Genomic DNA, 230,555 nt, shown 5'->3' on the forward strand with positions numbered 1-230,555 from the left:
GTTTGAAGTATATTTTCATAGTAAACACAGATATCAAGCAGATGACATTATTTGTTTTTATTATCATATTTTCCATACCCATACCCAACAATTTCAATAATTTAAAATTATTTTATAAGATTCTGATTATTATATAATTTCAAAATTTAAATTGTTAAAAATTAAAATTCACAATAGGTTATAGGTATAATTATATCATCCATTATATTACTATACATATATAATTTGTATAAGTATCCACAATTGTACCTTTTTAATATTGTGTATTTATGTAGGTATCATTATAAAAATAATAACTTAAACATATTTTACGTCAACATTATAATTATTATTAGAGTAATAAACTATATCACACCTATAGTGATAACATAAATTTAATACCTATATAAAAATAAATAGATATAGGAAATGACGTAGGTACATAAATGAATTATGATTAGTTTTTTATGGATTATAATATTTAGTAAATAAAAAAATAAGGTGCTTATTTTTATTTTAAACATTAGATTATTTTAAATTCACAATAATTTTACTTTAGGGCTTAGGCCAAGAAATTAAAGATTCCGTTTTGTCGATTTATACATCATATTGCCTGAATTATTACAATATTATATCATTCTTATTTCGAAATAATCATTTTTATAAAATATGTTGTTTATAATTTGTTATTCTAATTTCTCGCAATGTAATTTTATTTCCATCAAAAGAAGGATTATCAAAAACAAAATTAATTATATCATATTGTATTATATAAGCGTCATGTATAAATAATTTAATTGTCAGTTGTTTTTACGATAATGAATTTATAGTAGCATAAGCATAAATCATCTCGAACTGGAATATATATTTGTATGTATAAAATGTATCAACATTCTTTTAATTAACTATGTTATAAAAAACATAATATAACGAGAAGTATAGAAAATATTTTATAATTTTATTGGTGAAATTAGTTACAAGTTAAATAACTTTTAAGACTTTAAGTAATACACTGTAGATTTTTTGTTCATATCATAGTTACCTATCAAGAGTTTCTTATAAGTGTAGGCTAAACAGTTTCATATACATTTTAGTTTCCATAGGGTTTGCATATATATATTCTACAACAAATTTTCTAGCTAGTAATAAAAACGAATTTCTTGATTTTACAAAAAACAAATGTTATGTCTACAAACAATTTTTAGACAAGAACATTTTTTATAATATTTAATGTGATTCTTATTGCAGATTTGATCTAATTTGTGCATGGAGGGAGGAGTTAAAAGTTTTTAATACTTATCAAAATAGTTATGAAAAACAGAAATATTTACACAATACCACTAATACCATAAGTCATAACATTCCAAGATATCAAAATAAAAACACATACCTATATGCATAATTAATTTTTATAAGCGCATTTGCAATTCAAATTTTGACAAAGCTTGTAAAAATCATGAATATTTTTTAATTATTACATATAGTCCAAAATTCTTACATTTTTAATTTTAATACCTTAAGCTTGAAAATTAAATGAAAGATTCCTTAAAAAAAGTAATTCTTATAATAATCTAAAAATATCGAAAATATACTAATCTAAACGTATTTTTTTTTTTTTTATTGATATCTGAAGTTCGAAAATCAAAGAAATTATCTAGTTATTTAAACAAAAAATAATTATATTTATTTATTGTAAAACATATATTTTATTGTAATTCTAAAAATATTAATCTTTGAAGCTTAGTATTTTTTGCCATAATTTATATTATGTTTTATGTATAATTATAATTTCATAGTATTTTGAATCATTTTAAGGTACGAGTATTTAATCTAATTAGTAATTATACTATAAGTCTACGAACATGCAAGTTAAATAGTCTTAATGTAATATGTCAATATTGAAGTATAGATGTAAATTATAGTAAATAATTAATAATAATATGTATGATATAATATTTATGATGTTTGGGGAAAAATAAATTCAACCTATCATGGTTCTTTTAAAATAACTTTTATGATTTTATAAAGTATTACGACTCGTATAATAACTTAGTTGTATTTCATTTTTAAAATAAAATAAATTTTTCCCTATACAATTATTTATCATACTTGTAATATTTGAAATAAAATTAAATATCGTTATTTTGTTTAATTTTGGAAAAAATTAAATAATGATAAGCATGAGCATATTATTTATCAAATCAAGGTATTATTTTAATATTTATAGTGTATAAAATTATAAATATTTTTATTTGAAACACTATACAAATAACTTAATTCATTGATCAATTTTTTCACCTTATACTAGATAAAACCTTAAATTATTGTATTACTAACTATAAAATTAATAATGGATTTAGGTATTAATGTATTATAACATTTATAACCATAAATATGAACATTTATATATTATAATTTTTCTTTTTATATTTTTTTTTCTTAAGATGTTTAAATAGTATTAAATAATTTCAAACATTATAATATATTTTTTTTTTTACTTGTTCCTTTAGACCTATCCTTTGTTATACTGACGTCTAAATTATTTTAAAAATATTGAAAATGTGTACGTGGACGATATGGCGTAGACGCGACGTGTGTTATGTTGTTCTGATAAATGCAGTACGTGATCTGCCGAAATTTTATGGGCACGCCTATTATATAAGTTTAAATAGTGAAGTATCAACGTTTTATGAGCTTTTGACGATATTATTGTTTACGCAACACTGCACCTATAATAATATCAACACTGTCGGAATTATTTTTAAATTGTTATTAATAAAATGTGTATTTATGAATTAAGAGGACAGAAAAGAAATACAATTTATATATCATGGCAATAACAAGACTAACTATAATGTTCGAAAAATTCAATTAACAAAAACAAAATATATATATATATCATCTTATAAGTACTTATAATCTGCCGAACCATTCTAATACCGCTCTATTTGCACTCGAGACCTTCATATTCCCTTTACATTACAGTTAATAAAAACAATTAATAAAGTAATAGATATTATCAATAATAAATAGATACATTTTTTTCTTTAACGTTATACGTACTTTGCGACTAGTTGACACATTAAATTTTCACGTTATACATTTTAATGTTGATTTCATATGTATCTATAGTCTATAGAAATGAACAAATTTATTTATTTTTTCTAAGATGTATGAATAATATGAATGTTATAAGAAAATATTATCAATTTAGAAGTATAATTTATAGGATTAACTAGCCGTTTTTATCAACTATAATATATTTACAATATTAGTAGTTTATTTGGGTCTGCCTGTATAGGTATTAAATAATTTTAATGAAGATAACTAAATATGTTATAAAATTTAAAGGTAAGACTATTATCTAGACAATGACATATGCTTTTATTGATATTATTATTTTAAAGTGAGTTATAGCTATGTAAAATTTTACAATTCTAAACTGTTCATAACTGACTTTAAAATGATAATATCAATAAAAGCATATGTCATTGTCATTCTTACCTTTAAATTTTATAATAGGTAAATTTACTCTAATATTAAAGCTAACATCACGAAATGTATTCTTCTGAACGAAAATTATTTATGATGTACGTTAGTAAGACAGAGACAACACATGCGTATGGCGTCCTCTTAAAACTAAATACTTATTAGAAGTACTTATGTATCTCTGTACACTGTACACAGAGTAGCCAATCGTGTTTTTCAATTTCAATGGATTCACTTTTAAGAAAAACGAGAAAACACAGTAACACCTCACTGTATATACCATTAATATATCATATACTATACAAACAAAGTTCAAAGTACAGTTTATGTTGACAATTTATAAAATAACTAAAACGTTATCTATATTATTTAATTAAATTTAATTTAAATTATTAACTATGAAATAGTTTAGTATCCGGATTCTAAACATTTTTTTTTAAAAATAATATAAATATTTCACAGAATGTAAGTTATAATAATTTTTTTTCAATGATTGAATCAAGGACCAATAATTCATGGAGTGTAGTTTTTAGAGCCGACGATTGTTTGAATTTCGATTTACTAATGCGATTGGCTTCTTTTATTATTTCCTGTACAGCTAGAATGCTAGATTGTTCGATTTTATTAACATTATAACTACTGAATAATGATATTATTGTAGGTGATAATATACTTTAATAACATTACAATGTATTAGAATATATTTTAACATTAGGTATGGTATGCACATTAGTCACAAAAACAAAATTTATTCTTTAAACCTAATGCCTTATTATGATTATTTATTTTTTATTAGTTTTTAGTACTTACAATTATAGCTCAAAATGTATAGAGAATAACAATTACACAATAAAATTTAAATACAGTGAGTTCCGCTTAATGTGATCACATTGGTTCATATGGTTTTGATTCTATTAACCGGTTGATTTCATAAAACATTTTTTTTTCTATGAGTTTATATTTATGTATGTGTTTAATATTAAATTAAAATAAAGTGAAGAATTTATCTATTTTTGATTGCACATGAGAATCTACTAATTTCATTTTCATATATTAGCCTGAAATTAAAATTCATATTCAGTTAATATAATATATATACGATTTTTAATTATTTAAAAATAATTATTAATATTTGTACATATTTTAATTATAATTTTTGGAACAACTGTAAAGTATCGTTTTCGACATATTTTTGAATAGCTCCTTTTAACTTTTTCAAAATAATTCTTGTTTCTTTTTAGTAAAAGTTTAAAACACCAGTAAGACGATAAGAATGTTCTTAAAAATGATCTAATTATCCGGTACTTGGTGATTCTAATAAAAGGTTAATTTAATATTAGTAACATACTGGTTTAGGATTTTCAAATAATATTTGATTCCAATAAACGATTGATTCTATAAACCAGGAATCATATTAATAAGTGGAACTCACTGTAATACAATATATTTTTTAATGAAATTAGATACTAAAGGCAGCCTCCAATATAAAGGCTATGATTAGATTTATGACTATTTCTGATTTAGAATTAATGATAGAAAAAAGGTTTGTGGTAATATTAAGGGCTTTAAGGGAGTTAAACAAAATAGTGCGTTTCATGTGCAATGAATGACAATCGAAAAGAATGTGAGATAATTACAAGGACTTTCTGTTAAATGTAAGGTGCAGAATGGAGCATCATTTAAGTCCATTATTTCTTATTATAATACTATAGATAATATTATAATATTATATAAGGTACTGATAGCCCATAATAGATGACACCTGTTTCCAACAAAACAAATTTGAAAATTTTTAGGCAATGCATTTTGTGTAAAAGTAGTGTGTACATTTTATTATGTAATAATGGTTTGAAATTTTTTAATAACGAATACCGTACAACAATATATAGCAATAACTGTCAATAAAATCAATTAGTAAACAGCTTTTTTCCATTAAGTTATTTTAAAAAAAATTTATTTTATTTTTATTTGACATCGATTTTTATTTTTATTGTAATATATTATAATGTGATCGATATGTGATTTTAAAAGTAATAAAAATAAATTTCAATTCTTATTATTTATTTATGAAACCTCCGTAACAATGAACATTAGCTTTAAAATAACAAATACTTTGAATTACTTAATTTTAATTTTTATATTCTCAGCAGAGCAATGAATGTATACGTAATGGTTTTATAATGTTTTATTACGTTATTTTTTTTCGTGTACATGCTCAGTGTTCAGTGTGCTCACAATAAGAGAATCAATTAAGAGAGTCAATAAAATGCTTTTATTTTCAAAAAATGGAGATGATTTCTAGTAGAAAATTGAATCTAGTTTGTAATTTAGGGAGATTAAAATAAAAAAATACCCTGAACTTTTTTTGTTATTGGGTAAAACATAAAAATATTAAGCAAAAATAAACATTTTTACACAATCAACTTTGTATTTTTTATGTAACTCAAAAATAAATAACTGCATATACTCGAAATTTTTCAGAAAATATTAATTATGTTATTATTTTCCATTTATAATAAAATTTTCAAAATATTTTGACTATTTTTAAATACATGAGAATTTTTAAATTTGTTTTTTCTATAAATGTTTGTTTAAAACCATTGTCTGGGTATAATGATGGGTATTGATAAAATAATAAACTGCTTATATAAGTTATTAATTTCACAACTAAAAATTATCGAATAGCTAAGAGTCATAACATTTTTTTTTATAATTGTTTAGTCAGAATTTTGACAAAATTAATAAATTATTTTGCAGTTAGAAATTCATAAAATTGTTTATGATCATTTCAAGTTCACATTTTTACGACGTTGAATAATCATTCATAAAATAATTATTTCTCCATAAATTCATTCCAGATAATCCATTTTATCGATTAAAAAGGCACCGGTGTTTTGAATCCTGACCTAGATTAATATTAAAAAAATCTTATCACCCAAATTTTGAAGGTTTCCACATTGATGTGGGGCCTCTTTTCTCACGTTATTTCAAGTTGTTGTTATTCAGTGAAACTACCAAATGTTTTATTTATAAAATAACATTAAAGATTGTAAATATACTTTGTTTAAATAATATATTAAAAATTAAAATTAATACAAGATTTCTCATAATTAGTTTATACTGAAACCATAAAATCTAAAATAATATAAAGACAATTATATTTTATATACATTATAAGTTCAAATTTGGGTGAGATTACTTATTTAAACGACAAATAACGATGTTAATTATTTTGATATAATTTAAAAACATAATTAATGGGAATCGGTTTTCGTATACAAGGATATAGATATATTATTGAATTTAAATTTAACACACCTATAATAGTAACCCACTCGGCACCTGATGTACAGCAGAGCGGTACCCACTTATCTAACCTTTTTTCTTTTTAATAATATAGTTTACAATAATTTATCCAATTTTAAGATGTTTATGAAGGTAATTAGTTGTTTGAGGTAGCCCTGTTAAGTGCTTTCGACAAAATATTGGAAATTCTCGCTTCTTGTCGCTCACTCTCGTAAGTATGACACTCAATTACAACGTGTTTCGTCGTAAGGAGAGTACCGCAATTGATACAGCTCCCGAGTCTTCCTTCTTCATGAGATATTAATAATATTTTAATTGTATGACTTATTTTTATGACAATATGCATAATAGTAATTACCTAATATTTTTACTGATAATACTAATACTTTAACAGTCTAACAAAATACCTACTTCACTTTGACATTATACATTTTTAATTCTAATATTATTATTATTTATTACCTTATTAAATTAATTATGACATGCACTTATAAGATGATTAAACGTTACATTTTTTTTTTTTACACACGTGCAAACGAAATTTATCAATAACTATATACCTTTATTGTATGTGATTTTGTTTTATTATTCTTATATTTTTATAATATTAAGAATATACATTATTACTATACAATAAATAGATTAATTATTTTCCTACAAACCTATTCACACTTATTCATCCAAACTGTATTATTGTTAGAATTATAAACACTCGTTTAAGAGGTATAAAATATTTGTTAAAACAGTCCACATTTTGGCTAATTTTCCCTAAGATTTTGTGCCCAAAAAAATAACCCCTTTAACTACGAGTATTTTTTTTTATGAATACCCGAATTTATATGTTTATTTAGATGTTACTCGTTTGTGTTTTTGCGACTCATTAATCATTTGTTCACGAATGCTCAACTCGATTCGTACATAGATTTCTAATGCCTATCACGTTAAAATAAAACAAACGCATAACTAATTTGTATTAATAAATTATAACACTACGACAATATTTTACTAAAACATCTTTTTCAATATCAACTGCATGGATGATATTCGAATTGTTGTAAATTAATTGTAAACATAAATATTCTAACACATCCTATATAACATAAAAAACTCATAGTTCCTTTGTTATTTAAAATATATATATATATTATATAGATTACATAATATATTATATAATATTATAATTTCCGGCGATACTCGTTTACGTAGGTATATACTGAGTTTTTACCTGTAAAAATGGCATCTCGTTTACATACAACAAAAAATGTAAAAAAACGCTAATACAAATTTCTACTGGCAAACTGACAACTCGTTTGTGTACAACATTTTTTGAGATTGGAACATTTAATAATGCTCCTAAATATACCATGCAATTAATAAACATTACATATTTACAAAAATAATTATTACATACCTATTTTTATTGTTTTATAAATAATAAAAAACGAAAGTTATTGAGTATGATAAAAATTATATGCTTACAATTTATTAACAAATCACTTCAAAAAATGATGAATTTGAATAAGCTGATTTTGGTGAAAATTGCAAAATTGTTAGTTTCATTATAAAAAAATTTATATTCGTAAAAGAGTTCTACGTTTAGGTCATTTTACCACAGGCATTAAAAATTCATGTATCTATGTAATTGAGTAATGGTTTCGTGAGTGAAAAAAGATAAATGTACGCAAAACGGATAAAACTCATAACTGCATGAAATATTTGACGCAAACGATTCGTTAGTTTGCAGGTCAAAATTCGCATTAGCAACTTAAAGGTTTTTTGTTGTATGCAAACGAGTTGCCAGTTTTCAGGTGAAAAATTCTGTGTGTACGCTAACAAGTATAGCCAGTTGATTTAATTTATTTTGTCTATCACAATTCCTGGCCATTGTGATAAATTGTGATGAATTGTGATAAATTTCTGGCCAAGTATAAAGGTGAAGATTAAAAGAAAAATAATTTTTTTTAGAGATAAGAAAAATAAAAAAATAATTATAATAATAAAAATCTTAAACACAATCTTTAAGTGGTATAATTCAATTGCTATTCCATATTGTTAGAAGTAAGTAATCATAGTTAAGTCACTACTTTATATTAAAATAATAACTATTGTATTTAATTTTAAAGATTTACAATAAAATCATAAAAGTTCCTTTATAGCTCGTGTAGTTCATATACTTAAATGGTTCGTGGATAGGTACCTTAATCTATTATTCTCAAATGAACAATCGATGTGCATTATTAAAGAGGATCATAATATAATTTTGTTATAATATTTAAACAAATCAAATTACAAAAATATCAATTAGATATAGTTATAAATGATACCATAAGCTTTAAGAATCGAATATTAATATTTAAGATCAGGGGACGTGGAAATAGATTTAAAATGTGATTTTTAATTTTTTGATTTAACAGAAAACGAAGAATAATTTTAGAAAGCTAAACAACTTAAAAAGAAAGGTTACGCATTAATTATTAACAATAAATAAACCACCGAACACGTAAATCATTTTGTCTTAGTAATAAAACACTAATATTTATGTTATGTATATTATGACATTATGTAGAGAAATTATTTATTGGTGGTTTAGTCATCGTTTTAGGTTTTAAACAATAAATCATTTAAAACCAATTTAAAATTAGTTTACCAATTAAAAAATAGTTAGACTAAGCCTTAAATTATTAGATCGATAACTAGTTCTAAATAAAATACACGTTATAACGAAAATAAACAATTATAAACTATTAATATCACTTTCTAAGCTTTATATACTTAAATGTTTTAAATTATTATAACTACGAAAAATGATTCTGTATAAAATGCTACGGACAAAGGAAAAGAAAATAGTTTATTAAAGAGTAAACATTACATAATTCTTTATAGAACAAAATAAAGTAGCTATGTCTACAAATTCAAAATGTTGACTTATTAAAAGTAAATTCAACTTTCTTAGAGTAGATCTCACTTAGGGAACAATGACAACGAGTCGATATTGCTATATTTTGTAAACTTATTTAATATTTTATTTTGTAAACTTCCATTGGCAGATGACTTATTGGAAATTATAAAATTATGATCATAGCCCATAGGTAATAAATCGTTTTGTTTTTACAAGTAGATATTAATTCAATTGATTCTCATTAGCACACTATAATGATGCAATGTATTTTGAATCTTAAACAAAACTGTTTTTAATATTAAATAAATAAATAAAGTATAGAACAATACAGGTTAATTTATTTCCAAGTGGATGTTTTGATACGATATATCTATATAATAATGCTTGTTTTACTTATCAACTCTTAACTTATATAGATAAGTAAGTGTATAATGCCTATTGGGCGTTATATAATATTACTTCAAGTGTGAGTCTCGAGTAAAGTGATTTAAAACGAATTTCTTACCTAGGAAATATATTTAATTGAACATGAATTTTTGTTTTTTAAAAAATTATGTTTAAAATTATGTAAAAGCGCATAGAATGTTCAAAACAAAATGGATATAGATATATTTTTATAGGAAGGTATATTTTACTAATTTATCATTAACAATTTAACATAATAACCTTGATATGAATATGAAATGGGTAAATTTTTTTTAAAAAAAATTAGTAATATATATATATATATATATATTTGTATTTGATTTTTATTCAATAATATTAGAAGTATAGGTACTTACACTATATAGTTATCTAAATGTATACATTATTATTAATTTTAATTAGGTATAAAACCATTTAAATTTATCAATATAAAAACCTTACATCTTATGAATGAAGGTCATTAAAATCAAATATATCTGGGGTTCAGATAAGACTATTTTATTATTACGACTACCCATATAAACACAAATGAGCCTGATATTCTACTGTAGATAAAGCTTAATCGAGACGAAACACAATAATTGTATCCAATTAATAATAATTACCGTTTGTTTGAAATATTTATATATTATATAAAACTACAAGGTGTTCAATATTGATTAATAATTTAATTAAAACTACAGCATACTGAAATAGATATAGGATCAAATATTAATTATTTATCAAAATCTTTTGCAAAGTACCTTTGTTATAATAATACAAACTATCGATATTCATTACATTTTTTTAATTATAATTTCACCGTAAACACTATATATATATTGTTTAATTTCTAATTGATAATGATAATTTATTGATTTTAATAGACAGGTATAAAGCTATTTTGTAACGTTGGAGTACAATGATGTTGATAAAAATATCGTACAAATACTTATATTACTCATCTTTTATTTTTACATAGAAATTAGGCACATTATAGAGTTAGAACTATTATTACAGCAATATTTGCACACTTATAGTAAGTATTGTTTATTAATATTTTATAGTAAATTTTGCAAATAAGCATTGATGTATAGTTTAAGGTCATGCTTAATAGTTAGCTATAACTACTATATTTTTAAGTTTTTAGTAGACTAGTCATGGAGGTTTCACGCTAAAGAAATATCGTATACCTAGATACTAGATAACATTTAAAAAAATAATTTTTGTGTAATATATTTAACAATAATTATTTAAATACTTTTAAAAAATTATGTGAGATAAATTTTAAATAGAAATTTTTTTTTATAAATTAATAAGTTATATTAATTTAGATAATGTTTTTTATTTATCATGTTTTTTCAAATTTTTAATATCTGTTTTTGTTTGAAAGTTTTGTCAACTAAATTTAAATTATTTTCAATATAGTACCTATCTAAAAATAACCATTAATTGTAGTCATATAGGCAATCTCAAATTATAGATTTATTGGGACCCTAAGCATGGAATTCTTAGTATATTCCTCTTAAATTTCACATTTTTATCATTCTCCACGTTTTTAAAAGAACATTTTAATCACAACAGTTTATTTGATTATTATGTGTAATTTTTTATTTATACTATTTAAAAATAAAATAATTAATTAAGCTAGCTAAATCAGTATATTATTAATAATTACACTTTTTTGTTTCACTTATTTATTAACTTCATCATATTATTAGAAAATATCAATTTATAATATTAACTTAATAATTATAGTGATGCTAATACCTAAATTTTATTTTTTGATACTTCTTTTAAATGTATGTTGAAAAAAAATCATGAAAAGGAACGGTCCTAGGATCATGTCCAATGTCAAATATTCTGAATTGAAAATAGGAAAAAATCTATTTACAGGAAATTTTAAGTACAATAAGTCAATAAAATAGTGTTTAAAATATATTCAAATACTTGGTGAAATATTGTATTTATAATTTTTTAAATTAATATTTAATACTTTAAAAAGTATTTGAATACCAATAAGAGAAATACTTTTACTCAAATACTCCACAACAATTCGTATCGCCATGTGTAATAGATTCCTTTTGATATTGTACTGAAGAATAAGTATCATATTATTATGTTGGTATACATAATAAAATAATGTACACAAAATAACATTTCAATGAAGGACGCGTGTTACCCCTGTAGTCTGTACCTACCTATAAATACGATTTTGTAATATTATGCAATTTTAAAGCCAAATGCCCAAATTGAAATCGCTGAAATATTGAATTCTAAAATACATTCCTATTTCTAGGTACCGCAACGGTACGCGAGCTAGTGTTTGCCTATAGTGTGTATTTCAGAAAAACAATGAACATCCCGAGACTCACAATGATGTTTCATCGACAATGTGGTCATTCATTGCGAAATAACTATTTTGACTATAAACGTTTCGATTTCCTGACACATTTAACGGTCGTCGTGAACACATCGTTTGAAACTGTCGTCTTCGCTTAATTAATTCGACTCTTAAATTGTGATTATTATGTGCAATTTTACTCCCAAATCATAAATTATCTCATGATATAGTAACGTTTATTATATTATGGTTAGGTGAACGTGTAGTACATTATACTAAACCTCTGTTGACTCGAAGCCAAATTGCCTAAACCGACATGCAGCACGTTCTGAAGACCATTGTATGATAGTATGGCTCGCCTATGCCGACGATGCATTTTTGCGCTTGCGCGTCATTCTATTTTGACCGGAACATAATCGATTATTCGTGTTCCATTGTCAAGATCAAATGGTGTTCTGCTATTTTCTCTAGTGTTATGCTCGTGTTTCTTTCTTTTCACAGTTCACTATAGACATTTTTTTTTTTAATCTTAATTTGAGATTCATAGATTCGCAAATTGTTAATTTATATTCGCGTAATAGCGGTGGGTTTTTATTATATACAATATACATATACCAACGTCAAACATTGAATAAATTTGAATGATAAGCGCAAAATCGAATTCTTTCAATACATTATTTTTTTCGTTTATGCAAATAATTTTGATTCGGTCGGGATCAAGGAAATGTATATTAACCATGTCCTCGGGAGTGAGTCCGTACATACGAGTTTACAAATGCACAACATAATAATATAATATAGATTATAATATAGAATATTTTTTATTTTTCTTAATGACTGTGTCGATCTTGAACTTTATATTTATGCGACCTAAATATCTTATGACTATTAAAAGGTTTTCATACACCGAAGTGAAGTAAAAAATAAAATAATTTAACTAAATTTAATATTTGCCTAGACACGATAATTAACGTTATTATTTCTGACTGAAGACATAGTTGTTCTATGAATATGCAATGTGACCGATTTGGCTCGTGAAATTTTTTCTTTCTGTTGTTATTATAATTATTGTATTTTACCACTACACTGCCAATTGTCTTTTTTTCGGTAAATAATAATTACCATAGAAATAAAAGTAATACCTTTTTTTTTAAATTCTTTGCGGCTTAAAATTATTAACATAATATTTATAAAAATATTATATACCTACAAAGGTATTGCATACAGTTTATAATTCACTTTGCATTTTAACTTAAATAGTTTTATAATAATCATAGCACATAGCTACTTATGCAATTAAAATATTTAATAGATCTATTACAGTATAAACAAATATTTTATAAACGAGTATATTATATAGGTATTATTATATTATTTCCGTGACTAGTTTTCAAACAAGAATTCTATAATTTCTACAGCAGCGTACTTATTAAATTTATCTTGCCTGATTGAATACAACCTGTTAAATCTATAGCAGTACTTATCGCAATACACACCTACTCTAAGCCCGTTATCTTTGTAGTTACTATTCAGCAACACTGTAATTTTATACATTTTATTTTTTTTGTTTTATTATAATATTATTTCTGTCAAATCAAATGTTTGAAAAAAGTAATAACTACGATAATATTATTTGTTCAGCTTTATTTCAAAACAAACATAGATATAAAAAAAAAGTCATGAAACATCGGAAAAATTATCAAACCGGTTCCGAATAGAGAAAAACGTAGATTAGGCATTTATTTTCTTCTTTTATACTTTTTGTTCTTCGACTAAATAACTTATGATTAATAAATACGCAGTGTGTTGTTTTACATTACATATTATCATATACCTATGAATTCGAATCCGGGTATGCAAAACACAGCTATGACTTTGTTCAAATGCGTCGTTGTAAATATATTTTTTATATGCGGAAAACTATAAAGTATTTGTCACAAATATTCGTAACCACATAGGTACTCTAAAGATTAATGAATTCGCAAATAATAAGCAGAATAGGACATTTTATTATTTTATCGTAATTTAACAATAATTTACGATAACACTTTACATCATATTATACGACTATTAATAATTTTTTTAAGGTGGTTGAGTAAATTATTAGTAGTTCATGTATTCACAAATACAATATCCATAAGTAAAGCTATATTAATTTTTACTTTTTTTGTTTTAATAATTTGTATGTACAATTTATATGGATTAAACTTAATTAAATATAATCTTGAGATAATCTTTTTCTAATGCGTTGGTTTTAGGTTTAAACGTTTTGGTTTATTTTTTATCTGTTAATTAGAAAAGAATATTATGCCGTTCATTGTCAGTGTATTTTATAACTTGCATATGTGTAGCAGCGTGAAATGGTATGCTCCTTTTCATATTGTAATCTTTTTCTTTACAAGCCATATATATTTTATTTTAAAATGAGTTTCTACATGTCTATAGATTTATAATGTTTTCACCATTGTGATGACCATAACACGTTACGCATGACACAATCACATAATACAAATAATATTTAAAGAGTGTACGGCTTTTGAAATTATTGTGATATTAAAAACGATGTGTAATATAATATCCAGCTAGTAAAATATAAAAGAGTTGGTTAATAAGTTAACGTGTAATTAGAAATAAATGAGAATAAAATAACCTTAAAAATATAGAACTACTTATTTTTAAAAGTATTTTCTTTTGAAAAATCTTAATCTGTCATATCCTACAAAGAACAGTTAAGTCTATTTTATTTTGGTAATTTAAACATATTTAAAACATTTCTGACTCATCTGATAAACTCTAAAATGTATATGTATATAAAATATATAAACACAAAAACATATGTCGGGAAAGAAGGTAACCACATTACCAGGGCCGGATCTAGAGGCGGCAAACCAGGGAACTTGCCTAGAAGTCTTGGTCGAGGGGCGTCAAATTACTAAATAACAGTGACATAATAGAGGGGGCTAATTTTATACTCAGCACCGGGTAAAAAATATACTAGATCCGGCCCTGTACAATTGTTATACGTAGGCGTTTGATGCGCATCATAATTAAAAATGTGGGCAAGTGGGTATCGCTCTGCTGTATAGTAGAGATGGAGAGTAGTTCACTGGTCACTATAATGGATGTGTTAAAATTGAATGCAATGACAGGTATTTTATACGAAAAACGATTCTGAACGGAGATGATTTGTCAGTCAATGATAATTAGTTGGATATATTATATCATTACCTTTATTTAAATTGTAATAATATATTATTGTTATTTTACGCGATTTCGTAAAATATTAAATTTCATACGCTCATAAAATGTTTTCTATATTGACAATGGAATTTTTTTTTACAGTTACTTGAAGGAAAACTTATGGATAACCTAGTATTGGATTTTTGAACCTTAAGTATAAATCACAAAAACTGTATGAATTTTCAACTTCAAAATTCCTTGCAAATTTTCGCGATTTTGATATATTTCGTAAATATTTGTACTTTAAATGCTTAATAAACAAAAATTGTGGCTAACGATTTTTGATTTTTCTTTTTACTACGATAGGTTCAACTTATAATAAACCTTGCATTAAATTTTAAAGATTTTTTGGATAGCCAAATTTTTTTTATCGGCATTTTAAGAAAAAAAACTTCAAAAATTCAAAAATTTCAATTGTCTATAAGTAGCTTAAAAAAATTCTAAATATTTTGAAAATTTAATCGTAATTAGATAACGCTAATATAAAAATTTGGTAAAAATTTCAAGTAGTTACAATGATTCGTTTTTGAGTTACAGCAAAATCAAAAAATCGATTTTGTCAAAAAATTGTTATACGTAAAAATTCCCGTTTTTCCGTCATTTTTTCAGGGTTTTTCCCGACGCTTTTGAAAACTATTGACCTTTTTACTTTTGACCCTCAAAGTACCAACTAGATAAATTTTCCTTTTCAAAGAGGGGCTGAAGTCAAAAATTGAAGCATTATTACTACTCCAAAATGCGATGACAGACAAAAAAAAAAAAAAAAGAACACACACATCATTGTAAAATCAATACATTCATCAGTTCATCACTCCGTTCAGAATCTAAAATAAAATTATAATATATATTTATTGAAACTGAATTCAATGATATATCATTGCATATGAAAAATTATTTTGGGCAAAGACAGTTTGTCAGTTTATATTTCTAAATATATTTTTTTTAAATTTTATATTTATACTAAAGTAGTTTATTTTGCTATTGATAATATAAAAGTTTGAATTATTTTTTACCGAAATCACTGCATTAGAAAATGCCATTGAGTTTAAAATATATATATGCTAATATACGTTAAAAGTTTAAATGCCTACCTACAAATATATTAATTAAAACATATTTAAATTACAATAAATAACTCAAATCAATATTCTTCATTAAAATACAAAATTTCGTTATAAAATTTGATCTTAAAATATCGATAAAAAAACTGTACTTGTAATTTGTTTTAAGTTTTTGCAGGTTACAGTATAAACATTTATTATGATACCACATATGAAAGTTTCAATCCCTAGCTATACAAATGTAACATTTTATACATTTTTAACTACATAATCCTTTGAAAACTTTCGTTATTTTGACAAATTTTGCCAAAATTTAACTTCAAATGCTTCAAAAATTGTGTAATATATTTTTAATATTCTAAAATAACTTAAATAACAAATAATGAAGTACATTGTATTTTGAAATAATTTGTTTTCCCTGAATACTAATAAAAGTACTGAAAACATTACTTTTGATCCTACAAATACCGAATAGATCCAATTTAATATCAGAAACCAATCTAAAAGTTGAAAATAAAGCATTTTTAATTCCCCTAAAAGGCGTTGAGAGTGTTGAGATACAAAAAAACCCGCACATTATTTTTGTAAAAGCATTCATTGATCTACTCAGTATCTAAAACAAACTAAATATGTACATAAATACACAGTGTCTTTCACTTCACAAGTTAATCGCAGCTGCTATAATTTCCATGTATACATTTGTCTACAAGTTTGACATATAAATTTGTTAGTATAATTGCTGTTGCGAATTATTCATTATCACGTTCATAAAAGAAGAAAAAAATTAAAACGAAAATTTGTCTGACAAAAAAAATTCGCATTCTACACCAATATTATAATTTATACAGAATTTTGGCTACATCTGTACCAAATTTTGACGTGACGAATCGTGCGCATAGTTCATGAATGGTAACATATTTTACGCTTAGTACGATTATTAAATAACAAATATTTTAATAATATTACAGTAGAAATTGTTATAACTTCTACAAAATGATTTGTTCGAGAAAAAATGTCATAGAAATAAATTCAAACGATGTCTCTGAAAAAAAGTACATAATTATTATTCATTATTATATTCAGTGTTAATTTTGAGAAGACAGGTGACATGTAAGATGATTATTTGCATTCCAACGTAGGTGTACATTTTACTATACTAGCAAAATATAATAGCCTATTCGCAACTTTAAAATTTTATAAAACCTGATATTTTTTTCGTTAGCTAAGATGTAATATAATATTATATGTTGTACTATAATGCAAACTGCAAAAATGGGCAAGTGAATTAAAACAATTATCTTGAGTTAGTAAAGTTATTTTAAGCTAAAAGCTAATAAGTAATAAATAATAAAAAACAAACTACAGTTGAACCTCGATAAGTAACAATTCAAGAGAAACGCAATTTTTTCGACTTATCGAGGTTCCACTGTATATTAAATTTAAATCTAAAAGCTTGAAGTTTTAGAAAAAAAAATACTATATTATATACTTTATTTTGAGTATATAATTTTTATTTATATAATCACCTTAATTATTCATAGTGATCGCATTTCTTTCAGATAATATTTTAAATAATAACCACATATTTTGTCAACAACGCCATTCTTTGTTGTCGCACATGGCATAATAATATATCAAGGAATACATGTTAATTTGTTTATTCTTATTTAAAATCATTATATTATAAAGTTTAGTAAAATGAAAAAATAATTAATTATAATTAGTTTTAACAACAGTTCTAGATAATACGTCTACACACAATGTTTGAAAATATTATGTATAATTGTCTGTTATTATAACTGTAAATTAACTAGAAAATGTAAGTCACTATAATGTGCTGTTCAACTAGTTATATTTTAAAATAAGTTAAAAAATATATATCAACTCAGCTTTAACTCTTTAACTCTGTAATTAGTTATGATGCCCAGTACCCACCAAAGAACTGAGGTGGCATGTTAAAACGTTTTAACTGCTCGTGCTTCACGAAAACACGTAATGGCAACATGTGCTATAATATATATATATATATAGGTACAATGTTATACAAATGAAACAAACGCTTAATTCCAAATGGCCGTGATCGTGTGTCAATAATTATTATTGTTGAGTTGGAATTACGTATTCGACGAGTAAACGAGAACGATGCACTAATGGACGATGGGCCTGAAGACGACCGGCGCAAATGTCATAATCAGACCTCAAACTAGTCACTCGCGACATAATATTATTTCGAAACAAAGTAAATGACCACGCAATATTGTTAGTATGAAACAGTGCCGTGATTCAAATTAATTTTTTCATTGTCAATACGCAGTGACTATTGTTTTGACATGCAGTCGACGGTCGTCAAACACAGTGAGTTCACACACGTATATAACGAGGCAATTCACAAATCGAAGTTGATCCCGTGTGGTTGCCTACAAGTAGGTACATAGATCGCAGACCATGGGTTTGAGACGTGGTAAATTATTCTCATTTTATTCGACTGTGCAGCGTTCGCCGTTCAGTCCTGTCTCTAGATTATGACGATACCGTACATAGCGTATATTAATGTATAAAATTCCGTCTGTTTATAATATAATAAGAACTAATTATTCCATGTATAATGACGAGCATAATTATTTTATTTTATGTATTAAATAAATATAAAAAAAAATCATATTTCAACTATTTATTCTCCTACCCTGGCCAACGGTTGCAAGCAATTCAGTAAATGTATTGAAAATAACTTAATATAATAAACTATATTGTAATACATTTTTTATACGTGTCAAAAATTTATTAAAAGTACTTAAGTCAAAACAATTAAATGTAACGTAATATAAATAAAAAAACTGTAGAGATATTTTAGTTCTTGATTCGTAATATCGTCACAGATGTAAAATATGAAAAGAACATTGGAACGTAATGATACGCCTATAATATTATGTTAAATACGACTGACCATTATTAAAATATGAAATCTCAGATTACGGAACAATAAAAAAAAATTAAAAATTATAATCTATTGAAAATAAAGTCAACTTGATAGTCATATTCACGGCGTATTGAATAGGCAAAACAACTACATTAACGCCAAACTTTTACATAATAATATATAAAAAACATTTATTTTTCGCAGAAAATAAACACAATTGACATAACACTATGGCAGTAATCGAGTGAAAATTAATATTAAGTCGAACAAGATTAGATTAAACGTCGTATTATAATATACAAGTATTTCTTACATGAAATAAAGTAGAAGAGGGAGAAGTATATTATATTCTCACAACATAATTGAACGATTCCTTTATTCATCGTAGTCAAAGAAAAAATAATTTAAAATTACACCTACACGAATTATTACGATTAAGATTATCAGAAACGGTTAGTGATGGTTTATTTCTGTCAGATTGAATAGTATTTAAAACAGCATAGCGTGTTTGTAATTTACTGTCAGCCATTTACTTTACTACACAATAATACACATATTATAAACAAATAAATAGATTATTTTGGTCAAATTATAATGGGATATAGATACCTATTTGTATTAAATATTTATTTTATATTTTAAATAGGTGTTGTTAAATTATTTAAACGTTTATAATATAACGAATAAACGTATTTGAAATTTTTATAAAATGTTCATTTTATCATTTTCTATAAATGATAATTACATTTTTTCTGTTTTTTATAACACACCTATATCTTAGTACTTATCATATTATAGTCTTATACCCATATCCAATTGTCATTTACTAATTTATCCGGCTGTATACGAATGCGTCCCTGATTTAAAAATTTCAATTAGTGACATATACTAATTGGGTCCGGGTTTTTCTATACGACTAAACTAATTGCGTCCCTGAATTCAGAATTTATAAAAATAATATTAATGAAGTGAACAAAAATTTTACAAAATAACAAGTTTTGATTAGGTATATCAAAACTGTATCATTCAAAATTTACCAATCCATAAATGTTTTTATATTAACATTTTAATATAATTATTTAATAACCTAATCGTACTTATTTTTTCAATTATTTTAATTAGTTTAATTTTTAAAAAATTAACGATAAAAAAACAATATTTTTAACCTACCTTTAGCAAAATATAATATGTAATGTTGCAGTCCTAAGTCTGTACTAAATGAAAAGGGATATAATGTGTTTACATCGGACGCAAATAGTGTAGTTGATAAATATTATCGTGACGCAATTAGTATAGTTTTTAAATATTATCGTAATATTATAATAAATATTGACGTAATTCGTATGAAAAAGGGATCTATTAAGAAACAATTCGTTTGCTGCGACTAGAATGCTGACCGAGCTCAGAAAGCTACACTGAAAGAATACACTGAATATTGACCAAAGGCTCACCCCAAGATAACATATTGTAACAGACTAATCGATAATTATACTAGTATACCATATAACTATAAAGATTACAAAATAACAAAATATAGCATTGCGAATTTTACGCATAAAAAAACATACTTCGAGTGTTGAGAACAAAATATCCATTATGTTTACATGAAGCAAAAATCAAAAAGTACAGAAAAACACAATAAGATCAATAAATATAGGTACACATTGAACCCGTGTGTCAGTTTAAACGTGTTATTATAAAATTATAAAGTAATCAATAAAGAATAATAATGAAATAAATCAAGATGCAAAATTTTAATATTGAACAGATTATTATACTAGAAAACAATATAGATCAATAAATTATTTAACCACATAGGATTTAAACAATGATCATGTTTATAACCCAAAACATCGGCTTGCCAGTAGTGTAGCAGTGATAACTAAAATAAAATTAAAATAGTGTAATTTAATGCTTATGTATAATACAATAGGACGCAATCGGGACATAAATAAGGTAGAAAAGGCTATTTTACCTATCTGACGCAATCGAAACGGACACAAAACGACATTTTTACCTAGGATTTTGGAGAACGATTGGGAACACACGTTTAGGTACACTAATTTTCAGATAATAATATTTTTTAAATACCACATGTAAGTACACTTTTTTTACTTTTTAACTTTAAATTTTATTATTATTATATTATTAGCGTTACCCAGGAGACATTTATTTTGTCATATTATATTAAAATATTTATCAATATATTTGGTTAATATTATTTTATTTATTTACTTATCTATATTATTTACTTATTTCCCAACAAAATTCGTAGTCGAGTATAACTACAATAATTTTTATTATTTTTTTTTCATCATAACTTACAAAAATTTAATTATAAACATTATTCATGATTATCTATCTCTTTTAAGCTAAAAGCTTGTGTTAGAGATAGAGAGTAATACAGACTTAAATAAAAATTATAAACATATATAACAAATTTACGACAAACAAAAGGAAACAAGTATATACAATTAGTAAACAATTTAAATACAGCAATACATTTTAAATTTTAAATTTTAAACTATCTTAAATTATTTGAGAGAACAACCAATTATACACTAACTTTTTAACATTATTTTCAGACAGCTGAATATTTTTTTTATACTGACATAGCATAGAGTTAAAAAACATAATAATAATAAAATGAGATAATAATCATAGAATTATCAAAATAATATAAGTTGGATATTAATTGGTTTGGAGATAAAGTATATGATGAATATACCCAAACGATCTCTGATTTACCAGGTAAAAACGAATATACGTTTTATTTTATATGCCCAAACGTTGTGTTTATTTGTACCCAAACGTTCAGCCCTCGTAAATTCCTACACGAGAGTAAGAGGTAATTAGTAATTTAAAACTTTGCTTGTATGTTTAATGTTTATGCAAAATGTATAGCATATATCCTAAAAAGTAAAAACTAATAAATAATATTAACCTCCTGACCACTATCGTTTGATTTCGTAGTCAGAAGGCAAGTTCAAGCTAAAGTACAACTTTTGTTCTTAAATTTCAGTTTTCTGGTGGCTTACAAATTATTAGGATATTTTGAATTTACCTACAATTATTTATAATCAGAGCGCATATTTGTATGCATTTGCATATTTATTCTGGATGATTGTATGATATGCTAAGCGAGCACAAAATTTGTCTTGACATAACGATTTAAGAACTTTTTTAGTGCTTTTTTTTGCATATTTCTTCTTTTAGTGCATATTTCGATGGTTTTTTAGACATTTTTGAAATATATACTATTGCTTATTATAATATAAGAAAACAGTTTTATATTTTTATAGTTTCGAATAATATTATTATAATCAATAAAATTATTTATATCAATCTGATCTTTATAAGAAGTAGCAAATCATTTACGATTTCACTTATAAATGATTTCAACAAACATCATATCGTGACCATAATTTTATTTTACTCCAAGCATGACATTTGTACAAAACTATAATATGTTTTTGCATAAAATGATCTAGTCCAGTAAAATTAGCACACAATTGAGAAATAATTTCCCGAAAGCTGAATTTTGGTATATAAGTAGTTTATACCTCACTCATAAACATACTAAACATCCTGACACATAGCCTTGTGAGTAGCCCCCACCACTCTTAAAAGAGGTGCGCACCCCTTTTACTGTTTTCGCTTATAACTCATCAGCTGTTCAAATTACAATAAAAATACTTATGCCCAAAAATTAAAGACCAAACAATTTACCATTGAATAAACTTACTTCAATTATATATATGTTGTGGTAAGTATTATATTTAAAAAAAAAGATTAAAAATGTTTTTTTTAATTCTGTTTGCGAGTAAAAACCGTCAATCATATGCTAAAACAACCTATGACAAAAGTTAACGAGCAGATAATATTATGTTATGACACGCTAAATTATTTCATCAATTTTAATTATTGTAAGTCATAATGCTATTTATATCGGTGGTGACGATGTAATTGAACAAGTTGTTGACTAAGATTAATAATTTAACGCGTTATAATGTAATAATATCTGCTCAACTTTTGTCAATGATAAATTGTCGTTGGTTGTTTTAACGTATGCTGACGGCTTTTGCTTAAACAAAATATAAAAAAAAAAAAATTAATTTTTTTTTTCTTTTTTTTAAATATAATATAATACTTACCACAAAATATATACAAGTTGATTCTTTTATCACTGTACACTTATTATTTCAAAAACTGTTGACTTTCAATTTTTTTTTTCAAAATGTTTAGTTTTATACTTTTCTAAAACTACCTATATAGCATTTAAATTTTTTCTCTCTTAGATTTAGTGAAACCACTATCAAAATTTTATTTCAAATGGAAGCTTATATTTAAAATAAAGATCTCACTATTAGTAATAAAGGTGAAAAAATAAAAATGTTATATGGTTTTAGAAAAGCATGAAACTAAATATTTTGAAAAAAAAAAAATTGAAAAAAGTCAACACTATGAAATAATGAATGAACAATTATAAAAGAATCACTTTGTATATTAAAAGTAAGTTAATAATTCTATGGTAAATTATATGGTCTTTAATTTTGCTCATAGGTATTTTTATTGTAACTTGAACATCTGACGAAATATAAGCGAAATCAGTAAAAGGGGTGCACCACTCTTATAAGAAGGGTGCGGGTCTACGCACAAGGAGTAGATGTCAGGACTTTTAGTATATTTATAAACTATTTATAAACCAAAATTCAGCTTTCGGGAAATTAGTTCCGAATTTTGTCGATTTTTGTCTTATTTGACTGGGACTAATCACACTAGAAATATAGTAAAACATAATGAGTTTTTATAGGAAAAAAACATTAATTTTTAATATAAAAATTACCTTTAACTACCATTTAATTTGTCGCTAATTTAAATAATCCAATCTACAGGTAAACCGATTATAAAACACAAGACAAAAAGAACTAATACGTTATGAAATTCATCAATACCTAATCAACCTGATCTGAAAAAAAAAGTTTCAAATCGCTTATGATTGTGCTTATAAATGATTTCAACAAACATTTAACTCTGATTGAAAACAAAATTAACTGTGTACAAGGTTCAGTAACAAAGTACTAAATGTTTAATTGGATTATTTATAATAACGACAAATTAAAAGTTATGTTAAAGTCATTTTTATATTAAAAATTAATGTATTTTTTCTAATAAAAACTCATTGTGTTTAACTATATTTATAGTGTTATATTTATACCTATTCTGAAGTTATCTTAACCGGAAAATTTTTCCTCTCATTGATTTTGGCCGTCTCTTCATTCGTACATTTTGTGTGGTTAAAAGAGCTGGTGCATGTTTTGTTGACTTCATGGTAGGTTTCGGTGGTGTCGATTCATACTGTATTATGCTAAATCGGACAATTTAAAATGAAAATAAATTATATATAATTTTAATGGTCATTATTAAACGATTCAATGTAGTTAAGTTTTCGCATCAAATTATATTGGTTTGGTTTGGTTAAGTTCTTGTTAAATTATCGGTAAGGCTGAAGGGGGCCATATAATATGAAGTTCATATTATCATAATAAAATGTTATAACTTATAATTTATAAACTAAAATCAAAAATATATATATAGTTTTTTTTTACAGTGGAACCTGATAAGTCATAATAAATACCATTCCCTTGCGAAAACCTAGATTACTCGAAAGAAAAACTATTGATAAATCGAACATTCTGAGTTCTGAATAATATAGACAGCTAATGACAGATAATTCTTATAATCATTTGTCTAATCTACTTGTGCGTTCCGATAATTTAATCTAATCCCGGTATTATATTTATTATTGTATTATTCATTCAGTTTATTTTCATTAGGTACCTACATTCGGTATTGTCAGTTACGATCGATCGATTACACATGTACGGTAGTATATAAAATGTAAAAAATATTAATTATTTTATCACATTTTTATCATGATTGTTTAGTAATTAGTTTTATATAATAACAAAAACAATACACACTGTAAATTGTAATTAAAACTATAATATTCATACATAGGTAGATACGTTTTAAAAATTATTTAAGTCGAAATGTTTTCCTAAACCATAGTGAGTCAAAACCCTTGATAAGTCGAAAAATTGCATTTGAATTTCGACTTATCAAGATTTCAATGTAATATCATACGTTGAAAACAATTTAGTGACTAGGGGAGCATGAATTAAAATTTCCTTTTATTTATTAGAAGCATTGTGGTGGAAAAACCGCAAAAATATTTTATAAAAATATGTTATTAATATTGAATATTATATTGATTTTTTACCTGTACTTAAGATTTATTATCTTCTTTAACATGTCATCTATGTTTTCCTTCTTGTTTTTTAGTTTCTCCACTGGCAGTGAATCATTATTTGTTGTTAAAGTATCTGGTGTATGTTTTACTGATATAGTGTCCGATTGTGCACTTGTCGTATTCGTATATGTTGGTTTGTATTGAACCGTTTCACTACAAAATTGGAAGGTTTATAATAACTATTAATTATATGGCATATTAAAGGTCATCATTACACGATTTAATTTTGTTTAGCTTTCGTATCACAATATTAAAGCAAAGTTAAGATAAGTTCTTGTCAAACTATCGATATGACTTTAGGAGACAATATATTATGAAGTTGAAGTACATTGTGCATAAGTTATGTTATAATTTATAATATTAAAAGGAATGTTTACAATTAATGCTACAAAGCATAATAACTAATAAGGCGATTAAAAAATGAAAAGAATACACAATAATGATATACATAATGAGGAGAGAGGCCATCCAGTGATGACATTTTTTTTTGCAAATTAATTTAGTAAATCATTTAATAAATCTCGACACCTTTTTTCTTAAGATGCGTGTGGAGTTTCAAGGAAGCGAGTTGGATGCAAGTTCAGCAATTATAGAGGATTAGAACAAGTCTATTACAATTTAGTGTAAATTTTTTTTATAATGTTTTGTGGTTAATTGGTTTACGAGTTCTATTTTAAAGTAATTTTAAAGTTAGGAATTGGATACGTACCCTGATTCAAAACAGATAATACGGAGAGTGAGGCTGGCACGGTACATAATTGGTAAATATATAAATAATTGAAAAAAATGTAAATAATATCACGTGTAGGAAAAAATGAAGAGAATGAGGGACCTTGAATTGTGAATTTACAAGCAATTGGATAGAAAAATCGTGAATGTATTGAATAAAAATATGTTATTAATTTGTAGGTTTTAACGTATTTATAGATTTTTACCAATTTGTTTGTTTTCTTAACTCATCTAATAAGTATTTTGTGTTTTCTTCCTTCGGTTTTAGTTTATCCAATGGTAGAGAGTTATTGTTTGTGGTTAAACAAGCTGATCTGTGATTTATTAACATCGTGGCAGGTTTCCCGATTGGAATATCCGTATAATTTTGAACCAAATGGTCTCGTTTTTTTTTACTGGTAAATTAAAAGTTTTGTAATTATAAAAAATTATATGGCATTTTCAAAGTCATCATCACAAGATTCGATTTATTTTAATTTTTCTAACAAAAATTTAGGTTTAGTTAAATTTTTATGAAACTATATATGGGTAGTACTGAAGAAGGCAATTATACATAATGAAGTTCATAATATGATTTTATAACCTATTTATAGATCATGTACATGTGAAAATAGAAATTTTTGTCATGCATTTTTTTTGAATCTATTCATCCGATTATATTGATTTTTTTTTTTTTGTAAATGCGAGAATACATCTTGGATCAGGTTTTAAATGTATTTCTGATTTTATAAGTTATGAAAAATCGGTTTTTTAGTTTTTTTAATTATCGGAAAATACGCACATTAAAATATTTATTTTCATGTGTGTCACCAATTTATTAGTTATTATTATAAACTAGTATTTTAGTGAATAGTTGATGTAGTATAACAACACAAAACTTTTCGTTAGTTTTAGTTTACATTATTGAACCTTTGTAAGTTTGAAAAGGAAAAATAAAATTTGGGTTGCTTAACAAAAAAAAATAAAAGGAAAATTATTAAATTGTCAATATAATAAATCAAAAGTATTATCTATACGCCTAAATACCTAATTAGAAAACAAAAAATATTATTTATCCACACATGTTACGCTAAATATTAGCATTAGGTAACCAATTCTCATGGATGCAACTTGTATCGACAATGAAGTGCTAGTAATTTATACAACTTATAAATAAACTTAAAAATATTTAAAATGTATATGAATAATATCATGTAAGAAATAATGAAGTGAATATAGATTGTGAATTTTCTTATATTAAACAGAATCATTGTGATTAAGAACCAAAAAAATATTTTATAAAAGTATGTTATTGAAGGTTATAATGTATTTATAGAATTTATACCTGTCATAAAGTTTTTTTAACCCGGCAAATACTTGTACTAAATTGTCTTTCGTTGGTTTTGGTTTCTCCAATGGCACAGAAATACTATTTGTAGCTGCATTTTTTATTGACATCAAAGCTGGTTTCGCAGTTTTATCGTCTATATTCGTTTGTCTGTGCTTGGTTTGTGTCATTTCATAGCTAAATTGGATGATTTATAATTATAATAATATTATTAAATTTTTATTTAATAAATAAATTTATATAAAAACACCCCAAAGGTTTTGAGTACAGTAAGTGAAAAATAACATTGTCGTTAAATTTAAATTTAAAAAAAACGGATTTTAGCTTAAAACAGGAATCGAAAAGAAAATCAAAATTATGACTTACCTATAATTAATATATTAAACTACATACTAATAAGTGACAAACCAGACTATTTGGAAAGTAATTATTTTTAGAATGAAGTATAGCAAAAAGTAGATTAATTCTGGAATTAAAAGATAGTACTTTAGTCTTTAAGGCTAATTTTTTGTAAAAATTCTAGAAAGTCGAAAATAAATTTCACAAATGAATCACATGTATTATGTACGCAAACGGTTATCGCTCAAGATTTTATACACAAAAGTGACATAAAATACTGATCATCTAGTTTTTAGTTATACTTTAAACCCATAAAGTTAACATTCTCATTAATATTATGATAAGGATATATCGTTTTATAAACATAAAAATGTAAAACAATTTTCTGGATCTTTTATTATAATTTATAATTAAATCTAATTAATTAGTATTCCATAATACCGTACCATATTCAAATGATGACCTTACTAACGAACAATACAATACTTTCATAAATAAAAAATCATTAAAATCAGAATAATACCTAGATTCTTTTTTTTATATGTACTTAAAAGTTTTATAGTTATATGGCCAGACGTTATTATGCCTTACCCCAGCAAATATTGAAATGACGCCCCTAATTTAACTTAATCTTATATTGAATACAATGCAATAGTATCATGCTGACGAAATTGTAAATGTATTTTATGAAATATACTATTATATTATTATGTGTTTATTGTTTTAGTTTAGTTTTCGTATCAAATTAATAATTATAGGGTTAGTTAAGTTTTTATTAAACTAGTATGTTGTTTATTATGTATTTACAAGTTTTTACTAAAATTAAAAATATATACATATTTATATATATATATATAAATATTCGTGGTAAAAATGGGCCACTAGGTGACCATGATTTGTGAATGTTCTTGTATATTGTATAAGCGATATGATGGAGAAAACATAAATGTGTATTATGAAATGAATTATGTTATATTTATATATAAATACCTATTCAAAGATTCTTTCATTTCGTTAAATATTATGTTTTTTATTGGGGTATTTTTCTCTGCCGATGTAACATCAAAATTATTTTGTGTAATATTAGTTGTTGCGTTTTTTTTTGTTATCGCCGTAAGTTTTGCATTTTGATCGTCTGTATTCGTTTGTTTCGGCTTGGTTTGTGTCATTCCACTGCTAAATTGAATGGTTTATAATGTAGATAAGTTGTATAGAGTTTTAAAATCATCATTACACGATTCCATTTATTTCAATTTTTTTATCAAATATTTTAGGTTTATTAAGTTTTTGCGAAACTATATTAGTAGGACATAATGAGACAATATACGGAATTTATGATAATTTGTTGGTATGTTGCTATAATATCTAATCTAATTATATGTAATATTTATATGAATATACGTTAGAATAAAATATGAGGTATGTAGATGAACACGCCTCATACTTTTTAAATTATCGTGTATTTAATACAACTATTTTTATAGATTAACTATAAATGTATTTTATTATAAAATTGTATTAATATTGTAATAAGTTATGATGTAATTATACCAAATCCGAAATTTATTTAACGCAATGTAGTTTTTCGTTGTTTTTGGTTTCTTCGCTGTTTCAGAAACATTATTAGTGGTTAAACTAACTCGTGTGTGTTTTATTGACTTTGTGGCATGTTTCACACTTTGCACGTTCGTTTTCGTATGTTTCGGCTCGTCTTGTCTCGTTTTGCTACTAAATTAAGCGGTTTATAATGACAACAAATAATAATATGGCATTTTAAAATTCATCATTAGTTTTAGTTTTCATATCAAATAATATATATTTTATTAATACAAAATATTATGTTAGTCGTATTAAGTACCTATTTATTTACAATGTTATACGCCAAATTAAATGCAATTTGTTTCATCATATAAATGTTTTCAACTTTCATTTTTTAGCTATAGATACCGAGCTAATGATATTAATTTTTGTGTTTTCTTATAACAACAATGATTGAAATTAAAAAAAAAAACACTACAGAATGATAAAAATAAAACAACGATGTTTTTCATTGTTTTATATTTGACTCGCGAAGAGACCATGAAAACAAAAAGAAAACTTTATAAAACTACTTGTTGCGCCGCCCGAATTGAGAAATTTGATTACTTATGTATACCTACACCGCATAGATATGCTTATGTCGTTTATTATTTTTCACTCTACAAAGTTCAAGGGTAATATTGTAGGAAACAATATATTAAGTTTTTAAAATTTTTCTATATCATTATATACCTATAAAAAACAATTAAAAATATTTAATATTTATGTAAATGTCATGTGTGGGAAAAAATTAAAAGACTAAGAGAACAAAGTGAATTTTCTTGTTTATATTATAATTTATAAGAATTATTGTGTAACTGTGAGTAGGAGAAACTGCAAAAATATTTTGTATATTTTAATATTGTAAGTTATGAATGTTGTGATGTATTTATACTTATTCTGAAAATGTATCTCTTCTGATAGATGTTTTATTTTTTCCTTTTTAGAGTGTGTCTCCGCCTTCGGAACAGAGACATTATTTGTCATTAAACTAGCTGGTGTATTTCTTATTTGCATCGTGTAAGCTTTTACATCTGACATGTTGATATCTATTATTGCTGGTTTCACTTGTTTCGTTTTGCTGGTAAATTGAACATTTTATAATTAATATAAATTATATAGAATTTTAAAAACCATTATTGCACATTTTGATTTATTTTAGTTTGTATTATTAATGGTGGGACGGTTTTAGGTTGTTGATTATCTGGCATGGTGTACGACAACGGTACGTTTTGCCGCTAGATAACGAAGAAGCCAGATAAGGCTGACCGCGTGGGACTGGAGCTGCCCGACGGCCGGCCGTACTATTTTGGTATAACCGTGACGATAATTAGGTTGTAATAATTAAGTTTGTTACCGAATATGGGCTGGAGGCGCTCCTTTTCGATGGCTTGAGGTTTTGGTTGGCAGGCCAGAAGAATGAAACTTTGTTGAACTCGTGGGATGTTTTTTTTTAAAAAAAAACGGACTATAACTATAAGTTAATACGAAAAGAAGGATAAACAGCGAAACACGATGTTATTATGTAATTTATATTAATACTGTAAGTTAAACTGTATTTATACCTATTCAGAAGTTTTGACCTTTCTAATAGGTGCTCTATATTTTCCTTCTTAGTGTTTGTCTTCACCTTCGCCACAGAGACACTATTTGTCATTAAACTAGCTGGTGTGTTTCTTATTTGCATCGTGTCAGGTTTTACACTTTTTTTTCGTTTCGTTTTGCTGGTAAATTGAACATTTTATAATTAATATAAATTATATAATATTTTAAAAACCATTATTGCACGATTTGATTTATTTTAGTTTTTGTATCAAATTATAAATCTTTAGATAGATTTTTGTCAAGTTCTTAATGTAATACTGTAAGAGACAACTAATGCCTTATGTTGTTATATCGTTATATATAAATAAAAATAAAAAGTATGTAATATTTATATACAGATGTACCTATGTAATATTTATGTACAGATGTCCCTATGTATTATAAAATTATATATTAGAAAAATCTACAAAGGTAAAAAGCAACTTAAAATAAAGATACAGCTAAATATATCATTTATTAGGCTTTTTTTATTGAACATTTAAATTTTACGGTGTTCAGATATTATTCGTAAAATTATAATTTCATACCATTGTGCCGACAATATATTGTAATAAGTAATAACCTAGATGCCTAATAAGTATAATAAATAATAATTAAAAATTATATTAACAGGATTCAATTTTCATTGAATCCTAACGTCATATAGGTATATAGATTGTACTGAATATTTTAAATTGTAATAGAAATTGTCATTTAAATAGAAAGTGAAAGAGCTATACATCACAAATGTTTTTATATGCAATAGAATATTCTTACAATAAAATATTCGTGATTTAAAACATTTTATTTTATTTAAAAATATAAGTGAGTAAAACTACATTTCATGATGTTTAATGATGACTGCAAAATCAAATGTACCTATGTTTCTACTAATTAATTTAATATTTAATTCATATGATCATTATTCATAAGTTCATAACAATGTTTATCCTACACATTTCTATGTAAACGAAAAAGGTTTAAAATGATAATTATATAATAATATAGATTTAATCAAGTTCTTGCCAACCAATTCATAATATGTTATTTCTCAAAGAAATCAAAATCCTTTAAATCACTATAGAAATTTAATATACGATATACAAATACAGAGCTGCTTAGAGTAAAATTTTGTAATTGTGTTTCCATTTAAAAAGTATAAATTTACAGAAATGATTTGTGGTACATTAAATGAGATAATTTATAATATATTATATATTTGAACTGTCAATAAGACCGTTTAAAAATATACATTATACATTAACACAGTCAACGAATTCACACTAAATTGTCGTTCCACTTCCAAAATAGGTTTGCTGGCCAGATTTAATTTCAATCCTATTATATAGAGTAATTGTTGTAATCTTTAAAATTTTTCTAATAGTTGTGATTGATATCCAGTGATAACAATGGTCCAATTTTTCTTATGCTAAAGAATACCGCATGCGAGTTTTATATGTTTAAGTTCAGAAAATGAACATTCCCTACCAAAATAAATTCGTGCATAACATGGATAAGTATTTTATATTTTATTTTTGTACCTATATAGTAGGAAAGGATCGAAAAACTTTTGGGATCCCAGTGCTCGTATACCGCAAGTGCTATTGATAAATAGAGATAGCGGGCTATTTTGACACAACTATTTAAATTTTTAACTATAACATATCTATACCTAACAGAAATATGTTTTATTATCAAAATATTTGTATGGTTCAACGTGACTATAAACTAAATAAATGTGGTACTTATTACCTTGTTTTGACTTTATTTGATATATAATTAAATATATTTTAATCTATTTTATTATAATATATAGTATAATTTTATCTAATGTTTTTATTTTTACTCAACAACGTAATATAAAAACATTAAAAAAAATAGTTTTACCTTACTCAGTGTTTCAGTTTTTATTAAATATGATTTACGATTAATAATTGTAAATTCTTGTATTGACTTGACAATTAAAACCTAGCTATACCTACAGTGGCTATAGTACCTAATTGATAATCATGATTGATCTATATCTATATCATATAATGTAATTGTAACTAAACAATTTTTTTCGATATTTTTTATACTATTATACGCTCTCGGAGTAAAACTTGTGTATTTTTAATTCGCTCATAAAATGATTAATCACGTGTTTTATTTAATTTGATTTTCAAGTAGGTGTATAGGTAATATATTAATAATTATTATTAAAATATAATGCTTAAATTCGTAAAACTTGATAATGTATAAACTATTCAGTATTCTGATTATTTATTTTTTTTTTTAATTCTCTAAATAATAATAATAAATTTTAAAATAATTTATAATATATATTACATGTATCCCATTATTTCACCAAGCGTCGATGTTACCGCCTTTCTGAATTCTAAAAACTCTGAACAATCTAGTTTACTCCTCTTGAGTTCTCCGACATCAAACATTACTTTTTTCATCATTTCATTCTATATTAAATAACACAAAATATATTCTATAATATATCTCGATGTATTTTGAACTTTATATTTAAATATAAAAAAAATTTACTTGTAACTCTAGAATACTAAGAATAGCTTGAAAATAATTCAGTTTCAAAATTACTTTATAACTTCCGAAAATCCTGTGGTGTATAATTTAAATTCGAAAACAATAAACAATATTTTTTAATGTTCTTTTTTAATAGTTTTGCGTCTTAATTAATTTAAATTAATTCTATTAATAGAAATGCAAATCACCGATTTAATGTATTCATATTTATGATACATATATTAATAATATTTTATTATTATATAATATAATAAAGGAGTCCGCCGGTAGTCAATAGGACTATTTTATCATTTTTACTTTATTTAACCTGTGATTTTGTTAACTATGTATATGTCACATCCACATAGTGAAATCACTCATTTCATGAACTGGATATCCAGATAGTGAATTTTGACGAAAATACATTATATGGACATCCATTTCATGAAATGGACCATACCTATATTGTGTACTTTGTGTAATTATTACAAAACAAGATATCATTGGAATAAAACTAGGTATAATTTTCTATATTGTTCTAAAAAAAAAATAACAACAGTGTTACTTATAAAGAATTATAAAATACACATGAAATTAACTATAATAAACTACTTACATTACGTATATTGTTTTATTAACAAAATTATTAATTTATTGAATTAAACAATAATTAATGAACTATACCTATACATTTTTCTTCCTTATTATTTATTTTTACATGACGATTGATTATGACATAGACTGTTACATAGCACATTATTTTTAAAACAAGCACACTTACTTGATTAGCAAGGATGTTTTGCCTTAAATAGGATGTTTTGAATAAATTCGACATTTTTATAAATAAAAATTGTTAATTGTTAAATTTTGTTAAACGAAAAATAAAAATTACCTATGTTATTTATATACTATTACAAAATATGTTATTTATTGTGACTTTAAACTGTTCGTCACTATGGTGAATGTTATTATTTGCTTATTTATTTATTTTTGTGACCAGAAACGATAACATTTTCAATATATTCCGATTAGTTTTAAGTAAATTAAACGCATAAACCTATTCACAAAGGTCTACAGTAGTATGTCAATATTGACTAAAGTTGAGCAAGCAATACATATTTTATAGTTGTTCATATTAAGATTATTATTAAATAATATATTATGTATTAAGAAGATTTTTTTTGCAATAAATACTCTAATCTGACACGTATATTATTCTAATATCAAAACAAATTTAAATGAAATATGTTATTATTATGTGTTATATTGTTTTTATACTTTTTTTGATAATTCCTTAACCGGTCAAAATCTATAGATCCATCCTTCGTGTTTTTCTCTGCTGGCACAGAAACATTATTTGTTGTAAATGAAGTTGATGCGTTTTCTATTTATATCACGGCATGTTTCGCACTTTCTTAGGTGGGTATCGTTGCTTTCTTCGGTTTTTCCAAATATCTTTGTAAATTTTTCTTCTTTCAAACTTTCAGTTAGCGTATTGATATTCTCATCCTGATGGAACTAATGTGACAAATTCAATAATATTTAATATTATGAATTATATTACTATTTAAGTTAATTAAACTGTATAAGGATTATTGAAAAATTTGTTTTAATAAATTCGGCATTATTATTTTATCAATTCGATCAGTAGTGATAAAAATTGTTAATTGTTAAATTTTGGATATTTAAACGAAAAATAACAATTATCTAGATTATTTATATACTATTACAAAATAGGTGGTGTGCTCTCCGTCGTCCTCGGGATGACCGGAGTGAACGCAGGCGCCGTTGTCGGCACAGTTCATCCTGTGAAGGTATGCCTGGTAGCACCCGTGTCCGGACAGCGTCTACGTCATATGGAACGTCAGGTCCATTGGCGATTTGGTGATTTATTTCTAAAATATTATTTATGTATTGAAGTTATCTAGAGATAAGTGGGTAAGGCACATGCATTTATATTTTTAATATTCTATGGCATTATTCGTCGCTAATATTTTAGCATTCATTAGACATTAATTAATGAGCCGGAAATGTGTTAAATTTTATTTTTCGAAATCATATTTTATTTTACAGAGAGCTTTTATTCTGTATGTCCAGAAATATTAAGTTATCACATAGCGAAACGTTTAAAAACAACATAGTTGTGGATCCTTTTTGTGGAGGAGATGGTAATATAATCCAACTGGCAAAGACGTGCAAAAAAGTTATTATTTTTACTATGTAACATATTGTTTAGTAAAAGTTTTAATAACTTGTGTTCACTTATAGCAATTGATATTGATCCTGAAAAGATCAGATTAGCAAGTAATAATGCTGAGACATGTGGTGTTTCTGATAAAATTGAATTTATGGTTGGTGACTTCTTTTTAATTTACCCAATATTAAAAGCAGATGTTCTATTCATGTCACCACCATAGGGAGGACCAGGATATTCAATTTACAAAAGCTATAGTTTAGAGTCTATGTGCAAAAATCATTTTATGAGAGGTTTATGTAATTTTGATCTTGTTAAAACTATTGCGCTTAACATAGCATTTCATATGGTTTTAAGTATACACTAAACTATATATTATAATATTTTAGTGTTTATGTTTAGCATAAGATTTTGGAAAAGTGGAAATCCAGCAGAACATTATTGATGGAATGTTGAATACACTTATAGCATTCTATGAAGACTTCAATTGGAGTAACTGACAGTTGTCAGTGACTATTGAAAACATAGTTTAAATTTATAAATTAATTATGTTTGCCTGTTAAAAATAAAGTTATTTTGATTTTTCTTCATTATTTTAACGTGTATTTACCTTATTTATTGGCCTAAGTTTATCTTTAACAAATATAGTTTGATATTTTTCTTCGGTGAACACTTTATCTTTATGGCCTTATAATTTATAACTTTCGATAAAAATAATGCAATATTTTGTAAAAGTATGAGCTCAAACGCTATTATTGCGCGACACTATAATATACTAAATATACTCGATTGGATGATTAATCGACCCCAAATTTTTTAACTAGCAATTATGTTTTAGCCAATAATGAAAATTCCGAATGTCTTAAGTGTGGAAGTGCTATGAATTTATATCTACGTATAAATAGGTAAGGTGTTTGATAATTTGAATTGTTGCTACACCTAATGAACATAAAACAACATAATATTCATCATTCTTGACAATAAATTTTTTAATTATTTAAAATAATGATCTACTATACCTATGGTATAATTTTTAATTTATTTTCGGTAGACCACATACTATACTCGTAAATTCACCGATAGACCACATACTATATGATAGCCTGGAGAATAATTTCATGTTTATTAGGTCATTTTTTCTCATTAATATATAATGAAGCATAATAATTATGCTAATATCAATTATTGATATTCTTATACAATAAGATATTGTTTTTACTCGTTCCAGATAATTTTCACACACAATTATAGTTTCTAAATAGTAAAAAATAAGTGATAAACTGATACATATTAATCAGATATAGACAAGAATTTATAAATTTACTTATTTTCCAACAAAATTGTATGCAATTTTATGAAATATTTATGATATAATGTATAACTATGTAAGCTTAATATTTAACAAATTAAATGATTTTTTGTTATATTTTACCTGGCTTAAATATCAAAACATAACAACATTATACTATTTAATATTATACTCAAATTAATCACAATAGAAGTCAATAAATAAATTAATAAACAGATTATTGAAAGTATCATAGCAGTACTGAATAAACATAAACGACGTCAAACCGGAAATTATATTAATAGAAAGTAATAAACTTACCGATAATAATATGAAGTATTATTTTCTTGACTAACGATCTTGAAAGTAGGTAATGATTAATTTAAAAATATCAGATAATTGTACTACATAATTACTAATAAAGCTTGTGCCATGTGTGTGTGTGTGTGTGTGTGTGTGTGTGTGTGTGTGTACATGGAATGAATTATCCCCCCTACCAAATCCAGTGAAACTCAACTTCAACTCACCCTCAACTTCATCTGCATCTTTTGATCCCGTTGCAGACGGTTAATTGAAGTTTAACTGTATGTCTGTCTGTCTATCCGGGTGCATGTTAACTCCATTACAAGTACCCTACCTTTTTTTAGTGTAAACTCCGCCAGAAAATAAAATCAGGTAACAGTATAAAATGTATATCTATTATACATTATTTTAAAAAAATATATATAATTTTTATAATAATAATTATCCACATTAAATAATAGTTAGGTACCTACGCCAAATACATAAAAAAATATACAAAACTTAAAAATAAAAATAATAATATTGTTTTATTGTAATGTACTAATGACGTGTATAACGTCAAATAATCATAATAATCATTAAATATGGTTTTTTTTTTATAATTTTTGAGTTAATTTCAAATTTGGTTGAAATATACTTTATTTTTTGCAAATTACTACATGGGAGCCGAACTGTTTTCGCATTGCTTAGCCCCCATGCAGCATCGTTTATTGAATGATAAAGATAAGCCCAGATTTCTGGCGGAAATAAACAACCATTCTCCACGTATGTATTTAAAATGTAGTCAGAAAACAAACATCCAATATTTAAATCGGGACAACCTATTTTTTTAATTCCGTCCTTTCTTTCTCTAATAAACCGATATTTATGCAGATTTAGTAAAACTAGTGGTTTACCTTTTTCAGAAGTTATAAAATTAACTTTATTTTCCATATTTCACTCGAAAAACACGAAACACGTAAGGAAGTTGATAATCCAACGACGGTTATTCACTGAGTTATTAAATGATAGGTATACTGCAGTATACATAATATTTTATCGAGTGCGAATATCATAAAATATCCTAGTAAAATAACCGATTTCGTTATTGCCTATCAAATATTACCTATTAGATCTCAATTAATTTTAAATTGTATGTTCTATACTATAGAATAATTGGGTGGCCAAACAGTCGATCGCAATCGACCGGTCGATCTTGGACAATTTCAAAGTCGATCATATTAGAATTTATTTTTAGGGCCACGCGCTCTATGTTTCTTTATAATAGTCGATCAATAAGTTGATTAATAAGTCAATCCACAAAGGTGAAGTATATTTTTAGTAGATCGTGACCAAAAAAAGTTTGGCCAGCCCTGTTCTATAAGTTCAAAGCAAATGGCAACAGTACAGTTCAAAGTTGCAGATAAAAATCGTACGCAATCGTAAACATTTAATGTTCACGATTGCGTATGTCGATTATAAAGACCGTACGCAATCGTGTTTTACCGGCGTCGTAGTACCCCCTTTTATGTATTATGTATTATGTATTACGTATGGGACATCAGAGCACGTAGCGTCCAGTATATGATATTGGAAGGTAACAAAAATAAAACCATAACCAATGAGAGTCCAAAAACCATTAAGATTTAGGTACTTTGATATTTATTTTTATTGTCGTTCATGATATTAATTAACATATTATATTTGTGTAGTTACCATAATAAATTACATTTTTTTTTCAATGATAAATTTTAAAAATAAGATATTTTATTATTTTGCTCACATATAAGTAAGCGAGTATTACGACGACAATATCGTCTTTCGTCATAATAAAATTATTTAAGCAATACATTTATTTAATATATATTATACGATTATACGAATATAAAGCAAGATTATATTAACTATTAATTGTTAAATATTTAAAATATTATGTATTATAATATATTTTTACTTATTTACTTCGCGTGACACATCATAATTGGGGATTTTTTCAAAAGGACCTAAAACCATTACAATTTTGTATAACGAATATTTAATAATATTAAGAACAAAATAAAAATAGTGAAAGTTATTATAATACTATATTATTACCTATAACTTATATTGAGAAATAATATTTGGTCAATAATAGTGAACTTTTATTTATTTATTTTATTGCGCTAATCACAGTTATTTTTTTAAAAAATCTATATTCTGTGCTGCACAAAAAAAAAATTGAATCTTATAATATTTTAAAATCTGAATCAAATGTAAAAGTAGTCTTATTAATCAAAGGTTACTACAGTTAACTTTACAAACATTTCGATCAAATAATAATAATAACAGTAATCTAAATGTAACAAATTTAGATATTACGAAATTGGTTAAAAAAATAAAAATATTTTTATCTATCCCGAAAATATAGTATAATATATATTATACTCACAATTAAACAGGTAATACATGACGAATGCTCCATTTAATTCAGGCCATATATCGAAATCTGATAAATATAATTAATAATTTAATTATTTTATTAAATAAAGAAATGTATTTCATTAATATAAATTTCTAATTAAACAACATTTTATAAATTTAATTTTTTTTATATATTAGTATATTTATTATTAATAATTATATAAAATGATGCATATTATTTTATATTCTGAATGGAGTTATGAATACATTATACAATGTTACGTGCTATTTTTTTTTTTTATTCTGTATAGAAAATATATTTGAAAATCTAATAGATCTAATTAAAGCTTTGGGAGTCAAAGGTTATACATTTTTAGTAATTTTATAAATGATTAGGAAAAACAAAAAAATTGTTTTGAGAAATTGTACATACAACTAGATTTTGTTATTTTGTTGCAATTCAAAAATTTATAGTTGTAAATATCATGTATTTTTATTAGATGTATATTAGCATATTATATATATAGTATATTTCAACGCTTTTTGAGCTATTTATAAACATTTAAAATTTTTTATATTTCCTTTGTACCATTTATGTCATTTATACCACGAAATCATTAACCTATTTACACTGTTTCACGGTAAATACAAATTGGCTCAAAATTTAGTTACAATAATATATGTATAATTAATAATATAATAAACATGTGATATTCTCGGCAGAAATTAATTCAACTTAGTGCCTACCATAATATCATTAGTAAAATAAATTACTATAATAAAATATTAATTTATCATTATTTTTATAAAATATATTTACTAATATTGTATGAAAAATCGTCTTTGCTCAGAATCATTTTTCGTGTACAATGATCCATCATTATATTTAAATATAACATATCTGTATTGGATGTAATAATGAACTACACAACTACCCAATAATGTATTGCAGAGAGCAGACCAATCATCTACTTGCCTAAATGGTATTTTTGTTTTTAAATATAAATTAAGATTCATTACATTTAACTAATAACGATTAGTAATATTAGTTATATAAAAGGAACTTTTGTTACAATTAATTAACTAAAATACAGTTGAGCATCGATTATCCGCACTAATTGGGACCGAAGGGGGGTGCGAATAATCGATTTGTGCGGATCAAACAACCATTGAAAATTTTAAAATTAAGTTGAAAACTAATTTAGTAGATATAATACTAAATATAATATTCATACATAACATAAAAAATATAATACAAATATATGTAATGTTTTTATTTGAAATAATAATCAATTTTTTTTTCTTCTATATTTAAGATTAAGTATACAAACACATTATCTACATTGGAGTGAGCCATAGTAGATAATAAAATAATCTCACATATCATAATATGTACATAATAAAAGAGACATAACGAATGATAAAACTAAATTAAATTCAACTAAAAATAAATTTGAACACAAAAATTTTGCAATTTTGCAGTGCGGATAATTGACGGGCCGGATAATTTACATGCGGATAATCGACGCTCCACTGTATATCAAGTATGTTAATGGTATATAGTAAGTTATTTAAATTGAATATTTCATAATTTTGAATATCTAATTATTATATTAGGAAGTAATAGCATTGGGTATATACATGATCATCTATTTAACATAAGATACGTACTTATAATGAGTGTCTTAAGATGGGTATACTATGTTAAATGGGTCATTCAATAGTGCTTTATTGAAAGTTCCGGTGAACTGACTATAAGATTGGCAACATGATTTATCTTTACTATCAATACTGAATGGCTCTAATTGTGTTTAAAATTGTTAAGCTCGATAATATTAAATTGACTTTAAAAATTAGTAATTTACCAAAAGAAAATAAGAATATCACAAAGACTATAAGAGGATAAACTTACCATCAAACACTTTACAAGTTTGTTTAAATGCCATAGATAATATAAAATAAAAACATGTTAATAGAAAGAATAAATATAAAATGTATGAAAGTAGTAAGTACTTAATAAAAGTAATTTAAAATTAGCATGCAATTATACCAAAAATATCTATTTATAAATTTAATAATTTTCTTTAATATCGACGGTAATAAATTTAAATCAGTAAGTTAGTCAACATTAAAGACCTTTTATACTATTTTAAGTATAATAATATAATGTCACGTTTAATATTAACCATTCTGTTATTATTAAATAAAATAAAATTTCATAAGGCTATTTAGATTTGCGGTATCTATTAGTATTTCTGGGGTAAAAAATTCGACAAATTTTCTCTGAGTTTGATAGACAATTCATTATTGTTAGATTTATTTTTTATTTATGTTAAATTATTATCAAACTAACAAAGGACTTTATATTAATGAATTTGATTTTTTTTTCAGCATAGTTTTTATCAAGCATTACACTATTTAAAAAAAAAAAAATCAATTAAAAAGTTTAAATTCAGCTTACATTCCAATTTTCCATTACCATAAAACTTAGGTATTAATTCCTTAGGCAATGGAATTTTATCTATAAAACAAAAATTAATTTATAACTTTTATTAAATATAACCCTAGTGCAGTTGTGAGAGTAGTGTGTAATTATTGTTTAAATTAATCATATAATTTCTGTAATATTGAAATTATATTTTTTTAACCATTCAAGTATGTAATATATTCTTAAATTATATTATGTGATAAAAAAAATGTAATATAATAAGAAAACATTAACAAGATTACACAATTAGAATTGTACATCATACTAAGTAGTAAGTGTCACTACAATTTGAAAACAATAAATTTTATTTTTAAGATGAAATAATACCCGCATGAAGTGTTGGCATAATTTTAAACATAATAAATGTTCGTCCAAACAAATCAATTTTGTAGTGTTAGCCTTTTATAAGATAGGATATTTAAAACATATGATAAATAATAGAGGTCCGATTATAAGCACGTATACCTATAATACCTTAAATAATTTATTCACACCAATAACAAAATTATCATAAAGAAAAAAAACTTCATTAAGCAAAAAATACTAGACTTTGAAAATAAAATAAAATCTATTAAGTGAATAAAAGATGAAACTCATATTCATATTTTGGGGAAAGATTCAATTAAAATATAATTTTTCATGAGAATTAATATGATAAAAATCAGAACTCAATATAGGGGAGAAAGAGGTCGAAATTAAACAGGAATAGAGATTATGGTATTAATTAGAATAATATATACAATATACATAAATGCCCGTATTCAGAAATAATGCACAATACAAGCAGAAATTTAAAGGGATATAATGTAAACTGGTATTTATCTCAAGTGTAATATCATACTTACAAAGTGATAAAAAATAGTAGAAAGAAAGAAAGAAAGAATCGTACAAAACGATATGGCCGAATCAGAAGAATTAGATTGAGAACGTTTGAACAACATAGAAGTGAAGACAAACGAATAGGAAACTTTTATATTATGTTATAGATTCGAACAAAAAATAATATTATATGCTATTCAATGCTATAGCACAAAAACAAATTGGGACTGGCCAGATTGAGAGAAATTACAAGACGCTTAATTCTGAAATGCAATAAAATTTATAAATTTTAGGATATTACTAATATGACATTCAAACGGAGGAGTGAATAATTGAATAATAAAGATGGGTTAATCGGAAAGGAGTTTTGTTCATATAAGTACCTACAGACTCAAAATAAGAAGGAACATTCTATATATTTATAATATACGTATTCAAATATTTCTCGTGTATGGATTGTATTTTACTTTAAAAAAATAAAACAAATGATAACTCCAGAAAAAAAACAACCATACTGCAGGAGCAGATAATACCGTGTTAAAAATTATTATTACAATCGTACAACACAATTGAATATAAATATAATAAGGAACTTAGTATCTGAACATTAAATAGATGCTCAATTCAACATTTTCACGAACTTCAGTTGTATAACAGTGCTTTACACTACGGTCACTATTGAACACAACGAACACTGCTATTAATGAACTGATAATATTTTAATTCTGTGCTAAAAATGTGCTTAAATTTCTGAACTAATCACAATATACGACACTACTTAGTACTCTATACTTCATTTAACTACAAACTGGGGGATCCAATTTCCAAAATAATATGATACAAACTTAAAAAATTTCGAATGTATAGTGTAATGTAAGAGTGTATGTAGTAAGTATTGTAAGTATAATAGTTACCTTGTACTATCATTCTTAGAAAGTATGACATGTACGATTCACCAAATATTGGATCAACTGAAAATACAGAAAATAACTATCAGTTTTATCATTCACAACAATATTTTATAATAGAATAAGTAATAAGTAAAGCTGTATAGTGTACCTATATAAATATTAAGGAATGTCTAGTTTTCATATTTTGATTAATATGTTTCCAAAAATTTAATAACCTACTAACAAGTAATTTTTTTAATATTTATTTTTGGACTAATGTGTTTTAAAAATATCTAAATGAGTTATCGATTGTACAAATTAAAGCTAAAATAAGTTACTTACTCTTTCGTAAAAGATAAAACCACATCGAATCAAAAGCTAGAAAATAAAACGATTAACTTAATATTAATATTACTATATTAAATCCAGTTAAATAATTTGAATAATCAAAATGATAACCATATTATTCGGTGATTGGAGTATGTTTAGGTGTTTGTGTGGGATCAGACCCCCTCTCAAATTAATGAATACTATTCACTATACCAGTCATTCTCAAAATGGGTGATATCACACTGCTGTAAGTGTTAATAGTCTTTAGGAGGACGGTATAAGACCCAATGATTACTGTTTTTAAGATACACCACAGATGGTAAGCTTAAAACATGTTGGGAACTGGAAAATGTTTGATTCTCAAAGTGGGTGGTGGATGAAATAAGTTTGAGAACCTATGCTCTATATAGTATAAAATATATTTATTTTATATCAATTGCCAAGATCGCTGTTTTAGATTTTTTTTAAACTTATGATAAAAATAATTATTTTCAAATTCCATACTACTCATACTAGACATATAAATAAATTAGAAAAAATAAGAACATCTTAACCTAGACACAGGTAATATAATATTTTAAAATATTCAACTATTTTTCATATGTCGTATACTTTGAATTCACTAGACTGTGATCCAATTGTTACCATTAAATTACCAGGTTATAAGGATTATTATGTATAAGGATAAGCTATTATAGCTTATAAGTTATAAGTAATAATAACTATATATACTTACAATTTATCGCATTATTAATTCTATCTGTGTGCGTATATACATAAATATGTAATAAACAATAATATAAATCAAAATAATATGTACTTTATCGTCATTAATTTTTAATATAAAGGTTTTTTTTTTAATTAAAATATAACATAAGACAATAATTATATGAAATCACAAATCACAATACTGTTTTACTTTTGATTTTAAATATTTTCAATCAAAATTATAAGTAATGACATTGTGATTTTAGGAAAACTACTTTTCATAACACTTTTAAATACGTGATTACAATTTAAAAAAATGTTGTACGTTAAGTATTAAATGCATTTTAAAACCTTAAAATTATATTTTTTAGATATAAATTATGCTTAAACATTTTTGTTTTAATGACTTACGTTGATTACTTCCGTCTATACATTATATTTGAATAAGTATGTAAAAAAATTATAAATTATAATACTTTATAATGTGTAGCAAGTAAACATTTAAACACTATCCTTTAAATAGTAAATGCTATTGATAATTAAAAAAAAAAAAAACTATATTTTGATGTTAAAAATGATTACTTACACAGCATACTCACTGCGTAATTTCAAAAACATTAAAAAAAATTAATTTTATATTTTATGTATTATATTATGTTTGCAGTTATTGAAAGTTTAAAGTTCAAACTATAAATGAATAAGTTTCAAATTAGTTGTAAACAAATGAATAATAATATAGTAGGTATATTATGGTACCTAATTATTTAAATTTATTGTACGACAATATTTTATTACTTATATTTTTTCATATTTCACTATGTACTTATATTGATGTAGGTATCTATAAATATTTCTAAGTTAATAATTTAGTTAAAGCTTATACTTACAATATAAATTTTCTATATGTTTTGAAAAATAAAATAAAGTTACATATGAATAATTTTAATATTATAAGTTAAAAAGTATAAGTTATAAGTATAAAGTTTAATTAATATTAGTTATAATAAAAATCAGCATACTTATACGCCCTTCACTACCTGTTTAAAAAATATAGGTATATTTATGTACTTATATGTCTAATTTAAATATTGAGGAATAAAATCAGAATATATAATATTATATTGTCATTTGCTAACCAAATGTTACATTAAGCGTTTAAGTATTTTAAATCGAATTTAATAGGTATCTGTTAACTGCTTCACAATTCAATGACATTTACAATAATTTATTTATTATCAGTGTTTATAATGCGTGTAATAAAAACAATTCGCTTTGGTTCTAAAACACAATAAGACGTCATAATATAATAGTATTATGTATTGTGATTTGTAATACATAATATACTTACTACTCAATGGTACTACATAAAGTTAAATTAAAACGTTAATAGCTAATATATATTTAAAAAAAAGTTATGCCAGAATATGATTTATATTTATTTAAGGATTGATGCTCCAATTTTTTCATGTTTAAATTATAATAAATTAGTGATATACCTATGGGCTATAATTATTGATTACTTATCGAAATGGTCACAATAACTTAAAACTATGATCATATCATTATAACCATTAATAGTTATAGTCTTTAGTCATAACTAGTGACCCTAATGACAATAAGATTATGATAATATTATTATTAAAATAATAATAATAAGTGTTCGTTAATAGATTTATTGCTATCTAGAACATTCGTTCATATTTTGTACTTACTAAGTGTTTGTACTGTAAATAATTATCAGTATAATTATTATTAAAATTTAATTAAATTCAAAATAGTATATTTTAAGTAATTTATTATACGTCTACAATAATACATGAACCACAATAATTACTTTTTTCATTTTTTTTTATTTGGTATACAATAGATGTCAAATTAAAAATATGAACTAATATTTAAGATATTAAAACATGAATTATAATACTCAGTATTGAAAAAAACATAAATATGATTAATTAGATAATTAAGCAAAGACAGGTTTTATAAATTGATAATTCGATAAAATAAATTTAAAATTAGGTAACTCACAGTATTCTATTTCTTCACTAGATTCATTGAATCCTGTAAAAAAAAGGTGGTAAATAAATTAATAATATTAATATTGAAATATTAATAATACCGGATAATACATTTATGTAAAACACTAATTATTTGAAATATATACACTTTTGGTATATATACAAATTAATATTTAATATAAATGATTTGATTTTATAGATATTTTTCATATTTTTATGATTTAGATCTAATTTCCGTAATTGCCTCTATCATATGAAAATAAATGATAAATAACTATAGGTATTAAAAATATGCGCTGTTATTTTATAATAATTTATCATGAGTATTAAAAAAAAAAAAAAAATGCTTATTTAATTAAAAATTAACTCACTTTCAATTTTCGGAGAATATGAATCGATGACAACTAAAGGATTTTCTAGCAATAAAAAAATAATTTAAAAAAATTAAGCACCAATAGGAAAAGAATGTCAGTGATAACTAAAAGTCTAAAAATAATTCAAACCATAAAAGTTGGGTTATTAAGTTGACACTTTTTTGTAAACCGTCGATTTTATCCTAAACTAAGATAAACGAAATTTTTTCCCATTTTTATATTTGAATTGCATCTTATTTTAAAGTATGATATCATTCAAATACACTATTTAAAATATCATAAAGGCATATTATATAATAATAATCAGAGTTAAGCTAAACATTGTACCAAATATATTATTATTATTTAGAATTTTATCGATACAATGGGTTAAACACTTAATGATTGAAGAATTTTTACATATCAATACAAATCATTCAAGTATGTATGATTACACAATTAAAAAATATATTTCTTTGTCAGTGATGTTAAAAATAATTTATCAAGATGCTTATTTATTTCAAAATACATAGATTTAAAGTGTTATAATTTTAAGACTATATAAGGAATATAATTATATTTTTTAAATAGTTTGCTCTGAATGCCAATGATATTAAATTTTGACTTGTCACGTTTAAATAGATCTGCAGGCCACACACAGGCCAAATATATTTATCTGGCCCAATTCAAACTTCGAACACGCTTTATATTACATGTTTAATTTGTCTGACTTAAGAACGCAAACGAAACACTAGAAATATAAAAAATGGGCGAAATGGGGCGTAATAGGATTACGCTACAATTTTAGTATAATCATATCAGTATTTTTCGCAGATAACATTAAAAATACAAAATAAATAGTTCAACCAGTCGAAAAAACGGATTTACAACTAATACACTGAATCTCCTTATATTTTTATTAAAAATAATAATTAGAAGTTTAATACTCGATCTGCCTTGTATAATATTATTTTATTTCTCATAATAATAAAATGTATGACATAAATTATAAACTACCATGGTTAGGTATAATAATTATTATTCCAAAATCATTACATACACATGATATGTTGAACGACCATACCAAAAATGTACACGATGTGCATTTTATATCAGTCATTAGAAAAGATGAACTATAAAAATATATATTTTCAAAGTGTTTGTTAAAAAATAAATAATAATAATTTGCTTACCTTCTGTCTGTGTTTTACTGTGGTAATCTTTTATTATTGTTTCCATCAAAATAAAAATATATAAATTATTTTAGTTGGTACATAAATAAATTAATATTATCGTTCAAGATACTGATGAAAATTATATTTAGATATCTTACTATCTTAGTAATTTTAATTAATCATAAATAAATAAGTTATGATGTTATGTAACTTTGTTTATAGTTAGGTTTTAGGCATGGTGTGTTAATTATTAAAAATAATTTGTATGGTTACATAAATGCATTATACTACCATAATAAAAATATTAATGATAAAAACTTTTGTCATCTAATCAAATTAAAACATTATTTTATCGAATGTTAAACCTCAATCACAGCAAACAGTTCATATAAAAGTTTTACATTTAAAGGCGCAATGTATACAGTGACCCCTGAAATAACAACAACAAAAAAAAGAAAAGAATTTTCCTTAATCTTGGAGCAATTAGTATTTTAAAATTGTACATGTTTTTCAACTTGAATTAGACTATAAAAGAATATTTTTTCCTTTTGTTTATTCTGTTAAATCACTTAAAATTGTTTTAATATTAAAATAAAATTAATAAAATAATCTGAAAAATACAATAATCGTGTATATAAACTTACTTTTACGATCTTCTGTATGATAAATTATTACAAAAATATTGAAAAATAATATTGATAAATTAATAAATTTTTATTGATAAAAATATTTTATACAATATAAAGTTAGGCATGTAGTGTAAATATCATTATTATTTTAATACCATGTGAAATTTAAATATTATCAAAATGTTATTCTAATATATTAAAATATGTATATTATTATACAGAATGCGGCAAAACAACCACTGACGTTTTGGAAGGCTATTAAAAATAAAAAACCACGCAACTTATAGAAATTAAGTTTATTTTATTTTATTTGGTACATCATTACATTTTATAGATTAAGTTTTGAAAATGACATCAGTAAGATGATGATCCCAGTAGCAATACATTGTTGAACGCGTTTTTTAAAGTTGAGGACCGTTAATATGATGAATCACGCGTTCACCCGATTTGAGCGTTTGTGACTTTTTTCTGTGGGGCTACTTGAAATAAAATGTTTTTAAACATTGGCTTCACACCTTGGAAGAACTCAAAAATCGAATTCAACAATGTATTACTGATGGGGATCATCATCTTTCTGATGTCATACTTAATGTATAAAACGGCACGATGTACCAAATAAAATAAAATAAACCTTATTTCTTTAAGTCGCGCAGTTTTTTTTTTTTTTAATGGCTTTTCAAAACTGCACTGTCTATTTTGTCGCTCTCTGTATTTTAAATTAACTGTGTTATTAATAAAACACATAATTTACACATTCAAATAAATAAATATTATATTTATTTTATAATATTGGCCAAAACAAGAACTTTTATGTATTTTCATGGTATAAGTCTGGTATCGATGCAGTTAGTTATTACAATTCTGATTCAGTTTAGAGCGCAAAGGCGCCTATTATATATTTTATAAAGAAGAATATTTCCTGTGCTTTGACTGGATAGGCTTTTAATATTTACATTCTGTATAAATATAAGCATGTTTAAATTAAAAATAATTTCGATTATTTTTAACCATTAATGACTTGTTCAAAAATTTAAACTTTAAAAATGTATCCGATCAAAGCACAGTAAATATATTTCTTTATAAAATGCATAGTAGGTGCCTTTGGACTAAACTGAACCAGAGAGTTGTAATCGTGAAAATACGGAATATTTTTGTTCCTATATTATGTGAAAGATAGGTAGGGAAAAATATATTGGTTTGGCGGCTCCTAAACTAAAATAATTGTATATAAAAATAAACTATAATTATAGTGTAATATATATATATATATATATTAAATGGTATTATTAATTTGAAAATCATTGAAGTACTTACCGATATAAGTCTCTGTTAAATACATGGATTAAAAAATTAAAAATAGATTTTATTATATAATATTAATAAACTTTAACTCATATCTAAATTAAATTATACATAATTATGATATTATTTTTATTTCACATAAATCCAAGAAAATTTCTGAATCGTAGTAAATCGACCATTACTATGGTATCACTGTTAAGCGTTGATGGAATAAATATTATAAAATTATCAAAACAATCAGTTGCACTTATAATTAAGATATTGTGTAATATATTATATATACAGCGTACCCAATAAGTTTGGAGACGATCATTAGACTAATTGGGACTGATAACCCATAATATAATATAATTAATAAGGTTATTAAATATTTCACACTATAAATATACAGCAGTATTGTCTAGATTATTGATTCATGTAGATATTAAATTATGCATAAAGTAATTAAGAAATGCGAACTGCCGCAATCCTTATTCCTCGGGCTAAATGTCACGTTTCGGCTTTTTCCCGTGCTAATACTTAGTTGTGACCTACCTCATTTGAACTGTATAGTAAATTTTATCCTGAGGGTAAAATCGTAGCTAGTGTACCTACTACAGTTACAACAACCTCTAAATGAAGCCATGTCTGGAAATGTCATTTTTATCCAATGGTGTAATAAACAATGTAAATTATGAAAATTATTTACAACAATTCGTAGAAAATTTAAAAAAATGTAGAAAACCAATCTAAACAAAAAAATTTTTTAAAAAAGTACGGGAAATGCTATTGATAGATTACTGGCGCAAGCGATAAAAATGAAATAAATAACTGAAAATAATGTCTACCTCTAATAGTTGAAACGACAGTGAAAATTCCAGTGCATTGTGTTCATAGAGGAAAATTCAAAATAATAACAACGTGTTAGATGTTATATTGAGTATTAATGACGACGGATTTTTTAAAATAGGAACCAAAAATGGAATTTTGTCATTACTCATTACTATAATATATGCCAGAAACTAAATTTTGTAGTGCAAAGAACAATTATTAGTTTACGTTTTTCCCTATCAATTCTGAGGTTCGGCTGATTTTGACTTTTGCCCTTATGTATATAAATATATATATATATAATATATTATATGCTAGGCTGGGTAAGTTAAATAATTATTTTAACTCGTTAAGTTAAGTTAATGTAGAAAAATGAAAGTTAAGTTTAAAGTTAAAAGTTAATTTGAAAAAAAGTAACAACTTAGTTAAAAATAAGTTACTTTTCTTTTTTCATGTAAAATTAATTACATTAAAGGTCACAGAAAGCAATATGAACAAAATATAACAATTTTTGACGACACAACGAATTTATTGCTTAATTGTTAATATGTTAAGATCATTATGGGTTTTCTCGTTAAGTTAGAAGTTACTTAATAAAAAAGAAATTCGTTAATTAACTTAAATTTTTAACTCATTAATGCCCAGCCTTGTTAGCTTCCTAGTTCATAGACGCAGTGTAATGTGTACCCATATGACATGCCCTTGTATCAGTGGACAATACAATTTAAATTATTTTTTTTTTAATAAAATTGTTTTTAGTTATTTGTATTAATAGATGGCAGGTAATAATATATACCTATATATATCAAAACGCTATATACAATTTAAATTGTAAATATACACTTCTTATTATGATGTAAACAGTTAATAAATAATAGATAAGCAAAAAAAAATATAGCTTACTTATATGTTCTACTATAATATATAATTAAAAACACAAATCATGTTAATATAGTGAATTTTTTTAAGATTTTGTTTCATGTGTTGAGATCTATTAATATATCATTATTGAACATCGATACGAAATTTTCATAGTCGTGTAAACACGCGTTTTGTGATTATAAATTTAGTAAATATGCAGAGTGATTCATCAAGTATACTCATTCGTTTTATTCTATAAGATGATTAAACATTAGAATTTTTTTATCTTCTTTATACAAGTGCAAAACAAGTCATAACATTTAAAAAATTAAGACAAGTAGTTTACGTTTAAGTTTGTTAGTTTTAATAGTAATAAAATTAAACTATTATCAAACATCCTATTATTATATCTAAACGAATCGCCATTGTCTATATTTGTATAGTGTTTTTTATATGCCTGCTGTAATTTTAAATTTTAAACGATTTGTGTGTGTAAAATTCATAATTCGCTTGAAAATTAAAGTATCAAAAACCACAATCAATAAATCACTAAAAATGTTGTTATCTTTAATATTGATTAAGATTTATGTTGAACTGCTGAGCATAAAATTAACATTTAATGTTATATGCACTTGTAGAAAGTCGACAGAAACAGTAAATGCTTATATAGCGTTTTTCTTTAGTAAAATTCTGATTTTTGAAAATTTTAAAAACATTTAGAGAACAATTATTCAAATACTTAGATTTTATGCAATTTAATAATAATTTTGAGGCATTACAAACTTCCTTTTTTTTTTAAATATGAACTACTATTTGTTTTATTGTATATTGTTAAAGAGATGATTTTTTTTTTTAAATAGATATTATACTTACTAAGTTTATCATCTGCATTTATTCAATTGTTCATACACAGAAAAAAATAACTACGTTAATAATCTGATAAGTTATAACTATGAATACATATTATTCGATTATAATTATAAGGAGTAAAATATTTAGGTAATTTAAAAAATGTTTTATTTCAGTGAATTTTAAATGAATATATGAAATATGTTATATTTTATGACACTTATCAACTATAAATTAATTCAACAGTTCGATAATTAAAATTAATGTTTAAAACTTGATGTGAAATATTTTATTTTATCAATTGAAAATTTTTAGTTTTAACTACATATTTATAAAATCGAAATTTGCATTTATAATTCACGAAGAGAAAAGAAAGTATATGAATAGATATTATTATATTTTATAAACATGGAATAAAATCTGATATAATATATTATATAGAATCACCTATTAAATTAATATGCAAAAGAAAAAGGTTAAAGTTATTACTTATTACTTTATTAGCATAATTTACGATTAACTAATATTAATAATTGTTTAATATTATATACAGAACATTATATAATATATTATAATAATATACAATAAACTTACCACATCCTGCAACTACACATGTAATCAAACATTATAATAATAATAACGTATATTTTGTTATTGTGTTTTTTTTATTTGGTAATAGGAAAATGAAACACATAAGTATAAAACGTTAATTCGATTTTTTTATCTGGTAGCAAAATAAAAATCTCAAAATGTTCACTAATATTTCGTGACCGCTCAAAAAGAAAATAGGGTATATGTAGCAGAAATGACGACCAACTGTAAGTCAATTGTATTGATTATATTATTATGTTTGAGGTATATAAGAGTAGATTTAATCAAAAAATTGTATAATGTGCGTATATTATATTATAACAGTATAATAGATATATATTATTACATGACATAATTCTTTTTAATAACCGTGATTCATTGAGCTTTGTTGCAATGAGAAATATTTCTAAAAAAAAAAAAAATTAAGTCAAAAATAAGGTTCCATATGGTTAATATAATAAATATGACATTATAAATCAATCTTTATAAATGTATACTCAATTTTTTCTAATTATTGTATTCTGGTTAAATTGTTAACTCATATTAGGTTCAAGTTGTACATGCAAATTATTTACGTTGTTTTTCTTCATTTCGTTTAGGTTTCACTGTGACTATATATTTATTTCCTTTATTTTTAACAAGTATGTGTGTATTTCAATTACACAAAAAGTTTAAATTTGTTTTACATATTATCAGTATAATGTTTTTTACACGATCAACAAATTTAAATTATTCATTTTTGTTTGTTAAGACTGCTAAATCGGAAATGTGTGCGATTGCCTCATTAAGTGATTTAAGAATGGTAGACAGCACTATTCATCGTTTACGGTATACAGATTTTCTAATATTATTAGGTAATATCAGTAAATTTAGATATAAATCATGAAGTTATAACCTGTAAATTTAATCTTCAATACTTTAATAGTATTTGGTTCATAATTATGGATGTCTTTAATATCGATTAGTGTTGATTTTGAATGATAAGTTATACGCTCAACATTTTTTTTAACGCAGCGCCAACTTATATCTCCCGAAATCAAATTTTTACTGAAGTGGAATTTAAAGTTACGAAAAATTAAATATTGATTTTAGTAGTATTTCCTATTTTAAAATCCATTTTTATATACGTGCACTTAAGTATAATACTGCAAATAGTACTTAGTTAAGGATTTTTAGTTTGTGTTTTGTGTAAAGTACTAAGATTGTACAACGCATGCACAGAGAGAAGTAAGAGCCGTCATGTGGTGCATAATTAAGATAAAATTGACCGATATTCGATAATATTGATAAAAACTAAAAATAGTTTAAATTGGTACCTATAAATAATATGTATAATAATTAAACGAGTGCACAATCGTTATAATAGGTTAGGTTAGGTTTTCCATTGTATTACATCGTATTTTAAAATATAGTTTGGCAACGTTGTACGGTCGTAACGCATTTTTATTCAAAATATTTCGGGCGTAAATGGGTTATAAATTAGGTGTGTTGGGTGCATATGGTTTGCACCGAATCTTTGATAGGTCTTTCTTAATTACGACACCTACTATACAGTAGACCAGTGTTTCCCAACTTATTTTAATCGTGGACCTTTTGAAAGAGCTAGAACGTTTTGTGGGACCCCCATATAATTTTTGGAGCTATTCTATGTTAGAATAATAATTTAAATATTATTAATTAATTTATATTTTCCCAAATTTCTCACGGAACCCTTGGCACTGACTGACGGAACCTTAGGTTCCGCGGAACACCAGTTGGGTAACACTGCAGTAGACCAACTCAGTTCTTTAATATAATGATTCAGTTGTTAAAAATTGACTTACCTTTACGAACTGAAATACGTATGAACATATTACTAACATTTTAGTTAACCGATTAAATTGATAACTTATTAACTGTAAATTCAACTTCGCAATAAAAAAAAAAGGTTTTTTTAGATATATGACTAATGTGGTTTTTATATTTAAATTATTTGATATAAAAACATGTAAACCCTTAAAGTGATAATACAAAAAATATTTAAGTAGGTAAATTATAATTAAAAATAAAACGAAATATTATCTACGTGAAAAATGTAGTAAAAATAAGTTAGGTTTATTATCTAATAATAAAAATAAAGTAACTTACGTCGGTTATACCGCTCATCATCTTTAATTTTTTCTAAAAAGTTTAATGCATTGTTTTGTTTAAGTAATAATCAAATACAATACTATAATTAAATAGTGTCTAATCAATAGTCATTTGCAACTTTTATATTTCATAATTCATAATAAATATATAACATAATGATAGATTATTTTTGTAATCTTCGTTATTCAATACAAAAATACTAGGTATACATAATATTTCAATTATTCAAAATGTCATTATATCATATATTGATACAAATTAATAAAAATATACTATTTTTAAACTTTTTTAGATATAATTTAAATTTTAGGGTTTTCATAAAAAAACATCAGTTGATTAGGAACTCACAACAAACGCGCAAAGTGCGATCTCGTGAGTATAAGCCACGCTCTTGATGCACAAACATGTTTAGGCGGTGTTCAGTGTACAATAATACCTAATATCATTGATTTTAGAATATACTATTCTATTATCATTTATCGATATCGCCCTGGGTCGGGTATTAAACAGGCACGGGTCATCAGTGGTTATCTAAACGTTGCGTCGGTGACAATACCGTCAAATCGCGACAGTCATCACCCCATTAGTGACAATAAGTGTACTCTTGTATTAATTTTTTATTATTATTAAAATATTATTTTAAATTATTATTATGCAATAAATTACAATATCATACAGTCCACTGGGTCTTTTTTTGTATTCATTTACGACTAAAACCAAAACAGGCGGTAAATTGTTCTTGTTTATCCTCCGTAAAGAATTTCACTTCAAACATTTTAAAACAGCTAACACAAAGTACACAGTATGCTGTTCTACAATTAATAATTAAGTCGTGTTTATTAAAGATTATTGGAACTTACCTATGGTTTTTTGATAATCTGTATAAAATATTTATATTAAATTTGAGTACCTATCTAAATATATTATGATGGTTCATCAATAAATTTTAAACACTAAAATTCAATGAGTTTTGGATGTGTGTGCAATATAATCCAAATCTATAAAATGTTATGTTAGAAATTTTTACTAAAAAGTTTAATCTATTGGAACTATTCTTTAAAAATATATAGGTAAGCAACTATCTAAAAACACTGCTAAGCTCACCCCAATGATCAAAAATTCAGAAAAATCGTACAAAATACAATGTATATTAAGGTTGGTTGCCGATTGGACATTGTTGGAAAGACATTATAATTTGCTAACACTTGGTTTTTTTATCATACATTTTATCATACAATTTTTTTAATTCACTGCTTAAGTTACAAGGTACCTAATATATTTGACCTAAACGTTAATCGAAAAAACATGTCAAAAGGAATAATTATTAATATTTTTTGAATATTATTCATGTACTTAAATGTTTTTCAAAGTTAATAGTAAAATTAAAAATTCAAGACAATTTTTACAGTTCAATAAAATAATTCTGCAGGGACAATAGTGCTACTTTAAGCAAAAACATCATTTATATTCTAAAATAATAAAATTCACAACAATACTAAATTTTATTTAAACAGATATCAATATTTCCCATTATTATGATAGCTATACCAACAAACAAGTAACAACTGTAAATTTCGTATGTTTGTGTTGCAGGAATTTAACTTATCCGCTCGCTACAAATAGTTTTACAGTTGTACCCGACACGCATAATATATGCTATCACCGACGATATATCAAAATTATTTTAGTTACCTAGAGTTAGACCTCTAAACGTCATAAAAAAAAGGTTAGGTAGTAAGCTTGTAGTATATTTACATTTTGCTGGTAAGCCAAATGTATCGATGTGTTGAATATAATTTATAATAATTTTACGTCATTATGTACCTATTATCATTATTGGTATGACGTGTGCTGCATTGTACAGGTGCATAAAGGTCATTTTATTTTGATTTTGGTTATCTGATTGTGTGATGTGTCATTCTGACGGGTCTTGTAATAATTTGAGTCGATAAGTTGTAAATACCTACTAAATTGTATCTTTTATGATTATAAAATTAATATTTTTTTCATAGTTGTATTGTCATTTGTAATATTAACATCTCATAACGTATATTTAATATTTATACAGGTATATCTACCACGTCTGAAATTATATAAGAAATTTAACTTACTATTGAATGCCATTTGGAACTGATTTTCATCCAACACGTACAAAGCCGCTATTAAATAATCGATAAATTAAATACATAGACATTTTATTAGTCGTATATTATGATAAGATTTTCATTGTTAATATAATTCGTAAAAGACTTTAAAAAGGGCCAGTTGTACCGTCTCTGATTATACTCCGATTACGCTTAATCACTGATAACAGATATTTTAACCGGGCTAATTCGGCCGATTAAACTGTGATTAACTTTAATCGGAGACGGTGCAACTGGCCCTTAAGTTATTAACAAAGAAAATCCTGCACATTGGATCACGAAATATTAAGAAAATGTTCAAAAAACATTAGTAATTTTTGATAATATTAAAATTTTTTGTTAAGTCGGTTATAATACATATATATTGTATTAAAAACTATAACATGAATAATTGGTGTCTTATCATTTATTGTGTTTATTAATATTTGATCAAATTGCAGTACCTATACCTACTCTATAGGCATAGGTTGAAGCAAAAATTATTTTACGGGTTTTCTATAATAACCGAATCACAAATATTAATAATAGATAATGGTATAACAAATAATTGTACCTAGATAATTTTAAAACTACAAAATAATTATACAAGAATGTATGCAAAGCTGAAACCTTGACCGTTTTTAGTTTTTCATTCAAAATAGCTCTACTTAATATTATTCGACGAGTGTAAAAATGTTATACATAATATTCTTAGAAAGTAATATCGATACATTTTAGCAAAAAAATTTAAAAAATCTACCTGTTTTAGCCACAGCTAAAAAACAATAAGAAGTGTTTTAATATTATTTTATATTCTAGGTATTTTATTTTACATTTTACATGCGATACGTTATTGTTTTCATTAATACATTAAGACGATTCAATGACAATAATACATTATCAACTCGAATATTAGTATTTATTTAGATTTTGCATGATTATAAATATTACCAATTGTTCTACATACGTTATAATATTATAATACCTACCATTTTTATAATCTTCATATGTGATGTGACTAATATTTGGCAATTCTGTAAAATACAAATTGAAACAATTATTGAACGTGTGTTTTTTCATACACATTTTAGGAAAGCCCAATAATTAAAAATATAAGATTTGGGTAGCATAATTGTCGTTTCAGTTTTTTTAGTATTTCAAGTCAATGGTTGTCGCCTTGTCGGTTGAAGATATTTGAAAACCATTGTGTCCATATAAATACTAAATAAGTCAATATCTAACTTTAATTGTATGCGATTTAATATTTAAAGAGGTAAATTATATAAATTACATTTAAAATCAATTATTTAACCGTCAAAGATGCATTGGAAAATTATCAGTGATTGATAGATCACTCAATAACATTTAAAACAATATATATAATATATATATTGTATAATAATTATTAATTATTACTTATTACATTTTATGTCATATTTACATAAAATATATAAGTAAAAACTATTATTAAATACAATGTTATATATAAAAATAACCTGACGGCTGATATAATAGAAATATATGTATCATGTGTGTAATATAAATTATAATAAGTAAATACCTATATATTAGTTTTAATCTATAATAACTAATAAGTAGGCGCAATATAAACAATATACATAATACATATATATTGTATGTATTCAACGCAATTACAATTTAATTAAAAACGAATTAAATCAGTATATGATATAGATATTATACAAACCAACTATGGTAATAATAAGGTACGAATGGTTGATAAATGACATCAATGTGACGACAAATACTAGTAATTTAGTCGTGAACACCATTTTTTGATTTCAATCAATACAGATTACAGATAGTAAAAAATGACCGTCGATATTGTGATCTAACTGAAAAATGAATATCGTATTCGTAGAAACTGAACACTTCAGACGAATTTTCGTGTGTACGCAGCTCGAAAGACACATTTTATCAAGCAGTATTTATAAAATCAGGTTCAAAACATATTTTTTTATTTTAAACAATTGTGTAAATAATAAGCGTTAGCATAATAACATAGATACTTAAAGTAATAATCAACGATTTTTTTAAACCATGGTAGTATTAATATTAAGATTGTAATACACTGCAACAGTAGTGTATACACAGGAGAATCTAAGGTGGTTTTGTCCTACCTCCCTCCTTTTGATCATACTAAAATATTATAAACTATTCAACACAATAAACTTGAAACTTAAACATCATATTATTTTTAAATTTATACACTGAACTAATATATAATCATAGGCGCAATTTGAGTTTTAAATTTGGGGGGCTATTATAATTTGCATGTATGTACTGTGTGTATGCTTCCTGAGATATATAAAGGTGGAAGGGGATATATACAAACCGTTTTGGCGGACTTTGATTGATTGGGGGGGGGAGGCTTAACCTCCCAAGCCCCCTCAAATTGCGCTTATGTATATAATCAAATATGCATAATCTTTAGGTATAGGATGATAAATTAAATATTACTTTTCGCAGTTATAAATTTATAATCATATAAAGATATTTGTACATGTCTACATTTGTAATACACGCATGCGTGTCTGCAGATAGATACATAATTTATGAAATAATAAAAAAAAATATAATTTAATTTTCATAATATAGGTACGTAGTACATACTACTAATGAGTTACTATACATAATTTTAATTTACCCCCTCTCTCTTTTATCTTTGAAAAAATAAGGAGTACACCACTTTACCACAGTATTATGGCATTATGGAAGTATAACAATCCTTAAAATTACATCCATTAAATGTAATATTATTTTAAACTATATTTTATTAAATTTACTTTAACCCTTTAGTGGTCATAGGTAAAAAAAAAAAAAAATAATATTTTAAATCGTCTAAAAAAAACTAAATAGAGAAAAAAAATAAAAAAATATGAAATAAATTGTATACTATTTTCTGAGTTTAGTGATTTATTGACATTTGCTTTGGCACGCTCTACTGATGAATTATTGAAACAAAACCTTCAAGATTTTAATTTTTTTGTGGGAAATTATTTCCCATTGCCCACTAAAGGGTTAGAAATAATGAATTATAACATATCTAAATTTCAATTCTGAAAAAAAAAGTTTTCACACCCGCATATTTTTCATAGGAATAAGAAATTAAACACTTAGTCAATACATGTCAGTATTGCAGCACTATTATCTATATCAGTCTCTATCACATATGCTCTTTCGGTGAGTTATTTGTATAAATATACCCCGCTTCCTCCAATACAAAATCTTAATGATGCATATGTTCAAATATAGTTATATATATAAATGTTTAAGTAAATACAAAACAACATAAGTTATATCTGTTACTAAGGTAGGTATCAGAAAATAAATGAATTTATACTAAGAGAAAATGTATAATATATTATTATATTTTTAAGAATTTAAGAATGCATTAAACTTGATGTTTTTGAAGTGGCCAATGTTTTATTAATTAAGCTACTATGTCAGATATAGTATCCTGAAAAGTACACTATAATTATGGTTTATTACGTTGAGATTAACTATAGAATTTCTATTGCAGGGATGGCGAACCTTTTTTGGGTCAAGTGCCAAATTTTTCCATCCAGAGTTTTGAAAATTGTTCAAGTGCCCAAAGGAAGTTATATTTTTTAAGGCTGAAAAAAAAGTTACAGACTTATTATATTATTTTATTAAGGAGGGGACACATTTGTTTGTACTTAATTATAATTTTTTTTAAATCTATATAATTTGTTTCTTTAGATTTTTTATAACCAACATTTTATAAATAGCACAGTTCTAATCATTTCAATTTTTTTGTGTACAATTGAAATTTGATCAACCTTTATTGTGCATTCGTGCATAGGTTTGCCATTACTGTTCTATTGCAATACATAAATGTAGTTTATCTAACATTACATTAAATTGTGCATTTAACAGTTTATTATAATATAAATATAAAGTACTTACTAATTTTACTAAAATATTGAACTATGTATAAAATTTTAAAAAATATAATGTACTTTGATAATTTATTTATTTTTCATTTTTAAAGTTAGTGTTGTAACGATTGCCGTCTATCTTGGACGTTACAGTGTTCTATCAAAATATTTAATACAATATTCTATTATTATTACTAATTTACATAAATATATGATTTAATAAATAATTAAAATAGCACTGTTAAAAAATAATTACTTAAATTAGAATCTTATAACACAAAACAAGTAATTGGCTATTCAACTATTACTATAAAATAATAACGTACAAATAAGTACTTAAAATGTAACAAATTTTTTGTTAATAAATCATAATATTCAGTTTGTTGGAAAAAAATTACTTATAATTATACATGGGGAAAAAATGATAAATAAAAATGGATTTTATGGTAAAATATTTTAGAATAAAAATTTAAAAAACAATAACTTTACCTATATATCTATAATTTTCACACTCACCGTTAGACTCAATTGATCATGGTTCTTAATAAATAGTAATAATATTATATTCTTAAAAACGAATTTCCTTAAATTATGCACAGTATTTAATATTTACTAAGAAATTCAGTAGAAATGTAAAAATCACAGATGTCCTGTCGTTTCCGACCATTAAATTATATTATTTTTACGCTAAAGTCGCTTCTAATAACTATATGTATACATATGTAGTAGCTACAGAATTATATATTATATAAATATATAAATATTATATCATATATTATATATATTTACAATAAAATGACAATTTTTTTCTTTTAATGAGTAGTGAAAATGTCTGTCAAGTACACTCGAGCACACAAACACACACACATTCGAGGAACAAAAAGAATTATATATATATATTTATAGTTATAATAATTGTTTTAAGCGAGACACGCAGACAGTTAGGACTGTAAATATATTTTTATTAATATTATAGCGCCACATCGGCCGGCGCTGTTTTGAAACTGGCTCTTCGTTTGGGATTTCGGCGCAATGTGCCTAGAACATTCATCATCTCGTTGACAACTGGTTGCGGTTCTTGTTTTTTGACCGGAGTCTGTTTCTAAAACGAGAAAAAGGAATATAATATTATTAATCAATCGTGAACAAATTATCAAAATCCGAAATACGACTATTGCGCAACGTAATTTTATCACGGATAGAGTTTTTACCTCCTTGTCCGTGGCTTTTAGACTGAAACGACCTCCTTTTATCTGGTTGATTATCGCATCAATGGCACCTGTGGTAAAACCATGTTATAAATCGTAATCGATCATTATTTAATATTTTAGATTATTATTTATAAAAACTATCGTCTTTTCGTTATGTGCCATTTTTATGACACCCGCATGACTGCGGTATTGCTAGTCTGCACATGTTACTTACCGTTCTGGACTTGAGGGCCCTTGGGAGTAGCCAGTGGCAGTCCCAAGTAATTCCCTAAATCTTCAATGGCATTAGAGTTATGGTTCAACGAGCTAACTGTTTTCAGCTTGATACCGCTGGTCGTCCCCGGCAATGCCATCGGTGGCGGTGGTGGTGGTGGTGCCGGTGGAGCTGGCGGTGGTGGTGGTGGTGGTGGAGGTGCGCATTGGGGCGTTGCGGTTACAGTTTTGGTTTCTCGAAGTTGTTTCTCAAGTTCTTCAACTAAAACACAGGTAATGTATATTTTTGGTTGCATTGTAGCAATTTAAAAAATTCGATTGCAATATTTTGAGGATACTGCAATATCATCCTTGGTTTGCTTTTGCTAATTTTAGCTTGTGAGATACGGCAAAACAAGTTCACACAAAGGTCAGTCGTAACTCGTAAGTGTTAATGATAGGTATATAATAAAAGTGAAACGTTGATCTGAATAAAATGTTTTTCTTTTCAATTTTACTTATAGTAAATCATTGTCACTATAATAATATTATTAGGAAAAAAACTTCGAGATTTGCCTCAAAAATATTTTTTTCATTTATTTTTATTAATGTTGTTACCACTGCTTTAAAATCATATTTTTATTGTTAATGAAATTTTTTAATTTTTGGTACGTTTTACATGTGATATAGTGGGAGACAAACAAAATATATATAGACAAATTCTAAAAATAATTGTATTGCAAATTTATTGATATGCTATAAACATTAGAACAATTATAGCTAGATCTGAGAATTATTATTAAATTGTTTAGAATATGAGATATATTTTACTAATAATTATTTAGAACTAATAAATAATAATTTTGATACCACTATTTTTATATTATAAAATTAGAATAAAAGATTTTACTTTGGGATAAATTATTAATTGTTTTATCTTTTATGTATTATTAATTTTCTATTAATTGTTAAATAATATACATATATAATTTATATACCCTGAGATTCAGCAATATCAGCTCTCTGCTGAGAACATAATAATTCCGCTTCGATTAACTTTAACTTTTCTTCAAACAATTCAATTTGTTCAGATTCGCTTTGAGATTCCAACTTTTCCTGCAAAAAAAACATTTATTTTATAAAAAATGCAATTAATACAATGAAATATATTACTCCAGTACTTACGTGTAAGTCTTTTAACTGTTCAGTATGCTCTTGCCTCTCTTGGCTTAGTGTTCTTTGCAATTGTTCTACCTCAAACAAAAGTTTCATAATTTTTTCGTCCGATGCAGCATCCATCATCAACAATTGACTTTGCCGTGCAAGTACATCTCTTTCGGATTTTACCTGTAAGCCAATCGATTAAACCAAGTCCACGATTTATTATTTTGAAATTAACTATTACTTTGTTTGCATCACTTCGTATCTTTACGCCTTCTTCTTTTTCTCTCTTATATTGTTGGTGTAATACAGTTGTCTCTTCAACTACTTTACGGCTAACTGATTCCAAATTGTTGTGTTTCATTTTTAATTCCTTAAAAAGTATATAAAAAAAAAAAAAAAAAATGTTTTAGTGATTATCAATTTTGAAAACCTACAACAATTATTCAAATCGAAATAGTTTAAAAGCAATTTAAGTTTATGTGTAAATTTGGAACATTAATATAAGCAGAAGAACATTGAACGGTTTTATGATTTAATATAATAGTATAGTATACGAGTGTAATAATTACTTTCAGTTCTTGTTCAGCACGTTTTCGCGCCCTGCGTTCTTCCTCCAGTTCAGAAGTTAAGTCTACTGTCTGCTCCTGGGCTTCAAATTCTTGAAGTTTAATTTTATTTAATTCTGCTTGTAGTCTCGACACTTCTTGAGTAAGCTCTGCAAATAAATAACACGCAATTAATATGTGTTGTTATTAACGTTGTTAATAAACAAAGCGGTTTACCTTTGACAGTTTTCCGCAGTTCTTCCATTTCGGTGTCGTTGTTGTCCGTATCGTTGTCATTACCATCCGTGTCGTCTGCTAAGTCATCCAGCGTGGACGGCGCCACTGACATGACTTTTTGCATTAACGCCGAGCTCCTTCTTTTTAGCTCACGGTTTTGTTTATACCACTATATTTAGACAGGAGTGTTTCAATTAAAATCTAATTGGAGTAGTTATGAGACGGTTAATTTATTAACGTTTAATTGTATTATTTACCTGCGAAGCTCGTTCCATCGCCTTTTGCAGCGTAGTTGTCTCGAGTTCATATTGCTGTTTTAATTGATCATATTCTTTGTACATTGCTTCTGAAACTATATATATACGCACAAAATAATATGATTAAATTACATTTTTCTGACAAGAACCGAACACTTTTATTAAACTATATTATTGTATACGCACGATTCCTCAGCTGAGAAAGTTGCAAAGTCTTTTCTGATAAATCTTTATTCGACAGTTCGAGATTGGTGCGCAGCTTCGCCACTTGGCGTTCCATGTCCGACTTTTCTCTCAACACTAAACAGTAAATAACCGTCAATATCAATTCAATATTGATTTATTTCAATTAGTTTATATTTTGAACAATCAAAATAGCGTAACATATTATTATATAACCTTTATACGACCACATAATAATATTATGTTACCGGCGTTTTTTAAGGAGTTTAATATAGGCAATTTAACATTATCTGAAAATGTATTTAATAACCAATTCTAAATTTATCAGGGGTGGGACCATATCATTACAATTATTGATTGTTCCGTAATTATTACGATATTATAAATAAAATTAATTAAAACATTTAAGTATAATACTTCTTCTATTGTGTTTCGAATAGCTGAAACACTTGTACAAATCTTGGATATCGTTTTTTAATGCATATCATATTGATATTCTGATATACATATTAGGTAAATACAAATTTTGTTCTATTCAAATTTTTAAACTATATTTTTGTTTTGAAGATTATAGTTACTTTTTAAAATAATATTAATAGTACGCGATGCATTCCAATATGTCGTTATTTTTTTTCGTATTATGTGTACCTATTTTATCTTTATAATTGCTCTAAAACAATTATAGCTAATTTAAGTAATCGTAATTATGTGCCGAAAATTGGTGAGACGTCCTCTTAAGACAAATTTTATAAAAGGGGGGATAGATAGAATACTTACGTTTTTGAGACTGAATCAACAGACTCTTTCGCTTTGTTTCCGTTTCATCGTATTTGCTCTTCCATTTGTCCTCGGTGGTTGGTACAGAATTGATGTTGCTATTTAGAACCGTCGAAGATTTGACAGAAATCCTGGGCGGAGTATTGTCCGGTAACGGCGGCGGAAGCATCGGTTTGGCACCGATTGCCTTGGGCGGATGCACGGGAGTGGCCGGAGACTGCATTGGCGATTTTACCTCACCAAACGACAATTTTGATTTACAGGTTTCCTGAGGGGACTTGACCGTGAATTTTGACGCAACATCCGCCACCGGTGACGATCTACAGGCGACGAACCGATTATGCACCGGTACTTGTACCGCGGCTATCGGCTTATTTCCATTGCCAGTCGAACCATTATTGTTCCTCGTCATCTCATTCGCTAGATAACTCTGCAGAAAACTGTTGTTTTTGGTTGCTACCGGCTTGTTGCTACAGTCTTCTGGTGCATCCGGCTCTTCGCGAATCGTCTTGAACCGTCCACCACCACCGTTTTGCATCTGATAATTCGAAACTTGATGGTGATGGTGTTTGTTGTTGTTGTTGTTCAGCGTCGACGGCGAATCGGGCTTTGCGTAACTTAGTCCGGGTGGATTGTATGCAACCGATCCGTTGTTCTGACTGAACTTGTTCCGAAGATTTTGCACGCTCATTATGGACGGATTGAGCTTTTATTGTGGTCTAAAAGGCCTAAAAAAAATAAAACAATTGAATTATAGGTTTAGATTAAATAGCATTTGGAAAGTATATTTTTTAAATTGATACAAAATTGTTTGGTAAATGATGCTGCAATTATCAAAAGCAATCATTTGGGAACATTTGACCAGTTATTATAATATAATTCATACATATAATAGTTATATAGATGGTTATTTTCAAAATGTACGAATTGCTGAAAAATTTTAACCTTTTAAAATACCGCCCGAGTTTAATTTTATATCTTCAATGTAAAAGCTAACTTTATGAGCAACATAATAATCATTTTACTTATTAATTAATTAATTAATTTTCATTTTACTATAAAGTATATTAATATACTGCTTGTACATCCACTAATTTTGTCCACACTGCAATTATCCTACATAATAGTATAACATTGTACGTGTATACGAATACTTACATAATACATAATATAAGCTGTATAAAACTTGCAAGGACAAAGCATTTTGTTTCTTTTGATGAAAATTCTCTGTAGCAAGTGACACAACTTGCAAAAAGAAAATCGAGTAAATTACAAAAATACACATTTTAACCCAAGTAAAGATGAATATATATTATATATGTATTTATATAATATTGCGATTTATGTTTAAATTTTAAACGTATAATTGTATTATACAAGTAGTATATTATATCATAATACACTACGCTCGTTCTACTAAGGTTTGAAGTTTTATAATCAACACTAGAGTGTCATTGCTATATTATAATACTGTAATGTAAATAAAATAATGCACGCATAAGTACGTGGTCGTACAATTTTAAAAATAAATAATGGTGTGCAATATGTTGAGTAGATTTAGTTGAATAACATTTTGAGCAGTATCTACATAATTTAATAAACATCAAAAGTGCCTATTCGCAAACATTATTAGTTATACAGGTATCACTATAGATTGTTTATGACACGTGACTATTAATTTACTGACTATTAATTATCGTTACAGAACATTGCGTAACTTTACAGAGAATTATTATCATATGAATTATAGTTACGCAGATACATTTCGAAATTATTTTGAGTTTTGTTTTAAAATATGTATACTGTATCGAAAACACTCCACCCACCTATGAATGATACAACAATTTATTATGTTTTGTGTCGGATATTATTATTAATTGGACGATGGAATGTATAGGTACCGTAACGCCATAATGGTTAAAATATTTGAATATTTTCAACGTGCGTATTATCAAAGTCGCGATTAATATTTAGGGAAGAAATGCATCAAAACACCTTGCAATGTGGAATTAACATAAAGGTGAAAGGTCTATTGTACGGCAAAATTGAATACCTTTTTTTATTCATCGGAGATAATACGCATAAATAATATTAATATAATAGTAGTTTTCAGCTGTAGACGATTTTCGTAAAAAGTAAACACACTCACACACAATAGAAAATCAAGATGAATTTATAGTGGGCCGTTGTAGATCACTGTATAATATTATTAAGTAGAGATTGTAGGTATTGCACGCGCACGCCATTGTGTGGTTTTTTTTTTTGAAAACCGATTATTGTTAGGTATTATACGGATTGTGTGTAATTTTTTTCTTCGGTATAATATATTACACGGTAATATTTCTCTCCGGCTCGCGGCTGTCCGACAAAAGTACGTGACAGGGTGATGGTGGTTGGTGTACCTACTGTATATAATATAATATACGTAACTACGAAACGTATTTATTTATTTGTTTTTTTTCACGTACTCTTCGTTTAACAGTGTCCAGTGGTCTTGTCATCCCACTCGTCGTTGTAACAATATAATACAACGATAACATTAATATAATAATACAACCTTCGTGATTACCCCGGTGGACCAACAGGTTTTCCGCAGATTTTTATCGGAAATGGGCGCGTGAAAGCCAATCGTCACGGACGTTTCTGTTAGTGTTGCACTTATTATTATCGGACATCGGTACGAATATAATATTATTAATTCCATCTCCCATTACGATCAATATGCATTTGTACTTGTATTTTTTTTCTATCTACGTGAAGAATCCGCCGCCTGTTAAGTACCATATGGTGTAAATGTCTGTTTTTTTAAACCAAGGTATAAGGCCATGAATTATCCGTGTAAAGAGAATCGAATGTCTGGGAATAATGTTTACAATAAGTGACTGAACAGATTTTTATAAAAAATATTGAGAAGTGATAGGAAAAATTAAAAATATAATAATAAAAATAATTTGGCCATTGTTACTAGCAATAAGTAATAACATAATATAAAGATAAATTACGCAACACTACATCAACGCAATGGGTTCAATGCGAGGCGTACACAAAACTACAGTAATTAAACATATTCAAAATAGAAGAAACGATAATAATATATTATACTAGAACGATTTTAATACATCAATTAATGAAAAATAATATGCTGTGATGTAAAAATAAGAAATATCGAGATTTTAATTTATAATAAGCGCGTTTGATTGAATACGTTCTTACGAGATGCTATAAACGCTGGAATAACAAAAGATAGTTACAAAATACAGCAACGAATAAAATATTGATATTATTTACATTACATTATTTTATAAATGCATAATTATTTACAATTTAGTAACAGGCTGGTTAGTTACGAAAATCTAAATCAAGTAATAAATCCATTGCAGCATTAGCTTTTGCAGCCAAATTACCGCAGGCTACTAATATATTATTTGCATTACACAACTTTTAGAAATAGCGGAAATAATAAAACGAGAATTGTATTTTGAATACTAAATGGGAATTTCAAAAACTCGATTCTGTAACGGAGTTTGGGACAATATTGATGTCACATCGTTTATCAATATCTAATATATTTAAACACCAAGACCACCTCGATGTATTAACACCTTACAGAAAGAGCAGCGAGATAACTATTTACTTCTAAACTTAAAAGAGAATATTGCTATTAAAGTATATATATACGATACATGGTCGTAGTCCACGCTGTCTTATTCGTCGTCGTCGTCGTTGTTGTTGTTGTTAGATACTGTGATGGAACAGTAAGGGGGGGAAACGTGCATTCGTATAAATTATTATACTATTATGTATGCTGTATATATACATACAATTATATTATAGTCATGTCAACATCGCGAACTAAAACACGTGTGGTTTTCTATTACGAATAGATATTATTGCATGCGGTGCCGCTATTGTAAGAAAAATTGCTGACCGTATGCCAATTATATTTATGTTTTGTTTTCTATTTTTTCTTTTCAAAAACGTTTACGAACTGCGAAATCATTCACGGCAACCGAATAACTACGGAAGAACGTCTGTCTGTAATATAAGTACGTATATGGTATTGATTAAGTATTTCGAGTATGTACATTTGTGTAATTACCTTGAAATCATTACCGACCGAACAATATTCCGATATTCACATTGAATCATACGGAAACGTAAAAATTATTATGATTTATCGACTTGTCTGACGAATACCATAGCCAACTCATTGCATAATAACATAAGTTATGATAATAATATTATAATAAAACGTTTTATACGATTTCATTTTTTTTTTTTGTCATGGGTGTACAAACGTTTGTGTATAAAATGTAACTTTGTCTTTGTTCGGGGGCCACACGGGTTTACGCGACATATTCTATTAACATTTTGATCGACATAAAATAATCATAACAATTTACACGTCGCAATAAATATACCTATAATGATTTTATTGTCAATTGTATTAAATTAAAACGTGGTTAAATTTATCATAATAGGTAATGATACAGTTTTTGGTTTTGCAGTTGGAAAATCACTTGAGCTTTATGTAAAGTAAGCCTGACAGTGTTCTGTTGTGAATTACCTACTGATTTTAGATATAAAGTTACACACACCCTAGGGACCTAGGGTCCCTTATCACCCGAACTGGTAATTGTTTTAGGGTTTCTACAGGTTGAATAGAATGACAGGGTTGAGAGTTTTGTACCAGAAGATCACGTATAGAAGGAAAAACGCTTTAAATACTTCTACATCACAGATGTAGTGTTAATGTGTAGTTATAAAATATACGGACTATTTTCGTAACGGTCTTTTTATACAGCTAGTTCTAGACTATAACAATGTATCGTTGTCTATAACAGTAATTTGCAGTGTAGTTTGTATAGTTATGCAAGTACTAGGTATGATAGATAGAATAATTAACTATGGAATACATGGGTGGTCACTGATCAGAAATCAGTTTTACCGAATATTATAATATACAAGATTCTACATTGATGACCTATACATGTCATAATATGTGCGTAGGTACAAATTTAAAATTTAAAATAGTGCAGTCAAAATGCATAATGATTTATATGGGTTATTACATGGCATACTATCGATTATTTTATAGGAATAATTTTAAATGCCTACTTCAGTATTTTTTAACTTTTTAAATTTTAGTGTAGTTATTCAGCATGCTGTACTTTTTAATACTTAAAAATATACTTGTAATTATTTCCTTTAATCTTTAGAATCTGCAAAACATATAATATTTAACAATAATAACTTATATTAAAATATGATATACAAAATTGTACCTTTTTGGAATGTCTACCTATAATTATATAGACAATATTATATATTACAAAATACATAATACGTAAATAGTATGTACAGGTACAAGATTAAACATTGTAATATTTAAATTATCGATAATATACGTATAACTATGAAAAACAACTTATTTTTTTAGGAAACTGTAGTTTGCGAATTATTATTCTTTTGCATCGAATTTATACTTTTAGAGGACTGTCTGTTAAAATACGAGTACAATATAAAAAATACACACACACAGATTTTATAATAATTGATGTATTTGTACAGACAGTCGTGATCGTACTAAAATAAACGACCGCATGGGTACAGAACATAGGTTAAAAAAAATAATAATAATAACAAACATAATATATTATGCAAATTGGATGGAAAGACGCGAACGACGTCTTGTGTATCGTCTCGTCCAATGCTCCGACATTGCAGGACACCACCGCCATATGTTGTTTACGCGGGCGGATACACATATATTATATTCGAGTTACATATTATTATAACCGTATGAAAACCAAAATCCCGGTGTGGGCGGTTTATTTGAAGAATATAAATTCGTATGCGTTTTTACAATATCTAATATCCATATGTATAATAATCTTGGGCCGAGGTAAGTTACAACAGGAACCGTAGGAATTTAATAAACCATAACTAAACACTGTGTATAATATATTTATACATATATACTCGTACAAGTATATACACGTGAGTAAAATAAGGGAAATTTAAGAAAAAAAATTTACTATTTCTATTATAATATAAAAATAATATTATTATTATTTACTTACAATATTTTAAATATTAGATCATCTAAAAACCTTAATTGCTGCGGATCGAGTTTTAGTAAATTGAAAAAAGGTATTATTATTTAAACGGCCACGATAATTATCACCTGTATATTTATACATTATACATGCATCATATGAAAATGGAAATTTTTGTTACACATGTTCTCTGAAACTACACATCAGATTATCTTGATTTTTTTTATAAAAGAGTACATCGTGAAGCAGGTTTCAAGCCTATTTCTGATTCTATAAGTTAATGAAAAATTGAGTAATTCATTTTTTTAATAATCGGAAAATACGCACATAAAGTTAATTTTTTCCTATCTGTGTTACCAATAATTAGTTATTATTAGAAATTTAGAAATTAGTATTTTAGTCAATAGTTGATGTAGTATCAGTCTGTATAAAAGAACAAAACTTTTTCGTTGTTTTTGCTTCGCACTATTGAAACTTTATGAGTTGTTGGTTTTTGGTCCAAAACGGAAAGGTAATCAAATTTGGATCGTTTAACGAAAAAAAAAAAGAAAATTTTTTTTAAATGTTGCTGGTTAGATTAGGTTAACAAAAAGCAACTCTGAGCGTGATAAGTATGTAAAGTTGATATGCCGGAAATACGAGTAGCATCAATTATATACATCAAATCAGAAAACAAAATTATCATTTTATCCAAACGCGTTACTGTTACACTTATAATTAGCATTAGGCAACTAAATTTAACACGAATGCATTTTGTACAAGCAAGAAAGTGCACGGGTATAATAGCTATTATAGTATAAATGTATAATTATATGTTATTATTTTATTAATAAGTATAGTGCGCAGTAGCATATATATATATTATATATATATACTGCAATGAAATGGCGTATAAAATGCATCATACAATATTATGTTCATTATAATTTGCATTTAATATTTATAGTTTATACCAATATTATAATTCCAATACAGTAATTTAAGCGATAATGTGTATCCATTAAGAAAACGATCATATTTTCAAAAACACATTTAATATTTTGCATAGGTGTATTAATACATAATAAAGTTTATTTTCAATATATGTAGCTGAGTAGATTGACAGTATAATAATTAATAACCGTGTGAAAACAAATCGGGTTTGACATACAGGTAGACCGAGAATTTCGTTTCCGTTGATTGCATTTTAATGGCACACCGCACACACGATCAATTTAAACTCATTGAACGTCGTTATTAATTATGTTATATTAATAATAATATTGTCTTAGATTTCACTAATAAACGTGTTTGCGTCACTTCATAATTTTCGATATGTTAACGAAGTGTAAATAATTAAAGATAATCGCATAATATTATTGTAATGTTGAGTGTTACAGATACTATGGACTCTAGAAACCAATGACTTATCAATGAGGGGATGATCAAGTATTCAAGTTCCTTCCTCCAAAGCTCACACCACAAACTTATATAGTTTTTTAGAAATATTTCAGTTTATGATTATACAGTACGGTAGTTAAATAATTTAAAAAAATAAAAATAAAAATAAAAAAATCTATATTTTTTAAGCATTTAAAATAAATAATTTATTTAATTCAATAAATAGTAGTTTCTGAATTATTAAAATCTATATATAGTTTTTAAAATTATTTTGTAAAAATATAAAATCTGTGTAATAAATATAATATAGATATAATAATTAATGAAGAGACTTTCAAATCATCGCAGTCTCCATATCTTTCAAACTCGTTATCATGGTTATTCCTGAATATTATATTATTATCCTTAGTACACACAAGTTTAATGACCAAAAAATATTCGTTCGAAGTTCGATTTAGATAGTCAAAAACGAATAAATTCATTATTAAAAAATTGGGCAAACAATGCTTGGTCAATGGCCACGTATAAAAAACATACCACCTAAGTTTATATAATTAATGTGAATTAAAAGATTTATTTTGTATTTGTTTATAGGTTTAAAACGTACAATTATAAATCATTGATTATAATTGCTTAATGACTAGTTCAGAAATAACGTCATGATTTCAATGATTGCAGTAAAAGCCTTTTGAATTTAAATTTCTAAAAAATAAAAAACAAAAAACAATAGGTACTATAATGTATATTCATAAATTAATTGTGGTTTCGTATGTGGTCAATATGAAATCAGAGCGTAGAATGGCTTTTAGCATGTGAAATTATTGCTTTTACCCAACATATCATCATATAGTATGATTTTTTAAGTATACGAATCGTGTGCATGTGGATAACCACCATTATATTGTATAATTTAATAACTCAATAGTTGTAAATTGTAATATACCGTCTATTATACTCGTATGTTGGGGAAACGTTTTAAATTCAAGAGTGGCATGCGCAGGCGTTAATGAGTAGGTATTCGAGAGGCAGTCACATTTTTTTCCAACAGTTTTTGTTGTCGTATATGATTTATTGTTATTATTATTTTAAAATCTTAAGCCCCGGTAAGAGACCCTCGCTGTAAGCATAGTAGTACCTACCGGAACGTCGAGAAAAAACTTGTTTATGTTTCTGTTCGGAATTTTACGCTTAAACCTTAATGCTTATAATATCGTATATACCAGAAATATGGTGTATAAATAATATTATTATGAATCGATCTCATATTATTTTTACCATATGTTTTATTTTAAATTTATTATCATACTAATCGGAAATAATATTTTGTAAAATAAGCGGATATTCGAAAATCTTGATTGTAATAGTAAAAGCTGAAAACCCTATAATACCATAACATGAATTATGAAATCGGTGAAAAACTCATCAATTTATTTATAGTATTCGTTCGACGAAAACGTTTACTCTTGCATATTATATTTAACTATAACTACTATAAAGCCCCTATAAAGCTCATCCCTATCATTCAAGCCGAGTATAGCAACTGCGCAAAATTGTTGAACGAGAGATAATAATAAAGTGTTTCGGATAGATTTAGTTTCTAATTGTAGTACAAGTTTGTAATTTTAACTCTTATGCACACCAAACATCGTAATCGTGTATATATAACAGTTGTAAGACATGAAGCGTCACGCGTGTTGTGACTCGGTGTATAAACATTTCAAATACGCGTCTTAAACGAGTTGGAAACTATTTCGGTGAGATTGTTTTTCTTTAAATCTCAAACAAGTTTATCCTTTATTTTTACTATAGGTTTAAAAAAAAAAATATATGCATTTTTTTAAACGTTGGTCAAATCTAATATAGGTACCTATAAAACCGGTCGAAGTATGAAGCGATGCGAATTTCACGGTTTGAAAAAGCAATTGAATATCGTTCAAATGTTATTCGACCGCGAACGAATGGAATGTCATTTTCCTACGGCAGTAGCTGCAAGAGTCAAATATTTTAACGGCGGTTATTTTTCATCGTCTTTGTTACAAATTTAAAACCATTATTACGTTTTATTTTTCCCCTGCATACGTGTATGCCGCTACGTCGACCTTGATGTAACATCACACAGACACACGATATTTTTTTAATGTCTTCTGTCACTCTAAATGGTTAAAAAACAAATCGTTTTACCCTTGTGAATAATAATGCGCACTCTCGCTCGTTCGAATTAATATACACTCCGCTGCCGCCGTGTGTAACCAAACGACAAAAGGGCAAACATATATATACATATACCATAACACTCTATTAGGAAATAGTGATTGTTGGAATATATAGGTAATTACTAAGGACGACTGCGACGTATTAGAATATAACACCATCCCGCTAAAACCATAGTATATGTATGCGCGTATTCGATGATGAGACGACAGTTATTATTGTCAGTTTGAACGATATATATTTTATGACAATTTTTTGGTACCACTTTGCCAACAGTGAAGAAAGACATATAAGTGTGGTGCATGTGTAAGATACCCACATGAACGAGTAACTGATTGAAATATAAATACATAGGAGCCGAATACCAATTATGGGCAACAGAAGGACAGACTGCCGTCGATATAGCTCGCCTAACGTAGTCTGTCACGGGCTCGGATAAAAAAAAAAAAAAACGTTTCCAGAAACAGTCGATTTAGGTCATGACCATTTTGGAGCCGGGTTGTAATCGACCGTGGAAATATTTTTGATATCTGATCGGGATTGTATAAGTAAAAAATAAATAATATAATATATATAAACGATGGCGAGACATTCGAATTGACTTAATACTGCTATTGACTCTTGCTGCGAATTCTGGACGAGAATATAAAATAATTTACATACGTAATAAATGTTATGTATACACTACTATATACAGTACAATTGTGGTTATGTTTTTTTTGCGATATTTTTCACATAACAATACGCGTTAAGTACTTCGTAAATGTTGGTTTAACCATATAGGATTTATTTTTTATTCTAATTATCATAGAACTGCAGCAAACCATTTTGACACATAAATTATTACTATAATTTAAATAAAACGCTTTTCTCTAAAATTTAATACAATTCAAATATTTATTATATAATGTAAACCTATGTTTTCTTCTTAAACGTGTAATTGCGTATACCTACATATCTATACTATCTACATTATTTATTATGTCGAGATAAATTATTCAAACCAGAAATCGTGAAGCACCCATTAAAGAAACAATTATAGAATTTTTCATTGAAAACGAACAATGGAGAAATTTAACAAAAATATATTATTATATTCTTATATATACGTACACAATAATATTATAATAACGTATACTGCATTATAAACCTATTTTATTAAATTTAGTGTTGTAGAAAAATACTAAAAAGTATTTAGGTATTATTTTGCTGTGAGAAAATTGTACCAATATTATAGCCAAGTAGTTACATAATAAGTAAGATTTATTTTCAAAAAAGTATAAAATTAAATATTACATTACAAAAAGAGACGAGAGAAATTATTTTTTAAGTTGAGTTAATTATTAGTTGGATTTTATTGTTATAGACTGAATTTATAATAATTAAAACATAAAACTTTTGGAAATATTAATTATGAGTCAACTGACACTAATTGTTACACCACAGATTATACAAATTATAATTGGAGGCCTCCCAACTTTTATACAATTTTTATATATTGCAATTGTTCAAATATAAATTTTATCAAATATTGCTCGACTTTGAAAACACAATTTTAACATAAATCATTAAAAAGTGTATAGTGCCATTTTTTTTAAGATTTTTGAAAACTGACTTAGATATTACACAAATACTATATGCTAAAAATTACGAGGTGAAGACTAAATAAAATTTAAATGACCTAGAGGTGATAAAAATGTTTGTTTGTATCGTTATAGTTATATTATGTAGTATTTTATCTCGATCCGTTTCTGTCCTATACGCTGCATCAATTTAAAGCCTATGTATACACGATAGGGGACGAAAGCTATATTAGTATAATATTATAATAGGTAGTGAGTACGCGTTTGCTAACTGCAGTTGCTAGTTTATTACGATGACAATGTGCGCGCGCGCGCAACGAGCAATATAACTCGACCACACAGCCCGCACGCGAGGAGTTCCGTTATTGCTCAGAGGATATTTTTTGACGTCTATTTCGAGAACGGCGGATCTTAACATTTCCTGCCTCCCAGCCCACGACACTTCCGCTTTAGCCGTATATGTTCTTTTTTCCAGCGTACACAATAAATACGTATGTCGTCGTTATAGCGTAGGTACTCCCACGACCGGAAGAAAATTTCTCACACCGATTATATAAATATCAGATCTGAACTGTATAAAAGTGTCCATTCCTGTAAAATCATCCTTTTTATTGTAAAGATTATCTTAAATCCGAGAAGATAATAATATTTATAGACAAGTACTCTTTATAATAATAATTAATTAATTTAAAAAAATAGTAATTATATTGTTAACGATTTACTAAGCGTCTCGCCTACGTTTATTAAATTATTCATACACAGAAAATATAACTATATTAACTATAAATATATTATACATAATAATATTATCATTATTAGATATTATTAGAAGTTTAGAAAGGTACCTATTTAAAAAGTTTTTCTTAGACGGTTAACCACTCTTAAATAATCTGTACATAAGATTTTAGATTTTTTAAAATTACCGGAAATTACTTAAAAAGTCTTGCGTTTTAAATTTTTTTTATTTTTTTGAATAACTTATTGAAGTTAATGGTTTATTAGAGAAAAATCAAATCCAAGAAAATCCCATTGGCTTATTTAATACTTTTGCTAAATATACTAAATTAAATCATTATATATATGTATTTATATTTCTGTTCATCATTATAATTATCATTGTATTCGTTAAGCTTAAATATAGGGAAATAAATTACGAGTGTCTCTACTATAATATATGCAGAATTGCAGATACATCGGACATGTATTTTAAGGCAATCCAATTTAAGATATTTAATAGTTAGTAGTTACGGATAATAAAGGATAGATAGGTACTAAAATATGAAATGTACTCGCGTGTTTCAAGCTGATCGATGTTTTTGTAAAATACTGCGTCAATGCAAGTTGAATTGCGTGAAGTATAGAAATTGCGAGATCATAGCTTAACTCTAATCCTATTTCGGTATGCGTAAATTCGATAAATTCTGTTTCGTGAGGTCTTCGTAAATCCAGATTCAAGTCTTCGCCAACGATCATAGGCACATCGTGACTTGTAATTCATCTATTAGGTGGTTCGTGGAGTCATGGTAAACCTCTCCGTACAAATTTATAGATGTAGATACTATAGGTACATAATACACATCGTCATAAACCTACAGGTGGTTCACGAAGTAATGATAAATCTCTCCGTACAAATTTATAGATGTAGATACTAGGTACATTAAACACATCATTATAAACCTACAGGTGGTTCACCAACAGGTGATCGTAACGCTCTCCATGTCACACAAACTTTCAGAATGACCCCGGTCAGTAGACATAAACATGCCAAAAAGTTTTAATATATTTACTGGTAGAAAGTAAATCTAGTTGGTACTTAAGGGACCAAAAGTAGATTAATTAATGAAAGTATAAGTATATTTTCTCTTTAAATATTAAAAAAAAAAATAAAAAAAAAATTGAATATCCTCTCTTTCCCGTAAGGTCAAGCTTTAGAATTTAGATACGACACAGAACGTGAGCAAGCTAGTGTAATACTAGTGCATTAGAGATATGTAACTTCAGGTAAGCTTGATCATTATCGATACATATAAATCACGCACGAATTGTTCTTTACATATATTTACGCGAGATCGAATATCGTAGCCATTGTCAATGCAAATATTGCTTTATGGATAATGGGTATTGCATATATTAATAAACTGTATAAAATAAAATTGTATTTACGCAAAGTGAAATGGTTGCGACTTTTTTTTATATATTCAAGCATGATGAATTATGAATATACGTATACTATATAGGACCCCTGATGTTAACATGTTTATTATATGTAATAAATAATAATATAATGTATATTGTATATTTTGTTTATCCTCAAACTTCAGAAAATAAATATATATAATATATACAATAAATAATCAATGATAAGAATCAGGAATGCTTAGGATGCTTGCATATTACTTGATTAGTTTCTAGTAGCAAATTGAATCTAGTTAACTCTATAATATTGGGATTTAAAAATAAAAATTTATTAGACATTCCACTTCAAAAATAAAAATAAAAATAATAATAAAAGATTAACAAAACATAAAAATATTAATATAAATACATACATGGCTTATTATTTATTTTAAAATAAACTTTTAATTATATTAAATAAAAATACCATTTTAAAAACAATTTTTTTTATTTCAATAGCGATAACATAACGATATTTTTAATGTATATAAATATTATTTGTTATACTTATTTACAAAGTTCCATAAAATTTAATAAAATTTAATTGAAAAAAAAAATTAAATTATTATTCTCTGGGACGAACCTAATTCTAAACATTTCTTAAAAATAAAAAATAGTTAATAAACCATATAGTATATACCACTTAATTGAAAAAATAGTACCCAGCTCGTAAATAAACTGTCTGAAAATTCAGTGGCTAAGTCTACAAAATTTTATTATACAATTTACACTAACCGAATAATTAGAGTCGAGTTTACAATAGCCCTATCCATGTTATGTGTGGTACTCACAATAAGGATGTTTTGATTTATAAATATTATTAATAGGTATAATAATTATTTATTATTATGTCCTTACACGCCTCTACCACAGCAAAATATTTAAACTATTATTAACCAACACATTCTTTATTTTTTATTTAACTAAACCATTTTTTTTAACACTAACTACCCAACAAAAAATTAACCAAAAAATAACGACACAGTATTAAACCACAATTTAAATTACTTCAACGTTAGGAAAAAAGTAATGACCAAATGAAAGAGTATTGGGATGGGAAATGTACAACTGGAGAAAACCTTTTTCAATTTTATTGAGTTGCTTATTCTTTTTAAAGTACATTTGACAAAATAAAATTAGACAATGATCCTCTACAAAAACGTATTATAAAGAACCTCAAGTGTTTGGATTTATACCGATTACTAATATATATTTTAGTACTTATACATTTAATATTATATATAGCTCTGTGTAAAATGATTAAATTGTTTAAAATAATTTAAAACAATTTAATTTATAGATACTGATATTATGGATCAAATTACGTTAAAAATTTCCAATAATCAATGTAATTGTATAATCTTATGAATTTATCAATCATGTATTTATTTAACTCTATGCCACCGTATCCAATATAGTTATAATACATTAAAATGACTCACAAACGTTAAGCTTATTAGTCATTACGGTGTTTTATAAAATGTATAACGTACAAATATTATTAAAACCAACTACAAAACGAATCGTTGTTTGAAAATACGATCATTCAGTTAGGTTAGTTATTAAGCATAAATTAGGTACACTTGAAAAATCATTGTAATATTACATACATTACGATCATAAATCGTTATAACTACATATATTTGCATAATATTATGTAAAATGTATTGTTAAAAGCGAAATGGAGTACAGTTTTATCCGCGGTGATAAATTACATACCACATATTTTAATTGTATACTTTTTAAAGATGCAACCCTCTTTAATTTTTGTAAGTCTTTAGGCTCTAGCTAATGCTCTGAATCGATAGTAATGAATAACTACAGCTGTAGCATGTGCAAAATGAAACGCATACTTCTTAGAATTGAAAGTTAGAACTTAGAAGCAGCAAGATGGGATACAAGTTAATTTTAAATTTTTACTATATGCGTACTAAACACAATTATTTGACTATTACAATTATATTACAACAATATATATTATATAATTGTATACAATGCATAAAAAATAAACATTTTATATCTTATTAAAAGCATAATAATATACATTATTGAAAAAACTTCATAAATTTAAACAGAACAAATTATAAGACAAACAAATAAAACAAATAAATACCTTACTTTTCTAAAATAAATAAAAATTAATAAATTTCTTCTGTTGAAACTTTCTGTTCCTCTGGGCAATTAGATCGTGTTTAAAAATAACACTTTCAGTTCACATACAATTGAAAATGAATACATTTTTGAAATTACTCTTATTTAAAATGTATAGTTAATTAGCCAACTTGATAATACATACTATAAATTATACCTATCATAAACCTAGAAAAAATCACTTAAAACTTGTAAAATTGTATCTCAGAAATGCACATTTTGCACTTAATGCATATTTTTAAACATTATGTACTCATATCATCCTTCATATTATTATAGTTTAAAATTAATCGCGGCTAGATTTAGATGATATCATCTTTGAGTACCTACTATTATATTTTTTTTTTCATAAATCAGCATATTTTCGCATATCATAATATACTATAGAAACTCCATCGTTATAGCTACATGGTGTGCACTTAGGATTAACGGGACAGTAAAATTTAGAGGACAATAAACTTTTGTGACACAATTCTATTAACGAGAAATATATTTTTTTTTTAAATAGGTACCTAATATTTTTTTACCGTATATACGCATGTACAATGCGTGCAAGATACGCCCAGAATCGGGATTTACTAACTATAATATAATAGTATTATCATAAACACTATAAGTATATGAACTAACTTGTATAATACATAAAGTCAAAAACCAAACAATTAGAGTTCTTATTTTTTTTAAAACAAAACGTGTAAATGAAATTCATTACTCAAATTAATTTTTTCAATAGTATTTATTGAATTGATTCAAATGATGATATAATAATATAATACAATATAAAAAATAAAGCGAATTTATTATAAAATAATAAAATATTTCCTATTTCCTAGAAGTTATATTAACTTTTCTTAGACAGCTCTGTATTATTATTGTGTCAATAACTAATTTGTATTCCCTGTGAAATATATATACAATGTACATACTCTTCGTACCTAAACGTTTTTTACATATTACATAATTCACAGTAATAATGCAAAATAAAAATTATTGTTCATTTTAGTATGCAATATTGAATTGAAATTGAAAAAAAAATTAAAATAATAAAGGTTTTAATTTTGAATCAAATGACTTATATATAAGCTATACTGCAATAAATACTAATATAATTATAAAAACCATATACCATTCACCCATTTTAATTTAATCATTATAATTAATTTCATAAATCATCATGCATCTGTACATAAACAGTCAATAAAAAATGCACTTAAACAAAGAGTCAGACATCTTTAGTTTTTTCGTTTTAAACCTCTCAATGCCTGTACATATATATAACTCACCTCCAGATTTTATTCACCATATTAAATTTACTTTGTTTTTGAAAAGCCAAATATGCCATAAAATGGACAAACTATAAAAGATACTCCACCATTGATGAAAAATATTTGACTTTCCCGCTAAGTTGAATTCGTGATTTATCTAAAATTATATGTATTAGGATATTATAGGTATACTTGAAAAATACACTATTAATCAAAAAAACTAATCGATTTATGACAAGTAAAAATTACTTGACACATTAAAATTTAATCATCTAAAATTGACTTTTATCACATTGTTTTTGCTGAGATTATTCGAAATCGTGTAACTAACTATATACTAGAACCGATTTGTAGTCGCTGCAGGGGTAAACAATTTTTAACACACGTCTAGTTATTCGTTATAAAAATATTATCTTTAGCTACACATAGACGTAGAAATTTCAGTATAGGTATTTCACTTATAAAATAAAACATCGAAACGTCCGTGTCAAACTCGCAGTATATATTTTAATAATATACCAATATATACAGAACTTAGTATGGATATTTAAATGTTTTCCTTATTGTATTACGCTTCAGGGGTCGCATAGTTGTTGATAGTCACCAGTGGCATATATAAAACATATTATTTTCCTATACATGTCTGCGATGTTTAAAATACGCCAATACATGTAATAAAACATGTATAATTTAAAAAAAAATCGAGTAAAACAATTTAAAATAATCTTCTTTTCGCACTCTGGGTGATGTAGCCGTGGGGTTATTTGTTGAAAAAATGTAAATGTGAATACATTTTTCTATGACTGAGCACCTGATAAAAGAAACCAGTTCCGCAACAGTATCTGTATATTACGTACACAGAAAAAGACTATAACGACACGAGAACCAACAATCTGACGACGATATTCACATAGCACGAATCATTTTGGTCCAGACAAGAGGTGTTATTTACTATTATTGTTATATATTTATTATGATCATTAGGTATGCTAAACACTGCTCTGATCATATTATGAGTCATTCAGACACGTGAGTCACTAAAAATGCGGTTTGTCAGTTTTTTTTTTTAATCAAGTTCCATGAAAATTGGCATGTTTGACAATTGTGATATAATTGTTATTGAACATACGTATAGATACCTAATATCGTATTCTTTGGATATAGCAAAGATGTGTCATAAAACTCATTACATAGTTCTAATTTAAATGCGTACATAATATATACTCCATCTTAATAAACACGATAACTATTTTATGCCAAAAATTCACGGAAATATCAATCATCGCTCATCGGATACAATATCATTGCGTTAATTAACTTAGGTATAGCTGTCAAATTAACAGTTACGAAGAGCATCACGCCCATGCGTAGAACTAAAAGTTATTGTAACAAAACGATTGACAATTTTTTATAAATAATGATACTGCGATTTTATATTGAGTATAATATGCACAGATATAGAATTATACCAATAAAATTGTGAGTTCAAAATAGGATTATTATTTAGTATTTTTTTTTTAAATCGCATTTTCGATTTCTTGGAATCAATTTTTAATTTTTTTACATACAAGTATTCATACGTACTCAATGCTATAAAATTGTAATAATTTAGAATGCAATATGCATATAAATTATTGCAGTGGATAATTATATTAACTATTGTAACTATTACTAGATGTTTTCTTATACCTATATGTTTATTTCAAAAATAAAGAATCATCCAAAAGTAAACAGTAGGCAATATTTATATAGAATGTTTATTCGAAGTTTTGTAATAATTTTTTGTTTTTCAAGGTTTTTTCCATAAACGGATAAACGACAAGTACACACATTATAATACACTTTATACTCGTCGTATTTTCTAATTACACGTTCCACGTGTATACAATTTAACACCATTAAAATAGTATTCACATACATATTATTATAAAGGTAGCGTATTATTTACTATTAATTTATTTAATTTTATTATGTCATTTTAGTAATACTATAGAATTATTTACTGTTTATATTTTGTTATTATTGTTTTATATATATATATATATATAAATAAATAAAGATTAACTTAATTTAAAATTTAAAACCTGTACAATACTCAATATTATTAATAAAACGAAATGTATTAGACAAATATAATGAATATCATAATCTACATAGATTGTATCTACAGACCAAGAACAAAACACATGTAAACTCGTGTAAACTATAGCTTAAGCTATAAGCCTATAGATATAGTTATATTAAAAAAATCAGTTAACAAAATATTCTAATATGTAGGTATTATACATAATTATTCAGAGAAAAAAATCATACTAATAATTATAACAATAATCGTCTAATTTCAAATATTAAATACGTATAATATACCAAAAAATATAAAAATAAAATATAATATTACAACTTGTAGGTTATCTAATATATCTAATATAAATGTTAACACTGATGGTTTCCAAATGCCGATTGGCGATCTCAGGTAAGAAAATTAAATTAGCAGACTTTAAATGAGACCTTTCCATATTACTTTTTTATCTAACAGATATTAGGCCGAGCTTACTATCACTACTGAGAAAGGTGAACACAAGGTTTATTACATTATTGAACTCTATGTGATATCATAATATAGAGTTCAATGGTTTATTATAAGTAGGTAAATACTATAATATTTAATAAACTATAAGATCAACGAATACATTATTATTAGGTCAACAGCGCAGGGAATTCCGGAGTACGTATCTCTCATCCGTTTAGTCACATTAGGTTTTGACACATTCTATAATATTCCAATTATTAGATATCAGTGTATCACATATTTTTAACGAGTAAATATATATATACATACATGTAGAAAAAATATAAAATTAGGTAATAGTATATTACAATATTATATTTATATATAATTATATCCTCTAGACTCTAGAGCTAGAAAGCAGCGTCCGATAGTCAACGTATGAGTGTTCAATGTGTTCATAGGGGAGAGAGCAGCAACTGGTAACCGCGCGTATATATAATTAACTCGTAAAAGTTAGCAGTAAAACATCACTTCCAATAAAAAAATAAAATTTGTTACATACAAAGACTTGATCGTAAAATTGCATTGTCTATTAAAATAATTATTAATATTTTCAGGATGGAAGAATAGTATCTTACATAATCTTTAATTTCCTACACACAAATTTATATAAAAAAAAAACACCTCCTTCTTCTTCTTGATCATCTAATGTTAATATTCGCTTTCCAAGACAAAGTAAAAAAAACATATAAAAATGTTTGAATAGTGGATGATGTGCTAAACTGCTAACATAACATATTCACACATAACATAATAAAATCTAGGAGATAGTTTTGTTGTTTAAAAGTTGTTTATATACTGTTGAAATAGTTCTTGTAAAAATATGGTATTTTTATTTTTTATAGTAATACGAATTTTAGATTTTAATTTTTCTTATCTTTAATTTTAATTTCATTATCCAAAAAATAAAACATTTTATAATAGTTTTTGCAATTTATTATGGAATAAAACTTTTAAACACTTACCTACTAATAAAACAATATGTCTATAATAATGCACTATTTTATTGTGTAGGTAATAAAACACAAAAAAAATCAGTTCATTTAAAATATAATTAATGGAAAATACTCAAGGCTGCGTAATCCGGACGGCTGTTCGATAAGTGATATACAATATATGTATGTCAGAACGGAATTAAAAAAATTACGGTGACGATAAGCACAGGATACTTTAACGCATTTCTGACGACGTCATAATATTATGTTGAGTCGGAGAAAATATTGTTTTACGCGATAAGGATTTTAAATTCAGATATTACCAGCTGCAGCATTCAACACATAATCATACATTATTATATAAAAAAAACCTTTGTGCGCGAATACCACGTAAAAAATACTATTGTCGCATACACTCACCACAATTTACATAATATAGTAGGTACATTAGTAGATACATTTACCGCCGCCTCGTCTGACGTAGATTATTGGCTCCTTTGTCTTTGCACAAATCCTTTTGTTCTTTTTTTTTAGTTAGGGATAGAGAGCAGAGACTGCAGTGATAATGTATAATAACGTTTTAGCGTATATATAAACGGTCACATAAGCTATACGTACTACAGCGTACACGATATTTCGATTAATAACGTTTAAAATGATCACAAACTTCAAAGCGGCAGTATTAATGCGTTTATTTGGACGCGCGGTTAGTGTATCCGATAATAACAACACGTCCCCGGAATCCTTATATACGCGTTAGTCAGTGCATTAGGTATTAGGTACACAATATAATAGTATATCTTCTATCTTTATCGTATAGTTTATACGAATAATATACTAGCGATAATGAATAGGTAATTACATCATTTTCGTATTGTTAAATATAAAGTTAGTAAGGATATGTAAGGCGGTTGTACAGTACCACAACAAGCGAAAAAGTCTAAAAAGTTAAGTGGGTGAGTGCATTTTTCGAGAAACATCTTGGCAGTGGTTCTAAATTTTTTTATGACCACGATCCAAATTTTCCCAGAACATTTATCACGACCACATGGTTTCACTTGTACAGTATCAAAAAGTAGTTCTAAAATATTAGTTTGTTAATTACTTTTATTGCTTATTATTTTATAATGTATATTTTTAATAATGAGACCTTAAATTCTAATGACTTTAAACCAAACTTCCAAGTAAGAAAATTACAAAGAAAATGTATATACATTTAAAGATATTAATGATAATAGTTTTAAAACACATTTCCAATTTTGTAACTTAGTTTATTTATAAACAGTTTTATAAAAAATTGTTGCGTACAACCCCATATATATTATGGGTAATTTTGAAAATTTTTTAATAACATATTTGGTAAAATATACTTTTAAAGATCGATTGAAACTAAAAATTCAAGACTACTAAAGAAAAAGCTAACATACAACGATAAAACATGTCTTGCTATGGATTTTATAAAATAAAAAATTAAAATGTTGGTATTTTAAAATTTGGGGTTTAATAATATACTTGGCATTGACATTCGTGGAGGTTGACGCTTAAAAAAGTTTACCTAAAATGGGTAGAGAAAATGTTAATAGGTATTTTGTTGTAGTCAGGTATGTCGTCTGTTACTGATACTACTGAGAGTATAAAAAGAGTATTTGTCCCGATGATGGTCTGCCGACGATAACGAATAAAGCAATATAATTATTTACCATGTTATTGTGAGAACCGATAGAGAAACTGATATCGCTGTACAGGTAATACGATAGAAGTCATCAATGTGGGAAGATTTGTAAGTCGTATCGACTCGTGCCTATATGGCTATATAAGTGGTTTTGAAACCAAGCGATTACAATAATATGAACAATATGGTTATGGTTTATTAACGCTTTTGATATAATTATTTAGAACCCATGGGGCACGTCTCTATTTTTGAATTTATTGTTATAAATATATTATAACCAACTGGAATAAACGCATTATCGTTTTACAACCAGTCATAGTGGTTTCCATTTCAAAAGTTAAACTCGAATCCGACGCATTATTATTTAGTCAACAGTTTTCCCTGACGTTCTTTCTCTACGTTCAGGGTGTAGCTAATGATACAATTATAATAATAAAAATACTATGTAATGTATATTTAGATTTAAATAAAACTGCTTAATTTTTCAATATGAGCCAATAAAAAGTAAAAATTCGACATAAAAAAACTATAAATCTAGACGCAACGTGTATGTGAAGGTTTGTGTAAAATTGTATATGCATTTTTTTTTATAAATTCAATTTTGTTAATTTGGTTTTCTTCTAATTATGGCATAGCGTATTTCTAATGAATGTTCTTATGTGTTCTTATGTATCTTAATGTATACTTTTGAATTTTTCAAAACAACGAAGAATAAGAGAAATAATTGGATGGGCGCTGTAGAACATGCCATTAAACTTTGAATGAAAAACTCGAAACTATTAGTTCACATAAATGTCATTTATTCGTATTGACCACAACTCATATACAACAGATAAGAAAACACCAAGGTGGTTATTCGAATTAGATTTTTTTTTTGTAGTTTTCAATGGTTAACCAGAAAATAACATCGTGAAATAATACATTATACATACTGTCATCTGATTAAAGCATGGTGAAGGTAATATAATCCTCAACATACTTTTTTAAAATTTTTGATCGATACTAAAAATGTTTACTGTACTTGGAATTTGTATAATATTTGGCTATTTATTTTTTATTTTTTTATATTTGACGAATATTTGTATGATATAATGCAATAAAAATATAATGTGATTTTATAATATTATAAAATGTATATTTTTAATTTGTACTTAGATCACCTGCTACACATATGCCACATATTGTACATACGTGTCTTGCGCATCAATAATTTATTACAATAAATTCAATGAATATTGTAATATCGGTAATTCCGAGCAACCGCGACGTGAATTATAAATAATACCGGTTCCGGTAAAAAACAAATTACCTGCTTTTGGCGGCTTCCTAGTTTATAAGTCCTGTGCAGTGTATGGCGACGGTCACCAACTGAAAATTCCGGCGTCATCGAGTCATCTTCGAACTCTGGAGTTCATAACTCACATTCGGTTCGCACATACGGTCAGAGAAAACACACGGCTTGGCGATCGTATAGTGGTTTTTAATTTTATGCCTTGTGAAAATCTGTCGGATTTATAGTGTTCTCCGACACCCACAACAAAAAACCAACCAAACCGCTTCAAAGCAACGTACGTATATAACAGTATAATTTAATAAACACGACGCGAACGCATTCACCGGACGACTGAGATGAACATCTACACCGTTCACGACCGTTCATAACCGCATGTGGCACATACCTACAGCGATAACGTGTGCGCACAAGTACCACCTACCACAGTACCACGACGCGCGACGCTGATAACGAGTCATTACTGAAGGCCATCGCGACCACCACCACCACCACCACCACCGCCGCCTCCGCCGTCGTCGACATTGCCACACCGCGCTATTACACTATACCGTACGACAGGTTACACCAATGCGATAAACAATAATAATATTATTGTACGAGGTACCGGTGAGGTAGGTAATGTCGTTACGACTAATTAGTAATTATCAATTGTATTCCTAGTTGCGAATTATTGTGTCCATTGTGGTGTGTAATTTACTGTTTTGGATGCAATCAATTCAAGTTATTACTTCTAACTTGTTATAAAACAGTATTAGTATTTCGTGTTTGCTTGTAAACAAAAAATATCATAATATGTTATCTTTATAGGTACGTCGATAAAAAGTAAAGCACTATAATCTATAAGCTAAGTTAAATTTTTATGTTTTATAACTGTTTTGTTTTTACCCTTCATAGTTCAAAGTCTATGCAGTGAACTCGATAAAATGGACTAAAAATGACAATAAAGGCGAGTGATGGGGATGCGGGATTTTAGAGTTCATGAAAAATGTAGATTAAGTAAGGTGGAAATAAAAGAATATGTACTTAAGTAAATCTATACAAGCTAGATTACAGTGTAAATTATGTATTAACTATAGACGTATTTAACGAACCCGTTGATAATGCTTCTCTCATTAATCGTACGTTATATTTTAGTTCGTAGCTTATATTGATGAATTGATACTTGAATGATTTTTCGGAATATTTTATGCGGTGACAAACGAATGTATTTATAAATTTATAAGGTTCGTATTTTCCATTTCTGTCCTTTTGGGTTTACCACCATGCCCTTTCCGATGGGTATTGAGTTGAATATTTGAATGATTTAAATGTAGGTAAGTACCAACACATAATATAATCATATTAAATCGTATATTTGTGTACCTACGCGTCACCCAATATTCAAATCGTATATATTTACTTTTGGTTCACTTTCATTTTAGACAGCACCAGTACCGAAACTAGCGGGGGGGGGGCTCAACTACTCAATACCACCAAGGGGCTTCAGTATATAATAAATTGGGGACCCGAAATTTAGAGAAGTCTTAAGGGTAAATATGAAAGTAGGCAGTAAACAATAAAATCTATAATGTATAAAATTATTAAAATTGAAAAATAGAAAAAATATTGTTGTAAGTAAATATTATTTTGTAAAACATATTATTTTAAATTTTAACTATACCTATGTATAATAGTTGTATTATTTTATGAATATTACTTCAGTTATTCATATGTTCATATATTTTATAGTGATGTGAGCCTTGTACATTTACATTGTAAAATTTTACCGGGAAGGTAATCGTAAGTTTACGATTTAATTTTTTTTTACCATTCAAAAAGTTGAGTGACCACTTTATTTGTATATATTTTTTTTATTTTTTATCAATATATTTGGATTATAATACGAATCATGATTTTTGAAAAATGATTAATGGCCGATAAGATTATGTTTTTTATTTGTTATACTTTATTAATTATTTTTACTTAAACAAAGAATAGAAAACTATATAATAAATTATTAATTGTTATTTTTAATAAATAGATTAAATACTAATGCTTTATTTTATATTTGTTTTGCCTTCTTTATATAATATTGTGAAAAAATTCAATAGGTATAATTACTATAATAATATAACATAAATTGAATTTGTATAAAAATTTATCAATTTTACCAAAACATTTTTTACATAAAATCCACATCACTAATATTTTATAATACAAAATAAAATAATATAAGGTATTATTATTATTATTAAATTATGTTTGAATTTGATTGTTTAATTACTTGACTGGGTGCAATAGTGTATCTAATAAATGAGGACTATTTGAATAATGTAAATAAACTTAATAAACTAAAAGTAAATATATATATATAAAAGTATTCAAATCACAAGGTAACAAAAACAAGTTCAGTTATAAAGTTTTATTCCTATTCCCTACTCCCTAGGAGCTATATGTAGTATGTAGAAACAATTTACAATAGTGAAACAAAGCTTTTATCTATGAATATATTATACAAGTACAGGGGCCCCATAACATTTTTTGCACCAAAGCCCTACAAAACCTATAGGTAGTATCTTGTTAGTGTGTCCCGGTAGGTTAGGCCTAGGTAATTTAGGTTGGAGTATAGGTTTCGAGTCCACCACGGGGTGCGGTATGTTAAAAAATGCGGCCTTAATTTTTTTTTTTAATTTCATCATTTTGTATGTGCACTCTAAGCGAAGTCGGAGCGCTGAAAATGGGAGTCTCTATTTGTTACGTATGGAAGTTACAATGTGACGAAACATAGAACATTGTTTTGCGACATTGTATTCAGTAACTTCGCAGGTAGGGATATTAACGGTGCCTACATCATCTCCGCGATATCTATAGGCACTAATATTAAACTTTACACAAAATAACTGCTATATAACATCTCTGAGAACCTTTTTTGCACACAGGGTAGTTGCGGCATTAGACATAACAGTTACTGGAGCACAACAGAAAAATTATAATTTCTCTGTACTTAATAACGCTGCCAGCCTGAATTTGAAATCCCAGGTGGCTGCTCAATTTTCTGATGCTATAAAAATTCCGTCACTAGCGTAATCACAATTTTCTAATTAGACTTACATCTACGGCCAATGTGAACACTCGGTTCGTACTGTTCGTGGGTACATCGAACCGATATAATATAAAATGTAAACCGACATTTTTGTCTTTCAAAGTCTCAATTATTTTCTTTCAGGGGTTATCGGTCAACCAATTGATCTAATGATTATGTTGTTACGTGAGTACCTATAGTCGATGTTCTGATTGTTATCTTTTATTACCTATAATAATACCTAGGTACCACATATTATTCGTGAAGCCGTATAACCGACTCGCGTGTGTGATTTTAAATTTTATTTTAAAAATACATATTGTCAACAATGTCAACGCCACTAATAATTATACACGGACATATAGGTATAATACCTTGGTAAGTTATAGGCGATACAATAAAAACAGAGCAAACAATTCAATACTACGCCGATGGCTGATGTAAACTTTTACGTAAGGTATATTAATACAATAACACCGTACAATATTTAAATTTTTTATACAAACAAATAAATTTTCACATAATTACAATAATATTTACATTTTAAATGCGTTTAAGACGCTTTTCATTGTTATCGTTATTTTAAGGAATTTGATTTTAAACAAAACTTTATAAACTAATAAATTTAAATAAACTATAAAAATTATAACATATGTTAAGTTCAATACAATATTATTTACTGATTGTTGTCTTGAATATAATTTCTTCGTTTTCAGAACGATAGTTGATAATTGATTTTGTAATAACATACCTGCAAACACACAATTATAATATAAGTACCTAGTTAATGATGAGCTGTGGAATGTTTGTTTTTCGATTTATAATAAGACAGAGGGTATCACCTAAATTAGCGTTATCTCTGTTGTTTTCATTTTTCGTTTCTTTTTTGAAATACCATTTTTTGTACGTGTTACTTAAATTGCTAGTGACGATTATTGTTAAAAGCGCAATGAAAGCAAACATATTGGACTGGTTTCAAAACATACTTGACATATTATTATTGTTGTCTGGTGGGTATAAATTAAAGGATATAAAAATCGATTACGTACTTTCTTTCCAAACATTACACATTTGTTGAAAAAAATTACAGCTAAGTTCCCGAGGGCCACACAAAAATACCACATAGTTTTCATTGATTTTGAAGTCTGAAAAAGAAGTTTGGTAAATACAATTTTATTCGCTTAGTTAATGCAAAAGAGCAATGAAGACGCAAAAAAAACAATTAGGTTTGTGGACGCGTGTTTTTTCATACGGATTATCATCCGCGCGAGCGTAATAAAAACATTGTGCAAAATCCACGTTCCATCCGAGTTAACTCTAAGCAATCGTAACGTAAAGGTATAACAAGCACAGGTTACCGTCTACGCGACAGTTTTAACGTCCGCATTTGTAAATTTATTATAGTAAAGTACAAATGTCGGAAAGTCGTTACAATAGTAAGTTGTCGACGGCGCGCGGCGGAGCTACGTGCCTACGTCTTGTTTTAACGTATTTTAATCCTTTAGCTTCACGACACTGTGTAGTCTGGTTTTTGTTTTAATTGGTGTGGGTGGTATGAAATAATGTATGGCAGCATTTGGCGTGGAAATAGTCATCGGAAATAGTCAAAACGTAACGTCAACATAGCTAGGTGCACCGGGTTCTACAGTTCCTACGCTATACTATTCCATACACTTAGGCGTGTTATTCGGAATGATTATTTCGCCAGTCATGAAAAAAATTGTATTGTACAAAGGACACAATTTCAACAAATATTCTATACGATTTGGACTGGTGGTCATTGCGATGTCAATCTCAATAGGTAAATATAGAGCCGATTTATTTGTCTTTATTTAAGACTGATGATTTATGTAATTAATAATAGTTAATTATGCGTATAATAGTTAAGTTATATACATACTTATATATTAAATTGAAATTGATTTTATACTTTTTTAAAACGTATTATTATTTACTTTTGAAAATAAAAACGATAATCCAGTCATTGTAAACAATGTTTCGCCAAATATCATACAAATGAATTGAGGTAATAATAACCATCACTCTTTACTTATAACACGGGTTTGTAAAACCGCATTCGATTTGAATTTCTAAAAATATTGTATTGTGATTAAAATATTTATAGTTAATTATAGTGACATTAGACCAAAAGATTATATAGGTTATAGGTATACATACAGAATTAATTAATTTATTATCATATTCATTCCTGTTTGTATTTGTTTCAAATTTTAAGATGTTCATTGAAATTGGTTTCTATTTTTTAGGCATATTATAATGTATCGTCAGTGTATACCTTAAAATTGTATTTATAAAATGTTTTAATCATTTTTAATATTATTTGTAGCTATAAATCAAGATATACATTTTTTTAATCTAGCTATAATAATTAATAATGTTAACATCTACGACCTACACAGTTTTATAGAAATGGTACTTGCCCCTTGTCAGATACTTATAAGTTAGCAACATTGAAAGTAAATGAGTAATAATATACGAGTATTATCAAAATTATATGATAGCTGCAGTTGTCATACTATTTTTCCACGCTTCATTAAATATTTAAGAATTTGATAATTAATTTTATTTAATTGATATAAGCTCTTATCAGTTTTTATTTCCTTTTTTATTTATTAAAATTATAGTATTTCATCATACTTACAGACCAGAAGGAATTTTCAAAATTGTTTTTTTTTTTGAAATTGAGAAATGGATATTCTGCCATCTTCATTTGATGGGACAATTATACTAATACAAAACAGATTACCCCAATGAAAAATATTAGTTTTTTTTTTAATAACCATGTCGAACTTTACTGTATCATGTATAGGTGCCTTTTTTTTGATTTCATGTACACATTTCCCGGCACAAGCACTGCTGAAGGCGAGTACATAAAGCGTTATCTTCTTTAAATAAACTATTTTCCATTAGTGATAATACAATTAACTTCTAAAAATATTACACACAAATGAACATAATAATATAATATAGTTAAATCGCCTTTCAAGATTTATGTATTTTCTGTTATAAAAGTGGATTCTTTTAAAGGTCGCTAAACATTTTTAACATTTTTTAAAAGTTGTTAATATTTTAATTTATATATTATAATTTTTTGAATAACAACTTTTTTTTAAACTACTCATTCTTAAACAGAGTAATTTCTCTGAGAATTGTTATTTTTATATATTTAGTTAATTGGTTATACATATTTTAGATGGGCGTATTAGAATAATACCAGAGTACCAGAGAAGATACCTCACAAAACATTGTTATACTACTTCGATTCATTGGAAAATTGCATTGGAAACCTACTGCCATTCAATAAAGTAAGAATTTAAAACTTAAAAGAAAAGAATGATTAAGAAATAACTTTTTACATTCAAAATGTAAACATAATGAGCGTTTACTATTAAAAAAATTGACTTTTATAATCAAAATAAATACAAGCAGGCAAATAACATTAGTCATTATATGACTATAACATAGTTATCAATGTTTTACGCTAGCCTATATTATATTTTAATCATATGCAACGTTGATTATACTTTAATTTCATATTTCATATTATATTTTTTCAACCCTACTTTCACTATTGCTTTGACATTTATAAATATTTGGCCTTTTCTTTTCGGTATTCGATTTTTTATAGATTTGTCTTTAATAATATATTTTATACTAACCACACGGTTCATATATGTAATAGTAAACAGCACGAGCAAGGGATTTACCACTTGTAGCATGTACACTTTAAATGGTATGACAATTAAATGGTCGCTTGTTCGTAATGATTCAAAAATCCAAGTTGTGTGCTAAATCAATAGATAGGAAGCTTATAAAATTTATATGAATACGAATTGCATGTATTTTTAATATTATTAACTTGTTGGTGGAATAAGCTCCAAAATACCGATAAAGGTATACAAAAACAAAGTATGTGTAACGTTTTCTTCGTGTCATCTATGATTCCGTTTGAAAATGAATCTTTTGCTAATTCTAACCAATGTTTATTTTTAGTCTCACTGCAGTGTGATGTTAATCGTTTCCACAAAGAAACCTGTGAGCAATGATACACAATATACTACAATGTAGTGATTATTATGAGTATAGGAAATTAATATTTTTACTTACTAAAATACATTTTATCATTTTAGATAGAATACTAGTAAAAGAATTTTTGAATAAGTAGTAAGGGCTTCCACAAACAAATACGCCTAAAAAAAAAAAAAATATTGTTATGTTTTAGTCATTAAAGTGACATATATAACGACGAGATGATATTATTGTGTTTGAGGCTCGTCGTTGGATTTTTATTCTATATTCAAAAGTTAACCATCGTAGATTGTGCATATACCGACTAATGTGCCTAGTCACTGCCTACTACCTACTACCCGATATGATATTATATAATATTATATTTTATTCGACGAAAGTGTATCGATATTAGATGCGTTGGTACATAGATTAATATAGAATAACTTAAATTTTAATACTAATATTACAATGCCGTTAATGGCCACGATTGGCTTTAGTGACGGTGACTTTATTGACCATTGCGTTTTATTCGTAGCTATCATAATATTATACAAATTATGCTTTAAAATAACCTCAAATGATTTTTTTTAAACCATTATACCTTTTGTTATAAAAACAGATACCATGCGTCCTTACACAACAAAAATGTAACACAAATAACGTTCATTTTGTACCTTTAAGTCATTCAATAAAAATAACTATTGATAGGTATATAAGAGCATAATACAATGATATGTGTTACATGTCTATGCAGACAGCCGTTCATAATTGTTACTGCAGCACTCCGATAGTCGCCTCTCCGCATCAAAAAAAAAAATTAAATAAATAATAACAATAAAACTCTCATAAATACACACTAAACTTATCGACGTCAGATTATTTCATTATTTCCACATATATACATGCGTGGATCGCCAAGAATTTGTAACAATAATTCAATAACTAAGACAGTTTTTGTTTATCTTTATACAAAAATAATAAATTTTACAATGCGTTATAAAATTTTATTTTTATTAAAAAAAGTGTTTCAAATTTCAATCTTATTTTATATAGTTATATATTATATATTTATATTCAAATATGTATATTTAATAAAATGCATATTAAAATATCTACCAGACTGATTGCAGCAGGTCACCTCTATGCCTTCGAACGCAATTTATTATGGTCATTACATGTTTACAAGTAATATTAATTGACGGAATAAATATTGTATACAACCTATATAGGTTAGGCAGGTTATAACTATCACCGAGTCGTTTTATTGATATTATAAACGTATTTTATTACACGTAATTTATGTACTTATTTGTCTAACGTAGTATATTACATAATAACTTCATAAGGCATACAATAAAATAATAATAATATGTAGCCACTAATGCAGGTGTACTGGAATATCTACATTATTGTTCTCGATAGTAAGTTTATTGAAACTTTTTGTCTGTTATTACAATAAAAACTAGCTGTGTAGCTGTTAAAATAATAACTACGAGTTTTATTTGAATCATAAATTTTAATATTGTAGTATTCAATATTTAATAAGAATACTAATATCAAAGTTTAATAACATATTCTGTTTCATTTTAAATATAAATTAACATAATATTTATATATACATGCATGTTAATGTATTTATCTATTTGTTCACAAACAATTATCGTTGATTAAAATGAAGTACTATATTAAAGTTATACCTACAATTTTTTTAGATTTTAATAAAAAGACATGGAAACTAATGTTTCAACAATATGGCAGATAATACATATTATATCGTGTTTGTGTTTTCTTATAAGAATTGGATTTAAATGTAAAATATTAAAACAAAATAGTAGGTATATATTGTATATATTCTATAAAGAGTTATTTTTTCGATAATTTAAAATTCATTTGATAAATTACATCATACCTTAAAATGTATATCAGTCGTCGTGTTTTAAAATAATAATAAAATGCTACTAGATATAACGCCGAACTGAGACAAGTGTTCATCAACTGTACATTGTTTTTACTCTCTATAGTATACATATAATAAATATCCTCTCCGTACCAACTATTTGTACCTAATTGTAAATAAATATTAATACAATTGTAAATTGTTGAGTCACTAAATATACAACAAATCGTGGTAGTAAATATTAAATAATGGTCACTAAAATGACGTATGGCACATAAACAATAGGACATATTGACCAATTAATTATAATTGTACAAAAGTACAATAATACAGAGTAATAACTAATAACTAATAAGTAATAAGTAATACCAATCTTTTGTATTGTTTTATCATAATAAAAACCGGAAACATATTTAATAATTTATTTGTTCAATACATTATGTATCAATGGACAAGGAAAAGGTTAAAAATAATATTTCATTAAATATTTTATACAAAAATTTTCTTAAGTAACTTTTAACCCTCTAAATAGTCTAAATAATAGATAAAAATCTCTGTTAAAATAATAAATATACATGAATTTTTTTATGTAATCAATTTATAATTTTTTAAAGTGAGTTATCAACATTTTAAGTTGTAATATTTTACATATAGCTATAACTCACTTTAAAATGAAAATGTCTATAAAATCATATGACATTTTCTAAATAATATTTTTACTTTTAAATTTTATGATAGCTAGGTTAAGTTACTCTAATATTAAATAAATATTAAATTAGATAAATATAAAGTTAGCATCACAAAATGTGTTCTGCTGAACGGAAATTTACTATGAAGTACGCTAGTAAGACAGGGACAACACAAGTGAGTATAACGTCTTCTTGGCTTTTAAGTTTATAACTTATGTTTAAGGGGTGTAATTCATTTGGGTGAATAACCCAAAATTTAGCTGAGTAGTGTAAATGTTACGGGCAATGTTTATATTGCCCGGGAATTATTGTACTGTCCGATTATGACGGGCAATGTATGCAAAATTATACATTGGCCGGACTGTATAGTATTGCCCAGTTAAGCTTGTGCAATATAAACCAAAAGTTTTTATTTTATAATTATAAACCTTTCTAATCTTATCAATCTAGTTAATTACTTTATTAGTTGAATATTATTACCTAGGTAATAACCTAACTATTTATTTTTACGATTACCATCACATTAAACAATACATAAATATCATCAACTTAATTATTTATTTTTGTAATTATTATTAGAGTGGTATTTTTTTCCCTGACGCCTTACATTTACATTTTTTGTTTGAACATTGTTGAGTACAATTACTTCTATTATAACTCTGTCCTCCTAAATTTGAATATTTCCTCGCTGCATGTAATAGTTAGATCAGGGACCTCCTCTACAGTAGCCAATTTTAAACGACGATAATATTGACGAGATAATGTTGAGAGTTTTGTTTATTGGTACCTGGTGGTTCATTCTAGTATTTGAAATACTAACAATGGTTTCATAATATTATACTATTAGTTCTATACTCTCATACCTATTACTATACCTCATACCTGTCCACACCAAACCTACTTCATCTTAACTGCTTAACATGTTAAAAAAAAAAATCACTAAAATAGTAAGTTTATAGCTCAAGTTACAATGTCCACTTTACTACGGACAAATTGTACTTGGACTGGTCAAAATAGTATTTTAATGTATTGCGATTGCTCAAAAACACCAGGAAAAGTACGGTATACATAGACCTGGAAATGTAAACAATACCCGAAATTATACTTTTCCCGTAACATATAAATCATTTGGATGAGAAATTAACCGATTATTTAGGCGAATTTATAAGGATAGGGACCCGTTTCTCTCAAAAATGACTACCCATTTCGCATAGGTACCCGTTTTGCTCAAATTGTAATAATTATTATACATGATTTCCATATTTTCGTCTAGACTAGTTTAGATCAATTTAAAATTAAGATGACAATAGTTCAGTCAAATATTGTTGTATAATATTTTTATAATATTTTAAGTTGTTTAAAGTTTTAAAATTGTTATTATTTATTACATTTTACTGAAATGGCTGTGTTTTTAAAAAGTTAAAGAGACAAAGATATGTTAAATGTTAATATTTAATAATTAGAAATACAATTTTGGTTTAAATAACGTAAATACATGTGAGATTCGTTGGCGTCGTGTAACACGTTCGTGTTCTGCTACGTTATAGGCTTTTGATTCTAAAGACGTGGTGTTCGCCAAAAGGGCTCTTAATATACAGTTAGCCCCAATGACTCGCACTATAAGGTGTGGTAATACGCAGATAATATAAAAAGAGAGGTTTTTGGTCGAATTATTGTGTTAATTATATTAAATAATAACAATATTAATAATAATTATAATAATGGTGGACGTCTCCACAAATTACAATAAATAAATAATAAAAGATTTATACATAACCATCCAAAAGGAGTATACTAACAATAATAATAATAATAATAATAATAGTGATACCGACCGTGATAGCGTCGACGAAGAGATACGCTTGTTATCACGATATTGATTGGTGAACGGATACGACGACGGCGATCTGTTAGCACAGCCGTAGGTCAATGACCATAAGTGCGACACGGCAACACGTCGAAGTAATTGGGCAGCGCAAACCACGCGGTATATATATAATAGCGGGCGGACGGCACACGCACTGACCGCAGACAGGTGGCACAGCGAAAAGAGGTCGCAATTCAAAAAGGCGCCCTTCTGCAGAGTATCACAAGACACGACACCGGACTTGTGCAATGCGGCGCACGCAAACCGAGATGGTCGCTCACAAAACAGAAAAAACTAAAGGCCGCAAAATGCCGGACGTACGGCGGAGCAACAACTGGTGACCACACCAAAGCACGGTGGGCGGCTTGCTGGGCTTTAGATAGCCAGACGGACATCGTCGGCTATCGCCGATTATCATCGTTAACGATAATAATAGCACCGATAAATATTCGGCCGTGTGTGAGTCGCGAACACGTGGTAAATTAAGAAATTATTTTAAATTCTGATCAACATCGTCACAATTATATACTTAAATATATAATTCTATTCTGTTTTGCCTATTAGTAACATAATTGAAGCATACGTGGCTTTAAATACAACTGGAACTGTAACTCCAAAAAAGTAACTGTTTGTTTTAATAAATTATCAAGGAAAAAATGTTATTATTTTTTCTTGTAAGACTATAATTTAATATTTTTAAATACAGTGGACACAATTACTATGGATGGTACTTTTTAATATTGTGCTCGATTTTTTCTGAAAATGTTTGCTATTCAAGGTTTTCGAAATGGTTATAATATACCGCTAATTTGTTGTCTACTTCCCGATAGAAACATATTTATATGCATTTAATATAATTATTCATAAATGTGAAGAAATAAACTTAATTTTTTTACCAAAAATATAACTATTTACTTTGAACTAGCCAATGGTCATACATTCAGCTGTTAATGAAATATGGCATCTATCAAAGATGGTTAGATGTTGTTTTCACATTTCACAGGCATGGTTTCGATGTATGCATAATATGTCATTCAACTTTATAAATGCTATACCATTCTTTTGCAAATGATAATATCTGCTATTTCTTCTTTATAATTTCCTATGTTTAGTTTTCATCTTTTGTATCCAATTGCAGTTCTTTTGTGGTAAGAGGTTAAGCTTAAATTTTGTTTATTAAATAAAATAATTTTTGTATTTTATGAAACTACGAGTTTTGGGCGAATTAGAACTTTTTCCATTTTTACCGGAGACTAGTGTTCTCGTCGGCAAAACAAGTATTCTGCTAATGTGATGTCGGTGAATCGGGCCAGAATCGGTGTATTATTAGGTACCTGATACATAACATTATTTGTCTTACGACGCCAGTACGCCACTATGTGGGTATATGAGTTATGGGTATTTTGCGGTTTAGCTGCGGTAACAAAGTTTTCAAGATTCAACTATTCAACTATTTTTGAACGTCGAAAATATGTCATGTGACTATAATACGAGAACCTAATATAAATTATCGTGGTTTTAGTAATGGGAGTAAAAGTGAAAATATAATTATTAAAATTCCATATTAAATTATTAGATTTAAGTTTCAAAGTAATGGTATATCATGGTAAAGTATATTTTTAAAATAAAAATAAATTGTATTTAAATAACTATGATTTATGAAATCTAAAAGTTATAATTACGCTTCTTTCATCATTATTAGTCAAGTTTAGATAACTTATATATTAGTATTTGCTATCACTGCTTCATTTATTTTCTATATCTTGCAGTATCTGTAAACTGCTTAATGTGATCATTATTAAGATAATAGAATGATATTATATTATACCCACATTTCAATAAATGTTTAGTATTATATATTTAATATTTATATTATAATATATACAATTAATATAAAAAGCATATAATATACTTGGTATTTTTTTTATTAAATAAATAGAAGAAGTATAATGTATTTTAATTATTTTGAAAATCCAGTCATACGATTTACATTGTAGATATATTTTAAAGTTTTAAACATGTTTTATTTTGTAAAAAAAAAATGTAACTTCTATTTAATAGGTACATTTCCATAAGACATAATATTAAGTGCTCGAGAACATAATAAAACGAAAAAAAAATAATGGTATAACTGGTAGTAATAATAAAGAAAATATTCATATTACCTATATATCTTCTATTTTGACTAGTTCTATATTTAAAATATACTACTAAAGTATGGATATTGTTTCATGTTTGGAATATAGTTGTAAAGGTATACTAGTTTAATAATAATATTTAAGTTCATTATATTTTGATAAAATTAGTCAAAATAAAATAAAAAAAATTAGCTACTACCAATAAATATACAAATTAAACTAATATTATTGTCAAGTGTTTAAATAAAGGTAACATCATTACACTTATAAAATCTAGATTAGTTTACACAGCAAAAATTATTTTAGTAATTTTTTTTCTTTTTTTTTTAAGAGTGAGAAACAAACAGGTGTACACAATCTTTTTATATGATATATAATTATATAAATATTTATATATTTATATACATATATTTATATATTTATATACATATATTACATTAAATCTCCGTCACTCGATTTGCCGTGTCTGTAACATATTCATTTGACACAATTTACTTAAAATGTATAAAAAAGAATATTTTTACAACACCCCATGTCTCTCTATCTTCTGTTTCTTATAAATACCTATAAACGTTTAATGTAATTAATTGTATGAATGATACATTTTTTTTTAAACAAAAAAATCTTTCAAGCAATAAATACATATATATATATATATATCAATTATATTAAAGGTTAACCTAAATTATTATAATTTATCAATCGTCTAAGATAGTTATTGTCGAGGTTTACATAAAATTCAAATTTGACATGTGGTCCTTAATACTAAAGAACAACAATTAAAATAATATTAATAATAAAAAGTTAAATAATGTGATAATTATTGTCACCAAAAACACAGATTTGTTTCTTATTCTTATACAAAATATTACATGCATTACTTGAGTATATAATATATATATATTATTATACATAATTATAGGTACACGGGAAATCGATTTATTTTATTAAATACGGTTTATGTGTGGGTTTAACGAACAATTCTGCTGTTAACTAACATGTTTTCCTGCGTAAAACATTATTGTTTTGTAATTTTTGCTCGATAATTGACTAACACTATTTTTTTCGCTACTATATGTAGGTAATGCTGATTTTCAATACTTAAGTATTTTATAAAAATAAATACCTACTTAATTATTATAAAATACACACATTTACGTAAATAATATGTTTCCCGGTACCGTTAGAATAATGTTCACTGCTTATAGATAACTTTCCTTAAATATAATATATACGAGTATATATATCGTAGTAATACTTAAAAATTAAAATACAATTTAATATTATGCTTACAACTTAAAACACATAATATATCATTTAACTGATTAAACTTTAAACACACTCTCGTCAGAAACAAAATATATAATCCTATGAAATGTAAACAAAACAATAAAACGAATTATTAATAAAAAATGGATTTAGTATGAAACTTGAAATGGATTAATGATATTGATATTATCACTGCATTACTACATCATACATAATTATTACAATTTTATGTATTATTATACATCTCATCAAAAGGAAAAAAATATTTATTTATCTTTTGTTTTTATTATTTATAGCATCATAGTCTAAGAACTAGGTGGTAGACAGTAGTTTATATAAATATTCTTGTGGGTGAGCTATAAGATATTATTTTTATTATTTTGGTACCTAGTTTACGATTAATTTTTCTTATCGAGGACAAGTTTTTATAATATCTCAATTTCAAATGCAAGGAAAATAACTTTTGTGTATAAACTATATGATACGTAAAAGTGCTCATAAAATAAATTCATTAATTAAAACTATTATTGTTGACTGTATTGAATTTAACTTTTTGTTATATAATATTCGATAGAAAAATATAATTTATCAGAAAATAACCATTTCATAGTTTCGTATAACATGTATAATACATGTAATTACTCTTTAAATTATAAATGTCTTCATTATATTACGCGTTGTATTATTAAACTATAGTAACTAGCAAAAATATTGGTGACGCTCCTATAGTTATTAAACTAATTAGTAATTACTATACGTGTCTTAGTCGTCGTGAGAAAAATCAGATAAAAAATAAAAACTTATTAAGCTTTTACAACTTGACGAGAGAAATGTGTTGTACATACTATTATTATAATATATTTTATTTATATTAATTTATTTATATTTATCGTTGTATGCATATATACAACACCCAATTGAATAGGTATAAATTACATAAAAGTTTCTTAAAAAAATTATACAAAAACAATTAATATAGTAACCACTTAGAACATATTTTATTGTCAATATTTACCTATTATTTATAGTTAAAGATTCCTTAAAATTTAATCGACTAAAATCTAAAAAATATTATTGTCATTTTGTATCAACATTCGGTTTATTGGTTTTTAGTTTAAACGTTTCGATTGCAATATAATAAAATATTAAATATTTATATTACAGTATGGAATGCGCGAAGATATTGGATGATTTGAATAATATTATTACTAATAAAAAATATTAAATAATAATTTCAACAACGGCTTGGGCGTATTCACGTATTTCACTCAAGAATCGGCTCCCCTTGTAAATAGTATAATTTTATACGATATCATAATTTATTTTGAGCAATATTGTTTAAAGATTTGATTGGACCGACAAATACACCGGTAATTGTGAATCGTAATCATCAAAACATAATTTTCAATTATTATTTATTATTATAAATTACCTATATATTATTATAAATACTAAATCGTGTGCGCGTTTGTAGTAAGTTGTAGTTGAAATAATTAATGACTTTTAATAATTAATGATCGTTATGGATCGATGACAATCAGATTTACTAAGACGTAAAGTAGTAAAAAATTATTATAATTATTCGTAATCAAATCGATCTATGTAATTTAAATATTTTTAAACTTGGGAGCGATCAGTATATTTATATTTATATTTTGTGTGTATATTATGTATTTTCGTATATGAATCCATTATTAGTTGTATGTTTTACGTTACGATGTTCAGATATAACTAAATGTCATTATTAATATTTTTCAACTTTAGAGGTGTGCGAATCCATTTTAAATTGTATGTTGTGCGTTTTATGATTTCGGAATTGGTTTCGATGACGTTTAAAAATCTCCGCGATTCTTTCCAAGTTAACGAAACAACGTTTCTCCTACAAAATCCCTCCGTCTACTGGTTTTATAATGTGCAAATTATTTATTACAACCAGCTCAAAAATGTTATATTTTGAAAAAATAGTTGAAGAGTTAGCAGTCGCTTATTCACTTTATAAGCGCACCCGTCTCGTGGCGTATTTGTAGAAAATTATATAAACGGTGGAGGTTGAATAATATTTCTTTATTTTTATTTTTATTGCTTATTGAAATTATTATGAAACTATTTAACTACGAAATTAATAACTCGATTTTACACGAACATCGACAAAAATCGCACAAATAAAACGTCCAATATTATCGTCTATATATACGAGTACTATGATAATACAAATGTCGTAGTTATGATTTAATTTGAATTTATTTAATTATTTATTTAGACTTTTTTTTATTAAAAAAATCAAATTATAGTATTTGCGAAACTCTTCTTATTGTTTTTTCGGCCACCATTATTATTTTGTTACGCGAATGAAGTGAGGCATCACGGATATAGGTATAACTACCATTACGCCTAAAATATTTTCTATTATTATACGACAACACGACGAGGGGTTCTCTTTTTTATATTTATTATGAGTATTGAGAGAAAATAATTACCAGCGATGAAGCTCAATATAATACAATATTGAATTTATGACTTAACCGTACTAGGTCTACAACAGTTATTAAATAATAATTCTACTTATAATAATCTACCGTTAAACGTGCGTAATAATATTAAATTATAAATATGCCTTAACGTCTACAGCAAAAATCCACTCAATTATTAGTTTACTATGTGCACAAATGATTTATACAAATGATATGTTTGGTTTTGCTTGATATTCTTAATGTTGGGTAAATTACGTTTTCGTTTTACGTTTAGTGTGTGCGTTGAACGTTGCCGTTACCTACGTCTATGATGTTCTTGCCTTCTTGGTATACTAATATTACAATGTATAACTTTAAAATAATTAAAATAATTGTCCGTAAAAGAGTTAGCTATCAATTATAATAATATTATTGCTGTATAGTAACAGGCGACAACAATAAAAACAATAATATTATATAACACCACTAGAATTCAACGGGATTACGTGAATGTATTTTTGTTTGTTGTAACGTTGTTATATAGGATTTTGTTTAACCGACATCGCCTGCATGTCAAATGCGATAAAATTATAGTGTGAAACATTCAGACATTCTGACTATTCTGTGTATCTGTTAATTTAATAAAAGTGTTCTTGCTATATTATTATGGTATTATAGTTCACCAATCAAAAAGTAAGTTGATAATTATTTTTGATCGACAATAAACCAAACTGTGGTTATAATAATAATAATAATAATAATGTTTTATAAACTATAAATAATAATAATTATAGTGTACTAAATAGCAAATTAAAAATCAATATCCGATGTTGTCGTCATATTATGAACAATTGTTATAATATTTCAAAGTATCATGATATTATACTTTTTAGAAGTTTTTTTTTTAATGGTTAATAATTGAAAATTTTAACTTCTGTATTCACTCTTTTAAACGGTTTCATCTTTATTGTTATGGTATTAAAGGTACTATTAAAGGTATTGAACTATACTGTCTTCGGTAAAATTTTTCAAAGTTAGACTCGGGGCGGGCACAAGTACAACAATTATTATAGTCATCTCGGACCACGGCGTTCCAACTCACAAGTCACAAACGTAAAAACGAAACGTACTCGATATAGGTATGCAACAGCGATCGGAAGTAGAACGCGTGCGCGGATGTTTTCCTATATTATATAAGTATTATAGTTGTAACAAAATATCAATTAAACATTCGTCGAAATGACGGCTTGATCCGAACGCCGGAAACGTAAACGTTTGATTTTCCGTCGAAAACGCACACACACACGACAATAATCATATTATTTTACCCGTGATAAGCGGTACCGTTATAAGATTGGACAAAATGGAGATACGTCGACGATGAGCCTGTCGCGGTCGACAGTGATGTGCTCGATAGAGACGGGGAAAAAGTCGTTTTGAACTTCTCGAGTTGATATCGTGTATAATATCCGGGCGGCCGGTAAATAATAGTAATAATAAAAATATGATTATTATCGCGGTGAACAAACATTTTTACGTGGCCGGCGTTCGGAAATGATCGTCGTGCGGCCGTCAACGTCAACGGCGGCGGTGGTGACGGCGAACGTCCAGACAACGTCGGTTATCAATGTTACTATAATAATAATATTATTATTATTATTATTATTATTAGAGCATTGTTGTTGTGATCACGCCGTCGCCACCGCCGCCGCAATCCGTCGGACCACATCGTTTACCGGATCACGCGCATCACAGTAAACTAATCGTGAAAATCCGCTGGACGGCAAAAACGGTGGTCAATATCACGCACGTCAACGGCAGACTGCTGTGTAGGCTGGCCGCGGCGTCCTTGTTGTCGTTCCACTTGTAACCGGGGTCGACCACGTGGATTTTCCACCCCACGAACGTCTGTGAATAGCTCTACGAAACCAACAAAAATAAAACAGTCAGGGGCGTAATTAAGGGGAGGGGTGAGAGGAATAGATCTATTATAATAGATAGATCTATCCCCTAGAACCTTAATAATTCATTACTTATATTTATAATATTTATGATTTAATAGTAATCCAACTATAATACAGTCAAATCCGCTTAATTGGGACACATCGAGCGGTGATCTATCTGTCCCCATTATCCGATTGTCTCAATAAATCGATAATCGAAGTAACAAATATATTTGTTCGAAACTGCTTATTATTTTGTCCCCATTAAGCGGATTCTACTGTATTATAAGTTGTTGAATCCAAAAACCGTACACTTTTAGTAGGTTAAAATCACACACATTTTATTAGGTTAAAACCACACAGTTTTAAAAATTGTTGTGTCCAAAAACCACACACTTATGATTTCGATCTCAAAAAAGTCAATAAACAAAGGCCACATATTTTATAATGTATATTATGCATATGTATAATTAAAAATAAAATTATTTATTTTCAAAAGTTTACAATATTAATTTTAAAAATAATTTAAAATTTAAAAAACTAAAATATAAAATGTTCAAAGTTTAATTGGCTGAAAGCGATTGCTGACGTTTTTAAAAAACTTTATACGATCATTGTCTATTAAAAAATCTTTTCAAAGGTTAGGTCGACAAGACCACCTAATAACGAGTGGCGACTAAAGACTTAAGACGTGTTAGTAAGATTATTGCATAGTATCATCTTATAATCTTATCTTTTCTTGTGTGTTATTTAGAACTAAACATAGTAGGTGGTTTTAACCCACAATAAATTTGCAGTATTTTATTATACAATGACCAATAAGGTGTGCGGCTTTTGTCTAACGACCTTTATGGGATAAAAATCAAAAGTATGCGGTTCTCGAGTGCAACCTTAATTAACAGTTTATTAATTCTACTAAACAAATTTTAGTCCCCCCCTCCCAAAAAAATAATGTAAATTACGCCACTGCAAACAACAATTATACGTGTAAAACGGGCATATTAAAATACAAGTACTGGCGGTGCTTTATGGTTAGGTAACAAGTTATGACCGCGACGTACACGTCTTTATCACGGTCGATGTCATTCAACCGTCTTCATCTCACCAAGTTTTTAAAATGTTGCCATTTTTATATTTTTTGTTTATAATAATATTACAAATTCTAATACAGTTAGAGGTAGTTCCGTGGTGGACATTGGTGAAATGTAAAATGTAATTTGCACCGGATATTTAACCTCGTAAATATATTTCGATCATTTAAACTTTAAATGTTTAAAACCTTCAATGTTCTAAATAGGCAAATTTACTATTCTATTTAACCTGATATAACCTTTTAGTTGTTTAAGCATGTTTTTGCGTCGAGACTACCGAGTACAACCATAAAAATAGCAGAGTAAGAAACAAATACGTTTAATGCTGAAACGACGCTAGTTTTGACATTTTATTTTAAATATAAATGTATATTTCGAATTTTTTTTAGTTTTACTACATATTTCTTTCATTCTATGGTTTAAGACGCATATTTTAAATAATTAATAATTTTATCAATATTCTGCGGTTGAAATTTTTATTTTTTCTTGTTTTAAAGTTGTATTTAACACATTATAGAGAAAACATATTCATTAAAATAATATAGATACGAAAAAAATTCTTATTTTTATTCAAAAATATTAGTTTTTAATTGCATATTTTGTATACTTATTGCATATTTGGTGATTTTTAGAGCAACAAGTCTCTGCCCTAGTTATAACTTTTTTATTATTGACTAGAATATTCATTCTAAATTGTGTTATAAACATTATAATATAGAAAAATAATAAAATGTGTTTTTATTGAATTATGTTTATTAATAAATTCTTAGTAAATTATTTTAAATTTGCTGTTACGCTGGTGAGTGGTGAAATTAAATGTTAAAATAATTAAATTAATATGTAATAGTTACATAGTAAAATTAATAATGATTATTATGCAATCGTATATTATGACCGGCTTATTTATTACCAATTTTCTTGTTTTACATAATGTATTGATTCTAGTAATATATTTATTGTAGTATTAAATATAGTATTAAAACAATGCTTTCATACACTATAAGTTTAAATTTTGATTAAAACTTTGTAAATTACAACTAATCTATGGAAAATGTTGTGAATCTATGGAAATATATGGTAATCTATAGAAATACTAAGTAATTTTTTTAAATTTCTGATAATCTTTATATAGTTTTTTTTTATTTCTTTTTAATCATCACGATTACAGATCTTTGTAAATCTAAAATTGTGTACTCTTTAGAGTTTATATAAGTCAATCATTACTAATAAGTAATAATATTATTGATGAAGTACTATAGTAATAACACTAAAAGCAATGTTATATGTTAAAGCCACAATTGAAATATTTAATTTTAAAACTTTGATTTAATTTCAAGCTTAAGAAAAAATGAATTATCTTATCTTTAGATACCTATATAACTAACTGCATACATCGTACACATACTATTATTCATCTATTTGTGATTTCAATCGGTCTGTCATTTTTCCAGGCTCATATTAATCGAAATTAAATTTAATAACCGTAATCAAAAGCGATGCATAATAATTTCACCTGATAGTAGACGAGATCCGGTGTTTCTTCAGCGACCGTCCAGTTCAGTAAACCCACGTTACCATTTTCACACGATAATTTCAATGAGTCAAAAAAGGCATCGAAGGTTTCCATTTCTGACGAACGGTCGTAAGACTTGAATTTAAATTCGCAATATCGACCGGCTAAAACGTAATAAAACACAACATATTTATACAAATTTATAAAATAATTTAATAGTTAAAAATTCATAACGTTTTAAATTTTAATATCTGATTTCCAAAGTTTGAAAATTGAATAGAAATGTCTTCATAAAGATATTTTTTCATCTTGATCTTACATTGTTATAAAAGTATCAACAAGTTATTGGCATATATATTTTTTGTAGAATTGAAATCCTAATTTTTAAAATTGGAAAACTTTAAATATTGATTTTTTTTTATAATTATCTTAGTTATTACTTAATTCTAACTCAAAAAATATTAATCGTACATAATGAAACATTTTTTTATTATGTATACCTATTTACGGTGGCGGTTATTCTATGTACAATGGATTGATTCTGTAACTTCTATACAATTTGGTGAATGGGTAGATAGATGTTTGGTAATTAATAATTATTTATAATATAATGGCTCATATCAGTGTAACAGAATAAAAACTAAAACAATGACTAATGAGTTATTGTAATATGGTAATAAATAATTATTAATCACCCAAAATAACTTAAAAATGTTTATAAAAAAAAATTGCACAGACCTTTTAATATCCAATAATATCAAGTATCAACATTCAACAATGTCTTAGACATTTAAATTTCAAATTTAGGAATCTTTTTTTTAAGCTGTTTTACACGTAAAAAAGAATCGTATCATGTATAAATAAAAAAGGGGAATGCAGATATAATCGCTTTGCAGTACAATTATACTATAATATAGTATAATATACTACGTGTACACCATATCTCTTATTTATCGAGAACCGAGAAATCACGCTGTGGCCTGATGAAGATCGATTCTTCTGAGCATCCCTACGCGACACACTGTTATAGTGAAACTATAGAACAGTATGAATATGTACGTGGTTTAAATATAAAATAGGTAATAGCTTAAAATTACTAAATGTCTAAATATATTGAGTATAAATATTATGATAATTCAATTAACAATGAAAGTAATAAAAAATTTCTAGTTTTTTACAACTAATACTTTTTAAGTTACATCTAAAAAATCAAAACTGTTAAATGAAAAATTGTTAATTTACACTTGAATACTCAATATCGTTAAATCTAAATTTCAGATTCTTAAAATAAGTATTTGTAGAATCGCGCCTAAATTTTTTATAAGAAGTGTAAGAAAAACATAAAAATAATTTTTTATTAAATTTTCAAACTTAAGATATGAATATTCAAAACTGTATATGAATTTTATATTAAAAATAACTTAATAATTTTGATTCTTTTGGTGCATTTCTAAAAAAAATCAACTTTAAACGCTTATAATAATAAAATATGGTGACAATGTTTTTCCGATATTTTTTAATTGGTGTATGAAAAACTACTATAAGGAATCTTGTATTTTCAAAAATGTTTACGTAAAAACAAAAATTGCATCTTACAAAAAATGAAAAAAAAATAAAATAGGTTAGGTTAGGACGGTTAGGTATATTTCTAATATACAGTGAAATTCAGTGAAATCTCAAGTGTAAAGTAATAATAGTTTACTTAATATAAATATATAAATATGTAACGTTTTGGAAAAAAATAATTTAATATACCGTATTATTTATATAATAAAAAATAAATTATTAATAGTATTTAATTATTTAAAAACTATCTTTAAAATCAGATGCTGGCCCATGATCCTCGCTCAAATTTTGTTTTGAATGCAATGATAAATCATTGAATTCAAATTTAACATATCCATTTCAGTCACCTGATATTGAAACCTACTATACAGCACAGCGATTTTTCTGGTTTTTTGATTATATAATAAACAATCTCAGGGCTCAGATTTCATTTTAGTTTCTGAGTAGAATATATTGGTTATGTAATTGTGTATGGTTTTTTTTTAAGTATTTGTTTTGTAAATTATTCCAGTTTCAAATATAAATATTTTTAAATACAAATTAATAATGATAAATGATTATTATATTAGTGAAAGTGCAATAACTTCCAAACTTTCTTATATCAATTAAAATTTATCGATAGCTATTAAAAAATATACTTTTATAGAGACTTAAAGCAGTTTTAAATACTTTCAAGTTAATTTGATAGTATTCCGTATTTTAATTATAGTACACTAAACTAAGTCACGTATGTCAACAATTTATATATATATTTTTTTTTTATAAGTTAGTAATTTCAATATTAATATCAAAAAGGTTTCTAGTTAAGTTCATGCAATTATGAAAAAATTAATGTTTATACCTGTAGTAGGAAAAGGCAAGCCGTCAGAGTCGTAGACAATGCCGGCAAAAACACGTTGTTTCCTCTGTTCGACGTCATCTTTCTGTCCAAATCCTCCTTCACTACTATCTGTGATATACAGCGGATGGTAGTGTTCGCCTTTATTAGGGTCATTTCCTACATAATTGTTAATTACATTTGTTAGGTATTTACATTTTAATCGATCTCGTTAATTTTAAGCAAAAATTTGAATAGTTTATACAAACAATGATTATATACGTGTGTATTGTACGCGTGTACACATATATAATGAAATATTACAGTACTTAAATTACCTCCTTCGACAATGAATGTGTACGTCTGTCTCCTCTCTACAAAGATTTCTGGTATAAGTTTGTCGTTTATGTACCAAACGATGTCACCGGTGGAATGCCCTAATTAAAAAAAAAAAATCTTAATTGTTATATAGATACATTATAATATTAAATTATTGTCATTAGCATTTAGATATAATTTAAATTTCAATTCATTGTCCGTAAATAACAAGTAGCAAATTGCATCTTTGGTATAGTAATACACTTATTTATAACTGGTATTAAAATTATAAAATACTTTTTAAATAACTTTAAAAACAAAATGACGAATGATGATAAACACTGAAGAGTATGTATATAACATTCAGTAAACTGAATGTAAAATAAATAGTCAAATTTATTATTGTTATTTTTTTATATTTGATTTACCATAGCTAATTGTTGAATATTTTGTAAATAAATAAAATTAGTAGATTTTTTTATTGCTTTCTCGTCGCCTCAGGGCTCAGATGAAATATGTCAGCGGCAGATAAACTTATACCAAAGTATTTTAACTACGTCAATTCGTAAACCACACAATAAAATACTTGAAACTCGTATATTATAATGAATACTTAAATTTATTTAACCAAATTTAAGGTGGTTCTAGTCAGTAAAAAAAAAATCGTTGATAGACTCTACGTAGTGACAAGGTTGTAGACTTTGGATTATCTGATTTTAATGCTGTAAAAATTATAAAATTTCTTAACATCTCCTCTAGACAACCGTCGAAGCAATTTTTCAAAGTTTGAACTTTTGACACGGTTATAAATTATAATACTATACAAATTTTCATTTTTACAACATTTTAATTCAATCATATGTATTGAAGAAATATGCATTTCTAAAAAAATCTTTGACCGTTCTCTAGAGGAGGTATTAATAAATATCAATATTTTTACAAAACTAAAATTTTACTAGCCTAAGTCTCACAATTTTGTCACAGTCGAGGTATGTTTTTATACTCGAAAAGTAACGGAATACTTTTTCCTAATTTAATATTATTCTTACCCGTAATAGCCATGTAACCCCGAGTACCGCCTGATGGCCCGAGCTTAGCTCTAAACTCTTTCTCGCCAATGATGATGTTGGGTGGCCACGCGGTCCGTTCCATGTCATCGTCAAGATTGAATAGGGAGTATGTACACGTATGATCGTCTCTGGAGTTGAAATTTATTCTTATTTCGTCTGTGAACATTATTAAAGTATAGTCATATGTGGTAATAGGGTAAAACTTTTAAGCCACAGTTCCCGACAATGGATTTGGTGCAATATATAATATTTATTTTATATGTATCGGTACGGTTATTATATTGGTCAAATTAATTAAGTAAAACGAAGTGCGATTACTAGATGGTTTCTTCCGTCACCTTATTCATGTTTTTTTTAATATAATGTAATACATATTCTTATTATGCCTTTGGGTATAGATTGTATATTCTCTAATAAAATTTAAAAAAAAAAATATTGGTCAAATTGTATTAATGCAATAAATTATATCAATAACTTGTCAATTAAAACCTTTAAACATATTAAGGTAGACAAACAAAAGCTTGGCATAGATTATTTTAATATAAATATATGTTAATCATTAAATTAAATATCAGGATACACAGAGATGTAACTAAATTGCCTATTCATATCTCCGTTTTATCATAATTATTGAATCATTGATAATAGTGTTAAAAAATTTATGTAATATTATAAGACAATTGCACTGTATTATAATACAGCTTTAAAACATGTTGATCATCGATAATATAAGCGTACTATATGTTGCACAAGGTCTCGTTTATTTTATATTTTATTATTCAGTTTAGAGAATAAAAATTGTAATTATCGTTAATTATATTATCTACTGGTTAATCGGTTATCATGTATTATAATACATAACATAATATAATTCAACATATTACATACGAAAAAACATATTTCGCTTAATATTATATTAATAAAATAAAAATATATTTATTTTTTCATTATGTGTGTGTATATAGTATAGATTTGCGATGAAAGATCAATACGACGGTAGTTATGAAGATTAAATTAACTCAACTAATTAAAACTTCATTGTTTACGTAAATTAATGGACGAACATTATAAGAGTTGTATTCACAAATACAAAAAGAATTTCAAACAGCTGCCTTGCAGGAAAATTATTATGATAATATATTACATTATGTATGCATGTAAATTAATAATTATATATAATAATAATATATTATAACTAAAATTATGCATGCAGTACCTGAGCATCTATATTATATATATTAAAAATGCTATAATAACGCGCGTTTGTAAAACCCAAAGTCAAATATACAATAATAATTGACTATGTTATAAAATACGCGTGCGAACTCGATTATTGTGACACAGGTGTTTGTGTGTGTGCTTTTTCAAGAACGTTTTGGCATTGAGTGATAAGTGCCGATTGCCGATTGGTTTTCCTTTCTCGAAATCGTTCTCAAGCATTTCGAATCAAATGGGATTTTGATACAGACACGTTAAATCTGTATTTGTGTGTAAACAATAAACGTATAATAGGACAAACAGCACATTTCGAAATATCCAATAATGTATATATATATTGTGTGGATATGTTGTATCGGTGTATGCTTTATTCAAAGAAACGTTATTTTCTCGTGACATAACACACCTTGAAAAATATTCATAACATTTCATTGGCCCCTTGCGATTTCCCTTCATTCTCCCCAAACACATAAATATGTGTTTTTGAAGAAGTGATAAATTATATAGATATTTATTATAATATAATCTGATAACCACGAGAACATTTTATGGTGTTCAATTTTTAGGTTTAAAGAACAGCGATGTTGTATATAGGTACATTTTACAACGATATACCTATACTTTTTATGTCTGTCATAATTTTTGGATCAAAAATATTTAAATTTTGGGACTAGTTTTTGTTAGCGAATTTTAAAAATATTCCGATAAAACAAAAACAAAATTACCAACAATTTTTAGAAAAAAAAATGGATAAATTAGCCATTGTTTATACGATATTAGAATCTAACCTCTGGTCATGTCCTGGGTTGCATGCGCGCCCGGCTGGTCGGAACTTCCCAGAGGGCCTATGGCTGCTATGACCAATGCGGCTGCATCCACAGGCACCTGCTGGTCGTTGATCGCCTCGTTGGTCTGAACCGGGCGTCGGTACACGACACACGTGACACCGTTACGCCGAGTGCCGGTCACCAGGACTGCATCGTTTCGGCCACCTAGCCGCTCGTCCTGGCATACACCATTCTTGTCGTCGCATTCGGTGGTTGCTGACAGGTAATAGTCCTCAGCGTGAAATGAGTTCTTTGCCCGATTGTAGAACACCACTACCACGTCACCACCGATCATCGTCACGCTGTTAAGGTAAAATTAATAAAATTGTTTAACTTTTTATAATGACATTTCACCAGTCATTTTTCTAAAGTTCAATATAGACAAATTTTAAATAATAATATTTCAGAAGAAGTATATAAAAAATAAGATACTTTCTTTCATTATATTTCAATATTTAGTTAATATTGAGTGTCATTTCCGTCGGCTCATTCTTTTTAAAAAAAATATATTATTTTAGATTCTGAACGGAGTGATGAATGTATTGATTTTACAATGATGTGTGTTTTTTTATTGTAAATACTTGAAATTTTCACCAAATGTTTATATTATGGTTATCTATTTACGATTAAATTTTCAAAATATTTTGACCTTTTTTGAGCTACTTATAGACAATTGAAATTTTCGACTTTTCTAAGTTTTTTTTCTTAAAATGCCGATAAAAACAATTTGGCTATCCAAAAAATCTTTAAAATTTTATACAAGGTTTATTATAAGTTGTAATTATTGTAGTAAAAAAAAAAAAATCAAAAATCGTTAGTCACAATTTTTGTTTATAAGCATTTAAAGTTCAAATGTTTACGAAATATATCAAAATCACGAAAATTTGCAAGGAATTTTAAAGTTGAAAATTCATAAAATGTTTGTGATTTATACCTAAGGTTAAAAACCCAATACAAGGTTATCCATAAGTTTTCCTTCAAGTAATTGTAAAAAAAAATTCCAGCGTCAATACAGAAAAAATGTTATGATGTATGAAATCAAAATTTTTTTCGAAATCATTTAAAATAATGATATATTACAATTTAAATATAGGTAATAATATAATATATCTTACTAATTATCATTGACTGACAAATCATCTCCGTTCAGAATCGTTTTTTGTATACAATACTTGTCATTGCATTTAAATTTAACACATCCATTTTAGAGACCAGTGACCTACTCTCCATCTTTACTATACATCAGAGCGATACCCACTTGCCCACTTTTTCATAATATACATATGCTAAGCGATCATCCATTTTATCAATATTTTTTTACAATAATCTCGTAATATTTTGAAGTAAATATAATAGTATTATGGATTATAGGTATTATTATACATTTAAACATTGATATGACATTTTATAAAGAAACGTCATTATTTATATATAGTATACAATATATCAAGAGATGATAGGTACTAACCTATTTTGGTTACCACTGAGACCAAATGCCATATATTGGTTTTCACGTATCTTCCCGGTCAACTGCACTTGGACCCAATCACCTTGCACTTCCCAGTGCACTTGTAGTTTACCGGGTAATAGTTCTCGACAATTGCTCATCTCCCAATGCCCTTCGGGATCTGAAGTAGTGCTGCTCGTCTAAAGTAGCGTAAAATTCGATTGTTTTTTTTATATTATTATTATCATTCTGTTTTCTTTAATATACTATTTTTTTTCGAGTTTAACTCAAAATGTATATTACAAGATCAATTATAGCTACTTATTCAAAATTTCTAATTTTTATTGTGATTAAATAGATGAGAAAAAATAGAATGTATAATAATAAATGTAATTTATTCTGTGTAGATAGTGGTTCAATGACTAATAACTCTTGGTATTTGAGCTAAATATATTATTACAAATACTAGATTAAAACTAAAAAATATCATTTAAATGTTTACTTACTGGATTGTACCACCATGTTGGCTATAAATCCGAATTGCAGCGCAAAATAAATATACACAAATTTATTAATAACCATATTATAATAAACGATTTAATAAAAAAGTTGTATTATTAGTTTTTTAAAGACGACCTTTTCGTTAATTAACTTCACGAACAGCGTTTAAAAAAATGTTGTGCCATTAAACAAAATGTAGATCTTTTATGTATTCAAAGAAAATATATTTTTTAAACACAATTTAAATGTTTAAATTTATGTTAAGTTATAATATATTATGATGACGTTTTGTAACCAATATTTTAATAAAATAGATTGAAACCTTTATTACAAACAAATGTTGATTTTTAATTGACTTAAAATACACAAAAAAATATAGAATACTTCTTCTGACTTAATTATTATATTATCATAAGTTGTTTTGAGAAAATATTGTTTATAATTTCGATAACTCAATTGATAAAATATTTTCTTTGAATATTCCATTTTTTTTTAAGTATTCAAAATGTAAATGGTCAATTTATTGTAATGAAGTTACGGTTTATTGTAGATAAAAAAAATCTAAATTACTCTGCTTTTTTATAAAAACCAATATAGTATTTAATATTCGAATAAATTTAAAAGTTTATTCTTAAACGGAAACGTAAACTTAAAATTTTAAAATTAAATCGAAAGTAGAAAAAAAATGAGAAAATAATAACTGAGAACGTTTAAATACAGTATGATTTTTTTATCATTAAACACTCATTATTTCGTCAAGTATTGACTTTTTTTTTAAATATTTTGTTTCATGCTTTTCTAAAACTGTATTAATTTTTTATTTTTTTACCCTTATGTTTAATAGTGGAATCACTATAAACTTTTGATTTTCAAATGGTATCCTATATTTAAAATATCTTTAAATAGTATGGCTATTTTTTTTATGAATTTTAACGTTAAAATTATTATTTTTCATTTAACCGTTAGTGAGTTATAACTACTCAAAATTGGGTGATTTGTGGTATTTAGAGATTCCTTCTACAAATTATTACTACTTTTAGGCGTTGGTAACTACAGGTACAAAATTCATCACTGAGCTTTGATAACGAGTTTATTACATATGAATATATGATTATAAGCGTTAAAATTCATAAAAAAAATAGCCCCATTAATTTAGTAAATTTTAAATATATAGGTTGCCATTTAAAAATCAAAAGTTTATAGTGGCTTTACTATTAAATATAAGGGTAAAAAAATCAAAAAAAAATCATATAGTTTGAGAAAAGCTTAAGAAAAATTATTTTGAAAAAAAGTCAATACTTGACGAAATAATGAGTGTTTAATGATAAAAATAATCACTGTATATTATGTATAAATAAAAATGTCTAAACTGTTGCAATTTTTTCGAAAGCTCAATATTGTTTACAAACATGTATTTTATACTGTAAAAATATCCAATTATTATATACTTCCCTCCCCCACCAAAAAAAAAAAAAAGTTGTCAATGACTCAAAGCCAAACTGCACTAAAAACGAAAAAAAAAAAAAACTCACAAATAATATTTTGTAAACATAGATAGGCTGATGTATTATAAAAAAAATAAAATAAAAACTAAAAAATAATAACAAAATCAATAAAAATAAAAAAACAATACTTGATCAACATGATTATATATATAAGTGTATAATGTATTATATATATATAATATATATATGTAAAAGAAATGAAATAATATAATACTGATACAATATAACGATATGCTTAGTACGTATATACTCGGGGGAGTACAATTATGATAATATAATACTACTGCGTATGTCATAAAATATGATAATTATAGTCGTTGTGGTACCGCTGTACCGGGGCCAAGACTTCACGGCCGGTTTGCGGGTAAGATCCAAAAATCCACGGCGGCGGCGGCTGCGGTGGCGACCACGACTGATGGCGCCTCGGCTTTTTTGTCGGCCCAACAGTCGTTGGTCTACCCGAGCTCCGTCCGCCACCGCCATTGATTCTACTACTCACGGTGAGCTTGGTCTGCCCCAACGCTGGTGGCACATCCAAATCATCCGGTACGTTAACGTGGCCGAAATTATGCGTGTACTGCACGCACCAGACGGCCAGCCAATCGATCGAGTGCATCGTCAGGCTTCTGGGTAATTGGATTTCTATGTCTTCCCCCTGGTAGCCCTTCAGAGGTTCCAAGCTGAAAAAAAAATATAATACGTATTACACAAAACATTTTCGGCCAAAAAACGTTATTGTTTTCGTTGCACTACGATAATAACAATAATAAAATTGGTAATATACCCACGAGCACTGCACGCAACCAATGATACATTGATATACATAATGATTTACCAAATTAAACTCACCTTAATTTCTTTTCATTTTATAATGAATTTATTAATTTTCACATATTTATATAATTTTTAAATATACTTAAATACCATATTTTAAAATTATTGAGATTTTTTGTATTACTTAAGGAGTGTTTTGTGGCAATACAAACGTCTGTTTATCAACGAGAATGTTCCTTTTTTACTATAAATTATTTAGATATTTTATTGCATGATTTTTTTTTCTATATTATACTCATTTAAAATACTTTGAACTATTAGTTTTTTGATTATTTAAATCTTTATGCTAAGTATAATAATTCTTAACCCAAAAATGGTTTTGCAAAAATACAAATTTCTAATAATTGATCTAGTATTTATTATACGTTGACCATTTTTAAAAATAATATATATTTATATATTAATATTAATTATTAGAACTATTTTATAATTACTATACCCCCCCCTATCTTTCAAATATATTATTCGTAGTACATAGTTTAATACCTAAAAAACTATTTGTTTGAATTTGAATTTTAATACATCAACATATTTTGAAAAATATCTAATAAATAATTTAAAATAGAAAAAGAAGGGTTTTTTTAAAAAATGAGTAGTTTGTATCTTCACAAGGCACTCCTTAAGTAGTATAAAAAAATTCAAGTGTTTTAAAATCTTCATTATTGAAGAAGAAAAAGGAGGTGAGTATACTTGGTGTTTGGTGAATCATACTGTATAGTTACTAATAATATTTTAAGGTATTATATATGTATAGAGATATAAAATGTATATCTATTATAATGTTATATGGTGTTAGCATATACAAGTATATTATGAATTTTATATTAGGACACTGGATTAAAATTATAACGTAAACGATTGTGACCAATCGCGCACAGATATATGATACGTATATAAAATGTAAGGTAAATATAAAAATGAAAAATAATTTATTGTGAAATATGTAATGTTTTATAAAATACATTGTACATTTTCACAAATTTAAGAACAAACATTGACCATAAATATACAATGTTTTGAACTAATATAAATACACATTAATTAAAAAGCTTTGAATTTTGATTAATATTATGGTTTACGATAAAATAATCATGTACTATATTATACAAAGCAAAAGAGCGGTTGCCATGTGCGACAAATATAATAATTTATGGCATGTACATCACTCGCCAGAGAAATAAATAAAGCAACTAATGTATTCATTTTTCGTAACTGTCGACCATTAAAACATAAATCTTGGAAATGATCAAAGCTAGGCAAATGTGTTATTTGGAGAAGCACAGGATATACGAAATGTTTAAGGTAAGTTTACACCGATTCAGGTGTGTGTACAACATTTTGTTATAATACGTCCCTAGAAATTCCAAAAATAACTTTTATTATATTATTATGTAGTAATCAAATTAATATTATTATGTCAAAAATTTGATTATCGTAATTTCAAAAACGCACAATTTAAAATTTAAATATCAATAAATATTTTCTAATAATTAATATTTGCCCCCTCCCCAATTATACTCATTTAAGTACATATAAAAGAAGTGATCTCAAGACGAAAATCTAAAGAATAATAAAGATTTAAATTGTATAATCCTTGTACTTAAATGAGTAAAAGTAGTTCAAACGTATACCTAAATAATTTTTCAAGAAAGTAATTATATTTATGTAATTATTGTTTTGTTTTGAATCGTTTAAAATGATTCCTAATACAGGAAACGGTGTATATTCATAATAGTATTATTATAGTGCTGGATAAGCGTTCATATTGACAATTTTTTTCGTCCCTAGAACATGGTTAAAGCACTCGTCATATTTCAGCCACCGGATCATTTACGATTCGTCGCGTGGTATTGGAAACGCCGGCGTCATGTGGACGTACTGAAAATCCTATTGGTTGCTCCCCCCAATCACCGGTTAAATACAGGTATATACGAGTGAAATCTCCCCTTACAGATTACACTCATCCATACCCACTGGGAGTTGGGGTAGAGCTTATGTATATCGCGAGCCACAATCTTGTGTAAACATTGACTACTCGTCAATTTTGTTTAGACAAAGTGTACGTTGCACTCAACATAGCCAAAAGCACCGGAGTGGTAACCATCGATCGGCGGAACGTACTACGCAGACACCGGAAAAAACGAGTTCGTACACACACGAGATATTGAACATACGCCACATAACGTATTATGTGTACCCACTACGATATTTTTATATACGCGTTTCTTATATTTTGTAATCGCGTGCTTCTGTTATATGTATATTTTCTGCAATGTACTTGTTGAAATTAGAAAATAGGAATATTAATGTTATACGTAGGTACATACATTGGAACAAAACTGTAGAAATGAAAAATAAAACACGAATGTTTTCATTTTTTTTACATTTAAAAAGTATTATCATAAAATAATAAAAATGTATGATGTACAATAAATAACGTACTATCTGCAACATGTGATGATGCTACAAGAAAAAATATATCGAATAGAAAACAAATATATTTTATATTTGAATATAGGATATAAGTTTTAAAAGTAGTTGACCTTATCCACAACTTCTCAATTTAAATGGAATACAAATAACAGTAAAAAAATGTACTTTAATTTAATTTAATTTTTTAATTTCGTTTTAATTTTTTTTCAGTACTAATACAATAGGCAGTTTTTTCAAATCTATGTTATTTGAAGAAAAATCCGTGCTAAACAAATATTTAAAATGCAATACTTTGATATTTATTTAAACTATATTATTGATTAAAACGTTCTGAAAGTGTGTTCGATATAAATCCACAGTTCTAATAATACCTTATTATAATAATACGATTATTCTATATACATTATACACGTGTGTGATTTAGAGAGACAACGGCGATGACGACGATGACAGATGTGATTCGACGAATTTTATGACCATGTTGTTGGAGTACATGAAAGCGAAAGGGGCCTCGGAAAAAGGATGGGTACTTTTGGGTAAAATAATATGAACCAGTAAAAATCTTAATACATTGACATAATATTTTAGATTCTGTATATTATTTATATTTACAGACATCCCAAATAGTAATAAAGAAGCAGACATGATGATAAGTCTTGGTATTCTACCGACACACACAATCGTGCTGAATGAACCAGTAGGTAAGACGATTGTGAATTTCACTGTTGAAACCATTTATGATGAAATAATATTAAATTGATATATTGTCAACTGTTTGTCATTTTATATTATTGTGTTCAAAATTAGATACAATTTTCGTTTTCAGGTTTATGCGAAACTCAAATGAAAATTGACAAGTTCAATCTGATTTACAAAAACATAGAATTTGAAATTAAAATGAAATTTCGATTCACGTTAAAGGTTAGATTATTGCATTATTATATTGTTATAAACTGTATGAGGATGTACCTGTATTGAGTATAAAAAGCCGATGAACTTTGTGTGAAAACGTTTACATAAAATGTTTTTTTCGATAAAAGTATAACGCAATAATAGTTTCTCGTGGTAATATTTCCATAGTATATAATTTAAAAGTATTCTTATTATATCTTGTAAACACTTTAAAAACGAAAGCAACGTAAAAAATTAAAAATATAAAACATCAAAGTGTAAAATGTATTATTGCCTTGAACACTGTAAGCTTAACATACTAATTAGTTAAGCATTTACTTATACCAGTATTACACCTATTGTATTGATTTGGATAGGAAATCAATGTGCAGGGTAAATCAATCGACCAGATAACAGAATTGTGCCTGGATCAAATAATATGCCAAAAACCGTCTGACGTTCCGTTTGTGCCTAGAGTGACAGTTATCGGACCTAAAGGATCTGGATGTTTTTTCGTAGCCAGCGCTCTATCCAAGAGATTCAATTTAGTCAACGGTAGGTTTGATGGTGGGTGGTAATATTATAGTTAATTGGTCAGACGACTTCCTTGATACCCACCTTATGATATTATCAATAAATAATAATTATGTATAATTTATCATTAATCGTGTGGTGTACAGTGGATTTTGATCAAATGTTGGATCAAAAAGCTGTTACTAGTAACAGAAAAATCGCCGAAGAAACGGCATACTCGTGGTTAAAAGTATATTTACATACCTAAATTTCAAAACGATAAAAATAATGTTAATACTTTATAAAGTCGTTTATTTTGTTTTAGGAAAAACTAATCGAAGACAATTGTATAGAAAATGGTTATGTAATTAAGGGTTTCCCGCGTACAAGAGCTGATTTTGAATGGTTGGATTCAACTGAAATGGCTCCAAATCGGTATTATATTGTTTAGAGTGATTATTTAAATAACAAACGAAATATTGACAAAATATTTATTATATAAATAATATATTTAAAAAAATATATATGATAGTATAGCTGGACATTTATGTCATTTGTAGGGAGAGAAGCTAGAATAAAGTAAATAAAGTGTAATTTATTTCACGATCACCAAAATAAGGTTATATAGCTGAAAAAATCTAAGTTTTGCTTTTTTAATATCAAATTAAAAAATTATATCTATATAGTTTTTTCCCTAATGATTGTTAATAAATCGTAGAAACTTTTTTTTTTAAACTACAGAGTCATATTTTTGGCGATTAGTTTCCCAGAAATATATAATCGTTTCAAGAACAGGTGCTTGGTCAAAAATACGGGAACTACTATGAGCCTGAACCGAGCAGTCGACGAGCTAAAAGCTGGTACGTTGAAATTTGAACATCTAAGCCGGTATCCGTTGGATTCAGGAAAATTTTTATGCGAATTTAAAACGTATTGCAGATATTTAAAAGTGAGCCTATAGTCTATATAATAATCGGTATATATATTATTAACCATGTGGTGGTTGTATAATATACATATAAAGCAATTGTTTTTCACCATGTTTAAATATTTGTGTAATATTATGTATAATTACTAATCAGTCATGTTATACTCGTAGCACTATAATACTCATTAGGGCTTTCAATAAACGCGTTTAAAAATGTTTAAATATATATTTTAAATTTATTAACATATCACTTTAAAAGTATAAATAATATAATATATACCTACCTACACGAAAAGTCGAAACCTCAAATTAAAAGAAACAATTGGAAAAACAGGTTTTAGTATACTAGCTATTATTTGTATATTACTATAATAATAATATAATACATATTATATGCGATGGCGATTTTGACCAAACTCAGTTAGAAAGAATAAATATTAAATATACAGCCCTGATAATTATTATTTTAATATCATTAATCGCACGTATAGATCGTATATAAAAATAAATGCTATACAGGAGATGCTCTATTATTGCGGAGATAGTTGTTCTATCGTCACTTTTGGCGAGTCTCTATGCGACAAAGCGTCAGCGTGCGTCGTATTCTCGAGTCCGGCCTCAGGCGCAAGACCTCGCGACCGTATGCCGAGTCGGCTAACCGCTAGCCTTGCTGAACGGATGCTTTTACCCGCGGAATACGAAGACGTCTGTCGCGATCCCGGGTTGTCCGAAGCCGCTCGGAATCTACTTAACGCCCTCAATCGAGACGCTAAACGACTGGAAAATAGCGGTTTCCATCAGGCTGTTTAAACAACACAGTCTATTCGCAATTAAAGATTTTTATAGCCGTGAGATTTTTACTTATACGAAAACGTAGAAATAATCGATCGTCGATACCGAATGTGATTTTCTTGTTATTTAATATAATATAAGTAATAAATATTGTGCTATATATCGTCGAAATAACGTGGTATATTACCTCCCGACTTCGTTTGGTACTTTGACGCCGTAAGGTGATGGCTCCGAACCGTTTCCGACGAAAAAATACGCGTCCGGCCCCAAGCCGTCATAGTGTAAATTTGGTATGTAGAATGTCCGTGCGTCAAGAATACTGATATTGCCCGACCGCAAACTGTGAGCGAAACGTTTAAACTCTGGTAAGATTCGTGGTTTGGGTGGGTCCAGTGTGATTGGTATGAACACCTCGCCGAAGTTTACCTGAAAGAAGAGATCAAATCAATTAAAGACAATGTACCGTTTATTGCGTATGTACTATTATAGGTATTTACAATATTATGTCGAAATGGTTCAGATATTATCATATTCCTTTTCTACTTCCTACTCATTCATTATTGTGATCCAATTTGTTTTTATTATTTGTATAACCGAATAGATTGAACGAGTTTATTTGTTCGTCTTTAGCTTTCAACATTATTATTATATTATATAATACAGCTCAACAATTACAAAGCATTATAACATTATATTTTTGATAAAGTTATTTATTAAATATCCACTCGACTATACTCTACATATAGAATCGTATAGAATCACGTAAGTGCATATTTACACTACAACTTGAAATTCTATTGATGATAATGATTTATTTAACTTAATTTAATTTCTGATTCAAACTGCATGCCAAACATTTCTATGATACATTTTGCTAGTATGAATACCTATTATTGTTATTGTTTTTATTTCATCTTTCTCAACCCATATTATTGACCGTATAAGATTTTGAAAACTTAGAGCCATCATCGATACAACACAAATTAATCCGTCGCTGCAACCACTGTGACTTCCGATAGATGTCAATGGCGGTAAGACTATGCGAAATAGTATCTTTTACATTACTAATGACATTGGACTAGGTATTATAAATGTATCTCGATGTTTTTCTATCAGTTTACATTGTGTCTCTGTACAATGCTCGTCACCTTATCGTAAGATTGATTATGAAAGCTTTATATATACGTATGTATACTAAACAATATCTATAATAAATGATTTTCTGCATTCTGTAATAATCTCATGTATCGACTCGACTGGAAAAATCCATTTGAAATAATTTTATAAAACTAAACAGAATATAAAAACAGCATTTCTTAAGCACGTTAAAATAATACGGTTAATAAATATGGTTATAATATCATTAAGATTTATAAATAATTATATAGATATGATATATTAAATGATTATTATTGGTCGTGGGCCCGTACCAGTATATATTTTACACAATACAATATGATTTATAAAATATCAGTGAAATTCTAATATAACATACGGCTATGCGTACATTAACTTTATTTTTTATAAACTTTATTGGAACAGCTTTAAAAACATTTTTATGCTTCGAGTTTTAATATATCAGTATTGCTCATGTTCAATCAGAACACGGCGCCGTTTAAAGTTGTAAGTCTTGTAACGAATGTATATATAGTGTAAATATAAAATTTACATTCATTTTTTTTTTACATGAAGATGTTCAATATACGTAGGTCATATTTATTAGACTGGTGTAAGTTTTGTGTGGCATGGTTCCGTATTAAAATGTTTTTCAAAACACTGGTTATTTTATTAAAATATAACGATAAAGGAAAAAAAATCATTGAAACTTAGTAATAATTTTTACTTTTATGGACTTTTTTTGTACAATGTACATAGTATTATAACATATTAAATTCTGGTCCTGTTTTAGTTTCAGGTACTGACCGTATCTTCTTGAACTCGTACTCTTACCTTGGAGAACTTTGCACTAAGTAAAGTTTCCCATATAAGTTCATATTCGGCCGAAGATTTGGCCTTTAAGTCTGTGGTTGACTGTACAGGCATATTAAATACTAGTTGACTGTCGTGCCGCTTTTGAGAATTAACTATTGTCATTTTGTTATCAGCCACATTAGAGTTCCTTTCTACAGTAATACTCATGTACAAGACGCTCCACACAATAAGGAAGTACGTTTCATTAGTATCTACAGTATAATATGTCTTTATTCCCCTCGTCTCTTTGAATCGTTAAACTAAAAACCAGTGTTCTGGAGTTGTAGCATTTTCTACGTAACACAAGTATCTATGATCGTTAAATTGTTCTTTCTCAATTCTTAAGTCTTAAAATTGTTGAACGAACAGTAGCGTGTTTAGACTTTTTAAAAGAGGGTAGAATATTTAACTGTTGTTCGACCACGTTATAACAAAATATACATTATATAATACATAATATTTACATTTACCTGCAACCACCAACCGAACTGTAGATACTAGTCAATTTTTAATAATTTATAACTAATTGTGTGTAAGGGAAATTATTATATTATATATACCTATTGTATATGCCAGGGGTGGCCAACATGACTATGTATGCGAGCCACATATATTAATGCAATTATATCATGAGCCAAATTATCTAATCTGTACTTTTATACCACAAAAATAATAAAGATAGCTAACATCCGATAAATATATCAAATTACGAAATATGAAATTATAAAATAATAATAATAATAATAAAAACATTTTTCTTTTTTATAAATGTATGCAAAAAAATTAAAATTTTGGTTTTTATGAATAAGACCGCGAGAAGCATACGTCGATGAAGAGAGCCGCAATTTGGCCACCCCTGGTATATGCTATTACTTATTAGTAACATCTTGGGGTTAATAACTATAGGTACGTTATCGCGATAACTATGCTTTCATTATCTTATCATATTTTTTATTGTTATCAATTAGGTTAACTTATATACAAAATTAAAAATCACAGAGAGTAAAGTATTTTAAATACGAATTTTTATTTCAATAATAAAATGAGAAATAATGGACAAAAATAAGTCAAAGAGGGGTATGTCAACCCCCCTCCTCTACCACTCCATTCGTCCATAAACACATGATTTCGTGAGAGTACGATCTAAAATAAAAATAATAGAGGGATAAAGATAACTGACTGGATCTGCTGGACTGGATAATTATGAAATATTGCATAACATAAAAACATATGGTTTATGTTATGATTGCGTTGTGGTGTCAACTATACCAGCAATTTTAAAAACACTGAACGAATTACGAATGATCTGCTAAGATAAGAAATTGTGACTGAGTACAAGTCAAAATATCATATTACTTAGAGTAATACAGTAGAAATTCAAATTAATTAATGGCAATAATAATGACAATTTTTCTAAATGTATTTATTAAAAAAAACATTTATATAAAATGTTCTTTTGGCGAATATTCATAGTTACATACTTACATAGTACACACGATAATAATATAATATTATTTTTGTTCGAAGCTTAGACCAAAAACGGGGATAATGAGGAATTTTATCACTGTTGAAAAATTAACCGGCTTCTGAACTGATTAAACATTATATTATAAAAGAGAAAAGACTACCACGCGAGTAATCGGATTACATTTTAGTTTTCTCTCGGTAATTTATGAAACGCTTAAACCCGCGTCCCACGACATATATAAGTATGTATTCTCACGTAAATTTGCACCAGCTATTTCTTCGGTAAGAATCTGTTCATATTTTTTCCCCTCGTCGTCAAACGAACAAAAGAGGTATAAAAGATCTAAAAGACGTAGCATAAGGTGTCCGTCGTGGTAGTAGTGGAGGTGATGGTGGTAGTGGTGTTGATGAAGGGTGAAAAAAATAGACGAAGTTAAAAAACGTCACGGGATTTGCTGACTGTAATAATAATAATATAATAATAAACGGAAAATGGTGAATAATAGCTCACAGGGACGAATATTGTACATATATCGCTAGCGCAGTGGCCCCGGACCGATCCACCTCAGTACTCTGCAGCAGCCCTTTCCGCAACAAGCGGAACCCATACTCCCCGCCGGTTCGCACGCCCAAACGCCAATCATTCACCCTAAAAGTGGTATTTCGCCTTTTGGCCTTTACTGTTCACCACTCTCTTCTTTGTCAAAGCAGACGAACCGTCTCGAAAACATTCTATATTATGTTACAATAACAATAGTAATAAATAATAATAATAGTATAAATAATATATAATACAACTGCTGCACATCGTCCTAAAGGTATACGCTCATTCTCATGAGTCATTGGTTTGATAAAATATTATTAACGTGATCACTTTTAGATTTTATTAATGAATAAATTAATCGGTTACTATTGGTTTTACAAGATCTTATAAGTATTTTTTTTTTTTTTGTATTTGTTATCACCTCTAGACTCCCGGACCAATAAAAATGATTCAATTTTAAACTTTTTAAGGGTGGTTTCTATTAGAAAATTGGATCTAGTTGGAATTTGTAGAAAAATATGGAAAAACTGGAATATTTATATTGAACAAGCATATAACCTTTATATTTTTAAGTAAAAAAAGCTCGAAAATAATAAAATATAGATGTTCCCAACAATTATTTTTAAGTCAATTTTTTTTTTTTTATTAAGCATTAGTTCTTTTCTATTAAGTTTGTACAAAATTAGATATTGAAACGAATAAAAAAGATATATTATCTAACAATCTTAGTAATATTATATATTTTAAATATTGATACGTCACGGAGATTCTGGGGGCTTTAAGCTTTTCATCATTACATAATCGTTTATAATTATTTTTTATTCATAATACAGTTTTCAAAATATTTAGAATAATTTTAAACTATTTATGCTGCTAACCTATTCACTCAGTTCTCCGGTACGTGTATTAATGCGCAAGACGTTAAGTTATATGAAATATAACATTATAATAATATTAATAACTAATAACGCAATTCATGTAATATTTTTTGCAACATATACCGTACTAATAATAGAAAAAAAATTACTGAAAGTATAAATAGTAATATTAGTATATTATAAAATACCCTTATATAATATAGTCAATATAGAGGTTGACAAAATATTATTTTTTTGTATGCAATGATTTACTATTGAATTAAAATTTAACAAATCAGTTACACATCACTTAAAATCTATATAATTACAGCTAAGTGACTTCTCGGTTTTTTTTTTTATTTTTGTTTAACTACAACCTAATTGTGAGAGGTGAACAATTTTTTCTCATTATGGACAGAGAAAACTTTAAAAGGATTTACCAAAAAACGTAAATTTCTTGTTAACACTTATAAAATGTTCACAATAATTTTCAAAAAAAAATGAATTTATCTCATTGAAGAGACATCCGTAATAATATGTTGTATTTTATTTATTTTATTATGATAATTGGATTTTAAGTGAACGGGATTTTTGCCGTAGATATATTTTTGTGTGTGTAAAAAAGTTTCACGATAATATTTTTTATAATATTATGAATTTCTATATAAATCAGAAATTGGAAGCAGGCAGTACTTCATATAATTATTACTGAAGAGGTCATTTTCGAAATGCCCCGGAAAATCATCAAAAACTGCCCTGCAGAAACTTAACGACCTTCCGGGAAATCCGGCTAGAGACTTACATGGTACAATTGCCGCCGGCCAGGAAAACTTTATTCATTATTTTATAACATTTTAATATTACTGATTCGCTAGAGAGTAGAGATCTTAATTTCATCAGGCTTGATATAGTTTTTAATACATCACACTATAATATGATGTGTGTCTGTGTAAATTCGCATTATTTTAAATTTGTAAGTTATTTGGTACTACATATTTACTATAGTATTTTGCGATAATTTAATTAATCATATGTTCAAAATATATACATTAGAAATTGAAAAAAATAAACGAAACTAAAAATAAATTGTTGATAGTTTAAATGTATAATGTATTACATTTAAAACTTTAAATCTTATTAATTACAGTATTGATATTCATACGTATTATTATAAATATTTATTTTACAAAAATTAAATTTCTTATTAAGTGTTTTAAAATTAATTTTATTATTTGAAACTTGAAACAATATACATATTACCATAAGTAAAATTGAAATAATACAGTAAATTATAATAAAAAACTAATTATAATAATTGTTTCAGATATAATACAAAATATACTTTTAAAAAAAAAGATATTGGATAAATTAACTGAAATCATGTACTTCAGTAGTGGAATTAAAAAAAGTCATGATGATTTATTTATATTGGTTATAAATCATAATTATTGTATAAAGGTACTTTGTGCTTGTAAGTCTTCTGTTTTAATATTTTTTAAATCGTATTAGTCAGGGATTTTATCTTTCAGAAATTAGACAATTGATTATTATTATTAATAATCGTTGTAAAGATATATTATCTTTATAAATATTTTATTATGTTTATAAAATTTTATATTGTTTTAAAGAGGATTCCACACTCGCTATCTTGTCTCTATTTTACATTCATACAATATGGCAAATTTTCAGTAGATCCCATTGTTAGCATCATTATAGTATTAATATGAATTTACCTATTATCAAAGTTAAACAATAAAAAATTTCAAGTGATATAGCCTAGGATTATTTTTTGATATTTTAATTTTTAATCTAGATATGAACATTTTCAATTTATAATACTTTGTATATTTATATTTTATTTAACAATTAAAACATAGACAATTCAACGCTACATCGCTGTTAATGTTCTAACCATTAACTTTGATAATAGATAAATTCATTCTAACATAAAAGTTAACAACACATAATGGGTTCTTCTGAACGAAAATTGTCTATGTTGTGTATTATATATTTGTATGTATGTAATATAGAGACAACATATACATTAAATAATAATTGATTAAAAGAAAGTTTTTAAATTTTAATTATTTTAAAATGTACAAGACAATTATATTATAAAATGCTAATAATTTGCTTTTCAATTAAAATATCAAGAAAATCATCAAACATTTTTGGATAATAATCTTATCTTCAAATTGTATAATAGGTCAATTCACTTAAATTTTCAGAATAATAGAGCAAATAGATAAATGTGAATTTAAAATTTGTCATTGTAATGATTCATTCTTCATAGGTCTAAACTAGGGATGAGCAACTGTTATTAGAGCGCCAATTTTTAGAAAATTAAAATTTAGCGGGCCAGAGTATAGAAAGCAAAAAATAAAGGTCATTTTAAATATGAATTTTAATTTAGCATAGACGTAGCATAGAGTATAGACTTTGAAATTGTATGATGTAATTTTAAAAAGCGCGGGCCAGATAAAAAAGATTTGTGTGTCAGATGCGGCCCGCGGGCCGCCAGTTGTCCAGCCCTAGTCTAAACAATTTATTGATTTCATTACATAAAATTTTTAATAATAAAAACGTGTTGGATAATACTTGATTTAATTTTTGAGAGCTTAAGTAAAAATAAAATATATTTAATCATAACTTGATATCAGGGAAACTAATTAGTTATTAATAGTTTCGATTGATTAATAATCGTAAATATACATCATATTGTATAATTGTTTAGCCCGGTCTGTGAAATTAATGTACATAGATACTTATAATATTTAGGACATACAGAATAATATACTGGTTTATAAACTACATAAATAGTTTGTTATTAGCAGTTGTTTGTTATATAAAATATTAGAATTTAACGTAGATCAAAGGATTATGATAAAGTCATTCAAATATATAAACATGTGTTGTAGATATGAATAATATGATATTATAAGTATAAATAACATGAACTCATCCATAAATCATGGTCGTTGACAAAGAAACTTCGATGGTATATGACGTATTTATTAAAATACATGACGTTTTACATAATGATACTAAGTAATAATAGGTAATATTGTATGTAACTTTTGCATGTTATTTTTTTTATTTTCCATAATAATATACAATTAATTATGGAAACTAATGGTTTTTACTAAGTCTACTTAAATAAAAATAAATATATTTAATATAAATTGCCACTTAAATAAAATAAACTGTTTATTTTACCAAAATATATACATTTAATAGAATTATAAACAGACGTTGGTTTTAACGTTGCGTAAAACTCGTTGTATAATATTGTTTTAAGGTATCCGCATCGAAAAATGACAAAATAAACACGAATTAAAAATAAATTTTTAGTTAATATACATATATATATATCATAGATATAAACGGATGAAAATACATTTAAATATATTAAATATCTAATCCTAATGCATATATTATACGAACAATAATATGAATAGTCGTTTTTTTTATAAATTAAAAATAATTTTCGGAATCATATAATATTCAAGGGTAAAGAGCTTTTTTTTTGCAACAATTTACTAATTATATAAAATACCTTTAATGCACCAATAAAATTGGTTACTTTATATATTATAAATATAGTATTAATACAAAATAAAATATATTATATAATATATAGTATAGTACATAATATGTTGTATTCGCAATGCGTTTCAACTACCTAATGGATTTTTTTTTCACCTTACCACAATGGCAAGTAAAACAGTAGGTATATAGTGTATAATAATATTAATTACTAGCGATATTTTTTAGACGAGTGATTACGACTTTTTTCTCGACATTTCCTCCATTTGACCACAATAAATAAGAGGAAAAAAGACCTCCCGCACACCTTTCCACCGCAGCGGTGTCCCGAGCATAGGGTGTGAAAAATTCGATATAGTATAAGATCCCATGGGATAACTCCATAAGTATACTGAGTCGTAAAGCCCGTACGTGCAGTAGAAAGGCGCCCGGTGATCGATGACACCGCGCTAGTAGTAGACACCAACCAGAAGACAAGTCATTTTGTGCCCGAATGAAAAATCTCCGGCACACCGATAAATTCTGTAGCTACGGTGTTGAATTACTGTGGCTGCGTTGTGTCATCGTTTTCGGTAAAAAAAAAAAACCCCGGAAAAAACATATTCTTAGTAAATATAATAAAATATACCTACATATCGCGCTCGTTGGTTATTTCGAATTATATTTCTGTACCAGAGTAGCACTAGACGATGATCTAGTTTATTATAGAATGTGAATCATCAAATATAGGTACTCATTTTTTTTTTTTTAATAATCAATTTATTTTAACTATAATTTTTGAAATTTTGAAATATATTAATTATAGATTATATTTTAAAATTCTTCAGATTTGTTGAACCTACTTTTTAAGAAGTTCTCTGTGGCGATAGATACTTCTGTTTTTCAAACGACAGCCCTCCTTTTTTATTGTAATTTATAAGTAGATAATATTTTGAAACTAAGTATTTCCCTCATTAAAATTTTTGAACGAGCAGTGTTTCTATTATTTATTATTTTTGTTTATATTAAGAATAATAGCCCATAAAAATATTTTACAAAAATATAAATATATATGTAATATCAAATTTAGTATTTATTATACTTTAATCATTTAAAAAAAATTATAAATATTGATAAATAAATATTAATTAACATGTTGCATATGTTCTTAAAATATATTTTAAAATCCAAATGTCAAATTTTGAATGACTGTATGAATGAAAAATACATTGGGGGGTGAGCATGCTTGATGAATCGTTCTGTATATAATTTGATCGTATTCTTGTACACGAGTGAAGACATTAACAGAGGGTGACATCTCAATCTTCAAACGTATTTCTTTCCTCTGTCGATTTTACAAAGGTTTTTAATAAGCATAGGATTTCGAAATACAACCAAACTTTAGAAACTATAACATAATATTATGCTGTATATTATGTTTGTCAGATGTCGGATAATACATATATATTTATATTAATTAATTGCAAACACAACACATGGTGTAGTGCGTTATTCTAAACATATGGGCACTGAAATATGTTTAAGTGTTTTAATTACAATAATTACTTTATTACAATAATTATTAAAAACACATTTATAAATGCATATAATTTTCTGTAAAATCAGACTTAGAGACGATCAAGTTACCATTTATTTGTATTTTTAAATATGGAGTCACAATAATATAATAGCGGCACACAGGGCACAGTATGCAGTAGGTATATATACTATCTGTCCTTTTAAATCAATACAATATTATGTTGAAACGGAGCAGGTATAGATAGCAATACAATTGTATATATTGGTCTTTGTGAACCGTTACAGTAAAAATATAATAGTAACGTGATTTTTTCAATCATAGTTTTACTCTATAAAAATTATAATTATAATTATTAATTTTATTATATTTCTGTAAATGGTCTGCTGCAGAATCGATGGCTTGAGTCAAGGGATATTTCGATTACCATTATTTATATAATATACATAAACGTATTATATTAAATAAATAGAGTGAACCGAACTAGGCCGTTTTATGTCTCGTGTTAAGCCGATATATATTATTATAAAATAATATGTGTGCGATTTTTATCGGTCAGCACAAAATAAAGTAAACATGTTTTATGATACACTCGTATACCATTGGAGCTCATCCGATTCAGCCCCTGTTGCGGAAAACTGGAAACGCATGCGCTAAAACCGGTAGAGCCCTTCGAATATTTTATTATAATCCCGCCAAAACTACGTTAATTCCAGTCGTTAGTTCGGAATGAAAATCATATCCGGGACCGAGATACCGTGGCGGTGACTATAATATGATGATAATACCAGCCAACCTATTTTTTTTTTATACAATTTAAATACACGCGCGCGTGTGCCTACCACCACCACTCACCGACGACGCTGCGTCACCCCTTGTGCTCTTATATTTTACGGGACGGAAAAAGCCCGACACGCCGCACGGGCGTCGCCGGCCAAGGGTGAAAACCCTTTGAGATATCGTCTCCGGGAAATTACACTTTGAATCCGAGTCCGTATAGTGTTTTAGTCACGCCGCAGAAACGAGAGCCAGAGACCCGCTAGCTGCTACACCGGTACATATTATTATATCATGTACGACGAGACCAGATCGATAAATAACCGACAACGATATTATTATAATATTGTGTATAGCAGAGTTACCGTTATTATTTTTCTCTGTGGACTCAAAATCTTTAGATTCGAATTTAATAAGTCATTTATTTACAAAAGTTCCTTGGGTTTGATTATTTTTTTATCGAATACAATATAATCAATTTCCGGATAAAATAATATATACGCATACAATGGTTATCGTTCATTGTGTGGCTGAATTTTTAATGTATATTGTTATATATTTTATATTAATATAATAATTAAATAATATTTACAGTAAAGTTGAACGAGACATTTTTTTCGTAATTACATAATTAACCGCACCCCGATCGTTGAGATAGTGTATTATACAATTTATGCTGCTACTATAACTTAAGATTTTACTAATTAACCCATTTCATATTATTTAAGGATTATTAATATATTATTTTCGTCTTAAGAGTACCGTTTGTATAACATTTTTTATTTATTTATATAAGCTGCAGTGGGGCAAATAAGAAAAATTCTAGCAGGGATCTAAGTACTCCCGATATTTATTTAAATATTATTACAGGATTTTAGAGTGATGCCTTATATGTATTATATTATGCATTTTGTCGATTTTTTATTCGATAATATTATTGTCATTAATATCGACATTCAAAAAAGAATCACGTCTTTTTACACGTAGATATTTACATATTATAATATTTATATATTTATAAATGAGTAAATATCCTATACAACGATAGAAAAAGAAGTGTTAATATTAATAAATATTAAAATATTTTATAACCACATAAAAACAAACTAGCATACATTTTAAAATAATATATATTATATAAATTTACAATATGTTTAAATTCAAAATGTCAAAATACATATAACAATAAGTAATCATTACCTAGCGTCGAAAATGTACATTTTAAAATAATCATGATTTACTTAAAAATAATAATATTAATAAAAGGCTATGCGGGGCCCTAGGTAATAATCAGTCTTGTAAAATATTCGAATACAAGTATTTGGATACTTGTATTTAAATATTATAAAGAAATGAGTTTTATCAATTTCTTATAAAAATAAATAGTAAAATTTTAAATATTAAAAAAAAGATCAAATAAAAATTTTGAAAAAAATTGACTTCATAAAAGAATATATCTTAACTGTTTTGGTCCAGTAACATGTTATTATATCTAAAAATCTTTAGAGAATTGATTGTAAATTTTTTTAAATGTACAGTATTAGGTACGGTTTCGGTATGTGGATTTGTAAAAATTATATTTGTATTTAAATTGTGAGTATTCGTAAAATAAATTATTTTATAATTTTTTCAAAAGTATTTTTTACAATACTGGTAATAATCTTACCTTTAATTTTTAGAATTTGCTTATTCACCCTAATATAAAAACTAACAGCACACTATTGAAACTGGGCAACGAACATTTTGATATGTCGTACGTGTGTAAGACGGAGATAAAACATGCGGATACTACGTCATCTTAAAATCAAGAGTTAGGGTTATAGACCAGGGATGGAAAATCCATGCCACGTGAAAAATTAAAATATTTTTATAAACTAAATATCAACTAAATATTAGTATCAAGTGTTAAACAAAACAAAAAACTCATTAAAAAAATAAATAGTTAACAAAGTAATATTATTATATTTACCTAAACTAACCTTTTTTATATTAATACATTAATTATACAATAAAATTACGAGCATTTTTTTCATACAATATTGAATAAATTATATTAAATATTATAATATTTTTCATGAAACGCTCGAAAAAAAGGTAAATGTTGGCACGTAGTGTTCAAATAATTTGCCACCTCTGTTATAGACGTTACGTTTGAAAATTTTCCTTGAGATAAAAAAAAAATCAACGTGAAATTTTATTCACTAAAGAAAGAACTATAGTTATTTTAATAAAATGGAACGTAAAACAATTTTTTTTGACCTTGTTCCTTGATTATTAAAACTAAATATAACCATTGCAATAGGAATTCGGAAGAGTCTATATTACCATTTAATAAATCGTACAAGACCATAAGATCAGTAAATTTTATTGTTAATTCGCATTAAGTATATAATATATTATGAAAAAATGTGCAAGTATCAGACATTTTTATTTTATTTCCATTGGAAAAGGCATACATCACTACAATAGAAAAGTAAAAGACCTAAATTTATAACGATATTAATTTATTCAATCCCTGCATGTTATAACTTATAAACATAGGTACACGTGGCTATCGCAAATCGCAATAATTAATATCGTTGCAAGAAATGCCTATGAGAATGTTTCGAAGAGTCGGGATATCTATTCGCGGATTGCGTTTTTTTGCGGTAAATGTTCTATTTATAAAAGGCGTTTAATGTTCACCAGTTCACCGCGTACGCACTTTGGTGTAATTATATAAATAAATAGGGTTTACCCGGGCCTTAATTTTTACCACTAAAAATAATCAATAACAAATATTAACATGTATATAACATCGCATATCATCACTATATCACAAACGCATTGCAATTTGTAATAACTAATGAGAAAAAACCCGGACTTTCTGTGAATCGTGTTGGATTGGAACAAAACATTGATCTGTTCAGTGATCATCTACACAGACATCAGTCATACCGAGTCCGATCAATATTCAGGAGTGGGCGGCAATATTTGTTTCATTATATTATTATACTTGGAATTTAGGATTTGCGACTTACGAAACCTTTGAAAATACGGCTAACAGATCATGTCCTATACATGGGTACTCGCTTATTATCATGCCTTGATGTGAATTTTAATATAATATGTAGCTACAATATACATGTATTTAAAGATGCAGAATAATATATTAATATAATTACAATAAATATTATATATTTATTTTAATTAGATATCAATAGTATAATTCAATACATCGATAATATTAACGAAGGTGCAAAAAAACATAGCTACCTATTACAATGTTCTATACTTTTATGTTATTATTATACTATGTTTCAAAAGAAAACAATTAGATGACCGACCGATTTTAGTGGGTGTTATGCATCTCCATACATACCCAGTGTCAGAGTGATCACGTGGTTCTCGACTTGTTAATTGCATCATTTATATTGCGCAAAAAGTGATATTTCTCTTTTAAGACCATGATATACAATATAAATTATTATTACAATAATAAAATATCATCGATCGACATGTTTTAGCATATTATAGTCTGGACTTTATTATTTTTAAAATATTCAACTTAATTAAAAATGATTAATTTTTTATGAAAAAATGTATAATTTACATTTGACAACTATTCCATAACAAATTAAAAAATAAAATCTCTAATATTAATGAAAATTCACATTGAATTAAAACGCAAGTTGCAGCTGATGGGCTTTAAAAAAAAAAATCCCTAGTAATAAATAATCACTATTGAGAATTTGAGAAGGTATTCTTTTTCTCTCTATATATAACCGTCTTAACTAAACAAACTGATGATTTTCATTAAAAAAAATAATAACGAAATTATTTAAAAAATTTGCGTATGTCTACAAGACCACAATTATGACTGTAGTTTCTATTATAATATTCTGAATTATTCTAAGTATTGACAATACACAGATTCTGAATAAAAAAAAATTTAGAACATCAAACGGTGTAAAATTCTAGTTAAAAAACTACTTTTAGAGAAAAATATTTATGATTGGACTTAAATTATACAATATACCGTCAATTTATATTATTTGACAACATTTTACTCTGAATAAACAATTATTATTCTTAATTTCCTACGTATTATGAGTTGTAATTACAATGAGTAATGAGCATGAGTACAACAATACTATTATTGTATCATACATATACATTTGAATAGAAAATTGTTTATTTCGTTCTTGTTTGACGACAGTTGTAGTTATTATAAAACAAACGGGATCGATGAGTAATGAGATATTTTTCAATTTTACATATTATTATACATATAATATTATTACAACAATATGGTTGCCACTCTCAAAAATCTGTCGGATCTATACACCATTTCATATTGTATGAGAACGCGTTTACGTACATACGTTATTAATACAGTAAAACAGACGATAAACAAGACGATAACGAAGAATTTGAAGACGTACAATGGTTATGTATTTCTATAATTAAACATAGATAACGGAAACGTAAATATTTTAATTTACAATCAATCAGATTCTATAAATTAAGATAACGAAGGTGACAATGAAGTAAATTAAGAAGAAATCCAATTGAAAATATACAAGGAAGCACTTATTTATATCAAGAATCTGGAACAATTTTCAATGAATAAATTTGTTAGTGAGTTATTGGAAACGAAATCAATAGCAAAAATACTTTTAAGTTGAAAAATGCGTTGTTAAAGAAAAGACTAGACAAAAAACTTTACACGAATTGGAATTTGTAGTTTTTTAAGCTGTCTACTTTATTTTATTAATAACTAGTACCTTGAAATTGTAATTTATCGTATTTAACTAATACATAATATTATGTAATTATTTACTAAAAATTAAAATTGATTATATCCTATGATATTTATTAATTTTCAATTTTTTTTTATTTTGGTTATTGGCTGGAAAATGTTATAACCTTAATCGTATGGGAAATTGTAACTCTAAAATATGGAATTCTCTTTTTTATTCAGTTGTTTGGAAACCTGTTTAAAACGGAAATTTTTATTAGTCCCATTATGCAATTCTACACAAGATAGGTTTTACTGTATTGACCTATTAATATTATTATACTATATTAAGCTATACTATACTCGTAATCTATAATATTATTGAGTTATTCTGTTGAGTTATCATTTATCGTTCTATTTCCGGCGAATAATCCTCGATTGATGATATCTCATCATAGTGTCGATGTTAATACCTACACATACAAATGTATAGGTATAATACGTTGCAATATTATATAAGTAAGCATTTTTACGGTCGTATATATATATTAATATGTTATTATTAATATTATATTTTTCTGTTTATCGCGAATTTGTTTTTATATTTTATGACGTCGAAAACCGAACTGAAAAAAAATGTTTTAAAAAAGAAACGGCGACGACGGCACTTTCTCAGCTTTTTGCGCGCCGCCTTTCGCACTTGAGTGCGTTATAAACGTGTTCCGTGGTGTGCGTGTCTTCCGGCTTGACTTCAGGCGGCCGCACGTCCATATAAAAACGTTATAATATTATGGCAGCGCGGTGACTATAATATATTATATACATTACATATTGATATTGTCGTCGTATATCGTTCGCATCGAACTTGTGCGCGATCGAATTTAAAAAAAAAACGGTCTCATCCGACATCCTCAGCGCGTATAAATGCGTTATAGGTGTACGTGCGGGTGTGCGGGCTTGTAAGGGTGGAAATAAAAATCTCGGCACGCCTTTCGGATTTGAATTTCGAGATCTTTTTTTTTTATTCTGTTCTCTCATGAATAACAATATTATTTAATATATATATAAGAATAATAATAATAGTAATACGTCGTATATGTTTTATATCGCCACCGTTTGTTTCCCTATTCAGACGCATGACAGGAATACGAAACTACCCCTACAGGCCTACACTTTGTTAGCCAGACTCTAAACACAATAGATAGTGAACATCGGCCATTTAAATCTATTATTAAAATACAATTTAATGTTGTTTTTTTTTAACAGGTTTCATTATCAAATTAAATAGTAGAAAGTTTAATCAGACAACTTATGCAGTAAATTATGGTATTTATTTGTAAGACATTTTTTATTTTTATTTTAATCAATATTCAGATTTACAGTACATAAATCATATTATTAAGCTTTCACACAATTTGAAGACATTTATTTATTTTATTTTTATATTTCATATTTTTATTTATCGTTTCCCATAATATAGTTAATCAACATCGTGTTTTTATCATTATTAATTAAATATTCAAACTGAAAAGATTATTCGAATATTTAAAAAGAATGTATAAAATATGCTAAGTATACTATGTATTGTATTTATATGCAAATGCAATTTTCTCCCACAATTCTATTGTTCGATTTGAAACTTCAATATTTCAAAACCCAAACCGTTATTGTTTAGTGTGCTCAGTATTGAACATTTAATTTCTGAAATACGAGTACATGTTCTAAATCTGTCTCGAATATAATTATAATTGATAATGCACTATTATATTATATAATTATAACAATATCTGGTAAACATTATTTCATGGAATATTGACCATAACTAAACTCTAGATTTGAATTAATTAACAATGGCACACGACTGTGAGATAGCCCTCCGTCCCACACATGCGACGGTTGTGAATGCGACCTATACATTATGCTAACAAGTACCAGCGCCAGTAATAAATGCGTTGCTAAATTTTCCGTTTAATAGTATGTTTATTATTCAAATATGGAAAAACAAAAATAAAAAATCGACTCCTTCCCTTCATATTGTGATTCGATCATTAAATTATCATATATTATTATTATTATTATTATATAGGATTAATATCATGGTCGTCATTTTCGCGCATGTCGATCTAAGTCACACGCGTGATTTACGTTGTATTTCGCGCACGCCTTGCTGTATTGTAGTCATACTATAGCCCCACGACAATAAATAATAACATTAATATATAATACAACCTTCGGCATCTTTTGTACTAAATGAACTCTCAGTGTTGGTGCGTTAAAAATGTATAACGCATTAATGCGTATAACAGAGCGTATCTTGCCGAGAAGAGATAAAAAAAAAAAAAAAAAAAAACGAAAAATAGGGACCGACACCCTTATTATTATCACTGTAATGTATATGTGTGCGTGTGCGCGTATATATATACTTTATACTGTAGAGTTATCGTTTCCTTCCGAAAACGATTTAAGCGCGTATAATAAAGTTTTATTGGTTCGCGTACCACGCCTAATACCTGCTGCAGCTGAAGACTGACAACTTCCGTGAGTGCGCAACAGCTAGTTTTCGTTTATTATTGCGACGCACGTGAAATCATCTCGAATATTGTACCCACGATGACGTTCATAACAAGTCAATAATTATACAGAGCGATTCACCAATCAGCTCTCATCTATTTTTTTCTTTTTAAGATGAGTTTTTTAAAATCATAATTTTTTGAGTTTATAGGTATACTTTAAGTAAGATCCTCATTTTTAAATTCACAGTTACATTTTCATACCATTTTAGAGAGGATACTACATAATATATGTAATTTAAAGAGTTAAATATGGGAAGTTTTCATGATATCTTAAGTACTTTTATTTGGAAAAATTATAAAGTTTATACACATTTAGCACAACAAGCATAATAAATAATAAATATACCTAACAGTTGTTTTTGGGAAACAATTAGATTTTTGATTGGAAAATTTGTATTTTGTGAATGTTTTTTTTTGCAGAGCCCTAGAGATAAATACCATATAATTATACAGAATTAAACAGGGGATTGTAGGTATTTTTGTTTTGAGAGGGATTTTAGAATATTTGCCTATGATAGATCAGAGTAGATAGAATCGTCTATTTAATTTTAGTTTTGTGTTTTAGTCAAGTGGATGCGTTGAACCTATGTTAGACATTTGTCGAATGTAATGCTTTGGTATTTAGTTATGTCCAAGTTCGGTATAGGTTCGTTGTTCAAACATACTGGCGGAAATTGGTTTTATGGAACATTTTGACTTTTGAGTATTACTAAACTTATACTAAAATATACTATTTAAATATTAATTCAAATAGTTTTAAAAGTATTAGTAACAACAATGATTATTTTGCAATAAAGAATGTATGTAGAAAAAATGTTTACACACTGAAAACTAAATATTTACAGCAGATTTACCAAATTATTCAGAAAAAGAAGAGTATTTTTATCTATTTCGTAGTAATTTTTTTTTTTAATTTTAATACTCACTCATTAGAAATAAATAAATAATAATAAAAATAAAAAAAACACAAAATAAAGAATCTTTATAAGTGAATGATTTATGATTTAGAAAATCATTAAGTTATCTGAAAAAATTGCCAAGACAGATAAAGGTCTTATCTACATATTGTGGACATTTGGTAAAGCTATACTGAGAATACTATCTCCGTAACTTTATAACTCGTAAACCATTTTCAGAGATAAATTACGGGCGGTGTCAGCGTAAGGCATACTCGTAAAAAGTATTCTGAGACGATGCAAACTTTCTTTTGTAATGAGAAACACTTTTTTTAATTGTAAATTGTTAAGAAGATGTTTTTTTTAAATATTACTTTATGTTAAGAAATAAATTTAAATTCAAATGGATAATATTTATTAGTTATTTAATTTCAGTATTATGAATAAATAGCTATTTATGGTAGCAGATTTAAAAAATAGAAAGCTAGGGCAATTTGTTTATTAGAATAATAATTAATATTATTAATTTATAAAAATTAATGAAGTATAATATTTAATTTTTTATTTAGAAAATATATTAAATTTATTTTATGTATTTTAGATAAAATCGCTATTAAAGGATTATTATATAAGGGTAACGAAAGGTATGTTAGCGTTTATAACGAACATACTTATTCACTGGTAAACATCTAAAAAGCGTAAAATCATACACAAGGTACTACTGTCGGTCTACGACAAGACATAAAATTCAATAGCTCATATAAAAAAAAACCATGATTTAAATTTTTTCGACATTGTGCTAGCGTGACGTGGGGATGACGACATTCTTTTAGTTAAAACTGTCCATGATACCCTGCAATGGTTTCTAGCCGACAGTTTTTGTATACCTATCATAATAATTAAGATCCCGAAAGCTTAGCGTAGCTGGTGATACGTAACTTCAACCATACGCGATGAATTTTGGGTAGTTTTAACTTAGACGTTTGATATTTTAAATACAATGGAACCTACAAACAAGTGAAAATTGATTTCTTATTTGCAGATGAAAACAAACAATACCTATACTACTGTGATCAATTTAGTTTTGATTTTTTTGTAAAAATATATCGAATTAGTATACTCCATAATAAGCAATATGCTTCATAATGCTGTGTTTGTGTGTGTGTGTGTATGTGTGAGAGAGGTTTAGATTCCCTAAACCTAACCAATGGGTTTATAATGATCCCTTATATATTGAATTTTAACGAGTCTTAATTTTTTACCACTTGACATTATTACAATATATACCTACTACGGCCAGCTATGAAAAACATAATAGTATACATATAGATTATAGAAGGTTATGTAAGCACATTTTAATTTTCCTGTTTGCTACAACACAAATACGTCTGTATTATAAATATAATATATCTTATATGGTAAATTACCAAAGCATGCTTACTCCCATTTTTTCCTTTAATAATGAATTTATTCAAATTCTGATACTTGGAATGTTGCTTGGTGAATCCCCCTGTATTCTATACGGCCTGTAGTTATTACGAAACCTCATTTTTCGATTTACGACCGTTATATTTATATTAAATATATAAATATATATATATATATTTATTTAATACAGCGAAGCTATACGGTTCACTGGATATAATATGGTGCTGTTTACGGCTCTCCGTAATACGTGTACAGAATCTTTAACGTGATTTCGAATTAAATATACCATTGTACGTTTCAATCAATTTTGGAATTCTCAGTACCTACGGAGGTTTGAGTGTTATTACTATTATATTGCGTAGTTTCGAGAAACTTTTTAACTTTTAAGATATTATACACAGTTTATAACATAGTTTCGCAAAGAATTCACGAGTGAATTAAAAAAATAATAATTGAATAAATGCTGGTTCTATATTATACAGGATGATTCACCTAGCATAATTACTCATATATTTTATTCCTTTAATGATACATTCATTTAAATTCTAATTTTTAGAATTTTGAATTATATTTAAAGAACATATTTTCAAATTCTTGAAATTTTTTTTGTAGTATTGTAGGAATGGTGATAGAAACTTCGATTTTTCAATCGAGAACCTCCGTTTTGTAAATTATTGAATGGATTTTTTTTTGAAAATGTTGATATCTATAACTTATTTAAAATTTGAACTACTAATTTCTTAATTATTTAAATGTTTATACCAAGAATAATATACAATAGTCTTTATAAAAGGTTTTATAAAAATATTAAATAGTTATAATATTGAATCTAATGTTTATTATACTTGAAGTATTTTACAAATTATAAAATATATATTGATAGATTAATAATAATGTTCAACATTTTCAAATCAGTATAGCTACATATTATCTTTGATACCAATTATTACAAATCTATTACTGTAAGTACATAATAACTAAAATACTACCCGTTATAACTTCATACGTCACATTTTTATCTTCATAGGATAGTCCGTATAAAGTACAAAAATATTTCAAGAATTTTAAAATTCAGATTTGAAATAACTGTATTATTGCAGAAAAAAGTGGAACACTATGCTAGGTGAATCACTCAGTATATATTATTATGGTTATACTATAAATATAGCCAAAAACTACCTAACTCATGACTTTTATTTAATTTTTTTTTTAATAAAAGACAATTTTTAAAATCGAAATTTGATTCTACACAATATAATAAATAATAGGAATTATTTAAAATAGCTTAAAATTATAGAAATAGATACTATGAATTATAATATTAAAAACAGACAACGGAATGCCAATAAATAAATACAAAAATAAATTATATACTGAGTAACGTAAACAATATTATCAATAAATAACAATAAATTACACCATGAAGATGTATTATATAATTTTCTTTTTAAATATTTAAATTTTATATTTAGACTTTATAGTGATGTATAATTATGAGAATTTATTAATTAAACTATATAATAATATATTATTTTATTGCATACAAGATTTAATTTGTATGATAACATTACAAACTGTAAACAATTCAGTGAACATATTGATACCATAATATAATAAATACGTATTTTACATATATATATAAAGTTAAAAAAAATCGAAAGAAATTTGTCGTGCGTTAAAACATTGTAATTTTTTTTCAACGATTATTTCTGCGGTTACAGGTAATATAATAAAACCACAATAAAATAATAAACAGAATGAGTGATAGACGTGTGTCAAAGGAGTGATCTCTCAGAAACGCGTGTTGATGATGATTAAGAAAAAAGGGGGAAAAATAGAAAAACAGAATCCCGTCGGCTGTCCGCGAAAAGTACGCTTGATTGTTGTAAACGGTTTACTTTTATTCTGTGATTTTCAAAACGCCGCCGTGGCAAAAAGTGTAATATTGATTTTGTGCCACTCTGCAAGTACACCGCGCTGGTAGACGGCAGTTTTCAGTCACGGCCATCACTCGTCGTCGACCGAGGATAATGTAAGTGGGGTGGGGTGTGGACGGATGGTTGAGCGTTGGACCTATTACTTTGGAAAAATGAAACAAAAAAAAAAAAAAAAACAGAACGTACCACGGAAGAAGGTGAACGAGGGAGAAGGATAAAGTTTGAATTTCGACGCTGACAAAAGCCGTAAATAAATATATGAGGAGGATTTATATTACTTTTCCCCCCGCAGTAGTTCGATGAAGAAATAATAACATAATTCCGGTTCATTTTTGAAAATAATACACGCGCGCGTATAAAAAATACGATATTATGTATAAATATAGTATCTTAGTTTCGGTTATTATTATTATAAAATTATATTATTATATACTAGGGCTTTAAGTTTGTTTTTTTTTAAAGTTTTTTCATCCGACCCGGGTGATAATATTATTAATTGAAAGGAACAATCGAGTTATCCGTCGCATTCCACCGTGATTGTCATGCATACCAAAATACCTTAAGGTACACCCATATTATTATAGGCCCAGTGATTCTTTTAAAAATAAACACTTATTTTCTTAAAAAGTATTACGTTTTTGAATTGCAACATATATATTTTTGGTTTTGTATCTAAATTAGATTATTTTTTTGAGAACTCCGAATAAATAACAATTTAATTTTAAACGAGTAATTAGGTAATTATAGTTATAAGTATTACACTTTTTGTTTTTGATTAGTAGCATGTCGTGGCAGATGGGTATTTGAGGTATTTCAAATATTTTGGCTTACTACTATGCGATCATTTAAAACTTTAAATATTTATAACTAATCAAGTAACTATTTAGGTATTTGATATTCAAATTTTATATATTACTGATATTATAATTAATATTAAAAAAAATTATTTCCAATAACATTAATACTTTTTAAAATATTGAGTAATTCAATTTAAAATACAGCCACGAGTTCTTACACTTATTGTAATATAGTATACATATTGTTTCGGTGAGCGTGGTTATAATTTCCAGAAACGAAACTTTTTTTTACTCCCTTCTGTGAGTTTCCGAGCTCACAACTTTCACGGTAGAAAAATAATAAAACAAACTATTGTGCAACACGCCAGTGTGCGGGTTTTATTGTTTTCGATTGTTTGCGATGTGACGCGTGCGTAATGCGTATTATATATGCACACATAATACTATAATAGGTGCGTGTGGTTTAATCAGTATTATACCGACTTGGTATTTTATTTACACGGACTTTAACGCCGTTTTGTTAAAAACACGGGTATCTGTGTTTTTAAATACACGTGAAAAAGGGACTTCTAATGCCGAAAGAAAAACGCATGAGACGATTTTTCATGAAATTGTATATGCCGCGAGTTCGCAATAATGTGTGGCTCTAAACCAACGTGGTACATAGTACATGTATATATTACATATAGCATCGATCCAAACAATTTCGCGTAGGACGTATGAAAAAAGTAAACGTTTCGTATGACATTAATGTACAGGGTTATTCAAAATGAATCACCTGATGCTTTGCATCTTACTTTCCTAGCAGTGGTGTACGCAGAATTCGTTTAGGTGGTACCATTTATATATATATATATATTAGGTATATATTTAAATGTTTATTCCAAATGTAAATGTAATATTCTATAAAATAAATTATTATTCATAATTTACTTATAGTGTTAAACCCCTACGCACTCTTCCGGTCGGTATGCTACTCGTTCCTAGTCCAACCTAATATTACATTATAGTATAACTACTTTTATTGAGGATATGTGTACGTTTGGTCATCTCCTTCAACCACAAATGAGCTTAACAATAAGCGGAGTCAATTACAACGGATATGCATAATGGAATGAATTTGAATTCCGAGTAGATATTATCATTTGACCATAATAAATTATTGATATGACTGTTATTGAATCCCATATAAAACATTTGTAGGTATTATTTAATACATTTGAAATATTATTATTTTATTTTATGTATCCCGTAATACTCTAAACTTAAAAACTAAAAATACATAAGCAATCGGATGAATCCTTTTGAATTACTCTATATTTATATATATTATATGTGTGTGAGTGGGTGTGTGCATTCGTACGCAAGAACGGTGTAAAAAATGAGATTCAATATGTTTCACTTACCGTAAACCGCCTACACCAGACTGACAGCCATTTGATGTCTTTGATACGTTTTCCGCCCGGCAACCGCAATATGATGTTTGAATTGTTGTGCGTCTGTAGCGGGGGCGGTTCCCTGTAAAACAATAACAACGATCCGATATATTATACGTTATTATATTATCTTAATGTATGGTTCCATCTTTTAGTTACTAATCTTTCAAGCCCCAATAAAATATTGATAAGATTATGATTGTAGTATTCCGGACACAAAAGTTCATATAATTAATCACATAACCAATAGCTTAATCTGTTCTATATTTATCTGTCATAGAATTTATCTATTATATTATATTACCATATGGCGCCCCAAAGAAAAATATTATCATATAAATTGTAGTAACAGCTTTAATGCTTTGTCGGCAGGCAAATCGAAAAAAATAATATAAATTAAGAATTTATTATACATACTATAGATACGTGAGTATTATGTGACACCAAAATAAAACTAAATAAATGATAAAAAGTGAAAAAAAAACGATTTATTAAAAATATAAATAGTATTCATTTCATTATTTTTATTTAGCTAAAAATATCTTTTCAGTATATTATAATTATAATTTTTTGTAATTATAAATATATTATTATAGTAAAGCAAATAAAAAAAAAATACTCCAAAAATGTAAGTTTCAACGAAAACTTTATATAGAAATTATCACTAATTTATATATAATACATGTTAAGCGTATAAATATTTATCTAGGACGAAAAAAAAATCACATTGTATAGAATATTGTTTACGGGATAAAGTATTATTGATAATATTAGATGCAAAACGATGTTATATTGTTTGCGTAACCGATTCAAGTATAATAAAAAACAATAATATATTGTATTATTTTTCTATACATATAATAAAGATAGGGTTGGCATATATGAAAACAAAAGGTTATATTCTAGGAAATGCAGCATTTTTTCAACTTAAAATTTATTTTTAGTTGAATAATCATGCGATTTTGTTTTTCAAAATGTACGATGGTTGAAAAATAATCGCTCACGTCTTAACTCTTTAAACTCATCAAACAATGGTACGACAACGAATTTGCTTCGTACACAACCGTCAGTCGTCAAATATAATATTATTATATTATGTTATTCACAAGGGACATATTTTATTTATTAATCTATTATAATATATTATCACAGTACAATATTCATAATGACGAATGTTAGTAATTGTTACACCTTATTTGTGTCGTGATGTAAAATATATTTTTAGGTAGCCAATAAATGAGATAAATTAGAACACACTTTAATTTGTACATTTTAAAAATAAATTGTCACACTTATCAGATACTAGAAAAGTGGAACATCGACAGTAATGTAGCAATATTGCCTGCTTATGCCGCCGTGGTGTTATTATTTTAATAATGAACTGCATTCTAATAAAAATAATAAACATATTATTTTAAAATCCGATACCTAACAGTACTTACACAAATTTAAATCTAAATATATCAATGGGATAATCTGAAATTAATTTAATAGAAATCAACGAACCAGTTGATGTTATTACTTATGAAAAAAAATTATCAAACATTTGTAATTTTTAAGTTCTTATTAAAGAGCTGGTTATAAATCAGTGAACTAATTTTGTTTAACTAAAATAAAATCCTATAGACTATACAATTTTTATTTTTATTTACTATTGGATTTAATTACATTATTATTATTATTATATTAGTATTATTCTTTATAGATTCTCACTTAGATTGCAGTGCAATTTTAATAATATTAATGTATTTTTGTTCATTTAAATACTGTTAAATAAATAAATATTATTATTATATTTTTTTTTTATTTTTTTTATTAAAAATGTTTATTTACAATCTATATTTAATATAATACAATAAGTAAATTTGAGTAATAGAATTTTTGACATGAGTTCACATGATAAGAGAAAATATCCATTGATATTACTCTTCATTATTATTATATGACATTATAAACTTTTTAGTATAAATTATTTGGGTAAACATTTTGTATTATATTTATTGACTTCAAATTTTAATTTTTGGTATAAAATTCGAACTGAATAATTCTTATAAAATTATGCTATAACAAATATAATATTATTTAATATGGAAAAATGTTGACCTACCAAAGACAAATTTTTAACAAGACGCTTTTAATTTTGCTTATTTTATTTTATTTTCATAAAATAGCTATCTAACTAAATTAATTTTATGTTTTATTTTTATTAACAAAATAAAAACGCAAGTAGAGTGATTTTTGCACTGCAAAAAACATTTACCTATGTAAAGTAGTTGGAATAAACTATGAACCTAAAACACGTTCTAGAAATCGCTCTACATACATTACGCACGTAGGTACCACTTATTCGGGTTACCGAATAAAATTATAATAATATGTATTTGCGTATTGGGTTTACAGAATTCGTCACGGTGCAGACTTTGGTATACCTACGTATACATTATATAAATCCACGTTCAACAAATCGATCGATGTTCAATATAATATATACAGTGAATAAGTATACGTTAACGGTAATTGTATTTAAATTATAAAAAGTAGATGTGTATAATGGGTAAGAGCAGACGAAAATTGTAAAGTACTGGCTAAAGGTACCTAGAGATCGAATGTCTAAAATATGAAACCATTAGAATTTCCAAATATTATCCCGTAATTAATTATTATACTAAACCGTATTACATTGTGTTGTGCCTTTAATATGTATAAATTAAGTTAGGGTTCAGGTATAATATGTATTACCACTGTTATAATAAATAAACATTATTAGTATGTAAAACCTAGTTGAGAAAACAATTATAGTGATCAAATTTGTAATTCAGTCCTCAGTCAGTAAATATTAGTAGGCCAATAACAATTATGTACATCAACATAGTAAAATAGATTAAGCTATGATATACAAGGAATAAGAAAACACGGAAAGTGGTTCTTCGGCGATCATCGCTTGATACGTTCACTGTATAGAACGCCATCATGGTGTCAATAAAGTAAGTGCTAATATTTTAATTGTTTGTGTTTTTAAAGGTATACTTATGTTAAAAGTAATTGACGTATGCCACAATATTATTGTGGTAGTAGAAACGATGTGTGTATATTTCATTTACTATCGTGTAACATTATTTTAAGTTAAGTAAAAGATATACCTACTGCTCGTATCGAATTAAAAAAATATATGTATAATTCTTTATTTTTTTGATTTATTTAACAATTTATGTTAATTTGATTTTAATCTTTATCATAAATTAACTAGTATTCTGATACAATATTCTTTTAAACTATAATTAACCATCTAGCAAATAAAGCGCATAATTTTATAATAATAGATTGTTTTGGATTAACTATTTATCCTTTGAATTTTAGAAACATACGTTTTAAATTATTCAAGAAAAATCATATCTTAAATCGCACTATTTTAAATACTTATGAAAATTAGTTTAAAATTAAAATAGAATTATTCATAATAGGAATCACTATTATATTATACAATACTTCGTCATTGTAGCATTGTCTAAATTTAAATTCAAAACCTATTTGTTAAACATTACACAGTATTGTATATACTTACACTGCCGGATAGTCCTCAGGATATGGAATGGTAAATCCGTCCGGAGAAATTCTTGATGATTTCCCAGCCCAAAAATAAGCAGCTGCAATATAAATAAAACACATATATTAAAATGTACGTAAAAATGTTTTTTTTTTTTTTTTAATAAACAAAAACTAATGTTTGGTAAATTGCATATTGTTGTACTTTAATATTAATTTTTGTCATAATAAATTAATTCTAATAATTTAATTTATTTACAAATTATGACACAATATGCTTATATTATGATTAATATTACATGGTATACATAACACAAACCATTACAAATATTGCATTTCTCTAAACTGTTTTAATTATGTGAACATGATAAATTGCATAAATTATTAAGGAACTGACTAAATAGTAGTTTACAGTTATCATTTTTTTTATATTTTTTAAACACTTAATATTATTACTAATTAAAGTTAACGATTAATCAATATTTTAAGAGCTTTTTTAATATTCAACAGGCTTAATATGAAAGTTTAAAAAAAGTATAATTTAATCGAATTTGAATATACCAAATAATATTCATTTATTATAGCCCATAAAATATTAAAATATAGTTAATGAAATTACAATATAGAATTTTCCATTCTCTACTGTTCAAATGTATGTAGCTAAGTACTCGTATACGATGTTCCTATATGAATAACATTCTTTTGAAATTAAATTTTTAAATATTTTTAATAATTTTAAAATAATTCTCAGAAAAATGGTTTTATTTGGAATAAAAAAATAATAGACAATAATTAATAGTTAAATAAATAAATAAATATTTGTTTGCAATTACTAAATAATCAAAAAAAAAAAATGTATTTTCAAAATTATTAAATTATTGATATTATTTAAGATAATGAGTGTTTTGTGTTAAAATAATCACTGTATATTATATGTATATACACTGAATCAAAAATATACAACTTGAAGATAGACGGTGCTCATCCACTTTCACCAGCTAATGAGCAAAATGTGAATGTATATGTACACCAATAAGTCAACAAGTGACGATAGCGGCGTATTGTCGGGAAAAAATAATGAATGAATGCTCGCACAATAGAAGGGTTGAACCTTTCCATTCACGCAAATAGATCGATCGATAATCATCGTTGTACATAATATATATTATTACTACATGTATATATCTACGATTAGTTATGACCACGGCAACGAGTTTTATAGTTATACAGAATAATTCATAAGTCTCTTCACTCGAATAAAAATTAGTTTAATGATTGATATAGTATCAATAAATTGCAAAAACAACATATTATATACCATTGTAAGTATAATATGATTGAGTGTATTGCAGAGTTGTACGAATTCATTCTAATGATAAAGAAACTACCGTAAGTTAGTATCGAGATGAAACACAAATCAATAAACAAATAACGTATTTGAGTACCGTTAGTATAGGTGTGTAATGGATGACTATCATTGGGATCATATTGAACGCATATATTTGAAACATACTGTATTAAACCTTAACCGTTTTAAAAATATTTTTTACTTCACTCCGTCGTCGTTATTACTTTTAAAATAAATATGAATTTTTGAAATGGAAGAAGACTTCGCAATCACCTTTTATTTTACGTGTATATTGTTAATCTATTATTTTAGTTTAAAGTCAAGGATAAAATAATATGATAGTATGTGGATACCGGATAGTAATAATAATTTACGAAATACAACTGCTTACCAGGTATCGAAAACAACTAAACATATTTCGAGTATTGCAAAACACGTTGACATGCATATTTTAATACACACACTAGTTTCACGATCAATATATATATGCCAAGTTGATTAAAAATCAGTTATTATAATATTCAATTCAAACATAAACATTATAACATAATATATGAAGTGGTTTGATAATCAAATTTCAGACTACAATTAATTCCTATAAACACGCCACACGCTTATTATTATAAAATTAATCGTATATGTATGCAACAGACACGAACACCAATTTGAATAAAACCTCGGTCTAACATGCGTCATACGCTCAATATAATGTTATTATTGTATTTGTATTTTGTAGTTTTTTTTTTAAATGTATTAATATACGCATCAACGGCCAGTTTATCAACGTTTTCTTAATCTAAGGTGTTACAATTAAAGTTTTTAGATTAATGTTGGCGCAATAGCTATATTATATAAAATAAGTGGTGCAAGTATAGTAAATAATAGTAGTTTAAATTAAATCGCATAATTTTGATAGATGTCAACACGTTGTGATCAGAGTAATAGTTTCTGGAGTAGGTGCAAGAAATTCGCAAAAATTCTATGAGTATTGAGCTCCATTTTGGAATCTTAGATATTGCGAAATTCAGTGAAAATATGCTTTATTGTATCTGCTGTAAGCGTGTAGCGCATAAGTCACAGATTTTGATTTTGTTCAGCCATTACCCGGCGATACCTTCTGGGCACCAGGTGATTGCGTGTTAGATTGGCGTACCCAGTTCTAAATCTGTTTGTTATTGCCTATTGTCTACGTGAGAGCGATTTGTTGTGTTCCCAAAGAAGAGTGGTTGATTTTATTTCTTTAAGTTTGTGTTTATCGAGTAGACTCCGTTTTTTCTGGCATAATTGATGTGGGTTTTTGTTTATAAGTGGTTTTTTGTTTGGATATGTTATGATATTTCATAAAAATGTATAGATTCTTTGGTTACCTATTTAGGTATATCACCTGCTATTTCATTACCACTAATATTATTGTGTCCAGATTCCCAGACAAATCTGATACCATCCCTTTTGTTTTAAGCAGTTTATTCCATATTTTTGTGGTTTTTATGGGGTTCTTTTTTGTAGGATTGCTTAAGTTTTTGAGCATGCTGAGGGAATCGATGTGTATGATTATGCATTGTTTCTCTAAGGAGGCATCCGATTCTGTGACTTTTAATAATGCTAAATATTATGCTGCACTCTGTACATATTGAGTTATATATTGGGATGCGATAAGATGTTTAGTTGTTTAGCTGGATTATTGCAATTACAGTTCATTCTGTAGTTTTGAAGCATCTACATATATTTCCGAATGGGGAAAAAAGTGTTTTTTTAAGTGATAAAATTGTATTTTATATGTATTAGTATTTTTATCACTTTTTTTTTTAATATGATAAGACAAAATAGATAAATTGATTAAGGGTACCCCATAGGGATTGTTCAAATTTTTAGTAGTTGATTAAATTTGTAAAACCAATATTGAGAGATGAGGCATTGGTAGCTGATCGACTGCTATGATTGTTATGGTTATTATTTTTACGTCGGTTGATTAAGTTTTTTATTATTGTACGAATTAAATTTTATAATACTATCATTATTTATTTATTCGTGTTAAGTACCTTCTACAATAAAAAAATAAGTTTTAAATATATAGTTATTATATTATAATAATATACATGCTAATATAACATTACGGTATCTTCTAAAATGTGCATTATACTATAAATAAATTCGATCAGAATTCAGGGTTGAACGGAAGAAAGGCCCACGTGTTCAAACAATATTATGTATTGCAGTACTTGAAATAAGCGTATTAAAAAATGGATAAGTTTTGTTTTTATTATAGAGATTCTCGCTAAACGGGCAATGCAATATTATGTATAAACAGAAAACACGATGGGGAAAAATCAATTTCGTCGGCGCTCGCACAATTCAAATATGTATTTTAATATATTCATAATAATAATAATAATAATAATAATACCTATTTGTATTTTAAAATAATATATATTAAACACCACATTGGCGATTAACTTTGATTTTTGGCTTTGTTTTATTCACTCTAAATTAACTTTTAGCACATATCTAGACGTCATTTATTATACTAATCAATCATGCTCAGTGCTCACCGCCAATTTTTCCTTTAAATATACATTTATTCAAATTTTGAAGTGCTTATATTTAAAAACTATATTCTATGATTCTTAGATTATTTTACACCATTTAAGGAGCGTTCTGTGGCTATAAATACTTATTTTTAAAGTACATGTATTAACGATAATAACCTTTGGGCCATGATAAGTTGTAATAAGTTTAAAAGATATAAGTACTCTAATGATATTAGAATATTATAATACTATTATAGTAATTAAGATTTATATGTATATTAACATTATAAATAGTTTGTAAATATGGAGATTATAATTAGTAATGTAAAATTATTATTGAGGACTATATTTTTAGTAGATTAAGTTTAATAATTCAGAAATTCTTCATTGTTCGAAATTTGATTTAAATACATCTATATTTTCAAAAACATCGTTTCTTAATGATTTTTAGTGAAAAATGGTGGTTTTAATTTTATGCAAAGCAGTTTTTAAAGTTACAAGACAATAATATATTTAAATAGTGTAGAAATCAAAATAATTTAAAATGTGAACTTTAAGTACCTATACTTAAAAATTCTTAAATTTGAATATATGAATTATTAAAGAGTAAAAGGGTAGTGAACACACTTGGTAGATAATTCAGTAAATTATGTACATATACCTTTACATTAAAATATAGTTGAGTGTCTAATACAGTGAATAATGATCGGCTAAACATAATTTGATGCGAATCATAAGTTTACATATTTAAACTTTAATCAATTTATATCATATTTCTATATACTTACTTGGGCCAATACCATCATAGAAGAATTCCCGGACGAATAGCGTGTTTTCATCTACTGCGTACACAGTTCCACGGACCCCATGAGCGAAGCCCTTAAAGGACCCAATGTATCTTCCGTAATTGTCGTCCGACACTCCTGCATCGCCTGAAACATCATTTATGTGTTATACGCATGAAATAAAAATGGAGCTGTTTTTGGGAGAAAAATGTATTTCAAATAAAGTTAAACGTATGAATTAATTTTTATTTATTATGAAAAATTGTTTATAAACTGAATCAATTGTATCCACTTTGTTGCAGATAATATGATATGTAAATAAAACCAGACCAAATAAATTATTGATCGGGAGTAAACGAGACGAATTTAGACGAAAGTCGATAATGTTTACTCTTGGTACATTTATATACATACGTATATAGCCATAATAAACTCAATAAACTCATATAGTTGAATGTATCGAAGTGGGAAGAAACTAATACATTATGAATCATAAATGTATGATATACATGTAACTGTCTGTAAATTTATTTTTATTAGACATTATCACATATTATATTATACGTATACATGATTTTCATAATATGTACGTGTGAAATTCGTATTATACTCATAGCATAATATTTTTTCTTATATCTGCGTGACTACTGACTATACTAACCATGCTTACACACAAATTTATGTGACATACAATATCTGCAGAAGTATATTAAATCAAAAATTCATTGTTTTCCAATAAATAGCAAAACATTATAGTATTATACTGTTGAAACTCGAAGTATTGCTTATTAATAATATTATAATATTAATAACCATTTGTTTGATTTTACATAACAAATATAACGTAAGTATGGTGTACGCGATTATATATAATAATATTTAATATCTATAACAATAATTTCATTGTATTATATGAAATAAAAACCTTTATATAAAAACTATAATTTTTGTGAATAGAAATGTTTAATCCGTATAATGTCGTCCATACGATTTTCCCGTATTATACCGTATATTTATCATTTATACTGAGTAATTGCATGAACCAGATTATAAGTTATATTTAACCATAGTATGTCTATATTGCGTATATAATCATCGTGAAAAAAATAGTATAAAATAGACTTTACATTTAACATTAATTGATGTTTTACTATAGATAATACACTGATGCACGTGCGCAATACATAGTTGTAATAATAAGTGTGTATTATTATGCGGACACGGCAGTATAATAAAATCGATCGTATCTGTTGTCATAAATGTGGTGATATAAACATATTTATATAAAAAAAATATTTTACAACAATTACGGCGTTTAGTATAATTTATTCCATAATCACGCATGTGTAAAGGTCTTATGGTTTTTTTTCGGTTATGCACGAACGACGACCGTCATCATGCTATTAGTACATAATATCATATCATGTGATGGATGCATGACAACTATATGGACCAGGGTGGACAGTCATTATATGAAAACCAAGCTAAGGCTGAATAAGGGAAAGTTTTACCAAAATTCTGTCATCGGGATAAACAATTAACAAAAAAATAAATAAGAAGAAAAAATTAACTTCACTTTTCATACTATATTTTATTATCATTTGATATTTTAAATATTTATAATTTTATAATAACAATTATAATAATACATAAAAGTCGCTAGCTATCATTGTGAGGAATATTTTTTATGTTTTATTTATCCAAGTTATAGGCTCAGTGAGATCTCTGCGCCTCAAAGGACAGATAACAGATATTACTCGAGAGTCGAGGGAAATATTATACTTGAACTCTGAGGGAAACTTCGTAAACATAATTCGATGCGTCTATAAGCCAGAATAAATATTATGTACAACCAAATCAAAGTCACTATACGGTTTTGTACATTATCATACAGTCGACGAACCTTATATAATATACCTACCGATAAAACAATCTGACGTTTCATTGTCATCGGAGGTGGGCCGATTCATTTATTTGATGAATACAATGCAGTATATTATATTATTATTAAATGCCAACGAACGTTCCCTCGGAATAGAGATTTGACGGATAACACTCTCGAAAAAACAAAACCGACCACGCTGTAGGCTAGCAGACGCTGAAGTATGAGCTCGCTACAACGGGGTTTGAAATACACACACTCGCGCGCACGCCCGCGTACATGCACATATATATTATCGTCGTTTTCAATTTGCTAATGAGTCGAATATTATTTCGACGGAGAGATATTATTATATGCGTGTATACACACACCACCGGAGTAAAGGGTTGTTGCCGACGACGAAAGGGGGAGGGTCGGCCGCTGACAGGCGCGTGCGCGCGTGCGGGGTCGTCCGGCGTCGCGCTAGCCCAGCAGCTGCAGGTTCCGCGTCGCGTCTTCATTACTCAACGCCGGTCGCACGGCAGCAGTCACATCGTTCGTCGTCGGATATAATACATTATTATAGTATGTCTATATATACAGGTAAAACTTCACCCTCTCTCTGCCGCCGTAACGGAGCACCGGTGTAAATCACCTGCGAACAAGACTCTCGAGAAGTCTCATCGATTACGACGACGACGACAGCAGTGGCACCCACTATATTGTTATTATTATTATTACTGCTATAAGCTCCTTCAATCTCCTCTGACAATCGTCTCGTCGCTGTCATTATTGCCATCGTCGTTTGCAAATATATACTGTAATGAAAGTAAATCTATCCCTTTTCCTAGGCCTCGGCCCGCCGCTCTTTTGCGGCCCTCATCCGGCCCCGTCATTGGTACAAAGCCCCCGACGACCCGTCAACTGATTGTCGCACTCGCGTCATTAACTGTCTTATAACGCTCTCGTTTTCTCAGTCGATTTTAGTGTGAAGTGCCCGAGACATTTTAATCGAGTTTAACAACGAGGCGTTACATTATTTTACATACCCCAAAAAAATCACATCATATAATATATTTTACACATTCGTATCGATATAAAATATGTACCAGGCACTTATGTATAAAAATCTTACCAATATATGATTTTTAACTAAAATAAAACATCACATTTATCGAATATTCACATCTGAAAGTTTAATCTAATTTAGATTATTTTAACGAATAGAGAGTCATGTTTAGGAACTAGGAGATCTCACTGATTGGTTATATTCACATGTTTTACTCTGTTTATTAAATGTTTTGCTAGATAGACAATAAACAAGTTTTATAACTTTACGATTACAATATCAAACGTTTTTAATGCATACTTAGAGATTTTTTAATTTTAAGAACATAATATTATATAAATTTATATTTTTGTCAATTTTTTAAAATATTTTTTTTTTATTTTTACAAGAAAATATACAATCTATATTATGATATGGACATAATAAGTATAATGTGCTATAAGATAGAAAGAGAAAAAAAATAATAGAGCATGAAGTACATAATTTCGAATTTTCAATCGAATTTTGAACAAATAATTTATTAGTTTTAATTTTAAATACTTATAAACTATATAAACTATACTTGTTCAAAAATTGATTATTATATATATATATATATATATATACTAAATAATATTCTGCTTGGAAATATGAAATTAAAAATATAATATGTTATCATTCTAACAAGTAAGAACAGAAAGAATAACTTATTTCTTTCCAAATAAGATTTTTTTTTTTTTTGACAAAATTATTTAAAAGAAATATTTTGAGAAACATTAATGTTTTCTGAAATAATGAGGGTCTTACGTTAAATTATAGATCCTCCATATATTATATTCAGTTATTCATGTTTTTTTTTAAATACTACATTTTTGCGAATAAAATATCGTAGAAACGAGAAGATGTTTTCGTCGACAACTCGTGTCCGTTGACAAATTGCATTTCTTCTGGGAAACCGCTGCCATTATTAATTACGTTACCCTTGCGATGTGATTATTATGTACACCGAAACAATACACAGACAATACTATGAAACGACCGTTTCATAACAATGCAGACGAGATTTACTTTACGAACACACAATTAGTTGTTAATTAGTAATTACTAATAACGTGGTATACAATTATTATATGCAACCAACCGATATGAAAAAGCAAAAAATACATAAGTGGTGATTGGAAGAGTCGTTTAACCCTCCCCCATTCACACCCAAAAAAATGTATCAACGTTTGATAAGTATTATTTTATAACTTTTAACACAATATTGGTTTCTATTTTTATCTATTTTACCATGCGTCATTCTGAGTATACAAACATAAAAAACATTAATTATTTTTATACATTTTTAGTTTTTGCGTTTAAAGAAATACTACGTTCGTCTATTATTATAGGTATTTTATTATTTATTATGTGTTATGTATTAATAGTTTTGTGGTAGTGAAATAACTTTAAACAAATCAATAATATTTATGGCAAATAAAATAAATATATTTAAAACATTGATTGTAAAGGCGTGATGTGATTATAATATATTTTGTATTCGTTCATATAATTGAATAAGTTTTATTAAAAAAAAATTAAGCCCCCTCTCCTTGTATTAAATTTCTGCTTATAAATTAAAAATATTATATTCTTATTTACACGAACTGAATTAAGTATATTATATAGTACATTCCACGTATAGTTTTGATCTATTAAAATATTATATCACATGTGAATGCAGAGTCGGTGGAATACCATAATAATACATTATTATACTGGGTCCCATTGCGGATGTATATAATAATTTAACTGTTCTAAATTTGTATTCATATATTTTAAGTTATGCACTAATTAATACCGTTGTGCGTTGAAAATACAATTTTTAATTGAACGAAAACCATCCGCGTTCAAAATAATTCCATTGCGGTGTACTGTTTAGTATTAACTAGGTAGGTACCTTGATCTAACCAACCGCAAAATCGACTTGTGAATTTTTTGAGTTCTCTATAGTTTTAATTGCTTTTCGTATTTCACAAGAAGTTCTAGAGTAAGAATATTATAACAATGTAATAATGTTCGCTTTGATGGGGTATACTTAAAGAAACTTTCGTTCTGAAAAGTAGTCAAAATCAAAGAAAACGTTATTATATCATAATATAAATTTGGCGTAGTTATTTATATTTTTTTTACTCCGAATAATTATAATATTTAATATAATACACAAATTTATAATTATGAATAGAATATTTATTGTTTCAACAAACGCTTAGTATGTACATGTTTTGATACTCGACTGCTGAGGTTTCTGAGGTATAATAAAAAAATATGCATTTTATGAAATCAATAGTTTCCAATCACATAAAAACATAAGTATACGTGGTGATCATAATGAACATATTAATTTTTTAATACACTTGCCATTTCAGTACGCATAATATGTGATTTTTTGCTCCATTTCAAAATTCTTGAAATGTATTTATTTAATAAAAAAAAAAAAAAAACGATTTCTTATTATTTTAAGAAATTACTATATTAAAATTTTCTTTCAATTGTTAAATGAGAATTTAAAAATATTATTATTCATACTGTGCTGATTTCAGAGAAACAATAGGTTAGATTCAGAGTGGTATTGAGTTGATGGACATAAGGTTATATGAGATTTTTTACATAGTAGAAATCATCAGTTTAAGGAAGTTCAATTTAATATCATATTTTATGTTGTATGTAAAAACCTCCAAACTTCCATAGATTGTGTTTACACAATAATTTTTTTTAATATAGAAAACGACAAAATGTATTATAAAAAGTAGCTAACTGGCTAGCTAACTCAGCGACAATGAAGGCAGTTATTTGGACCGAACTCAATACAATAAGATCGTTTTCCGAATGCCGTAATGTATAATACTATTATATCGTCACGTTCAAATTCAAATTAATATAAACCACGTATTATTATCTTGTGCCGATGTGAGCCAAGCGAGACCGGACCGCTTTTTGTATTATTGATTCATGCGGTCGATTCGAAAACAAAGTTCACTCATTAAAAATAAAACCAAGAATAATTATATATGATGAAAAGTTTAAAGTTCCCCCTTTATTTATTAAAATGATAAATAAATTATTTCGTTCATCGTAAGTAGCTTATCGTTATACTTATATAAGTTTAATAAATTCAATTTAAATTTTTGTATTTAATAATCATAAAAAAATAGTCATTATTTGTATTTCAAATTTGAAATATTTAAAAATATTTCATCATAAGTTATTGGGATCTTATATTTTTTTTTTTTGATAAAAAATTCACAGATTTTATGGTATTTTCAATGTTCGATCATTTATACATTAATAATTTCATTAACAAGGAAGAAAATAGTTAGAAAACTATAATACCATATTGTATAGTTTATAATACCATATTATAATGGAATATATTCATAACTAGTTATGTTATGGTATGTGGGTATGTTTTAATTTCATTTAATAATATTTAATTTATTTTAGTGTAATATTATTAAGTCATTTTACAAATTATAAGTTAATAATCGACTAATTATCGAATAATTAACTAAAAATGATTGATGATAATAATGATATTACATTTTATAGATTATTCATCAAAATGGAAAAATAAATACATTTTATATAAAATTGCTGAAACTCAGATTAAAATAAAAATCAATTGAATTTAAAATGTTTAAAATTGTATATTTTGTGAAGTGTTTAAACACTACTTTTTAGTTTTACACTAGTCATTGCATTATAGAAATTTCATGTTTAATCGCAGAAAAAGGTTTGGATATAACACATAAATAGAAATATATATATATTATATAATATATTGTGTACATTGTTTATATTTTTGCATATCATTATTAATGCGCTCCGGTTGTTAAATTGTACAATATATCACGATAACGGACTATAGAAAAGATTGAATGTCACTATAGTACGTATATCGCTATATTATATATAATATAATATAATATAATATTTTTAATTGAGACATCAAGGCTGTGCTCAGCGTTTTTGAAAGGAGGGATGGTATAAATGTTTGACTATCCTTAAATCAAATTATAACAAAAATGTATAGACTTTTGAATTTACCTGTAGATGCTTGTAATTATAGTAATAATATATAATTAATCACGAATAAAGGGAATTTTTACATAATGTTTATATGTATTTATTTATAGGTAACATTTTGACGTAAACTCCCCCATGATATTCATTATTTTATTATTTATTTTATTGGTATCACTTATTAATAAACTTAACTTAACGAAAAATAAAAAAATCATACCAAAAAATAATGAATGAATAACATGAATTTTTATTTTAACAACAAATTATGAGAAATCAATAGACAAAAATAAGCTAAACTTAGGGATGAGAATATAATACCATCATTCTCTCAACGTGAGCACGCCACTGGAAGACATCAAAATTATCTCAATGTATAAACATTAAACATACGTCTTACGTAAATATATACACAAACATACGCAGAGATCTAAATATTAATAATAATAAAAAAAAAAACATAAACATATGAAATCCACAGAGACAGTATTTAGGTCATTCCGTCTGAGTCCTATCAACATTTTATATTGAGATAATCGAGCTGCAGAGCGGTTCAATTGATTTTATTATTATTGCCATCATTATTTTCACTATTATCAGCTATATTATGTACGTAAAATATAATGTTATATACCGTCAATAATATAACTGCGACAAGGTATTTGTTAAATATTTCGAAAATACTACGTGATATGAACATAATTATCTTATTGAAAAAGATACCCTAAGGAACAGTAAACCTTTTTATTGGGGTGAAATTATAAGTAAAAAAAAAACATTTTATTTTTATCATTGATAAACAAAATGTTATTAATTTATCGATATGGTGACATCATAAATATTTTTTACTTTGATCTTAATAAAAATCATGAAGGTATATTATATTCATATTATGAAACCTTTTTTTATTTTTCGAAAACAATCCTGGGGGAGATACAGTATCTGCCCACGTATATCACCATGAATTGATCACACACAATGACGATTATTATGTTACATAGTGTATGCTAGGTAGTCCAAGCTCCCATGCTGCGGTGGGGTTTCCTTAGATTGAAAAACCTTATAGTCAACATACCCTCTTGCTAATAGTTATCTTAATGGAAAATATTTATACGTGAATATACACGTAGTTATCATATTATAATACTTTGATTATGATTTATAGACCATATAAGTTATGCAAGATCGTAATAAGATCTATTACATTTAATTATGATGCTTCTTATGCAGGCACCAACTAAGAATTTTTGTTCGATCGAAGAAGGGGCTTACACGTTTACTTACTTCCTATTATACACAAATACATAATTACCACTTATTCAAATTTCATGACACCGAAAGTTGACACATTAATATTTATAATTTCTATCGTTGTCATCGAAGTCCCGAACCCTGATTATTACATTTACAACTTCATTAACTTAATTTAACAGTAATATGTAAGTTTGTACCTATATATATATTATTTGTGGTTAGCTCAATGTTATTGTTATTAGTAGTTTATTAAACATTATTGACAGGAATAATATGGTCAAATAGTATTATAACTATTAAATATTTATCGTTATGAATACTTAGTTTCATCTATTTACTCAATATAGTATGATCTAGAATCTAGACATAAGAAATATTTTATGAAATTAAATAATATTCTAAACAATATCCTACATAATTTAAGGGTACTTAACATAGTTTTAAAATTAAGTTTTTCCCGAACTATTTAACATTTGTATTAAATACTATTAACCCATATTAACCAGAATAATAATGGTCATGATCACACAAACGTTTGTTTACATTTTTTTATTCCAGTGTTTAAAACTCTGAATAGATGATACAGGTGATGAGCAACCTTGTTTAAAGGTGATAAAATACGCCTTCTACGATTAGTCGTGGACGAAGAGTAGTAGGTGTATCGGTACGCATATATTATATTATGCATATATAAATAGAAATATATATCATAAAATAGTTATGACATAGTATGGTATTAGTACCACGTACATATTATAATGTATTGAAGTTAACTACTTTAATAATACTACTACAAATACAACGCATTGACTTTTTGCACTGTATTTGCTATATACACTATGCTTGGACGAGAGTAGTATTGTACACTACGAAAACAAAAGGGCTCTGGATCGTCCCCAACTAAATGTTTTATAATGTACGTTCTTAGATTATATAATAAGAATATTATCTGTATATATTACGTTTTTAGACAACGACATTGTTCTGGACGTCCACCAAAAAAGTAAGAACACCAAAAAATATCGATAGTTTTTTACCATGATATTGCAATATAACTATTACTGTGCTCGATTTTAGAAGGATTTAAGATGGGAGTACCTCAAATAATTTTTCAGAATTACTTTAATTATTTTTTTCTAACTGTACATTTCTGAATTTTTATACATATTTATGAGATACCAGATATCATAATATACTTATCTATTGGTTATTTCATTAATGTGATGATCTAAAAAATATATACAGGCAACTAGCTAGTTGATCTATAAATATTGATCAAAACCGCTGTTCTATGAATCTACTGCTATTATATTATAATAAAATGTACTCTTTTCACATTTCAAGTTGTAATTTTTAAATATTTTTGATATAATGAAAAGTAGCATATTGGAATGTATGGAGCATAGCCCCTTATGGTTCAATAACGTATACAAAGTTATAGTGCCGCTCTTTTTTAATAGTAATGAGAGTTACTTTAATTTTATTTTATTTTCCAATTCAAGCTCACTTTATTATTTTCCGACGTCATCCAATTACCGCAATAAATATATTATTGTATAATATTTATAGTAGTATATAATATGATGCATCAATGTGGAAAATTGTATAGCAATGTATGTATCGTATTCATATCATCAAATCATGTTCCAATAACTAGACGTAGATAACAACTAATAATTATTCGTTTCGGTGAATGTACACGTGCATATAACACGGTCGTGTCTATTATTCTGGCGGTGGCAGCATCGTAATAGGTACATATTATTATTCTATTATGTTATATAACGGAATAGGGTTGCTGTGCGAGAAACTGACACACTACCTAATTGCGTGGTTACTCTAAGTATACTCATCACTATATAACTGTGCTATACTCTATTATTATCTATTATATAATATAAATATATTATTATCAACAGAACGTGTGTAACATTATGTCACATAGTTGCGTTGAAGACTCACGACGATATACATTTACACGTGTCGATCATAATAATAATATTATTATTTTTTTATTATCGTTTATTGATTGGCTTGTACGCTCACAATACCTATATAAAATCACATCGATTCGAATCGAGCTCCATTATTGATTGAAAGTAAACGTTAGTCCAGTTCACATGTAGGTACAAACCTATTATTTCATATTTGTAACAAATTTTAGAGCTAATATCTGCCTCTCCCCTTCCCCCCTTGATCTGCATTTTAATTTTTTTACCGTGAATTTAGTATTTACTCAATTGCTCAAATGGTTAACCAGATTTTTGAAATTTTTACTCTACCCGTTTGCCAAGAAAACGAAAACCTGATGAATGATCAGGAGCTTACATAAAATGTGTAATTACTATAATTATTCGATTATAAACTTCAGTTTTTTTTTTTTTGAAGTTAACGTGTGTTGGGGAGGGGGTTACGCATGTATTTTTAGACGCATCAGAACTTATTGAGTTGTTTGCTCTTAACGTATCGTAATATAAGTGTGCAATTTTGTTCGGCTGCAGCGTATGATGGGTTGCGGCGACCACCAGTCCCCCGGGGATCGTGACCTCCTTCGCACCTCCATGTCTCGTACGTCATCGTTATTATCGTTATTAGCGCATATTATACGTCTTATATATGTACTACAGTGGGTCGTTATCCGTCTCCCCTCAACTCTAGCGCACGTATATAACTGCATAATATAATATTATTTTATACGTAGTGGTCGTCATCGCGCCCTGTGGACCGTGTATATATATTATAATTGTAGGGGTCCGACACACCGACGACAACGATGATGGCAATACGATGACGACTGTGACGATAATAACGCGCGTTTATAACAATAATATAATATGATGCCGAGTCCGCGCTACGCATCGTTATCCCTTTTCCGAGATTACTACGAGACGAAATCTAATGCCTTCTGTCGGTTCTCCTATTCGTATTGTGTATTATTATTATTATTATTATACTATCATCATCACAGGCTTGCGTTATATTGTGCTGGGTATGTGTGTATGTAGAATGTATATGTTATGTGTGAATTCGCGTTTCGGCAACAACAGTGCAATAGTATTATACCGTCGTATTGTAGTGTTATTATATTTCGGGTAATATATATTTTTCTGGATTTTTGATTTCGATGTGGCTCGGGTGAAAAATAAAAAGTATTCTCCCCTATAAAATCTATTTAATAAACGCGCGTGCGCCGTGCGTGTGTATGAAAAAGACATCAAAAACAATTTCGCTCGCCCGGCGGTAGCGTAATACGTAATGACGTAATGGCGTGTGTTCGGACGATAACAGATAGCAGATTACGGTTTTGCTGCCGACGCCGCTAGGGTTTGTGCTCGTCGTCGCCACTATAAAATGTATAATAATATACAGTAACAATAATGTGTGTGTGTGTAATATACTAATATATGCCACTGATGGTGTGTATACCCTCTCATACCTCTGACGACGACGACGACAACAACAACAAAGAGTCCAAATGTCGCACGGCAGTGGATAAAGAGGTAGAACATATTATTATATTATATATTTGCATCACCCCCGTGACTTAATGACGACGAGCCGCATGGTGGATATTCATCTATTTTTTTCAACAATTTGTTTTTCGTTCGTGTCAACCAACTCATCGCACGTGTAACCCTCTATTAATTTATGTATAATATAAATAGTACATAATTATAGTATGTATAAATTTCAGTTGTTATTGGTTGTTGTTGGTGACGAGGTTACAGCAGTACAAAATAAATGACAATATAGCACAAAAAGGGGTACGGGGGTGTTAGTTTACACCTCCATAAAAATGGATAGGGGTTGTCGGGTGAATTTATAACTATTATGAATGGAATAATATAATGAAATTGGTTAAAACTTTTTTTGGTATATTTAATTAGTTTAAAATGTTGACATCCCTTACAGAAAAAGTATGGTACACTGATAAGTGTAGTATAAAATAACATTGTAATGTTTTATATATACATATAGTATGCACATTATTAATATATTATCAGCTATTGTAGCTGGCACGCTCTCGCAGCTGTAGTATACTCTATCGTTACCGCTACATATAAATGCTAACTAAACGTTTTGGTGCGGAGTAAATTAATACGTGATATCATAAAAAAGTTTTTTTTTTTAATAACCTGTTTTTAATTTTATATTCTAGTCGTAAAATGAGTTATGACACTAATATAATATTATGGTTCTCTGATATTTTGTTAAATCTTTTCCCAAACCACTAATTTTAAATGTTATTATTATTTATAATACTAACTGTATTATATATTTTTTCTAACTGATATACATGTCTATTATTTTATTATGATATACAGTTAAACAAATTTCGATTAACATTCAAAAGCAGAATATGGAGTACACAGTGTACTGTACACTTACAACGAGCAAATATTATTTGTTGTCTACTTTGTAAATTTCATGTGGATAACAACAGGTATAGGAAAAAAATATTATATTTTTAAATAAGAGATTAAAAAATATATTATTATCTTATTAGCCTAGGAGGTTATAATATTTTTAAATTAAATGATAACAATTTAAAAAAAAATTTTAAATATAAACTACAATTGAACAATAATATGATAATAATGTCATATTTTGATGTTGTAATTACAACGGTATTAATAGTAGGTAATCATTCTAAATACATTTTTTTGAAAAATATTTTTTTTTGCATATATTATTTAATATTTTAGTCTTGTATAAATCAGTCTTGAAATCGTATAGATTCGTTGATTATTTAATGAGATATTCAGAATAAAAAGGTTCTAACTCATACAAGTCATAGCATACAATAATATACTATTATTATAATGACTAATAATTATTGATAAATCTTGAATTAAAGTCTCTAATCTCTATATTATTATGCATGAAATCATTGATAATAATATTATACATTACACATACTTTAATAACAACAATTTTTTTTTAAAAAAGATCAAAATTTTTATGTGTTGTATACAAAATTAAAAAAAATATAGAATTCTCTTTAGTTATGTATAATACTATAAACTAAATCAATAATGTATCGCTTGAAAATGTAGAGCCATAGAAGTGTTAGATTAAATAATAAATGTAAATTAATAATTATATATTTTTATTATTCCAAAAAAATTATTTTATGAATATTGTATATTATATCATTTAAAAAAAATATACAATAACGTTTCGCAATTTTAAGTTTGATGTAAAAAATATAGATAATGTTAACTATTTTAAACTTTTTTATACCATTATATTGTTATATTTAATATTGATGTAGGTATAAAGTATAATACGTATATAATATAACCATAGGCTTTTTATCGCATATTATATTTTCTAGAATGAATGTTGTGGTTTTTAATGGTACATATTTAATTTTAATTTTTGTTGTAAACAAATATAATTAAAGTTCATAAATTTTATTGGTTGAAAAACATTTTATAGAACAAAATTTTTAAAGTGTAAACAATAATCAATTTTAGTTAAACCTAATAAGTAATAATATACTGTTTTACAGGGGCCTTTATTTGAGCAATATTTTATATAAATAGTGCATTTTTCAATACATTTAATCAGTACATTGTATACCTATAATACGAATATAACATATTTTGTACTGAAAATATACGAGTAGTAGTAACCAAGTTCCAAAAAAAACTTGTTATTGTATTATATAAACGTATTATGTTCACTACTAAAATCAATTTAAAAATAATCGTTTTGTTTTCAAAACAGTATTTTTCCATCAGGCATCATTAATCTATTACAAAACGTACTATTTTTGTATTTGTTGCAAAACGCACTATTTCTAATATTATATGTACCTACCTATTATATTGTTATTTTTTTTATTATAATTCAACTAATTCTCAATGTTAATATCTTAGACACAATTTTTAATTTTTTCCAAAACAATGCCCACTTGAGTCTTATCAAAGTATAATGGTAGTTATTGTATTAAATTAGTCTTATACCCACATATTTCGTTGTTATATTTAATTATCAATGTTCAATTTCGTTAAATAAAAAAACGATAACAGTCTGTTTAAGGAAAATATCCCTTAATTTTTAAGATTATTTAATTACAGGGATTTTGATAATATAAAATATAAATATTATTTAATGATAATTAATTTAACACGTTTTAGGCAAATTACACGTGTAATATTTAAAAAAAATGATCTTCTTATAACAATTTACAATTTAAAAGAGTGGCTGCTATTTGAAAAAAGTTTGTATTACCACCGGAAACCCCTTAAATGATATCTAATAGTATTTAAAAATATTATCATTAAGAATTTAGCCAGCTACATAAGTATTTAAAATTTCAAAAAACTTAGCATTTTAATAAATTTATTATTAAAAGAGAAAATAAGAGCAAGCATTCTCAAGAGTTATGTAAGAAGATAATAAATAAAAAAAAAATGCGTTTCACTCTGGTCATTAATATATCATAAACGTTGAATGTTGGTGATACCTATACTTTCAAGTTGGTAGCGTGTTAAAGTCGGTCGATCATTTTTTTAAAGTTCTCCGTCACTACTCACTTACTATGTAATATACATCTGTCGAGGGTGCACGATAATATACATAATAATACGTGTGACATTGTGCCGAACAAAACGCGTAGTCAATATGATTTATGAACCGTCCGATGTCGACGCCACGCGTATAATAGTAATAATAATGATGATGGTGTAAAAATAACGGCGTTGCATATTATTCTATACGTTTATAAAATATTTATAGGGTGCACCGAGAGGACGTTAATTATTAGTATCATCCCACAAAACATTTAGTATATAGTAAATTTTTTCTCCTGTCGCTCGACAATTATTATTATTATATTATTACCATCGTTAGTTGCCCGAACCCCGTGGGGTGGTCGCACTAAACTGCACATTATTATTATAATATGCGTTCAACAAGCGGTCCGTTTAAAGTACATAATATATATATATATATATAGTATATACCTCTATATTATCATATTGGATACTTTATTATGCTGACACGCCTATAGTGTAATGTATAATAAAATATAATAATGTAAGTGTAACGGCGGAAACGCGTGATGACGTTTGATTTGTATCGATGGTAGTTTTTTTATTACTTACGATAGCTGCGAATTATCAATTTATGTATAATTATAATATTATTATTTGACTTTCCATAGATGACTTCATATTCATTATTAGTAAACTCGAATAATAATAATGTATTATGTTAGTGTGTATCGTATACCGCTAAATGTATACCTACATATCATAATATTCATAATAATAACAAGTGACATAATAATATTAGCAAAATTATAATCGAAAGATTTTTAATGGAATATTACGTAACAATACAATACAGTATATAACCAAACGAAAGTCAATTAAATTACACGAGATTACATTATTGCGTATATTATTGTATAATATTATATAACAATATATACAAACTAAAAACGTAATTAATTCTCTCAAAGTTACATATTATTTCATACATTATTCAGTCGATTATTGTTCCTAATTTTACGAGCACACTCATTCTCTACGCGTGTTTATTAAAAAGTGCATAACATACTCTTTTTAATACATTTGAAATATAATATTTTATACATTCAATTTTTTTAAAAAAAAAGCACAACGAGTTTAATTTACTTTACACTACCACAAATCGCTCTTATAGTTTATTCATTTTATTTTTTAGGTCCAGTTTAAATTTATTATTCCTTTTTGCAATAACAATTGTTGTGTGTGTGTGTAATTTAAATGTAAAATTAGATTACTATGAATTACAAATTTAATATGTTTCGCAAAATACTACAACCTCGGCAGAACTTTGCCATTTCGAATAACACGAGGGACCGCTTGATTTCATCGCGGTGTCGTTGTACCATTTTGCACATAATGATATGCATGTTAGGTATAATATGTGGGGTGGAACCTAATGACGCTATAATACAATAAAATTGTATATAAAACCTTTAACAAATCTCTGTAAGAAGAAAACGAGGATATGTACCTATAGACCCGAATAAAATTAAGAACTGCAGCAGAGAAGCACATTATAATATGGACTTTATGCTTTCGAGTCATTGATGATGGCCACTGCACTGAATGCTACAAAGGCGTTATACTTGATAAACAATTAAAGAAATTCTGTAAGAAATATTTTCGAAATTGTCATAACATACGATATTATGCATCTTATTATAGTTGCAGACGAGCATACAGAATGACACGTGGCATAGATTTCAAGAGTGATGGCTGAATTGTATACAATTAGGTTGACTGCAGGCGCACGAGCGTATTTTATTGTTAATATATTATATGGTATTTACGATATTTATTATTTACTGCCCGATATATAAATAATAAGAAATAATAGTGCCATCAACGTTCAAGATAATAATATGTGAAACTATCTATTAAAAAGTCGGCCAATTTTCGTGATGACAATTGTAGCGGCTTCGTTAATGAAACAATCGGTCATCAGCATTTATTATTAAAATCAAAAATCAAATTTATTTATATACGATTTTACATATTATGACGTCTGCACTTTCGAATATAGTATTAGTAGTTCACTATTATCGGGTGACTTAAAACTTTTACGCAAGTACATAATTATACACAACATAAAACTGAGACGCCAACTAAATCGATGTGTAGTCATTACTACGTATAATATTATGACATATGATTACGAGTGTGGTATGACTATATTATAATATTGAATGAACCGTGGATTTTATAACATATTGTCGAGGCTGTGATAACTGAAGTCGTTGTCGGCATTCGTTATTTTATAAGCCATAAATAACACAGGTATACTTAAATAGTAGATTTAGATTTCTTTTAAACGATCAGCCGTAGGTTTATCAATTATTTTAATTATTCTATAATATTATAAAAGCCTACTTTCATAATTCTCACTGCCTTATTTTGATTGAAATAAGGTTTCAACAAAAAACTACATAATATAATAATTGTTTTGTAGTTTAACCAATTGTCGTAACCCAAAATATATTTATTTTTTTTAATACAGTATTTCTTTATTTAAACATTGTAAGCTAACGACTATAATGGTGCCCAAGTTATAAGCAATCACACCTACACCTTAAACCAATTATCCAGTATAAAATCTATGAAGCTATATCAGTATTTTTATTTTTAGTATTGTATTCAAACGAAACTTATTGTTCATATCACATTTTGAAATTTTTAGTAATAAAGCAATTAATAACAAAATAAACCGTTTCATATAACGTTTATTATTAATAATAAAAAAAATAGTTTGATAATACAAACAATTGTGTTTAATTTATAATATAACTGCACCAAATGTATTAACTCCAATATAAATCGTTATAATTGAAAACGTTGTCATAATTATTATGACATGGACAAATGGTGAAATGATATTTAACTCTTTACTAGAGAACCTAACTGTCTGTACGATAAATATAGATAATTTTGAAGATGTTAAAGATAATATTCCCAATTAAATTCATTAAAACTATTGATTCATCAATTATCACATGGTATAAAAAAATGCTTACAAATTAGATTAAAAACAATTGTAATAATAAATATCACGTTTTAATAATGTCTCCTGAAAAATGTTTTTTTTTTTTTTTGAGTTACGACATTTAACCTTTTAACCACTGATATTAAATCCAATACAATATCCATGTATTATATTATATATTATATATGTGCGTGTGTATGTACATACATATCGTATACCCCTAGTGGAGGTTTGTCGGGCGGACTCGGCGTCGGCGGCGTCTTTTACCCGAAAAATGTGGTCACGATATCGATCATAAAACGGTACCGCCCCTGCGCTGCGCCCGGATATGCGACCCCGAGCACACAGACTCCGCCCCCCGAGCCGCCGATAATCACTCCCCCCCGAACATATATATATATGTGTATATAATAGTCGTACAGTCGATCCTGTACTCGATCTTCACCACTCCGTATATATTATTATTATATAATATATTATATTGTGGCCGGCCACAGCAGCCCAAGGAATACGTTCGGTCTGCGGCCCCTCCTCAACTCTTATATCCGTAACCGCTCAGCCGACACTGCGGATTTCGTGTAATGTATAGTATAAGTGTATGTATTTGTGCCTCGTGCGTGCGCGTGTGTGTGTGTGTGTGTGTATGTGTAATGCTGATGTAGCTTTTTCCGTGGATAACGCGTCGTCGTCGTTAAAATTGTCTATATACACCACCTACTTATATACGTATATATGTATTATGTATTTACTATTTATCGTGTACTTATTATTATGGTATTACTTATATTATTATATTTATGCTATCCTCTTAAATAGTCAGATGCGTTATGACAGAGTGTGGTGCACGCGTTATATTATTTAAATAAAAATCAAAAAAATAAAAGTAAGAGTAAACGTGTGTCAATGTACATATTATAATATATAGGCGCATGCCTACTTTTGACACGGTGTAAATATAATATAAGGTGTCTATCAGCCCTCTAAGAGAAGTGTGGAGCATTGCATATATACATGATAATTATAATATCTATGTATATTGTAATAATGTTTTAAGTATATAATTATTGGGGCTCGGATTTCAATACAACATGCATATTCTTTTGACGTTCTAGAACAATGCATTCCAAGTACATAATTTGTACCATGAAACAGATACTCCAAAGGTGAAACTTTTATTTTGCATTATTTTACATTTTTCGATATTTTACCATTTTTTGAGTATTTTCAGATAAATTTTTAGTGCATATAAATATATATATATATATATATATATATATATATAATAATATGTTTAAACTTACTAAATCAGTTAATTTTATAATATACTTAATTAATATATTAGTTTAAATAATGTAATGACTTAGCTAATTTCATTTATTAAAAAAAAATATAAAAATTAAAAGTATTTTTTTGTTCGATTACACTGTATATTGTATATACCAAGTAAACTAATAAATGGTTTCTTGAAAATACAATAACGGTTGATATAATATGATAATAAGGTAAAAATTTAATTATGTACGTATATATTATGATCGATAACAAAATCGATTACAGCCGTCAACTGGATTCCGGAAATTGGAAAAATAAAAAAACATTTTAAAAATAAATACAGAATTAAATTTTGAAGAACCTATAAATGATAACTTAAAATCGAAATTTAATTAGAAGTACAAAACATGTTTTTATACCTTAAGTACTAATTTAAAAAATGATTTTTTTATAACTGAGTTAGGTATACCTTAATAGTTAATATTAGATAGCTATCTTAAGTCATAATTTAAATATATTATTATTTGTTAACTATAAATTAAGCTCTATGCGAATAATAGCCTTATGTTGATTTAACGCAACTAACTCAAGTTAATTATTTTTGTTAAATTGCACGCCTTTGTTAATATATTTATAAAATATATTTTCTGGGGTATATTGACCTAACCTAATACTCGTTCTTTGTGGCATTCACAAAGGGGTACAAGAATGACATACCTATCAAGATAGATGAAGTGTGGTAGAAAAATTTGTAAATTTACTGGTGGTTTATAATATAAATTATTATAAAATTGAGTAACGCCTGTAATTATAAATTTTATTAATGTAACAAAATGTAAGAAAATATTTTTTTTCTTTTATATTTAATAGGTGGTGGATATGTCGTATAACTTTTTAACACCCTCATTGTACGTGTAAGCAACTGCGTAGCCAAAGCAGACTTTATGCTTGTGTTAATCTTTTATCCGTAATAGATCCCTATAAAGATATCTCTCTCTATAAAATATTATTCAAGTGCAGATTTTCACGTTGATTTTCTGCTGCTCGCTCAAAAACCTGTACCTTATTTCGAAGTAATTATAATAATATTATAACATAAGTAGATTTTTGCGTTTCTGTCACCGTTGAGTTATTATTATCTAGCATTCTAACCCAATGTATACTTTAGTGAGATATTTCATTAGCCAAAACAGTATTTATAATATTTAATATTATATATTATAAGTATAGGTACACTGTAATTGACACATTCGATATTTTTCATCTCGTCACATATAATTATATTGCGATCGGTAATGGTGAGTGGACAGTCACAGTGATAGGATAATATATTATCTTAAGTATTTAAATGATTTTATTATAATTACAGAATCGATACAACATACAAAAATTAGTTGAATAAGAATAAATATATAACATTCGAATTCGAATTTTGAATTTTTGCGATTTGAGATACCACTCAATAACACATCTAAATTTTATTTAAAGATTATTTATGTATATATATTACATTCGTAGGTGAGGATGACTCCACTTTTTTTTTTACTCTTTTAAAAGGATGTACTGATCATTGGTTTTGAATAAATTATTTGGCAACAATATATTTTGGGGTAATTGAAAAAAAGCTTTTTTTTAAATTTAGAATGAAATATGTTTATTATTAAGCGGGACATTTTATTTGATATTTAGGTTTAAAAAGTATAGATGCACCACGCGTATTTATCGTTCATGATAACATATAATAAAATTATGTATTATGCTTGGTTGGCAACGTTAAAATATATTAAACTTTTCTTTGTAAATATAAATAGATATATACACATACTTTATTTATAACAACAGCAATGCTACCACGGAACGTGAAATACAAAAAACATTTTATCTGATAAATATATACTATTTTTAGATTATATACGCGGTAAGCCTTACCGTCAGACGACACGCCGTTCGAGTTGCGACTGTGCAGGACAATGACAAGACGAGATATGACATAGCTATGACAAGATCACCAACTTTTGTTAAGTTGATAAGTCGCTTTTAAAAAACAATTGTATTGAAAGTGTAATGGAGTACAAGGGAAAACACAATTTATTTCGAATACGATTATTTTTGTTTAGTAGGTATGTTTATCTTTAAAAAAAATAAATAATATGAAATTTTATATTATACTCTTTTAAGACGAATTTCAATTTTTTTTTCTCAAATAATATATACAAATATATGTTATCTCGAGCTTTTTGAGATACTATAGTTACGATTTTACGCACAAATCAAAACAACAATTTTTTAAACGACTCATACCTACCTTAATTATCAAATATTGAAATACATTATAGTAATCATTGGAAAATATAATACTTATAGAAGATATAGGTATGTATATATATATAACATATATTGAGTTAGAGTAAAGAACGATATCGTGAACCACGTTTACGAAAATAATTGTTTCCGCAGATAATGTAATGTATTATATTATATAATTATTATGTACAAACACGTGAAGGATTTAAGCCAATAGTGTATTCGGTCAACGGCCGAGAAACCGAAGAGAATAAAAAACGACGTATGTATAATATGTTAAGCTCTTTATCGCCGTCTGCTGCATAATAATTACGATATACACCGACAGTGTGATATTAAATGCAAAACAGAAGTAAATATGATTTAGCTCGGTGACGTAGTTTTAAGTTTAATTATAAATCACTAGCTGGGTGTATAATAATTTTGTTAACGCCCGACACTTTGCTGGAATGGCACGCTAAGCGGTATGACGTTATCATCAACTGACGAAAACTATTTCAGATATTATCACGTGAAATATAGCGGGTATTCTCGGGTATTTTAAAACGTTTTTTCTCCCTCGTTTAGTGTCTCTCTCGTTGTTTCTGTTTCCATTTACTATTATTTTTTTTATTTTTTTGTCATTTATAATCTTGTATGTGAATTGTGAATAGTCTTATACACAACGATTATGTTTAAGTCCCTCAAATAAATTTATCAAGTTCCACTTATGCCTCCCTCCCTCGAGAGATCACACTTGTATCTATAGCCGATCCTTATTAAATACATACTGTGATATTGAATATATTTTGTAGAAAGTAAATAATAAAACATTTAAAATAAAAAAAATATTTAAATAATAACTATTAAGTACAATATATTTAATAAAAATATAAAAGTATGTCTTATATAAGATTAATAATAAAAAATAATGTGTTTTAGTTTCTACGCGGAACGTCTAATGTATTGATATTAGGTATGATAATATTTATTTTGTTTAATGTGTCTCTTTAGGAAGAATACAAATACTTTCTAAAAATTATGTACAAATAAGGATTATTTACGCAAAATTAGATTTAGTAAAAAATATTTTGTTGTAGTTTAAATTGGAATAAAATAATAACCGTAAACAATAAACATTTAAAACTGGTGTGCCTTTGGTTTAGATATACCACATAGATAATACCTAACCGGAGGTTGTAACCAATCTAAGACAGATTAAAAGTAAAAATAAAAAAACTTCACAATAATTTCTCTCAATACTCAGAATTTAGTCATGTATAATTTATAATTTAAATAAGAAATCACGTTGAAACGTTTCTTGTAATTTAGATGTCAAAAAACTGATGCATTACCAAAAATATAAAAATATGTTTTTTTTACTTGCTAATACTTTTCAATCGTTCATTTCATATTATACTTATAAGATTGTTAAAAATAACTTTAAATGACTATTTTATATTTTAAAACATCGTTGGGAGAGTTATTTATTGTGTTGATATTTTTAACGGATATTATAATATTACAGTTATTATTATTATTATTATTATTATTATTATTATTGATTTGCAACAATTTTCTTCTGCCCTGTTGCAAATATTTAGGCCAAAATGAATAATAATAATAATAATGAAATATTTAAAAAATATATATATTATAATATCATTTTCGACGAATGTCTGTTTGCAATCAAAATATCATGCTGTTTTAAACTAGGAATATTTATCGTTATTATAAATATTTTAACATTTTTTAGCACATTCTCGATCGTAAAAAATATAAACCATATCGTTAAAAAGCCCCTTTTATAGACATTTTGTCATCGCAGTCTTTAATTTCATACGCCTAAACATATTTCTTTTAGCTAGATACCTTTAATATACAAATATCAAATATTTAACTAATTTAATTTATTAGATTTAGGTGTGTTAGAAGAGTTAAGTACAGAGTAGTGCAGTAAAAATTCTTGAAGCATTCCCTCAACTACGTAGGAATTTCACTTTTTATAAAAAAAAAAAAACCATAAATACGTACAAACTATAATGTTAAAAATTATAAAACATTATAATCAATAATTATAATTTTCAAATCAGTATAGTCCCCATAACTTTGAAACTTTTATCGTTAAATATAAACTATCCTCGATATTTAAAAGTTAATAATTCAAAAACAACTTATTCGAGTTTCAAATTATACACATAGAAAAAATAATAATTATAACAATAATAATTAGCTAAACAATAAAAACAGTAAAATTAGATGGCGCTTATTTGAAAAAAAAATATGGCCTGTATTACCACATGACACAGTATTTAAATGGTGCAATAAAATTCAAAAGTAATTGAAAATCTGGTGTTTAAATATAACTAAAAAATTCCAAAAATCAAAATTTGAATAGATTATGGTTAAAAAAAAATCAAAGTGAGCATATACCGGTTGATTCTCTTTGTATATAGTAATACTCGTATATTATCTTTATATACTATTAAAACGTGAAGCGATTTATTTTTATCTAAAGTTCTACTGGACCGATTTTTATGATTTTTTTTTAACGCAAGTACTCGGTGAGCAGATAAGTCATCTAATGAGAAAAGTCTAAAAATGTACCAATTAAATAGTTTTCGGAAATATTTAGTTTCCGTGAAGCGATGAGCCCTGATTGCCGTGCGTACAGTCCACACATACACACATATTTACAACCCACACCTCCTATATATGTCTACTGCAGTATTGTCTAGCATAATATACATTGTGCACGCTCACATCCTACTTCTACTGCTATACGTTATCGTATCATTACTAGACGTCAATTCCGATAAGAATAGCTTTTCCTATGAAATAAACAAAGCGCAATGTCACACATTGGATATAATAGGGTTGTATTTACCCTAACCTGTATTTAGTAATCGCCAAATTTATGTTGCCATGTCTACAGTTAAATATTTTGAAAAATTAATTAAAAAAAAAAAAAACATTAACGACACATTATTATAACGATATAATTATACATTTTTATAATTATTCAACAACCTTATATTTTTTTTTACCGTAACTCAGCAGTGTCGGGTATTTCAACTAGTATTACTTATATTTTATATATAATATAGATGTTAATTGTAATTACATTTCTATAACGAGTGAGGCATATAATATATCTACCCTTGTTTTTTTGGAAACAATAGTTCCGTGCGAAGGTTTTTGATAAAAAAAAATGTCAACATACACCTTTATATATGTAGATTATTATTATACATTCTTCCATAATTAGGGTTCAGTATGCTGTGCTGCCGAGGCGCGCCATCGAAAAGTTGAATAACGACCTAATAATATTATGCACACAATGGCCTTTCGACAAACTTCTGTACGCATTATACACGAAAACACGTGTATGTGAAACTTTTCAGTTTATCCATGTTTATCCCCAGCATAAGTATTTATTATATATTAATAATACGTCTCGATCATTGTGCGTACAAAGCACACTACATCTACACAAGTATTATTATAATTTTATCGATCTGTTTATTTTGTGTAACGTTTCTATTTATTACTAAGTATACGACGTTCCATAAAATCTCGGTTTATGTTCAGATCATAATCATATGATATTGTAAAAATATTGAAATAAAATATATTTTGTATAACATCGTTATTTTGTTGATTTATGCTGTAGATTTCTTGTTCAAAATAAAAAGCTAAAATGTATCCACGGACATAGTTTTTAGAACATGTTTGATGTGAATAATTATCAAAATTACGCACGATATAAAAAGTTATAAAGCTTATAAAGCTTTTAAATAGGTTTATACATTAATTATAAATATGATATGCTCGTTCATAATTAATTTTTAATACGATCGATCCTTCGTCGTTTACAAGTTATAATTGATATTATATCATATTTATGTAGCCTTAATGCCTGATAAATTTAAATAAACCCGAATAAACTTTTCTGTGATCACGCTGTTTTTTTAGATCCTTCATACTAGTATTTGATGAGTAGCCGCCATTGGCTACACCCGGCATAATTATTAATTTCATCATTGAGACATTATAATATGAGCTACACAAATCATTCTGAACTTTAAAAATTCTATTAGTATTTATTATTTTTAAATGCTACAATTTTTTTCAAATATTATATATAGCTTTATTAAATTATATTTAAGACTAGAAAATATTAAAACGAAATATATTAATGAAAAAAAAAATAATATTTTTGGGAGTTAAATGCCTAAATGCCTATTATAATTGAGATTTATTTCCCAAATATTATATTTAGATTAAAACGTACAATGCATTCAAACCGCAAATCTGTGGAAACGTTTTACTTCAAAGTATAACAATTATATAATTATTGGTTGAGAAAAGTTTTAAAGTACCTAGGTACAAATATTTCAAATTTATGTATATGAATGAATTGGATTATTTAGATTATTTTTAGATATAATATTTTCTCGATTACCACTACTATGCTATCGTTCAATGTTTATGACAATTAAAATTGATACAATTATATATATGTAAATGGCATGTGTGTTATATGAAATTGTCACTGGACTTACCTGAATGTAAGGCAATTATTGTAATACACAGGAAGACAGCAATATTATAATTCTTAATGTTGTTGGCGTCGTGGGTGGAAAAAAAACCGTTTCGTGGCCATCCGGACGACTGCCATTGCGGTTCCGTCGTCGTCGACAATGGTAACGGAAGTGTCGCAGCACACGCATGTAGGGAGAACTAACCGGCTCTGGAATCACACTGAAAGCAAAGCATAAAAGCACCAGTTTAATATATATATTTTTCTTAACACCTTTTATTAACCGGATATCCGGCAATTTTTGGCGCGCCGCGAAACGACTAGAACCCAAACAGAATCATCATATCCGAAGATGCCGATTTTAGAATAAAATGAAATATAATATGCAAAAATATATACATATATATATTTTTTTAAATCCTCTAATTATAGTAACAGTTTATTTTTGTATTCAACGAAACTCGTGTATCATTTGTATAGCAGATTAGTTGAACCATGTCTAAAAATAATAATTAATATTAACGTTTATAAATATCAAAACTCATAATAATTACGAGTATTTGTGTATGATTATTTATTATTTAGGTATCATGACTGTATTTCATTATTACACTTATCGTTCTATAAAATGTTCATCTACTTACAACTTACAAAGCTTATAAGACCTATAAAATACCACTTCCTTTACCAACCGCTATTAAGCATATAATATAACGTCTTGTAGTAAATAAGAAAACATGAAGATGCATTCGATGATAACAATTTCGCAGTATATTTATCCCAAATTCAACACATATTTTTTAAATGTATTTCTTTTTGCTCTCATAATATATAAATTCCATTGTTGTATCTTATTTTTTATTCGCATAATTTGATAAAAATATTATAAACGGGGCACTCCATATAATAATATAATTATTATAATTAATAATACGCGCACTTTATACTTAAATTAATATGTTTGTCTCCAATTAATTACTTTGTACAATATTTACAGACACACTCGCACGCTTATTGATAATACTTCTCGAGGCTCACATAGAAATTTTAAATACCAACGATTCGTGAATATTCTATACATAATACCTACATCATATTATACTTGGCAATTCTTTTATCGAATAAAACTCATTATTTCAATATCTATTAAGGCTAATCAATCAATTTTTTTTTTTTAAATTTTAGTCGAAATAAAGCAATACTTTTTAAAAAATCTATATTTTAGTATTTTTTATCGTAATATATTTTTTAAGCTTTAACTTTTTTGAACGAAAACATTCGTTTTTAATTTCATATTCTAAAGCAGAAAATTTTTCGGTGAATTTTCATACATAAAAATCGAAATTTGGTGGTAGTTTGAATTATAAGTACTTAAAGTTTAGGCGAGCAGAGTGAAGAGATACAGAGAAACCACGCAAAATGTTAGCCTACAACGCTTTATTTACCTAAACTTTAAATACTTATAACGCGTCCGAATTTCGATTTTTATGTAATGAAAAAGATTCTGCATTAGAATATAAAATTGAATGTTGTCATTCAAAAAAGTAAAAACTTAAAAATTATAAAAATAAAAATATAATTTTTTTTTTAAATGTTTTATTTTAACTAAAATTTATGCAAAAAAAATATTTTAAAAAACGTTAATAGATTTGAAATAATGAGTTTTGTTGCATAAAATAATCACCTATGCTTGTGTACACGAAAATTTAATTTTTCTCAATAGTTATTACTTATTAGTTTTTGAAACTATTATAATAATTGTCTAAGAAACATAATATTATAATATAAATGCATAATATTATTTAAAGATTTAGAAATCAAGATCACATAATATTGTACAGTTATTTTTTTAAAGCATTAAAGTGGTTCTTTTTAAATTATTTTCACCAAAAAATCTAAAAATTTGGGTTATTTCCATTACATCTATATAACATACAGTATAATAGTAGGTATATATATTGTTTTTTCGACTTAATAGTAGTATTATCTTTTAATCTGTGATCAAATTCGTTTATTCTTCACAGTAGCTAATACAACTCAGCAACAAACGTCATATCAAAAATAATTAATTTGAGTGCTATAATAGAATTTCTATTCTGGAAGCTATTAAGAGATAATTCGTTGTGATGCGTCTATGATAGGCAGTTCTAAAAAGTCAAACTGTCAAGTAATTTTCTATTTGTCGGCCATATTCATTTTAATGTATAATATAACTTAATGTAAAAATTAAACTTTTGTTTAAAAACATTAGTAAACAATTTCGATTATATAATGATTTTTTAAGTCCTTTACGTTTACATTTTTATTGATTGTTCGGTATTGTTATATCGATAACAATTAATACGTCTAAATATTTTATTTAATTAATGTCCAACAAGGAAATCTAACAGACGATAATGAGACAGTGAAACAATTAACAAAATATTACTACATACATCACATTACAGCATATTATATAGGTACAGTGACACATTGAATTATAAAAATCAAACCATAGATACTTGGCTATCAAACTGCATTTTTTTAATATTTGATGGATAGCCTACCATAGTTTTATACAATAATCATGATTGCTTCCATAGTAGCGATAAGAAGAAATACTAAGAGTATTGACACTAATATAAAAAGAAAAGACACGGAATTGAATAATAGAGTATACAATGTTGTATATGTTGAGAGAAGGAACAAAGCTAAAATCGGCAGAAAGCGAAGGAATATTTAGCATTAGACGAACAAGAGAATAATCATATTTGTGATGATCAATTTTCAGTAAGTATTACGCAGCTTAAATGAGGAATTGGTTCTAAACACGATTGAATTTTAATTAATTTGTTACTAAACATTGATACCAAACAACTACAGTACTACACCATATAATAGTGTAGATCAAATAAGAGCAAAATAAAAAGAACGATAGGAGTGCTAAAGGTGAACATTTTAGAGAGCCACTTTCATAAACTCAAAAATCTTAAGTGATGTACAAATAATTATATTCATCATATATATAAGCATAATGACGAAGTTTAAAAAAATTCAAGTGGCCACGAAGAGAAAGTTAAATATTACAGTCTAAATTTAAAAGTTCAAAATGGAATATGAGTAAAAGATAGGAGTACATGATCTTGTACGTCAGTCATACATGGCATTCTACATTACAAATCGATTTTAGGGTTAAAACGGTAGAATTAAAATTCACTTATGGTGGATATTATGAAAACAAAATAAATTACTTTAACAAATTGCTTCTTTATATTTAAGTAGAATTTTATCCAATCTAGAAGAGGATAGCTTATTTTTATATAACATTAATAGTTTTACTTGAATATTGTATTTTAGAAATACGAGGACGTGTAGTATAGATGTAGGCTGTAGGGAGAGTTTCTGCCACTTACGCAGCTCAATAATTTTGGAGGATTGTTTTTCAGTGATTGAAAGCAGAAAATACTCATATATATTTGGATGGAATTAAGTACTAAGTATACTCGTTACAGCAGTCAAGATTTAAAAGTCAACATCTAATAAATATATACAAATATTAAAGTTGAATTATAAAAATAATATTTCATAGTACTCTAAATAAAAATCTGGGTTTAAATATACATATATAACAAAAACACGATGATGTTAAAACAAAACTATATTAAATATACTTCCATGATATTATTTATAAAATATCACACTTTAACAGAAAATTGTAGATTAATTTAAATTAAAATAAAACATTTTGTATAATAATATAAAATATATAATATATTATTGGATTCATACATATCGTCTAGCAGAGATGTACTATATATTATAGTATTAGAATATTATAATATGTCTGTTATTGATGATAAACAATAATGATCGTATTTTTTTTGTTATTTTTAATGAACCTATTATTATTATGTCCGTTTTTGTGGTAATTTATTAATAGAGTCATTAACTTGATGAAAAGCTCCTTTTTTTTTACTTTTTAACTTATCTACCAGTTTAAGTGACCATTAATAACTTAGCATTATCCAGTTGATTTGAATAATAATGCATTGAGACGTTAAAACCATGTTTTTAGATATCCTTATGGCCGTTATTAAATAAAAAAATTCATTTTATAATATATTTTGTTAACCCGCACTGTGTACTAAGATTTTGAATGAAACATAGACCAGTTAATATTGTTTGATATAATGATTTATTATTAGTTACTGTATACGAGAATATAATTTCACCGGGTCACCACAGTGTGAATCAAATAAGATAAATATTTGATAAAATTGTTAATTATTTATTAAAAGAAATTTAGAGTTGTATAACCTATAACCGATACCTGTACACATAATTTTCAATAATTGTAGGTAATAATTAAAAAAAAAAAATTTTTTTTTAACTAATTTAAGTTGTATTTCTTTCCCTATTTACTTTAAAAGTTTAAATTTATAGTATATACCTATTATTTTTTTAACTTTTATAGTTATAATACCGTGAGGTATACGTTCTGTAGTCATTGTTCCAACGAATCATATTATTATGATACGTTAGATTCTTAGACATAAGTACATAATATATCATACACTTAATAACATAATATATATATATAGTATTATACTATTATATACTCAGATTTTCGTGATAGTAATATAGTATATTCCGTGGGATGTTCTGCGACAGTTTTTAAGTTTCGCAAAACGCTTGTCGTTAACAGCCGACGCCTAGCGCACGCTGCTATATTATATAATATTATAATAATATATAATATACACTCGAGATACGTATTTTTGTTTTCCTCTATAAAGTATTATTTTACATCGTTATCGCATAAATCGCGCATAATGGTATATTTGAACTGGCGCGGCGAGCATATTATTTTCATTTCGATTTGCAGAGCGCGAACATTATTTTCCTCGTGTGACATGTATAATAAATACACGTATATATACCAAGTAAATATAATAATACACATTTAACCTAAGAGCACGGATATTTCATACGGCTTTCGCGATCGTTTCGTTTTCAACGACTTTCTAATACCGTTGGATTAAAATATTTAAATAACTATTATGATAATATAATATATTTATATTATATTCATTATACAGAGTGATTCACCAGACATCTTTACCCTCATTTTTATCCTCCATAATAATAATGTATTTAACCAAATTCTGATTTTTGAATTTTTTTTTTTGTACATTTTTATAAGCAGATTATATTTTTTTTAAATGGTCCATTCCTAAATTGAAATTCGTTTCCTAGTTATTAAATGTTATGTTTAAAGAATGATGGTCTCATATAAAATATAGCATATAGATGTAATGTTTAATCTATTATGTCTTATTAATTATATTCAATGAATTTAAAAAAATAAAATAAAAATGTTTAAGTAAATTAATATTAATTACTATAATTTTGAAATCATCAACTATGGTACTTGGGCTATAACATCGAAACTTTTAAGATTGAGCTTCAATTTACATATATCAACTTTAAAAAAAAAATAATCTCCTTAACAGATTATAGCAAAAAAAGGGTACATACTAATTTGAAAAAAAAAATGAAGTTAGTAAGGAAATTTGCAAGACAATCTAAAATTCTAAATATATAAAAATATAGTCCTTAATTAATTTAATACATAATTTAAGTGGAAAAAAGGGTATGAAAATGTTTGGTGAGTCACTCTGTATACTGATAAACTGTATAAGTACTTACATGAAGCACTTTCATATTGTTATATGTAATCAGGTCTTCTTTATTTTTGTAAAATATTCCTGGTTTGGTTATACGATTTTTAATAAATAAATATAATCGTTATTATTATTTTTTTTTCTCGCAGCGTATATAATAAAATAATAATAATAATAATAATAATATAATATATGTGATAATTTCGAACAACACAAACACGTTCGTATGTTAAACGGTTTTTGAGTTGGAATCGTTTATAAACTTTGTGGACGGGAGTGCGGTAAGGCGATAACGCATTCCTCTATCTCGTCGTTCGTTTCCACATCGCCAACCTTCCATATACACGATCTTTAAACAACTATGACTCGTTGGAAATTGCATTGCATTTTACCGAACGATTTACGGCCGAAACCCGTGAATACCATATTATCATATTATTATCATGGTGATAATAATGCAAATTGTGCGACTCGTATTTAATGGAAAAACAAATTCGAAAATAATATTATTCGCTCGAACGATTATAACGCTTTTATTTTTTTTCTCCAACGGTGCAGTGATATATAATATATATAATATGTATTATAAATTTATAGCTCTTTAAATAATTAGTTACTTTTCCATAGATAAATAAATAATTTCCATTTTGTTTTTCAACTATATGTGAATTTAAGACAAGATAGTTTTGACAGTTCAATTTCGCATTTGAAAAATTATTTATCTACATCTATACAATAATATTAATACATACGCAAGCGACTATTTAATTAAAATACCTACCAATTATATTATATCGTTTTTACAATACCCCTGAAGCCTGGCGACTATTTAATTTTAAACTATAATTTTAAATAAAGTTATAGAGAAACGAAATGAGATTCCTTGCCAAGTTTAGTCGACGCAACAGTTTCGTTTGGAGAATTATTTATCTTTGTATTCGACACCGTCGTCTCACAAAAACCAATTGTTGAAGTTCGGTCGCAAAACACTTTTAAAATAATATTTTATTTTCTAGTTTTTTGACGCCAGCATTGTTACTGTTGAGTATCGAGTTCTCTAACCATGAGACTATACTTACTGCTATTCAAAATGTATGTATATTGAAAATTAAAGTATGTGCATTGATATATATAGACTGTAGGTGCGTGAAATTTTGTTATAAGATAACTTACTCACACATCGTATAACAAAAATATTCTGTTGTGTGATGAACCAAAGAATAAGTGTTTTTTGCATAATCTTATAGACATTTGCGCAATCATTGTTTTTTTTAAATATTATATAATTTTAATTTTAATTGTATTATCGTGCTACTATTAATATTAAGTATTAAAATTAAAATTTAAAATTGTGAATTGTGTTGTAAATAATTACATTTAAGTATTTATACTATTTGTTGCCAATGTTATATCGTTTGAATCTAAAATACTAATAAATTTTACTAATGATGTTGCACATCAATATCATTAATTTGTACACACTACACAATGTATATCTGTAATTTTTATATAAGATACCTCCGATCTAATTAGGACGATTTTAAAAGTATTTTTTTTTTTTTTGTTGATAGTAATGATTATTATTCGACGCGTTGCAGATCGTTTTCTTTTTACTCGGGTGAAGAAGATGAACGATGTTTCCGACTTTGAGGAGCTCGATGACTGGCACGTGGAGAGCGGGGGACGAAAACTTTTGTCCGCATTTAGGACCTTTTATGTATATATATTATACATAATATAAAGGGACAGAACGGTTCTGTTCTGAAAAATCAAAGCGACACGCCATGAACGGAGGAAAGCAAACGACGTTTCGACATACCCTTCCCAATCCACATTGACTGGTGAGTGGTCCACAGGGTGAGAGCCGAGAAAGAAACTTTGTGAGACGAATAATATATATAATATTATCCTTTATATTATTATAAAGTAGGGCCGGTAAAACGTTCGAATCAATTTGCTAATGGGGCGCGAACGTTCGCGGAGAAGCGATGAGTACGCTCGTACCCGATAATGATTACATATAAAACAATATACATGTTTAGCTGATATAGTATATACCTTGTTACCTTGGTAGTATATAGTATATACGTATTAATAAACTATATATTATTTATTATACCTATATAAAACCGATTCAGTTGGTTTTGCGCTTCGGAGGAATGTGATTTTGACGGTATATTATAATAATAATATAGTCTCTAAAAAAACCCTCTTATCCCATCACACCACATATTAAACCCTCTCGGCCACACTTTACCACCGTTGAGGACTCGATAACACTCCTGCAAGAGCCCACAGCTACCTATCCATTCGCATTACTATCATATATCCGCGGATATTTCACCGCGATGACGAAAGGGTGTATATTTGGCTTCGATTTAGTGGGGGTGAGCCGCGAGGGGAAAAAAGCGTATTTCGCCAAATCGATTTTTACGCCCCACCGACCGATTTCGACAGTGCAATTCGACAATGCACCCCGACCCCACTCCACATCCACACTCACAGCTCCCATAACCCTGCGGCACCAAACCCTGGGCTGAGTCGACAAAGATTTACTCTCTTTAGATACAATATAATATATATACACTTATATTGGTATATATAGGTATATAAAATATAGCTGGACGCTGCGGAGGTTTCGAGGAATGACCCAGAGAGCAGTTCACATTCCGGACCCCGTGATACGCGAGGCTCAAGTCTCGAAGCCAAAAATCCGATGGTTGATATCATCGCGTAGGATTCAATGAGTTTTCGTTAACCTCGACTTATACACGTGTACCATTATATTATACATACCTAGATTATTGCTACTATATCGTACACGTGTAAGTGTATAACGCGTAGTCTGGAATATATATATATAAATAAATAGCACACTCATACAATATATTATATATTATATACCTAATAATTTTGGTACGAAAATATATTATATGAGGCGTAATTAAGCGTAAAAGTCATGTGCGTTCGAGCATTTCGCTTTCCCTTCGTACATATATGTATATATAGATACAAGAATATAATAATATGTTAACGTTCGACAACGTGCGACCAACTGTACATAACACATACTATACACTATACATGTACCTACTGTACCTACACACCTATATAATGTACTAATAATTCGCGTTTGTCCAAAATAACGTGTTAGAAACCAAACAATCTAGTTTCACGACTGATGAAGCACCGACCACGAAATTAAACTACGTTAATAAATAATAATAAATTAATAAGTAATAACAATATAAATAAAAACACGACTTTTTCTTTTAAAATGTTGACTATTTTCTTTTTTTATAAATTGTAATAACTGTACCATTATCAACACAATATGATATGTATATATATTATATATATATATATACATTAATGTACCATTTATTTTGATCAAAGTACAAAAACTTAAACTAAATAATCATATGATTGTGATGTAAATATAATATATATATAATCGTTTGGTTTTTTAATGTAAATAAGTCAAATAAAGTATTATTAAGTAAAAGCGAGATGCATGAAATAGAGCATTATACATAATGTGATTCATACGACATTATAAGTACGCGTTAATTGAGCTAAAATCATTAATCTTTATCATCGAACCATCCAACTTAATTTATATTCAGTACGCCTTTATCCGATCAGCAGATTTTTTTTCTTCAATTATCGTCTTTTTATGTGTGTTGCAACGCTATAGTATTTATAACACCTACGAGTTTTTGAGTTCTCGAGTTCACGAGTCATTTTGCGTTTTTAATTTTAACGATTACACTCCCATAAAAGTGTTGGAAATATATGATTATAGTCATATAGAGTTTTCGGAAAGTTGATTGTGTGAACTGTGCGTAAATAATAAACTGGTACAAACGCACGGCTGGGGATTGGGGCGTCAAGCCGTCTACCCTTCTCTGAACGCAATCCGTAACAAACAGTTAGGGTCGGTGTGGCTCGTGCTCGGAATCAAAATACACACTTTAGAGCACCCTTACAATATAATAATCATCATCATGCATTATACCGATTGGTTAGAAAAAAATTAGTGAGCTTTTAAAAAGAATTTAAAAAATAACAGCTAATATTAAGCTCAAACGATACTATCAGGCACTTAATAAATAAAACTGCAGAACAGCTCTTACATGGATAATATTTCTACCAGGAGTACTACTTACTGAGAATTTTCTATTGTTTACCGGATTACAGTCACAAATACCCGTTTACCATCATACTTAATATTTTTGATAATCATATCTGTACAATTTATTAACGTCTGTTTACTTTAAACATAAAAATATTATTTTAACAGAATAACCTTTATAATTAATAAAGGTTGGGAGTTGTTACACGAAAAAACTATCAATAAAACTGATTAACCTAAATAAATTGTAATTATATATAAAATATATTATTTAGTTTATTTTTATTTGTACGAAATGATAATAATACGTCATGTTTATGTAGTATTATGGTCAGAGGATAACATTAATTCAGTACTTTTCAGTGAGCTACGGTGCGTATATTCCATAAAATCTTTGTTATTGCTTATTTTTGCCTATTCAATGAAAATTACATGCTTAGTTTTAGATATATAAATTTACACATATTTGTTAAACATAGCTAAAAAAAATGTATACACAAATTTCATGAAAATATTTTACGATCTGTAATTTAGGGTATAACATGATTTTAGATTTTATTTTTTTCAAATGGTATGATTCATAATTCATAAAATCGCAGTAAAACGTCCATATAATTTTACGAAACACAATAAATTACAACATAAGAAAAAAATATCAACAGTTGCAAAACATTGCATAAAAATAGATCATGAATAAATTCTAATTTGCTATTTGCATGAAATACATTTAGTAGTTCACTTGGCAATGAGAATATGGATTGAAAAAAAAACATGCGAATATAATATTTTTTGAGCCCTAATAATCACGTTAAGTAAATGTATTAGATACTCGTATTTATGTCATATTATTACGTTAATATCATTATATATAATGTAATATTAATATTGTAAATCACAAATATTACAATAAGTTTATTGCGCTTTTTTTTAACCACAGATAGTATATAATGTACACTAATAATTAATGACAACATAATAAAATATGTATTATACAGTGAAACTTCCATGATATAACGAACTTCTATTTTACGAAATTTTCTGTTTAACGCAATATTTTTTAGAACTATGAGCTTCATTGTTAATGAATACGTAATTCTATTTAACGAATTCCTCCATATTACGAATTTTTTTGTTGCTTATTCGACTTCGTTATTTGGAAGTTTCACTGTAATATGTTTTCAACATTGCATGATGTATTTACCGGGATTTATATTAAGAATTGTTAATGATTTTACCATTTTATAAACTATAGGACCATCTCTCAACCCTTAGTCTGAATAATAAATTATTATTTAAATTCTTCTTTAGAATTATTATATATAACGATTCTAAGTAGATTTTTAGTAAGTACTCTGAGTATTTAAAAATGTACTAAATGTACGATAACATTAATTTAAAAATAAATCTTTTTTCTAACATAGACACCAAAATAATCTATTTTTGATATAAAAAAAATATACTGGCATAAGTTATTTTTCAATTATAATTTTAAATTTTAGTTATATAACTAGCATAATATAGATACTAGGTACCTGGTATATACTTTAATTTAAAGCTTCAATTTTTACGTGAAATTATTACAATGTCATGTTATATTTAAAAAAAAAATAGTTAAATAATTAAAATAATTTTTTTTTGTAATCATCAATTGAATAATACTATATCATGAATTTAATTATTTAAAATTGTAAGGTCAATAATTAAATAGCTACTTAACTGTTCTAAGCAAAACGTATGATATACCAAAATGTAATCTACAAATTACTTGATTTGTACAAATATACGAAACTCTGAGTATAAGACATATAAGTATATTATCATTAAAAATGGATATCAATATATTGTTAATAAATCTGTTCAAAATGTTACAAAATATTTCTTAAACGATAAAATAATAAACTTATTGGTAGCTACAAAAATATAATAACTTATTTAAAAAAACACATACGTACAAAATATAAATGGGCCACTATTGTCGAGATAATTTACTTATAAAAATCAAAAATATTCATATTGATTTAATGATATGGATGAACTACTGAACATATTAATCATTATTTACAAGTACAACACATTATAATACGTCTTGTATGTGATTCGTATTATAATATTGTCCATAACATAGAAGAAAACCTATTTTATTGGATACATATAAATAAAATAAATAGTAAATGCCTATTATATATTTACATATAAATATGTTAATATTTACAATAGTGATTGTCGAAAACTATCTAAATTCCACGATATTGAGAGCCGTCTCGACATTAAAGAATTTAAACATCGAAACGTATCAAGGATGTCTTTAACATACGCAGTACACATGACAAAATAATTTTGGTGATATGTGAGTTTGTTATTGGATAGTTGGTCAATAAAAAGTAAGATACTAGTTGCAAATAAACGAACATTTTCAACAATTTTTTCGCGTTAGTATTTTGTAATTATTGTTATACTGTAATATCATAATATACAAGTGCAATAGTGTTTTACCTATATAGATTATAGAACAGTGATTAGTGTTGGAAATAAAATAAGAAAATGTTCAAGGCTCGTCGATAGCCAAATGCCGATGTCCGATACGAAATACATAATTAAAGACCACCTATAATCTTCTAATCTTAAATCTCCATAATGTATATACAACTATTTGCACGTCAATTATTGTAATTGTCGAGAGGGTTTAGAGCATACTATCAATTTCGCGCGTGCATTTAAAAAATTTGTATTATATAATATTATATAATATCCGTCGGTACAGTTCTATGCATCACGAGATGTTATTAAAAGGCACCAGCCGAGTGGCTTTTTTCCAAATTTCACTTGTCATCGAAAATCCGAAAACCGCGAAATGTAATCAAAAAACAGGGCCCGCGATCGTTTCGACTGAGCGCAATATTGCTACTATCGTTACATAGCATTGTAAGAGATTTACACTACGTTATGGTCAAAATTCTGGTGCTTCTGCAAGTTAGTGCCAACGTGCCTATATCGATAACGAACCTAATCGTGTTCTGCACCTGTCGGCGACCAAATACCATGGGAATCGGTTCTGAACATATTATATCGTTATATATTATAATATAATAATATGTTAATTTCTATATACATATATTATAATGTAGGTACGAAAATGAAACCAAAACAACAACTTTAACAGAAAATCGCCACTCACATTGTCCGTCTCGGCGATACGTTCCGGCGGCTTCGGCTTCGGCGGCGGCGGCGGCAGCGACTGCTGCAGCAGAGTCCCGCGCGTCTCGGTCGTGTCGCGATGCGCGCGCGTCCGTCACGTACTGAAAAGCGGCGGCGGCGGTAGACTCGCTCGGTAGCCTTTTACCCACCTTCCCGCCGGCCAAGACACGATCACCGCCGTATCCCACCCACTCGCGGCACGGCCACCCGGCCACTCCACCCACGCCAGACTGTCTCGCGAAACGGCCGCTGCATGGCACGCGCGGCGCAATACAAAGCCACGCGTAGCAGCACAGCGTAGTATATGTGATCGGCGGCGGCTATAGCACGTAATACGACCTACCTGCCGCCGCCGCTGCCACGGCCACCGCTTCCACCGCTTCAAACGTCGCCTCCACCACCGTCACCGCCGCCGACGCCGCCAAACATGCGCCATTCCGTCTATATCAAGTCTTCTACTACGGTGCACACTACTACTACTGTTACTACTACTATTACTATTACTGTTGTATACGTGTACTGTATATATGCGAGCGCACGCGCATCAGTACACGATCGTGCCGAACCTATACATGTGATATAGTACGCGTGTGTATATTATGACCGTAGGTACGTTGTACCCATATAATAATAATAATAAAATATTACGTACTCTCTCGCTTTGTAATTTTTTACTCGCCGTGCAATGGACGCACGCGCGTACACCGTATAACCGGGCGATAAACAGGATAATAATATTATATGTGATATAATAATACCAGTATACCACTATGAAATACCAGTAGATAAGTATAGCTGCTTGCAGAGGGGATCTTCTACATAATCTTTACTATTTTTTTTTTTTGTCATATTATAGTTTGGGCCTTGGGATAAATAATATAGGTACCTAATAGGTATAAAAAGAAAAATCTGATGGTTCTTTATATACTTAAATACAAAAATACGTGAATCTATGATAGATAATTGTAATAATATGTGTTCGTAAAAGGTAAAAGTGTAATTGATAATTTATCATTGATGGACGACCGTCGGTAAATTTTTTCAAATATTAACATTGCTTACAGTGTGAAAAAAGCAGATAAACGTCACGCGTTTGTTTATGAACGACTATATTGACGAAAGGGTCATTACTCATTTAATTGAAGTGTACCTCCTCTAATAGGAAATAATTAAGTGCATTCCAGCAAATTAGGACTGATGTAAATACATAGTGCTACCCGCCAAATTTTTTTTAAATGACTACGACAAAGCGATGTGCGTGACGACACTCGCCGACGAACGTGCGCGCCAGTGCTCGGGTCAGCGTCGCGCGGGTGTACGTCGTCGTCGGTGGCGGCTGCTGCGCTTATTGCCTTTTTGCTCACCGCCGTCCGGAGATGGGTCGCATAGCTTATTTCCGTTTTTACGGGATCGCGGCCGCCCGGAACAATGGCCGCGCCGATTGAATTTCTCGTATGCTGACCCGCGGAGAAGTATGCCTAAAGTTGTCCCCCCACTCCCATCAATAAAATTTATTTCAAACAGATTGTCAACAATTGTAAATTCGTTGCTCCATATATTTAACAATAATATTCTCGAATAACTCAAGAAATAAAAATAAGTTTAGAGGGTCTAAGTTAATTTTGCCCCCCCCGCGCTATATTGTCCGTAATATTATATTTCAAAAAAAATTATACACTATAATTATGGATGTCATATTTGTTTTACTATCACTAGAATATATAATAATTCTCTCTTCCTCAAACTACTTTCTTAACTCACCAATCATCCGTCTTATGCAGCGCATTGCCAATACTGACCCTTCATTCTCCCTCTAAAATTGAGCACGTTTTCTCTGAGCCAATATTATTATTGTTTATTCTCTACTTTTGTATTAATAGGGTTCGTCTGGATATTTTATAATAAAATAAAATAAATAAAAATTCAAAATATAAACTAGGTACCTATCCATCTCGCCATTAAATACTTTGATGTCTATAGGAATAACCTCACCAGTCACCATTGTAGCTATTTCTATTTGTATAATTATTTGTATGTTAATCTCTTATTATGTAATCATTATATTCATTTATATTTTGTATATACTTTTCTTATATTTGTATCAATGTTATATTCATTAGTATTGTTACTTTATTGTAATTGGACATTGTCCGTAATATTTAATAATAAATAAATAAATAAATAATTATTTTACTTGGGGAGTTATGTGCTATAGTATAGTTATAGTTATAATAGAGTAGAGTTATGTGCAGTGCTTAAGACTAAGACTGCTGCACAAGTAGAGTGATGGATCCAGGTTTTTTTTGGGGGGAGGGCCCAAAATAATATTCATATTAATTTTGTAAACACAATATTTAGAATTTTATGTAAGGTACTGTATCTAAGGCCTAACATTACAAATATAATATAACTGCAAGGCGGGGAGGGGGGGCTCGGAACTCCCCTTTGAATCCGCCACTGATTTTATTATATGTAACATCAAATCCTAATTGTGTTTACAAAATTAAGGTGAACAATTTCGGAGTGTTTAATAACGTTGCTGTTGTGTTTTATTATATTTAATATGTTTTTTAAAGATAGTCCAAAAATGTATTTTTTTCAGTTAGGTATGTATTTAACATACCTATACTGCAAATCATCGAAAACCATACGTATTAGTTTGTTCGACATGTCGGCAAAATACATATTATTAAATAATATTTTAATATTAGCGTGTGCTTGATATAACGTGGTAACTCGCTACTTGAGGTAAATGTTTATAACAATCATAATACTATATTATTGTTAATTACTATTATCGTATTAAGAATTAAAAAATTAATGTTAGATCCATAATAATGGGCTTTGGTATTAGTGTACATTGTTTAAATAATTTGTCTTAAACATAATCACGTTTGATTAATTTAGATGTTTAAAGAACTTTGTTTTCACCACCTCAACTCAACAATTTAAAACGACCGACGCTTATCGAAATATAAAATCTTAGATAATTGAACGATAAAAATAAAAATTGTAATTTATTATCGAAACAAAGTTAACCCTTAATCATCCATACAGTAACTTATTAAGGTTTAACATTCAACATTTCTATTCATGTATTTAATACTGAATAGGCAGTATAATTACATTAGAGCCAATCTCATTTATAGCCAAAAAACATTTATTATCCAAACAATAAAGAAAAATTCACTCGTATATTATAAATATTATTGAATTTAAAACTATTTCGAATAGGAAAACACGATATATATATATATATATATATATATTTAGTTAAATGGAACGGTTAGGTTTAACACCATATTACAAGTGTTTCTTATGTGTACTAAAACGTAATAGAGAAATTTTATATAAACACAGCGTAATTGCTTAAACAATGGAAATATCTTAGAACAGTGGTCCTCAACCAATGGGTCATGACTCTATTTTTGATTATGATTTCTTCAGAAATGCAGGGTAGTGATATACTTTTATTACAATTAAAAACTTTTTATAAATAGTTAAACATTAGAAATGTATTCAATTTCACAAAAAAAAAATATATAAGCCTACAAATAATAATAAGTAATAAATGAATTAAAAAATTGTTCAGTTTGTACCAATAATATTTTTTTATAACGTACCTATATGGGTTGCAAAAATTAAATAATTACTAAAATGAGTCTTGGATTATCACCTGTACCGCCGCGGTATTATGGTAACTTATATTGTTATTTTTGTTTCAGCGTTATTAAATTTTGATATTTATGTCATAACTATATTAATAATCTAATTAGTAATTAATAATTAATATTAATCATCTTCCACTATTTACTAATGTAATAGTTTATAAATAAATTATTTTCAATAGAATTAAAATATTAAAAAATAATTAAAAAATAATAATATAACGTTAATTAGTTTTGAGAATTAAAGTCTACAGGTTTATTCATAGTATTGTTAACCGCTTCAAAAATTGAAGCTTGATAATCGGTAACGGGTTTTAGCCCCAAAATTGGTCATAGTAATTAGTTACTGAGAAAAATCGGTTACAGATTGCATTATTGTCTTGCGTTTATTCATAAAATATAGTTACTTTTAGATCTTAGATGGAATATTTCCTACTATATACTACTACTTTATACTGGCTGTAGAAAATTAAAATCATCTTTTGTATCAGTTCTTTTTAATATCTTAACAATGTTTTAGTATAGTCAGTATAGATTTAATGATTTATGACCATATTGTGAACGATATACTTAAGTCTTAAGTATCTAGTTATATTTTACATCCATATTAGACCATACTATTATAATAAACTAATAATCGATAGCCATTTCGTTTATTTTTAAAACAACTTTTCAAACATTGTATACAATATATTAATAGTAATTTCAAACATTGTTACATAGCATACGATAATAATAATTAATAATCACTGTTGTCTGTTATTTATTATTATTTTTTATTGCTATTATAAAGTATCTAATACCAGTGTTGTATAATAGTATATTGAGTATACCTATAACACTATTAACACTATGACTGCTATGTACAATAATATAACCGTAAAAAAAAAATTTGTGACATACGTATTTTATTTTAGAGATTCTATATCACATTCATATATTTGCTCACAGATATAACGTAAATATATCTAGTATAATAATCATTATATATAAGCATATAGCCATATAGGTTATATAAAAGAAGAACAGGCGTTTTTATATTCCAATTTTGTAACGACACTATTTAAATTTTTTCTAATTGTTTTTGATAAAGTTATTCCAAATACTCTCCTGAGTGTCACCACGTCACCCGATTTTTCATTTTTCTTTTCTGATAGGAGGGAGAGGGGAGTTTGAATTTAAAAGTTACGGCTCTATAGCTTGTTATTTAAATAATTTAACTTTTTATTTCACAAGAGTGTACTAAATGAGCCTACGAGTCATTTATACTTATTATTTTTAATTTCATTTTATTTGGCATTTCAGTTATAAATATATTATAAATTAAGTTAAATTATAAAAAATATTTCTTATGTATTACGTAGTGGCTAGGCTTTAAAAAGTTTAATTATAATAATAAAAATCAATTTATATACGAATCGATTGTTTAACATACGAGCGAAGCTGGGTTATTTAGCTAGTAATATAATAAATTAGAAGATACCATATAATATATTCAATAATCTAGATTCTAGAACAATTATTTCTTAAGCAGTTTCGCTTAAACGAAAGGTTTCTACACTATTTGAACATTTAAGACTATAAACAATCCTTATGGATGACAATAATAATTAATTAATAAAAAAACTAACCATATCATTCATTGCTTGTAAAGAATTGATTATAATATTATTATTCAGAATTTAAATTGGCATAGTTATTGAATATAGTGCTTATATTGTAATATAATCACCGCATCAATAGTTTAACATATTATTTTAATCATATTTAAGATAATTAGAATTAAATTTGGTAAAATATAAATAGCAATGATTATGTTAAAAGTGACTTAATATAATTTTTCTGGTCACCTCAGAAGTGAACATGCTGCATTTCAGGTTTACGAAATTACTAAAATTGTAAATAATTATATGTAGTCTAAAGGGTCTTTCAGCTCACCAGGCACGGTCGCAGTCGACTGCCAGTGTATTATATTACATTTGCCACCCAAACATGGGGGTAGATTTGAAAGATGATCGATCTGTCAATGTTATTATTTTAATATTACAATAGTTCTATTATAATGCATATTATAAAATATGATAATATTGTTACCAAAAAAAATTAGAGGGATATTTTAAGGTACTCGAATTATAAATTACATCAATATACCATGTTTGACTTATAATATACATGTCCAGTAGATGCGTATTATAATGATGATAATAAAAGATGCTCTATATAGTATATTTATTTTATTTTATTACAATTTTCAAGTAATTTGGTAAACGGATGTATCTGCAATCTGTATTAGATCCCGAAATACAAATTTTATATACTGATTGGATCTCGAACTATTTTACATAATACATTACGATTAGTTGGGTCCTGGTTTTATTTTTGTAATATATTAGTTGGGTGTTTGGTCCCAAATTTTGTATGGTACTTAAATTATGTTTATCATGGAGTTGTAGTGGACATAAGCAACGGTGATCAGTATTCAGTAGTCAAACTAGTTTATAAAATAAATTTATTATGACCGTGCAATAACATACTCAATAGAAAATACCAAATAGCATGCATAAATATTAATTGTGCACACATAATATATTATAAAATATTTAAAATAATGCATGCGTATATTGGGTACATATTTATAGTTATACAACTATATTATAACTAAGAAATGTCATTTTTATGGAATTTATTTTTCTTATAGTTTAATAATTTAAAGTAAACGTAAACATAGAAAGCTATATACAAACTATATAGCAATATTAAAAGTTGAAAAAAATCGAAACTTTTGACATTTCTATAACATTTTGTTAATGAATTATTGAAACTATGTCATATATTATAATATTAGTCTGTGGATAAGCATTCAATTAATGGCATAGGCGCAATTTCAATAAAAAAACTGAGGATGCTTAATCTCTTCATTTTCCGGGCATAGCGTTAAATAGTTACTGATTGTAATAGTATAAAAAAAATATTTGAGGGTGCTACTTTTAAAATTGAGGGTGCTAATACCCCCTAAGCGCCCCCCTATTTGCGCTTATGATTAATGGTGTTTAAGATACCCAATAATACATTTTTTTTATACATATATTTCACACAAATAATTTTGTGATGAGAACATTTTTTTTTAAATATAATATGTCCTCAGTATTTCTGTTTCTATTTTTTAAACAAAAAGTTACTACTTTTTTTTACTTAAATTGCATAACGTATATATACGACAAAGAATTATTACGTTCAGATAACCAACACTCAACATAATAAATTCAATTACTTTTATATAAAAAAACAAAATATTTAATGATCACTTATTTTTAAAAATTAAATATTTTGGTTATATTATTATGTTATATATATTTACCTAACCTAACCTGTTCCAAAATAATAGTAACACAGACTAGTGAATAAAATAATAATTTAAATAACGACATAAATAATCTCGATTGTACCTGAACTGTATTTTGTTAAAGAAAAGGTCGCACTATTTCCTTTTTCTTTTGTTGTTTATGGTGAAGGTTTCATAACTGCATGTAGTGTTGGTTGCCAATTTTTATACTTCTCGCGTGTGAGGTGTGACCACCTATAGAAGCTGATTTGCGGACCTCAAAAATTATTGTGTTCCATTTCCACATAATTAATATTTATACACTAGTCAATGCTTAAGTTTAAAGACTTGAGTGTAATTCAATAAGTGGGTATGTTAACTAAAAAAAAATAAAAAATAATAATGATAAATTACTAAATACTAGTTGTTTCAATATGTTACCAAAAATATCATTCGGTTATAGTCTTATAGACATGAAACTACGACGTACTCGTATATCTAAATTTTTTATCCACAATGAGTTTTTGTTACCATAATTTATATTATAAATAAGGACAACAGGCTATTTTTTCCTGGCGGGAAATTTTTAGAAGGGCCCGCACCTAGAAAAAACCAACCCACTTAACCTAACCTTTTATACGCGATATAAAATTATGATGTCAACTCGGCTGGAATTTAAGTTTAACGGATCTCAATTTTGAAAAATGATTTCGATTTATTTACTAGGTACATTTTAACAGAATCAAATCTAAATATTTATTCTTTAACATATCAATGACAATTTTGTGTTCTATAAATGATTTTTTATAATTTATTATAACATAAACAATTGTTGAAATATAGTATATTAAAAATTGCTTTGATGTAACTATTCACTATTGTAATTTTAAAATAAATTATAATCAAATGTATTTAAAAAATTAAAGTCTGTTAAACCGAAGTCATCAGACACGATTTTTTTAGGTGATTATGTATAACTATCTCTATTTGTTTAATGATTGCAATTATTTCAATCATTATCGCAAAATTCCACGAACTTTGTTTAGAGTTGTACTATAGTTTACCGGAGTAATATTATTATTTTATTTGTATTCTATTTAATAATTTTTAAAAATAGAAAACTGTAAATATTCCTCGTTTTCTACCTCACACCACCTGACAAATATAGTATATATAACTACATGGCTAGACAAAAAAGGTAAATATAATATTGTGTTAATTTTTGTTATTGTCTTTCTTCAAACGTATAAGTATTATTTTAAGAGAATATCAGCGCACTATTTGTTTTCTCTTTCTGGCAAACGTGTGACATAAATAGGACGCATTCACACAAAATATTTTTTTTTTCTATGCTTAAAATTAATCTCAGAATTAAATCACCTTTTACAAAAATTATATAAAATAACATTTTTGAGAGTATAACATATCGATTTGTTTAAGTCTTTTTTCAAAACTATTTATTTATTTAATTCAATTAAATTTACAATTTTAGTTTATTTTTAAAGTTGAATAAAAAGTCAAATAATAATAAAAATCGATTTGTCAACCCCTTAAAAATATTATCCTATTTTAGTAATAGATTATTTTACTCTAAAATCACTTAAAAGTCGTAAAAACGATTTTACGTATTCGTTTACGAATTTATGATTTTTATATGTTATCCACGTTTTATTTGGGTGTGAGAACAAATATTGCGCTGATATTCTCAGAAAAAATAATACTAAAAAATTAATAATTAGTTGATGATAACTATATTATATTATTGATAATTAATAAAGATGATATATTATTTTAGTTCATGAGTGTATAATATTTATTATTTATTATTTTACCAGAACATTGAAACCGGTGTACTGCAGTGCAGTATGATCTAGTTATTTCAATTTTCAATCAAATTTGCATATTTGTTACGGCCATTTTTAGTATAGGTAACTATCTACTTATATTTTCCCCGAAATTACAGCGTTAATGAATTACAATATATATTATTGGTTACCATAATAATACATATAGGTATCATAGGTATTATTATAGTATTATTTGTTAAATTGACATTAGAAGTGTCAAGTCCCAAGTCACAAATAAGACCAAAACAAAAATAAAAAATATAAGGCAATGGCCAATGGATAGGTACATCGTATTATATACGGTGTACACTGCAGTGACGTTTTCTGTCGAATTCAAAATGTATTGTAGTAACTATACATAGTAGCTATATAACAAATATAATATACGCGGCGGAAAACACCGGGAAGTTTGCATTCTAGCAGATGAACGCCGAAATAATAAAAACGCAAAAATCCTATAATTGTACATTCTTTTAAATTAAAAAGAGCTCTACTGATGAAGGAAAATACAGTATTTAGCCATAGCATGAGATTAACTGGACTATTATATAATTACGATATCATCATGTATATTATGTCAATGATTTTGCATGTAAGAAAGCAATCCTATTAAAGTATGTACTATGTATCATGAAATATACATATTTTATTTATTTTAACTATTGCAAACTATTTTATTTATAGGGGAGTATTTAAGATAATTTAACTTAACTAGAACTTAATATATTTCACTTCTAATAAAATATATAACTATGTTATTTTACAAGAGCAGAAAATGATTAGAATTTAGAATTCTTTATTAAGAGAACGCTACACTTGTATGCGTTGTCTCCGTTTTACAAATATAAAACAGCAAAAATTATTTTGCGCGGTATAGAACCAGTAACCACTCTGGCTGTACTGACTCCAAATTGATAATCAAATAGTCAAATAGTTGAGAACATAATTTGTGAAATATCGTTTTTATGTTTTTTCATATCACTTGTAAGAAAAAAGTTCTTATTATTTCAAAATCTATTATTTTCGAAATCGAATAACTTTTTTGTAGTTCTAATATAGAAAAATTAAAAACGATATTTCAAAGCCAAAGTTCTCCTTTTTATGTGATGAAAACTGCATTTCTTAGTTATGACTAGTCTTCTCGGTTATTTCCCGCGATTAACAGTTTTTGCTATGTTTTAAATTTGTAAGACGGTAATTAGGTACACATGCGGGTGTTAAGAGCTCTTGACGATTTTATTGTATTATTGAACTTTTTGTAAGCATTTTTTTTTTCGAAACAACATTGTTTCTACTTACTGTGTCATAATTGAAACAATTTTTTATCTTCTAGGATAAAGAAAATATTTTTAAAAAGACCCTACTAAACTATCTTACACAGCTTTAGGTCACCGTAATTTGTAACGATGGTCCTAATATTTACATTCCCGCATTGGGTAATATTGAAACCTAAGCTAATGTAAAAACTTTCAATGAGTTTTTCAACTCTAAGCCATGTTTGGTAATAAAAAATAAATACGTACCTATACAATTTTGAATGTTAACATTTTACAGATTTACACTCAACAAATAGGCCATTGGCGGTTGTTGCCTGTAGGTTTCAATAAGTAAATAGTTCACTAATTTTGCCATTGGCGTGCTAGCTGTATTTTTCACACTATAAAAAACAGCTGATTTTTACAAGTTACTTTGGACATCACTATGAAATATAATATATTTAAATAGTGTGTTGGAACCAGTTGTCTTAAAATTAAAACGATGACTAAAGAAGTCTAAAAAGAAAAAAAATTATATAAAAATTAAAAATATAATTTTACGCTCACCTAATTTGGCATCGATGACAATTCGTTAAAATATAATAAACTATCGATTATAGAAACAATTCGATTGTTTTTATTACGTAAGCACGACGTTGTAATAACAACATTTACTGTGAACAATCGAATTATTATTGTTCTGTTCACGATTATAATCGTGGTTCTGTTCTAAGACCGTGTCTAAGACCGTGGTTCTAAATATAATGCGATTATATCGTATCACTATATCAACTAATACTATCAGTGCGCGGCCAGTATCAGCGATGACTACATACCATATCAGAACAACAACAGTAACAATAACAATAATAACAATAACATCAACAGTGACTGTGTATCGCGGTGAAGACGACTTGCTCGCCTGCTCAGTACGACTTTAAATTTACAGCTTACCCGACAAGCAATGGTCGCAGGACGCCAAGAAGTGATTAACTTGTACAAGACTGTAAGTATATTATGTGGTTATGACGTTTTTGTGTGTATTTTACTAGTGCCAAACTGCCAAGTGAGTACCTCGTACCACAAAACAACTCGTACCTACCTATAAATATACCATATATCATAAGGCCGTGGATTTTCGGTAGGGTTGTTGAAATTCAATCGCAATCGATCGGGCAGGGTTGACTATTAGTGTTTGGGTTGTTTGGAGGTGTTAGGGGGAGCGGGGTATCTACTTGTTGGATTCAATCATATTATCATAATTTATTACACGTCATATTATATTACATCTCGTACAGAACCTGAATAGTGAATATGATGTATTTCACCAAATAGGTAGATACTATGAAATCTTTTTTTTTCATTATTGCCGTCTTCAATATGCGAGGAAATAGTCCATATCACATTGTCATAATAGAAAATAAACATGATATATATATCGTGCGTACTGTACAACGCAAATTTTTTTTTATCGAAGATTTCAATGAAATAATGATTTTCAATTTTCCTTCAGTCTATTTTTAGCCCGACAATCTAGCTTCAAGCCAATATTTTGTAAATATGTATTGCAGTTCATTCGTATATTAGGCTGGGAAAATATTACAGACTCGACCTTCAGAGGACGAAGTTGTAATACATTTTTGTTATAGTATTTTCCGCGGTATTTTCGCGTAGGACGACCCGTTTTAATACTTAATTGTTGTCATATTAATATATTATTATTCATTAATAGTATAACTATTTTAATACTAAAATATTATACACTTATTGTTCACAAAAAATTGTCTTTGTTCCAACTCAACAAGATCCGTTTAAATGAGTCGTTGGTATATGATATTTTTAATTTTGTCTCCGTATTCAGTAGCGTAACTTAAAGTTCATTTTTTTAAATTTTTTTAAAGAATACAAAATATATAGGTAATAAGTATTTTTTAACAGTGTCTTTTTTTTTTTTTTTATTAGAAAATTTACAATCTGTATACATGACACAATAAGTAAAATAGATAACTGATATAACACTATATACATAATATAGTAACACATAATTGTGTCTAAAAATATAATTATAGTGGAGGCGACACCTTTCTGGTTTTCTACCTCTTAAATAATTTATCAATTATAAATTTATAATTACTAGTAAACATTAATATCTATACATACCTACAACCTACTATATAACAGGGATCACCAATTAATATTTATTAAGGGCACATTAGGAATCGGAAAATTTTTCTCAGGCCATCAAAATTCTAAGTACATATAATAACATATAATGTTGTCGTAGTATATGTTATTTATTCTTTGTCTGCGGACCGGATAAAATTTTATCACGTGCCGTATGTGGCCTGCAGGCCGCCATTTGGTGACCCCTGTTTATATAATATAGTCATATAGCAAACGGAAGCTTATAGAATTATTAAATTAGTGAAAATATATCAAGTTAGTACTATAATTATTAATTAATCATATTTATAATGAGCACAATATGATAATTTTATGTTAATGACTATAGAGCTCGGAAGTTATAGGAGCTAAAATAGACAAAATATGCACAAAAAAATTGTAAAATATGCATGAAAAAAAAATTAAATATTCAAAATGTTATTCAAAATTCGGAAAAAAAAGATCTTTATATATTAATAAATATAACGAATAATTAATAAGTCAATACATAAATTTATGATAAATTAAACCGATAATTCATCGAAAATAATATAATATTGCTGCACATTTCACCATTGCTGTAAAAGTATGTATTAGTATGTACACTATTACTGTTAACACTGCTATGACATGCTATTGATTACTAGTGCTATATATCGTAGGTATACTAGATATTAAGTAGTAATGTTACTTGTTAGTTTTAGATGATGGAAATATCCCTAGGCCCTAATTGAGATATCTTTGTATATAACTTGTCTCAATAATATAGGCACATTTGAGTATACAGTGCGATTAAAATATATTATTTGAAAAAAAAAATAAACTCAATAAAACATTTTTGTTTAATAATTTTTTTAAGAACTAATTTTATTTTAATTTAATAATTAATTTATATTTAAATAATTTTTTCTCGGACTTTTTTCCCCGGACTTAATATTCGACATCGATGATAATAAATACTTTCGTAAAATAATATTGCGTTTTGTATTCAATATTACTTACTTTAAAGTTTAAATACATAGGTTTAGAAAAAAATATTATATTGGAAATTAATGAAATATGCACTTTTACTTAACATTGACAAAATATGCAATTTTAAATTGTCAATGTTTAAACTTGGCATAATGGCATCGTATATTTTTGATTTATAACTCAGTCTGGTATAAATCGTGAGCATATAGCACAGTATGCAACTCCTACAACTTCCGAGACTATATATAATTATACTAATTAGTATAATTATATGAAATAAACACAGAGAACTTAATCATGTTTTAAAAATAAAATAAAATATATTGTATTATAGTATTATACCACACCATTCTGATTAGGTAATAAAATGTCTTCAAAATCAGAAACCATTTGTATGGAATTAATAATATAATAATGTTATCAATAATTGTTTATTTACAAATATTATATTGAAATTTGTAATATTTTAATTTTGTTATGGAAAGAATACATTTCAAATAATATCTAACCATAATAATATCTTAGAGGAGACATAAGCATATGCCACATAGAATAGAATCATATAATATCTTAAAATAAAACATATTAATTTATTAAATGTATATGTTTTGAACTTCGTATTCTAAAGCAGAATATTTTACTGATAATTTGGATACACAAAAAATGTTGAATTACGAATGAGTACAGTTACTGTTTATTAAAACTTTACACTTTGCACGTTGTAAACAAATATAAGAATATAATATTATAATAACACCGTAATATAATATAATATTTATATATTATATCGTATTAACTATTAAGTAATGATAATTATTAAAATATAATTTCAAAATATGTAAAATAAAATTGGTCTTATTTTAAAAAATTATCTAAATTGTGAATTTGTGAACAATATGTTTATCAAATTAAAAATATTTCATTCCGATAAAATCAGTTCCTTACTTATATAGTTATAAGTTACGACCAACTAATACCTACTTTTAATGCAAAATATCGAAAATACACAGTAACATTTTTTTTTATAAATTATGGAGACTTGATATTTTTCGAAATTAGGTACTTTGTAGGTATATTATGATTTTTTGTACACGATACAATTTTCAAAATATTGAGCTATTATACCACAAATCCATTCATAGTATTTTGCATTACGTGTAAATTAATAAAAATAATAGTCAATAATAATATATTACAACACAAAAATATTACTATAACCAACGTAATAACAAATCAAAAATATTTATTTATTTTTGAAAACAAATTGGTTTAATCTATTATACTTATCTTATTGCTAGTAGAAAAATAAATTACCAATATTCTATTAACGAATTTTAAAAATATTCTAAGAAATAGATGCTGACTGTTGACATACCGACTTTATTCAGAATTGTTTTATTTTATGTAATGATTTTCAAAATTGTTCAAACATGTAATATATTTTACACTGAACTATATACTCAATTGTGAGCTAGTAAATGATGTCATGACGAGGACTTTAAAGTTGAAATATACTATTTTATATACCTAGCAAACTACAGGACAACTTTATGAGTTTATTAGTTATTATATTAATCAAAAGTTATTATTTTCTGCAGAGTTAATATTATGAAATAAGGAATTATTCTTGATGCAAATTAAAAATGGCGAGTATTTTCGTCCACAGTTTCGATATTAAGCGTTCACATAAGTAGATTGATTTTCGTTGTCACGTAGGTAACAGAAATAATGATATATTTTTTCTTATTTTACAACGGTATTAAACAATTTTTATGCACATTTATCGATTTTTTATCCCAAGAATATCAGGTCATAAGACATAAGTTAGTAGGCACTAAATTAATCCAAATTAAGAAATATCTCCGTGGTTCGACTTTAACTTTTAAACAGTATTAAAAATAAAAATCACACAAGGTTAAAAAAATATTATTACTTAGTACTCAACCTATTGTAGCATAAACATCACACTGTTGGTATAAAACCATATAATATAAATAAATTATTTTTATTGCAGCTACTTTATATGGGACGAGACTATCCTCAGGGTTATGACTTTTTCCGTTCACGGTTGAAAAAAGCTTTCCAACGTAACAGCGACATCAGTGATCCCGAACAAATAAAAATGCTAGTCAAACGTGGCGAGTTTGTTGTCAAAGAAATTGAAGCTCTCTATATGCTCAAAAAATACAGAACATTAAAAGATAGATATTCTACAGAAAAGGATCAATCATAATTAATAGACTTATATTTTAGTTTATATTTATATATATATACTATATTATTATTATAAAAATTTCATTGTGTACAGTTTTTTTTTTATATGTAGTTTAAGCTTACAAACAAAATAATAATAAAAAATAAAAATATATTGCTATAATATGAATGTTAATAACCCATTGTGTCTTGCTCATAAGTGCATTAAACAGAAAAAAGCTGTTTTAAATGCAATAATATTAACAACGTTAATTACATTTAAGTGGTTTCAATAGTTTTGAAAATGACATAAAAATTTGTTTTAAAGTTTGAAGTTAAAATTAATTTTAAGACAGAAGCATGAAGTAAAAACAAATATAGACCACAAAAATAATTAACAATAAAAATAAATAATACAATATTCTATTATTTTCTTAAAGGATTCAAGTTTAAATGATAATACATATACAATTATTTTTAGGTATAGATGTATTATATATACATATATTTATTTCTGGTGTAAAACAAGAGATCAAACGTTCAAATATAGTTTTTTTTCTACAATTTCACATGAATGTTTATCCAATTTAATATTTCCAATTAATTTTTAGAACAACAAAAATAAATAAAAATATCACGCCAAACTTCCATAATACAAGAATACAAATCTTATCAATACTTCAATTATAGATTGATAAAATAAAATATATTTGGTGCAAAACACTAATGTCTATATTTTAGTTTTACTAAGTTAGTTAAGTTATAAACTTTAATACATTATTTGATAAAAAATATATTGAACCTTATCAATGCAATTGATTAAATATAAAAAAAAACATTAGTGCTCCAATTTTCCTAATAAAATTAATAGTTGGTTCTTAAGTTAAATTATTTAAATTTATAATTTATATTAAAATTATGTTAAAGTACATAATATATTGTATAAATTTAGCATCTTTGTTACACCTTTACTTAGCTTTTTAACGCTTGTAAGCGATTTTTCATTTCTTCTAGGTCATCATCCTCTTCAACTGTTTCAGTTTCTTGTAGTACTGAACCACCTGGTGTTTCAGTAACTGCCATAGGTGCTTGACCTAATGCTCCAGCTGTGATTTCCCATAATACCTGAAAATATTGTCACATTTATTTATTCAAATTGTACTGTTTTAATTTAATTATTTTTAAATGTACTTTATCAATTTCAGACTGCGCTTCTTCTTCCATATCTTCGGGATCATCCATTACATTCTCCATTGTATCATCTAACATTTCTTCAATGATTCCAGCCTAAAATCAAACTCATTCATATGGGTCAACCTTAATTTAATATTATACAAACCTTCATCATTTCCTTGGACAAATCTCTCATAGTAGCTGCAACTTCAGGTACTTTGATCAAATTGTGCATTGTTTGCATTACTTCTGTAGACTTTTGCAATGAACCTGCCATTCTTAACACAGCTAGAATACACAATTAAATATAAATTATAGAATACAACTATAAATCTATTATTTTATATTAAAAACTTACACAGCTGATTTTTCATTTGCATTTGTATAGAACTCATATGCGTTTTTGACGTAATCAGTTTATTGATGGTTTTGCGTGCTCTTAGAATTTCTTTGGCTAGAATGATGCACACATCTTTGTTTCCCTTTTTGGCTGCTTCCTTCATGGAACGTTTAACTTTTTCTTCTTCTCGCTGTATTCCTGTGTCACAAAAAGCATACCAAACCCCCAACCAATATTGTAATTTATTAAACATTATTGTAGTTGTATATGCATTAAAAAAAATTCACTTCTATTTAATACACACAACACAACACTATTACACTCACCTCTTATCTGTCGGTCTAGTTTATATGTCTCTTTGCGTATGGTTGATGTCCACTGTTTAACCTACACAGCAGTTGTGTAACAAAACAAATTAATGAATTAGTGCGACAAATTTACACTACCGAGTGACTACGATTGCTCACTTGATCCTTGGGATCGATGGTGACCGATTTACCGAATATACCCATATTGATGGCTGTCTACTTGTAACGCACGCGTTGTCTATTAATTACGTGCTGCTGACGGCACCACCGTTCGTTTAAATTTATAAATTAGTCAGATTCGTTTCTGACGTGGATGCAGAACACATGAGCTTAAAGCTTTGGCGTTTACTGTTTAGTGAAACTTCTCATCGCTTATCACAATATTGCGAAAAATGTACATAGTTTCATTATCAATATTAACGCGCTTTGTCAACATTGCTTATCATGAATAAAGGGTGATAAACGTGTTAATGGTCCGCCCAATCATATGTTTTTAGTAATACTGCGTTTCTCGACCATGATCAGTATCATATGAACTGTGAGTCCCGGCTGTTCGGCCTTGAACACGACTTGCACATAATATAATACGTGTTGTATCTTCCCCTCTGTCCAATCATTACCGGTTGGCTTATTTTTTTGTTTTACAATTTTACATTTACACTTTACAGTCTGTCAGTTTTAGAGACTGGGAATCAGTCGCCAGTGCTCTCGAGACGAACAAACTGGTTTGCGGGCCTTATAAAATATTTTAAGTTTTCTTTCGTTTGATTTTCGTTATATCCGCAGACGGCAAAATGTTTCGGTTGTTGAATAAGATTTCTGGTTCTACACTACCAGTGGTGCAAAAGTGTTTCGCTAGCAGCGCCCCTAAACCGATAGTCAACCCGCCGATCAAGTATACCGAGGTAATCACTAGTTACTAATAATAATTATTATTATATGTACCTGTTGCCACGTTTGTTTGCTCGAGAATTGACTATTGAGTAATGGTTTTCTGCAAGCTGCAACCATAAACTACTAACTAGTCACATGACGTGTAAAAATGTATTCATAAATAAAAATATCCATATAGAACGATAAAGTTAGTGTATTCCCGAGCCATTGTTGAATTGGTAGTTTGGTATCTAAATGACTTAATTATTTTGAATTCTGATCTATTAATTATAATAATAGATTCTGAACTTGTTTACATATATATTATAAAGACAACATTTAGTGATTTTGTGATGATCTTAATTTATGGTAATTAACAATTGAAACAAAATTCAAGGACTAATAGTTATTACCACAAAATATATAAATAAATTATAAATGTATTGTTTATAATAGGTTTAATGTTGTTTCATTAAACCTATTAATGTGTATTTCAAAATAAAGGTTTATATTTCTATTTTTAATTTTTAATCACAAACAAATTATAGATTCATTAAAGTACTTATACTGGCTATACTTATAACTTATAAGTTATAATGTAAAATAATGTAATTGCCTTTAATACTGAGCATACAGTTATATTTATAAAAATTATCCATATATTCTTATTTAACTATAAATATATACTGTGTATTGTGTATCTATCTATCCTATTAGATGCTGTAATGATTTTTAAATAATTGAATTAAATAATTATTTTTATTTATTTTATCTAATAATGTATATGTTTATGTAGTTTAGAAACTATCTGTATCTATTATAATTAATATGATTTAAAGAATGTATTTTCCCAAAAGGTTTAAATAAATATAGATTAATTTTTTTTTTAAATTACTAAGGTTATCTGTAGTTATCTGTGGTTATGTGTAGTTCATTATTGAAGAAAACAAAATATTTTATCCATGTAGGTTCAGTATATAAAGTGTCTATAACATTATAATATGTGTTAGAATTATTAGATTTATCGTCAGTGCCGTAGCAAGAATTTTTTCGGGGTGGGGGGGGCTTAATTTTTGATAGCCAATTATGACAACAATTTAATTTTGCACTGTATTTCTGACAATATAATTCATATAATAATTATACATAATATGTATTATCAAATCAAGATCAATTAAGTGTGATAAGAGCGGCGTTGCTTTATAAAGCTACTATATATAGTTTATCACCACAAACATTAATAATAAAATTAATAAAATTATTGTTGTCTGACATTTCGGGTGGGTGGGGGGGCGATTGAGCCCGGAAGCCCCCCCTGGCTACGGTACTGTACATTATTAATAGTATCAGCATAATATACTGTATTGTCTGTATTACTATTTATATTACAGATATGTATTATTTATATTGCTTAAAAAAACATAACGTGTGTTGTCTCAGTCTTATTAACGTACAACATTGACAATTTAATACTCAGAAGAACCTGTTTTACTCTGTTATTTTTAATAGGTATTATTATTATAAGATTTTGATTGATAATCGAGGATAATATATTAGCTATTAAATAATTTAATGATTGGTGCTTTAAATATAATGATTATTCTCATAAACAAAGCTATGCATAAAATAGTAATCTGTAATATTTAATTTATGCTTTTAGATCTAAATGTTATTAAATTAGCTTGTATGATATATCATCACATAATATTGATTTATTGATTAAGTCAGCTTAATTTATTATTCTTATATGCTAGGCTATAACATAACATTATGCTCATATCTTAGTACCTTTGTATACACTAATACACTCATTATTTTATGTTTATTGATTTAGTTTATGGTTTTTCTTATAGTTATTTATTAATAATGAATTTGTGAAATCTTCATCTGGAAAGACTTTTGATACACTCAATCCAGCTACCGGTGAACCAATTGCTCAAGTTCAAGAAGGAGATGCTGTATGTTCCATATTTTTAACTGTTATTTTTTATAGTATTATATAAAGTGGTTTAACGATCCATATAGGTGGACATTAACAATGCAGTTGCTGCTGCACAAGAAGCATTTAAGTTGGACAGTCCTTGGCGCACAATGGATGCTTCAAAGCGTGGTATGCTTCTCAACAAATTGGCAGATTTAATTCAACGAGATGCTGTTTATTTAGCTGTAAGAACTTTCTACCTTATTAATATATATTATGTGAGGTTTTAAAGTAGAATAAATTTATGTATTGTTAGACTTTGGAAGCATTGGACAATGGTAAACCTTATAGCGTTGCATTGTCGGATGATGTACCTGGAACTGTTGGTGTATTACGCTACTATGCTGGTTGGGCGGACAAAAACCATGGTAAAGTTACCCCGATTGATGGTAATTATTTTGCTTATACACGACATGAAGCTGTTGGTGTATGTGGTCAAATTATCCCTTGGAATTTCCCATTATTGATGTTATCTTGGAAAATTGGACCAGCTTTGGCCATGGGTAAATTATTTAATTTCTAAAAAGTTATGTTGTGTATTTTAATAATATATTATTTAATGGTAATTTTATTAGGAAATGTTGTTGTTCTAAAGCCAGCTGAACAAACTCCTCTCACTGCTTTATATGTTGCTAGTCTTGTGAAGGAAGCAGGATTTCCTCCTGGAGTTGTTAATATTGTCCCTGGTTATGGTCCAACTGCTGGAAAAGCTATTGTTGATCACCTTGGTGTAGATAAAGTTGCATTTACTGGTTCAACTGAAGTAATTTAATAACTTTTAAATTTTAAAAGTACTGTATTTTGATAGTATGTTTTAATTAGGTCGGTCAAATTATAGCTGAAGGTGCTGCTAAAAGCAATCTTAAGAGAGTAACATTGGAACTAGGGGGTAAATCTCCAAATGTAGTTTTCAGTGATTCTGATATTAATCAAGCCGTGGAAGGTGCTCATTTTGGGCTTTTCTACAATATGGTCAGTCTTAAAATTATTTAAAATAATGTAATTTTTAAACTCAAATCTTTATAATTTAGGGACAATGCTGTTGTGCTGGTTCTCGGACATTTGTTCAAGATTCAATTTATGATGAGTTTGTCGAGAAAAGTGCAAAACGAGCTGAAAAACGTATTGTAGGAGATCAATTTGATCCTAAAACACACCAAGGACCACAGGTAACATTTTATTTTAATAATACTTGAAAATATAAACATTATATTATGTAAAAGTTATTATAATGTAATTAGGTTGATGAAGAACAATTAAACAAAATTCTTAGCATGATAGATAGTGGAAAAAAACAAGGAGCTACACTTGTCACCGGTGGCTCACGAGTTGGAGACAAAGGCTATTTTATACAACCAACTGTTTTTGCTGATGTTAAGGATGATATGAAAATAGCTAAAGAAGAAGTAAATTTTAAAATTAAAAATATATATGTATTTACATATTATTATTTAATAACTACATTATTTAATTATTTAGATTTTTGGTCCTGTACAACAAATATTAAAGTTCAGTGATTTTGACGAAGTAATCAGCCGATCCAATAATTCAGATTATGGTTTAGCAGCAGCAGTGTTTTCAAAGAACATAGACACAGTAAATAAAGCTATCCAGAGTTTTAGAGCTGGAACTGTTTGGTAAGTAATGAGAATTACTTGAATATGTAAAAAATGTTTATATAATATATAATATAATGGTTTATACAAACAGGGTTAATTGTTACAATGTATTTGGAGTACAAGCACCATTTGGCGGTTTCAAGATGTCTGGCCATGGAAGAGAAATGGCTGAATATGGTCTGCAACCATACACTGAAGTAAAAACAGTTATCATTGCTACACCAAAAAAAAATAATTAATATATTTTTAAGTTATTTTAATTTTGTTTACATTTTATACTTATTATTTTTAAAACTCAATATTAAACTGTGCCATCTTTTAAGTTACATTGTTTCAAAAAGTCTTTGTTTCATTTATGCCATTATTGATAAACTAATATAATTACCTCAAGAAAAATATATTTAATTATTTCAATATTGTATTTTATCAATGTAATATTTTATCAAACCACCACATTCCTATTCTTAAACCACTCAATAAAACAAGTATTAGGTAGTAGTTATTACTAATTAATAATTAATAAATAAACTCAGCATTTTTAAAATGTCCTCACACAGAGCAAAAGAAACAATATCAAAATCATTAGTTTTTATTTTTATTATGTTATACCTTGATAATATTTAATTTTCTTAAATTCTAGTTAATTTATTAATATAAAAATACATACACGGATTTGTTTATTTTTATTGGGTGTGTGGGGGGAGGGGGTTTCTTTTCTCGCTGGCCTTTTTCTATTTTAGATTTTAAACATAGGCGGCGCTAGGAGAGGGCTTTAGGGGCTAAGCCCCACTTAGGTTTCTGATTAGTCCCCCCCAAATGTATACCCTAATTATGTACCTAATTTTGTATCTTATTCACAAATATACTATTTAAAGGGCATAATAACAGTAATTTATATTTTAACCTACAATTTAAAATGTTTCATGATAGTAAAAATAGTTCCACAAAAATAAATTAACAAACACAGATAAAATAATAATTCTAATTAGCAATTTTAAATAATAATAATATATAATATATTCTTGATTATTTAAATTGCATATAATATGCTATCGCTTTTAAACTATAATACATTACACTATTATAGATAAATAGGGATATTCTCAAAGAAGTAGTTCACTGGGTATAAACATTTTTTTTAGGTCAATATAAGCGGTGGGATTGAGATATTCCTGCTATAAACACGCTTAATGCGTGTGCTGCAATTTTTATATCATATAGTTATGAGTTTCCACTAATGGTTTATCCACCTGGTTTATGTACAGTTTTTTCTATACTTAATAGAAAATTATTATACAAATTTCTTTGAATTTTGTCTTTTTTGTCATAGTTGTATCTATAGGCTGTAAATATGATATAGAATGCACTGAACCAAAATTAGTTCACATTAACTTTTTTAATAAATCCCAAGTTGTAATTTCCTTATAGTGTATTGTCTCAAATGAATAACATTTAAGTTTTAAATTTAAGTTTTTAACGTATATAGTTTCTAGATCATTCCGGGCTTCTCTAAAAGTCTACTGCTAAAGTATAATATAATATAGATTTTCTAATGTTCTATTCAAAAACATATGAACGTTGATATAGGTGCTTGTTTAAATAAGGGAAGAAACCATGTAAATTCTGTGATACTATTAATGTATTGGATTGTATATTATCTTTAATGTTAATGTATACATAAAAAAGTATCAAAATATTATTCTGTTTATTCTGGAAAATAATGAACAAAATGTTATGATGATCAATTATCATAATAAATTGAAAATTTATTCATTCACGCTAAAAGCAATAGCATTATAATATTAAAATGCTTTTAAATACGGGACACTTTACTCTTCAAATATTTTTCGTTTCACATCTCACATATAGGTAAAATTGTCTTCAACATAGAACCTTTTTTTTTAGTTCATTATTCTAATATCTATCGTGTAGGTACAGTGGCGGGTTTAAGGGGAGTGGTTATAGGAGCATTAGCCCCCCCCCCTCCTTGGGACTAAGCTATCTTTTTTTCTAAGGTGAGTATTATGATATATCAATAATTATTATAAAATATCGTCATAGAAGAATAATAAAGTATTAATTAGTCGACTGCTCTGAATGGCTTTGACACACAGCGTGGTCTTCATAAAATTATATAACTGCTCGCCTCAATCCGCGTAAATCCTTAAACCTCAATAATTAGCCCCCCCTCTTGGTGAGTGAGTAAAACCCGCCCCTGTGTAGGTATTGATAACAAAAATGTTGTAATATAAAAATTAGAAAGAAAAGAAATATAAAATTAAAAATATTAAATAGGTAATACTGGTAATAGTTGTAATAGTAAAGATAAATAGTAATGATAAGGTCAGATTTTTAGTAAAAGGAAATAGGTCTGGGTCTCTGGGAGATTCTTCCCCACACTTGAAATTGCTGTAGATAAGATAAAACCACCTAGGTACCAGATATTAATCTTAGATTTACGCTATTACCTTCCTCCTGATGTTCAAAGAGCTTTCGAAGTCGTGTATTCGAGAATATATCTATCTGAATCTACCTAAACACTATAAATGGTTGTCGATCAACTAATAAAATCTACAGCGGACAGCGGTTAAAACTTTAAAAGTAGTGTGAACTTTATTATTTCACGATAATCATTATTCATTTGATATTGTTTCCAGTTTCGTCTATATACGAGTAGGTATGTGATTTCCCAGTGTGACAACGTTGTATACGAGTAAACATAACATACGCAATCAAGTTATGAAAAAGGTTGAAAAAGGCATAGCTAATAAGCAGAGTAACTATATGCAATCGTATTCTATATCTACAACAGTCCAACACTGTCTAAAAAGTTAAGTTATTATTAACACATTTATTGGATATCTTTTATTCCATGTGTCTGTTATGGATTATGTTATATAATGTTATATGGTTGTGTTTGTAACTTAACGAGGGTGTCATTAGGATGTATCTGTAGTCTCTTTATTCCATGAATAAAATAACTGCACTATTCAAAACTCCTACAGCTTTTGAAACCTGCAATTTTTTTTTTTTAATATTTGAGTAATTTGAATACCTATTTAGGTGCACGTATAAATATTATAATAAGTTTATATTTTATTATGGAAGTCGAAGAGGACAACAAACAACAGATAAGTATACATATAGGTACTATGTTGTCATGCATGCTATCTTGACGGGTTTTTCAATATATTTATTTTAAGACAGGTAAGTACTTAGATAAAAAAATATGGTTGTTTGATTTTAAATTAAAATATCGAATATGAGCGAATAGAAATAAAGTAGACAATGAATGCGGTCGAGGCGTTATACGTATTTTAAAAACATTTTAAAACATACGAATCGATGTTTTGAATGTAACGATTACCTATAATAAGTAGGAAAAAAAGTATTTGTTTTAACTTAGTAATAATTGGCAAAGTAGAAAAAAAGGTTCTATTAATTGCCATTGTTGAATACCAATGTGTTATGTACAAAGTTCACGAAAACCGAATAAATTGAAAAGTATAATGACGACGTACCTACCACATTAGGTATAGTGTCCAGCTAATATACACACGAGTAAAACAAATACAAATTATGGGTAGGTACTTTTTATAAAATAAAATGAAACAAGTATAATCTGAAACGTTTTTATGTACCAAACAAGAACAATATAAAGAACTCTTACGAAAAAAGTTAGATTCCATGGAGTTTTCTGACGCGTGGGCGACGACGATGTCTGAGAATTGTTTAGAAAACATTAACTATTCATATAAAATTATTATACTGTTTGTTATAATATTTATTCATAGATACAATATTACTATACCTACTAAGTACTAGTATACTACTTACTACTAATTAAGTGAGTATTATATTATTTAGTAGCGTGGTATTTCTTTCAGTGGCGCCTAAATCTAAAAACTATAGTACTTAACGTAGTATTATGTTGATTAAAAATTCTTATTAAATTGTAACAAGTGCTAATTTATGAAGTGAAAGACACAAGATGCCGGTGTCTAGCTAAATATGGTTATTTAGAAAGAGAAAATTTGATTTTTGGGTGGTTGAGATTGTACCTTAATTAAAATAAATTTTAATTCTACTTATTAGATTTACCATCAAACATTTGTCATTTGTAGTAGGTATTGTAAATATTGTAATGATTTTACTTAGGTACTCTTACATAAAAATGTACATGATATACTGTAGGTAGGTAGTATTAAAGTTAAAAGCAATACGCAAGGCCAAGAATGAAATATACTTCTAGCTGTAAATGCTGTAATAAATTTTTGAATACAATTTATTTCATATTCAAAGAATAAAATATATTTTAGATATTTTTATAAAAGTAGTTTCTTATAATAAAAATACATACCTGCTCATACTTCTAGTTATGAGGGGATGTGTTTGTAATATATATTTTTGGATTTGATAAAAATAATGGGGTGAAGGTAGTTACAGTATAATTGCTATTCAAATTCTAAATTCTAATTATTGGCTTTTTTAAACATTATTGAAAAACAATATTTTTACACCATTTATGGGGTGAGCAGTGGTCGTACAAACTATTTTTTTCAAATTTGAACTTTTCATTTTTACTGTAAATTATTTAGTAAATTACTTTGTTTTCATAAAATTTTGCTGCATTTAGAACAAAATATTAGTGTATTACTATATACTATTAATTATTATGTATAATTTATGAATTATTAAAATGAATATTATATTTATAGGATATAATAGTAGTGCTTGAAAATGGTTTTATAAAAATATAATATTATTTAATACGTACAATAATAAATTAATCTAGTACTTATTATACTCAAAAATATTTTGCAAATTATAAAATGTTAGTTGATTGATATTAAAAAGTAATGGCTTTAAATTTTAAAAAGCCTCTGTTTCTTCTAAATCCGTCATCATGGACCTATATTATAATTAGTATACAAGTACCTAAAAAGATGCTAGTTTGAATTTCGATTCAATAAACATCAATATTTAAAAAAAAAGTTATCTATCTAACAATTAGCAGGAAATTTCCATATTATGTTGACACTCCTTAAATGGCATAAAAAATCTAAATTTTGTTAAAATATATATGGTCCTTATTTTAATATATTATAAATTTACGCACTATTTTAATTACATAACGTGTCATGACTTTCAAAATAATTTGACTCGTTTTGATTAGTATGAAAGAAATAATTTTTAGTTAAAATTAATGTTCATACTATATCAAGCTAGGTACATCGATGGTTATATGATAAATAATGCACAAGTACATACACGATACACAGCTAAGGTATATGTACGCGCGCGTGTATGGCATTCATACATATTGTGATTTGTTTCGTTGATATAGTGCCTATTATATCTTAAAATATCTATTATTCTCAATTTGTGCCATATTATTTCACAAACGTATGATTTTACAAAACTATTATATTGTTAGTGTAGTCAATATGTTTTTCTCTTTCGAAGAGCATAGTATATGGTGAAAGATGAAGTTTATGTTTGGCCACTTTAGCCAAACAAGTTTTTAACCAATTAGCTTGTTTTAAAATGTTTTTGACCTATTCAGAAAAATGAAGGTTACTTTAATATAACACATAGGTAGATAAATAGATAGATTCATTTAAATATTTAATTGATTAATGAGAAAATATTTGATTAATATCTTATCAAGAATTTTTTAGGTGTTAAAAGGGAAATAACAAATCGTACCGTCTTGTCGAAAAAATGAAATGTGATTTGTGTCATCTAAAAAAAAATTACCATAAATCATAATAATCTAATTATTGAATAATTATTTTTAACCTTCTAATTACATTATTTTTTAAAATACATTTGCGATCATGAAATATAATTGCCTACATCTCTACACTTTATTGTGTAAAATAGTTACAACAATGTATATATTAGTATAATAAATCTGTATAAATTTGATTTATGCATATTACGAGTACAATAAATTTGAGAATTAAATAAAATTATTAAAAGTAAAACCATATGCTGGAAAAATACTATATATGAAATCTAACCTAATATTTGTTCATAAGATGTTTATTTTAAGTTTGTAAATTTCACTTTACGAATGACTCGTTTGTGAATTTTAAAAATGACTAATTGTAAATGAACATCCGGGAATTGTAAATGACTTAAGAAAAATATTTTAGCGTAAATAATCTAAAACTAAAATGTCGTAAATATAAATTATTTTTTAATGGTTAACCGCACTCAATATTTAAGGCATTTAAGCGAACCTCAAAACCTATTCGTAGATATTATACAGTTATATTCGCTATAAGCATCGTTAATAATAGTATATTAGAGTAGGTATAACTTTAACCTATTATGGTAAACAATTGATTATAAAGATATAAACTAAAAGTTTAGACTGTTTTGTAGAATAAAAATTAAAAAATATAATTTTCCGTATTTCACATAAGTTTTTTAAAAAAGGAAATGATAGTCGGCATAATGTATTAGAAAAAACGTTTTATTATATTATACTTACTGTTTAGTGTTTATTGTTTATGCTTATATTTTCTGATATTTGATACAATAGTGAGTACTCTCTTTAATATCTACTATTATTTGAGTCTGATTTTCATTATACAAACATTTTTGTGTGAAACGCAATTTTAAACTTTATAAATAGAACTGTTTTTGGATTATTCAAATGCCAGTTTTACTCTTTAGATCAGAGATTTCCAACCTTTTTTGACTCATGGTACCCTTAATTATTTTCCAAAAATCTAGAGGCCGACGGAGACACCCTATGTCCTATAGGCCTATAGGCTAAAAATATATTTCAAATAATTTCGCGGCATCCTGGTTTGGAATTTCTGCTTTAGATTAATAACAGTTTCTGGAATATTTTGAGTAGGTAGTAATACAAATGAATATTTTAAAAATAGTATCAATATTTTTCGATGCTTTAATAAATTACTCTAATAATGTTGAATAAGAAAGGGTCTCAACATTTTAAAATAATATAATCAAACAAGTTTAACATTTAAGACACAAATATGTACAACTATGCAAGATTAGTCAAAATATTATAAAAAATATGAATTCTCTAGTTTCATTAATTATTTTGATAATAATAATGTTAGCTAATAGTATATTATACTCTATAATGAAACTATCTTATTTATTTAATTTTGATAAAATTAATATTTTTATTTGGAATATCAACTATATTAAACAAATGCATTCTATAATAGTTCATACCTAATTGGCTAGTTATTAGTTCGTCTTTAGGAACGAAGTTCTTATAATAGTATCATTGCTAATCAAATTACTCTATTTATGATTATCATATAAACAAATAAAAAGCCCATGGTATTATTTTTTAGTATGATAGCTCGAATATTTTTACAATAAGTAAACCATAATTTATTTAGAAACCATTTTTCTTTGGAAATTCGGATCTATGCGCGCGCTTAAGTGGATCACAGCTAAAATATGTAATTATAGATAGGTACATATAATATTATATCATAGTAATTAGATATTAGTGATGTCGACCGATATTTATGTATAATAATATATAGGTAGTATAATATATAATTAGCATTGTCACCGGCGCATTCACACAGTGTAATAACACTAATAACTATATTATAATTTACGCAGTTTACTGTATGGTACGATGATATATTAAGACGTATTTGTGATAAGTAGGTATGGTAATAATATAATATTGAACCCATCCGTTTGAAACATTACACCACGATAACTGATTATATATTGTACATTATAATGTTCTGTAATATGTGTATATTAAAATTTGTAGAAAGAGGCCGTGTGGCCTTAAATATATATACGGTCGATAGATGTCCTATATATAAATAAATAGAGACTTAATTATTATAATATTATAAGTTTAGTTAGAATTTGTTTCGATGGCCGAGTTTCCGATGCGACATCTATGACGGAATTATTATACACACACAAACTAGTGTAGGTACAAAAAATATACTATATTTATGCACCTAACCTAACGTCGAGCGTGTAAAACCATCGAAATCGGAACCATCGCGTATAATAATATATACGCGTATCTATAATGGGTGCGTTGCAATTTTCATAGAAGTAAATGGGTTTTAACACGAATCAATTGGTCAAGTACCAACACGCGAGTTAAATTTGTGACGACTGCTCCATTGACGTGCGCAGTGGCACGATTTGTAGCACATCAGGTCGAGAAACTTGAGCGCGAATAATAATATTTAGGTAAGTACATCTGTTATTGTATATTATTATAATCGTCCGAAATATTGTTAGCAGGGTATTATTTAATATTTTTCGACCACGTACAGTTTTCCAATGATTATACATAAAATATTATTATTAATGATGAAAACGAAAACTTGTACATAGTAATGTGTATCTTTTTTCGATGATAAATTTTACTAAACGTACATGTTTTTAACTAACGTACCAACGTATACCAATGTTTTGAAAATAACGACGACTGAGACACGTGTGACATGATAGTTGTCGATTTGTATTATGATAGGTCAGGTGTCGTTATTTATCATTTGCCAGCAAGAAGTTTTCACGGAAGTTTTAATTTTAAACTTTGGTTAATTATTAAAATATTTAACAATAGTAAATATACATACAAATTATGATATATTATATTATGTATTATAATATTGAGAATTTGAGTGAGTAGACGAATTCATTTTATTCACTTTTCTCCACGCTTAGTTAACGGGCGTATGATATATGGGTATCATATGCACTATACTAATAAATATAAATGCATATAAAGAGTGATTAAAAAGCGAAATCGGTAACACACCACACACACATATAATTATTATATTGAAAACCGTTCAGTGGAGACGACTGCAGTGTGCGTGGGAGTATGCTATCTCACGTCCGGGACACGATGGGGTTCACTATAGGAAAAAGGTTAGGTATATAGGCCGACGATAGGTATCGTGATTATTATAATAATTATTATTATTGTTATATATTGGATAACATCGACTGTCGACTGTTTTTTAATTATATTGTGTTTAGTCCGTCATGATTGTACTCGTATCTATATCGTAATATTTTAGATATATCACTATTCACTACATATCGGTATATTATTATTTTTCAAATGGATGTAATATTTGTGCACTTATTATTTATAAGAACGAAGGGACGTGAGACATACCCCAGTACGTTGGTTTTTTGATTAATTTTTGTAATATAAAATTGATTTTATTTATATTATAGGTACATAATTTTAAAATTGCAGGATACTTAATTTATGTGTAGGATCCTACCATTGTGTTGTTAGTGTCGAAAATATTAAGCTACTATAACAATTTCGTTTTGAAGAACTTAATTTTAATTCGTTATTATAGCTATGAAAGTATATATATACTTTTTTTTTTCAAAAATCTAGTTTGTAACTATATTATCCTATTCGTTTAAGTTGTTAATAACGCATATTTTAAAAGAAAAAGAATAAAAACAACAAACCAACGTTCTTTAATTATTATTATTTAGATATAGTATATACACCTAGTAGAGCTCCATGCTTATTAGTTATTTCCATACAAAGTGTTCATTTCCTAAAAATTCGACATTCATAGAAAGCCATTGTCTGTAAATACTCAATGTTTGTACAACTAATTTAAAAACGTATTCTTTTCACTTAGGCGAACTAAATATCGTGCGA

The 230,555-nt window shown here is 26.9% G+C and overlaps 9 protein-coding genes and 3 long non-coding RNA genes across 18 annotated transcripts; 3 read left to right on the plus strand and 9 right to left on the minus strand.

The window, feature by feature from the left end:
- Positions 1-23,051: 23,051 nt before the first annotated feature.
- LOC132922888 (uncharacterized) lies at positions 23,052-33,958 on the minus strand. Of its 7 annotated transcripts, none has more exons than XM_060986615.1 (10): positions 33,839-33,958; positions 31,492-31,650; positions 31,284-31,400; positions 30,822-31,007; positions 29,900-30,076; positions 29,339-29,524; positions 28,007-28,186; positions 26,889-27,077; positions 25,924-26,106; positions 23,052-25,008 (listed from the first exon to the last, which is right to left on the minus strand). In XM_060986615.1, exons 1-10 carry the CDS (start codon positions 33,955-33,957, stop codon positions 24,870-24,872), a joined length of 1,635 nt encoding a protein of 544 aa, XP_060842598.1. In that variant the 5' UTR covers position 33,958; the 3' UTR covers positions 23,052-24,869. The 7 variants fall into 7 exon arrangements, with proteins under 7 accessions (XP_060842598.1, XP_060842601.1, XP_060842599.1 ...); XM_060986618.1 differs by having other exon boundaries at positions 29,900-30,073; positions 30,822-31,010; XM_060986616.1 differs by having other exon boundaries at positions 29,339-29,521; positions 30,822-31,010.
- A 5,572-nt stretch (positions 33,959-39,530) lies between these two features.
- On the minus strand, positions 39,531-40,328 carry LOC132922157 (uncharacterized). Its single transcript, XR_009660991.1, has 2 exons — positions 40,217-40,328; positions 39,531-39,791 (listed from the first exon to the last, which is right to left on the minus strand). It is a non-coding gene; the product is annotated as an uncharacterized LOC132922157 (long non-coding RNA).
- Positions 40,329-42,649: 2,321 nt separating this feature from the next.
- On the minus strand, positions 42,650-45,849 carry LOC132923066 (uncharacterized). The gene is made up of 5 exons (XR_009661096.1): positions 45,835-45,849; positions 45,452-45,475; positions 44,728-44,763; positions 44,410-44,466; positions 42,650-42,709 (listed from the first exon to the last, which is right to left on the minus strand). It is a non-coding gene; the product is annotated as an uncharacterized LOC132923066 (long non-coding RNA).
- A 1,283-nt stretch (positions 45,850-47,132) lies between these two features.
- Positions 47,133-49,085, minus strand: LOC132919310 (uncharacterized). Its single transcript, XR_009660619.1, has 4 exons — positions 48,988-49,085; positions 47,813-47,857; positions 47,452-47,484; positions 47,133-47,147 (listed from the first exon to the last, which is right to left on the minus strand). It is a non-coding gene; the product is annotated as an uncharacterized LOC132919310 (long non-coding RNA).
- A 6,499-nt stretch (positions 49,086-55,584) lies between these two features.
- LOC132919017 (uncharacterized) lies at positions 55,585-62,122 on the minus strand. The gene is made up of 9 exons (XM_060980370.1): positions 59,973-62,122; positions 59,254-59,298; positions 59,025-59,039; positions 58,253-58,300; positions 57,002-57,019; positions 56,139-56,171; positions 55,835-55,843; positions 55,717-55,775; positions 55,585-55,656 (listed from the first exon to the last, which is right to left on the minus strand). The coding sequence occupies exons 1-9, from the start codon at positions 60,055-60,057 to the stop codon at positions 55,585-55,587; spliced, it is 384 nt and encodes a 127-aa protein (XP_060836353.1). The 5' UTR covers positions 60,058-62,122.
- A 143-nt stretch (positions 62,123-62,265) lies between these two features.
- LOC132921050 (shootin-1) lies at positions 62,266-90,445 on the minus strand. The gene is made up of 12 exons (XM_060983870.1): positions 90,063-90,445; positions 66,754-67,481; positions 65,980-66,093; positions 65,794-65,888; positions 65,537-65,705; positions 65,324-65,469; positions 64,996-65,124; positions 64,776-64,937; positions 64,589-64,706; positions 63,613-63,873; positions 63,399-63,466; positions 62,266-63,289 (listed from the first exon to the last, which is right to left on the minus strand). Exons 2-12 carry the CDS (start codon positions 67,442-67,444, stop codon positions 63,158-63,160), a joined length of 2,085 nt encoding a protein of 694 aa, XP_060839853.1. The 5' UTR covers positions 67,445-67,481; positions 90,063-90,445; the 3' UTR covers positions 62,266-63,157.
- Positions 90,446-93,638: 3,193 nt separating this feature from the next.
- Positions 93,639-101,988, minus strand: LOC132919018 (solute carrier family 15 member 2-like). Its single transcript, XM_060980371.1, has 7 exons — positions 101,859-101,988; positions 97,237-97,319; positions 96,989-97,162; positions 96,789-96,917; positions 94,158-94,253; positions 93,951-94,077; positions 93,639-93,859 (listed from the first exon to the last, which is right to left on the minus strand). Exons 1-7 carry the CDS (start codon positions 101,986-101,988, stop codon positions 93,645-93,647), a joined length of 954 nt encoding a protein of 317 aa, XP_060836354.1. The 3' UTR covers positions 93,639-93,644.
- A 1,512-nt stretch (positions 101,989-103,500) lies between these two features.
- On the minus strand, positions 103,501-188,720 carry LOC132919019 (protein Skeletor, isoforms B/C). The gene is made up of 15 exons (XM_060980372.1): positions 188,664-188,720; positions 186,194-186,371; positions 160,330-160,473; positions 155,685-155,766; positions 152,093-152,204; positions 127,845-128,083; positions 121,766-121,946; positions 119,767-119,787; positions 119,282-119,460; positions 117,775-118,115; positions 115,748-115,924; positions 114,719-114,817; positions 114,405-114,560; positions 111,998-112,161; positions 103,501-109,370 (listed from the first exon to the last, which is right to left on the minus strand). The coding sequence occupies exons 1-15, from the start codon at positions 188,718-188,720 to the stop codon at positions 109,200-109,202; spliced, it is 2,301 nt and encodes a 766-aa protein (XP_060836355.1). The 3' UTR covers positions 103,501-109,199.
- Positions 123,343-127,675, plus strand: LOC132921768 (adenylate kinase 8-like). The gene is made up of 11 exons (XM_060984963.1): positions 123,343-123,402; positions 123,889-124,024; positions 124,153-124,248; positions 124,962-125,069; positions 125,148-125,234; positions 125,360-125,454; positions 125,802-125,979; positions 126,105-126,187; positions 126,263-126,372; positions 126,679-126,886; positions 127,385-127,675. Exons 1-11 carry the CDS (start codon positions 123,343-123,345, stop codon positions 127,673-127,675), a joined length of 1,452 nt encoding a protein of 483 aa, XP_060840946.1.
- A 21,337-nt stretch (positions 188,721-210,057) lies between the features above and the next one.
- Positions 210,058-214,771, plus strand: LOC132920279 (electron transfer flavoprotein regulatory factor 1). The gene is made up of 2 exons (XM_060982532.1): positions 210,058-210,263; positions 214,407-214,771. The coding sequence occupies exons 1-2, from the start codon at positions 210,222-210,224 to the stop codon at positions 214,623-214,625; spliced, it is 261 nt and encodes an 86-aa protein (XP_060838515.1). The 5' UTR covers positions 210,058-210,221; the 3' UTR covers positions 214,626-214,771.
- An 80-nt stretch (positions 214,772-214,851) lies between these two features.
- On the minus strand, positions 214,852-216,802 carry LOC132920278 (charged multivesicular body protein 3). The gene is made up of 6 exons (XM_060982531.1): positions 216,566-216,802; positions 216,425-216,485; positions 216,117-216,296; positions 215,925-216,046; positions 215,777-215,872; positions 214,852-215,710 (listed from the first exon to the last, which is right to left on the minus strand). Exons 1-6 carry the CDS (start codon positions 216,608-216,610, stop codon positions 215,558-215,560), a joined length of 657 nt encoding a protein of 218 aa, XP_060838514.1. The 5' UTR covers positions 216,611-216,802; the 3' UTR covers positions 214,852-215,557.
- Positions 216,803-216,954: 152 nt separating this feature from the next.
- Positions 216,955-221,300, plus strand: LOC132920277 (aldehyde dehydrogenase, mitochondrial). Its single transcript, XM_060982530.1, has 10 exons — positions 216,955-217,311; positions 219,133-219,237; positions 219,305-219,445; positions 219,517-219,763; positions 219,836-220,023; positions 220,083-220,232; positions 220,292-220,429; positions 220,502-220,666; positions 220,740-220,897; positions 220,971-221,300. Exons 1-10 carry the CDS (start codon positions 217,201-217,203, stop codon positions 221,116-221,118), a joined length of 1,551 nt encoding a protein of 516 aa, XP_060838513.1. The 5' UTR covers positions 216,955-217,200; the 3' UTR covers positions 221,119-221,300.
- Positions 221,301-230,555: the final 9,255 nt, after the last annotated feature.

Source organism: Rhopalosiphum padi, chromosome 2 (assembly GCF_020882245.1).
Source record: "Rhopalosiphum padi isolate XX-2018 chromosome 2, ASM2088224v1, whole genome shotgun sequence".
NCBI lineage: Eukaryota > Metazoa > Arthropoda > Insecta > Hemiptera > Aphididae > Rhopalosiphum > Rhopalosiphum padi.

Bases quoted from the DNA above. Each gene is read 5' to 3' on its own strand.
- LOC132922888 (XM_060986614.1), bottom strand. From the start codon at position 33,957: ATGATGAAAAAAGTAATGTTTGATGTCGGAGAACTCAAGAGGAGTAAA. The intron at 27,078-28,006 runs GTATAAATTCTA...TTAATTTACCAG, and splicing joins TTAAAAAAACTTTATGACAG to TAAAAAAAAACGAGACCATT. The intron at 25,009-25,923 runs GTAAAAAATCAA...TGTCCGATTTAG, and splicing joins ATAATAAATCTTAAGTACAG to CATAATACAGTATGAATCGA.
- LOC132919017 (XM_060980370.1), bottom strand. From the start codon at position 60,057: ATGGTGTTCACGACTAAATTACTAGTATTTGTCGTCACATTGATGTCA. The intron at 59,299-59,972 runs GTTTGTATAATA...TGTATTTTACAG, and splicing joins CCTTATTATTACCATAGTTG to AATTGCCAAATATTAGTCAC. The intron at 55,657-55,716 runs GTGAGAAATTTG...ATTCTAACATAG, and splicing joins CAGTCAGTGCCAAGGGTTCC to AATAGCTCCAAAAATTATAT.
- LOC132921050 (XM_060983870.1), bottom strand. From the start codon at position 67,444: ATGAGCGTGCAAAATCTTCGGAACAAGTTCAGTCAGAACAACGGATCG. The intron at 65,470-65,536 runs GTAAACCGCTTT...ATTTATTTGCAG, and splicing joins ACTGCGGAAAACTGTCAAAG to AGCTTACTCAAGAAGTGTCG. The intron at 64,707-64,775 runs GTAAGTACTGGA...TTTTTTTTGCAG, and splicing joins AACAGTTAAAAGACTTACAC to GAAAAGTTGGAATCTCAAAG.
- LOC132919018 (XM_060980371.1), bottom strand. From the start codon at position 101,988: ATGTCCGTCTGGCTATCTAAAGCCCAGCAAGCCGCCCACCGTGCTTTG. The intron at 94,254-96,788 runs GTTAGTATAAAA...CTTCTTTTTCAG, and splicing joins TTACATATATGAACCGTGTG to ACTTCAAAATCAATGAAAAC. The intron at 93,860-93,950 runs GTGATACCCTCT...GTGTGTTTGCAG, and splicing joins CAGAGATAACGCTAATTTAG to GTATGTTATTACAAAATCAA.
- LOC132921768 (XM_060984963.1), top strand. From the start codon at position 123,343: ATGATCAAAGCTAGGCAAATGTGTTATTTGGAGAAGCACAGGATATAC. The intron at 124,025-124,152 runs GTATATACGAGT...AATTTTGTTTAG, and splicing joins CAATCACCGGTTAAATACAG to ACAAAGTGTACGTTGCACTC. The intron at 126,373-126,678 runs GTATTATATTGT...TTTAAACTACAG, and splicing joins ACTGAAATGGCTCCAAATCG to AGTCATATTTTTGGCGATTA.
- LOC132919019 (XM_060980372.1), bottom strand. From the start codon at position 188,720: ATGGTAGGCTATCCATCAAATATTAAAAAAATGCAGTTTGATAGCCAA. The intron at 160,474-186,193 runs GTAAGTCCAGTG...ATGATGTTTCAG, and splicing joins AATAATTGCCTTACATTCAG to GCGATGCAGGAGTGTCGGAC. The intron at 128,084-152,092 runs GTAAGTGAAACA...CTCTTCTTTCAG, and splicing joins TCTGGTGTAGGCGGTTTACG to GTAAACTTCGGCGAGGTGTT.
- LOC132920279 (XM_060982532.1), top strand. From the start codon at position 210,222: ATGGTCGCAGGACGCCAAGAAGTGATTAACTTGTACAAGACT. The intron at 210,264-214,406 runs GTAAGTATATTA...TTTTTATTGCAG, and splicing joins TGATTAACTTGTACAAGACT to CTACTTTATATGGGACGAGA.
- LOC132920278 (XM_060982531.1), bottom strand. From the start codon at position 216,610: ATGGGTATATTCGGTAAATCGGTCACCATCGATCCCAAGGATCAA. The intron at 216,486-216,565 runs GTGAGCAATCGT...ACTGCTGTGTAG, and splicing joins CCATCGATCCCAAGGATCAA to GTTAAACAGTGGACATCAAC. The intron at 215,873-215,924 runs GTTTGTATAATA...GTTTGATTTTAG, and splicing joins TGTCCAAGGAAATGATGAAG to GCTGGAATCATTGAAGAAAT.
- LOC132920277 (XM_060982530.1), top strand. From the start codon at position 217,201: ATGTTTCGGTTGTTGAATAAGATTTCTGGTTCTACACTACCAGTGGTG. The intron at 217,312-219,132 runs GTAATCACTAGT...TTTTTCTTATAG, and splicing joins CGCCGATCAAGTATACCGAG to TTATTTATTAATAATGAATT. The intron at 219,238-219,304 runs GTATGTTCCATA...CGATCCATATAG, and splicing joins AAGTTCAAGAAGGAGATGCT to GTGGACATTAACAATGCAGT.